The sequence below is a fragment of the Salvelinus alpinus genome, chromosome 30, assembly GCF_045679555.1.
Source record: "Salvelinus alpinus chromosome 30, SLU_Salpinus.1, whole genome shotgun sequence".
Lineage (NCBI taxonomy): Eukaryota > Metazoa > Chordata > Actinopteri > Salmoniformes > Salmonidae > Salvelinus > Salvelinus alpinus.
This window is the reverse complement of record NC_092115.1, coordinates 16,013,761-16,302,118: the sequence shown is the minus strand read 5'-3', so window position 1 is coordinate 16,302,118 and position 288,358 is coordinate 16,013,761. Positions and strand designations below refer to the sequence as shown.

Here is a 288,358-nt window from a genome sequence, read left to right as displayed (position 1 = left end):
ACTTGCAAAAAGGCATTTTACTGTACTTGTGCACGTGACAATAAAAACGTGTGATTTTGTCTGCTTCTTCAATATCTGTGACCCCACTGCTGTATAGGGTATCCAAATACCAGGCACCTGTACTAGTTTATCCTGAAAACCAACTTCATACTAGATACTCCATGTTTACCAAATACCAGAAAACGGTTTGGTCTATGTCACAAGCAACTCACAGGTGACATCTTTTAGACATCTTTCCGACAGCCAGATAAACCATAACTCAACGGTGAGGCTTAGAGCAGCACTCAGATAGCGATATTAATTTAAGGTGGCTTATGTTGGTGTCAGAGCCATAAATTAACAAAGGAAGACAAACCATCTGCCGTATGATTAGCACTGAATGTTCCACAACAATAACGTTCATATTTGCTTTTCAACTTATCAAACTCTGTAGCTACACTACATGACCAAAATCATGGGAAACCTCTCTGGGATATGTGGGACGGTAGCGTCCCACCTGGCCAACATCCAGTGAAAATGCAGAGCGCCAAATTCAAATCAATTACTATAAAAATTTTACTTTCATGAAATCACACATTCAATATACCAAATTAAAGCTACACTTGTTGTGAATCCAGCCAACGTGTCAGATTTCAAAAATGCTTTACGGCGAAAGCAAACAATGCTATTATCTGAGGATAGCACCCCAGCAAACAATCACAGACCATCATATTTCAACCCTCCCGGCACGACACAAAACGCAGAAATAAAGATATTACCTTTGACGAGCTTCTTCTGTTGGCACTCCAATATGTCCCATAAACATCACAAATGGTCCTTTTGTTCAATTAATTCCGTCGATATATATCCAAAATGTCCATTTATTTGGCGCGTTTGATCCAGAAAAACACTGGTTCCAACTTGCACAACGTAACTACAAAATATCTCAAAAGTTACCTGTAAGCTTTGTCCAAACATTTCAAACTACTTTTGTAATACAACTTTAGGTATTTTTTAACGTCAATAATCAATCAAATTGAAGACGGGATGATCTGTGTTCAATACCGGAGGAAAACAATGTGTAGCATGCTTTCTGGTCACGAGCCTCTAACCAACAGTACACTTCACTCAAGCCTCATTCTGAACATGGCTACTTCTTCATTTCTCAAAAGAAAAACCTCAACCAATTTCTAAAGTAGTTGACATTCTGTTGAAGCGATAGGAACTGCAGCAAGATCCCTTAGAAATCTGGATTCCCAATGAAACCCATTGAAAAGAGAGTGACCTCAACAACAAAAAATTCTGAATGGTTTGTCCTCAGGGTTTTGCCTGCCAAATAAGTTCTGTTATAGTCACAGACATAATTCAAACAGTTTTAGAAACTTCAGAGTGTTTTCTATCCAATACTAATAATAATATGCATATATTAGCATCTGGGACTGAGTAGGAGGCAGTTTACTCTGGGCACGCTTTTCATCCAAACGTGAAAATGCTGCCCCCTATCCACAAGAAGTTATTAATATGCTGCTATAAAAGCCTCCCCTCTTCTGGAAAGGCTTTCCACTAGATGTCGGAACATTGTGCGGGGACTTGCTTCCATTCAGCCACAAGAGTATTAGTGAGTTTGTGTGACCTACCACTTCACGGCTGAGCCGTTGTTGCTTCTAGACGTTTCCACTTCACAATAACAGCACTTACAGTTGACCGGGGCAGCTCTAGCAGGGCAGAAATTTGACGAACTGACTTGGTGGAAAGTTGGCATCCTATGACGGTGCCACGTTGAAAGTCACTGAGCTCTTCAGTAAGGCCATTCTACTGCCAATGTTTGTCTATGGAGATTGCATGGCTGTGTGCTCGATTTTATACACCTGTCAGCAACGGGTGTGGCTGAAATAGCCGAATCCACAAATTTGAAACTAGACACACCAGGCCACATAGCAGAGAAATCCTCCACCCCTCTGAAGGACACATAAAAGCAATATCTCAGTCGCTTTCTGATGAGATGACCTACTATCTGGTGAAGAGCAAATAGAGGTAATATATATATATATATATATACACACAGTTTTCCAAGTCTGTCTTGAACGGACCTTGGTGTCTTGGATCTTCGGCACTGAATGCTCGTTCTGCAGTTGTAGTACCGTATATCACATTTTCTGTCAGTATGAATGCGATTAGTATTCTGTCGTTGGGATTGGCTGTGGTGTAATTCTCCCATGATGCCCTAGTAGTCCCTGTTGAGTGAGACTGATGAAGACAATCAAATGAGGCTGACCTTCAGTGATATTTGGCTGACCTTTTGGCTGTCCTTTACCTCTGTGACAAGGGGGACCTCACAATGAAGTTGTTGTATTGGTCCGAATTGGTTGTATATTGCTACCTAGGGACTGCAGATAGACAGCTTGATAGCTAACATTAGCGCTACATGGAGACATGACATGGTCCTTGACATATAATCAAATATGTATGAATACATACATGTACACTGATTGTACAAAACATGAGGAACACCTTCCTAATATTGAGTTGCACCTCCTTTCCCCCTCAGAACAGACTCTATTCATCAGGGAATGGACTCTACAAGGTGTTGAAAGTGTTCCACAGGGATGCTGACCCATGTTGACTCCAATGCTTACCACAGTTGTGTCAAGTTGGCTGGATGTCCTTTGGGTGGTGGACCATTCTTGATACAGTGTGAAAAACCCAGCAGCGGTGCAGTTCTTGACACACTCAAACCGGTGCGCCTGGCACCTACTACCATACCCCGTTCAAAGGTACTTACATGTTTTGTCTTGCCCATTCACCCTCTGAATGGCACACATAAACAATCCATGTCTCAATTGTCTAAAGATTTTTAAATCCTTCTTTAACGTGTCTCCTCCCCTTCATCTACACTGATTGAAGTGTATTTAACAAGTGACATCAATAAGGGATCGTAGCTTTCACCTGGATTCACCTGGTCAGTCTATGTCATGGAAAGAGCAATGTGTTGTACACTCAGTGTATATAATTCATTTAAAAGTCAAATAACTGGATGCAGAAATCACAGATTGCACCTTTAAAGACAGAAAATTAGGGGTGTTGAAAGGACTGGTAAAGATGATGCCTATCTACTGTGGTAAGGAGAAGACTGAGGCAGTAAAGGTGCGGACTGTCTCCGCTCTGCCATTTCACCACGGTAAGTGGAACCTCCGGCTCCAAGGACCATGTTATATTTATGTTGAATGCTGTTGCATGCCCCCTTCCCAGCAGTCACATTTTATTCATTGCACATTTGCTATTACATTTACAACACAATGTCTCACTGACATTTTGTAATGTTAAATATGATCGTGTTCCGTGCTACACATTAATTTAGCCTAGCAATACACCTTCCCAGCACCAATATTTATCATGCAACACATGTTAATTGACAGCACACATTACTATCATACTAAGAACATCTAATAATGTCTCACTAACATGTTATGTTGACATATGATCACATTCGGTGATACACATGTATTTAGCCTAGCAATACATTAATGTAGGATGTTGTTCATTTCAAACCTGCCCAGCACATTCATATCCACCTTAGATGAGACAGATAAATAAACACGAATGACAGTAATATTACCCATTAAACATCATCACTGCTCTGTTATGACAAACATAAAGAGTCCCAAGATCACTAAAAATGACAGATTACACCACGCTACTGACTACATATCACAAAGGTCCCTAATGGATTCACACTGATTACTTCTCTGAAGGATGTTTCAGCCTTACCTTTCATATACTACTCTTCTCTGCAACTGACAGTTATTGTGTCTGGTTAGTAAGAGTTCGTTGGCTCGTTTTTGCTTTGCTTATGTTTTCAAATATCTGTCAAATCCAATCGATCCTGTTTTTGCCTCCCCATAGTCAGTCAGACATCTCGGGAAATTATTCAGAATAATTATAATGATGATAGTAATGCAAAATTATTCTGCACCTGTCAAATAGTTTTATTAGTCGTATATATACGGGATACACATGGTACACAATGTCCAACAAAAATGCTTACATGCAGATTCCTTCTCGACAATACAATAATAAGAAAATAAGAAAAGATAAGAATGCAAACATAAAGTAAATCGCTCAGTAGAATAGAATCAATATTTTAGCATAAGTATAATACAGGAAGGCACAATTTATAGTCCAATATTTACACGTGTTTTGGGGAAGGGAGGATTGGGGAGCAAGTGTTTATTAAATTGTGGAGTATACTGACAGACAATGACAGATAGAAGTGTACAAAGTGAGAGAGAGGGTTTCTCCATGCTCATTGCGCTTCGTGCTGTCTATCTCTTTCTCCATCTCTAGGGCAGGACTTAAACGCTCGGTGGAGAAGTCGTTAATGCCATCTGTTTCCATTAGTCTATAGAACACACAATCGTGCTATAGTCATTTGAAGTGGTTGGCTAGAAATCATTCTGACAGTGTTGATAAAAAAATTTAACAGCCTATTAATTTGCGTTCGCAGTTAGATATAATTACAGAGCTAACATTTCATCATGTTAGGCCTGTCTGCTGACACTCAGTGCACAGACAGAGACGGAAGTGCAGATGAGGTCATTGATATACTTTAAGAATACAATAGTAAAGCTTCTGTGTTTGGCCTTCTGTTGACAGGCAGAGCTTTGGGTTTTGACGACTTCCGAATATGGATGCCGCATTCCTGTCCACCACTTTAGACTCTAAACAATTCTTGAGTCATCACATTTGTCTGTTTTGACCTATGTCAAATGACATTTGACCTACTCCAATGAGAACACATGTTGTTAGAGACACTTTGTTGTTTGATAATTATGTACTTGTACCATAAGAAGGTATCATAGAAAACTGCTCCTGGCTATAATTTGTTCTGGGAAACCGCTGATGAAAAAATGGCTTCAAGGCTATTGTTTGCAGTTAATTGCTACAGCACTTTGAATTGTTTTATTAACTCTAGATCAGTGCTGCTGTGAAAAATACTTTGGGGGGAGAAATGAACTCTTGGCAGATCTCTAGGAATGGAGTCAGATAGTAGAAAGCAACGGTGTCTTGAAGTTTATAATTCTTCATGTGAATGCAGGTGTAATGGAGTGCGTGCTGGTGGCAGGGAAGTCAGGCGCAGGAGAACGAAATGGGTATAAACGGAGTTATTTAATAAATGCATACAAACTCTGAAAACCAACATACAAAATAAAGAAAATGGGTAAAAACCTGTCGCACACCGTTACATACTTGGCACCAATACATACAACAAACAATTCCCGACAAGGACATTAGGGAAAACAGAAGGAAAATATACAACATGCAATTAGGGAATTGAAACCAGGTGAGTGTGAAAACAAGACAAAACAAATGGAACATGAAAAATGGATTGGTGATGGCTAGAAGGCCGGTGACGTCGACCGCCGAACACCGCCCGAACAAGGAGAGGAACCGACTTCGGCAGAAGTTGTGACATCAGGTGTAGAGTGTATGTTTTGATGTGTGTGCTTGGTGTGTATGCGAGGGCCCATCCACTGACTCCTATGTGTCGTTTTGTCATTCAGCGGTTGTCACATCCTCTCACACCCCTGCCTGTTGTGGTCGAGTGGGCTGGACCTCTGGCTGCAGTCGCTGGCCTGGTGTGTGTTTGTGTGAGTGTGTGTGTTCATGCGAGTGGGTACTTCTGTGTGTGTGTGTGTGTGTGTGTGTGTGTGTGTGTGTGTGTGTGTGTGTGTGTGTGTGTGCGTGCGTGCGTGCGTGCGTGCGTGCGTGCGTGTGTGATATTTCCCTACATGCCCATGCCACGTGTACAGTATGTGGGTCCTACAGTTGTTCTCAAAACTATGGTCGTAGACAGTGACAGATCACACATCCACTGTGTAATACCTAGTCACAGCTGAGACTTGCTCAATGTTCAGCTCCTGGGATGTTTTTAATTAATAAGGGCCTGAAGGATCCTTATGAGCCAGACAGTTGTGGACAACCGCAAATCAAGCCCTATATCCCTGCTCTGATGAAGTGCTATTGAAAGCTGTTGTCTAGGGCAACGACTAAGGCGGATACTGAGAGAGAGCGGTATGAGAGAGAGGGAGGGATTTCACAGCTTGGGCATCTTTGATGATAATAATGTAATAGGCCTACATGTTTCCCTTTTTGTATGATGTTTTATTGCAAGTTTACATTTTTGATTATTCATTGTAAAGCTTTAAAAACCAAAGACAGACTGCAACATTTTAGTAGCCTAGGACTGTGGCATGTGTCTGTGCACTTTCCCTCTGCTACGGGACATATGTAAGCAGTGCAACTGATGTTGAATACACCACTGGGAGCACATCAGGCTGTATTATATAAAGTAGATGACTCATCTGTTATACTAGCATGTGAATCCTTTATCAAATAACTTGACAACCAAGATGACATTTTCTGTAGTACAGCAATGGCCTTACAAAAAAAGATGTAAAACCATATTCTTTACGTGTATTATATTTAGAGTTCCCATGTTTACACCACCTTTACACAGAATAACTTTCACCTGACATGTAAATTGCAGTTTCACATGTGGAATCTTCGGTTTTACATGTTAAAAACTTTCACGTGAGAATTGGATATGCAGGTTCACATGTAAGAAAACTCAACATGTGAAAATCTCACTTTTACGAGAATTACAAAATAAACTTAGCAAAAAAAGAAACGTCCTCTCACTGTCAACTACGTTTATTTTCAGCAAACTTAATATGTGTAAACATTTTGTATGAACATAACAAGATTCAACAACTTAAACTGAACAAGTTCCACAGACATGTGACTAACAGAAATGGAATAATGTGTTCCTGAACAAAGGGAGGGTCAAAATCAAAAGTAACATTCAGTATCCGGTGTGGCCACCAGCTGCATTAAGTACTGCAGTGCATCTCCTCCTTATGGACTGCACCAGATTTGACAGTTCTTGCTGTGAGATGTTACCCCACTCTTCCACTAAGGCACCTGCAAGTTCCCGGACATTTCTGGGGGGGAATGCCCTAGCCCTCACCCTCCGATCCAACAGGTCCCAGAAGTGCTCAATGGGATTGAGATCCGGGCTCTTCGCCGGCCATGGCAGAACAGAATTCACGCACAGAACGAGCAGTATGGCTGGTGGCATTGTCATGCTGGAGGGTCATATCAGGATGAGCCTGCAGGAAGGGTACCACATGAGGGAGGAGGATGTCTTCCCTGTAACGCACAGCGTTGGGATTGCCTGCAATGACAACAACTCAGTCCGATGATGCTGTGACACACCGCCCCAGACCATGACGGACCCTCCACCTCGAAATCGATCCCGCTCCAGAGTACAGGCCTCGGTGTAATGCTCATTCCTTCGACGGTGGGTTTGTGCCCATGGGCGACGTTGTTGCCGGTGATGTCTGGTGAGGACCTGCCTTACAACAGGCCTACAAGCCCTCAGTCCAGCCTCTCTCAGCTTATTGCGGACAGTCTGAGCACTGATGGAGGGATTGTGCATTCCTGATGTAACTCGGGCAGTTGTCGTTGCCATCCTGTACCTGTCCCGCAGGTGAGATCTTCGGATGTACCGATCCTGTGCAGGTGTTGTTTACACGTTTACACGCCACTGCGAGGACGATCAGCTGTCCGTCCTGTCTCCCTATAGCGCTGTCTTAGGTGTCTAACAGTATGGACATTGCAATTTAATGCCCTGGCCACATCTGCAGTCCTCATGCCTCATTGCAGCATGCCTAAGGCACGTTCACGGCAGATGAGCAGGGACCCTGGGCATCTATCTTCTGGTGTTTTTCAGAGTCAGTAGAAAGGCCTCTCTAGTGTCCTAAGTTTTCATAACTGTGACCTTAATCGCCTGCCGTCTGTAAGCTGTGTCTTAATGACCGTTCCACAGGTGCACTTCATTAATTGTTCATTAATTGTTTATGGTTCATTGAACAAGCATGGGAAACAGTGTTTAAAGCCTTTACAATGAAGATCTGTGAAGTTATTTGGATTTTTATGAACGATCTTTGAAAGACAGGGTCCTGAAAAAGGAATGTGAAATGTCAGAATAATAGTAGAGAGAGTGATTTATTTCAGCTTTTATTTCTTTCATCACATTCCCAGTGGGTCAGAAGTTTACATACACTCAATTAGTATTTGGTAGCATTGCCTATACATTGTTTAACTTGGGTCAAACTTTTCAGGTAGCCTTCCACAAGCTTCCCACAATAAGTTGGGTGAATTTTGGCCCATTCCTCCTGACAGAGTTGGTGTAACTAAGTCAGGTTTGTAGGCCTCCTTGCTCGCACACACTTTTTCAGTTCTGCCCACAAATTCTCTATAGGATTGAGGTCAGAGCTTTGTGATGGCCACTCCAATACCTTGACTTTGTTGTCCTTAAGCCATTTTGCCACAACTTTGGAAGTATGCTTGGGGTCATTGTCCATTTGGAAGACCCATTTGCGACCAAGCTTTAACTTCCTGACTGATGTCTTGAGATGTTGCTTCAATATACCCACATAATTTTCATTCCTCATGATGCAATCTATTTTGTGAAGTGCACCAGTCCCTCCTGCAGCAAAGCACCCCCACAACATGATGCTGCCACCTCCGTGCTTCACGGTTGGGATGGTGTTCTTCGGCTTGCAAGCATCCCCATTTTTCCTCCAAACATAATGATGGTCATTATGGCCAAACAGTTCTATTTTTGTTTCATCAGACCAGAGGACATTTCTCCAAAAAGTACCAACTGTCCCCGTGTTCAGTTGCAAACCGTAGTCTGGCTTTTTTATGGCGGTTTTGGAGCAGTGGCTTCTTCCTTGCTGAGCGGCCTTTCAGGTTATGTTGATATAGGACTCGTTTTACTGTGGACATAGATACTTTTGTACCTGTTTCTTCCAGCATCTTCACAAGGTCCTTTGCTGTTGTTCTGGGATTGATTGCACTTTTCGCACCAAAGTACGTTCATCTCTAGGAACAGAATGCGTCTCCTTACTGAGCAGTATGACGGCTGCGTTGTCCATTGGTGTTTATACTTGCGTACTATTGTTTGTACAGATGAACGTGGTACCTTCAGGCATTTGGAAATTGATCCCAAGGATGAACCAGACTTGTGGAGGTCTACAATTTTTTTTCTGAGGTCTTGGCTGATTTCTTTTGATTTCCCCATGATGTCAAGCAAAGAGGCACAGAGTGTGAAGGTAGGACTTGAAATTCATCCACAGGCACACCTCAAATTGACTCAAATGACGTCAATTAGCCTGTCAGAAGCTTCTAAAGCCATGACATCATTTTCTGAAATTTTCCAAGCTGTTTAAAGGCACAGTCAACTTACTGTATGTAAACTTCTGACTCACTGGAATTGTGATACAGTGAATTATAAGTGAAATAATCTGTCTGTAAACAATTGTTGGAAAAATTACTTGTGTCATGCACAAAGTAGATGTCCTAACAGACTTGCCAAAACAATATAGTTTTTTAACAAGAAATTTGTGGAGTGGTTGAAAAACTAGTTTCAATGACTCCAACCTAAGTGTATGTATTCTTCCGACTTCAACTGAATATATATTTATATATATACAGTGGGGAGAACAAGTATTTGATACACTGCCGATTTTGCAGGTTTTCCTACTTACAAAGCATGTAGAGGTCTGTAATTTTTATCATAGGTACACTTCAACTATGAGAGACGGAATCTAAAACAAAAATCCATAAAATCACATTGTATGATTTTTAAGTAATTAATTTGCATTTTATTGCATGACATAAGTATTTGATACATCAGAAAAGCAGAACTTAATATTTGGTACAGAAACCTTTGTTTGCAATTACAGAGATCATACGTTTCCTGTAGTTCTTGACTAGGTTTGCACACACTGCAGCAGGGATTTTGGCCCACTCCTCCCTACAGATCTTCTCCAGATCCTTCAGGTTTCGGGGCTGTCGCTGGGCAATACGGAGTTTCAGCTCCCTCCAAAGATTTTCTATTGGGTTCAGGTCTGGAGACTGGCTAGGCCACTCCAGGACCTTGAGATGCTTCTTACGGAGCCACTCCTCAGTTGCCATGGCTGTGTGCTTCGTGTCGTTGTCATGCTGGAAGACCCAGCCACGACCCATCTTCAATGCTCTTACTGAGGGAAGGAGGTTGTTGGCCAAGATCTCGCGATACATGGCCCCATCCATCCTCCCCTCAATACGGTGCAGTCGTCCTGTCCCCTTTGCAGAAAAGCATCCCCAAAGAATGATGTTTCCACCTCCATGCTTCACGGTTGGGATGGTGTTCTTGGGGTTGTACTCATACTTCTTCTTCCTCCAAACACGGCGAGTGGAGTTAGACCAAAAAGCTCTATTTTTGTCTCATCAGACCACATGACCTTCTCCCATTCCTCCTCTGGATCATCCAGATGGTCATTGGCAAACTTCAGACAGGCCTGGACATGCACTGGCTTAAGCAGGGGGACCTTGCGTGCGCTGCAGGATTTTAATCCATGACGGCGTAGTGTGTTACTAATGGTTTTCTTTGAGACTGTGGTCCCAGCTCTCTTCAGGTCATTGACCAGGTCCTGCCGTGTAGTTCTGGGCTGATCCCTCACCTTCCTCATGATCATTGATGCCCCACGAGGTGAAATCTTGCATGGAGCCCCAGACCGAGGGTGATTGACCGTCATCTTGAACTTCTTCCATTTTCTAATAATTGCGCCAACAGTTGTTTCCTTCTCACCAAGCTGCTTGCCTATTGTCCTGTAGCCCATCCCAGCCTTGTGCAGGTCTACAATTTTATCCCTGATGTCCTTACACAGCTCTCTGGTCTTGGCCATTGTGGAGAGGTTGGAATCTGTTTGATTGAGTGTGTGGACAGGTGTCTTTTATACAGGTAACGAGTTCAAACAGGTGCAGTTAATACAGGTAATGAGTGGAGAACAGGAGGGCTTCTTAAAGAAAAACTAACAGGTCTGTGAGAGCCGGAATTCTTACTGGTTGGTAGGTGATCAAATACTTATGTCATGCAATAAAATGCAAATTAATTATTTAAAAATCATACAATGTGATTTTCTGGATTTTTGTTTTAGATTCCGTCTCTCACAGTTGAAGTGTACCTATGATAAAAATTACAGACCTCTACATGCTTTGTAAGTAGGAAAACCTGCAAAATCGGCAGTGTATCAAATACTTGTTCTCCCCACTGTATATTCACGAGGGAAAAACACATGAAAAATTAACATGTGGATCTTCACGTGTCCGAATGTCACGGCCGTTAAATGAAGTGGACCAAGGTGCAGCGTGATGAGCGTACATTTTCTTTTTTATTTGAAATGACGCCGACAAAACAATAAACAATACAAACTTAACCGTGAAGGCTAAGTGCCACAAACAAAGTCAACTTCCCACAAAGACAGGTGGGAAAAAGGGCTACCTAAGTATGGTTCTCAATCAGAGACAACGATAGACAGCTGTCCCTGATTGAGAACCCTACCCGGCCAAAACATAGAAATATAAATAATAGAACATAGAATACCCACCCCAACTCACACCCTGACCAAACCAAAATAGAGACATAAAAAATATCTCTAAGGTCAGGGCGTGACACCGAAAGCCAATTGCACGTGAAAAAAAAATACACAAGGATGTTGTTTGCTGTTTACATGTGAAAATCTCACTTTCACATGTGGAATTGCAAGTGGATGTGAAAATCATTTTTTTAAATCAGGGAAAAATACATGAAAAATATACATGTGAACATTTCACATGAAAATAAATCAATTAGAATGTTGTTTTTTCACATTAAATTTTTCACATGACTTGTTCACACGTTCTGAAAACCATGTTGTTTTTGTTATGTGTTATTTTCACAGTCACGGGTGCCGACACTTGGCATCGACATGTTTGAACTTTCGGTTTCGTAGAAAATTCGGTCAGTGCCCTGGGTCTGGGAGGAGGGCTATGTGTGGGTCTGGGAGGAGGGGTGTGTGTGGGTCTGGGAGGAGGGGTGTGTGTGGGTCTGGGAGGAGGGCTATGTGTGGGTCTGGGAGGAGCTGTGTGTGTGTGTGTGTGTGTGTGTGTGTGTGGCAATGAACAGCCTTTGGCACACAGCACGTTGGCAGTGCTTGCTGGGACCTCTTGGCTTGGCATGCTGTAAGGAGTAACTCTGGCTGATAGTCTGTTTGGCCAGCAGCAACCAGTTACATATAGACTGTCTGATGAAGCTCCAGCCTGTTGGTGCTGCTGCCCACTGCCAGTGAAGTATTACTGGATGAACACAGAGCTGAGACTGAATGAATGGTGAGGAAATTGAGATACATTAGTAGATGCCTCGCCGGGCACTCAAGGTTACCATATGTGAAAATTAGATTTATAGAAGATAAGACGATCAAATGAGTAAAGGATTTTGGGTGTGAGTGATGCATTTGTTTCAGTTTTCTCCTAATTGACGTGCAGGTGACAAAATAGAAACTTAGTCCATAACTCAACAGTAGGTAATTGCATTTAGTGTTCACTAGTGGCCATCTCAGAATCAAATCACATTTATCACACATTTATTTGTCACGTGCCGAATACAACCGGTGTAGACTTTACAGTGAAATGCTTATGTGCCCGTTGCCAACAATGCTGAGTTAAAAAGTATGAAAAATATTTGCTAAATAAAAGGGAGATAGTAACACAATAACAAGGCTGTATAAGAGGCGTACCGGTACTGAGTCAATGTGCATCAAACAGATTTGCATCTGTTTGATGCAAATAAGTCACAGGCGACTATGGATACCCAGGAGGGACATCCTACATTCTACAATCCTGTCAACCCTAGTCACAGCAAATTACACAAGCCTAAACCTACACAAGCGTACACTGTACATTCCGTCTCTGCCTCTGTTGCAACCTAATCGTTGTTGGTTTCGTTCCTCACCACAGCAGAGTTGTTTCCAGGCGATGGGCGTCCCAGAGCGAGGGGCTCCCGGCGTTCAGGAAACCCTGTCTCTGTGACCTCGTGACCACCGCAGATGTGGGAGCTGTCAGTGTGTACCCGCCACGGGGAAACCAAGCGGCTGTGGAGGGCAGCAGGGTCAGTTGGGGCGGAGATGGAGAGATGAGGGAGGTAGAGAAGAGGCAAAAAGAAAAAGGTAGAGCGGAAAGGGGAGGGATAAGAAGTAGAGAAGAGATGGGGGGAGTAGAGAGAGAAAAAAGGAGAAATGGAAGGAAGTAGAGAGGGTAGAGATGAGAGGAGGATGCAGAGACAGGAGGGGAATGTAGAAAGCAGGGGGTGGAGGGGGAGGGATGAGATGAGCAGAGCACCTGGATGCCAACTTTAAGAGCTGAATAATTGATGCCCCCTGAGCAGAGGTCATCCGGAGAGGGAGGAGGACAGGCAAACAGACTCAGGGGAGGCCTGCCAGGCACAGCTATTTATAGCTGCATTAACTCTCCCTTCTCTCCCTCTCTCTCTCTCTTTGTCTATATGTCTGACTCTCCCTCTGTCTCTCTTTTAAGTATCTGTCTTTTTCTCACCCTCATCCTTTTATGGCTTACTCTCACTGTCTATTTTTCCTTTCTCTTAGCTTTGTCTCTCTTCTCTTTCACTCTTTCTTTCCCCATTCACTTGGCCTCTTTTCCTCTCCATACTTTCTGTCTTACTCCTTACATCTCTCTTTCCCTCCCTCCCTGTCCCATCCTCACCTCCCCTACCTCCCCTCTCTTCATGCTATATATCAATGAGCTAGGTACCCAGGGCTCTCTCTCTCTCTTTCCCTCCCTCCCTCCCTGTCCTATCCTCACCTCCCCTATCTTCCCTCTCTTCATGCTATAAATCAATGAGCTAGGTATATACCAAGGGCTCTCTCTCTCTCTTTCTGCATGCTTCAACTCCTGATTCCCTCTGTCATGCCCGCTACCTCAGGCCCAACGATACGGATCATTTTGTTTGGCTTCACTGGGCTAAAACAGATTGTAATGAACAATGAACGCTAAACAAGCATAATTACATCATTTTTTCCCTTACCATTATTCACAGTCTTCACGCCTGAATTGTAAGGTAAGCTTTGTGTCAAAGTATTATACTTCCTAAGTCAACAGTTTGTCACGTTGTATAAATGATTGGAGACAGGCGCAAGAACACGTAATAGGGGGTTTTAATACTCAAAAATACACCCAAAAATACACCCAAAAATACAACATGCCATGAAAAGGCACGGGGACGAAGCCCAAAACAAATACAAAAACACAGGGATGTAACCCAAACAAAAGAGCGAGGTTAAACCTCTAATAAATACACGGGATGAGACCAGTAAAAACAATACACGGGACGAGACCTGTAATAACAAGTGCACAACAATACATGGGACGAGACCCGTAATAACGAGTACACAATACACGCAGCACGAAAGCCAAAACAACAAAACACAGGTACTCACAAGACCAACGGACATGGGAACAATAACCGACCATGACAATGGTGAACAGAGGGCACATACAGTGGAGAGAACAAGTATTTGATACACTGCTGATTTTGCAGGTTTTCCTACTTACAAAGCATGTAGAGGTCTGTAATTTTTAACACAATTTTCAACTGTGAGAGACGGAATCTAAAACAAAAATCCAGAAAATCACATTGTATGATTTTTAAGTAATTAAATTTGACATAAGTATTTGATACATCAGAAAAGCAGAACTTAATATTTGGTACAGAAACCTTTGTTTGCAATTACAGAGATCATACGTTTCCTGTAGTTCTTGACCAGGTTTGCACACACTGCAGCAGGGATTTTGGCCCACTCCTCCATACAGACCTTCTCCAGATCCTTCAGGTTTCGGGGCTGTCGCTGGGCAATACGGACTTTCAGCTCCCTCCAAAGATGTTCTATTGGGTTCAGGTCTGGAGACTGGCTAGGCCACTCCAGGACCTTGAGATGCTTCTTACGGAGCCACTCCTTAGTTGCCCTGGCTGTGTGTTTTGGGTCGTTGTTATGCTGGAAGACCCAGCCACGACCCATCTTCAATGCTCTTACTGGGGGAAGGAGGTTGTTGGCCAAGATCTCGCGATACATGGCCCCATCCATCCTCCCCTCAATACGGTGCAGTCGTCCTGTCCCCTTTGCAGAAAAGCATCCCCAAAGAATGATGTTTCCACCTCCATGCTTCACAGTTGGGATGGTGTTCTTGGGGTTGTACTCATCCTTCTTCTTCCTCCAAACACGGCGAGTGGAGTTTAGACCAAAAAGCTCTATTTTTGTCTCATCAAACCACATGACCTTCTCCCATTCCTCCTCTGGATCATCCAGATGGTCATTGGCAAACTTCAGACGGGCCTGGACATGCACTGGCTTAAGCAGGGGGACCTTGCGTGCGCTGCAGGATTTTAATCCATGACGGCGTAGTGTGTTACTAATGGTTTTCTTTGAGACTGTGGTCCCAGCTCTCTTCAGGTCATTGACCAGGTCCTGCCGTGTAGTTCTGGGCTGATCCCTCACCTTCCTCATGATCATTGATGCCCCACGAGGTGAGATCTTACATGGAGCCCCAGACCGAGGGTGATTGACCGCCATCTTGATCTTTTTCCATTTTCTAATAATTGTGCCAACAGTTGTTGCCTTCTCACCAAGCTGCTTGCCTATTGTCCTGTAGCCCATCCCAGCCTTGTGCAGGTCTACAATTTTATCCCTGATGTCCTTACACAGCTCTCTGGTCTTGGCCATTGTGGAGAGGTTGGAGTCTGTTTGATTGAGTGTGTGGACAGGTGTCTTTTATACAGGTAACGAGTTCAAACAGGTGCAGTTAATACAGGTAATGAGTGGAGAACAGGAGGGCTTCTTAAAGAAAAACTAACAGGTCTGTGAGAGCCGGAATTCTTACTGGTTGGTAGGTGATCAAATACTTATGTCATGCAATAAAATGCTAATTATTTACTTAAAAATCATACAATGTGATTTTCTGGATTTTTTCTGGATTTCTGATTCCGTCTCTCACAGTTGAAGTGTACCTATGATAAAAATTACAGACCTCTACATGCATTGTAAGTAGGAAAACCTGCAAAATCGGCAGTGTATCAAATACTTGTTCTCCCCACTGTATTTACAATTACTAATCAGGTGGAATGGGAACCAGGTGTGCGTAATGAAACAGTTCAGTGACGCCTAGAGGCCGGTTACGTAGACCTCCGGAGCTGGTTCACGGAATGAGCAGCAGTACCGGGGGAATCCGTGACACAGTTGAAGTCATACTTGTCCTACAGTTGCTTCGCCATTGATTGTGATTTCAATTACTGTAACATCCAACCCACCTCCCCAGTTCCTTCTGCGTATTCAAGTCCTACAACTGTACAGGTGCAATCACAATGAGAGAGAGAGAGAGAGAGAGAGAGAGAGAGAGAGAGAGAGAGAGAGAGAGGGGGGGGGGGGGGGGGTTAACGAGCGGTGGAAACTCAGGATACTTGACAACAAGGACTCTGAGTCAGCTAACATAAATCTATATAAGTCTGGAACAGTATTGGTACAGGGCAACCCCAAACAGTTTCAGCTGGACTTTCACCTAATCAAATAATTAGCCCAGCAGGAGAAGCTCTCCCTTGATAAAGATACCCCCACCCCAAGCGGGTCAGACCAGACCTCTTCATCATATAACCCCACAGACGAGCAACCCTCAGCAGACAGTCAACCTCCCAGTACAGAGCACTTCTCCCTCATTGAAATGAAAGATAAATTCACCCAGCTGGAGGTAAGGCAGGTGGAGCTGGAACAGCAGGTGATTACACTCCAGTCAGCACAGACCCAGACAACAGTCCAGCACAACAACCCCTTAACCAGACCAGGAGAGCTGGAGGTGGAGAGAGACATATCTGCACTCTGGACAGTGGTGAGACAACTTCAACAGGAGAAAGAGCAGAAGCAGGAGCAGAACAAAGCACTAGAGGAGAGGATCAGACTGCTGGAGGAGAGGGAGAGGGGGATGGAGGAGAGGATCAGACTGCTGGAGGAGAGGTTGAGGGGGATGGCATGTGACAGAGAACAACCCACTAGGGAGGTGGCCATCCCCACAGAGACGCCAGCAGAACAGCCCACCTCAGCACCGGACAAAAGTCTCGACACCACAGCAGAACAGTCCACACCAGACCCTGACCATAGAGTCAACATCACAGCAGAACAGACAAAAGAAAAACCCCAAGCCCAGCAGCTCTCATCCCCCCTGAGCACCCCCCCTGTCAGCCACCCTGATAGCCCTCCTGACAACCCCCCCACACCCACTGAGAACAAACACAAGACACAGATTGTTCTCCTTATGGACTCAAATGGGAAATATATAGAAGAAAAAAAACTTTTTCCCAAACACAGTGTGTCTAAACTCTGGTGTCCAAACACCCAGTGCGCCCTAGACCTTCTGTCTGAGGACAAACTAGGCTCACCTAGCCACATAATAATACACACAGGCACAAACGACCTGAGAGCAAAGCAGGAAAGGGTGGCCACAGCACTGAAGGGAGTGATTGAAAAAGCTTCTTCTACTTTCCCCAATGCACAAGTGGTTATCTCCACCCTGCTACCACGAAAAGACTTCCACCCTGCTACAATACAGCGGGTAAACGCAAGCATTTCCCGTGACTGTGCCTCAAAACCAAATGTTTTCCTGGCCCACCACTCCACCCTGGACTTGAACAGCCTCTATGACCAGGTCCACCTCTATAAGGCAGCAGTGCCCACCTTTGTCCGGACTCTAAAGGACATCGCTCTCAAACGCAGCCCCAACACTTCACACAGGAGCAACAGATCAATAGACACCCCACCCAGACCAGCGAGACACCCTCCAAGACCTGCAGGACCCCCCCGTGGACCTACACATAGAGGACCCACGCCAAGAGGACTTACATCCAGACCACAGCACCCCCAGACACATCCACACCCACACCCCAACCAATCAACACCCCCCCACATCAACCATGCCCACACCCCATTTAGGCCCCCTCCAATCAGACCTATGCCACTCCTGCCCACCCCATGCACCCCACCCCCGCAAAGAGGGCATCAACATGGAAGTCACACATACGCCCAGGTAGTGAGCGGGCAAACAGGCCCAACCCCCACTCTTACACTCGCCCAAGCCAACGGCATGTACCAGATGCTCAGCAGGCTCTGCTCACACTTACTGGCCTGAGGCCAAACCACACGGCCAACAACATTGGATACTTTATGGAACAAAAAGCCTTCACTATATCATCCTGGAATATCCAAGGCCTGAGGTCATCTGCCTTTGGCCTAAAGAGCAGGAACACGGACTTCACCAAAGAAATCGGTAATGCAGACATTGTCATCCTGCAAGAAACATGGTATAGCGGAGACGGACCCACTGGTTGCCCTCTAGGTTACAGAGAGCTGGTAGTCCCATCCACCAAACTACCAGGTGTGAAACAGGGAAGGGATTTAGGGGGAATGCTAATTTGGTATAGAGCAGACCTAACTCACTCCATTAAATTAATCAAAACAGGAACATTTTACATTTGGCTAGAAATTCAAAAGGAAATTATCTTAACAGAGAAAAATGTCCTCCTGTGTGCTACCTATATCCCCCCACTAGAATCCCCATACTTTAATAAAGACAGCTTCTCCATCCTGGAGGGGGAAATCAATCATTTCCAGGCCCAGGGACATGTATTAGTCTGTGGCGACCTAAATGCCAGAACTGGACAAGAACCTGACACCCTCAGCACACAGGGGGACAAACACCTGCCTGCAGGTGACAGCATTCCCTCCCCCATATGCCCCCCTAGGCACAACTATGACAACATAACCAACAAAAACGGGTCACAACTCCTGCAGCTCTGTCGCACGCTGGGTATGTACATAGTCAATGGTAGGCTTCGAGGGGACTCCTATGGTAGGTTCACCTATAGCTCATCTCTTGGCAGTAGCACTGTAGACTACTTTATCACTGACCTCAACCCAGAGTCTCTCAGAGCGTTCACAGTCAGCCCACTGACACCCCTATCAGACCACAGCAAAATCACAGTCTACTTGAACAGAGCAATACTCAATCATGAGGCATCAAAGCCAAAGGAACTGAGTAACATTAAGAAATGCTATAGATGGAAGGAATGCAGTTTGGAAACCTACCAAAAAACAATTAGGCAACAGCAAATTCAATCCCTTTTAGACAACTTCCTGGGTAAAATGTTCCACTGCAATAGTGAAGGTGTAAACTTGGCAGTAGAAAATCTTAACAGTATATTTGACCTCTCAGCTTCCCTATCAAATCTAAAAATCTCAAATAGAAAACCGAAGAAAATGAACAACAATGACAAATGGTTTGATAAAGAATGCAAAAATCTAAGAAATAAATTGAGGAACCTGTCCAACCAAAAACATAGAGACCCGGAAAACCTGAGTCTACGCCTTCACTATGGTGAATCACTAAAACAATACAGAAATACACTACGGAAAAAGAAGGAACAGCACGTCAGAAATCAGCTCAATGTAATTGAAGACTCCATAGACTCTAACCAATTCTGGGAAAATTGGAAAACACTAAACAAACAACAACACGAAGAATTATCTATCCAAAATGGAGATGTATGGGTAAACCACTTCTCCAATCTTTTTGGCTCTATAACAAAGAATAAAGAACAAAAACATATACATGATCAAATACAAATCCTAGAATCAACTATTAAAGACTACCAGAACCCACTGGATTCTCCAATTACCTTGAATGAGTTACAGGACAAAATAAAAACCCTCCAACCCAAAAAGGCCTGTGGTGTTGATGGTATCCTTAATGAAATGATCAAATATACAGACAACAAATTCCAATTGGCTATACTAAAACTCTTTAACATCGTCCTTAGTTCTGGCATCTTCCCCAATATTTGGAACCAAGGACTGATCACCCCAATCCACAAAAGTGGAGACAAATTTGACCCCAATAACTACCGTGGAATATGCGTCAACAGTAACCTTGGGAAAATCCTCTGCATTATCATTAACAGCAGACTCGTACATTTCCTCAATGAAAACAATGTACTGAGCAAATGTCAAATTGGCTTTTTACCAAATTACCGTACAACAGACCATGTATTCACCCTACACACCCTAATTGACAACCAAACAAACCAGAACAAAGGCAAAGTCTTCTCATGCTTTGTTGATTTCAAAAAAGCCTTCGACTCAATTTGGCATGAGGGTCTGCTATACAAATTGATGAAAAGTGGTGTTGGGGGTAAAACATACGACATTATAAAATCCATGTACACAAACAACAAGTGTGCGGTTAAAATTGGCAAAAAACACACACATTTCTTCACACAGGGTCGTGGGGTGAGACAGGGATGCAGCTTAAGCCCCACCCTCTTCAACATATATATCAACGAATTGGCGCGGGCACTAGAACAGTCTGCAGCACCCGGTCTCACCCTACTAGAATCCGAAGTCAAATGTCTACTGTTTGCTGATGATCTGGTGCTTCTGTCACCAACCAAGGAGGGCCTACAGCAGCACCTAGATCTTCTGCACAGATTCTGTCAGACCTGGGCCCTGACAGTAAATCTCAGTAAGACCAAAATAATGGTGTTCCAAAAAAGGTCCAGTCACCAGGACCACAAATTCCATCTAGACACCGTTGCCCTAGAGCACACAAAAAAACTATACATACCTCGGCCTAAACATCAGCACCACAGGTAACTTCCACAAAGCTGTAAACGATCTGAGAGACAAGGCAAGAAGGGCCTTCTATGCCATCAAAAGGAACATAAATTTCAACATACCAATTAGGATCTGGCTAAAAATACTTGAATCAGTCATAGAGCCCATTGCCCTTTATGGTTGTGAGGTCTGGGGTCCGCTCACCAACCAAGATTTCACAAAATGGGACAAACACCAAATTGAGACTCTGCATGCAGAATTCTGCAAAAATATCCTCCGTGTACAACGTAGAACACCAAATAATGCATGCAGAGCAGAATTAGGCCGATACCCACTAATTATCAAAATCCAGAAAAGAGCCGTTAAATTCTACAACCACCTAAAAGGAAGCGATTCCCAAACCTTCCATAACAAAGCCATCACCTACAGAGAGATGAACTTGGAGAAGAGTCCCCTAAGCAAGCTGGTCCTAGGGCTCTGTTCACAAACACAAACACACCCCACAGAGCCCCAGGACAACAGCACAATTAGACCCAACCAAATCATGAGAAAACAAAAAGATAATTACTTGACACATTGGAAAGAATTAACAAAAAAACAGAGCAAACTAGAATGCTATTTGGCCCTAAACAGAGAGTACACAGTGGCAGAATACCTGACCACTGTGACTGACCCAAACTTAAGGAAAGCTTTGACTATGTACAGACTCAGTGAGCATAGCCTTGCTATTGAGAAAGGCCGCCGTAGGCAGACATGGCTCTCAAGAGAAGACAGGCTATGTGCACACTGCCCACAAAATGAGGTGGAAACTGAGCTGCACTTCCTAACCTCCTGCCCAATGTATGACCATATTAGAGAGACATATTTCCCTCAGATTACACAGATCCACAAAGAATTTGAAAACAAATCCAATTTTGATAAACTCCCATATCTACTGGGAGAAATTCCACAGTGTGCCATCACAGCAGCAAGATTTGTGACCTGTTGCCACAAGAAAAGGGCAACCAGTGAAGAACAAACACCATTGTAAATACAACCCATATTTATGCTTATTTATTTTAACTTGTGTGCTTTATCCATTTGTACATTGTTACAACACTGTATATATATAATATAACATTTGTAATGTCTTTATTGTTTTGAAACTTCTGTATGTGTAATGTTTACTGTTAATTTGTATTGTTTATTTCACTTTTGTATAATATCTACCTCACTTGCTTTGGCAATGTTAACACATGTTTCCCATGCCAATAAAGCCCCTTGAATTGAATTGAATTGAATTGAGAGAGAGAGAGAGAGAGAGAGAGAGAGAGAGAGAGAGAGAGAGAGAGAGAGAGAGAGAGAGAGAGAGAGAGAGAGACAGAGACAGAGACAGAGACAGAGAAACAGAGAGACAGAGAGACAGAGAGACAGAGAGAGAGAGAGAGAGAGAGAGAGAGAGAGAGAGAGAGACAGAGACAGAGACAGAAACAGAGAGACAGAGAGACAGAGAGACAGAGAGAGAGAGAGAGAGAGAGAGAGAGAGACAGAGACAGAGACAGAGACAGAGACAGAGACAGAGACAGAGACAGAGAGACAGAGAGACAGAGAGACAGAGAGACAGAGAGACAGAGAGAGACAGAGACAGAGACTACTCTGTCTGTCTATGTCTGTAAAAGCAGTTTATTAGCTGCAGGGGTCACACGGTTGGCTCTGCTATCTCCCAAATGCAATTAGGAGGTCTGGTATCTTAATGAAAGAGTCCAATGGGATTCTAATGAATTGTCCACCGTGACTGGCAATAAGCACTGCCCTTGGTGGTGAAGCCACAGCCAATACCTCACAACAATATAAATGACCGGAGGGGTTCTGCAGAAATGGTGGTGTAGGTTACTGTTATTGTGAGAAAGGAAAGGATGAGGTGCTGCTGTAGAAATGTTTTTGTTGTATGAGAAATGTCATAAGATCATACATACGTAGCTTGATCCATAGTGTTGTTTTCAGGCAGTGTGTGTGTGTGTGTGTGTGTTGTATATGCTATTACTTTAATAGGCCATTGGATGGTGTGTGTTACAGCTCATTCAGGCTGTTGTGGAGTATATTCAAAACAAATCAAATCCAACTTTATTTGTCATATGCACCGAATACAACAAGTGTAGACCGTGAAATGCTTACTTACAAGCCCTTAATTAACCAACAGTCCAGTTCAAGAAGAGTTTAGAAAATATTTACCAAATAAACTAAAGTAAAAAATAATAACAAGTAACACAATAACGAGGCCATATTCAGGGGGTACCGGTACCAAGTCAGTCTGCGGGGGTACAGGTTAGAGGTCATTTAGGGGTGAAGTGTAGGGGTGAAGTGACTATGCATAGATAATAAACAGCGAGTAGCAGCAGTGTAAAAAACAAATGGGGGGGGTCAATGTAAATAGTCCGGTGGCCATTTGATTAATTGTTCAGCAGTCTTATGGCTTGGGGGTAGAAGCTGTTAAGGAGCCTTTTGGTCGTAGACTTGGTGCTCTGGTACCGCTTGCCATGCGGTAGCAGAGAAAACAGTCTATGACTTGGGTGACTGAAGTCTCTGATAATTTTATGGGCTTTCCTCTGACACCGCCTATTATATAGGTCCTGGATGGCAGGAAGCTTGGCCCCAGTGATGTACTGGGCCGTTCGCACTACCCTCTGTAGCGCCTTAATGTCAGATGCCGAGCAGTTGCCATATCAGGCGGTGATGCAACCGGTCAGGATGCTCTCGATGGTGCAGCTGTAGAACTTTTTGAGGATCTGGGGGCCCATGTCAAATCTTTTCAGTCTCCTGAGGGGGAAAAGGTTTTGTCGTCTTCTCTCTACGACTGTCTTGGTGTGTTTGGACCATGATAGATTGTTGGTGATGTGGACGCCAAGGAACCTGAAGCTCTCGACCCGCTCCTCTAAAGCCCCGTTGATGTTAATGGGGACCTGTTTGGCCCGCCTTTTCCTGTAGTCTACGATCAGCTCCTTTGTCTTGCTCACATTGAGGGAGAGGTTGTTGTCCTGGCACCACACTGCCAGTTCTCTGACCTCCTCCCTATAGGCTGTCTCATTGTTGTCAGGGATCAGGCCTACCACTGTTGTGTCGTCAGCAAACTTAATGATGTTGTTGGAGTCGTGTTTTGCCACGCAGTCCTAACACTTTAATTCAAAATCTAACTTGTCTTAACTCCCATAGCAACTAGCAACTGTAATGTGTAAGTTTGACCTATCCACTAGCAATCCGCTAGTAGTCCATCCTTCATTGGGCCGCTCGTTATCCAGACACACAGTAGAAAAACATATCACAAATCAACAGAAAGCTAAAAAAGAGCTCAGAGAAAACCCTTAACCTCTTCATCTTCCTCTTCCTCATTCTCCCGCCTCTGTGTCAGATCACTGGTTTGTGAGTGTGTGAGTGCTAGCAGCAGGTCATTAGCAACGAGAGTCATAATCCAGTGAGTAATTAAAGAAAGGGGGCGAGGGTTCGTCTGAGAGAGCTAGATCACTAGCTGAGAGGCGAGAGAATCAGCAAATCAACTATAAGCCTCCCGATAGGGCCGCCAAGAGAGACCCGCTTTTTAATCAGACACACACACACACACACACACACACACACACACACACACACACACACACACACACACACACACACACACACACACACACACACACACACACACACACACACACACACACACACACTACACGAACACAAACTCCACCATCATCATGATGAGACAAAACACACACCATGAGAGGGAATTGAACGTGACATTTGATTAAAAGGAGGATAATTAACATGGTGGATTAAGTAATCTGTTTCTAAGTAGGGAAAGGGGATGATTTTGGGGGTCACTATCCTAGATAGATGCCCATAGGCTGTGTTTACACAGGCAGCCCAATTCTGATATTTTTTCACTAATTGGACTTTTGACCAATCACATCAGGACTTTTCACATCAGATATTTTTCATAGCTCATCTGATTGGTCAAAAGACCAATGAATGAACAAATATCAGTATTGGGCTGCCTGTGTAAACACAGCCTTAGAAGGCCAGATAGGATTTACATCGTCTCTCTCACTGTGCCCGTCGATACGTTCCCTGACCCTGGCTCCTTGCCCTTACCCAGAAAAATACATTTGTGCCCAACCAGATGGAGCGGAAAACGGCTGTGCATCAGACCCAAACTACTAAGTGAAAATGTTTTTATTTTATTCCAAGTACTCTGTACATTTGTGTATTTTATATATAGTGTATGATTGTTTTTGTTATTTTCATATTGTCTCCCCCTTTTCTCCCTCTCCATCTAACTAAATATTTGGACAGCGCTGGATGTGCAGAGCCTTGATGTGCTTATCTTTCCCCTCGCACGCCGCCCACAGTGTTTGGATGATTATTTTCTCCCTCTGCGCACCTCGCCGCCTATTGTGGTGGCCGTTTAATTTCGATAAGGCATTGAAATATAGAGGGGAAATTTAAACCGCAAGCCCAGGCAGCAGCACGGACAGGCGGACCGCAGAGGGTAAATTGTTATTTCACCATTACGGATGGAGAGAGAACTGAACGAGTTCAAAAAAAAAGAGAGAGAAAGAGCGAGGGATGAAAAGTGGAGGGAGAGAGAGAGAGAGAGAGAATATGTTTGGCTTATCAGAGCTTGGCAGTGGGGCTTGTGCACACAAGGGATAGCCCTTGCACTTTTTGTTCCTGACGTCCTGCTGGGATTTAGGTGATATCGGCTGTCACGGGGTCAGGGGCGCGAGGCTTTTCCCTTAAGGCCATTTCCCCAAATCCCTGAAAAGAACACTCACAGAAAGATAGAGACCGTTCCAGAATCAGAAACCTGTAAAAAAAAAAAAAAAAAAAAAGAAGCAAAAAGAGCAAAACAAAATGTCTATTTGTGAGTTGGCGTAGCCTATCTGTACTTATTCCCTTCTTGACTACACCTGGTACACCTGGTGTCAGGCCCCTACATCATTTCTGTCACTGAGATATGCTGACAAAGATCATTGTGTTCAGCAGTGTGACTGACTCAAATATGAGGTGATGTTTCAACAAGTTCATGAACAATGTGTATTGCCCAATATTGCATTGCCTCTAAACAAGTTGAGGATATTGGAGGGAGGATTGGAGGGATTTGTGAACCTACTACACCAAGAGGTTTGGAAGTCTTACAAGATCACCAAGTGTTGGTCCAATGGACGTGGTTTACCACCATACCCCATCACCAAGAAAGTGTTCTCCAGTGTTTCTCTTAAAAGACCCTCACACAACTCTTGCTGTGCCACCAATGGTAGGAAACAGTTTGTCAATCCCACTTCTGACACCAGTGTAGTGAATGTGGGAAGCGGTCAGTAGCAAGGCTTGAACCAGAGACCCTGACAAGGCAAGCACACACTCTGTGTCACAACTACACTCTGTGTCATAAGGGAGGTCGTGCTTACATATGACAATTTCAATCTGACTCATTCATCAAGGTAAAACTATTTTTTACAGCAAACGATTGTATAAAATTACTCATGTCCAGCAGACAATTCAACTTCAGTTGAACTTGATTATCACACCACTTGTGCCATTAAAAGCTGAGATAGAAAACCAGCATGAACTCTCATATATCTCCTATTGGAGACCATTAGACTTAAAAACGTTATTTTTCTGGAAGGTGGCCTGGAGAGAGGAATATCGAAAAAACTAAGCAAAATCAAATTGCATTTCCTCCTCCCTGTCTGGCCTGGCACGACATGATGCCACCGAGGCAATTACAACTGCACAACTCTGTTTCAGTCTCTTAGCAGCTCAGCTGTTTTTTGCCACCACCTCTTAAAACATACACAATGTCCTCGACAACAGTCTTTAGAGTGGCGGCATGCTGAGACATTTCCAAGTCTGATCTGTAAATAGGTTGACACACTTTTAATCCTTTCTCTCTACCTTGGTTCCTCTCCACCCCTCTTGTCCTCCTCCTCCTCCTCTTCCATCTCCTCCTCCTCCTCTTGTTCAGGGGAGATCTGTGCATTTAAGATCCACGGGCAGGAGGCCCCGTTCGAGGCGGTGGTCCTGAACAGGACGTCAGGGGAGGGGGTCCTGAGGGCCAAGGACCCGGTGGACTGTGAGACCCAGAAGGAGTACACCTTCATCATCCAGGCCTACGACTGTGGGGCGGAGGCCAGTGGAGCCAGCTGGAAGAAGTCACATAAGTAAGGAAGGGTGTGTCGGGTACGGGGGTTGGTGTGTGTGTGTTGGAGGGAATGTCGGAGGGTGTGTGTGTGCCTGTATCTTTGTGTAATGTGTGTGTGTGCCCATGCCACGTGTACAGTATGTGGGTCCTACAGTTGTTCTCAAAACTATGGTCGTAGACAGTGACAGATCACACATCCACTGTGTAATACCTAGTCACAGCTGAGACTTGCTCAATGTTCAGCTCCTGGGATGTTTTTAATTAATAAGGGCCTGAAGGATCCTTATGAGCCAGACAGTTGTGGACAACCGCAAATCAAGCCCTATATCCCTGCTCTGATGAAGTGCTATTGAAAGCTGTTGTCTAGGGCAACGACTAAGGCGGATACTGAGAGAGAGCGGTATGAGAGAGAGGGAGGGATTTCACAGCTTGGGCATCTTTGATGAATGTTTCTTAACACAGAGAGATGTGTGTGTGTGTGTGTGTGTGTGTGTGTGTGTGTGTGTGTGTGTGTGTGTGTGTGTGTGTGTGTGTGTGTGTGTGTGTGTGTGTGTGTGTGTGTGTGTGTGTGTGTGTGTGTGTGTGTGTGTGTGTGTGTGTGTGTGTGTGTGTGTGTGTGTGTGTGCCTCAGCTAAGCAGCATCACTGCAGGACATTCTAAGTAGGTCTCATTAAGTGAATGTCTTTAATTAGGAAGACATGCTACAGCAACAGACCCACCAAGGTCATTGTCAGGTTGAGTTTGAGAAACTGGACTTATTTAAATAATACTAAGATATTGAAAATATAACTTGTTATGTTCAGCCCTTTACTGTTGTTTAGGGATTGTTTTACATAATGCAAAGAAGAGGCCCTGAACCAACCTAGATGTAGTGAGGATATCTCTCATTCGATCCGGGGCAAAAAATAATTTTTTACAGTACAACTATCAGTGAAAAGCAGGATTTGACTTTGTCTGTACTGTATGCTCTCATGTTTCTCTCTCTCTTGTTCTCTCAGCTGGTAAGGAGATTATGAGCGGATTTCTATTGTATGTTATGGTTTGTTGTTTCTGTTTTTGAGTTTAGTAGGGGTTTGAAGACGTTGAGTATTTTGTAATCATTTTGGAAGAAAGAGTATCAAAGATATCAGTCTTACTCTCTCTCTCTCTCTCCCTCTCTCTCTCTCTCTCTCCCCCTCTCTCTCTCTCTTTCTCTCTCTTTCTCTCCCTCTCTCTTTCTCTCTCTTTCTCTCCCTCTCTCTTTCTCTCTCCCTCTCTCTCTCTCTCTCTCTTTCTCTCCCTCTCTTTCTCTCTCCCTCTCTCTCCCCCTCTCTCTCTCTCTCTCTCTCTCTCTCTCTCTCTCTCTCTCTCTCTCTCTCTCTCTCTCTCTCTCTCTCTCTCTCTCTCTCTCTCTCTCTTTCTCTTTCTCTTTCTCTCCCTCTCTCTTTCTCTCCCTCTCTCTTTCTCTCTCCCTCTCTCTTTCTCTCTCCCTCTCTCTTTCTCTCTTTCTCTCCCTCTCTCTCTTTCTCTTTCTCTTTCTCTTTCTCTCCCTCTCTCTTTCTCTCCCTCTCTCTTTCTCTCCCTCTCTCTTTCTCTCTCCCTCTCTCTTTCTCTCTTTCTCTCCCTCTCCCTCTCTCTCTCTCTCTCTCTCTCTCTCTCTCTCTCTCTCTCTCTCTCTCTCTCTCTCTCTCTCTCTCTCTCTCTCTCTCTCTCTCTCTCTCTCTCTCTCTCTCTCTCTCTCTCTCTCTCTTTCTCTCGCTCTCTCTCTCTCTCTCTCTCTCTCTCTCTCTCTCTCTCTCTCTCTCTCTCTCTCTTTCTCTCGCTCTCTCTCTTTCTCTCGCTCTCTCTCTTTCTCTCGCTCTCTCTCTCTTTCTCTCGCTCTCTCTCTCTTTCTCTCGCTCTCTCTCTCTTTCTCTTTCTCTCGCTCTCTCTTTCTCTCGCTCTCTCTTTCTCTCGCTCTCTCGCTCTCTCTTTCTCTCTCTTTCTCTCGCTCTCTCTTTCTCTCTCTCTCTCCAGGGCAGTGGTTCACATCCAGGTGGATGACGTAAATGAGTTCTCTCCTGTGTTCCGGGAGCCTATGTACCACGCTTCAGCAATGGAAGGGAAGATATATGACAGCATCCTGCAGGTAGAGGCCTGGGACCAGGACTGTTCCCCGCAGTACAGCCAGATCTGCAACTATGACATCGTCACCTCCGACACGCCCTTTGCCATCGACCGCAACGGTCAGTGACCTCTAACCCCCATCCCCTGACCGCACAACCTGCAGGTCAAAAGGCACAAGTATCCTCATCTCCTCCTGAATTTGCATTAGAGGTCCAAAATGTTTGTCTCTCTCCACACACTCTTCATTCAGGAAACAATGTCAACTCTATCAGAGGTCAACTTGGTTACACTTTACTTTCCGTAACAGCGATGACACAAACTGTTCCTCAGGCCATCAAATTGTCTAGGCATCATTTTTATACAGTCACCATCAGAAGTTTGTATCTAGATCGAGTTACAGTCAGTACACATGGCCCATGCGGAAATTGAACCCACAAAGTTGCTGTTGCCAGAATTCTTCTCCAACTTACTGAACTTAGTTCATTCTATTTAAAGTACATCTCTCACACCATTTGTCAGTGTGCTATATTCATGTACTCTTCAAATGCTTCCCCATTCATCCTTTGATCACAGTGTAGTGTTATACAGAGGGATCTGAAACTGGATCCAGCTCTGTGTGATCAGCGGGAAAACAAGGACAAGTGGAGCGGACAGGCCTAAATGACATCAGATACTCCACAGCTTGCCATCTCTGCTAGCCTCTCTCCTCCGCTCTCCTCTCTCCCTTTTTCTTCCTTCCTCCCTCTCTCTTCCTCCCTCTCTCTTTCTCTCTCCATCCCCACCTCCTTTCTTTTCTATCTCTCTGTTTGTTTCCCTCTTTCTCTTTCTTAATGTCTTCCTCCCTGTCTGGTACCTCTGATGTCCACTGGCACGGCTCAGGCACCTCTGTGACCCCCAGGGGACAGCAGGTTGGCACTTTCATGGCTCCCGCGCGCCATGCCAGCTCCACGGCTGCCAGTCGCCTTGCCTCCTATGGCCCTCCCAGGCTCTGCAGTGTGACTGGCACTTGTGGTGATCAAATAGAGCTGAGTGTAGTGATGTTTGGGGGCCGCCAGAGTGTGTTTTGTACCGAGGGGGTTTCTGGCTCCATCATTAACCGTGGATCAGAGGCCTGAGTAAGTTATTAAATAAAACAGGCCTGTCTGCCCACTGTAGCTCAGGGAGAGAAGGAGAGAGATAGAGGGAGAGAGATGGAGTGAGTGAGGAAGGGAGAGACTAACCACTGGAACACATGAACAGAGCACAACTCAGGATATAAAGAAGTACTTTTAATCATGTCTCTCCACCAGTTGGTAAATCTCCCATTACACAGTTTTTATAGAAATGTGTTCAATAACCCTGTTGGAGTAAAAAAGTATATCTAATTTAGTGTTGTTAGACATATAGAGAATAAGGGGAGCTTGAGAATCAGGTCCTGCAGAGCTGTAGTGTGTTTTCACAGAGACTACACATTGGGACAGGAATGGGAGATGAGGCTGGGACCAGAGATCCATCGTATAAATGGGACCTGTTAGCTGACACTGGTGATGTCTCACAGTATACCCTGCCTGGGTCAGATTCTATCGTGGTATTAGATGTATCACAGTTGCATGTATTGCATTCAATCAAAGAAAAAACAATCCCATCTGTCCTCAGTTCCCTAAAGTGTCATTTAGGGTAGAATCCATACAACGCATTGTTGTCAATGGGAGATTTCCACAAAATAATGAGTTGTGCATGGATACAGTCAGGGTTGTGTGCGGCGAAGTAGCAGAGTCAAATGCAGGACACCAGTGTTGAGCGAAACACAAAACGTTTACTCAAAATCTCAGCAAAATTCCACAACGGGAATAATTACAAAACATATAAGAAAATACAACAACCACTAACGTAACAAACAATCACGGACAAAACAGAAATGAAAGCCAGAGGGTTAAATAGGGAACATAATAGGGGAATTGAAACCAGGTGTGTATAATACAGACAAAACAAAACGAAACAGAAAAATGGATCGGTGGTGACTAGAAAGCCGGTGACGTCGACCGCCGAACACCACCCGAACAAGGAGAAGGGCCGACTTCGGCGGAAGTCGTGACAGATACAGTCCATTGAGAGCAGTGTAACCACCACCACAGCCATTGAGACCAGTGTAACCACCACCACAGCCATTGAGACCAGTGTAACCACCACCACAGCCATTGAGACCAGTGTAACCACCACCACAGCCATTGAGACCAGTGTAACCACCACCACAGCCATTGAGACCAGTGTAACCACCACCACAGCCATTGAGACCAGTGTAACCACCACCACAGCCATTGAGACCAGTGTAACCACCACCACAGCCATTGAGACCAGTGTAACCACCACCACAGCCATTGCGGTGGAACTACAGTACAGTACAGTACAGTGTTTCATCTGAATAAAAGCCTCCTTTTGATTCACTGTCAAATCAAATCAAATCAAATTTTATTAGTCACATACACATGGTTAGCAGATGTTAATGCGAGTGTAGCGAAATGCTTGTGCTTCTAGTTCCGACAATGCAGTAATAACCAACAGTAATCTAACCTAACAATTCCACACTACTACCTTACACACACACACAAGTGTAAAGGGATAAAGAATATGTACATAAAGATATATGGATGAGTGGTGGTACAGAACGGCATGGCAGATGCAGTAGATGGTATAGAGTACGGTATATACATATGAGATGAGTACTGTAGGGTATGTAAACATAAAGTGGCATAGTTTAAAGTGGCTAGTGGTACATGTATTGCATAAAGATGGCAAGATGCAGTAGATGATATAGAGTACAGTATATATACATATGAGATGGGTAATGTAGGGTATGTAAACATTGTATTAAGTGGCATTGCTTAAAGTGGCTAGTGGTACATTTTTACATAATTTCCATCAATTCCCATTTTTAAAGTGGCTGGAGTTGAGTCAGTATGTTGGCAGCGGCCGCTAAATGTTAGTGGTGGCTGTTTAACAGTCTGATGGCCTTGAGATAGAAGCTGTTTTTCAGTCTCTCGGTCCCTGCTTTGATGCACCTGTACTGACCTCGCCTTCTGGATGATAGCGGGGTGAACAGGCAGTGGCTTGGGTGGTTGTTGTCCTTGATGATCTTTATGGCCTTCCTGTGACATCGGGTGGTGTAGGTGTCCTGGAGGGCAGGTAGTTTGCCCCTGGTGATGCGTTCTGCAGACCTCACTACCCTCTGGAGAGCCTTACGGTTGTGGGCGGAGCAGTTGCCGTACCAGGCGGTGATACAGCCCGACAGGATGCTCTCGATTGTGCATCTGTAGAAGTTTGTGAGTGCTTTTGGTGACAAGCCGAATTTCTTCAGCCTCCTGAGGTTGAAGAGGCGCTGCTGCGCCTTCTTCACAACGCTGTCTGTGTGGGTGGACCAGTTCAGTTTGTCCGTGATGTGTACACCGAGGAACTTAAAACTTTCCACCTTCTCCACTACTGACCCGTCGATGTGGATAGGGGGGTGCTCCCTCTGCTGTTTCCTGAAGTCCACAATCATCTCCTTTGTTTTGTTGACGTTGAGTATGAGGTTATTTTCCTGACACCACACTCCGAGGGCCCTCACCTCCTCCCTGTAGGCCGTCTCGTCGTTGTTGGTGATCAAGCCTACCACTGTAGTGTCATCCGCAAACTTGATGATTGAGTTGGAGGCGTGCATGGCCACGCAGTCGTGGGTGAACAGGGAGTACAGGAGAGGGCTCAGAACGCACCCTTGTGGGGCCCCAGTGTTGAGGATCAGCGGGGTGGAGATGTTGTTACCTACCCTCACCACCTGGGGGCGGCCCGTCAGGAAGTCCAGGACCCAGTTGCACAGGGCGGGGTCGAGACCCAGGGTCTCGAGCTTGATGACGAGTTTGGAGGGTACTATGGTGTTAAATGCTGAGCTGTAATCGATGAACAGCATTCTCACATGGGTATTCCTCTTGTCCAGATGGGTTAGGGCAGTGTGCAGTGTGGTTGCGATTGCGTCGTCTGTGGACCTATTGGGTCGGTAAGCAAATTGGAGTGGGTCTAGGGTGTCCGGTAGGGTGGAGGTGATATGGTCCTTGACTAGTCTCTCAAAGCACTTCATGATGACGGAAGTGAGTGCTACGGGGCGGTAGTCGTTTAGCTCAGTTACCTTAGCTTTCTTGGGAACAGGAACAATGGTGGCCCTCTTGAAGCATGTGGGAACAGCAGACTGGGATAAGGATTGATTGAATATGTCCGTAAACACACCAGCCAGCTGGTCTGCGCATGCTCTGAGGACGCGGCTGGGAATGCCGTCTGGGCCTGCAGCCTTGCGAGGGTTAACACGTTTAAATGTTTTACTCACCTCGGCTGCAGTGAAGGAGAGCCCGCAGGTTTTGGTAGGGGGCCGTGTCAGTGGCACTGTATTGTCCTCAAAGCGGGCAAAAAAGTTGTTTAGCCTGTCTGGGAGCAAGACATCCTGGTCCTCGACGGGGCGGATTTTCTTTTTGTAATCCGTGATTGACTGTAGACCCTGCCACATACCTCTTGTGTCTGAGCTGTTGAATTTCGACTCGATTTTGTCTCTGTACTGAGACTTGGCCTGTTTGATTGCCTTGCGGAGAGAATAGCTACACTGTTTGTATTCGGTCATGCTTCCGGTCACCTTGCCCTGGTTAAAAGCAGTGGTTCGCGCTTTCAGTTTCACGCGAATGCTGCCGTCAATCCACGGTTTCTGGTTTGGGAATGTTTTTATCGTTGCTGTGGGTACGACATCGTCAATGCACTTCCTAATGAACTCGCTCACCAAATCAGCATATTCGTCAATATTGTTGTTGGACGCGATGCGGAACATATTCCAATCTGCGTGATCGAAGCAGTCTTGAAGCGTGGATTCAGATTGGTCGGACCAGCGTTGAACAGACCTGAGCGCGGGAGCTTGTTGTTTGAGTTTTTGTTTGTAGGCTGGAATCAACAAAATGGAGTCGTGGTCAGCTTTTCCGAAAGGGGGGCGGGGGAGGGCCTTATAAGCGTCGCGGAAATTAGTATAACAATGGTCTAGTGTTTTTCCAGCCCTGGTAGCACAATCGATATGCTGATAGAATTTAGGGAGTTTTGTTTTTAGATTAGCCTTGTTAAAATCCCCAGCTACGATGAATGCAGCCTCAGGGTGTGTGGTTTCCAGTTTACAAAGAGTCAGATAAAGTTCGTTCAGGGCCATCGATGTGTCTGCTTGGGGGGGAATGTATACGGCTGTGATTATGATTGACGAGAATTCCCTTGGTAGATAATGCGGTCGACATTTGATTGTGAGGAGTTCTAGATCAGGTGAACAGAACGACTTGAGTTCTTGTGTGTTGTTATGATGATCACACCACTTCTCGTTAATCATAAGGCATACCCCCCCGCCCCTCTTCTTACCGGAAAGATGTTTGTTTCTGTCGGCGCGATGCATGAAGAAACCAGCTGGCTGCACCGACTCCGTTAGCGTCCCTTGAGTTAGCCAACCGACTCCGTTAGCGTCCCTTGAGTTAGCCTGTATGACATGAATCAACACAATCAGCGCTAACAACATACCACTCAACTAACGCTCCGACCCAGATTCACAGAAGGATGTGAGAGACTGAGATATCCTCCTTTTCCAGGGAACATCATGTTCGTAGTACCCATCTGGGAGTGGCGCTGTCCAGGTTTGAGGGCTCACACTGCTCCTGACCTCTCCTCTCTTCTCCTCTCCTGTCCTCTCCGCTGTCTCCTTTACAGCATCAGGACCACAGAGATACAACTATAAAGAGGCCAAACCATAATTCCTCTCTAGTGCTCTATCTCTATTATCCAGACCCAGGCACACTCTCAGACAACCAAACTGACTCGAGGCTGCTAGCGAGTACACTGAAAATAAACCAAATTTAGGGAAGGTGGGAAAACAAATTCAAACTCAGTTTGGACACACCTATTCATTCCAGGGTTTTTCTTTATTTTTACTATTTTCTACATTGTAGAATAATAGTGAAGACATAAAAACTATGAAATAATAAACATGGATTCATGTAGTAACCAAAAAGTGTTAAACAAATCAAAATATATGTTATATATCAGATTCTTCAAAACAGCCACACTTTGCCTTGATGCACACGCTTTGCACACTCTTGGCATTCTCTCAACCAGTTTCATGAGGTAGTCACCGGGAATGCATTAACAGGTGTGTCTTGTTAAAAGTTCATTTGTGGACATTTCTTTCCTTCTTAATGTGTTTGAGCCAATCAGTTGTGTTGTAACAAGGTAGGGGTGGTATACAGAAGATAGCCCTATTTGGTTAAAGACCATGTTCATATTATGGCAAGAAGAGCTCAAATAAGCAAAGAGAAATGACAGTCCAGCATTACTTTAAGACATTAAGGTCAGTCAATCCAGAAAATGTCAAGAACTTTGAAAGTTTCTTCAAGCGCAGTCGCAAAAACCATCAAGCGCTATGATTGAAAATGGCTCTCATAACAGGAAAGGAAGACCCAGAGTAACCTCTGCTGCAGAGGATAAGTTCATTAGAGTTACCAGCCTCAGAAATTGCAGCCCAAATAAATGCTTCACAGAGTTCAAGTAACAGACACATCTCAACATCAACTGTTCAGAGGAGACTGCATGAATCAGGCCTTCATGGTCTAATTGCTGCAAAGAAACCACTACTAAAGGACACCAATAAGAAGAAGAGACTTGCTTGGGCCAAGAAACATGAGCAATGGACATTAGACTGGTGGAAATGTGTCCTTTGGTCTGATGAGTCCAAATTTGAAATTGTTGGTTCCAACCTCCGTGTCTTTGTGAGACGCAGAGTAGGTGAACAGATGATCTCAGCATGTGTGGTTCCCACCGTGAAGCATGGAGGAGGAGGTGTGATGGTCTGGGGGTGCTTTGCTGGTGACACTGTCAGTGATTTATTTGTAATTCAAGGCACACTTAACCAGCATGGCTACCACAGCATTCTGCAGCAATACGCCATCCCATCGGGACTATCATCCCGACTATCATTTGTTTTTCAACCGGACAATGACCCAACATACCTCCAGGCTGTGTAAGGACTATTTGACCAAGAAAGAGAGTGATGGAGTGCTGCATCAGATGACCTGGCCTCCACAATCACCTGACCTCAACCGACTTGAGATGGTTTGGGATGAGTTGGACCGCAGAGTGAATTAAAAGCAGCCAACAAGTGCTCAGCATATGTGGGAACTCCTTCAAGACTGTTGGAAAAGCATTCCAGGTGAAGCTGGTGAAAAGAATGCCAAGCGTGTGCAAAGCTGTCATCAAGGCAAAGGGTGGCTACTTTGAAGATTCTAAAATCTAAAATATATTTGGATTTTTTTAACACTTTTTTGGTTACTACATGATTCCATATGTGTTATTTCATAGTTTTGATGTCTTCACTATTATTCTACAAAATAGTAAAAATAAAGAAAAACCCTTGAATAAGTAGGTGTGTCCAAACTTTTGACTGGTACCTTATATGGTACATTCTTAGAAAAAAAGCAGCTATCTAGAACCTAACCCTTTGAAGAACCCTTTTAGGTTCCAGGTAGAACCCTTCTGGTTCCAGATAGAACCCGTTTGGGTTCAATGTAGGACCATTTCCACAGAGGGTTCTACATGAAAACAAAAAGTCTTCTCCCTGAACCAAAAGGGTTTTAAGAGTATGACGAGCCTTGCGGATGTAGATGGCAAAGGAACTCAGTAAAATTAATTGTAAAATAGGTTTATTCTTTGACTCCAGAAATACAATATATTTGCAGAAGATATCAGTGACTATGATTTTCTTGAGTGCATCCATGTTTACATTGACATTTTCCTTCTCTAGGCAACATCAGAAACACGGAGCGTCTGAGCTACGACAAGAAGCAGCGCTACAAGGTCATGGTGACCGCCTTCGACTGCGGCCAGAAGAGGGCAGCTGAGAGTGTGGCGGTGCACATCGACGTCAAGCCTGTCTGCAAACCTGGCTGGCAAGGTCAGTCTAATCAAAGAAGTACACACACTGCTTAGATCTAAGTTGCAGATCCCAAAAGATACTACTAACAGGTTGCTAATTATTTGATAAGTAGTGTGGGTTCCCACATGTTAGAGGAACACTGTATTTATATGTTATTTATTTAACTAGGCAAGTCAGTTAAGAACAAATTCTTATTTTACAATGACGGCCTACCCCGGCTAAACCCTCCCTTACCCGGACGACGCTGGGCCAATTGTGCGCCGCCCTATGAGACTCCCGATCACGGCCGATTGTGATACAGCCCGGTATCGAACCAGGGTCTGTAGTGACGCCTCTAGCACTAGGATGGAGTGCTTTAGATCGCTGCACCACTCGGGAGTATCTGGTGAAGAGCAGCAGAAATCGATTGCTTCCACTCAGATTGAAGGACATTTTAGGGGTGTTCTCAAATTTTTTGCAGATGAACATACCAGACAGTCTACACAGCTGGTGAACAAGTCTACACAGCTGGTACACAAAGACCAAGGTCAGGCTCGGATTGGGGCCACATGATTCTTGACCAACAACCCTTCCTTTACTTCTCACAACATGTCTCTTAGATTCTCTGCGGTCGCATTGGACTGTTCTTTCCTCCATCTCCGCCCATATGCCACAGCAGTCTGCTTTCAGGGAAAAAAGGAGCTCTCATCATCCCCGTGGGGGCTTATAGCTACACTATCACACTCCTGGCTCTGGATCTTACAGTCCTCCTCGACTCGACTCTGTTTACCCGACCAATCCAGGTCAATGAGAGAGAAGGAAGGAGAGGGGCTTTTAGCATGGCCGTTTCAGAATAAAGCCTTTTAGTGTCTTGGCAACTTGCCTGGATCTCGTCTCGGACTACTGTAGCATGTGCAGAGTGAAAGCCTTTTAGTGTCTTGGGAACTTGCCTGCATGTCGTCTCGGACTACTGTAGCATGTGCAGAGTGAAAGCCTTTTAGTGTCTTGGGAACTTGCCTGCATCTCGTCTCGGACTACTGTAGCATGTGCAGAGTGAAAGCCTTTTAGTGTCTTGGGAACTTGCCTGGATCTCGTCTCGGACTACTGTAGCATGTGCAGAGTGAAAGTCTTTATAAGCGGACAGGGTCCCCCACTGCTTCCCTGTCAGATGTCAGTAGGCCACGTCAGGAGAAGAAAGGCTGGGGAGACAGAGAGCAGGAACATGCGCAGGATATTTCACCTTAACCCAATTGGAAGAAATCCCTCCTTTCTTAAAAGGGCAAACAATGACAGAATGGCCACACCTCCACTGTTTAGGTTAAAAGCTGAGGGATGGATGCAAGGAATGACCATTGATGATATAAAAATTATAGTTTTAACCATGTTTTAAGGCTATACAGTGTTTGTTTAGAATTACAATGTTTACAAACAGTAGAGTAAAACAAGTGTATATTTTGGTTTTTGATTGACTAAGTTTTAGAGGCATTTATAAGTTATATTCTTGAAGAACCATTGGGTATATACATTGAGTGTACAAAATATTAGGAACACCATCCTTATATTGAGTTGTACCGCTCCTTTTGCCCTCAGAACAGCCTCAATTCCTCGGGGCATGGATTCTACAAGGTGTTGAAAGTGTTCCACAGTGATGCTGGCCCATGTTGACTCCAATGTTTCCCACAGTTGTGTCAAGTTGCCTTGTTTTGTACACTCAGCGTATGTATTTAATGTAAAAGTCCAATAACTGGATGCAGCAATCGCAGATTGCACCTTTACAGACAGTGTGTGATTCCTCCTGCTGGAAATGTGGTTTGAAATGTGTCCAGAGTTGTTCCATTATCTGGGTGGAGGCTCACACAGTAGTGGGGGATGGCTAGATACTAAAGGGCAACTCTCCATGAGACACTGCACTGCAAATGTCATCTTCAAATAAAGCTGTACATTTTTTAAATCTAATAGTCCTCAATGTCATGGCAACGGTACATACTGCAAAGTACAGTACAGTGTCACATTCCCACCGTCTTTGCGTTTGAAAAGAGTCATCAGTCCTCCCCTCGGAGCGATAATAAATATGTTATACTCACACAAAAGCTCTCAAATGTCTAATAATTCCAGCCATAATCCACCATAGGCTAGCTGTTAACCTTACATATATCAAATTAAATAAAATTTTATTTGTCACATGCACTGAATACAACAGGTGTAGACCTTACAGTGAAATGCTTACTTAACCAACAATGCAGTTCAAGAAATAGAGTTAATAAAACATTTACTAAATAAACAATCTAATCAATCACAAGGTAACACAAGAAATGTACATAACAATAACGAGGCTAGATACAGGGGGTACCGGTACAGAGTCAATGTGCGGGGGTACAGGTTAATCGAGGTAATTTGTAAAGTGACTATGCATAGATAATAAACAGCGAGTAGCAGCAGTGTAAAAACAAAAGGGATGGCCATTTGATTAGTTTAGTTGTTCAGCAGTCTTGTGGCTTGTGGGTAGAAGCTGTTAAGGAGCCTTTTGGTCTGGAGTCCTTCCTCTGGCTGGAGTCCTTCCTCTGACATCGCCTAGTATATAGGTATATAGGTATATAGGTATATAGGTCATGGATGTCAGGAAGCTTTGACGAAGTGATGTACTGGGCCGTACAAACTACCCTCTGTAGCGCCTTCCGGTCAGATGCTGGGGGGTAATGCATACCAGGGGGTAATGCAACTGGTCAGGATGCTCTCAATGGTGCAGCTGTAGAACTTTTTGAGGATCTGGGGACCCATGCCAAATCTTTTCAGTCTCCTGAGGGGGAATAGGTGTTGTCGTGCCCACTTAACAACTGTCTTGGTGTGTTTGGTAGTTTGTTGGTGCTGTGGACACCAATGAACTTGAAACTCTCAACCCGTTCCACTTCAGTCCCTGTCCGGCCCTCCTTTTCCTACAGTCCACGATCAGCTCCTTTGTCTTGCTCACGTTGAGGGAGAGGTTGTTGTCCTGGCACCACACTGCCAAGTCTCTGACCTCCTTCCTATAGGCTGTCTCATCGTTGTCGATGATCAGGCCTACCACTGTTGTGTCATCAGCAAACTTAATGAGGGTGTTGGAGTCGTGCTTGGCCATGCAGTCGTGGGTTAACAGGGAGTACAGGAGGGGACTAAGCAGTGTTGAGGATCAGCGTGGCAGATGTGTTGTTGCCTACTCTTACCACCTGGGGGGCGGCCCGTCAGGAAGTCCAGGATCCAGTTGCAGAGGGAGGTTTTTAGTCCCAGGGTCCTTAGCTTAGTGATGAGCTTTGAGGGCACTTTGAGGGTGTTGAACGCTGAGCTGTAGTCAATGAATAACATTCTCACATAGGTGTTCCTTTTATCCAGGTGGGAAAGGGTAGTGTGGAGTGAGATTGAGATTGCGTCATCTGTGGATCTGTTGAGGTGATATGAGAATTGGAGTGGGTCTAGGGTTTCTGGCATGATGGTGTTGATTTGAGCCATGACCAGCCTTTCAAAGCACTTCATGGCTACCGACGTGAGTGCTACTGGGTGGTAATCATTTAGGCAGGTTACCTTCACTTCCTTGGGCACATGGACTATTGTGGTCTGCTTGAAACATATAGGTATTACATACTCGTTCAGGGAGAGGTTGAAAATGTCAGTGAAGACACTTGACAGTTGGTTCACGCATGCTTTGAGTACACGTCCTGGTAATCCTTCAGGCCCCGCGGCTTTGTGAATGTTGACCTGTTTAAAGGTCATGCTCACATTGGCTACAGAGAGCGGGATTTCTTATAAGCGTCCGGATTAGTGTCCCGCTCGTTGAAAGTGGAAGCTCCAGCACGATGCGGATGTTGTCTGTAACCCATGGCTTCTGGTTGTGAAATGTATGTACGGTCCCCGAGGGGACGACGTCGTCGATGCACTTATTGATGAAGCCGGTGACTGAGATGGTATACTCCTCAATGCCATTGGATGAATCCCGGAACATATTCCAGTCTGTGCGAGCAAAACTGTCCTGTAGCTTAGCATCCGCGTCATCTGACCACTTCTGTATTGAGCTAGTCACTGGTACTTCCTGCTTTAGTTGTTACTTGTAAGCAGGAATCAGGAGGATAGAATTATGGTCAGATTTGCCAAATGGAGGGCGAAGGAGAGCTTTGTATGCATCTATGTGTGTGGAGTAGAGGTGATCTAGAGATTTCTTTCCTCTGGTTGCAGATTTAACATGCTGGTAGAAATTAGGTAAAACGGATTTAAGTTTGCCTGCATTAAAGTGCGGCCACTAGGAGCGCCGTTTCTTGGATGAGCATTTTCTTGTTTGCTTATGGCCTTATACTGCTCATTGAGTGCGGTCTTAGTGCTAGCATCGGTTTGTGGTGGTAAATAGATGGCTACGAGTAATATAGATGTAAACTCTATTGGTAGATAGTGAGGTCTCCAGCTTATCATGAGGTATTCTACCTCATGCGAGCAATACCTATATAATCATAAAAATAAGATGAAATGAGGCATTAACATATTATGGCTATATACTTCATAAAGTAATTTATTTGACCTTAATAAAGGCACACATGAAATGAGTATGATTTGTGTAATTAAACAGAGAGCATATTGAAATCATAGTTCTACTTGAAATTGGTGCCTGCAAGATTTCTATGGCCTTCGAGACAATGCTGTTAGTATATTTTCATTACCAGGATAGATAGATATTGTATTGTTCTCACAAGAGGAAATTAATACATGAGTTTAACTCCCAATTAGAATCACAGGTGAAATAGAGAAATTCCTGCACCATTTCTTTTGCCAGCCGTCTACCAACGCACGTTGGCATTTATTGTAATGAATTTTGCCCTGGAGGTAGCTCTGCAGAGTGGTCATTTGCTGGCACAGGGCAAGATTCATGACAATAAACCTGCTCCAACAACATCCTCTCTCTATCTGCCTCTCCCTGGTCATTATTTTCTCTGAGTGTTTGACCTTGAATATATCAAGGAACAGACTCGACAGCTGTCAACTCTCTGCTCCACACACAGTAATAAAATGGCCATTACTGCTTCCTAGACTATAAAGAAGACCGGGTGCGGCGCACAGATACATATGGAGGGTAATCGAAATATAAACCGGGTGACAAAGATGACAGACTAAGCCGTGGGGTGGGGAGGGCTTCCCGCAATGGAGCTGTCATGTTCTTTAAGCATGTACTTCTACTCTCACGTTCTCTGTCTTCCACCATCGCTCTCGTTCTCTCTCTCACACTACATCTACCTTCTCTCTATCTGCCATCTTTCTGCTCATATGCCACCTATCATGGTTGATCTTTACAGCCGCCCATCCCATTCTCTCGCCATTTTCTGGCAATCTGGTATCACTTTGTTCTGGTAGAGAACCATCAACGTCACTCTAGACTTCTTCTGACGATGTTGCCTCAGCACTTCAAATGTATTCTTATTTATTCCACTTCCACACTCCTTTTCTTATTCTACTGTTCGACTTAATTTCAGATTCTATTCCCCCCAATTCTCTTCCTAGTGCGATTCTGCGATTCTTCTGGCCCAATCAGCAGAGGCGATTTGACTCTCATATTGCCTGTGGTGGTGAAAAGGCCTGCTGGGGAGTCCCTGCTGGGGACTCCCTGCCTGGACTACACATCCCTTTGATAAAGACACTCTCTGAAGTAGAATATCTTACCTGGAGTGAGCTGAGCTTGGTCAATAATAATCAATAATATATTTTGAGAGATGCCTGTAATTAAACATGTTGTTTGTGACATAATTGGGCAGTGATTCATGTCAAATGAATCCCTTTGTGGTGATATGTTAGCGTGTTCATTAGCATTGATAGCAAAATTTGTCATTGTAGCATTGTAATGTTAGCTACATGACACTGAGTAGTCTAACACCTGAATTCAATTTAAGCTCAGACAGGACATCCTTTCATTCTTTTTGTCTCAGGTAAGGGTTATTGGTTTGATTTGGAAGGCCATCCCAGCTAGCAATGAGGAATCGGCCCAGAAGCGGCCCTCTTCCGGGGGGGTCAGAACTGATTGAATTGGCCCGGAATCGGGTGTCGGACTCGGCCCGGAATCAAAATGAATGACTGCCCAGAATCGGCCAAAATACATCGGGCCGTTTCCGTCTACCGAAATTCAGCCAACTTTTCCGGGCATCTTACCAGAATCCCCCCAGAGCAGCCCGATGCAAATGTAAATAAATGTATACAAAATTACCTGATTTAGTCATTTATACTATTATACATGCAAATATTACCCACCCACAAAAAAACAGTTTGTCTTGGAGAAAACATCATACACCTGGTGACCGTGTCAGCGTGCATGCGCCTGGCCCACCACAGGAGTCGCTACAGCATGATGGGACAAGGACATCCCGGCCGGCCAAAACCTCCCCTAACTCGGACAATGCTGGGCCAATTGTGCCTCGCCTCATAGGTCTCCCAGACGCGGCCGGCACGTGTCTTGAACCAGCATCTGTAGCAACGCAGTTTGCACTGCGATGCAGTGTCTTAGACCCCTGCGCCACTCGGGAGACTCCATCCACAAAGTTTTTAATGCTTATCATTTGCCTTCCACAAAGTATCTACTAAAATACTACACAGGACTCTTAAAGAATTTCATTTAAATGTTAACTGCATTTTTTGATCACAGAAACAATGAGAAAATATGGAAAAATCAATTATGAAATGTTAATTATATAAAGTAGCCCGTGTAATCATCTGCCAGAGAGTAGCCCCAATCGGCCCGAGCCCCAAGTAATACATTTGGGCCAGATAACTCTCTCCGGAATTGGCCCGAGCTCAATCCCCGCATCCTAGCCATAAGTAATACTGCTGAAGGTGGCCCAGACTCGGGCCACATGACGTCGGCTGAGTCTGACTCTCAGCCGAGTGCCCCGACTTTCAGCTGGAATCGGCCCAGATCCACTGTGCTAGCTGGGATGATAGCAGATCCCTGTCATGCGTGTCGCCAAAACAGCTGTGTGACATGGATTAGCAAGCACGGTTGGTTAGCGTAGCATAGCCTCCTGTATCAGAACCTCACTTCTTCCTAAGTTTGTGTGTGAAGTCACCTTTCAGCTTTAGTGAGGTGTGCTCCATGATGCCTTCAATTCAGAGGAACCCTTTGCCTCTGTAGTATTGTCGCTGTGGTTGAGCTAGCCTAGGACTGACCTTCATGCAAAGTGAATACTAAACCAGAATGGTATATAACAATATATGCCATTCAGCAGACACCTTTAACCAAAGCAACTTACAGTCATGCATTTTACCATTTGGGTGGCCCCGGGAATCAAACCCACAACCCTGGAGGCGTAAACACCATGCTCTACCGACTGAGCCATACAGGAGCAGAAAAGGTGTTAAATAATAGAACAGTAGGAGAGAATGATTTGGCCAGTGGCTGAATGCATTTATCATTTCTAGGTGATTTATTTAATTTTGTTGTTCTGTTTTAGAAGGAATAAAAACATTTATATTTTGAAATGTTTGTGTTTAAAGTAGCAAAATGATGATAAAATAGTTCAGTGTATTGTTGTGCTAACAAGCTAGCCTTGGGATCTGAATTAGCCTTCTAATTATTTGGACAAATTCATTTTCTATTGGAATAATAAACTACAATAATATTCTACTCTCTTTCTCCCAGGCTGGAACAAACAAGTGGACTACGAGCCCGGGACAGGAAGTAAGCAGCTGTTTCCCAAGATGCACCTGGAGACTTGTGACGGCCCATTGTCGGCGGTGAGAGCAATGGTAGAGCTGCAGACCAGTCACATTGGGAAGGGCTGCGACCGAGAGACCTACTCCGAGAAGTCCATGCAGAAACTCTGTGGTAAGCCAATTAATAAGGAAAGAGAGGACAAAAGAAAACAATAAAATGTACCTATAACATTTCAACCTGTGTGCGGTTACATAATGTGTCATTCATAATTACACTTATAACTAGTGAAGTCATACAGACAATTGCGTCCCATTATTTACTCTAATTTCACATTTTCTGCCTTGTTGATTCCCACCAATATCTAACAGTCAAATTATAAACATAGTAGAGGTATTTAATTGTAATTTGTAACACATAGGAAAGTGTATATTAAATCAACCATATGAATCATTTTTATTAATAAGTGAAAATGTTCAATGTGAAATGTCTCAGATTTGTACTATATTTCTTGGATTTATTTTCCTGTTGTGTAAAACTGAAGCGTAGTATGGTTGGTTTGAACAATTCAATATGCAGCAATAACAGTTCATTGGTGGACTCTAGTCTAAGTCTTTAAGTGTTTGTGTAATGATGGCTACACAGGCATACTTAATATCCTCATATACTCATTTGGATTTCCATACTTCTTTAGTATGCAAAGTGATTTCCATACTTCTTTAGTATGCAAAGTGATTTCCATACTTCTTTAGTATGCAAAGTGATTTCCATACTTCTTTAGTATGCAAAGTGATTTCCATACTTCTTTAGTATGCAAAGTGATTTCCATACTTCTTTAGTATGCAAAGTGATTTCCATACTTCTTTAGTATGCAAAGTGATTTCCATACTTCTTTAGTATGCAAAGTGATTTCCATACTTCTTTAGTATGCAAAGTGATTTCCATACTTCTTTAGTATGCAAAGTGATTTCCATACTTCTTTAGTATGCAAAGTTTGCAAGCCAGGAACTTTTCCAAAGCTCAATAATCATTATCTAATATGCAATAAAACACATTGTAAAAAGATGAATTAGTCACACTTTATTTGGATTTCCCATCTGCAGATGTTCTACAGATGTTCATGCTAGCAACAAACTATCTGTTGACAAGAAACTGCTTGCTATGGTTACGGTTAGGGTTAAGGTTAGGGTTAGTGTTAAGGTTAGGGTTAGTGTTAAGGTTAGGGTTAGTGTTAGAGCAAGGGTTAAGGTTAGGATCGTTAGTTGAAATGTTACTGAGTATCTACAAATGGACTATCCAAATAAAGTGTTACCTTTTTTTCCGAGCAACATTGATTTCTGTGAGAGTACAAATATCGGTACACATACTGTAAATAGAGTGCACAGATATTGCTCAAGAGGGCCACCATATTATTTTTAGAGCCACTTAAAGGTGGCTTAAACAAACACTTAAACAAACAACATCCTATGGCCCAATATGAAATGTTTGTTTTAAAAAAAGATGAAAAGAAGAGAGGGGTCATGGATTTGACAACCCCTCTGAAAACTGTACATAGTGAGAGTATGAGACTGAATCTCATCAACTTCTCACGATCACAGTGAAAGTCCTGAGAGAGTTAAGAGGCCTGGGTGTGTATTTATGCTGGCCTATCAATTGATAGACAGAAATGTTGTATAGCTTAAAAGAGCCAGCTTGTTTCTTCTGAAGGGTGGGCAGGGCGGGAATTTGGTGGTGAGAACCAAGGGTCCTAACAAACTGGGTCATTCACCACTCATCAGCTTCAGACAGTCACCCCTTGTGTGACATGGAGAGGTTGATGCTGTGAAATACCTTAACCATAGAAAACTGTTCAGTTCACAACAGTTCCACATCCTATTTCTGTACTGTTGCATTCTAAACTCACTAAACTTCTAAACACCTTGCATGGACATCGTAGGATTAGAGGGTTTTAGATAACTTCCAAGTCAAACGTTAGAAATACTGTGTCAGTAAATGTGTACAGTACATCCACTGTATATCAACCATATACACACTATACATTTGTATATCTGTTCATTCTCTAATAGCTCTATGCTCACTCTACCTACTTGTATGTAAACTTTGTTTAAACTCTGTTGTCTGTATTTTGTCTTTCACTAGCAGCACCATATCACCAAGTAAAGTTCTGAGTATGTGTAAATGTACTTGGTGAATAAAGGTGATTTTGAATCTGATCAGTCTCCTTTTAACCTGGTGCCACTTTTCGTGTGTGAGGATGTCACCGACTGATTATACTCGTTTTCAATTCCTCCTCTAGGTGCGGCGTCCGGCAGCACGGACCTCCTCCCCGCCCCCAGCGTCTCCACCAATTGGACGGCCTCACTGCTGACGGACAGCGGGCGGGACAGTGACCTCATCTTCAACTTCGACGGGCGGCAGGCGGCCAACGTGCCAGAGCGGGTGGTTCCACAGAACCTGACTGACCAGTTCACCATCGCCACGTGGATGAAACACGGGCCCAGCCCCGGTCTGAGAGCTGAGAAGGAGACCCTGCTCTGCAACTCCGACAAGACCGGTGAGAACAGGAAGGAGTTGAGTTGGGAGATTTAGTCCATCCTAGGTCATTGTTCATGAAATCAGGATTTTATGGTGGTGAGGCTTTTTGTTTCCTGTCACGTGATTTTGAGAGAAAGTCAATGTAATTTTTACAGCTACCATTTATGGTTTAGAACCCCAAAAATGAACCAAAGACCTTTAGCTACTATTTAATATGATGATTTCAAAAGGTGCGTTGTAGCACAGTAGCAAATGCCGTCCAACGTCAGGACAGTTGGTGTCCAATGTGGGACACAGGAACATTTTATGCCAAATCTGGAGTAGTGATGGCGTAGTCACATACAGTGCTTTTAGAAAGTATTCACACACTTTTTGGGGGTTGATGGTGGTAGTCACATAGATGCACAGATTGTTTTGTCGTCTGTCGACCACTTCTAGTTACAGAGTTAGATTGAGTGAAGCTGTGAGGGTTTGGCTGGAGACAGGCAGCCTTATTGATGTGAGGGTTTGGCTGTGAGGGTTTGGCTGGAGACAGGCAGCCTTATTGATGTGAGGGTTTGGCTGTGAGGGTTTGGCTGGAGACAGGCAGCCTGACAGGCTCTTATTGATCCCATCGATCACTCCGCTCACACTGAGAGAAAAGGAGGGTCCATCAATACGCACGGCCAAAAGAGCCCTGTGTCAGCCCAGCGGCTCCCAGGAAAAGCACGGGGGGGGGGGGTTATGATGCCACAATGGCACAGGGAGCATGTGACATTTATTGAGCTGCCTCGTGAAGGTGGCAGGATTTATTTCAAAATGGCACATGTCAATAGCATTTACAGGACGTACCGCATTAACAAGCCCCTTTGCCCATAATGACAGACATCCTTTTAGATAGAGCACTGCTTTAGGAGAGCATTTGTAGAATATCATTTATTTTCACTCTTAACTGGAATATAGCTTTTTGGTCAGATAAGGTCCATTATATAATATAGTCGGATAAAGTCCAATATAATTATAGTTTCATACAGTAGAAGTAAAGTATCTATGTTTTTCCGTATCCTTGTGCAGAGATGAACAGGCATCACTACTCCCTGTACGTCCACAACTGCCGTCTGGTGTTCCTACTCAGGAGAGACTTCACCCAGGTGGACAATTTCCGCCCCGCAGAGTTCCACTGGAAACTGGAGCAGGTGAGCTGACCTTTGACCCAGTAGTCAAGTCATGATGATGGGAACCTCCACTGGGCCTATGTTCCAATGTCCATACTAGGACACCACTTAGAATACATGCCTTATATAATGGTCCCGTGTGGCTCAGTTGGTAGAGCATGGCGCGCGCTTGCAACGCCAGGGTTGTGGGTTCATTCCCCACGGGGGGACCAGGATGAATATGTATGAACTTTCCAAATTGTAAGTTGCTCTGGATAAGAGCGTCAGCTAAATAATGTAAATGTAATAATGGTAGGGGCTAGGGGAGTGGGAATTGTGTCTTTGACTTTCTCAAATTGGTAAACAGTCAATATGTTACCCATTGGACAATGCTGCTTTGCTAAATTAACTTGAGGTGGGTAAGGCTTAAAAGTGAGTAGCTACTATTGTGTTGCTTTGGAAGTCTTGTGTTGGTAAATGACTATTCCAGTCATGTCTGTCTCACTGAGTTTTTCCTCAGGTAGACAAACAGCAGTAGAGCAGTAGATTTTATTTGCGAGACATCTTTCGTTGTTTGTAGGTACTGTGTTATAATACCACCTCTCATCTCCTGCAATGGTTAGCTCTGTGTGTGTGGGTCTGCCTGAGGGCCTTGGTTTGTGGCGTTTTTCTCCAGGTGAAGGACTATCATTAATGCTGCAGTAAGAGATCATTGCTGTGGAGAAGTCTTCATCCTGATTGCCTCTACTCCTCTCCCCGCAGCAGGAGATAAGAGGATAGGATATAGCACACACAAGTAATAGCTCACCTAGTCTTTCTTCTGTGTTTATGTTTCAGAAAGTTGATGAACTAAATTACTGAGAAAGCCATTATTTCAGTACAACACAGCATATACAGTGGGGAGAACAAGTATTTGATACACTGCCGATTTTGCAGGTTTTCCTACTTACAAAGCATGTAGAGGTCTGTCATTTTTATCATAGGTACACTTCAACTGTGAGAGACGGAATCTAAAACAAAAATCCAGAAAATCACATTGTATGATTTTTAAGTAATTAATTTGCATTTTATTGCATGACATAAGTATTTGATCACCTACCAACCAGTAAGAATTCCGGCTCTCACAGACCTGTTAGTTTTTCTTTAAGAAGCCCTCCTGTTCTCCACTCATTACCTGTATTAACTGCACCTGTTTGAACTCGTTACCTGTATAAAAGACACCTGTCCACACACTCAATCAAACAGACTCCAACCTCTCCACAATGGCCAAGACCAGAGAGCTGTGTAAGGACATCAGGGATAAAATTGTAGACCTGTACAAGGCTGGGATGGGCTACAGGACAATAGCCAAGCAGCTTGGTGAGAAGGCAACAACTGTTGGCACAATTATTAGAAAATGGAAGAAGTTCAAGATGACGGTCAATCACCCTCGGTCTGGGGCTCCATGCAAGATCTCACCTCGTGGGGCATCAATGATCATGAGGAATGTGAGGGATCAGCCCAGAACTACACGGCAGGACCTGGTCAATGACCTGAAGAGAGCTGGGACCACAGTCTCAAAGAAAACCATTAGTAACACACTACGCCGTCATGGATTAAAATCCTGCAGCGCACGCAAGGTCCCCCTGCTCAAGCCAGCGCATGTCCAGGCCCGTCTGAAGTTTGCCAATGACCATCTGGATGATCCAGAGGAGGAATGGGAGAAGGTCATGTGGTCTGATGAGACAAAAATAGAGCTTTTTGCTCTAAACTCCACTCGCCGTGTTTGGAGGAATAGAAGGATGAGTACAACCCCAAGAACACCATCCCAACCGTGAAGCATGGAGGTGGAAACATCATTCTTTGGGGATGCTTTTCTGCAAAGGGGACAGGACGACTGCACCGTATTGAGGGGAGGATGGATGGGGCCATGTATCGCGAGATCTTGACCAACAACCTCCTTCCCTCAGTAAGAGCATTGAAGATGGGTCGTGGCTGGGTCTTCCAGCATGACAACGACCCGAAACACACAGCCAGGGCAACTAAGGAGTGGCTCCGTAAGAAGCATCTCAAGGTCCTGGAGTGGCCTAGCCAGTCTCCAGACCTGAACCCAATAGAAAATCTTTGGAGGGAGCCGAAAGTCGGTATTGCCCAGCGACAGCCCCGAAACCTGAAGGATCTGGAGAAGGTCTGTATGGAGGAGTGGGCCAAAATCCCTGCTGCAGTGTGTGCAAACCTGGTCAAGAACTACAGGAAACGTATGATCTCTGTAATTGCAAACTAAGGTTTCTGTACCAAATATTCAGTTCTGCTTTTCTGATGTATCAAATACTTATGTCATGCAATAAAATGCAAATTAATTACTTAAAAATCATACAATGTGATTTTCTGGATTTTTGTTTTAGATTCCTTCTCTCACAGTTGAAGTGTACCTATGATAAAAATTACAGACCTCTACATGCTTTGTAAGTAGGAAAACCTGCAAAATTGTCAGTGTATCAAATACTTGTTCTCCCCACTGTATACTGTTTGTGTGAAAAATGCCCAAATGCCAAAGAACTAGCGGGGTCTTTGATATAGAAAACCAGGTGTCATTTTCTTCAAAAGGAATATAAATGACTAAAGACCAAGTATGTGGCCGTGTTGCTAAGAAACTTACGGTAGGATAATTTACTTTAGTCAGTCATGATAAAAATGAGACAGGCAAAATTACTGTAATAGTCGTTTTTGTTCATTTATTCATAATCAAGTAGTGTGCTTTTAAGTCCCTGAAGCACAAAAAGAGCCAATATGGTGGTGCACATTTGCTCTCAGTGTACTCTCACAATATATAGGTTGCGGCCCAATAAGCTATCCTTCCTGTGCACTCGTTCACTACTCCCCACACATGTAGAAGTATGGGATTGGTGTAGACACAGGCTAGAGGGAGTTTCCATATAACAGTCATTTCCTTTCAAATCAATGAAGGGAAGTGAACACACTTTTGGAGAAAAAAATAAAATATTGGGACGCAACCATAACCTTTTACTCCTTTATATAGACCTATATTTAAAATGTGTAACAATGTAAACTGTTTAATTCCATGACTATACAATTACAAAACAATGAAGTGACTAATGTCGCAACGTGAGCATACAGTAGTGTCATTGCGGTGTTACTACACAGCTATAAAACCATCTGTAACAAAGCAACAGTTTACTAGAATATCAGGCTGGTCTAACAAGTGTAGGGAACAGTTTACTAGAATATCAGGCTGGTCTAACAAGTATAGGGAACAGTTTACTAGAATATCAGGCTGGTCTAACAAGTATAGGGAACAGTTTACTAGAATATCAGGCTGGTCTAACAAGTATAGGGAACAGTTTACTAGAATATCAGGCTGGTCTAACAAGTATAGGGAACAGTTTACTAGAATATCAGGCTGGTCTAACAAGTATAGGGAACAGTTTACTAGAATATCAGGCTGGTCTAACAAGTATAGGGAACAGTTTACTAGAATATCAGGCTGGTCTAACAAGTATGGATCCTCGCTGTCTATAATGGCAATTGAGTTGTTTGCTGTAGGTCAAAGGAGGAAAAGTAATTTTTTCTCCATGCCAACGTTATTTTCTCCTAAGAGGCTGCTATGACTAAGAGAAGGGGTTGCAGGAAACAGATTCAGCTGCTTCGGTAAACAAACAAAGTCAATACAAAGCCTCCACAAAACATCGGCCAGGCATGAGACAGGCTGGGGGAGCATAGGGAGGAGGCTACATGCTACATCACTACCCTAACTCATCACCCTAAAGTTAAAAGAGGACATTGGATGCTAACATTAGCTCTTGGTTTTAGATGTTTTGAAAATGGAGCGACCACTTTCGACACTTTCCAGGCTTGTGCGTTTTATCTTAACGATCCAACACTTTTTATTATCTCTGTTCTTTGTCTATCATTTAGGTGTGTGTGTGTGTGTGTGTGTGTGTGTGTGTGTGTGTGTGTGTGTGTGTGTGTGTGTGTGTGTGTGTGTGTGTGTGTGTGTGTGTGTGTGTGTGTGTGTGTGTGTGTGTGTGTGTGTGTGTGTGTGTGTGTGTGTGTGTGTGTGTGTGTGTGTTTCCTTTGATATCTCTGTCTTTCTTGTTGCTGACAGTTAATACAATATGGGGTCCTTGATTCTGTGGTACACATTATAGTGCTGTGTCACCACGGGAACAGAAGTCTACAATTCCCTTTCTTCTCTCCAAAATGGTCGACAGGATGTGGGAATCATTTTGAACATGTTTATTAGGTCCTGTAGTTGAGTGGTTTGGAATGTAATACGGTACAGTTGTAATGCAGTACTGTCATGCAGTCTAATTGTGAGGACAGATGCTGGGAGACGAGAATCAAGTACAGGGAGGGAATATTTAAAAAATAACCCACATGAAGCAAAACAGGGACAGCGGAAACATAACGACATTAATGCTGACACGAGGATGAAACTGAGAAATAGACAAATATAGGGGATGCGTGTAACGATGGTGACAGGTGTGCGTAATGATGGACCGCCTGGCGCCTGAGAGCGCCAGAGAAGGGGATCGGGAGCAGGCGTGACACTAATGGGTACACCATAGGTCAAGTTCACAATTCACACAGAGCCATAACTTTGAATGTGACTGTGATGCAGACTATTGTATGAGAGCGGAGCAGACTACTGAATCAGTTCAGACCATAGTATGAGTAGCAAGGCCATGTCTATGACAGACTGACAGCAGGCCAGTGTTCCACAAAGTGACAGGCTCTACTTACTGGTTGAAGGGTGCAGGCTGCTGCAGTATGTGAGGTGCCACAATGACAGCGTCTGTGTGTGTGCGTGTTTACATGTGGTTACACGTGTGTGCGTACGTGCATATGTATACATGTGTGTTTGTTAGCCAATCAGTCCAGTCAGCTCCCATTAGGTCTAAGGCATTGGGTTTTGAGTGTGTATGACACCCTTGCACTGATTAAGATCACTATTGGTCAATTGAACACAAGGTCCAACCAAAATTTGACTTCCGCTTTTAACCCAACCCCTCCGAAAGACACAATACAGGTTTTTAGAGAGGTGCGGGGGGGGCGCCACACTGGGCGCTCGGAATTGTTAAGTGCCTTCCTCAAGGGCACAACAGCAGGCAATGGCATCTAGGAGTTGATACCAGCAACCCTCTGGTTGCCAGCTCACTTCCTGACAGATTCTTCCCATCGGACCCGGGAATTGAACTGGCAACCCTCTGGGCCACCTGCCGTGTGTGTGTGTGTGCGTGTACGTGTGCGTGTGCGCGTGTGCGCGTGTGTGTGTGTACGTGTGCGTGTGTGCGTGTGTGCGTGTGTGTGTTTTTCCATCGGCAGAATAGCACTCTCTTTCTTCCTCTCTCTGGACGGTAGACATTAAAGGAGGGGAGGGAAAGAAGGTAGGGATGGAAGAGGAGTAGAGCCTCTTTAGGTAGATAATAAGCGGGAGGGAGAGAGAGAGCGAGAGAGAGAGAAAGGTGTCACAGCTGAATCCTGCACTCCATGTTCCATCAGCAAGCTTCCGCTGCAACTCCATTTAGCCCTATTGATTTTGCAATCTTCCTTCCTCCTTTCTCCAAATGAGAGAAAGAGAGAGAGAGAAAGAAAGAAAGAGTGCTATTCTGCCAATGGAACAGAGTGAGAGCGTGCCATCCATTCACTATTCACCTGACAGGCATACACGCACACACGAGCCACACAAACACACTCAGTTACGCACACACACTTTTCTCTTTCTCTCCCCTCCCTTTTCCTCCCTTCCCCCCGTTAATGGACTTAGCGATGGATCACTCCGATCTACGCACCTATTATTCACTCCACACTCCCCGAGCACAAAATGGCTATCAGCAGCCTCTCCTTTAGTCCCTACTGAACATAACCTAACACACTGCCACAAAATCACACTACACACTGCCACAAAATCACACTTGACACTAAACAAAGCCACACTACCACAAAGCCACACTACACACTGCCACAGTCACACTAGACACTGCCACAAAGAAACACTACACAAAGCCACACTACCACAAAGCCACACTACACACTGCCACAAAGTCACACTAGACACTGCCACAAAGTCACACTAGACACTAACACAAAGTCACACTAGACACTACCACAAAGCCACACTACACACTGCCACAAAGTCACACTAGACACTGCCACAAAGTCACACTAGACACTAACACAAAGTCACACTAGACACTACCACAAAGCCACACTACACACTGCCACAAAGTCACACTAGACACTGCCACAAAGTCGCACTACAAACTACAACAAAGTCACACTAGACACTGCCACAAAGAAACACTACACAAAGCCACACTACCACAAAGCCACACTACACACTGCCACAAAGTCACACTAGACACTGCCACAAAGTCACACTAGACACTAACACAAAGTCACACTAGACACTACCACAAAGCCACACTACACACTGCCACAAAGTCACACTAGACACTGCCACAAAGTCACACTACAAACTACCACAAAGCCACGATACACACTGCCACACTACACACTACCACAAAGCCACACTAGACACTACCACACTACCACAAAGCCACACTACCACAAAGCCACACTACACACTGCCACAAAGCCACGCTACACACTACAACAAAGCCACACTACCACAAAGCCACACTAGACACTACCACAAAGCCACACTACACACTGCCACAAAGCCACACTAGACACTGCCACAAAGTCACACTACAAACTACCACAAAGCCACGATACACACTGCCACACTACACACTACCACAAAGCCACACTACACACTGCCACAAAGCCACACTACCACAAAGCCACACTGCCACAAAGTCACACTAGACACTGCCACAAAGCCACACTAAACAAAGCCACACTACACACTGCCACACTACACACTGCCACAAAGCCACACTTCCACAAAGCCACACTACCACAAAGCCACACTAGACACTGACACAAAGTCACACTACACACTGCCACAAAGCCACACTACACACTGCCACAAAACCACACTACACACTGCCACACTACACACTGCCACAAAGCCACACTACACACTGCCACTAAACCACACTACACACTGCCACACTACACACTGCCACAAAGCCACACTACACACTGCCACAAAGCCATACTACCACCAAGCCACACTACACACTGCCACAAAGCCGCACTGCCACAAAGCCACACTACCACAAAGCCATACTACCATCAAGCCACACGACACACTGCCACTACACACTGCCACACAGCTAAAAACAAACCCCTCAAGATTTGTGGACGTTTTTTATCCCAGCCCTATTTATATGCTTATGAGGCCGTATCGACGCTGACCGCCTAATAAGACCAAGAATAAGAGCCTTGATGGGGTGGCATTGATTTAAACCCATACAAACGAGGTATCATGTATTCTCAGCAGATCGACCCATAGACCGAGGGAGGAAATCTATGAAAACTAGAAGCTGTGAGCCAAGTGCACAGATATTAATCTCACAGAATCTTGAGATGGCGCATGAGGTCGATGGCCAAAGATTTGTTTGCGTTTGCGGGGTCAACACATTGATTGGCGTCCCGAAGTTATCGCGTATATATATGACTACACCTGATCATCTTAGGACACATCAGAGAAAGGGGGTCGTGATTGGTCCAGTATCTCCTGATCCAACCAATCACATCGGCCGATGCTGAGCAACTCTCAGCCCCATTATCATCGCATCTGGCTTCGATTGCTGGCCCGGGTGGTACTAGCAGAAAATTACTCTCAGCGCTTGTCAATACAACATCTATTGAGTGCTTATCTGCTTACATCTACTTATGCCATTAGGGCGGCGCACATTTGGTCCAGCATCGTCCGGGTTACGGGAGGGTTTGGCCAGGGTAGGCCGTCATTGTAAAATAAGAATTAGTTCTTAACTGACATGCCTAGTTAAATAAAATATATACAGTGGGGAGAACAAGTATTTGATACACTGCCGATTTTGCAGGTTTTCCTACTTACAAAGCATGTAGAGGTCTGTAATTTTTATCATAGGTACACTTCAACTGTGAGAGACGGAATCTAAAACAAAAATCCAGAAAATCACATTGTATGATTTTTAAATAATTAATTTACATTTTATTGCATGACATAAGTATTTGATCACCTACCAACCAGTAAGAATTCCGGCTCTCACAGACCTGTTAGTTTTTCTTTAAGAAGCCCTCCTGTTCTCCACTCATTACCTGTATTAACTGCACCTGTTTGAACTCGTTACCTGTATAAAAGACACCTGTCCACACACTCAATCAAACAGATTCCAACCTCTCCACAATGGCCAAGACCAGAGAGCTGTGTAAGGACATCAGGGATAAAATTGTAGACCTGCACAAGGCTGGGATGGGCTACAGGACAATAGGCAAGCAGCTTGGTGAGAAGGAAACATCTGTTGGCGCAATTATTAGAAAATGGAAGAAGTTCAAGATGACGGTCAATCACCCTCGGTCTGGGGCTCCATGCAAGATTTCACCTCGTGGGGCATCAATGATCATGAGGAAGGTGAGGGATCAGCCCAGAACTACACGGCAGGACCTGGTCAATGACCTGAAGAGAGCTGGGACCACAGTCTCAAAGAAAACCATTAGTAACACACTACGCCGTCATGGATTAAAATCCTGCAGCGCACGCAAGGTCCCCCTGCTTAAGCCAGTGCATGTCCAGGCCTGTCTGAAGTTTGCCAATGACCATCTGGATGATCCAGAGGAGGAATGGGAGAAGGTAATGTGGTCTGATGAGACAAAAATAGAGCTTTTTGGTCTAACTCCACTCGCCGTGTTTGGAGGAAGAAGAAGTATGAGTACAACCCCAAGAACACCATCCCAACCGTGAAGCATGGAGGTGGAAACATCATTCTTTGGGGATGCTTTTCTGCAAAGGGGACAGGACGACTGCACCGTATTGAGGGGAGGATGGATGGGGCCATGTATCGCGAGATCTTGGCCAACAACCTCCTTCCCTCAGTAAGAGCATTGAAGATGGGTCGTGGCTGGGTCTTCCAGCATGACAACGACACGAAGCACACAGCCAGGGCAACTAAGGAGTGGCTCCGTAAGAAGCATCTGAAGGTCCTGGAGTGGCCTAGCCAGTCTCCAGACCTGAACCCAATAGAAAATCTTTGGAGGGAGCTGAAAGTCCGTATTGCCCAGCGACAGCCCCGAAACCTGAAGGATCTGGAGAAGATCTGTAGGGAGGAGTGGGCCAAAATCCCTGCTGCAGTGTGTGCAAACCTAGTCAAGAACTACAGGAAACGTATGATCTCTGTAATTGCAAACAAAGGTTTCTGTACCAAATATTAAGTTCTGCTTTTCTGATGTATCAAATACTTATGTCATGCAATAAAATGCAAATTAATTACTTAAAAATCATACAATGTGATTTTCTGGATTTTTGTTTTAGATTCCGTCTCTCATAGTTGAAGTGTACCTATGATAAAAATTACAGACCTCTACATGCTTTGTAAGTAGGAAAACCTGCAAAATCGGCAGTGTATCAAATACTTGTTCTCCCCACTGTATATATATTTACCATGCTGGGTGACACCCCTCCTTTCGTACCCCCACCCTGTTAAGAAGCTCCATTGTTTTGGATGAGATTGATTGGGCTCGGTGCTCTGTTTGGTGTAGATAGAGAATGGATGGAAGGGAATCAGTTCCATTCAATGTGTGATTTAGCGCCTATCCGGACTAGGCTGCCTAATTGAATTGATTCATGGTTGCACATAGAGTGATTTGTAAGGCATGGACACTTAGAAGTGTGGCTCTCTGTTGCGCTATTGTCACAATCGTCTGTAGAATAAACAGACCAAGGCGTAGTGTGCTCTGAGTTCCACATCTTTTATTTTGTGAAACTAAAAAAAGAAAAAAAAGAAACCAACAATGACCGTGCAGTACTGAGGTGCCACATGCACTGACTCAAAACAAGATCCCACAAAAAAACAGTGGAGAAATGGCTGCCTGCATATGATCCCCAATCAGAGACAACGATAAACAGCTGCCTCTGATTGGGAACCATACCAGGCCAACATAGACATAAAACAGGTTAAGGAGTCAATCGCAGGAGAGCAGAGATGTCGACGCCGGCCTGTTGTGCTATGACTCACAAGAAAACGATATATTAAAAATATTTTTTTTTTTAAATTTCACCTTTATTTAACCAGGTAGGCCAGTTGAGAACAAGTTCTCATTTACGACTGCGACCTGGCCAAGATAAAGCAAAGCAGTGCCGACAAAAACAACAACACAGAGTTACACATAAACGAAAATACAGTCAATAACACAAAATAAAAGAAAAATAGAAGAATCTATTTACAGTGTGTGTAAATGTAGAAGGGTAGGGAGGTAGGCAATAAATAGGCCCTAGAGGCGAAAATAATTACAATTTAGCATTAATACTGGAGTGATAGATGTGCAGATGATGATGTGCAAGTAGAGATACTGGGGTGCAAAAGAGCAAGAAGGTAAGTAATAATATGGGGATGAGGTAGTCGGGTGTGCTATTTACCGATTGGCTGTGTACAGGTACAGTGATCGGTAAGCTGCTCTGACAGCTGATCCTTAAAGTTAGAGAGGGAGATATAAGACTCCAGCTTCAGAGATTTTTGTAATTCGTTCCAGTCATTGGCAGCAGAGAACTGGATGGAAAGGCAGCCAAAGTATGTGTTGGCTTTGGGGATGACCAGTGCAACATATATGCTGGAGCACGTGCTACAGGTGGGTGTTGCTATGGTGACCAGTGAGCTGAGATAAGGCGGGGCTTTACCAAGCAAAGACTTATAGATGACCTAGAGCCAGTGGGTTTGGCAATGGATATGTAGTGAGGGCCAGCCAACGAGAGCATACAGGTCACAGTGGTGGGTAGTATATGGGGCTTTGGTGATAAAACGGATGGCACTGTGATAGACTACATCCTGTGTGCTGAGTAGAGCGTTGGGGGTTATTTTGTAAATGACATCGCCGAAGTCAAGGATCGGTAGGATAGTCAGTTTTACGAGGGTATGTTTGGCGGCATGTGTGAAGGAGGCTTTGTTGCGAAATAGGAAGTTGATTCTAGACTTAATTTTGGATTGGAGATGCATAATGTGAGTCTGGAAGGAGAGTTTACAGTCTAACCAGACACCTAGGTATTTGTAGTTGTCCAACATATTCTAGGTCAGAACCGTCCAGAGTAGTGATGCTAGTCGGGTGGGAGGGTGCGGGCAGCAATCGGTTGAAGAGCATGCACTTGGGCCTCCCGGGTGGCGCAGTGGTCTTGGGCACTGCATCGCAGTGCTAGCTGCGCCACCAGAGTCTCTGGGTTCGCGCCCAGGCTCTGTCGCAGCCGGCCGCGACCGGGAGGTCCGTGGGGCGACGCACAATTGGCATAGCGTCGTCCGGGTTAGGGAGGGTTTGGCCGGTAGGGATATCCTTGTCTCATCGCGCTCCAGCGACTCCTGTGGCGGGCCGGTCGCAGTGCGCGCTAACCAAGGGGGCCAGGTACACGGTGTTTCCTCCGACACATTGGTGCGGCTGGCTTCCGGGTTGGAGGCGCGCTGTGTTAAAGAAGCAGTGCGGCTTGGTTGGGTTGTGCTTCGGAGGACGCATGGCTTTCGACCTTCGTCTCTCCCGAGCCCGTACGGGAGTTGTAGCGATGAGACAAGATAGTAATTACTAGCGATTGGATACCACGAAAATTGGGGAGAAAATGGGATAAAAAAATTAATTTTAAAAATTAAAAAATTAAAAATTAAAAAGAAGAGCATGCACTTAGTTTAACTAGCATTTAAAAGCAGTTGGAGGCCACGGAAGGAGTGTTGTATGGCGTTGATGCTCGCTTGGAGGTTTGCTAGCACAGTGTCCAAAGAAGGGCCAGATGTATACAGAATGGTGTCGTCTGCGTAGAGGTGGATCAGAGAATCACCAGCAGCAAGAGCGACATCATTGATATATACAGAGAGAAGAGTTGGCCCGAGAGTTGAACCCTGTGGCACCCCCATAGAGACTGCCAGAGGTCCGGACAACAGGCCCTCCGATTTGACACACTGAACTCTATCTGAGAAGTAGTTGGTGAACCAGGCGAGGCAGTCATTTGAAAAACCAAGGCTGTTGAGTCTGCTGATATGAATGCGGTGATTGACAGAGTCGAAAGCCTTGGCCAGGTCGATGAAGACGGCTGCACTGTACTGTCTTTTATCGATGGTGGTTATGATATCGTTTAGGACCTTGAGCATGGCTGAGGTGCACCCATGACCAGCTCTGAAACCAGATTGCATAGTGGAGAAGGTACGGTCGGATTCAAAATGGTTGGTGATCTGATATTAACTTGGCTTTCAAAGATTTTAGAAAGGCAGGGCAGGATGGATATAGGTCTATAACAGTTTGGGTCTAGAGTGTCTCCCCCTTTGAAGAGGGGATGACCGCGGCAGCTTTCCAATCTTTGGGGATCTCAGACGATATGAAAGAGAGGTTGAACAGGCTAGTAATAGGGGTTGCAACAATTTCGCGGATAATTTTAGAAAGAGAGGGTCCAGATTGTCTAACCCGGCTGATTTGTAGGGAATATATGAGTAGCTCCAGTATGTTTCTTTTAACACTCTCTAAATTACCTTTGGCTACGTCTTTTTTGAGACCTACAACAGAGTCTACAGGACCAGCCATATAGTGTGCTTTGTTTAGTTTTCTCAAAGCCATGGAGTAAGGTGTATTTGATGTCACCTTCGCCAAGCTCTGTGACAAGTAAACTCAACAAAATGAGAGAATAAAAAAGAGAAAAACATGAGCCGAATCTCAGCTCTCTGTATTCAGCTGGCAGACTTATTGACACTCTCTCTTTCTCCCTCTCTTCTCTGGGATAAAAGCCCATTCCTGATGTACCTAAAGGGCTGTTTAAAGCTTGAAATAATCATGAATACTAAATTATTCAGACAGACTACAGCTCTATCGCCACATTAACAGAGCAAATTCCACTCATCTGCCAGAGAGAGGGAGGGGAGAGAGAGAGATAAAGGTAGAGCATGTGAGTATGAGAGAGAAAATAAAAGAGAGAGATTTCATTTCAAAGGTTCCAACAAAAATCCTTTCATCAAAGAGCCTGTAAAATCAGACTGTCCTTAATTCAGTAAACAGGACGTGTTTGGAGTGGGGCAATGATTTCTTTGGCTGGATATCCTAACGCTCACCGCCCAACATCAATTAGGATGTGCACGCTATTACTTCTGGTCTCTAGGAAGCCAAAAAGGGTCCCTCTTGGGACAGAAAGGGGCTGGGGCACAGATCTCCAAACCCACAAAAGTAAGTTGAGTGTACACTTTTGCTAGGACTTTTCTCAGAAAATATACTCCTACCTATATATCAAAAGTAATTACATGTCATATTTTCCAGTCAGCTCTTTTATTAACCAAGATGTGCGTCTTTAAATTCCCTCCCCCCTCCTATAGTGTTTCGTGCTGCCATGGTTCCATGGTGTATTGAGACACATCACTCTGTACCTCTGCAGAGGCTAGAACTGAATCACCTTGGTGCCATTGCTCTGCCATGTAATGGACTGGCATTAATAATGCAGGGGTACAACAGTGGGTCGCACCCAGGGAGGGGAGGGGGACGGGAGGGGGATGGGAGGAGGAACACACCTATAGTGCAGTCTCTCTCTCTCACACACACACAGTCTCTTACAAAGTTAGGCCAGGAATATACAGTAACACATACATGTGTGTTAGCTAGTTGGTTAGCTTAACGGTTGTCACATCATTAAGTCAGTCAGTCACATCCGTCAGTCAGTCAGTCAGTCAGTTGATCAGTTGATCAGTTGATCTATTAAACAATGGATTATATACTGAACAAAAACGCAACATGTGGGCCTCCCGAGTGGTGCAGTGGTCTAAGGCACTGCATCGCAGTGCTAGCTGTGCCACTAGAGATTCTGGGTTTGAGCCCAGGCTCTGTCGCAGCCGGCCGCGAACGGGAGGCCCATGGAGCGCCGCACAATTGGCCCAGCGTCGTCCGGGTTAGGGAGGGTTTGGCCTGCAGGCATATCCTAGTCTCATCGCGCACTAGCGACTCCTGTGGCGGGCCGGGCGCAGTGCACGCTGACACGGTCGCCAGGTGTACGGTGTTTCCTTAGTGCGACACATTGGTGCGGCTGGCTTCCGGGTTGGATGGGCATTGTGTCAAGAAGCAGTGCGGCTTGGTTGGGTTGTGTTTCGGAGGACGCATGGCTCTCGACCTTCGCCTCTCCTTAGTCCGTACGGGAGTTGCAGCGATGAGACAAGACTGTAACTACTACCAATTGGATACCACGAAATTGGGGAGAAAAAAGGGGTGAACAAAAAAACATTAAAAAATTAAATAAAAAAACGCAACATGTAAAGTGTTGGTTTCTTGAGCTGAAAAAAAATATTACAGAAATTTTCCATACGCACAAAACCTTATTTCTCTCAAATGTTGTGCAGAAATGTGTTTACAATCCTGTTAGTGAGCATTTCTCCTTTGCCAAGATAATCCCTCCACCTGACAGGTGTGGCATATTAAGAAGCTGATTAGACTACATGATCATTACACAGGTGCACCTTGTGCTGGGGAAAATAAAAGGCCACTCTAAAATATGCAGTTTGTCACACAAAGCCACAGATGTCTCAAGTTTTGAGGGATCAAGGGAAATGCAATTGGCATGCTGACTGCAGGAATGTCCACCAGAGCAGTTGCCAGAGAATTTAATGGTAATTTCTCTACCATAAGCATCGTTTTAGAGAATTTGGCAGTACATCCAATTGGCGTTACAACCACAGACCACGTGTAACCACGCCAGCCCAGGTCCACCACATCCGGCTTCTTTACCTGCGGGATCATCTGAGACACGCCACCCAGACACCTGATGAAACTGAGGAGTATTTCTGTCTGTAATATAGCCCGTTTGTGGGACAAACCCATTCTGATTGGCTGGGTCTGGCTCCCAAATGGGTCGGCCAATGCCCTCCCATGGCTTCGCCCCTGCCCAGTCATGTGAAATCTATAGATTAGGGCCTAATGAATGTATTTAATTTGCCTTATTTCCTTATATGAACTGTAAGTCAGTAAAATCATTGAAATTGTTGCATTTATATTTTTTGTTCAGTAAAGTATAGGACATATAGAATGAACCATGCTCTTGCAGACTTTTTTTTTGTCAAACAGACTCTTCTTCCTGACAGGCTATTGACAAGTAGCTGATACTGGCCTCCAGACTACACTGGCAAACTTTCACTGAGGCTTACCCATAAGCCCCTTTTGGCTCATAACGATCACATAACATGAACGGGGCCATTTGGTATGCATGGACGAGAGTCTAACCTTCTCTCTAGTCTACACAGATCTTGATCCTACTCCTTTAAATGACAGTGTAACATGCTTCCCATGACAGCTCCACCCAACAGACTCAGCTCCCTTATGTTGGTAATTGTAGATAGTCAGTGGACTCAGAGGAGGCTGGAGAGCTGATCCCATCCCTCTCTGGATAATGCTATGTTTTAATGCAATGTTCAGCTGGTGGGTGTGTGAATCTAAAGCAGGCTAGCGTGCTGCAGGGCTAACAGAGAAACACTCCCTGAATCATTAAAATCCTTAAGAGTCAATCTAAATAACATAATAAAATAATTCCCATCAAAATCTGTCAATTTATGCTCCAGATATCTGGGGCTGCGTCTCAATACAACACGTGGGCCTTCCGCATCTGCGATGGAAGGTGGCAGAGCTACAGTGGTGTTTGTCAAACCATAAGGTATCCTGAAAACCGGTCTTCTCACGAAAACATCTGAAGCAGGTAATGTGGATGTGCCAACTTCTGTCTGTAGTGTACAAACTGTTTGGGCTACAAACTAATATGACACTTTGGAAACGAGAGGCTCTCACGAACACGATGGTGTTCTCTGTTTTGCGCTATGACCCCCACAGGTAACCCATACAAATGAATGGAAGTATTGGAGGTAGTTTTGTGCCCAAAAAAAACACATATTTCCAGAGCTTTCTTATACAGTATCTCCTAGATATACAGTGCATTCAGAAAGTATTCAGACCCCTTGACTTTTTCCACATTCTGTTACGTTACAGTCTTGTTCTAAAAATCATTCAATAGTTTCCCCCCTCATCAATCTACACACAATACCCCAAAATGACAAAGCAAAAGCTGATTTTTTGACATTTTTGCAAATAAAAAATTTCTAAATGAAATATCACATTTACATAAGTATTCAGACCTTTTACTCAGTACTTTGTTGAATCACCTTTGGCAGTGATTACAGCCTGAAGTCTTCTTGGGTATGACACTACAAGCTTGACACAACAGCTGTATTTGTGGATTTTCACCCATTCTTCTCTGCAGATCCTCTCAAGCTCTGTCAGGTTGGATGGGGAGCGTCGCTGCACAGCTATTTCCAGGTCTTTCCAAAGATGTTCGGTTGGGTTCTGGCTGGGCCACTCAAGGACATTCAGAGACTTGTACCGAAGCCACTCCTGTGTTGTCTTGGCTGTGTGCTTAGGGTCGTTGTCCTGTTGGAAGGTGAACCTTTGCCCCGGTCTGAGGTCCTGCGCGCGCTAGAGCAGGTTTTCATCAAGGATCTCTCTATACTTTGCTCCGTTCATCTTTCCCTTGATCCTGATTAGTCTCCCAGTTCCTGCCGCTGAAACCCATCCCCACAGCATGATGCTGCCACCACCATGCTTCACTGTAGGGATGGTGCCAAGTTTCCTCCATATGTGACGATTGGCATTCAGGCCAAAGATTCAATCTTGGTTTCATTAGACCAGAGAATCTCGTTTCTCATGGTCTGAGAGTCTTTTAGGTGCCTTTTGGCAAACTCCAGGCAGGCTGTCATGTGCCTTTTACTGAGGAGTGGCTTCCGTCTGGCTGCTCTATCGTAAAGGCCTGATTTGGTCGAGTGTTGCAGAGATGGTTGTCCTTCTGGAAGGTTCTCCCATCTCCACAGAGGAACTCTGGAGCTTGTTCACCTCCCTGACCAAGGCCCTTCTCCCCCGATTGCTCAGTTTGGCCGGGCAGCCAGCTCTAGAAACAATCTTGCTGGTTCCAAACTTCTTCCATTTAGGAAGGATGGAGGCCACTGTGTTCTTGGGGACCTTCAATACTGCAGACATTTTTTGGTATATAGACAGGTGTGTGCCTTTCCAAATCATGTCCAATCAATTGAATTTACCACAGGTGGACTCCAATCACATTGTACAAACATCTCAAGGATGATCAATGGAAACAGGATGCACTTGAGCTCAATTTTGAGTCTCATAGCAAAGGGTCTGAATACTTACGTAAATAATATATTTCAGTTTTTTCAAAAATTTCTAAAAACCTGTTTTCGCTTTGTCATTATGGGGTGCTGTGTGTAGATTGATGATAAAAAAAAAACATTTAATCAATTTCAGAATAAGGCTGTAACGTATCAAAATGTGGAAAAAGTCAAGGGGTCTGAATACCTTCTGTATGTACTGTGTAGTCCTGTTCAAGTGTTTTGAGACCCAGTGCCACCTGATCAAAATGTACACTATCACCTCCAATAACATTCAAATGTACACGATCACCTCCAATAACATTCAAATGTACACTATCACCTCCAATAACATTCAAATGTACACTATCACCTCCAATAACATTCAACTGTACACTATTACCTCCAATAACATTCAACTGTACACTATTACCTCATATACAATAACATTCAAATGTACACTATCACCTCCAATAACATTCAACTGTACACTATCACCTCCAATAACATTCAAATGTACACTATCACCTCCAATAACATTCAAATGTACACTATTACCTCCAATAACATTCAAATGTACACTATCACCTCCAATAACATTCAACTGTACACTATTACCTCCAATAACATTCAAATGTACACTATCACCTCCAATAACATTCAAATGTACACTATCACCTCCAATAACATTCAACTGTACACTATCACCTCCAATAACATTCAAATGTACACTATCACCTCCAATAACATTCAACTGTACACTATTACCTCCAATAACATTCAAATGTACACTATCACCTCCAATAACATTCAAATGTACACTATTACCTCCAATAACATTCAAATGTACACTATCACCTCCAATAACATTCAACTGTACACTATCACCTCCAACAACATTCAAATGTACACTATCACCTCCAATAACATTCAACTGTACACTATTACCTCCAATAACATTCAAATGTACACTATCACCTCCAATAACATTCAACTGTACACTATCACCTCCAATAACATTCAAATGTACACTATTACCTCCAATAACATTCAACTGTACACTATCACCTCCAATAACATTCAAATGTACACTATCACCTCCAATAACATTCAACTGTACACTATCACCTCCAATAACATTCAACTGTACACTATTACCTCCAATAACATTCAAATGTACACTATTACCTCCAATAACATTCAACTGTACACTATCACCTCCAATAACATTCAACTGTACACTATCACCTCCAATAACATTCAAATGTACACTATCACCTCCAATAACATTCAACTGTACACTATCACCTCATATCCAATAACATTCAAATGTACACTATTACCTCCAATAACATTCAAATGTACACTATTACCTCCAATAACATTCAAATGTACACTATCACCTCATATACAATAACATTCAAATGTACACTATCACCTCCAATAACATTAAAATGTACACTATTACCTCATATACAATAACATTCAAATGTACACTATTACCTCATATACAATAACATTCAAATGTACACTATCACCTCCAATAACATTAAAATGTACACTATTACCTCATATACAATAACATTCAAATGTACACTATTACCTCATATACAATAACATTCAAATGTACACTATCACCTCCAATAACATTCAAATGTACACTATTACCTCATATACAATAACATTCAAATGTACACTATCACCTACAATAACATTCAAATGTACACTATTACCTCATATACAATAACATTCAAATGTACACTATCACCTCCAATAACATTCAAATGTACACTATTACCTCCAATAACATTCAAATGTACACTATCACCTCCAATAACATTAAAATGTACACTATTACCTCATATACAATAACATTCAAATGTACACTATTACCTCATATACAATAACATTCAAATGTACACTATCACCACCAATAACATTCAAATGTACACTATCACCTCCAATAACATTCAAATGTACACTATCACCTCATATCCAATAACATTCAAATGTACACTATTACCTCATATACAATAACATTCAAATGTACACTATTACCTCATATACAATAACATTCAAATGTACACTATTACCTCATATACAATAACATTCAAATGTACACTATCACCTCCAATAACATTCAAATATACACTATTACCTCATATACAATAACATTCAAATGTACACTATTACCTCTTATGCAATAACATTCAAATGTACACTATCACCTCCAATAACATTCAAATGTACACTGTTACCTCATATCCAATAACATTCAAATGTACACTATTACCTCATATCCAATAACATTCAAATGTACACTATTACCTCATATACAATAACATTCAAATGTACACTATTACCTCATATACAATAACATTCAAATGTACACTGTTACCTCATATCCAATAACATTCAAATATCCACTATTACCTCATATACAATAACATTCAAATGTACACTATTACCTCATATACAATAACATTCAAATGTACACTATCACCTCCAATAACATTCAAATGTACAATATTACCTCATATACAATAACATTCAAATGTACACTATTATCACATATACAATAACATTCAAAGGTACACTGTTACCTCATATCCAATAACATTCAAATATCCCCTATTACCTCATATACAATAACATTCAAATGTACACTATTACCTCATATACAATAACATTCAAATGTACACTATTACCTCATATACAATAACATTCAACTGTACACTATTACCTCATATACAATAACATTCAAATGTACACTATCACCTCCAATAACATTCAAATGTACACTATCACCTCCAATAACATTCAACTGTACACTATTACCTCCAATAACATTCAACTGTACACTATTACCTCCAATAACATTCAAATGTACACTATTACCTCATATACAATAACATTCAAATGTACACTATCACCTCCAATAACATTCAAATGTACACTATTACCTCCAATAACATTAAAATGTACACTATTACCTCATATCCAATAACATTCAAATATACACTATCACCACCAATAACATTCAAATGTACACTATCACCTCCAATAACATTCAAATGTACACTATCACCTCATATCCAATAACATTCAAATGTACACTATCACCTCATATCCAATAACATTCAAATATACACTATCACCTTCAATAACATTCAAATGTACACTATCACCTCCAATAACATTCAAATATACACTATTACCTCATATACAATAACATTCAAATGTACACTATTACCTCATATGCAATAACATTCAAATGTACACTATCACCTCCAATAACATTCACATGTACACTGTTACCTCATATCCAATAACATTCAAATGTACACTATTACCTCATATCCAATAACATTCAAATGTACACTATTACCTCATATACAATAACATTCAAATGTACACTATTACCTCATATACAATAACATTCAAATGTACACTGTTACCTCATATCCAATAACATTCAAATATCCACTATTACCTCATATACAATAACATTCAAATGTACACTATTACCTCATATACAATAACATTCAAATGTACACTATCACCTCCAATAACATTCAAATGTACAATATTACCTCATATACAATAACATTCAAATGTACACTATTACCTCATATACAATAACATTCAAATGTACACTATTACCTCATATACAATAACATTCAAATGTACACTATTACCTCATATACAATAACATTCAAATGTACACTATTACCTCCAATAACATTCAAATGTACACTATCACCTCCAATAACATTCAAATGTACACTATCACCTCCAATAACATTCAAATGTACACTATCACCTCATATCCAATAACATTCAAATGTACACTATCACCTCCAATAACATTCAAATGTACACTATCACCTCCAATAACATTCAAATGTACACTATCACCTCCAATAACATTCAACTGTACACTATCACCTCCAATAACATTCAAATGTACACTACCACCTCCAATAACATTCAAATGTACACTATCACCTCCAATTACATTCAAATGTACACTATTACCTCCAATAACATTCAACTGTACACTATTACCTCCAATAACATTCAACTGTACACTATTACCTCATATACAATAACATTCAAATGTACACTATTACCTCATATGCAATAACATTAAAATGTACACTATCACCTCATATCCAATAACATTCAAATGTACACTATTACCTCATATGCAATAACATTCAAATGTACACTATCACCTCATATCCAATAACATTCAAATGTACCTAACATCAACTATTTTTCCTTAACTCCATTGTTTTATATGACATTCCCTTCTGTGGGCCACTGCAGAAATGTAATAACCCGGGACCGAAACGTGGACTATTAAACTCTCTATTCATTTGACACGACAGTCTTGTAGTTTACACTACTATTTCCACGCTTAATCATTCGTACCAGAGGAAATGACTTAAGAGAGTGTTACACCATTTTCAGCTCTCCGCGAGGGCCTTATTGTTTATGAGTGGCCCGGAAGAGATCTTGACAGTGGGGGCCCCAGAATTCTATTTGACACCATCGGCCCATTTCCAACAGTCAGCCAATCTCATGCTTCAGTAGGCTGTGATGTGTAGCTGTGTACTGGAGCACATATAACATACACTCCTTATCAGGGAGAAGAGAAAGGAGAGGGAGAGCTGTCACCTCATTCCATCCCCTTCTCCCACCTCTATTGTGTCAGAGTCCAGGGTCGTATTCATCAGAGTCCAACAATGCTTTCACAGGAAGTGGGTGGGTCGTTTAGGACCAGAATCACTTTCTGCTAGTGCGTCATAGAAACGGAATTGGTTGAATGGGTCGAACAGATACGCTTTTCTGTCAGGATTTTTGTTATGGTCCACGCTCTTTAGTGGCGTAGCACAATTTTTTTATTGTTTTCAGAAGAACATTACACTTGTGCCTATATGTGGCTAGTGAGCAAGTCAATGGGACACAACACAGTGCAGACCTACTGTATATGCCTGATGAGAGAAAACAGGAATGTCAGTGTGTAGCCTGCAAGGCATTTCTCTCATCTCTCCAAAAAAACTGAAAGGTATCGAGGAAGACCACGCTTTTCACTCCAACCTGTTCTTGGGTTTTTATTCATGTCTTTTGTTAGATCTGAAGGTCAAGATGCAATCTGCTGACAACAGACAGATTAACGGTGAAACCGAAGTGAATCAAGAGGTGGAGAGAAAACAGATGTCTCTGTTGATATTTACACAGTGCCTAGCTGTGTGTGTGTGTCTGCATCTACGTGTGTGTGTGTGTGTCTGCATCTACGTGTGTGTGTGTCTGCATCTACGTGTGTGTGTGTGTCTGCATCTACGTGTGTGTGTGTGTGTCTGCATCTACGTGTGTGTGTGCATGAGACAGATGCAGAGAGATTGATTGTGTGTATGTGTGTGTCAGAGATTGTTTTTATGTGTTTTTCATTACAGGGCGCATGTACTGTAAGCTGGTGAAAAATTCTGCGTTCACCGTTCTGTAACAGCTACATAATCACTGCTTTAGGGACATTAGTTATGTTGTGAAGGAGGTATGGAGAATGAACACTGTGTACACCTCACTGTCACATAACACCAGCTAAACCAAAGTGGCATCTTATTCTGTTGTAGTTAAAGTCAAGCATGGATGGCAAACATAAAGTGATGAGGTGATTAAATATTCTCTCTTTGTTGTTGTCCTATAGCTTGATAGGATCTTAGCTTTGAGTTCTGTCAGATAAATAATTCTATAGGAAGACAGACTGCAGATTCTTTCAAACAACAATTTTATTATAAGATTTGCAAAAATGAAGCAATCAACCATCACCAAGAATGGTTCAGAGTTGAAAGCTTAACAAACATAGTCGGGTCTCTGCTTTTATAGAAAAAGTACAAGTGCAGGTCTTTCTCATGGCTACCCATGTATTTCCATGGAAATATAACGTTTATTTGGAAAGTAATAAATAGATATTTTTAAAAGCATTCATGATTTTCGTAAATGTAATATACTAATATGAAATGGTATTACATTTGGTGAAGAGCACATTATGACTTGTTTAGGACTCGAAACTCAAAGTTTAGGACTTGAGACTTGACTTGATACGTCACGGTCTTGACTTGAGAGTTGACTCGGACTTGCCTGTCTTGACTTGGGACTTGAGTGCTAAGACTTGAGACTTACTTGTGACTTGTAAAACAATGACTTGGTCCCACCTCTGCAAAGCCCTGACCTCAATCCCATAGAAAATTTGTGGGCAGAACTGAAGAAGCATGTGCGAGCAAGGAGGCCTACAAACCTGCCTCAGTTACACCAGCTCTGTCAGGAGGAATTTACCAAAATTCCCCCAACTTATTGTGGGTAGCTTCCGGAAGGCTACCCGAAACATTTGACCCAAGTTAAACAATTGAAAGGCAATGCTACCAAATACTGATTGAATGCATGTAAACTTCTGACCCACTGGGAATGTGATGAAAGAAATAAAAGCTGAAATAAATCATTCACTCTACTATTATTCTGACATTTCACATTCTTCAAATAAAGTGGTGATCCTAACTGACCTAAGACAGGGATTTTGTACTAGGATTAAATGTCAGGAATTGTGAAAAACTGAGTTTAAATGTATTTGGCTAAGGTGTATGTAAACTTCCGACTTCAAGTGTCATATAATAGGTACATTTGTGGACATAAGTCTAACTTGCATGCGTCCGTGCACACGTAGGGATGTGTATGTTTATGTGTGGGTGACTACAAGTGCCTTTGTATAGGTATATACAATATATATATTCACATCTATGCCTGCGTGGGCCGCGTATCGGTGTTTACCACTGGGTGGGCCGCGTATCGGTGTTTACCACTGCGTGGGCCGCGTATCGGTGTTTACCACTGCGTGGGCCGCGTATCGGTGTTTACCACTGCGTGGGCCGCGTATCGGTGTTTACCACTGCGTGGGCCGCGTATCGGTGTTTACCACTGCGTGGGCCGCGTATCGGTGTTTACCACTGCGTGGGCCGCGTATCGGTGTTTACCACTGCGTGGGCCGCGTATCGGTGTTTACCACTGCGTGGGCCGCGTATCGGTGTTTACCGACAGCGGATTGACCTAATGCGGTCTTACTCACACTGATTAAAGAAAACAACATTTTAAATGATGCCTCATGTTTGTGAGCATGAAAGGCTTCCTGGGTGTGCGAGGCATCAGGGAAGGAGTTAGCCATGCCTGACTGCCTTGTGCGCCGACTAGAGAGGTTGTTCAAGGCTCACTGGTAAATCAGCAGCATGAGATTGCATTACTTGAATGATAAACTCCTCAGAGCACTCTGGAGACATCTACAAACACACTGTTTGACAGTTATCTCCCTCCATATAGTTGATTTAATAGAATGAAGTTTCCCTCAACTTCTGATCTAAAGCCAGTTTGGAATTGAATTGGGAGTTGAAAGCTGATCCTAGCTCTGTGCGTGGGGGATTCTATCCAATCATCTACAGTGCTGCAGTACTACTATTTGACAGCTATCTCCCTCCACAATAGATCTCAACCATGTACGCCGCAATTGCCCCTCAAACATCTAATCCAAGGTCAGTTTCGCAGTGTACCCCCTGATAGTTACAACTTACAGTTGGGGAGTTAAAAGCTGATTCAAGATCAGAGCGTGGGGCCAACTTCTCCCTGGAAGTATCTCAACACTAGACACTTGCCAGGGGGGGAACATAACACTATTATTATAAGAGCTGAGCTGGGTCAATTTCCTTTCGATTGGCTGGTGCTTGACTGACTGCTGGGCTGGATTTGACAGGCTTTGGTTCTTCCCCCAGGGAGGTTTTGGAATAAGTTAGTGTTTTGGGCTTAATGAAAAAGTTGTGTGATGGTCCCCTGACTTAGCGCTCGTAAATCCATGTCCCCTTAATGAGCAACTCCTTACAGTTAAACTTCATTAATTATCCTGAGAACAAATTAACAAGAGAGAAGCGGGATGAATCTGAATGAAGTTTAATGTGTTTTTCATTACTGAGATTGAGAGGGAGACTTCCAAACATGCATTGTTGGTTTTGGGCTTTATGATAACCATAAATAAATTGTTAATTTAAGAAATATCATCCACATGGGTTTGTTTGTTACAGTATTATATCTTATTGAATCCAATGAAGTATGAGTATGTGGGAAGGTGATTATCAATGTGCTTAAATACCAACTAGATCTACACAACTCATTGGTGGGTTTAACTCAATGCTAACATCATGTCCCTATGTCTTACAGATCTGTGATAAGGAGTGGCACTACTACGTGATCAACGTGGTTTTTCCTGCCGTGACGCTCTTTGTGGATGGCGTGACCTACGAACCCTACCTGGTGACGGACGATTGGCCCATCCATCCCTCGTCAATCGACACCCAGCTGACAGTGGGTGCCTGCTGGCAAGGTCATTATAGACTCTTATATACTGTCCTGCGTTCATTCCAACTCCTTGAAACTCTGAGGCTGTCCTAATATGGACACCGTACCAGAATAACTATATTTTGTACTGTAAAATAAAGGGAGGGGAGGGAGTTTCTCTTGGATTCAGACATGCTATCTCAGAGCAAACAAAGAATGCAGCGGTTTTCAATATCCCAGAAACCCCTGCATATTGGGTTTGATTGAAAAGGGCCCTATTCATGTTTCATATCATGTTTCAGCCATTTCCCTGAGCATTACCAGTGAGGTGTCTTCGTGAAGTTTGAAGGAAGTTGCTAACTAGCTTTATCTCGGTTGCTAACTAGCATTAGCGCATGCTAGCTGTTACCATTAGGGGTGACCCCATTTAGTTGACTGGTCGATAGGCTGTTGGTCGACCGAGATTTCTTGAGTCGAGCAGTGGCAAAAATTGTTCAGGGTGTACAAGACACCTGTCTGATTCGTGCCTGTCTGAGTGGACTGATCCATTGTGGAGGCCATGGGGATGGCACAGTCCATCACTCTAAGACATGTGCTACTTTAATTGTACAGTATATGGTTATATTATGGTAAGAACAACGCTTTTTCCCACGTTGGATAGTGATCGTTGTCCGCAGCACTGTTGAATTGGCGCCTTTTCCTAGACCATGTTGCTATGTGCATAATAGTTAACCAGCATATTGGTGTTGAGAACAATGCAGTGGAGGCAGCAGCGGAGTTAGGAAATGAGGAAACAGCCCTTGACTTAATTGTCTAAGAAAAATGAGGAGAGAGGAAACCCCAACTCGATTAGGCCTATAATCAATAGCCTAACTGTTAAATGTGCCTGGCTTTATAAATCATCTATATACTGTATATCTACAGAACTAAGACAGATCCTGCTTCTGTTTGAGTGTTTGTTTAATAGCCTACTGATTCTGTGAGCACCAAGCCTCACGCAACCACAACATGTCGGATAAACAATTTCACAAATTCGTCTGTTTTTAATCTTTGCAATGCTGTAAAAAGGCTTTACAATTTTTTTGTTAGAACAGCTTCTTTGTTATTACTTATCATTTATTTAGTGTTGTTTACACTGTTCCAAATTGTCTGAAAAATAAAATGTATAATAATAATCTCCTTATTGTAATTATTACTATTATTATTATGATCATCATTATAATAATAAGTAATGTCGTTATCATTTGTGGACTTAATATAGCAGCCTTGTATAACCACCATCAAGCTGTAGGCATCCTGTTAAGTCTTAATAACATAACTTACTTAGGCCTATATTTCTACAGACTATAGGAAAAGGCGGGCTGAACAGGCCCCCATTAACATCGACGGGGCTTTAGAGGAGCGGGTCAAGAGTTTCAAGTTCAATCAATCAAATGTATTTATAAAGCCCTTCTTACATCAGCTGATGTCACAAAGTGCTGTACAGAAACTCCCTAGAAAGGCCAGAACCTAGGAAGAAACCTAGAGAGGAAGCAAGGCTATGAGGGGTGGCCAGTCCTCTTCTGGCTGTGCCGGGTGGAGATTATAACAGAACATGGCCAAGATGTTCAAATGTTCATAGATGACCAGCAGGGTCAAATAATAATAATAATCACAGTGGTTGTAGAGGGTGCAACAGGTCAGCACCTCAGGAGTAAATGTCAGTTGGCTTTTCATAGCCGATCATTCAGAGTATTTTTACCGCTCCTGCTGTCTCTAGAGAGTTGAAAACAGCAGGTCTGGTACAGGTACCACGTCCGGTGAACAGGTCAGGGTTCCATAGCCGCAGGCAGAACAGTTGAAACTGGAGCAGCAGCACGGCCAGGTGGACTGGGGACTGCAAGGAGTCATCAGGCCAGGTAGTGCTGAGGCATGGTCCTAGGGCTCAGGTCCTCCGAGAGAGAGAAAGAGAGAATTAGAGAGAGCATACTTACATTCACACAGGGCACCGGATAAGACAGGAGAAATACTCCAGATATAACAGACTGACCCTAGCCCCCCGACACAAACTATTGCAGCATAAATACTGGAGGCTGAGACAGGAGGGGTTGGGAGACACTGTGGCCCCGTCCGACGATACCCCCAGACAGGGCCAAACAGGTAGGATGTAACCCCCACCCACTTTGCCAAGGCACAGCCTCCACACCACTAGAGGGATATCTCCAACCATAAACTTACCATCCTGAGACAAGGCCGAGTATAGCCCACAAAGATCTCCCCCACGACACAACCCAAGGGGGGGAACCAACCCGGACAGGAAGATCATGTCAGTGACTCAACCCAGTCAAGTGACGCACCCCTCCTAGGGATGGCATGGAAGAGCACCAGTAAGCCATTGACTCAGCCCCTGTAATAGGTTTTGAGGCAGAGAATCCCAGTGGAGAGAGGGGAACCGGCCAGGCAGAGACAGCAAGAGCGGTTCGAGGCTCCAGTGCCTTTCCGTTCACCTTCACGCTCCTGGGCCAGACTACACTCAATCATAGGACCTACTGAAGAGACGAGTCTTCAATAAAGACTTAAAGGTTGAGACCGAGTCTGCGTCTCTCACATGGATAGGCAGACCATTCCATAAAAATTGAGCTCTATAGGAGAAAGCCCTGCCTCCAGCTGTTTGCTTAGAAATTCTAGGGACAATAAGGAGGCCTGCGTCTTGTGACCGTAGCGTACGTGTAGGTATGTACGGCAGGACCAAATCGGAAAGATAGGTAGGAGCAAGCCCATGTAATGCTTTGTAGGTTAGCAGTAAAACCTTGAAATCAGCCCTTGCCTTAACAGGAAGCCAGTGTAGAGAGGCTAGCACTGGAGTTATATGATCATTTTTGGGGGTTCTAGTCAAGATTCTAGCAGCAGTGTTTAGCACTAATTGAAGTTTATTTATTGCTTTATCCGGGTAGCCGGAAAGTAGAGCATTGCAGTAGTCTAACCTAGAAGTGACAAAAGCATGTATTAATTTTTATGTATCATTTTTTGACAGGAACGTTTAGATTTTTGCAATGTTACGTAGATGGAAAAAAAGTTGTCCTTGATACAGTCTTGATATGTTCGTCAAAAGAGAGATCAGGGTCGAGAGTAACGCCGAGGTCCTTCACAGTGTTTTTTGAGACAACTGTACAACCATCAAGATTAATTGTCAGATTCAACAGAAGATCTCTTTGTTTCTTGGGACCTAGAACAAGCATCTCTGTTTTGTCGAAGTTTAAAAGTAGAACATTTGCCGCCATCCACTTCCTTATGTCTGAAACACAAGCTTCCAGGGAGGGCAATTTTGGGGCTTCACCATGTTTCATCTAAATGTACAGCTGTGTGTCGTCTGCATAGCAGTGACAGTTAACATTATGTTTCCGAATGACATCACCAAGAGGTAAAATATATAGTGAAAACAATAGTGGTCCTAAAACGGAGCCTTGAGGAACAGCGAAATTTACAGTTGATTTGTCTGAGGACAAACCATCCACAGAGACAAACTGATATCTTTCAGACAGAAAGTTCCTTGGTGTCCACATCACCAACGAACTATCATGGTCCAAACATACCAAGAGTGTCGGGATAAGGGCACGACAAAACCTTTTCCCCCTCACGAGACTGAGAAAATGTGGCATCCCCATATCCTCAAGAGGATACAGCTGCACCATCGAGAGCATCCTGTTCAGTTGCATCACCGCCTGGTATGGCAACTGCTCGGCATCTGACTGTAAGGCGCTACAGAGGGTAGTGCGAATGGCCCAGTATATCACTGGGGCCAAGCTTCCTGCCATCCAGGATCTATATAATAGGCGGTGTCAGAGGAAAGCCCATAAAATTGTCAGAGACTCCAGTCACCCAAGTTATAGACTTTTTTCTCTGCTACCGCACGGAGCGCCAAGTCTAGGACCAAAAGGCTCTTCAACAGCTTCTACCCCCAAGCCATAAGACTGCTGAACAATTAATGAAATCACCACCGTACAATTTACATTGACCCCCCTTCCTTTTTGTACACTGCTGTTACCCGGTGTTTATTATCTATGCATATTCACTTCACCCCCACCTACATGTACAAATTACCTCAACTATCCCCGCACACTGACTCGGTACCGGTGCCCCCTGTATATAACCTGGTTATTCTTATTCTTATTGTGTTACTTTTTCTTATAATTTTTTATTTTAGTCTACTTGGTAAATATTTTCGTAACTCTTCTTGAACTGCACTGTTGGTTAAGAGCTTGTAAGTAAGCATTTCAAGTGTAAAGTCTACACTTGTTGTATTCGGCGCATATGACAAATGAAGTTTGATTTGATTTTAATACCTATATGCTGTAGGCTGCTGTATCAATCATTCATTCATTAATGTCATTACAGAGCATACAAGTCATTCATAATTTGAAATGCAATCAAGCATTTTAGTTTTAAAATAAAATAACAATGCAACCTTTGAATAATTAGCGTAAACAAGAAATAAACCGTTCCGTTTCGGAAATTGCATTCACGAATGAATGTGACTGTTTTTAGTCTTTGCTTTTCAAAAAATAAAAAAATACAAACGTTACAACTAGTATGCTTATAATTTTTTTAATGTTTGCAATGTTTCAAACAGTCAGAATAATTATATTGTAATCTAACAGCACCTGTTTGGCACACATAATATGCCCGCAGAGCTTCTTACCTTCTTTTTCTTGATCTCCAGTATTTTGTCACAACTAGTAAAATGTATTCCCCAAATCGACTACCCCTTTACCTCCTGAGCAACCAGTAAACAAACATTCCCCCGTTTCCCCAAGTTTTTTTTCACGTCCTCTGCATCCATTTTGGTATCACTTGTTCAGAGTTTGTTATAACCAATTTATTGATGTGATTATGATATGCTATAGGTCAGGCTCTATTGGTCACGTGCATGCGATGCGTACATGTGTCACGTAACGAGAGCAACGGTTGAGGGAAAATGTTATGTTTTTCCTAAACAAATGGGAGATTTCGGTAACAGAACTTTCCAGTCAGAAATGGTTGTATTTACGTTGCAGCTTCAGCAACACGGACAGCACGATAAACACTGTTGTGGTTTGCAGCAGGGAGGAGACATCAGGCAACAATTCTCAGCCCGGCCCGGCACAATCAAATCAATTGCGGTCAGACTCCCTCTAGTCATTTGTGTGTCTTAATTATATCATGAAACAATGCGCTTAAAGCATCACATAAGCTCAGTGAATATAGTTGATTTGATTAACACATAGGATGTGTCTATAAATGGAAAAATACACGTTTGGTAAAAAAAACAGACGACTCTCGGTCGACCTAGTTACCATAGACTTCCAGTCATTGCACTAATGCTAGGTAGCATTGGCTCGCGAAACAACCTCTAACATCGAGTCATTCTATTTCAAATCAAGAGGCTCAAGCTTGGAGACATCGAACAGGAAAAACAGGCTGTCAATTCCAGCCGCTTGAAAAGAGGGGGCTAATGATCCCATTTGAACGAAGAAGCACTACTTACCATAGCTTTTATGATTCAAAAGAATAATAATGTAAATGTGTTTGCTGGGTGGAGCAGGTCCGCGAGATGGATACAGCTAAATCACATGAGCCCCACTCGAAGCATCGAGGTCCAACGTCAACGGCATTTCCGTGTCATTTGAATTTATTTTAATCTGGCTCCTGATTGCAATTTTCTCTTTGTTCTCCTGTTTCCTCTCTCTTTCCATGAATCTGTGATTGTGTGAGAAAGCCCTGCAGAAGGGATTAAGACAGTCTGAATGGAAGACAAGTTCTTTGGCTATTACAACCCAGTGAAGCTGCTTTAAGCTTCACTAAGCCGCAACTGATAACTTTGCAGACCATTAGTGAACAGGATTGCCTTTCTAAGTACCCACCACCCTGCACACAATCAACAACGTAATGAAGAGACACACGGACTGAAAGGCCCCAGACATCATTTTAGCTACCCAAATCGAAACGAGATTTGTGACTTGAGACTAGAGCGACAGAGTTTATTTGATTTTTTTACCCATTTTCGTTGGGGAAACGTTTATGGGGATTGCTTTGAACGGTGCCCTTCAGCAGAGTAGACAAGCAATGTATGCCGTGTAATTACAAGTATAGTGCAGAGCAACTTTGGCTGGCCTTAGGCCTACTGTCATGTCCTGCCTCTTCTTAACCATAATCTTGAACCTACTCTCTTTTCCTAATACAGCAAAGTCAAACTGTTGATTTAAACTTAATTGCCATCTTTCTCACTGCAGGTGTAAATACTATACAGCCAGATGTGCAGACATGGCATATGCTAGCAGCACTGAGGCCTACACACTGAACGTGTTCAAATGATCCTCTTTTGGTAGGACGATACTGAAATGAGCCTAAAATATGCTCCCTCAATCTGTCCTTCGGTGCCACAACAGTTAATTGATAACGTCATAATAAAATAAAAAAATCAGAAGCAATAAGTCGAGCGGATGCAGGTGGCGAGACCCGGCTCTGGGGCCGTTAGCACGTTACTATAGCGACTAGCGAACTGCCAGTTCCATCTGCCAGTGGATCAAAGAGGAAACGCACACATACTCGTCTGAATAAGACAACGGCAGCGTTTCACAGGTCTCATGTCCCTGACGCTCTGAGCCCAAATCTACCTCACATTGGACATGTTTTAATTTTGTTGTTTTGACAGTCGCTTTAAAAAAAGAAGTGGGGAGAGCAGATGGGAGCTGGCAAACAAAACTGGCTGGCATTTCCGTAGTCACGCTATCGGCTTTATTTTACAGTACTGTTTGGCTTGGTATTTACCTGATGTTTAGGAAATGTGGTAACAAAGGTCACCCTCTGTTAGCCTTTATTGAAACCTTTATTCATAAAGGGTAGTTTTGTTGAAAGGTTAGTTATGTAGGTTCATCTCTTTTCTTAAAGTCTCATTTCTAACTTAGACCGAGTAAATAAAGCGTAAAGGGCTGTATAATAAAGAATTACCAAAGTATATTCTTATATTATAATAGAGGCAGGCACAATATTGCTTTCACCTGCTCTGTAGTTTCAGATCAGAACAGATGAAGGAGAGGACATGATCTCCTCAGAAGCCGTTTTGAGATGCAGCTTTGAACTGAACAAACCTTGAGCTCCCATCCTTCCTCTTCTCTTCCCTAGGTGGTGAGGTGTCCACCCCACGGTTCACCCAGTTCTTCCGGGGCAGTCTGTCTGGACTGACCATCCGGCCAGGGAGGATCGAGACCCAGAAAGTCATCTCCTGTCTACAGGCCTGTAAGGAAGGACTGGATATCCACTCACTGGAGAGCCTGGGCAAGGACATCAAGGTGACAGTTCTGCAGACACACTGGTGCACACACACACACACACATACAAACACATATAAACAGAAATAAATCTACAAACACACCTTACCCTTATAAGTCATAACATCTGTGTTCTACAAACAGTACTGTTAGGAGATCTGAAAAATCACCATCAATCTGATAAATATGATTATACTCTTAGGTCAAGTATTTATTTTTTTAAGGCGATCCATGTAGAAACGGTACAAATCGAGAGGTTCAAGACCTTCGCAAGACATCACAGTAAATGAACTTCACCTCTAGTATCGATGTGTTGATTCATGTGTTCTTCTGTGTGTGCAGTTCCACTTCAACCCAGCCCAGTCGGTGCTGGTGATGGAGGGAGAGGACCTGGAGAGTGTCAACACAGCCATGGCCAAGGTCTCCTACATCAACTCACGCCAGTTCCCCACAGCAGGCCTCAGACAGCTACACATCACCACCACCGTACAGTGAGTATGGAACCCTATAGATGTGTATGTGTACACACACACACAGTAATCTGTCTCCCACACACAGACACACACTGTAATCTGTCTCCCACACACAGACACACACTGTAATCTGTCTCCCACACACAGACACACACTGTAATCTGTCTCCCACACACAGACACACACTGTAATCTGTCTCCCACACACAGACACACACTGTAATCTGTCTCCCACACACAGACACACACTGTAATCTGTCTCCCACACACAGACACACACAGTAATCTGTCTCCCACACACAGACACACACTGTAATCTGTCTCCCACACACAGACACACACTGTAATCTGTCTCCCACACACAGACACACACTGTAATCTGTCTCCCACACACATGCTCACACTCCTCAACCTCTTTTCCTCGCTCTCTCACACATAGTTTACAAGCGCAAGACACAGGTGCTTGAGCGCACAGACACAAACATGATTCACACAAAGCACACAGAAAGACTTGTATCACTTCACAGAATGTGTATATCAAGCCTTCATTTGTGTATTTCACACAAACAAATACAGCAGAGGTAAAGAAATGTGGTTCTCTGGGGAAAGAGAGGGGGAAGTGTTTTGATGGTGGGAGAGTTAGAGAAAAGATAGAGAATCTACTGAGTGAAAGTGGAGTCCTTCAACTGCATGTCCTCGGGTCAGTGTGTGGTGTGTGTGTGGGTGTGGGGGTGTGTGTACATCCGAGTCTCTGCCTTTGCTCTCTGTGTGTCCCCGGGTTAGTGTGTATCCATGTTTGTGGCGCACTGTCGAGGTTAGTGTGTACATGTGTACCTTCCAGGTTGTGTGTGTATGTGTGTTGTCTGGCGCGGCCTGTGGTCTCTCTGTGTCTGATGTGCTAATCAGGAGGGTTAGAGGGGAGAGGCATGTCCCTCTCTTTACATCTCCCCTCAGTAACCACACCATTCCGCCCCACCACGCCACGGCTGAGAGGGCCGCTGGGATGCCGTTGCGCAGTGGTTGCCATGGAGCTGTGGCGCAGGGGCCAACATCTCGTCAGCTGATGATGAGGATATGAATGAGGGCCATGAAGGCAATCTGCTATGTCAGGGTTTCTCACGCCAGAGAGCACTCAGAGAGGGAAAGTTGATCATTAGACAAATATAGCTCTGTTAAGACTGGCTGGCTGATTGGGTGGCTGACTGGGTGGGTGACTGGCGGGTTCGTTTTCTGTCTCTCTCTGTCTCTCTCTCTTTCTGTCTCCCTCTATTCCCTTATCCCCTCTGTGTCTTTCTCTCCCCCTCCTCTAGTCACCATTTCAAGAAAGTTATTGGATTTCAATGCTTTCAATGCTTCAATGATTTCAATGTTTTGCATGTATCTGTAACAGCTCATGTGTTTACGCCATTACCTGAGAGAGAGAGAGAGAGAGAGAGAGAGAGAGAGAGAGAGAGAGAGAGAGAGAGAGAGAGAGAGAGAGAGAGAGAGAGAGAGAGACAGAGAGAGACAGAGACTTGTGCAGTCTTATAGGAGTTAATTAAATGTATTGGTAAACAAATGCAGGCCCAAAACAAGACAGGAAGTGAGAGTGGATGAGTGGAGAGAAAGAAACAGTGTGATATAAGGAATGAAACAGGCCTAAATAAGAACGGGGATGAGAAAAGGATTGGGAGAAAAGTCAAAAAGGTGTGTGTATGTGTGTGTGTCTGTTTGCGTGTCTACACCTGTTCACAGTTAAACAGTGAGGGAGGGGTCGGCCAAATCAAAATGGACGATTGTGGTGGATAGTGGACTCTTGTCACAAGAGCTGTAATAGGATTATTCTAACTCAGGAGAACTCAGACCGCTGCCTTGTATAGAGAGAGACGGCTCCTCCTACTCAGCAGAAATAATTCTATATGTCCCTGGCTGTGTCCCAAACTGAACCCTATACTCTACATGGTGCACTACTTGTGATCAGGGCTCATAGGGAATATGTAGGCAACAGGGTGTTGTTTGGGAAGCAACCCCTTAGTAGTGTTTCTGGTCAAGTGGCATATATTTAGTGAGGTCCGGATCCCATTGTGACGCAGAGAGGACACAATTTGGCAGAGGGACACTATTTGGCATGACAGGCCCTAGTTTAGTGTGGAGACTGTGCTACACCCCACAAATATTTTACCGATGTTGTTCAGGGTAATTGTTTGTGGAGTTTCAGCCAATTTTGCTTATCAGATAAATCTACACACACGATTGCAGGTGCACGCACGCACGCAGGCACGCAGGCACACACACACACACACACACTTCCTATTCAAAGCCAGTTTGTTAGGTAATTATGGAGATCAACTAATCAGACATACACATACAAATACACACAATTTTTTTTATAATTTATTTATTTAACCTTTATTTAACCAGGTAGGCCAGTTGAGAACAAGTTCTCATTTACAACTGCGCCCTGGGCCAAGATAAAGCAAAGCAGTGAGACAAAAACAACAACACAGAGTTACATGGAATAAACAAACGTACAGTCAATAGAAAGAATAGAAAAATCTGTATGCAGTGTGTGCAAATTAAGTAAGGAGGTAAGGCAATAAATAGGCCAATAGTAGCGATGTAAATACAATTTAGCAATTTACACTGGAGTGATATATGTGCAGATGAGGATGTGCAAGTAGAAATACTGGTGTGCATTGACCCTTCTGCACTGGCTGGTTCTATGCACACTCACCTGACTACACACACACACACACACACACACACACACACACACACACACACACACACACACACACACACACACACACACACACACACACACACACACACACACACACACACACACACACACACACACACACACACACTTCTCATACACTGCTGCTACTCTGTTTATTATCTATCCTGATTGCCTAGTCACTTTTACCCCTACCTACATGTACATATTACTTCAACTCCTCGTACCCCTGCACATTGACTTTGTTCCGGTACTCCTTGTATATAGCCACGTTATTGTTATTTTGTGTTACTATTTCCTTTTTTGCTCATTTTTCTTACTTTTTAAGTCATAAGTAAGCCTTTCACGGTAAAGTCCACACCTGTTATATTCAGCGCATTTGACAAATACATTTGATTTGATTTTGATTTGACACACACAACACACACTCTTCCCATTCAAATACATGTAAATACACAGACACACACATACAGTCATCCCATTCAAAGCCAGTCTGTTATTTAGTTAAGGAGAACAATGCATCTAAGTACATGCTTTATTTAGGCCTAGACTTAGTGCAAGTAATTACCATGGGAAAGCAGTCCAATCAGTACTTTTAGCTAGTGAAGCCAGAAGCACTGTTATCATATAAACAAATAGACTGTTTTTAATTAGCGTGGGAAAGTAAATATATGAATAAATAAGTGAGTGAAGAGCACTTTTCACCAACCCTTGAAAAGCGTAATTTCTCGAGGCTTTAGGCGCCAGTGTTTGTATTAATCCTGAGAGACTTCACTCTGCCCCCCTCAAACTGTAATGAAGTTAGACAACAGCCAGCTTGTTTCCCCCAGACTGCCTGGGTGGCAGGGCAGCTCCTCGCTCTGGGGAGGATATCCTTACAATCTAGATCCCAGATCTAGGTTCAGTTTACCCTCCCCAAGTCCTAATCTAGTATGGATAAATGCAAAACTGATCTTAAATCAGTGACTAGGGGCAGCTTCGTCTGAGTAGTACTTAAACAGTAGTAACTGTGAAAGGTGTCAGAGAGAATGTCACATCCAGAAACAACTCCTAGCCCCTAAGCCCGTACCCCTAGACACAAGTGTGTAGGAGGTAGGTACAGTGAATGTAGAAATATAACATTAAAATGTTTCTTTGTTTGGGGTGTTCATGTCAACCGTTGGCTAAGAAAGTGTTAAATTGTGTTGATGAGAAAATGTGATAATTAGTATACATATGTGAATGTGTTTGTGTGTGTGTTATTGGAAATGGGCAGTTTCGAGCCATCTGTCTCAAAAGCACATCACTCACTCATAAATATTCTGAAATGCGGGAGTGTTCGTTGCCAACAGAGACCACTTGCAAAAACAATTTGACAAATATTAGAAGTCCACTTTCACAGTTGCCTCTATCACAATCTGTCTTTACAGTAACTGTCTCTGATCTCTGAAATTAAAAGTGCCAAGTCATTCATTATCAGAAAGAGCATTTAGGCTGTGTCCTCTTGGGTGAAAGCACTCATTAATGGTGCCACACAATGCAATTTATTTCGATTCCAGTATGAAATGGCAATTATGTTCCCCTAATCTCTCTTACCCTCTTGTTCCTTATCTGTAGGCCAATTATCTACTGCCCTGAACAATCATGACCTGAGAAAAATAAGGTGCACTTTTTGCATCATCTGTCAATACACTAATGTCTATCTCCATTTTCTACTGTTTTCTCTTCTCCTCCTGGGAGCTCAGGTGTTTCGGGGAGGACATATGCATCTCCATCCCAGACATAAAGGCTTTAGTAATGGTGCTGCCACCCAGCGAGCCACGGATCACCATCGCTGGTTCAGATCAACTCGTCAGGCCTGCCGCCGACCTGCGTGGAGCCATGGGCGTGGCACCCTTCAAGGAGCTGCGCATCACCAGCACTGTAACCAAGGGTGACGGTCTGCCGTTCAGCGCAGGTGGATGAGGGGGCGGTTACCGTGGATACATGTTGATCAGCATGATGTGATCCCAACTAGTCAAGTTGTAAAAGTGTGTGTCTGTGCTTCCATGTCTGTGTTTGATTTTGTGTGCGTTTGTGTATATGTGTATAGTCTACAGGCCTGGTGTTCTGGAGGCGATGCATAACCTGGATTACTGTGATGTCCTGGTGATCGGAGAGGAGCTCAACCCGGAGCAAGAGAGTCTGGAGATTCACCACAGCTCTCTAATGGGGAAACACCTGGACGCCACAAACTCCACTTCAGGAATATCCATATATGGTATGTACAGTTGAAGTCGGAAGTTTACATTTAAATAGATTTAAACTCAGTTTTTCACAATTCCTAACATTTAATCCTAGTAAAGATTCCCTGTCTTAGGTCAGTTAGGATCACCACTTTATTTTAAGAATGTGAAATGTCAGAATAATAGTAGAGAGAATGATTTATTTCAGCTTTTATTTCTGTCATCACATTCCCAGTGGGTCAGAAGTTTACATATACTCATTTAGTATTTGGTAGCATTGCCTTTAATCTGTTTAACTTGGGTGAAACGTTTCGGGTAGCCTTCCACAAGCTTCCCACAATAAGTTGGGTGAATTTTGGCCCATTCCTCCTCACAGAGCTGGTGTAACGGAGTCAGGTTTGTAGGCCTCCTTGATCGCACACGCTTTTTCAGTTCTGCCCACAAATTTTCTATGGGATTGAGGTCAAGATATTTATATTATTGTCTTGAGAAAAACACTGGGCCCAGTGCTGAGCCCTGGGGGACACCATCTATATTTGGTTGGGAGCACCAGGGACACCAGTAATAATGCCTTTTCTCCTGTCTTTTTCCCTAGGTGTGGACTCCATGACCCACTATGAGGAGGCACTCAGGCAGGTGCGCTACAGGAACTGGCGCCCGGCGACCCTGACTAACAGGAGGTTCAGGCTCACCTGCTCTGAGCTCAATGGACGCTACACCAGTAATGAGTTTAATTTGGAGGTCAGGGATGAAACGGTTTTCTTTTCTACTTCACCCCCACTCACACATTCTATTCTCTCATATTTCCACCACTGCCGCTCTTCTGTCTTCATACCTATTTTAACACCTCTCTCTCCTTTTCGCACACTCCTGAACACTCTTTCTCGACACATTTCTGCACCGTCACTTATCACCCAGCCCCATTTACCCTTTATCCCTGTCTGTCTTTGTCTGCATCAGTGCCATCTCCATACTGACTGATATGTTCTTTGTCCCGCCCTCAGGTCAGCCTCGTTCACAACGCAGCACCCGTAGAGCATGTCAATCACATGGCTGTCCAATCCCAGTACATGCGGTCGGTGCATCATCCACTGATGGTGCACTCTGTCAATTCCCACATCTCAGGTAAGGCACCCAGCAGCACGCACACACACACACACACACACACACACACACACACACACACACACACACACACACACACACACACACACACACACACACACACACACACACACACACACACACACACACACACACGCACAGTGAAGACCTGAGGGTGTGTTTTGTTGAACTGGAGAGGGACCCAGATTAGGCTAAGCCTTCAGATCATACAGACACATGCTGTCTCTGTCTCCCTCTCTCAGTGTCACACACACACACATACACAGGACTGAGTGATCCTCCCAAGGGTAGGGAGGACAGAGCACACGGCAGAGGGAACTGGGGATCTCTGCCCTATTGTGTACAGAGAGAACCGAGTGTAGAGACACAACTCAATGGAAAGAATGTGGCAGCAGATTTCTACGGTTTTACCACAAGAACAGAAAGCCAGTCCCTCCATACTTTTTTTATATTACATTAATAATACTAATATACACTACTTTCAATGTAATGAAACAGTGAAGTGATTTTGTAATTTCAGATGAACTTAACTTTTAAACACATTTCTCCCCTCACAGGCACCCCTCCAGCTGCCACAGTCGTGGTAGTGATCTGTATCGCCGCCCTGGTGTGTATAGTGGTGCTAGGCATCTACAGGCTCCACAGTACCCACCAGGACAGCTCCAAGAGTGAGGAGGATGGAGCCAAGGACCCAGAGATGGACTGGGACGACTCCACCCTCACCATCACAGTCAACCCTATGGAGGTGAGAGGACATTACACAAAGGAATTCCCAGAGAAGGCATTGTCAACTAAAATCAACTCCAAAGCACTTGTGAAGATCTGAATTGATGAGACCTATTGAATTGACTGAATATGTGTAGGGGTTGAATGATTAGGCCTACTCTAGGTCTAGTGGAATGGCTAGGGGTTGATTTGTGACTGGGTTTTATTACATGTATTTCATAACATTTATTACGTCGAAACTGTTTTGGTATTATATTTAGGGATTGGGTTTTGTAGCAGGGACATTATTTTTGTCCTTTAATAAGTTATATTATCAATGAGCACCTGCAGGGAGGATTTCTGATCTATAGCTTTTAAGTGTTCAGGTAGGCCTCCGCACAACAACAAACATATAAATAGGATGGGTGCTCGACAACAATGACAGAAATCCAACAAAGGCTTGCCAAGAAAAAACTGCCAAAAATACTAATTCAAGGTGTTGGTGATTGGTGAGAAGTAGGCATTGGTCTGAAGCCCGAAAAAGAAAGTAAATTCAAGTGAGCACCACAATGCCTATCCCATGCTCTACCAAGGTTTTCCAGCACACAGCTTTGACCTACTACAGTAGCTATGTCGGTCTATTGTACTTCAAACAATGTGTATGCAAGTTGCTTAGGATTCAAACCTTCTTAAACAGTAACTTTCTAGCTAGCTAACAAAGCTCTGTCAAATTGGTTGTTGATCATTGCTAGACAGCCATTTTCAAGTTTTGCCATAGATCTTCAAGTAGATTAAAACTGTAACTCGGCCACTCAGGAACATTCACTGTCTTCTTGGTAAACAACTCCAGTGTAGATTTTGCCTTATGTTTTAGGTTATTGTTCTGCTGAAAGGTGAATTCATCTCCCAGTGTCTGGTGGAAAGCAGAGAGAACCAGGTTTTCCTCTAGGATTTTGCCTGTGCTTATCTCCATTCCATTTCTTTTTTAATCCTGATAAATGACCCAGTCCTTAACGATTATAAGCATACCCATAACATGATACAGCCACCACTATGCTTGAAAATATGGAGAGTGGTATTCAGTAATGTGTTGTATTGAATTTGCCCCAAACATAACACTTTGTATTCAGGACAGAAAGTAAATTGCTTTGCCACATGTTTTGCAGTATTACTTTAGTGCCTTGTTGCAAAGAGGATGCATGTTTTTGAATATGTTTATTCTGTACAGGCTTCCTTCCACTCTCACTTTCTCCTATCACAGACATTGAATTCTGTAAATGTTTTAAAGTCACCATTTACCAATAGGTGCAAGGCATTAAAAAAACTCCCTGGTCTTTGTGGTTGAATCTGTGTTTGAAACTCACTGCTCGAGTGAGGGACCTTACAGATAATTCATTGTATTTGGGGTACAGAGATTAGGTAGTCATTCAAAAAATCCATGCAATTTATTAAGCACATTTCTACTCCTGAACTTATTTAGGCTCGCCACAACAAAGGGCTTGAATAGTTATTGACTGAAGACATTTCAGCTTTTCATTTTTAATTCATTGGTAAAAAAATGTCAGTGGTAAAAATTCCACAATCTAAATGTAATCCATTTAAAATTCCTTCTGTAACACAAATATTTGGGTGCCTGTGAAAGCGGCGGTATAGAGACCCTAAAAAAATGTAGGGTAATAGAAATGAGGAGAGTGAAAAATCATTGTTTAGCCCCTTAGGATCCATGGTGTCTAAGATTGTTCCTATTATTATTTTTTTGTACTATTATTTTCCATTCACCTTGAATCATGTTATTTACATTGCTGTGTCTCAGTAAACCACTAGGCTATAAATAGGAGCTAAGTGCAATGCAGGTAACACTGAGGAAGATGTCAACTTGACATCATGTCATTCACCTGAACAATGGATTAAAGTGAGCTAAAATAAATAAATCTCTACCATTTTTGTTGAGCGCTCCAACTCTCTGCCTTGAATGTGTCATTTTGGAAGTTTTTACTGGCCTTATGTTACAGTATCTTTAAAGTGTCTTCTGCATATTGGAAGAGTAATTCTGTGTTCCACTGTGTCCTTTCCCGTAGAACGTCGGAGAGCCTCAGACGGTGGAGGAGGAGGTAAATGAGGAAGAGGAAGGTGAACAGGCAGGCGACATCACGAGTGCAGAGTCTGACGACAGTGATGAAACAGAGGAAGAGGAGGACGACGAGAGGGAAGTGAAGGAGAGCAAGCCGAAGAGCAAGCTGGAATGGGATAGCTCTTCGATAACATATTAATCTTTCACGCATGCGCACATGCACATACACACACACCCCAACATATACAGAATTTGCTGAAAGTCGGTCAATCAGTTGTGAAAATAGCTACCCATCAAATTTGCCACTGTCCAATGTTTTATGAAATGTCGCTCTCTTCTGGTCAAAATAAGGCATTACACACAAAAGGTTTCATTGTTTTCTGACTACCCAGTAGAGCTTATTTTCTCATATTTTGGTGTAACTAATTGTTCCTATTTAAAACCACCATTGACAACACAATAGGTAGGGCCAATTGAAAATGCAGTTGCACAAGCATATTTCCACCTTATATCCAATGGCTCGTTCATCTGTGTTTCATTATTTCTGGGTTTGGACACGAAACATTGGACAGCACATTTTCGTCTTATCTTCCTCAATTGCTGTTGAGTTACTAATACAAAAAGATCGTTGAAGGCATTCATTGTAAATTGTATGTACCTTCTTTTGCATTAATACAAAATTATGCATTTCTTTGGATTTTAAGATTGTATTTTATTCATTTGAAATCTTGGAAATATGTATTTTTCATTAGCATATTTAATTTAAGGTATTTTAAGAGCCAATGTATTTACAAAACTAATTTTGAACATTTTAATAGTCTCCTTTTTCTTTCTGTCTGCCTGGTTCGTGTTCTTGGACATATGAAAAAAAGAGAAGTTCCTGTATGTTTTTATAAATCCCTCGTGAATATAGCAGGTAGTGTAGCTGAACTATCATTCACCTTGGGCTTCGTTCAATCCGTGGCGTTGAAGACCTGCGCTTCAACACGCAACAGATGTAAGGGCAATGTTCGCAGAGATTGCATTCACGGTAAACGCTGCATAGGATGGCTCAATTACCTTTACCAATCGCACTATAGCGCAAATCTTCAGCGCTACGGATTGAATCGAGCCCCTTGTCTCCCACCTACCTCTCTTCAAACTGTATGTTTAAACTTGCTTGCATCAGAGGCAGGGCATTTTGAGTAGTCGAGTTTCTCCTAACCACAGATCTAGGATCAGCTTACCCTCCTTCAACTAACTTTAACCATTAGAAAGGAAAATGCAAAACTGATCTTAGATCAGCACTCATGGTCATGCCTCTATCTGTATTTGCCATTGACTTGTGTCCATCTACTTCATAGGCTGAGATGAGGGCCTGAGAATAGACACTTAACGGGATAGTTAACCCCATAATAAAGTTTGTCCGTTGTTTTTATACATCAAAAGTGGTATAAAATCCATAAGTTGTGTAAATGTTTCATGCCATCTGTTGTTTAAAACAAGGAATATGCGTCTGACAGCTCATTTTGGGGTGAACTATCCCTTTAGTCACCACCAGAGGGCAACATCATACAAAATCCCTATTCTCGGTTTGACAGGTTGGCATTTTTAGCCTGGGCACAGAGACAATTTATCACATTCTCTTTGGCTGTCTTTACACAGGCAGCCCATTTTTGGGGACCCGACCCAAATTCACATATAAATATGAGTTATGGAGCTGTCACTCATTGAAAGCAAGTCTAAGAAGCGGTAGTTCAGTTCTATGTGCACTTTTTCTATGCTTCCCGTTCTTAAGTTTTGTTTTTGTACACCAGCTTCAAACAGCTGAAAATACGATATGTTTGGTTATGGAAAAATATATTTCAAAGCGATTTAGATGGTAAAATTATTCTCTACACAATGACTGCTTGTTTTGTCAATTTCACAAACTGAAATTAGGCAAATTTTAGAAACCAGGAAATGGAGCAATTTCTGCACATGGCACCTTTCAAACTTGTGGAAAGCCTGTGTTAAATCATTGTTCATATATTAATTGGTATTTTGACCAATCAGATCAGCTCTGAAAAATATCTGATATGAAAAGATCTGATTGGTCAAATGACCAATTAGTGGAAACCCCCAAAATGGGCTGCCTGTGTAAACACAGCCTTTGGGTGCATCTCAAAGGGCTGAATTGTCTTCACCTTGTCTCCTTTCCTTCACCTGTCCATCGAAAACACCAGTAAGGTGAAAGCAAACTGGTGGGTGCCATTGCCTACCCAAATTTTGCTTTCACCAGCTCACTTCATGTCCATACAGATTAAGGAAAGGAGACAAAGAGAGGAATCCACTTCTGACAATTGAGATACCCTCTCATGTTGTTGTTGTTCTATGATAAACCACCTCTGTCAGGAGTGCCACTGTAAGAGACCAGAAACTATTGATCCTCACGCTCATTCTCTGGTGGCCTATAACAGGGCTGCTGTAGCTGAATCTAGCCAACTCCTTTCTGACCCCTTGATTTTCCCAGAATGCCACTCTAAACTCTGCATCCGTTACATGTTTATGTCTGTAGCAGTGGTTAGAACTCTTCCCCGTCGGCCTTAATGCCTGTGGTTGTGATGTCATCATCGTGAGACGCGCCTTTCCCATTGTCTTGTTTCACCCCATCTTTACACCAAGTGTGTCATAGAGGAGTAAAAATAAACTTTTGCATATAAACTGTGTCAAAACAGTTAAAGACAGTTATTTTATATATATGTTTCATTTATTTTTGTTTTTGTAAAGTTTTTTTTTCTTTCTCTTTGATGGTCACGGCAGCACTTTCTGTACATTGACCAATAAAGACTTGTTTTAGAATCGACAGTATATCTGTCTTCTCTCTATATGTGAGGACAAGAATGTGTGATGTCCTGACTGGCTGCCTCATAACCTAGTATGCCTAGAATTGTATAAGGAATTTTATAGGCTACATTTTACAGTGGGACTGTGCTCCAATTTGACTGGGGATAGCTTTATTTGTGACCTACAGGTACAAATTATAATTGTGCAATAGCAGAGCATAAGAGAGTTACAAACATAGATTGTTTTGTGTTTGCAATTAGACATTGTTCTTAGGGGGGGCTAGTTATCCCTTAGTACCCTAATGTTGGTGCTAGCAAGCAAGCTAGGTTGAGCTAGGTATCAACAGCCAATTCAATAGAGTTTGGAAAATAGTGCGCTTCAATAAAAATGCGATCTCGCGGAGTATTTGCATAAAGTTCAGTTCTCTCCAAAGTTGGTACCGCTCTGTTCACGTCCCTCGCCCATGATCACGTCGCCCACCGGTCCCCCGCTCCTTCATTAAAAAATAATGAATGGGCTTCCGTTGTTTCACCCGTTGCACCACTCGCTGTGCCCGGTCTAAGGCACTGCATCTCAGTGCAAGAGGCGTCACTACAGTCCCTGGTTCGAATCCAGACTGTATCACATCCGGCCGTGATTGGGAGTCCCATAGGGCGGTGTACAATTGGCACAGCGTCGTCCGGGTTTGGCTGGGGTAGGCTGTCATTGTAAATAAGAATTTGTTCTTAACTGACTTGCCTAGTTAAATAAAGGTTACATTTTAAATTAAAAATACAAAAAATTCTACTGTATGTGGATCTTGTTTGAAGCTGTAGGCTTTTTCATGAAAAACAGCCTACATAAATAGATGGGCTGCATTTCAGTTTCAGCTCAGATCGCCCACATCTTGTGCATCAACAACTTGCACGAAGAAAATGTTTGCCCATGCTATAGTCTCTCACCTACACTGCCCATCATGTGCCAAAGGCCTCCAAAGAGCATTCCCTCTCCTCTGTGGCCACTTCATATGCGAACCGGGCATGAGCGCCATTGAGAGGGATGGCTACTGTGAGGACGCGCAGTCACACGGCCAATGCCCTGAGTGCCACAAACTGTTTCCCAACCTACCCTCTTCAGAGTGGGACTTCCCGAGCAACCCACTGGTAGGACATGTCCTCTAGCACCTGACAGAGCAGAACGATATGGCCGTGAGACAGAGTCCACCCACTGGTAGGACACGTCCTCCAGTACCTGACAGAGCAGAACGATATGGCCGTGAGACAGAGTCAACCCACTGGTAGGACACGTCCTCCAGCACCTGACAGAGCAGAACGATATGGCCGTGAGACAGAGTCCACCCACTGGTAGGACACGTCCTCCAGTACCTGACAGAGCAGAACGATATGGCCGTGAGACAGAGTCAACCCACTGGTAGGACACGTCCTCCAGCACCTGACAGAGCAGAACGATATGGCCGTGAGACAGTCAACCCACTGGTAGGACACGTCCTCCAGTACCTGACAGAGCAGAACGATATGGCCGTGAGACAGTCAACCCACTGGTAGGACACGTCCTCCAGTACCTGACAGAGCAGAACGATATGGCCGTGAGACAGAGTCAACCCGGGGGGAGGAGGACCCTGGTAGCTTGTGCCACATGGGCAGGCGAGCAGTGAAATTCTGCCAGACCTGCGAGCTCAATTACTGCTAGAAATTCCTGAAGAACCTTCACACCCGGGCCCATACCGTTCTCATGTTTTATTGGCGCCCATTATGGAGTGCTGTACACAGTGCCCGCGTCATTTGGAGCGCTCCATGACGCACTACTGTTTCAGTGATGGAACAGGAGATTGCGAGGAGTGTATTCATTTTAAAAATATACATTTTTTCACAGCTCCGCACCGATAGCCTTGGCGACGACACCGCAGAGGTTTAAAACAAGGTGACTGGACTGAGAATGACATAATCTCACCTGCTCCAATGGTCTCTTTTCTATGCATGTCTTCCAATGAATTTTTCATGGAAAGATTTTTCATTTTCATATACAGTATGGCACAATAAAAAGACATGCATTTCAAAAATGACAGAGAAATACAGGTGAGCACAGTAGTGCATCATCATTCCTGTCCATATCATTATAGTCATAACAGTTGAGAAAGCATTCGGTCTATACTAGCAAGCACAATGAGGCAGACTGAAGTTTGATAACAATAAACACAGCCAGAAAAGGAATGATGAGATCTCAGCCTCATAGATGATGCTTTGTAGGCTACATCTCGAAAAATAATTACATTACAGCTTCTCGGTTGTTTACATTGTGGCGGGAGCCTCAGCCTAATCGCATCATTACTGATAATGTTAATTAGAAACTCCAAAACCTTGGCCAGACAGCAAATGTTAACAGTCAATTACTGTATCCCCTTGATGGTCGTTGAGGTTAATTGCATTTGTATTAGTGGGCTGTTAAAACCCAATGATGAGGCACAACCGGTGTTATTGTGAAGCATGCTGCCTGCATGGCCAATGGCTTTGTCCTTGTCTTCCATTTCTAACTAATAACTCATCTCTCAGCCTCACCAATGTAAACGACCATAGACGAGAGATAAATCTAAAGTCATTGTAGTTACAGAGATGAAGTCGACCCAAGAGCAGATATGTTCCCATAACTCACTGCACGGGTAGTATTAAGTGAACAATCTTGACCACATCAGTTGAGGGCCTACCAAGACCACAGTTATAGCCAAGTTATCCCTCACAAATGCAAGTGACGCTACAACATCCAAATAAAATACAGTGCATTATGGAAAGTATTGAGACCTCATGACTTTTTCCACATTTTGTAACGTTACAGCCTTATTCTAAAATTGTTTAAATTGTTTTTTCTCTCATCAATCTACACACAATACCCCATAATGACAAAGCAAAAACAGACATTAATACATTTCTGCAAATGTATTAAAAATAAAAACATAAATATCTAATTTACATAATTATTCAGACCCTTTACTCAGTACTTTGTTGAAGCAGCTTTGGTAGTGATTACAGCCTCAAGTCTTCTTGGGTATGACGCTACAAGCTTGGCACACCTGTATTTGGGGAGTTTCTCCCATTCTTCTCTGTAGATCCTCTCAAGCTTTTTCAGGTTGGATGGGGAGTGTCGCTGCACAGCTATTTTCAGGTCTCTCCAGAGATGTTTGATCGGTTCATGTCTGGGCTCTGGTTGGGCCACTCAAGGCTACTCAGAGACTTGTGCCGATGCCACTCCTGCATTGTCTTGGCTGTGTGCTTAGGGTTGTTGTCCTGTTGGAAGGTGAAGCTTTCCCCCAGTCTGAGGTCATGAGCGCTCTGGAGCAGGCTTTCATCAAGGATCTCTCTGTACTTTGCTCCGTTCATCTTTCCCTTGATCCTGACTAGTCTCCCAGTCCCTGCCACTGAAAAACATCCTCATAGCATGATGCTGCCACCACCATGCTTCACCGTAGGGATGGTGCCAGATCTCCTCCAGACGTGATGCTTGGCATTCAGGCTAAAGAGTTCAATCTTGGTTTCATGAGAACAGAGAATCTTGTTTCTCATGGTCTGAGAGTCCTTTAGGTGCCTTTTGGCAAACACCAAGCGGACTGTCATGTGCCATTTACTGAGGAGTGGCTTCTGCCACTCTACCATAAAGGCCTGATTGGTGGAGTGCTGCAGAGATGGTTGTCCTTCTGGAAGGCTCTCCCATCTCCACAGAGGAACTCTGGAGCTCTGTTAGAGTGAGAATCAGGTTCTTGGTCACCAGTTTGGCTAGTCGGCCAGATCTAAGAAGATTCTTGGTGGTTCCAAACTTCTTCCATTTAAGAATGATGGAGGCCACTGTGTTCTTGGGGACCTTCAGTGCTTCAAGAAATGTTTTGGTACCTTCCCCAGATTTCGAAGCTCTACAATTCCTTCGACCTCATGGCTTGGTTTTTGCTTTGACATGCACTGTCAACTGTGGGACCTTATATAGACAGGTGTGTGCCTTTCCAAATCATGTCCAATCAATTGAATTTACCACAGGTGGACTCCAATCAAGTTGTAGAAACATCTCAAGGATTATCAATGAAAACAGGATGCAGCTGAGCTCAATTTCGATTCTCATAACAAAGGGTCTGAATACTTACGCAAATAAGGTATTTCTGTTTTTTATTTTTAACAAATCAATTTTAGAATAAGGCTGTAATGTAACAAAATGTGGAAAAAGTTAAGGGGTCTGAATAGTTATATATGCACTATATATCCCTCTTCAGTTCGATTTGTTCCTACCTTTTCCCCCCCCTTTTTTATTTTTACAGCTTTCTTCTCAGTAGCTCCAATAGACTTCTCACTAGATCCAATAGACTTCTCACTAGATCCAATAGACTTCTCACTAGATCCAATAGATGTCAGGTTTTGGCCAGGACTGTTCTGTTTTTTTGTCACTAGATGTCCCCATTGCACCTTTTTTGTACCTTTTGTTTTTCCCTTGCTCTAATTATTGTTTGCACCTGTATGTCGTTCCCTTGTTAGTATTTAATCCCTGTGTGTTCCTCAGTTCCTTGCTCAGTGTTTGTATGTTAGCACCCAGCCCCAGCCCAAGCCTTGTTGTGAACATATATTTTTCTCTTGTTGGATTTTCCAGAGGTTCTCTGGTTTTGTTCTTTTGTATTTTGGATTAGTCTTTTGAGGTTTGTTTTTCCCTTGCTGTTTTTACCACTTTGTGGATTTTCTTTGTATTTTGGAAGATTTCTATTTTTTTATTAAACCACCATCTCTAGTACTGCTGTGTCTGCCTCATCTTCTGGGTTCTGCCGATTTAGTGACTGTTTCTCGCACCGGGTCCTGACAATAGACTTCTCAGTAGCTCCAATAGACTTCTCAGTAGCTCCAATAGACTTCTCAGTAGATCCAATAGACTTCTCAGTAGCTCCAATAGACTTCTCAGTAGCTCCAATAGACTTCTCAGTAGCTCCAATAGACTTCTCAGTAGCTCCAATAGACTTCTCAGTAGCTCCAATAGACTTCTCAGTAGCTCCAATAGACTTCTCAGTAGCTCCAATAGACTTCTCAGTAGATCCAATAGACTTCTCAGTAGCTCCAATAGACTTCTCAGTAGCTCCAATAGACTTCTCACTAGATCCAATAGACTTCTCACTAGATCCAATAGACTTCTCACTAGATCCAATAGACTTCTCACTAGATCCAATAGACTTCTCACTTGGAAAGTAACACTGGAAAGAACAATTGACTGTTTATAAAAAAGTTCAGTCCAAAGCATTGCCCCAAAGCGATTATATTTCAGTATTCCAAGGTCGGCATGCGTAGAATACAAAGATGTACTTACCGAAGAAGGCCAGAAGAGGGAGAGCACTACCTATCTTGGGCTGGGAGAGGATCCAAGTGCAGATATATTTAAACTGTTATAAAAGGCATCCAGTACTGCCTCTCTCCTCAAGTTTAATGTCACTGCCCGTACAGTATGTATCACAGGACCAGTCACAACTTCTAATAGAAATCTATATACAGTTCCCTGATTCCTTGTATCTGTATCTCTATGTCTCTCGGCCGGTTGATCCATCAATCCATCCATTTGTGTGCGTGTCCTTTCTGTCCTTTCCTGTGCAGGTCCTGTCCCAGCTCTAATCCGTCACATCCGTTCATCCTCTGGGACGGAGCTGCCGTTTATGGGTCACAATTTATTAAGCTATTAACTTTTATGACCATTCCTTCACCATCACAGACATGCCTTGAGCCCACGGATAGACCCTGGATGGGTACTGGATGGACATACACACACAGGCACACACAGACACACACACACACACACACACACACACATATATATGCACAAACACACAAGCACACACACAGGCACACCAAAACACACATATATGCACAAACACACAAGCACACACACAGGCACACACACAAACACGCACAGGTAAACATACACAGGCACACATATACATAAACACACCTGCGCACACAAACACACATTAGCACACACATATATGCACAGACACACACACACACACACTCACTTACAGATACTGCACACACACAGTCCCTCGCCTCATCTGAGGTCATAAAAACAGGGATCTATTACTGAGCTTGAGTGGCCGTGCATGTCATCTACCAGAACCATACGGGACATAACACACACAAATCACACACCTACTATTCACCACTAAGGGCACTGAGCTGTGTTTGTTTGGTGTGTGTGTGTAAATGTTTTTCAGTGGAAATAAATGTCATGTTGATGATTACACAATTCCATAGGCGAAGGTTGGTGTCTTTTAAGAGTGTTACCGTAAAAATACACAGATTAAATGGACTGAAATGTTATGTAATTGTGTGTGTCTGTAAGTGTAGTGCATGTGTATATAACTATGTGTACTTGGTGTGTACATGGTGTCTGTGTTTTTACGAGTGTGCATGCGTGTGTTCACTGAAGCAGGGCAGGTTAGATCTCATTAAATGCTCTTCCTGGCAACAAGGGGGATAACCTTATTTGAGATTCTCCAGTGCTGTAAGAGAGAACACATACGCCAAATGTACAGTACATAGTTCCAAACTAAGGTGACTTGTGTTCTGGAGTGTTGGCACGAGAATGCTTTGTTGGTGTGTGAAATCAAACCAGCCAAAACGTGTCACTGGCACTAGAACACCAATGAAATTGGTATTGAAGTTTTGGAACACAGCTCCATATTAAAATAAATGACAACAGTAGTTGCAAAACAATTCCCTTGTCTGTCTGACTGACTTGTCTGTCTGACTGGTCTGTCTGGTCTGTCTGACTGGTCTGTCTGGTCTGTCTGGTCTGTCGGTCTGGTCTGTCTGTCTGGTCTGTCGGTCTGGTCTGTCTGTCGGTGTCTGACTTGTCTGTCGGTGTCTGACTTGTCTGTCGGTGTCTGTCTGGTCTGTCGGTCTGGTCTGTCTGTCGTGTCTGACTTGTCTGTCGGTGTCTGACTTGTCTGTCGGTGTCTGACTTGTCTGTCGGTGTCTGACTTGTCTGTCGGTGTCTGACTTGTCTGTCGGTGTCTGACTTGTCTGTCTGTGTCTGACCTGTCTGTCTGTCTGTCTGTCTGTCTGTCTGTCTGTCTGTCTGTCTGTCTGTCTGTCTGTCTGTCTGTCTGTCTGTCTGTCTGTCTGTCTGTGTCTGTCTGTCTGTCGGTGTCTGTCTGTCTGTCTGTCGGTGTCTGTCTGTCTGTCTGTCTGTCGGTGTCTGTCTGTCTGTCTGTCGGTGTCTGTCTGTCTGTCTGTCGGTGTCTGTCTGTCTGTCTGTCGGTGTCTGTCTGACTTGTCTGTCTGTCTGTCTGTCTGACCTGTCTGTCTGTCTGTCTGTCGGTGTCTGTCTGTCTGTCTGTCTGTCTGTCTGTCTGTCTGTCTGTCGGTGTCTGTCTGTCTGTCTGTCTGTCTGTCTGTCTGTCTGTCTGTCTGTCTGTCTGTCGGTGTCTGTCTGACTTGTCTGTCGGTGTCTGACTTGTCTGTCGGTGTCTGACTTGTCTGTCGGTGTCTGACTTGTCTGTCGGTGTCTGACTTGTCTGTCGGTGTCTGACTTGTCTGTGTCTCTGTCTGTGTGTCTGTCGGTGTGTGTGTGTGTGTGTGTCGTGTGTGTGTGTGTGTGTGTGTCGTGTGTGTGTGTGTGTGTGTGTCGGTGTCTGTCTGACTTGTGTGTGTGTGTGTGTGTGTGACCTGTGTGTGTGTGTGTGTGTGTGTGTGTGTGTCGTGTGTGTGTCGTGTGTGTGTGTGTGTGTGTGTGTGTGTGTGTGTCTGTCGGTGTCTGTCGGTGTCTGTCGGTGTCTGACTTGTCTGTCGGTGTCTGTCGGTGTCTGACTTGTCTGTCGGTGTCTGTCGGTGTCTGACTTGTCTGTCTGTCTGTGTGTGTGTGTGTGTGTGTGTGTGTGTGTGTGTGTGTGTGTGTGTCTGTCGGTGTGTGTGTGTGTGTCTGTCGTGTGTCTGTCTGTCTGTCTGTCGGTGTCTGTCTGTCTGTCTGTCGGTGTCTGTCTGTCTGTCTGTCGGTGTCTGTCTGTCTGTCTGTCGGTGTCTGTCTGACTTGTCTGTCTGTCTGTCTGTCTGTCTGTCTGTCTGTCTGTCTGTCTGACCTGTCTGTCTGTCTGTCGGTGTCTGTCTGTCTGTCTGTCTGTCGGTGTCTGACTTGTCTGTCGGTGTCTGACTTGTCTGTCGGTGTCTGACTTGTCTGTCGGTGTCTGACTTGTCTGTCGGTGTCTGTCGGTGTCTGTCGGTGTCTGTCGGTGTCTGTCTGTCTGTCTGTCTGTCTGTCTGTCTGTCTGTCTGTCATATAATATTTGGCTGTACTGAAATACCAGTTGAAAAACAGGGAACGTTTGGGTCAAGCCACACCCACCAAATGGGAACAAACGTACCTCAAAGTCGACAAGAACGTTTTGGGGGGAAACGTGTGGTTCAGTACAAGCAGTTCCACAATGTAGCAAACGTTCAAGCGAATTGAACGCACCTCAGAAAAAAGTTACTTTCGTCCGTCCGTCTGTCTGTCATGTTCATGTGTGTTCGGACCCTTTGCTCGGTATTTTTTTTTTAAAAGATCCAAAAGATCCAAAAAGATCCAAGGTGAAAATGCAGTTTAAGGTACTAAGAGCCTAGTAAGGCTTGCCACCTTGGCAAGACAGCACAAATAGATCTGGAACCAGACTAACTAACAGCTACAACAACCCACCCTGTAAAACAACATACATACAAATCCGACATCTCCAATGAAGGTATGAATCCCTGCTACTTTTTTTCATCTCCAATGAATCCCTGCTAGTTCCTTGGGGTTTCAGCCATACAACAGACGAGACAAACGGACATCTGTACTGTCCCAGCCAAGGCCGGACGGACGGACGGACGGACGGACGGATGGACGGACGGACGGACCTTGTCACAAGAGACAGACTGACACATATTTTCTGTTTTGACTGAGTTAGAGTGCAGTCCGTCCGTCCGTCTGTCCGTCCGTCCGTCCGTCTGTGTGTCTGTCTGTGTGTCTGTCTGTGTGTCTGTCTGTGTGTCTGTCCATAGCACAAACACACATCCACACACACAGGCACAATCTATCTATCTACAGTATATATCTATCTATCTATAGCACAAACACATACACACCTCTCAAGTTATAAAAACTATTAGTCATAATAGCAACGCTGTCATCGACACGTGGGAGCCCCTCGTTTCCTTGTCATCCTATTTATTGCCCTTCTCTTACGTTCAACATCGTTTCCTTGGCAACCTGGGTTCTCTCCAGTTTGGGGGAGCTGTGTTTATTCAATATGTCTGGTGAGTAATTGTAGGACTTGAGACATTATTGGGTATAGTGACATCACCGACTCTGACAATACTTCCATATTGAGCAATTTCCCAAATAGCAGGTAATTATGTGTCAGTTAAAATGGAAAGAGGGCTAATCAGAAGTAGATATTGTTTAAAAGAGAGGGAGGGGTGAATGGGGTTGTTGACTAAAATACATGAACTGGATCGGCAAACAAGGCAAGAGCAAGTGGAGCCCAGAATTTTTGGGGGACACCATAGAAATAGGTTGACAGTCTCCAGCTCTCTTACCAGTCCTCTTTCCCTGCAGTTCATATCTGTGTTTCTACTCCTCATTAATTGGCCCCTTGGGGATAAATAAAGTGTATTGAATTGAACATGTCTCTCGTTTCACTTAAACATATTTGTCACAATTGACCCCTGCTGTAAACACCTCCGGGAGGACTTGTAGCTTGTCTTTCCAACGTCAGTGTGACCAGGGGAGTGGCCAGAGGTCCCCTTGTGTCCTGTCAGAATGTGTGGTCCAGATGTTACACAAAGAGTCATTTTAATGAGAACAGCTCAGCCACTGTCAACTGGAATTGAATAGTGTCCAATAACCTTTGGCATTTTACTACAGTTTATGAGCCCAAGATCCCAAGGTCCCAAGATTTTCCTGTCCATATCACAACCAGGGAAAACCCAGGGCCTTAACCATGACTGAGGCTGGAATAACCATCCTTCTATTTATATTCCCCAGGGGCGCAACTTTGGTTTTAAAAGTGGGGGGACATAACTTGGAGGGGGGTCTGGGTGTCCTCCCATTTTGGGGGCATCTAAAGCTAATTTCCTGCATTTCTACACAATCTAATATGATCCATGACCCTTCTAGCCGTCTCTATGTAGAACAACATAAAGGAAGCAAAAATTCCCAGTTATCAAGCTAGGTAAGAGATCATTATTAAATATGTTTAAGTGATTGATAAGGCTGAACTAGATCAATGATAATTCAATAATCAATAGTGTTGCACCTTTAACCAATAGCCTAACAAATTAACAACTCTTACAAAGAAAGTACAAAGACCTTTGATTGTCTTTATTAAGATCCTCTTTATCAAATTTCAGCCAGACTGCCCAGACAGCCCGAGCCGCCTGCACGCCCAACCCCAACAAGTCTAGTTAATAACTCAACTCTCTCCCCAACACAACTTCTTTCCCATCTTTCTTTATGTCTCAAGGAAAGATTTGGAAAACAAAAGTTTTATAAAACACACTAACACATTAACACAGAAACAGTACACCCTCAATATAATTCATATCTATGGAGAATAAGATCACCTCCTCCCAGCTGCCCACTGCACTGAGGCTAGGAAACACTGTCACCACCGATAAATCTACGATAATCGCGAATTTCAATAAGCATTTTTCTACGACTGGCCATGCTTTCCACCTGGCTACCGCTACCCTGGTCAACAGCTCTGCATCCCCAACAGCAACTTTCTCAAGCCTCCCCCATTTCTCCTTCACCCAAATCCAGATAGCTGATGTTCTGAAAGAGCTGCAAAATCTGGACCCCTACAAATCAGCTGGGCTAGACAATCTGGACCCTCTCGTTCTAAAATTACCCGCTGCAATTCTTGCAACCCCTATTACTAACCTGTTCAACCTCTCTTTCGTATCGTCTGAGATCCCTAAAGATTGGACCGCTGCCGCGGTCATCCCCCTCTTCCAATTGGGTGACACTCTAGACCCAAACTGTTACAGGCCTATAACTATCCTACCCTGCCTTTCTAAAGTCTTCGAAAGCCAAGTTAATAAACAGATCACCGACCATTTTGAATCCCACCGTACCTTCTCCGCTATGCAATCTTGTTTCCGAGTTGGTCATGGGTGCACCTCAGCCACGCTCAAGGTCCCAAACGATATCATAACCACCATCGATAAAAGACATTACTGTGCAGCTGTATTCATCGACCTGGCCAAGGCTTTCGACTCTGTCAATCACCACATTCTTATCGGCAGACTCAACAGCCTTGGTTTCTCAAATGACTGCCTCGCCTGGTTCACCAACTACTTCTCAGATAGAGTTCAGTGTGTCAAATGGGAGGGCCTGTTGTCCGGACCTCTGGCAGTCTCTATGGGGGTGCCACTGGATTCAATTCTCGGGCCGACTCTTTTCTCTGTATACATCAATGATGTTGCTCTTGATGCTGGTGATTCTCTGATCCACCTCTACGCAGACAACACCATTCTGTATACATCTGGCCCATCTTTGGACACTGTGTTAACAAACCTCAGACGAGCTTCAATGCCATACAACACTCCTTCCGTGGCCTCCAACTGCTCTTAAATGCAAGAAAAACTAAATACATGCTCTTCAACCAATCACTGCCCTCACCCTCCCGCATCACTACTCATGACGGTTCTGACTTACAATATACATTTACATTTTACATTTAAGTCATTTAGCAGACGCTCTTATCCAGAGCGACTTACAAATTGGAAAGTTCATACATATTCATCCTGGTCCCCCCGTGGGAATTGAACCCACAACCCTGGCGTAGCAAGCGCCATGCTCTACCAACTGAGCCACACGGGACTATGTGGACAACTACAAATACTTAGGTGTCTGGTTAGACTGTAAACTCTCCTTCCAGACTCACATTAAGCATCTCCAATCCAAGATGAAATCTAGAATCGGCTTTCTATTTCGCAACAAAGCATCCTTCACTCATGCTGCCAAACATACCCTCGTAAAACTGACTATCCTACGACTTTGGTGATGTAATTTACAAAATAGCCTCAATCTACTCAGCAAATTGGATGTAGTCTATCACAGAGCCATCCGTTTTGTCACCAAAGCCCCATATACTACCCACCACTGTGACCTGTATGCTCTCGTTGGCTGGCCCTCGCTTCATATTCGTCGCCAAACCCACTGGCTCCAGGTCATCTATAAGTCTTTGCTAGGTAAAGCTCCGCCTTATCTCAGCTCACTGGTCACCAGCACTCACCCGTAGCATGCGCTCCAGCAGGTATATTTCACTGGTCACCCCCAAAGCCAACTCCTCTTTTGCTCCTTTGCACCCCAGTATCTCTACTTGCACATTCATCTTCTGCACATCTATCACTCCAGTGTTTAATTGCTAAATTGTAAATATGTTGCCACTATGGTCTATTTATTGCCTTACCTCGCTAATCTTACTACATTTGCACACACTGTATATAGATTTTTCTATTGTGTTATTGACTCTACGTTTGTTTATCCCATGTGTAACTCTGTGTTGTTGTTTGTGTCGCACTGCTTTGCTCTATCTTGGCCAGGTTGCAGTTATAAGTGAGAACTTGTTCTCAACTGGCCTGTCTGGTTAAATAAAGGTGAAATATGAAATAAATAATTAATATCATAGTTCAAATAGTACTGTAGAGCTCTTTTTACTTGCACACAATATAGCAGGGTCACCCCAACCTCTCTGTGGCGTCCGCATGGTCCTAAAGCACACCGGAGCCACGTTTTGTATCACACTGCAGTTATAAAACTGGGGGGGGGGGGGGGGGGTCAAGTCCCCCTGTCCCAGTGAAAGTTGCACCCCTGCAATTCCCATCATCCCCAAGGAAAGTCACAATCTCCAGAAGAGATACACATCTTGACCCTTTTCACACCTCGTCTGCCAAGGTCCCTCAACAGCAGCTAAATGCCGCTTTATCACCATTTTACCACTTAAGAGAAAATGGATGCTGGATGATGTCCACAAAGCATATGGGAGGAGAGATGAAGTTTCTGTTTCCAAGGTTATTCTCCCGTTTTATTCTGTTGGTAACAATTTGGCTTTATAGGCTTTACAGTTAAAAGCATCCACTAGCAATGTACGTACCCGAGAGCCTTGCAGAATAGCGAGCAACCATTGAATTAGTTCTAGGCCGACTACCAGTGTTTATTCATATCTATGAGAGTTAAAGCAATAGTCCATAAACATAATTGTGAATAGCCCTATTTCGATCCTTCCTATTAAAGGTCCCGCACAATCATCCTATTTCCCAAGTAAAAATAGCTTTCGATGGCCAAAACATCACCCATAATATTTGTACACTATAAAAATGCTCAGAATTTAAGAAATGATACCTTTTCCTCATCTCTAGCTATTAGGAAGTCTGAAAGAACAGGCTGAGTGGGCGGGGAGCCTATATTCATGAGCTCCCCTTGACTGACAGCTCTTAAAAAACCCTTGTGATCATTGCCAGATAACAAGGTAAACAATGTGACACACTACAGGTAAAAGAGGACCGAGCACGCCCCCATTATCATCGACGTGGCTGCAGTGAAGCAGGTTGAGAGCTTTAAGTTCCTTGGTGTCCACATCACCAACAAACTAACATGGTCCAAGCACAACATGACAGTCGTGAAGTGGGAACGACAAAACCTATTCCCCCTCAGGAGACTGAAAAGATTTGGCATGGGTCCTCAGATCCTCAAAAGGTTCTACAGCTGCACCATCGAAAGCAGCCTTACTGGTTGCATCACTGCCTGGTATGGCAACTACTCGGCCTCTGACCGCAAGGCACAACAGAGGGTAGTGCGAACGGCCCAGTACATCACTGGAGCCAAGCTTCCTGCCATCCAGGACCTCTATACCAGTTGGTGTCAGAGGAAGGCCCTAAAAATTGTCAAAGACTCCAGCCACCCTAGTCATAGACTGTTCTCCCTGCTACCGCACGGCAAGCGGTACCGGAGCGCAAAGTCGAGGTCCAAGAGGCTTCAAAACAGCTTCTCCCCCCAAGCCATAAGACTCCTGAACACCTAATCAAATGGCTACCCAGACTATTTGCATTGCCCCCCCCCCCTTTTACACCACTGCTACTCTCTGTTGTTATCATCTATGCATAGTCACTTTAATAACTCTACCTACATGTACATATTACCTCAACTAACCGGTGCCCCTGCACATTGACTCTGTACCGGTACACCCCCGTATATAGTCTCGCTATTCTTATTTTACTGCTGCTCTTTAATTACTTGTTACTTTTATTTCTTATTCTTAACAATTGGCCACGTCATTCCAAGCCTAAATATACCGAACAAAAATATAAACACAACATGTAAAATGTTGGTTCCATGTTAAATGCACTGAAATAAAAAGATCCCAGAAATGTTCCTTACACACAAAAGGCTTATTTCTCTCATATTTTGTGCACAAATTTGTTTACATCCCTGTTAGTGAGCATTTCTCCTTTGCCAAGATAATCCCTCCACCTGACGGTGTGTCATATCAAGAAGCTGATTCAGCAGGATCATTACACAGGTGCACCTTGTGTCGGGACAATAAAAAGCCACTCTAAAATGTGCAGTTTTGTCACTCAACACAATGCCACAGATGTCTCAAGTTTTGAGGGAGTGTGCAATTGGCATGCTGACTGCAGGAATGTCCAGCAGAGCTGTTGCCATAGAATTTCACGTTCATTTCTCTACCAATGACGTTTTACAGAATTTGGCAGTACATCCAATCGGCCTCACAACTGCAGATCACGTGTAACCACGCCAGCCCAGGACCTCCACATCAGGTCTTTTCACCTGCGGACAGCTGATTAAACTTTGGGTTTGCATAACCAAAGAATTTCTGCACAAACTGTCAGAAACTGTCTCAGGGAAGCTCATCTGCATGCTCGTTGTCCTCACCAGGGTCTTGACCTGACTGTAGTTCCGCGTCGTAACAAGCTGGAGAAGTTCTCTCTTCACGGATGAATCCCGGTTTCAACTGTACCGGGCAGATGGCGTTGTGTGGGTGAGTGGTTTGCTGATGTCAACGTTGTGAACAAAGTGCCCCGTGGTGGTGGTGGTGGGGTTATGGTATGGGCTGGCATAAGCTACGGACAATGAACACAATTGGATTTTATTGATGGCAATTTGAATGCACAGAGATACCTTGACGAGATCCTGGGGCCCATTGTCGTGCCATTCATCTGCCGCCATCACCTCATGTTTCAGCATGATAATAATGCACGGCCCCATGTCGCAAGGATCTGTACACAATTCCTGGAAGCCGATACAGCCTGATCAACTCTATGCGAAGGAGATGTGTCGTGTTGCATAAGGCAAATGGTTGTCACACCAGACACTGACTGGTTTTCTGATCCCGACCCTTACTTTTTTTTTTGACATAAGGGAATATACATGAAAACAGCATACAATAAGCATACTAGACACTTTATTGGTGCCTCTGCACGAGCATCACCAATGACAATATGTTCAGCATTGTATTGATCAGACATGCATTTGACCATTTACATGAGGCCAGCATAAACAAATAATGATCAACATGAACACTCATGAGAAATAAAGGTGGGAAAAAAATTGACAGGATTTTTTTTGATTGGAGCCAAAAACCAAATATAGGCACCTGGCCACCCTACAGTGTACAGGACCCCATTGATTCGTACAATTTGTAACACCCATCTCCCGTCCGAAGTCTTAAAAAAAAAAAAAAAATCAAAGTAACAAAGTATAATGTCATATCACGTAAGAGTGAATTAGGTAAAGCAGCCAACTACAGAGATTGATGGGGAGGGGAGCAGGAGAGGAGGGAGACCCAGGTACCCCGCATCAATCAAGCAGGCTTCAGTCACCCACTCACTTGGCTTCAGTCACTCACTTGACTTCAGTCTTCCCCAAGATTAAAGCGGGAGACAAATCCAGCTGTGGCCTCCTCCTTGTCAGGCCTCTCACATTGGGCAGACAGGGGTCCTGTGATGGACAGCACGCACAGCTTCCCCACATACGGTGCTGGATCAAGGGTGACCTCGCTGGGGAGGAGATCCAGGAGCCTTTCTACGTAGCCTGTAATGTTTTTGAAAAGGGAAATGTTTGTTAAATGTGGAGTGAATTTTATTTTATTTTATTTACTGTTCTGAGTTATGATGCTATCAATTTATTGATGTAGTGATCTACTCATTCTACAATGTGTTTTCTGGTATTTTTGAAGTACTCAATTTCAAATATGCAATATTTGGTTGTGCACATTTTGGTTAAACTTTTCAATGTTTGTATTTAGAATATGTGTGCCTGAAATGCTGAATTGATTTGAAATGAATAACAATAATACTAAATTACATTTCTATACTTCTTTTCATAGAATCTCAAAGCTCTTCAAGAGCAAAAAACAAACAAGCAATATATCATGACAGTGGCGTGGTTGCCTGGGAATCTGACAGGTACACTAATATGACTTACAGTATGCTGGGTCTGTCTTCTCAGCATATCCCGTCTTCTTTGCCTTGGGAAAACTGATTTTGTATCACAGCATTCCTGCTGGTGTGTTTGCCTGGGAAGCTGTTCAGACAGAGTCGATGTTGAATTTCCTAAAATGTCTATCATTACAGCTTGATGATAGTGGAAAGACACAAGGAGATAGAAAGTGTGATAATAATACCCCGCTCTCCAATCATCATGATTAGCCCCAATGACACAAGCTACAGTGCATTCAGAAAGTATTCAGACCCCTTGACGACTTCCACATTTTGTTACGTTACAGTCTTATTCTAAAATTGATTAAATAAAACATTTTCCTCTTCAAAATCCCTATAACAACAAAGCAAAAACTGGATTTTAGAAATTTGAGCACATTTATAAAAAAACTGAAGAGGGATATATAGTGCATATATAACTATTCAGACCCCTTAACTTTTTCCACATTTTGTTACATTACAGCCTTATTCTAAAATTGATTTGTTAAAAATAAAAAACAGAAATACCTTATTTGCGTAAGTATTCAGACCCTTTGCTATGAGACTCGAAATTGAGCTCAGGTGCATCCTTTTTCCATTGATCATCCTTGGGATGTTTCTACAACTTGATTGGAGTCCACCTGTGGCAAATTCAATTGATTGGACATGATTTGAAGAGACACCCACTTGTCTATTTAAGGTCCCACAGTTGACAGTGCATGTCAGAGCAAAAACCAAGCCATGAGGTCTAAGGAATTGTCCATAGAGCGCCAAGACAGTATTTTGTCGAAGCACAGATCTGGGGAAGGGTACCAAAAAATGTCTGCAGCATTGAAGGTCTCCAAGAACACAGTGGCCTCCATGGAAGCAGTTTGGAACTACCAAGACTCTTCCTAGAGCTAGCCACCCGGCCAAACTGAGCAATCAGAGGAGCAGGGCCTTGGTCAGGGAGGTGACCAAGAACCCAATGGTCACTCTGACAGGGCTCCAGAGTACCTCTGTGGAGATGGGAGAACATTCCACAAGCTGAACCATCTCTGCAGCACTCCACCAATCAGGCCTTTATGGTAGAGTGGCCAGACGTAAGCCACTCCTCACGTAAAAAGTCACATAACAGCCCGCTTGGAGTTTGCCAATAGGCACCTAAAGAACTCTCAGACCATGAAACAAGATTCTCGGATCAGATGAAACCAACACGGAACTCTTTGGCCTGAATGCCAAGCGTCACATCTGGAGGAAACCTGACACCATCCCTACGGTGAAGCATGGACCTCAGACTGGGGCGAAGGTTCCCCTCTCAACAGAACAACGACCCAAAGCACACAGCCAAGACCACGCAGGAGTGGCTTCAGGACAAGTCTCTTTATGTCCTTGAGTGACCCAGCCAGAGTCCGGACTTGAACCCGATCGAAACATCTCTGGAGAGACCTGAAAATAGCTGTGCAGCAACGCTCCCCATCCAACCTGACAGAGCTTGAGAGGATTTGCAGAGAAGGATGGGAGAAACTCCCCAAATACAGATGTGCCAAGCTTGTAGTGTCATACCCAAGAAGACTTAAGGCTGCAAAAGGTGCTTCAAAGTACTGAGTAAAGGGTCTGAATACTTATATAAATGTGATATCATTTATTTTATTTATTTGCAAAAAAAATGATGGGGTGTGTAGATTGATGAGGGGAAAAAACTATTCAATTCATTTTAGAATAAGAATGTAACGGGGTCTGAATACTTTCTGAAATCACAACAGATGAAAAGGGGTTAGTTACCAGTATCGTTCTGCTTGAGCTATCTTACGTTTTTTAAACAAAGCCGTATGATGCGCACGTGATGATGGTTTTTAAGGCGTTGTACCATTGGTGTATAAAATGTCAGAAAATACGTGACGTTTCTTAATGCAGGAAGTAAGGCCTGACTCCTAAATCCAAGTATTTGACATGGGGGGAGGGGACCAGTAACATTGTGATCAACTTTGTCAATGTACCAACTACCGTGATTTTTCATACTTGGATCAACCTACTTTGAACTGGTTTCATCCAAATTGATGTTCAGGATGTTTAACAAGAAGTTCCTATAAGTTCCTGTAAGTTCCTATACCCACTTGTGAATTCTGTGGATCCACAGGACCAGGATTAAAGAACACTGTTTTAAAGAGAAGAGTAAATGAGAGTTTGGAGAGTGATCTATATATATATATATATACAGTGGGGAGAACAAGTATTTGATACACTGCCGATTTTGCAGGTTTTCCTACTTACAAAGCATGTAGAGGTCTGTAATTTTTATCATAGGTACACTTCAACTGTGAGAGACAGAATCTAAAACAAAAATCCAGAAAATCACATTGTATGATTTTTAAGTAATTCCTTTGCATTTTATTGCATGACATAAGTATTTGATACATCAGAAAAGCAGAACTTAATATTTGGTACAGAAACCTTTGTTTGCAATTACAGAGATCATACATTTCCTGTAGTTCTTGACCAGGTTTGCACACACTGCAGCAGGGATTTTGGCCCACTCCTCCATACAGACCTTCTCCAGATCCTTCAGGTTTCGGGGCTGTCGCTGGGCAATACGGAATTTCAGCTCCCTCCAAAGATGTTCTATTGGGTTCAGGTCTGGAGACTGGCTAGACCACTCCAGGACCTTGAGATGCTTCTTACGGAGCCACTCCTTAGTTGCCCTGGCTGTGTGTTTCGGGTCGTTGTCATGCTGGAAGACCCAGCCACGACCCATCTTCAATGCTCTTACTGAGGGAAGGAGGTTGTTGGCCAAGATCTCGCGATACATGGCCCCATCCATCCTCCCCTCAATACGGTGCAGTCGTCCTGTCCCCTTTGCAGAAAAGCAGCCCCAAAGAATGATGTTTCCACCTCCATACTTCACGGTTGGGATGGGTTCTTGGGGTTGTACTCATCCTTCTTCTTCCTCCAAACACAGCGAGTGGAGTTTAGACCAAAAAGTTATATTTTTGTCTCATCAGACCACATGACCTTCTCCCATTCCTCCTCTGGATCATCCAGATGGTCATTGGCAAACTTCAGACGGGCCTGGACATGCGCTGGCTTGAGCAGGGGGACCTTGCGTGCGCTGCATGATTTTAATCCATGACGGCGTAGTGTGTTACTAATGGTTTTCTTTGAGACTGTGGTCCCAGCTCTCTTCAGGTCATTGACCAGGTCCTGCCGTGTAGTTCTGGGCTGATCCCTCACCTTCCTCATGATCATTGATGCCCCACGAGGTGATATCTTGCATGGAGCCCCAGTCCGAGGGTGATTGACCGTCATCTTGAACTTCTTCCATTTTCTAATAATTGCGCCAACAGTTGTTGCCTTCTCACCAAGCTGCTTGCCTATTGTCCTGTAGCTCATCACAGCCTTGTGCAGGTCTACAATTTTATCCCTGATGTCCTTACACAGCTCTCTGGTCTTGGCCATTGTGGAGAGGTTGGAGTCTGTTTGATTGAGCGTGTGGACAGGTGTCTTTTATACAGGTAACGAGTTCAAACAGGTGCAGTTAATACAGGTAATGAGTGGAGAACAGGAGGGCTTCTTAAAGAAAAACTAACAGGTCTGTGAGAGCCGGAATTCTTACTGGTTGGTAGGTGATCAAATACTTATGTCATGCAATAAAATGCAAATTAATTACTTAAAAATCATACAATGTGATTTTCTGGATTTTTGTTTTAGATTCCGTCTGTCACAGTTGAAGTTTACCTATGATAAAAATTACAGACCTCTACATGCTTTGTAAGTAGGAAAACCTGCAAAATCGGCAGTGTATCAAATACTTGTTCTCCCCACTGTATATATCCTCCACGTGTCCTTGCACTCAAACAGAATGATGCCAACAGACCTTTGATCAAACCCCATGTAGTCTTGTTTTACAATTACATTTGAGCTGCTTCCAAAACACGAGTTGGGGAGAGAGAAAAAACCCGAGCCCATTTCAAGGCCGGCACGGAAGAGTAGTATCACGCTGTCTGGCATTGATTTCCAATACAGCAATCCCTTACATACCGAGATAGGGAGACTGGAGACTTGGGCGGATGTGAAACTCTGATATCACATTGTACAACAGAGATGTAAGCCCCAGTCTGGCAGATGTCTGCTCCATTATCCCGACTGCCACATTTGGGATGTGCACTTAGTGTTCCCTTTGAAGATCTATCATTTTCACTTACGCAAGTCCATGTATCAGCTTAGCACGGGTCCATGTATCCATGCTAAGCAAAAGGCTGAACCGGCTATATTTATAGCTAGCTGTCTGATCAACGCATAAAAATTCACTTTTGTTCAAATGTAAAATAAAACTGCAGGCTTTGAGATTCAATGGCTGAGCTTAGTGGAGTGGAAGCCAATTTGCTGGCCTCGGCCATTCTCAAGAGGGTAAATCCTCTTCAAACTTGTTCCAAGGAAGTGTCCACTTAAATTCAGCACTGATCATCCACTTAATATCTCTAATAATTTCGAGGGATCTTAGAGAAATGGAGAAATGTCCTCTGGTCTGATGAAACAAAAATAGAACTGTTTGGCCATAATGGCCATCGTTATGTTTGGAGGAAAAAGGGGGAGGCTTGCAAGCCGAAGAACACCATCCCATCCATGAAGCATGGGGGTGGCAGCATCATGTTGTGGGGGTGCTTTGCTGTAGGAGAGACTGGTGCACTTCACAAAATAGATGGCATCATGAGGCAGGAAAATTATGTGGATATATTGAAGCAACATCTCAAGACATCAGTCAGGAAGTTAAAGCTTGGTCGCAAATGGGTCTTCCAAATGGACAATGACCCCAAGCATACTTCCAAAGATGTGGAAAATCGCTTAAGGACAACAAAGTCAAGGTATTGGAGTGGCCATCACAAAGCCCTGACCTCAATCCCATAGAAAATCTGTGAGCAGAACTGAAAAAGTGTGTGTGAGCAAGGAGGCCTACAAACCTGACTCAGTTACACCAGCTCTGTGAGGAGGAATGGGCCAAAATTCACCCAACTTATTGTGGGAAGCTTGTGGAAGGCTACCCGAAACGTTTCACCCAAGTTAAACAATTGAAAGGCAATGCTACCAAATACTAATTGAGTGCATGTAAACTTCTGACCCACTGGGAATGTGATGAAAGAAATAAAAGCTGAAATAAATCACTCTACAATTATTCTGACATTTCACATTATTAAAATAAAGTGGTGATCCTAACTGACCTAAGACAGGGAATTGTTACTAGGATTAAATGTCAGGAATTGTGAAAAACTGAGTTTAAATGTATTTGGCTAAGGTGTATGCAAACTTCTGACTTCAACTGTAGGTAGATAAAGAGAAAGGTAGGTAGAGAAAGAGAGATCTGGGTGCAGATATAAACAGGGGTAAGGAGTTAAGTCAGCTGAGGTCGAGGGTCGATGAGGTTACACAAACTGTCACAGCTGGATTTGAGGATGCCCTGGTTCCTCTGAGCGTGACTGACAGTGTAAACATACAGAGAAAAAAACACAGCAAACAATCTGCCTCCCTGGAAAGGCAAGCACGCACACACACACACACACCTTCCCCAGCCTCCCTAAACAAACACACAGCTGGCAGCCCAACCTTGTGCCACAGAGATCACCGTCCCAGAAAACGTTTTTCATTCACTTTGCTTTTATTCACATTTCAGATCTGCTAATGACATCACTGTCCATACATTCCACTGTGTGCCCCAGTATGACCCTGGTGTCTCATCCCAGCAGGCAGATATAGATTAAAACCATCAGCGATCATATCATAATAACAAAAGCAGCATTCTGTTAAGAAAAGCCTTAGGGAGACAGAGCTGATCATCATCTCCCATATTGGTGTAGTATATTTACCTGAACGTAACCATCATGATCAATTTAAAAAAGGAACTACCTCATGATAAATAAATAACATCATCCTATCATCATCGTCATCAAAATTATAATCCACACTCACTATAAAATATAGGGTACAAACTTAGAAATAACAAAAGTGAAAAAAAATGATTGCTAGGTGTGTGTGTGGTCATCCATAACCATCCTTGAACCCACCCCCCTCCCCAAATGGCTGCTGTGCCATTGTTCATGTAGTAGTGTACTACAGTTTCCCCTTGCATTACTTGATGTAGATCCAGAAAAACTAGGTTTTCATAGATCTAGTAAGACTAGAACTGGCATAGTCCTTTAATGGGTCCTTTAATACAGCGGGGAAGATATTGTATGGTACCAGTGGGCTCCAGGCCCGTTGAACTCAAAATGGACTCAAACACATTTGAGCCCAGTAGAAATGTCCTGTGTCTGTCTGCTGATTGGACTGACATGGTAGGAGACCTTGAGTATAGTGTATCCAGTAGCAATGATCTGAGTTCAAAAGACTCCCGGGATAGTTTGTGTGCTTTCTAGGCGCAGTTCTCACTCCAACCAGCAGGTAGCCTCCTAAAACCACCACTTATTGCCATACTTAAAAGTGACTGTGGACCATACCATTCTGTCAAATAGGGTCTTCATTGGAAGAGAGCTACAGCCATCAATCATTAAAAAAGTCCAAAATGGGTCAAAACCCGGATACTCGAGTATCCATCATCCTCCGGTCAAAAATCTGAACTCAAGTTTCCATCCATTAATCGCAGAGCTACAGCCCACAGTGTAAACATTCCGCTTCCGTTGTCCGCCGGCGTTCATTCAACCCCCCTCTCGTTCTCTCCATCCATTACACTTAGTTCATCATGGTTTCTGTCCGGATGGTCCCAGTTGGTGGTGTGCGGTACTGGTCTGGTCATTGGTACGGGTCTGGTCAGGCGGTACGGGTCTGGTCATTGGTACTGGAGGTAATTTTTGAGAGACTGTGGTAAGGGCAGGGTCTCTATCTCCTGGAGGCGCTCTCGGCCCAACGCGACCCGGGCGGCCCGACGACACAGGTCCACCAGGGGGAGGGGCTCCGCTGTAACCAGGAAGAGAAGAGGAAAGGTTACTTGGTGGTTTTTACAAGGTAAAAAGTTAGCAAAATACAGAATTAACTTTTCAATGTGTTTGACAAGGGAAGAGGATCTCTGACAGTGAGTGTGTGGTTGGTTATGTGTTCCCTTGCACATGTGGATCAGAACAGTGCATGCATGCGAATGCATCTGTGTTAATGTTTGAATATGCACAAAAGAGAGTGTGCTAGCGTTGTTGTAACTCCCCTCCTCTCCCACCCACTCCCCAGCTGATGCTCCCCTCTAAATATTTCATATCACCTTTAGTGCCTGCTCCGTTTCACAGCCTGGTAGAGTGACACTATCGTCTCCCATCTGCCTATACCCGTTTCCCATAAAGACATGACCAACATCTACAGTAGAAACAAGTCTCTCCGACCACGTTCAAATCAAATCAAATTGTATTTGTCACATGCGTCGAATACAACAGGTGTAGACCTTACAGTGAAATGCTTACTTACAAGCCCTTAACCAACAATGCAGTTTTTTTTTTAAATACCACAAAAAATACATATTAATAACAAATAATTAAAGAGCAGCAGTAAATAACAATAGCGGGGCTATATACAGGGGTACCGGTACAGAGTCAATGTTAGGGGGCACCGGTTAGTCGAGGTAACTGAGATAAAAATGTACATGTAGGTAGAGTTATTAAAGTGACTATGCATAGATAATAACAGAGAGTAGCAGCAGCGTGAGAGGGGGAAGGGTGCAATAGTCTGGGTAGGCATTTGATTAGCTGTTGAGGAGTCTTATGGCTTGGGGGTAGAAGCTGTTTAGAAGCCTCTTGGACCTAGACTTGGCGCTCTGTTACCGCTTGCCGTGCGGTAGCAGAGAGAACAGTCTATGACTAGGGTGGCTGGAGTCTTTAACCATTTTTAGGACCTTCCTCTGACACCGCCTGGTATAGAGGTTCTGGATGTCAGGAAGCTTGGCCCCAGTGACGTACTGGCACTACCCTCTGTAGTGCCTTGCGCTCAGAGGACGAGCAGTTGCCATACCAGGCAGTGATGCAACCCGTCAGGATGCCCTCGATGGTGCAGCTGTAAAACCTTTTGAGGATCTGAGGACCCATGCCAAAACTTTTCAGTCTCCCGAGGGGGAATAGGTTTTGTTGTTGTGCCCTCTTCACGACTGCTTGGACCATGGTAGTTTGTTGGTGATGTAGACACCAAGGAACTTGATGCTCTCAACCTGCTCCCCTGCAGCCCCGTCGATGAAAATGGGAGCATGTACTCAGTACTCATTTTCCTGTAGTCCACAATCATCTCCTTTGTCTTGATCACGTTCAGGGAGAGATTGTTGTCCTTATACCACACAGTCAGGTCTCTGACCTCCTCCCTATAGGCTGTCTCATCGTTGTCGGTGATCAGGCCTACCACTGTTGTGTCATCAGCAAACTTAATGATGGTGTTGGAGTCGTGCCTGGCAATGCAGTCATTAGTGAACAGGGAGTACAGGAGGGGACTGAGCACACACCCCTGAGGGGCCCCCGTGTTGAAGATTAGCATGGAGGATGTGTTGTTACCTACCCTTACCACCTGGGGGCGGCCCATCAGGAAGTCCAGGATCCAGTTGCAGAGGGAGGTGTTTAGTCCCAGGGTCCTTAGCTTAGTGATGAGCTTTGAGGGCACTGCTGTGTTGAACACTGAGCTGTAGTCAATTAACAGCATTCTCACATGTGTTCCTTTTGTTCAGGTGGGAGAGGGCAGTGTGGTCTGCAATATAGATTGCATCATCTGTGGATCTGTTGATGCGGTATGCAAATTGGAGTGGGTTAATGGTTTCTGGGATAATGGTGTTGATGTGAGTCATGACCAGCCTATCAAAGCATTTCATGGCTACAGACGTGAGTGCTATGGGTCGGTAGTCATTTAGGGAGGTTACCTTAGTGTTCTTGGGCACAGGAACTATGGTGGTCTGCTTGAAACATGTTGGTATCACAGAAAATGTCAGTGAAGACACTTGCTAGTTGGTCAGCGCATGCTCGGAGTACACATCCTGGTAATCAGTCTGGCCCTGCGGCCTTGTGAATGTTGACCTGTTTAAAGGTCTTACTCACATCGGTTACGTAGAGTGTCACACAGTCGTCCGGAACAGCTGATGCTCTCATGCATGTTTCAGGTGTTACTTGCCTCGAAGCGAGCATATGAAGAATTTAGTTATTTAGCTCGTCTCGTAGGCTCATGTCACTGGGCAGCTCTCGGCTGTGCTTCCCTTTGTAGTCTGTAATAGTTTGCAAGCCCTGCCACATCCAACGAGCTTCAGAGCCGGTGTAGTACGATTCGATCTTGGTCCTGTATTGACACTTTACCTGTTTGATGGTTCGTCTGAGGGCATAGGATTTCTTATAAGCTTCTGGGTTAGAGTCCCGCTCCTTGAAAGCGGCAGCTCTACCCTTTAGCTCAGTGCGGATGTTGCCTGTAATCCATGGCATCTGGTTGGGGTATGTACGTATAGTCACTGTGGGGACGACGTCCTCGATGCACTTATTGATAAAGCCAGTGACTAATGTGGTGTACTCCTCAATGCCATATGAAGAATCCCAGGAACATATTCCAGGCTGTGCTAGCAAAACAGTCCTGTAGTTTAGCATCTGCTTCATTTGACCACTTTTATAGACCGAGTCACTGGTGCTTCTTGCTTACATTTTTGCTTGTAAGCAGGAATCAGGAGGATAGAATTATGGTCAGATCTGCCAAATGGAGGGCGAGGGAGAGCTTTGTACGCGTCTCTGTGTATGGAGTAAAGGTGGTCTAGAATTTTTTCCCCTCTGGTTGCACATTTAACATGCTGATCGAAATTAGGTAAAACTGATTTAAGTTTCCCTGCATTAAAGTTGCCAGTCACTAGGAGCGCCGCCTCTGGGTGAGTGGTTTCCTGTTTGCTTATGACGGTATACAGCTCATTGAGTGCGGTCTTAGTGCCAGCATCGGTGTGTGGTGGTATGTAGACAGCTACAAAAAATACACATGAAAACTCTCTAGGTAGATAGTGTGGTCTACAGCTTATCATGTGATACTCTACCTCAGGTGAGCAAAACCTCAAGACTTCCTTAGATATCGAGCAACAGCTGTTGTTTACATATATGCATAGGCCCCCGCCCCGTGTCTTACCAGAGGTTGCCGTTCTATCCTGCCGATAGAGTGTATAAACCACCAGCTGTATATTCTTAATGTCGTCGTTCAGCAACGACTCGGTGAAACATTAGATATTACAGTTTTTAATGTCCTGTTGGTAGGATATACATGCTTTCAGTTTGTCCCATTTATTTTCCAGCTATTGAACGTTAGCTAGCAAGACGGAAGGCAAAGGCAGATTAGCCACTCGTCGCCTGATCCGCCATCTTAGAACTTTACTGGTGTCCTTTCACTCTTGACTATCATTATAGGAGAAAAGTTGGGTGGCATCACAATACTCTTCAATGTCTTTACCAGTCTCCTTTCATTTTGGAGTCTGGACTACTAGTATGGGAAAAGAATGGATGTTATCATACTGGTAGGGTGAAGGAGGAGACAAGGGCAGGTAGCTATTACCTAATGAAAATGTATATTTGTTGACATCTTATTAGTAGAGTGGAGCCACCTTTGGAGAAACTAATTGCAAATGCCAATCTAAAAAGGACAGAGTTAATTTTCGCAGTTCTGTTTGGCTCGTCTCCTGCAGGTCTTGTTGAAAGGTAGTGTTGCTAGTGAATTATGAGACCCTTTCATATAGGGCTGCCAACTTGGACTGAAATCAAAATCAGGGAGATTGAGGGAGTCGATTAACATTGATCACATTACATGTATTCATATTAGTCATGCGTTAGAAAAATATCCCAGAATAGCTTTACAGTTTGTACTCATCCTGCTCTAGTTTAGGCAAATTATTTGGGACTCTATGCCAAACCAGAAGGGCTGGTAACGGCAACACTGCTTTTGCTGGGTATTGTATTGGGACAGCAACCTTGTAATCTAACTAACAGAAATGACATGTTTTATTTCACCCTTGCCATGAGCTTGTTAGCTCATACTGCTCTCTGATTGGCCCATTAGCTCATATTCAAAACCTTTGATTGGCTTAATTGCATCATACGGCTGGGTGGATGGATGGGAGGGGGGGGGGGGGCATGTCCCTGCCCGCAAAACTCTGTGACCCTCGCCATCACTGCCAGCGAAGGTTCGCCCAGGGATAGAGGATGCTCAGGCCGGGGCGCAAAGACAAGGAGCACTCATCCATATATATAGAGAGAGAGAGAGCTCATGAGAGAGAGAGAGAGAAAGAGAGAGAGAGCTCATGAGCGAGAGAGCTCATGAGAGAGAGAGAGAGAGAGAGAGAGAGAGAGAGAGAGAGAGCTCATGAGCGAGCGAGAGAGAGCTCATGAGCGAGCGAGAGAGAGAGAGAGAGAGAGAGCTCATGAGCGAGAGAGAGAGAAAGAGAGAGAGAGCTCATGAGCGAGAGAGCTCATGAGCGAGAGAGAGAGAGAGAGAGAGAGAGAGAGAGAGAGAGAGAGAGAGAGAGAGAGAGAGAGAGAGAGAGAGAGAGCTCATGAGCGAGAGAGAGAGAGAGAGAGCTCATGAGGAGTCTATTGCAGTGATGCCCGCTGTAAGTAAGATGACATCCCACTGTTGCTGTTGCCTGAGGGACGCATCGGCGCTTTATTATAAGTCGTGCTACACTTTGACGGAGTCGTGCTACAGTACAGCTTTGACAAAGAAACCAGAGACTGATATGTTGGCCACTGTACTATAGGGAAACATAGGGAAACAAATAGGGAAACAATGAGTACAATTCAGATGGATAACAGATAACTGATAATACTTACTGGGTCAAGGGTCGGCAACAGACTAAATTCATCAGTAACAGCTAAAACGAGTTTAATTTAGGAAATCTGTTCACAAATATTCCCACAAATATTTGTATATATATTTTTATAGCTATTTTCAAATATAATCTATTTTGGGGTTTGGTTGTGGTCAATTTGCAGTATACTAATTATTATAATTATGTTCAGCCCCCCCAACAAAAATCATCCCGCAACTGAATCTAGTTGCCTACCCCTGTACTAGGTAAATGCAACAAATTTCATGTCTGTCTCAGAGTTTGCCGAAATGACTAATTCCCAAATTGACTCAAGTCAAGGGAAATGTCAGTTATAATATTGACGTAACCTTTCCTAACATTAGACCTGGATAGCTATGGCGTCATTGGAGGAGACTGACAATACACAGAGCGCCCATCACGACAACACACAGTGCTCCTATCACTACAAACCACAGTGCTCCTATCACAACAAACCACAATGCTCCTATCACAACATTACACAGAGCGCCCATCACAACATCACACAGAGCGCCCATCACAACAAACCACAGTGCTCTTATCACAACAAACCACAGTGCTCTTATCACAACAAACCACAGTGCTCTTATCACAACAAACCACAGTGCTCTTATCACAACAAACCACAGTGCTCTTATCACAACAAACCACAGTGCTCCTATCACAACAACCCACCGTGCTCTTATCACAACAACCCACCGCGCTCTTATCACAACAAACCACAGTGCTCCTATCACAACAAACCACAGTGCTCCTATCACAACAAACCACAGTGCTCTTATCACAACAAACCAGTGATCATATCACAACAGCCCACAGTGCTCTTATCACAACAAACCACAGTGATCATATCACAACAACCCACAGTGCTCCTATCACAACAACCCACAGTGCTCCTATCACAACAACCCACAGTGCTCCTATCACAACAAACCACAGTGCTCCTATCACAACAACCCACAGTGCTCCTATCACAATATGCAGTTGTTGAGAAATCCTCTCTCTATTTCACAGCTATTAGGAGTAGTCCACTTGCAGGTAACTGCCACATTAAAATAAACACCAACATAGCGTCTTATGGGCTACCAAGAGCCATCAGAACAACTTCAATGCACCAAGGCATTGATTCAACAAGTTTGATTCAACAGGTGTCTGGAACTCTATTGGAGGCATGCGACGCAGTCTTCCACAAGCAATTCCATTATATGGTGTTTTGTTGATGGTGGTGGAAAATGCTGTCTCAGGTGCCGCTCCAGATTCTCCCATAAGTGTTCAATTGGTTATAAATCTGGTGACTGAAACACACAAACACACCCTTTAACCCCTATGCTCCTTTGAGAACCCTGTTTCAAAGTCACTGAGATCTCTCTTCTTCTAGCCATGGTAGCCAAAATAATGGGCAACTGGGCATTTACATACAGTTGAAGTCGGAAGTTTACATACACCTTAGCCAAATACATTTAAACTCAGTTTTTCGCAATTCCTGACATTTAATCCTAGTAAAAATTCCCTGTTTTAGGTTAGTTAGGATCACCACTTTATTTTAAGTATGTGAAATCCCAGAATAATAGTAGAGAGAATTATTTATTTCAGCTTTTATTTATTTCATCACATTCCCAGTGGGTCAGAAGTTTACATACACTCCATTAGTATTTGGTAGCATTGCCTTTAAATTGTTTAACTTGGGTCAAACGTTTCGGGTAGTCTTCCACAAGCTTCCCACAATAAGTTGGGTGAATTTTGGCCCATTCCTCCTCACAGAGCTGGTGTAACTGAGTCAGGTTTGTAGGCCTCCTTGCTCGCACACGCTTCTTCAGTTCTGCCCACACATTTTCTATGGGATTGAAGTCAGGGCTTCGTGATGGCCACTCCAATACCTTGACTGTGATGTCCTTAAGCCATTTTGCCACAACTTTGGAAGTATGCTTTAACTTCCTGACTGATGTCTTGAGATGTTGCTTCAATATATCCACATAATTTTCCTGCCTCATGATGCCATCTATTTTGTGAAGTGCACCAGTCCCTCCTGCAGCAAAGCACCCCCACAACATGATGCTGCCACCCCCGTGATTCATGGTTGGGATGGTGTTCTTCGGCTTGCAAGCATCCCCCTTTTTCCTCCAAACATAACGATGATCATTTTGGACAAACAGTTCTATTTTTGTTTCATCAGACCAGAGGACATTTCTTCAAAACGTATGATCTTTGTCACCATGTGCAGTTGCAAACCGTAGTCTGGCTTTTTTATGGCGGTTTTGGAGCAGTGGCTTCTTCCTTGCTGAGCGGCCTTTCAGGTTAGGTCGATATAGGACTCGTTTTACTGTGGATATAGATACTTTGTACCTGTTTCCTCCAGAATCTTCACAAGGTCCTTTGCTGTTGTTCTGGGTTTGATTTGCACTTTTCGCACCAAAGTACATTCATATCTAGGAGACAGAACGCGTCTTCTTCCTGAGCGGTATGACGGCTGCATGGTCCCATGGTGTTTATACTTGCGTACTATTGTTTGTACAGATGAGCGTGGTACGTTCAGGCATTTGGAAATTGCTCCCAAGGATGAACCAGACTTGTGGAGGTCTACAATTTATTTTCTGAGGTCTTGGCTGATTTCTTTTGATTTTCCCATGATGTCAAGCAAAGAGGCACTGAGTTTGAAGGTAGGCCTTGAAATACATCCACAGGTACACTTCCAATTGACTCAAATGATGTAAATTAGCCTATTAGAAGCTTCTAAAGCTATGACATAATTTTCTGGAATTTTCCAAGCAATAGTCAACTTAGTGTATGTCAACTTCTGACCCACTGGAATTGTGATACAGTGAATTATAAGTGAAATATTCTGTCTGGAAACAATTGCTGGAAAAATGACTTGTGTCCTGCACACAGTAGATATCCTAACCGACTTGCCAAAACTATAGTTTGCCAACAAGAAATTTGTGGAGCGGTTGAAAAATTAGTTTTAATGACTCCAACCTAAGTGTATGTAAACTTCCGACTTCAACTGTACATGACCCTAAGCATGATGATGTTAACTGCTTAACTCAGGAACCACACCTGTGTGGAAGCACCTGCTTTCAACACACCTTGTATCCCTGATTTACTCAAGTGTTTCCTTGATTTTGTCAGTTAACTGGATCAAATAATAGAAAGCAAATGCATGACATTATAGAGGGCGAGACTAGATGGGTTCAACCAACATGAATATTCCAGTGATTAGAGGATACACGATATCAATTACAATGGGTAAGTAAAGCACCACATTACACACGGTCGCACGCACACCAAGGTTATTATAGTACACCAAAACTGAAACTAAATTAAAAACAAAAATTGGTGAAAAACTATTTAGTAAGATAAAATTAAGAAAAACTTTGGAAAAACAAAAATTAGGGAATGGGGTTACCTAGTGAATTGTACAACTGAATGCATTCAACTGAAATGTGTCTTCCACATTTAACCCAACCCCTCTGAATCAGAGAGGTGCAGGGGGCTGTGTTAATCGACATCGGCGCCCGGAGAACAGTGGGTTAACTGCTCAGGGTCAGAAAGACTGATTTTTTATCTTGTCAGCTTGGGGATTTGATCCAGTGGCCCAACGCTCCTACCCGCCAGGCTACCTACCGCTATACTAAAACTGCTATCTTTTACAGCAAAACTAACAACAACAAAATAAAAACCATCATAAATGTTGTTAAGTTTAACTTTTTTTCCCATTCTAAACTTTGGGCAAAAATCTAATGGGGTTTTCAAGCTTTTTTTTCTAATAGGGTTTTCAAGCATTTTTTTCTAATGGGGTTTTCGAGCTTCTGAATCTGGAGGGTAAATGCTGCCAGTAGATGGCGATGTTTCATATAGGCCTAGCTTGTGCATCACTATAACTAGCTATCAGTTGCCAAAAGGGAAGAAATCCGAGGGCGAGCGTGGAGCATGATCGTGAACCAAAGGCGTGAACAATGGCGACATCAAACCCAACATCAGCAGTGGTTGGTCGCAAATGGCAAAGCACCATATGGGATTATTTTAAGTACATTTCTGAAAAGGACAAAAGCAATTGTCAGAAGATGGCAGTGTGTGTGGAACAGAGATAAATAACAAAAACCCAACCAACCTCAAAGTTCATCTAACAGCACTTACAAAGAATTTCAGGATGAAGCTGACTGCTAGCCTCCCGTTGATAAGGCCACTTTCTGTCCCAAACACCAAATACTAAAACTGAAACTAAATTATAGAAAAACTAAATAGAAATGTAATATGTCAAGTAATAAAAACTATAATAACCTTGGTGCACACGCACACCACAGGGAGTGTGAACATGAGAACCAGCTCTGTACACTGTGTCAGGTTACTACTGGACATAACCAGAATCGCAAAGCCTATAAAAAAAACAAGGCCTTCATTATCTTGGCTAAATTTAGACAACAGAATAAAGACGGGTGCTAAAATGGCTTTGCCGCTGCCCCCAGGTAATGAGTGTTGTGTGTGTGTGTGTACACATTTTACTATACTTGTGAGTACCTCACAACAATAGTTAACAAACTAAAATTCAGAGAAGTGAGGAAATGTTGCCATTCTTCTCTATTTTAGGTTTAGGGGTTAGGTTTAGGGTCAGAATTAGGTTTAGGGTCAGAATTAGGGTTAGGTTTAGGATTAGGTTTAGGAGTTAAGGTTAGGTTGTTGGTCCCCAAAAAGTCATCAAGTATAGTAAGACATAGCTGTGTGTGTGTGTGTGTGTGTGTGTGTGTGTGTGTGTGTGTGTGTGTGTGTGTGTGTCTCTTTGAGAGAATTAAAGTGCACGCAGAAAGTTGAATGTGCTTGTGAAAGCACACCAGCAGCTAGCAGCCTTACTCAGCTAAGACAAAAAGATTGACAAAGAAACGTTTGACTCGACACATTGAATGGCTTTTTTAAGGAACTTTTAGAACACTTTCTAAAACCTGCCTACTAAGTCTATACAGTATACCAGTAGTCAAAAACACTGGCCATGAAAAGATAGTGTGTGCAGGCTTTTGCTCAAGAACAGCACTTACACTCCAGATTCAGCTGAAAAAGGTCTTGATGATTAGAATCAGGCGTTTGAATGGTGTATTGGAACAAAGCTTCTCCATGTTGTCCTCAGGGTAACACTGTAGAGTGCAATCAGTTTTCAAATGGTACAGTAGACCTACCATTTGTCAAGACCCTAGCCAATGGAGGCTACTCTGTCGTGCTAGCTCTGAGGGTATAAAGACTGGGTATTCTCCTACCTCTTCCAAACCTTAAAAGCATTTCAAACGCACTGCAACAGTGTGGGCAAGACTATGCCTTTACACTTGTTAACAATGAATTTCTATTTTCATTAGAGGATCTGAATAGTTCTCCATGTCCTTGGTTTGGCGCTTTGCTCTTATTGTCTTTCAGCTGTAATCTCTTTTGAAAATGGACAGAAATTGGACCAGTGTGAAAATCAGGATCTATTCATCCTAAGGTGTTCCATATGGTTCCTTGCAAAAGTACTCAGACCCCTTAGATTTCTTCACATTTTATTGTGTTACAAAGTGGGATAGAAATGGATATGGATGTGACTTTTTTGTCAACAATCTACACAAAATATTCTCATGTCAAAGTAAACTCAAATATATTGATAAATAAAAAACTCATAACTAAAATATAGTCGTAGCATAAGTATTCTGCCTCTTTTGTTTAGGCAAGCCTAAATTAGTTCAGGAGTAAATTTGGCTTGACATATCACATAAGTTCCATGGACTCACTCTGTGTAAATAATAGGGCATGACGTGATTGTTTAATGACTCTGTCCTCCATACATACAACATCTGTAAGGTCCCTCAGTCAAGTATTGGTTTTCTCTCAGCTTTACATCGATGCCAAAGGTGTTTCTTACATGTATTGACTCAGATAGCTGAATACTTATGCAACAACTATATTTTAGTTATATATACTACCTTAAGCGCCTATTGACGGTAGTAAGGCCTATCTTCTAGCTGGGAGTCTTGCTCTAAACGTTAACACACCAAAAAAATATATAATTTTTCTTCCACTGACATAGGAGTATTGTGTGTAGATCACAAACAAATGACATCAATAATAATCCCACTTTGTAACACAATAACAGTTGGATAAATTCAAGGGGTCTGAATACCATTGCAAGGCACTGTATATCCTTATGCTTGTCACATACACAAGGCTTGGTGTCAGGGGTGGTCGGTGCCTCCCTTCCTCCTCTGAGGAGCCTCCATTGCTTGGTGTATGGTTTAAGCCCTGGTCTTACCTGAAGCGAGGAGGCTTAGCGAAGGACAGATTAACATGCTACAATGTCACTGTACCCTAGAGCTTCGTTGACAGTCTGCTTCTGCTTAAACCAATTTGTCGTTGTCTTGTTAAGGCAGCAGTGCACAACTCTTCGATGGGCCACAGTCCTGCTGGTTTAATTTCTCCCTGGAACGTATATGATTAAAGACTGTTATTGTTTGGCTAGAGCGTTTACCGACTTGGTCACTCAGGTATAACAGAAAAGGAGGAAAACTAGCAGACACTACGGCCCTTGAGGACCGTCCAGAGCCGTGGACCACTATTCCACAGTCAACAATAGAGCATTGAGAGCGAGAGCAAAGTCTTCCAAACTTCCAAATACTCCTGGCAGACTGTTCAGAGAGAGTGCAGACCTTTAGACAGTAGACTTCACTCCATCTGTTTGAGGGATGCACTCGTTCCTGCGTCTGACAGACTTAATCTATGACATCCACTGTCTGGCCCATTAGCTGGGGGAAAAAAATATAATTTGTTCTTCTGCAGAGAAAAATTACTATTTGACGGAGGGGGAAGTATTGGATTGTTCGGCTTCATCATTGTAATTATTGCTTGAGCAATTTCTGGAGCCTGATTGACAAACCGAGGGACTGAACATATCAAAGTGGTCCCTTTCGGAGTGAATCCAATTAATTTGAGCTCTTTAGTGCTCTGTAACCTGGGGACTTTTCTAAAGCAGCGCCCGTCTCGGGAGCTTAGGGGAGACGGAGTCACCAGCAGAACTAAGAACTCTCCTTGGTGGAGCACTGAATGGGTTTAGAACTCTCCTTGCTCTCCTTGGTGTAGCACTGGATAGTTCTAGAACTCTCCTTGGTGTAGCACTGGATAGTTCTAGAACTCTCCTTGGTGTAGCACTGGATAGTTCTAGAACTCTCCTTGGTGGAGCACTGGATGGTTCTAGAACGCTCCTTGGTGGAGCACTGGATGGTTCTAGAACTCTCCTTGGTGGAGCACTGGATGGTTCTAGAACGCTCCTTGGTGGAGCACTGGATGGTTCTAGAACTCTCCTTGGTGTAGCACTGGATGGTTCTAGAACTCTCCTTGGTGTAGCACTGGATAGTTCTAGAACTCTCCTTGGTGGAGCACTGGATGGTTCTAGAACGCTCCTTGGTGGAGCACTGGATGGTTCTAGAACGCTCCTTGGTGGAGCACTGGATGGTTCTAGAACGCTCCTTGGTGGAGATGGTTCTAGAACGCTCCTTGGTGGAGCACTGGATGGTTCTAGAACGCTCCTTGGTGGAGCACTGGATGGTTCTAGAACGCTCCTTGGTGTAGCATTGGATGGTTCTAGAACTCTCCTTGGTGTAGCATTGGATGGTTCTAGAACTCTCCTTGGTGTAGCACTGGATGGTTCTAGAACTCTCCTTGGCGTAGCACTGGATGGTTCTAGAACTCTCCTTGGTGTAGCACTGGATGGTTCTAAAACTCTCCTTGGTGTAGCACTGAATGGTTCTAGAACTCTCCTTGGTGTAGCACTGAATGGTTCTAGAACTCTCCTTGGTGTAGCACTGGATGGTTCTAGAACTCTCCTTGGTGGAGCACTGGATGGTTCTAGAACTCTCCTTGGTGGAGCACTGGATGGTTCTAGAACTCTCCTTGGTGGAGCACTGGATGGTTCTAGAACTCTCCTTGGTGGAGCACTGGATGGTTCTAGAACTCTCCTTGGTGTAGCACTGGATGGTTCTAAAACTCTCCTTGGTGGAGCACTGGATGGTTCTAGAACGCTCCTTGGTGGAGCACTGGATGGTTCTAGAACTCTCCTTGGTGGAGCACTGGATGGTTCTAGAACGCTCCTTGGTGGAGCACTGGATGGTTCTAGAACTCTCCTTGGTGTAGCACTGGATAGTTCTAGAACTCTCCTTGGTGGAGCACTGGATGGTTCTAGAACTCTCCTTGGTGTAGCACTGGATGGTTCTAGAACTCTCCTTGGTGGAGCACTGGATGGTTCTAGAACTCTCCTTGGTGTAGCACTGGATGGTTCTAGAACTCTCCTTGGTGGAGCACTGGATGGTTCTAGAACTCTCCTTGGTGGAGCACTGGATGGTTCTAGAACTCTCCTTGGTGTAGCACTGGATGGTTCTAAAACTCTCCTTGGTGGAGCACTGGATGGTTCTAGAACGCTCCTTGGTGGAGCACTGGATGGTTCTAGAACTCTCCTTGGTGGAGCACTGGATGGTTCTAGAACGCTCCTTGGTGGAGCACTGGATGGTTCTAGAACTCTCCTTGGTGTAGCACTGGATAGTTCTAGAACTCTCCTTGGTGGAGCACTGGATGGTTCTAGAACGCTCCTTGGTGGAGCACTGGATGGTTCTAGAACGCTCCTTGGTGGAGCACTGGATGGTTCTAGAACGCTCCTTGGTGTAGCATTGGATGGTTTTAGAAGTCTCCTTGGTGTAGCACTGGATGGTTCTAGAACTCTCCTTGGTGTAGCACTGGATGGTTCTAGAACTCTCCTTGGTGTAGCACTGGATGGTTCTAGAACTCTCCTTGGTGGAGCACTGGATGGTTCTAGAACTCTCCTTGGTGGAGCACTGGATGGTTCTAGAACTCTCCTTGGTGGAGCACTGGATGGTTCTAGAACTCTCCTTGGTGTAGCACTGGATGGTTCTAAAACTCTCCTTGGTGTAGCACTGGATGGTTCTAGAACTCTCCTTGGTGTAGCACTGGATGGTTCTAGAACTCTCCTTGGTGTAGCACTGGATGGTTCTAGAACTCTCCTTGGTGTAGCACTGGATGGTTCTAGAACTCTCCTTGGTGGAGCACTGGATGGTTATAGAACGCTCTTTGGTGGAGCACTGGATGGTTCTAGAATGCTCCTTGGTGGAGCACTGGATGGTTCTAGAACTCTCCTTGCTCTCCTTAGTATAGCACTGGATGGTTCTAGAACGCTCCTTGGTGGAGCACTGGATGGTTCTAGAACGCTCCTTGGTGGAGCACTGGATGGTTCTAGAATACTCCTTGGTGGTGCACTGGATGGTTCTAGAACGCTCGTTGGTGGAGCACTGGATGGTTCTAGAATGCTCCTTGGTGGAGCGCTGGATGGTTCTAGAATGCTCCTTGGTGTAGCACTGGATGTTATAGAACAGCTATGAGAGAATAATGAGAGCCAGCTTCCCCTAAACAGCCCGGTAGAAGGTTCAAGAAAAACACTTGTAATAAGGCAGATGCTCTAAACTAAGAATTTCAGATCAAATCAATCAAAGTGTTTCTTAAAACTCCCTGAGTTTTGTAATCTGAGTGATTAAGTCCTGAGTGATTATTAGTGTAGCTAGTCTTTGTTTAATGAAAGGATGGATCATAGAATTCATCAAAAGGAGAAACTCATCAGACAACTTAAAATCAAATTAAGGGGTGGGAGAACTGCACAAGTGCTGGGTGATTCAAAGTTGTAGAAATGAGCTCCAGATTGACTGCCCTTCCTCACAAGACCCATGAAAACACATTGCTATTACACTGCCATCACTTGGTTCCACAGATGACAAATTATAAGAAAATCTCCCCTCATTACACATCACCCTATAGTCATTAACTATTAATTTGGCCAGGTATGATGACGATGGCATCAATTAGCATGACAATTACAGTACATAAGTACTCAAGATACCCTTAGTGGGTGACTCACGAAGGCATTATTTTGTAACATCGCAGCAGCATCTATTCATCTATTAATGTGAGCTGGCAAACTGATGAGGCGAGTCAGGTTTAGCAGCTAGCTCATTTATCAGACCACGCCTACCGTAGCTTGTTTATTAGGCCACACCTACTGTAGTGGGAGGGGAGCCACATCTAATGGGAGCGCTATACGACATGACACCCCTTAATGACAGCTATTGGACAGTGGTTCATGGTGAATTTATTGTCTGTCCCTTTAGAGGCCCCTTTAAGTGCTGATGCAGCCAGGGCTCTAAATTAACATTCTCCATTGGTACAGTAGCACTGATGCTCCCACCTTAAAAAAGTTATTGAGCGCCACATGAAATTTAGGAGCATTATATGAATTCTAGCTACTTTCGAATCACATGTTGTGCCCTAGAAACAAATATTTTTATTTATTTAACCTTACAATGACGGCCTATGAAAAGTGGGTTAACTGCCTTGTTCAGGGGCAGAACGACAGATTTTTACCTTGTCAGCTCGGGGTTTCGGTTACTGGCCCAACGCTCTAACCACTAGGCTACCTGCCGCCTAAATACAGTTGAAGTCGGAAGTTTACAAACACTTAGGTTGGAGTCAGTATAACTTCTTATGGCTGCAGAGGCAGTATTGAGTAGCTTGGATGAAAGGTGCACAGAGGTGCCCAGAGTAAACGGCCTGCTCCTCGGTCATAGTTGCTAATGTATGCATATTATTATTAGTATTGGATAGAAAACACTCTGAAGTTTCTGAAACTGTTTGAATTATGTCTGTGAGTATAACAGAACTCATATGGCAGGCAAAAACCTGAGAAGTTCCACTTCCTGTTTGGATTTGTTCTGAGGCTGCTAGATTTTCAACCAAGCTCCCAATGAAATTACAGCGAGATATGGATGAGTTTTCACTTCCTACGGCTTCCACTAGATGTCAACAGTCAATAGAACTTTGTCTGATCACTCTAATGTGAAGGTGGACCGAAGGAGACAGGAATGAGTAATCACTGCCATGAGGTGACCACGCGTTGAACACGCGCGTTCATGTGAGAGGCAGCTCCGTTCCATCGCTCAACTGAAGTCAATGTAATTCTCCGGTTGGAAATTTATTCAAGATGTATGTTAACAACATTCTAAAGATTGATTCAATACATCGTTTGACATGTTTCTACTGACTGTTACGGAACTTTTGGACATTTCGTCACGTTATAGTGGACGCGCTTTGTGACTTTGGAATTGTTTACCAAACGCGCTAACCAAAGTAGCTAATTGGACATAAATAATGTACATTATCGAACAAATCAAGCATTTATTGTGGACCTGGGATTCCTAGGACTGCATTCTGATGAAGTTCATCAAAGGTAAGGAAACATTTATCATGTATTTTCTGGTTTCTGTTGACTCCAACATGGCGGCTAATTTGGCTATTGTTCTGAGCGCCGTCTCAGATTATTGCATGTTTGCTTGTTCCGTAAGTTTTTAAAAAAATTTAATCTGACACAGCGGTTGCATTAAGGAGAGGTATATCTATAATTCCATGTGTATAACTTGTATTATCATCTACATTTATGATGAGTATTTCTGTTGAAACGATGTGGCTATGCAAAATCACTTGATGTTTTTGGAACTAGTGAATGTAACGCGCCAATGTAAACTCAGATTTTTTTATATAAGTACGAACTTTATCAAACAAAACATGCATGTATTGTGTAACATGAAGTCCTATGAGTGTCATCTGATGAAGATCATCAAAGGTTAGTGATTAATTTTATCTCTATTTCTGCTTTTTGTGACTGCTATCTTTCGCTGGAAAAATGGCTGTGCTTATTGTGGTTTGGTGGTGACCTAACATAATCGTTTATAGTGCTTTCGCTGAAAAGCATATTTGAAATCGGACACTGATGGGATTAACAACAAGATTACCTTTAAAATGATATAAGACACATGTATGTTTGAGGAATTGTAATTATGAGATTTCTGTTGTTTGAATTTGGCGCCCTGCACTTTCACTAGCTGTTGTCATATCGATCCCGTTAGCGGGATTGCAGCCATAAGAAGATAACTAGTTTTTCAACCACTCCACTCATTTCTTGTTGACAAACTTGACACAAGTAATTTTTCAGACAGATTATTTCATTTATAAGGAGGCCTACTGTATCACAATTCCAGTGGGTCAGAAGTTGACATACACTAAGTTGACTGTGCCTTTAAACAGCTTGGAAAAATCCAGAAAATGATGTCATGGCTTTAGAAGCTTCTGATAGGCTAATTGACATCATTTGAGTCAATTGGTGGTGTACCTGTGGATGTATTTCAAGGCCCACCTTCAGATTCAGTGCCTCTTTGCTTGACATCATGGGAAAATCTAAATAAATCAGCCAAAAATTGTAGATCTCCACAAGTCTGGTTCATCCTTGGGAGCAATTTCCAAACGCCTGAAGGTACCACGTTCATCTGTACAAACAATAATAAGCAAGTATAAACACCATGGGACCACGCAGCCGTCAGACCACTCAGGAAGGCGACGCGTTCTGTCTCCTAGAGATGAATGTAGTTTGGTGCGAAAAGTGCAAATCAATCCCAGAACAACAGCAAAGGACCTCGTGAAGATGCTGGAGGAAACAGGTACAAAGTATCTATATCCACAGTAAAACGAGTCCTATTTCGACATAACCTGAAAGGCCGCTCAGCAAGGAAGAACCCATTGCTCTAAAACAGCCAGACTATGGTTTACAACTGCACATGGAGACAAAGATCGTGCTTTTTGGAGAAATGTCCTCTGGTCTGATGAAACAAAAATAGAAATGTTTGGACATAATGACCATCGTTATGTTTGGAGGAAAAAGGGGGATGCTTGCAAGCCGAAGAACACCATCCCAACTGTGAAGTACGGGGGTGGCAGCATCATGTTGTGGGGGTGCTTTGCTGTAGGAGAGACTGGTGCACTTCACAAAATAGATGGCATCATGAGGCAGGAAAATTATGTGGGTATATAGAAGCAACATCTCAAGACATCAGTCAGGAAGTTAAAGCTTGGTCGCAATGGGTTTTCCAAATGAACAATGACCCCAAGCATACTTCCAAAGTTGTGGAAAATGGCTTACGGACAACAAAGTCAAGGTATTGGAGTGGCCATCACAAACCCCTGACCTCAATCCTATAGAACATTTGTGGGCAGAACTGAAAAAGTTTGAAGAAACCTAGAAACCTGACTCAGTTACACCAGCTCTGTGAGGAGGAATGGGCCAAAATTCACCCAACTTATTGTGGGTAGCTTGTGGAAGGCTACTCGAAACTTTTCACCCAAGTTAAACAATTGAAAGGCAATGCTACCAAATACTAATTGAGTGCATGTAAACTTCTGACCCACTGGGAATGTGATGAATGAAATAAAAGCTGAAATAAATCACTCTCTACTATTATTCTGACATTTCACATTCTTAAAATAAAGTGGTGATTCTAACTGACCTAAGACAGAGAATTTTTACTAGGATTAAATGTCAGGAATTGTGAAAAACTGAGTTTAAATGTGTTTGGCTAAGGTATATGTAAACTTCCGACTTCAACTGTATGTAACACTGTAAATACGTGAGTTTATTATAAAAGCTAAAACGTTAATACCTGTCATTGAAATTACAGTCATTTGTGGAATATTAGGTTTCTACATTATGTACACCGACGTGCAAGAGCTCTGTTATTCATTCATTCCTATGATCATTGTGCAACACCCGGCCTCACCCCACTAGAACAGACGTGCAAGAGCTCTGTTATTCATTCATTCCTATGATCATTGTGCAACACCCGGCCTCACCCCACTAGAACAGACGTGCAAGAGCTCTGTTATTCATTCATTCCTATGATCATTGTGCAACACCCGGCCTCACCCCACTAGAACAGACGTGCAAGAGCTCTGTTATTCATTCATTCCTATGATCATTGTGCAACACCCGGCCTCACCCCACTAGAACAGACGTGCAAGAGCTCTGTTATTCATTCATTCCTATGATCATTGTGCAACACCCGGCCTCACCCCACTAGAACAGACGTGCAAGAGCTCTGTTATTCATTCATTCCTATGATCATTGTGCAACACCCGGCCTCACCCCACTAGAACAGACGTGCAAGAACTCTGTTATTCATTCATTCCTATGATCATTGTGCAACACCCGGCCTCACCCCACTAGAACAGACGTGCAAGAGCTCTGTTATTCATTCATTCCTATGATCATTGATCTCCTGAAGAAGGTATCCCTTTTTCTTTCTTTCTGTGCCCCCAAATGTTTGGATATACACTGAGTGTACAAAACATTAGGAACACCTTCCTAATATTGAGCTGTACCCTACACACACACACAATTTGTCGGGGCACGGACACTTCAAAGTGTCCTTAGCGTTCCACAGGGATGCTGGCCCATGTTGACTCCAATGCTTCCCACAGTTGTGTCAAGTTGGCTGGACGTCCTTTGGGTGGTGGACCATTCTTGATATACACAGAAAACTGTTGAGCGTGAAAAACCCAGCAGCGTTGCAGCTCTTGACACTCTCAAACCGGTGCGCCTGGCACCTACTACCATACCGCGTTCAAAGGCACTTAAATCTTTTTTCTAGCCCATTGACCCTCCGAATGGCACACAAACAATCCATCTCAATTGTCTCAAGATTTAAAAATCCTTCTTTAAATCTGTCTCCTCCCCTTAATCTACACTGATTAAAGTGGATTTAAGAAGTGACATCAATAAGGGATCATAGCTTTCACCTGGTCAGTCTATGTCATGGAAAGATCAGGTGTTCCTAATATTTTGTACACTCAGTGTACTGGTAAAGGTACCAGGTTGTTAGCTGGTAGTACTGAGCGATTAACCAACATTTGTTATTTTACATTTTTTTCGGGGCCCAATGCGCAGTTTCTCTAGAGATAAATCAGGACAAGTCTGAACTGTACAATGTAGTAGGGGGGTTGTAGTTTCCAACAGGCCAATATTCTACATACAATACATGACCAAAAGTATGTGGACACCTACTTTTCAAACATCTCATTCCAAAATCATGGGCATTAATATGGAGTTGGTCCCCCCTTTGCTGCTATAACAGCCTCCACTCTTCTGAGAAGGCTTTCCACTAGATGTTGGAACGTTGCTGCAGGGACTTGCTTCCATTCAGCTACAAGAACATTTGTGAGGGCGGGAACTTATGTTGGGCGATTAGGCCTGGCTCGCATCCCAATGGTGTTTGATGGGGTTGAGGTCAGGGCTCTATGCAGGCCAGTCAAGTTCTTCCTCACAGATTTTGACAAGCCATTTCTGTATGGACATCGCTTTGTGCACGTGGGCATTGTATTGCTGAAACAGGAAAGGGCTTTCCCCAAACTGTTGCCACAAAGTTGGAAGCACAGAATCGTCTAGAATGTCATTGTATGCTGTAGCGTTAAGATTTCCCTACACTGGAACTAAGGGGCCTAGTCCGAACCATTAAAAACAACCCCAGACCAGTATTCCTCCTCCACCAAACTTTACAGTTGGCACTATGCATTCGGGCAGGTAGCATTCTCCTGGCATTTGCCAAACCCAGATTAGTCCGTCGGACTGCCAGATGGTGAAACGTGATTCATTCCTCCAGAGAACGCGTTTTCACTGCTCCAGATTCCAATAACAGCGAGCTTTACACCACTCCAGCCGACGCTTGGCATTGCTCATGGTGATCTTAGGCTGCTCGGCCATGTAAACCCATTTCATGAAGCTCCCAACGAACAGTTCTTGTGCGGAGGTTGCTTCCAGAGGCAGTTTGGAACTCGGTAGTGAGTGTTGCAACTGAGGACAAATGATTTTTACAAGCTCAACACTTGGGGGTCCCGTTCTGTGAGATTGTGTGGCCTACCACTTTGCGGTTGAGCCGTTGTTGCTCCTAGACACTTCCACTTCACCATAACAGCACAGAAACAGAAATTTGACGAATTGACTTATTGGAAAGGTGGCATCCTATGATGGTGCCACGTTAAAAGACACTGAGCTCTTCAATAAGGCCATTCTACTGCCAATATTTGTCTATGGAGATTGCATGGCTGTGTGCTCAAGTTAACACACCTGTCAGCAGCGGGTGTGGCTGAAATAGCCACATCCACAAATTTGAAGGGGGGTCCATATACTTTTGTATATATAGAGTTGTTTAGCGCAGAAAATGTGGTAATTAACTACAATGACCATAATTAATTGTGCGCCTACTGTCCAGCCTGGAAACGGAGAGAATAAAGTGGGATAGAGAAGGATGGAGAGGGATAGAGAGGGATAGAGAGGAATGAAGGAGGGATGGAACTACTAAAATAGTAATTTTGTCAGACAGTATAGGCAGCAGCTCTATAGAGATGGGAGGTTTTCCACTGTGTGTATCGGGTGTTAAGTGAGTGTATCGAGTGTGTGTGCGTTGAACAAACTGGCACAAAGATAGATAGCAGCAGTCTGGTAGCAGCAGTTGTGATGTGTGTGTAGCATGAATGTGTGTGTGTGAGAGAGAGAGTGCATGTGTGTTAAGATGTGGAGAGTGCAGTTGGTCAGTCCAGTTTAAGTGTTCAGCAGTCTGATAGCTTGTAGATAGGCTCAGAGACAGTAACGGAGTGAACAGCTCGTGGCTGGTGTGTGTGGGGGTCCTTGACGATGCTGCAGGACTTCCTCAGGCACCGTTTCAAGTAGATCTCCTGGATGGGTGGGAACATGATCCCAGTGACGTAGTGGGCCGTCTTCACCACCCGCTGGAGGGCCTTGCGGTCATGGACGGAGCAATTGCGTACCAGGCTGTGATGCAACCGGTGAGGATGCTCTCGATGGTGCAACGGTAGTATTTGGAGAGGACCCAGGATGGCATGCCAAAAAGGAGAGGTGCTGTTAACAAGAGTGAACTCCCTTTTCTTCGTCTCTTCCTCCTTCCCAAGGTCATAGAATCGCCTCACAGTCTGCTAATACTGCACCCATGGCAATCACGGTGGCTTTCCTACATACACAGTAGAGTACTGTGAAGAGACACACACACACGTTCTCCCCCGAGGCTACCATTAGCGATTAGCGTGGAAAAGCACCCAAGCGTCACGTTATACCAAAGCATCCAACAGCATCCACTTCCATGCCTTTTGCATTCAATGCACATACAGTAAACACATCTATCATGACCTACAGAGTCCTGCAGCTACAGAATGACAATACCAAATTGGCCGCATCGGGGTGTTCAATGATTACTTTTTGACATTGCAATTAATGGGGCACCAGGTAGCCTAGCGGTTAGAGCGTTAGGCCAGTAACTGAAGGGTCGCTGGTTTGAATACCCGAGCTGACAAGGTGAAAAATCTGACGATATGCCCTTGAGCAAGGCACTTAACCGCAATTTGTCCCAGGGGCACCGTACTACTACGGCTGGCCCTGTAAAACAACACATTTCCTATACAGTGTATGTGACAATATAAAAATGATAATGGAGTTGATCGTCCTCCTCTGGGTCTAATTTAGCTGGGTCACCTTGGAGGCAGTTTGTTATGGATTTAATGTCTCAGGAATGATTTATGAGAAGACATGTCTACAAACACACACAGATAGACATATAGACACCTGCTGATAAACACACACAAGTGCAAATAGAACTGTAAACGGGCACACACACTGCCACAAGACCAAATTATTTGCTGAGTTAATATTTGACCAGCTTCCCAGTTCTGCCATTGGGATATTTACAGAGGCAAGCTGAGGCTTTGAGGCGCTCTTCAAGGACAAATGAGAACTGATCCCCAGTATGGACAGAAGTCTCTCCTCTCATCCCCAGTATGGACAGAAAGGATCTCCTCTCATCCCCAGTATAGACAGAAAGGATCTCCTCTCATCCCCAATATAGACATAAAGGATCTCCTCTCATCCCCAGTATAGACATAAAGGATCTCCTCTCATCCCCAGTATGGACAGAACGTCTCTCCTCTCATCCCCAGTATAGACAGAAAGTCTCTCCTCTCATCCCCAATATAGACAGAAAGGATCTCCTCTCATCCCCAATATAGACAAAAAGGATCTCCTCTCATCCCCAGTATGGACAGAACGTCTCTCCTCTCATCCCCAGTATAGACATAAAGGATCTCCTCTCATCCCCAATATAGACAGAAAGGATCTCCTCTCATCCCCAATATAGACAGAAAGGATCTCCTCTCATCCCCAATATAGACAAAAAGGATCTCCTCTCATCCCCAGTATGGACAGAACGTCTCTCCTCTCATCCCCAGTATAGACAGAAAGGATCTCCTCTCATCCCCAGTATAGACAGAACGTCTCTCCTCTCATCCCCAGTATAGACAGAAAGGATCTCCTCTCATCCCCAGTATAGACAGAAAGGATCTCCTCTCATCCCCAGTATAGACAGAAAGGATCTCCTCTCATCCCCAGTATAGACAGAAAGTCTCTCCTCTCATCCCCAGTATGGACAGAACGTCTCTCCTCTCATCCCCAGTATGGACAGAAAGGATCTCCTCTCATCCCCAGTATGGACAGAAAGGATCTCCTCTCATCCCCAGTATGGACAGAAAGTCTCTCCTCTCATCCCCAGTATGGACAGAACGTCTCTCCTCTCATCCCCAGTATGGACAGAACGTCTCTCCACTCATCCCCAGTATAGACAGAAAGTCTCTCCTCTCATCCCCAGTATAGACAGAACGTCTCTCCTCTCATCCCCAGTATGGACAGAAAGCCTCTCCTCTCATCCCCAATACGGACAGAAAGGATCTCCTCTCATCCCCAGGATAGACAAAAAGGATCTCCTCTCATCCCCAATACGGACAGAAAGGATCTCCTCTCATCCCCAGGATAGACAAAAAGGATCTCCTCTCATCCCCAGTATGGACAGAAAGCCTCTCCTCTCATCCCCAGGATAGACAAAAAGGATCTCCTCTCATCCCCAATACGGACAGAAAGGATCTCCTCTCATCCCCAATACAGACAGAAAGTCTCTCCTCTCATTCCCAGTATAGACAGAAAGTCTCTCCTCTCATCCCCAGTATAGACAAAAAGCCTCTCCTCTCATCCCCAGTATAGACAGAAAGCCTCTCCTCTCATCCCCAATACGGACAGAAAGTCTCTCCTCTCATCCCCAGTATAGACAGAAAGCCTCTCCTCTCATCCCCAGTATAGACAGAAAGCCTCTCCTCTCATCCCCAGTATAGACAGAAAGCCTCTCCTCTCATCCCCAGTACGGACAGAAAGCCTCTCCTCTCATCCCCAGTATGGACAGAAAGGATCTCCTCTCATCCACAGGATAGACAAAAAGGATCTCCTCTCATCCCCAGTACGGACAGAAAGGATCTCCTCTCATCCACAGGATAGACAGAACGGATCTCCTCTCATCCACAGGATAGACAGAAAGGATCTCCTCTCATCCCCAATATAGACAGAAAGGATCTCCTCTCATCCACAGGATAGACAAAAAGGATCTCCTCTCATCCCCAGTACGGACAGAAAGGATCTCCTCTCATCCACAGGATAGACAGAAAGGATCTCCTCTCATCCCCAGTACGGACAGAAAGGATCTCCTCTCATCCCCAATACGGACAGAAAGCCTCTCCTCTCATCCCCAGTATAGACAGAAAGGATCTCCTCTCATCCCCAGGACAGACAGAACGGATCTCCTCTCATCCCCAGTATAGACAGAAAGGATCTCCTCTCATCCCCAGTATAGACAGAAAGGATCTCCTCTCATCCCCAGTATGGACAGAAAGCCTCTCCTCTCATCCACAGGATAGACAAAAAGGATCTCCTCTCATCCCCAGTATAGACAGAACGTCTCTCCTCTCATCCCCAGTATGGACAGAAAGGATCTCCTCTCATCCCCAGTATAGACAGAAAGGATCTCCTCTCATCCACAGGATAGACAAAAAGGATCTCCTCTCATCCCCAGTATAGACAGAACGTCTCTCCTCTCATCCCCAGTATGGACAGAAAGGATCTCCTCTCATCCCCAGTATAGACAGAAAGGATCTCCTCTCATCCCCAGTATAGACAGAAAGGATCTCCTCTCATCCCCAGTATGGATAGAAAGGATCTCCTCTCATCCCCAGTATAGACAGAAAGGATCTCCTCTTATCCCCAATATAGACAGAAAGTCTCTCCTCTCATCCCCAGTATGGACAGAAAGTCTCTCCTCTCATCCCCAGTATAGACAGAAAGGATCTCCTCTCATCCCCAGTATGGACAGAAAGCCTCTCCTCTCATCCCCAGTATAGACAGAAAGGATCTCCTCTCATCCCCAGTATAGACAGAAAGGATCTCCTCTCATCCCCAGTATAGACAGAAAGGATCTCCTCTCATCCCCAGTATGGATAGAAAGGATCTCCTCTCATCCCCAGTATAGACAGAAAGGATCTCCTCTCATCCCCAGTATAGACAGAAAGTCTCTCCTCTCATCCCCAGTATGGACAGAAAGTCTCTCCTCTCATCCCCAGTATAGACAGAAAGGATCTCCTCTCATCCCCAGTATGGATAGAAAGGATCTCCTCTCATCCCCAGTATGGATAGAAATGCTCTATTCTGATCCCTGTACATCACAGTGTTAGATACTAGTTACAGTGTAGGTGAGAGAGGAATGGCTGGGGCTGATTACAGATTCATCAGGACTCATGTGGTTTAACAGGACCAAGGCACTTTCCATTGGCCAGGAATACAGTAGCAATCACATGCTCATTTGCTGGCTAACATTTCCTGCAGACCCGAGGGAAATTCACATACAGTAGCGTTATGCAAACAATTACAGAATTTTCTGGGAAAACTTGCATAGACATACAAGCATAGTTAAAGAGTGCTGGAGTCCTTCCGCAGCATGGTAAACAGCTTTGTCACACCGACAGAGTGCTGGAGTCCTTCCGCAGCATGGTAAACAGCTTTGTCACACCGACAGAGAGCTGGAGTCCTTCCGCAGCATGGTAAACAGCTTTGTCACACCTACAGAGTGCTGGAGTCCTTCCGCAGCATGGTAAACAGCTTTGTCACACCGACAGAGAGCTGGAGTCCTTCCGCAGCATGGTTAACAGCTTTGTCACACCGACAGAGTGCTGGAGTCCTTCCGCAGCATGGTAAACAGCTTTGTCACACCGACAGAGAGCTGGAGTCCTTCCGCAGCATGGTAAACAGCTTTGTCACACCGACAGAGAGCTGGAGTCCTTCCGCAGCATGGTAAACAGCTTTGTCACACCGACAGAGTGCTGGAGTCCTTCCGCAGCATGGTAAACAGCTTTGTCACACCGACAGAGAGCTGGAGTCCTTCCGCAGCATGGTAAACAGCTTTGTCACACCGACAGAGAGCTGGAGTCCTTCCGCAGCATGGTAAACAGCTTTGTCACACCGACAGAGTGCTGGAGTCCTTCCGCAGCATGGTAAACAGCTTTGTCACACCGACAGAGAGCTGGAGTCCTTCCGCAGCATGGTAAACAGCTTTGTCACACCGACAGAGTGCTGGAGTCCTTCCGCAGCATGGTAAACAGCTTTGTCATACCGACAGAGAGCTGGAGTCCTTCCGCAGCATGGTAAACAGCTTTGTCACACCGACAGAGAGCTGGAGTCCTTCCGCAGCATGGTAAACAGCTTTGTCACACCGACAGAGAGCTGGAGTCCTTCCGCAGCATGGTAAACAGCTTTGTCACACCGACAGAGAGCTGGAGTCCTTCCGCAGCATGGTAAACAGCTTTGTCACACCGACAGAGTGCTGGAGTCCTTCCGCAGCATGGTAAACAGCTTTGTCACACCGACAGAGTGCTGGAGTCCTTCCGCAGCATGGTAAACAGCTTTGTCACACCGACAGAGTGCTGGAGTCCTTCCGCAGCATGGTAAACAGCTTTGTCACACCGACAGAGAGCTGGAGTCCTTCCGCAGCATGGTAAACAGCTTTGTCACACCGACAGAGAGCTGGAGTCCTTCCGCAGCATGGTAAACAGCTTTGTCACACCGACAGAGAGCTGGAGTCCTTCCGCAGCATGGTAAACAGCTTTGTCACACCGACAGAGTGCTGGAGTCCTTCCGCAGCATGGTAAACAGCTTTGTCACACCGACAGAGTGCTGGAGTCCTTCCGCAGCATGGTAAACAGCTTTGTCACACCGACAGAGTGCTGGAGTCCTTCCGCAGCATGGTAAACAGCTTTGTCACACCGACAGAGAGCTGGAGTCCTTCCGCAGCATGGTAAACAGCTTTGTCACACCGACAGAGTGCTGGAGTCCTTCCGCAGCATGGTAAACAGCTTTGTCACACCGACAGAGAGCTGGAGTCCTTCCGCAGCATGGTAAACAGCTTGGTCACACCGACAGAGAGCTGGAGTCCTTCCGCAGCATGGTAAACAGCTTTGTCACACCGACAGAGAGCTGGAGTCCTTCCGCAGCATGGTAAACAGCTTTGTCACACCGACAGAGAGCTGGAGAGAGGCTGGCACGCTTGGGGACGCTGTGTCACAGTGGCCTCACTGGAAATGGATGTGTCTCGTGTGGAAGTATCCATCAACCGGGGCCCGCTGTGTGTGTGTGTGTGTGTGTGTACAGTATCCATGTGTGGTGGTTTTTGTCGAGCCTGATAGTCCTTTTTCGTCGACACAGTGCAATATAATGCCAATGGAGGTCTCTCCCTCTCCAACGGGAGTCATACAAACACAGACACAACCAGTAAATAGTAAGGCATTCAATAAGGTTAAGGAAGGTATAAACAAAGGTTAAACAAAGGTTATGGAATTGAAGCAATCAAGGCTAGCCCAGCTAACTGGAAGCATGGGACAAGGTCTTGGCATCACCATTTATGAGTAAGATTGGGCTGAAAGATTTCCACATTCAGTCAGAACTACTCACTTGATTTTGCTAATGTAAATTCATAGGCATGGCAAGGCTGGGGGCTACTCCAAGATTACATAAAGCATTTGGAATCCATGTTTGTAATTCCTTTGTGATACTATCAGAGGTTGGCAATATAAAACAGCTTTTATAGCCTACTGTTCCCCAATAATAACAAACAATAACAAATTAGGGAGAAACTGTCATAAACACAAAGAGGATACAGATGCGCTCTCTCACACACACACACACACACACACACACACACACACACACACACACACAACATTCATAAATATCCTCAATAAAACAAAACACAGGCGGTGGAACACACACTGCAATAAAGACATGTCGGCGACATCTCAGAACACATTGCTTCCTCCTCTGCCAACAACACGAGACTGGGGATCCAATATCATCCACAACACCAGCTTCCTGCTCTTCCTGCCAGCCGTGTCAAGAAACATCCAGTGCCCAGCACCCCTCAGAGACAGAGCAGGAACGGTGAGAGGGGTAATATAAACTTTGTCACATTATTTTTAAAGCCCTCGATGGCCACAGGTTTTCCCCCTCCCTCCCTATTACAGCAAATCTGTTAACAGTTACAGTTTCCTGTAGGAGTGATGTTGTTGGTTCTGTAAAGGTAGCCTGTCCCTGGGATGCCCTTCACCAAGCAGGACTGAAGTAGCCTGGTCCCAGACAAAGTTGTTCATGTTTTATGAGTCATATGTACGGGATACTCATGGTACCATCCAACAAAATGCTTACTAGATCCGTTTGTGCTAGTGTCTTGCCCTTGGCGTTACATTGACCATAAGAGTTGGCAAGGCAGCGCAGAGACTGGGATAGGGCTGAAGTCGGCATATATCTTATTCCATCCGATTATTCAGCTTGTATTTTATTTCAGGACTTCATTCTAGTTATTTATTCTATATTGAACGCTTTAGGCCGCTAACGATGTCTGACAGGTGCTATGAAGAAGGGGGGAGGGGTGGGTAACAGTGGTATTGTTCTCATCATTAGGCTTATGGGGGGTGAGTAACAGTAGTTTGATAGGGAATTAAAGCACTTCACAAAAACAGAGGGAAGTCAGACACCCTGTGGAGAATAAAATAAAAAAATTAAAAATCAACCAAATTTAAGACACAGCATGCACAGGATTGATGTTTGAGAGAGTGAGAGAGTGAGTGAGGGAGAGAGAGACAGCACAAGAGCGAGAGAAAAATGTACGTGGGAAAGATGGAGAGGGGAGAATGGGGTAGCCAGATGTGAGAACTAACCGGATCAGAGTCTGGGTCACCTTCATATTCAGGAGATTATGACAGCTTCCATCCATCTTCCTCTTTCCCACTCTCTTGCTCATAAATGAAGCGTGTGTGCAAACAGAGTCTGTGCGGTACTGTGTGCGTGTGTGTCCCCGATCCACCCCCTACCAACTTGAGTCCTCATTACCAGAGAACACACTGACTGTGCAGTTTCTGACCTAACAGGGTAGAGCGAGGGCAGGTCAGAGCAGAGTGAGACAGAAAGGGGGTAAAGAGAGACCGAGAGGGTAGAGCGAGACCGAGAAGTTACAGAGAGACAGAAGGTAGAGAAACAGAGAGAATGCAGGTGAGAGAAGAGAAAGAGAGAGATTAGATGAAAGAGGATACAAGGGGGTGAGTGGTGAGATAAAGTTAGGTGAAGAGAGGTGGGACAAAACAGAGAGAGAGAGATACAACAGAAAAAGAGAGGGTTTAAAACTCTAAAACAGCTATGACTTGTGTAAAACATGCTGAGAGGGAAAGCTTGTAGTGTAAACACAGACTAGAAGTGTACACACACTTTACTTGTCAGCTGAAGACAAATGTATTTATAGTCTAAATTCGGAGAGGGTCTTACACACCTCTCTTGTAACCATGGCTGTAAAACGTAATTGGGGTGGGGGGCAAGTGTACGCACACACACAAACACACTTCTGCTGTAATGAAGGCTGTAAAATGTTTGACACGGGTGTGTGTGTGGAGTGTAAACAGAGTGGAACACGAGGCTGGAGTGTAGAGCCAGCTCACCTGCACGAAGGCGAGGAGCAGGGTTGGGCAATATCAACCTTTGTCCTATTGTGATTCTGTATTCATAAAACAATAGTGATATGATGCTATCGCCCCCTATTGGCCAACCCCCCCCAATAAAATCCAAAAAGTATCATCTGCTAAAACCACCGCTGGGCTATAGCGTGGAATCGCATGCTACAACTGGACCAATCTTGACAAAAGATAATGTTGTTGAAAGCCTGGGTAGAGGCTAAGTCAAGGTTTCCCAAACTCGGTCCTGCCCCCACCCGGTGTACATTCGTTTTTGCCCAAGCACTTCACAGCTGATTCCAATAATCAAAGCTTAATGATGAGTTGATTATTTGAATCAGCTGTGTAGTGCTAGGGCAATAACCAAAACAGGCTAGGACAATAACCAAAACGGGCTAGGGCAATAACCAAAACGGGCTAGGGCAATAACCAAAACGGGCTAGGGCAATAACCAAAACAGGTCCCCAGGACCGAGTTTAGGAAACACAGGCAAATCTTTTCTAATATTCCCTTATGGTGTAGATTCAGAATGTTTGTTTTTTGACATTTATTTAACTAGGCAAGTCAGTCAAGAACAAATTCTTATTTTCAATGACGGCCTATCGGGGAACAGTGGGTTAACTGCCTTGTTCAGGGGCAGAACGACAGATTTTTACCTTGTCAGCTCAGGAATTTGATCCAGGAACCTTTCGGTTACTGGCCCAACGCTCTAACCAATAGGCTGCCTGCCGACCCAAGCATGGAACAGGCTGTAAGTTGTAGAAACATCTTAAGGATGATCAATATAAACAGGATGCACGGGAGGTCAATTTTGAGTCTCAAAGCAAATGGTCTGAATAATTATGCAAAAAAGGTATTTGTTTTTTATTTTGAATACATTTGGGGGGGAAAATAATAATGTTTTCCATTTGTCATTATGTGTGTAGATTGATGAGGGAAAAATGTATTTTAATCAATTTTAGAATAAGGCTGTCACGTAACAAAATGGGGGAAAAGTCAAGGGTTCTGAATACTTTCCGAATGCACTGTAAGTATATACATGTACAGTGGGCCCCAAAATTACTGACACCCCTGACTGGCAATGCACAAACAATGCTTAAAAAAATGTACAATATAATTAGAGATAAACTCAAAATACCAACATGTGAGAAATACTGGACTTTATTAATGTTTCAGTGGAACCAACCAAAATCATACAATTATTTAATACAAAATAAATTGAACCAAAATCAAGGTTTCATAATTATTGGCACTCCTCATTTAGTACTTAGTATAAATCCACCTCTGGCAAGGATAACAGCATGGAGTCTTTTCCTGTAATGTTTGACAAGGTTAAGGAACACATTTGGAGGGATTTTGGACCATTCCTCTATGCAGATCCTTTTCAAGATCCTTCACATTCTTGGGTTTGCGGGTTCAACTGCCCTCTTCCACTCAGCCCACAGGTTTTCGATTGGATTGAGGTCCGGCGACTGAGATGGCCGTGGCAGAACATTGATTTTGTTGTCACAGAACCATTTCTGTGTGGATCTTAAGGTATGTTTCGGGTCATTGTTTTGTTGGAAAGTCAACCTACGGCCAAGTCCCAGCCTTCTGGCAGAGGCAACCAGATTGTCAGCCAAAATTGCCTGATACTTGGTGGAATTCATTATGCCATCAAATCTTAACCAGTGCCCCTGGACCTCTGGAATTAAAACAGACCCAAAACGTCACTGACCACCCTCAATATTTCACCGTGGGTATGAGGTGCCTCTCCTTGTATGCATCTCTGTTTCGACGCCAAACATGCCGATGCTGTATCTGACCAAAACTTTCAATTTTGGTCTCATCTGACCAGAGCACCTTCTTCCAGTCATAATTTAAATGACGTTTGACAAACTCCAAGCGTTTGCGTCTGTGTCTTGTGGTCAAGAAAGGGCTTTCTTCTGGCAACCCTTCCAAAAAGCCTGTGGTTGTGGAGGTGGCGTCTGATGGTGCTTCTTGAAACCTGGTGACCCCAAGGCCTGCAATTCTTTCACAGTGATTCTTGGGGATTTTGTTGCTTCTCTCACCATCCTTCTCCCTATCCTGGGGGGCAAAATGCATTTGCGTCCTCTACCCATGAGGTTTTAAACTGTTCCATATCTTTTGCATTTTTTAATAATTGCCCTGACAGTGCTCAGTGGTATATTCAATAATTTGTGGATCTTCTTGTAGCCATTACCAGATTTATGAAGGTCTGGTAATGGCCTTCAAAAGAACTGCCAGTTCTTTTGTTTTCTTCATCGTGTTGGATGACAGTGGGATATTGCATGTGTGTTACCTCATTTGTATACCCTAGTGAAACAGTGATATAATGGCTCAATATAGTTCATTAAGACTTAAACAAACTTAAATAAGTGGAATTAAATTTGTGGTTTAATTTTGGTAGATGTTAATTACAATAATCTTTAATCTTTAATCTTTACATTATTTTGGTTGGTTCCATTGAAACATTAATAAAGTATTGTATTTCTCACATGCTGGTATTTTGAGTTTCTCTATAATTATATTGTTTATATTTGTTTAAGCATTATTTGCACATTGCCAGTCAGGGGTGCCAGTAATTTTGGAGCCCACTGTATATATATGTAGATAGGGCAGATATAAGTAGGTAGGGTAGATATAAGTAGATATACACTACCGTTCAAAGTTTGGGGTCACATAGAAATGTCCTTGTTTTGAAAGAAAAGCACATTTTTTCACCATTTGAATAATATCAAATTGATCAGAAATACAGTGTAGACATTGTAATGTTGTAAATTACTATTGTAGCTGGAAACAGCCGATTTTTTTAATGGAATATCTACATAGGTGTACAGAGGCCCATTATCAGCAACCATCACTCCTGTTTTCCAATGGCACATTGTGTTAGCTAATCCAAGTTTAAAATTTTAAAAGGCTAATTGATCATTAGAAAAGCCTTTTGCAATTATGTTAGCACAGTTGAAAACTGTTGTACTGATTAAAGAAGCAATAAAACTGGCCTTCTTTAGACTAGTTGCGTATCTGGAGCATCAGCATTTGTGGGTTCGACTACAGGCTCAAAATGGCCAGAAACAAAGAACTTTCTTCTGATTCGTCAGTCTATTCTTGTTCTGAGAAATGAAGGCTATTCCATGTGAGAAATTGCCAAGAAACTGAAGATCTCTGTGAAAGATAGGCTGGGCCAGGAGGAGTGGGAGACAGACTCAGAGCAATAGGGAGAGAAAAGAGAGGCCAGTGGTTGGAATGGTGACACCTTATGGCCTGGGAAAGGACAGAGACGGGCCTTAGGCATCATCAGACGCCACCTAGACTAGCTTAATTAGCCTGCTCCACACAGACTCTACAGCAGCAGTTAGCCATGACCGTAGAATAAGGACTGTTGAACGCGTTCCAAGTATCAGGAAGGCTATGTGGAAAATGAATAATATACACCAATCACAGACTTTTGAGTTTGTCGTCTGTTTTGCCATGTACAGTAGTAGCAGCAGCGTATGTAAATTGTCCGGGGGTCGATTTTATTAATTGTTCAGCAGTCTTATGGCTTGGGGGTAGAAGCTGTTGAGGAGCCTTTTGGTCCTAGACTTGGCACTGTGGTACTGCTTGCCGTGCGGTAGAAGGGAAGACCGTCTATAACTTGGGTGACTGGAGTCTCTGACAATTTTATGGGCTTTCCTCTGGCACTGCCTATTATGAAGGCCCTGGACGGCAGGAAGCTTGGCCCCAGTGATGTACTGTAGCGCCTTACGGTCAGATGCCGAGCAGTTGCCATACCAGGCGGTGATGCAACCGGTCAGGATGCTCTCAATGGTGCAGCTGTAGAACCTTTTGAGGATCTTGGGACCCATGCCAAATCTTTTCATTCTCCTGAGGGGGAAAAGGTTTTGTTGTGCCCTCTTCACGACGGTTTTGGTATGTTTGGACCATGATAGTTCATTCGTAATGTGGACACCAAGGAACTTTAAACTCTCGACCCGTTCCACTACAGCGCCGTCCATCTTAAATGGGGACCTGTTTGGCCCGCCTTTTTCTGTAGTCCACGATCAGCTCCTTTGTCTTGCTCACATTGAGGGAGAGGTTGTTGTCCTGGCACCACACTGCCAGTTCTCTGACCTCCTCCCTATAGGTCGTCTCATTGTGTCGTCAGCAAACTTAATGATGGTGTTGGAGTCGTGTTTGGCCACGCAGTCGTGGGTGAACAGGGAATACAGGAGGGAACTAAGCACACACCCCTGAGAGGCCCCAGTGTTAAGGATCAGTGTTAGCAGACGTGTTGTTGCCAACTCTTACCACCTGGGGCTGCGTGTCAGGAAGACCAGGATCCAGTTGCAGAGGGAGGTGTTTAGTCTCAGGGTCCTTAGCTTATTGATGAGCTTTGAGGGCAATAGCGGACTGGCCACCGGGAGCACCGGGAGAATTCCCGGGTGGGCTGGTCAACCTCTGGGCCAGTTGTTATACATTCATGATGCATAACAATTTTGTCTTTCTTTTTTCCATTTTAAATCCCTTGTGTTCCTAAAAGGCATTGTTTCATCTCGAGCCCATTGTTAGTGCCTCTTTTAGCACCTGGTCTTTGTTTCTACGGCTGTGGGATTGGAAACCATGCTGAATTTGCTACAAGAGAGCTTCCAGGTTCACAACTTGTTAAAACGGACGCTTTAGGTGCATCACTTCAACACAAGTTATAGTATAGTACATGAAGCATAAGTCACTTTAAGTCAATAAGCCCACAAACTGGAGACCTAAAAAGAGCTTTGGGGTTTCACACAGGCGGTAACATTTGGTGTTAGAAAAAGGATCCAGAATAAGCTTTCGCTAATTGCTACACTACTGGGAACCAAACAAACTTAAAATGTGGAGAACCCTGAGGTACAAATACAGTAACCTAAGTTTCGCACACAGAAATGGCCTTGAGACTAAGTTAGATGCACTTTCTATGCTTAGCGGACTGATTTCAATGCTGTGGGGAACTGGAGCTTTTAGCTAGCCAAGTGCAATGTCATAGAAGGTCAGCTTGGGGGCAAGACATGAAGTAACAAGAGAGCAATAAATGTTGACAGAAATAATTAATTTATACAGAAATAAGTATTAATAGTTTGATTTAATCTCTGGGTTATTGAATCTCACAGGGTGGTTACGTCTGCTCTGGGCAAAGTACGGTAACAGCCTTCTGTTTCAATCCAGATATGATTACATTTTTATCATCCACCTTACCCAACCCTATGACATTTGTCTTACATAATTTTTTGTGGCTTGTACAGTATGTTATGCAATATTCATTGACACAATTAAATCCAAGAAATCATATATGGAGCAATATCAGACACCACTTGGGTCCAGTTACTTGTCTACAACAGTTAAAAACCCACCTTAAAGAAACACATCATGAATCTGTCAAGAGACAGATCTTAAATGTAGTCTCTAGTAAGCATTAAGTCTCCTCTGTTGACTGCTTTTTTACTTTTTACTAAGCGTAACTGTCTTACACTCTCCTTTAACGTTTTCCTCTCAGAGGTTTATGTACTTTAAATTAACAGCTGTATCATGTTTAATGGATCTCAACTTGCATTGTATCTTGATCTAAAAGAGGTGCATTTGACTCCCAAGGGGAAACGTTTCATTTAGAAGATGAAAAGAGAGAGCGTGAGAGAGGAGGACGCTCAAAGTGGGGGAGGGAAAGAAAAATGGTATGTAGATGGGAAGAGAGAGAGAACAGGTAAAGACAAAATGAGAGGAGAAGGAGAGAGGATGGAGGAAACGACAGAGCACTCCCGTGAGAGGAAACGTATGAAATACGAGTGAGAGAGAGAGAGATAAATATATATATATATAGATATATATATATATACCTACATACATACATACATACTGTCACGTTCCTGACCGGTTTTCTGTTATTTTGTATGTGTTAGTCGGTCAGGGCGTGAGTTTGGGTGGGCAGTCTATGTTATGTGTTTCTATGTTGGCTTATGGGTGACCTGATATGGTTCTCAATTAGAGGCAGGTGGTTTTCATTTCCTCTGATTCAGAGCCATATTAAGGTAGGTGTTTTCACATTGTTTGTTGGGGGTGGTTGTCTCCTGTGTCTGTGTTTGTCGCGCCACACGGGACTGTTTCGGTTTGTTTGTCCGTTCGTTCTTTTGTGTAGTCATTTTTCCTATTCGTGAGTTCTTCGTTGTATGTAAGTTCGCATGTCCAGGTCTGTCTACTCCGTTTTGTTATTTTGTTAGTTATTCAAGTGAAGTTCGTTTTCGTTCCTTGTTTAATAAATATCATGTCATATCACAATGCTGCGTTTTGGTCGAAAAGGAGGAAATCCGTTACAGAACCACCCACCAAACCCGGACCAAGCAGCGGGACTACGAGCAGCGACCAAGTAATCAGGACTCGTGGACTTGGGAGGAAGTATTGGAGGGAAAAGGACACTGGGCTCACATTGGGGAATATCGCCGCGCTCGTGAGGAGATGGATGCAGCGAGAGCCCAAGAGCTGTGGTATGAGGAGGCAGCAAGGAGACGTGGCTGGAAGCCCGCGAAGAAACCCCAAAAATTTATTGGGGGGGGGGGGGGGGCTAAGAGGTAGTGGGCCAAGGGCAGGTAGGAGACCTGCGCCCACTTCTCAGGCTAACCGTGGAGAGCGGGAGTACGGGCAGACACCGTGTTACGCAGTAGAGCGCACGGTGTCTCCTGTACGTGTTCATAGCCCGGTGCGGGTTATTCCACCTCCCCGCACTGGTAGGGCTAGATTGGGCATTGAGCCAGGTGTCATGAAGCCGGCTCAACGCGTCTGGTCTCCAGTGCGTCTCCTCGGGCCGGCATACATGGCACCAGCCTTACGCATGGTGTCCCCGGTTCGCCTACATAGCCCGGTGCGGGTTATTCCACCTCCCCGCACTGGTCGGGCGACGGGGAGCATTCAACCAGGTAAGGTTGGGCAGGCTCAATGCTCAAGGGAGCCAGTACGCCTGCACGGTCCGGTATTTCCGGCGCCACCTTCCCGCCCCAGCCCAGTACCACCAGTGCCTACACCACGCACCAGGCTTCCAGTGCGTTTCCAGAGCCCTGTTCCTCCTCCACGCACTCTCCCTATGGTGCGTGTCTCCAGCCCAGTGCCTCCAGTTCCGGCACCACGCACTAAGCCACCTGTGCGTCTCCAGAGCCCTGTACACACTGTTCCTTCTCCCCGTACTCGTCCTGATGTGCGTGCCCTCAGCCCGGTGCCACCAGTGCCGGTACCACGCACCAGGTCCATAGTGCGTTTTGAGAGTCCAGTGTGCCCTGTCCCTGTTCCCCGCACTAGCCTGAAGGTGCGTGTCCTTAGCCCGGTGCCTCCAGTTCCGGCACCACGCACCAGGCCTACAGTGCGCCTCATCCGGCCAGAGCCATCCGTCTGCCCAGTGCCATCTGAGCCATCCGTCTGCCCAGTGCCATCTGAGCCATCCGTCTGCCCAGTGCCATCTGAGCCATCCGTCTCCCCAGCGCCATCTGAGCCATCCGTCTCCCCAGCGCCATCTGAGCCATCCGTCTCCCCAGCGCCATCTGAGCCATCCGTCTGTCAGGATCTGCCAGAGCCGCCAACCAGACAGGATCTGCCAGAGCCGCCAACCAGACAGGATCTGCCAGAGCCGCCAACCAGACAGGATCTGCCAGAGCCGCCAACCAGACAGGATCTGCCAGAGCCGCCAACCAGACAGGATCTGCCAGAGCCGCCAACCAGACAGGATCTGCCAGAGCCGCCAACCAGACAGGATCTGCCAGAGCCGCCAACCAGACAGGATCTGCCAGAGCCGCCAACCAGACAGGATCTGCCAGAGCCGCCAGCCAGCCATGAGCGTCCAGAGCCGTCAGCCAGCCATGAGCGTCCAGAGCCGTCAGCCAGCCATGAGCATCCAGAGCCGTCAGCCAGCCATGAGCGTCCAGAGCCGTCAGCCAGCCATGAGCGTCCAGAGCCGTCAGCCAGCCATGAGCGTCCAGACCCGTCAGCCAGCCATGAGCGTCCAGAGCCGTCAGCTAGCCATGAGCGTCCAGAGCCGTCAGCTAGCCATGAGCGTCCAGAGCCGTCAGCCAGCCATGAGCTGCCCCTCAGCCCAGAGCTGCCATTTATCCAGAACTGCCCCTCAGTCCAGAGCTGTCTCTCTGTCCGGAGCTGCCCTTCAGTCCGAAGTTGCCCCTCTATCCTGAGCTACCTCTCTATCCTGACCTACCTCTCTGTCCTGAGCTATCTCTCTGTCCTGAGCTACCTTATCCCGGTGCTGCCCCTTGTCCCGGTGCTGCCCCTTATCTTAAGGTTACCATTTAAATTAAGTGGGTGTAATATGAGGGTGGTCATTCGAAGGGGGAGACGTAAGCTGGGTTGACTATGGTGGGGTGGGGACCTCGCCCAGAGCCTAAGCCACCACCGTGGTCAGACGCCCACCCAGACCCTCCCCTAGACTTTTGGTGGTGCGTTCGGAGAACGTTATGTCACGTTCCTGACCGGTTTTCTGTTATTTTGTATGTGTTAGTCGGTCAGGGCGTGAGTTTGGGTGGGCAGTCTATGTTATGTGTTTCTATGTTGGCTTATGGGTGACCTGATATGGTTCTCAATTAGAGGCAGGTGGTTTTCATTTCCTCTGATTGAGAGCCATATTAAGGTAGGTGTTTTCACATTGTTTGTTGGGGGTGGTTGTCTCCTGTGTCTATGTTTGTCGCGCCACACGGGACTGTTTCGGTTTGTTTGTCCGTTCGTTCTTTTGTGTAGTCATTTTTCCTGTTTGTGAGTTCTTCGTTGTATGTAAGTTCGCATGTCCAGGTCTGTCTACTCCGTTTTGTTATTTTGTTAGTTATTCAAGTGAAGTTCGTTTTCGTTCCTTGTTTAATAAATATCATGTCATATCACAATGCTGCGTTTTGGTCGAATCCCTGCTCCTCCTCTTCGGATGAAGAGGAGGAGGAAATCCGTTACACATACATACATACATACATACATACATACATACATACATACATACATACATACATACATACAGTTGAAGTTTACATAATCATGAGATACCTTTTAAATCCAAGATGGCGTAGCAGTCAGACGTCTTTGTCTTGTCCCATGTATATATCTTTTTCTTCGCATTCTTTTTAATATTTTTCCTAAACCTCAACTTCAAAATACTCTCCTGCAACCCGCCTCACCCAATGTGGTGTGAATGTTTTTTTTCTAAAGTATTTCTATTTACCTCTAAACTGGAATCCCTCAACTGAAGCTAGCTAACTAACTAGCTACCAGCTATCAGTCAGCTAACCACTGCTAATGGTCATCAGCTAATATTTAGCTCGGAAAGCTCTCGCCAGTTCGTACAACGCGTTTCAAACCACAACATACCGGACCTATTTTTCTCTCCATATCCCTGGATTCCTACCGCAAACTCTAAACCTTTTCATCTGGATCATCGCAGCTAGCTAACCGCAACCAGGGTAGACTACGTTTCCGTCCCAGAGCAAGCACCAACTAGCCTGGAGCTAGCCCATGCTAGATCCATCTCCCGGCTAGGGCTCCTGGGCTACTCCTGAAGCCCACTCCTCGACTACAATACCCGGACCCCTTCTACTGCCGGTACGAGGCACGGAACCCCGCCGATCCTTCACGACTGGAATACCGACATAATCTGCCTGAGGATCCCAACAGGCCCCTCAGGCGCGACGTCCCCTGAAGGCCCATTCTGCTAACCGCGGCCTGCTAGCTATCTAGAGCATATTGGACTGTTAGCTGATTCATTGGCCAGTTTCTTGGACCACTATACCCATTTTGCCAATTGGACTTGGACCCCTCTGCTACTTGGAACCCTACTAATTCCACGACTGGTCTATCGACGTCACCACACGAGGAGGCAAAAACAGACTGACCCCCATCGCGAAGTCCCTCTAAGGCCCTTATGCTAGCTTGCTAGCCCCGACCTGCTAACTGTCTGAATCGCCGTGTCCCCAGCCAGCTCAACCACTCACTGGACCCATACGATCACTTGGCTACGCATGCCTCTCCCTAATATCAATATGCCTTGTCCATTACTGTCCTGGTTAGTGATTACTGTCTTATTTCACTGTAGAGCCTCTAGCCCAGCTCAATATGCCTTAACCAACCATGTTGTTCCACCTCCCACATATGCGATGACATCACCTGGTTTAAAAGTCTCTAGAGACTATATCTCTCTCATCATTACTCAATGCCTAGGTTTACCTCCAATGTACTCTCTTCCTACCATACCTTTGTCTGTACATTATGCCTTGAATCTATGCTATCGTACCCAGAAACCTGCTCCCTTTACTCTCTGTTTCGGACGATTTTGGAAAATGTGTTGTCGTGCCCTCTTCACGACTGTCTTGGTGGGTTTGGACCACACAGTTGTGGGTGAAGAGGGAGTACAGGCGGGGACTAAGCATGTACCCCTGGCTACTGACTGGTAAGCTATGGGCGGTAGTCTTTTAGGCAGGTTACTTTCGCTTCCTTGGGCACAGGGACTATGGTGGTCTGCTTGAAACATGTTGGTATTACAGACTCGGTCAGGGAGAGGTTGAACATTTCAGTGAAGATACTTGCCAGTTGGTCAGTGCATGCTCTGAGTACACGTCCTGGTAATCCATCTGGCCCAGCGGCCTTGTGAATGCTGACCTGTTCAAAGGTCTTGCCCACATCGCCTACTGAGAGCGTGATCACACAGTCATCCGGAGCAAGCATAAAAGGCATTTAACATTTAACTGGTAGGCTTGCGTCACTGGGCACCTTGTGGCTGGGTTTCCCTTTGTAGTCCGCAATAGTTTGCGAGCCCTGGCACATCCAACGAGCGTCAGAGCCGGTGTAGTTGGATTCAATCTTAGTCCTGTATTAACATTTTGCCTGTTTGATGGTTCGTCTGAGGGCATAGCGGGATTTCTTATACGCGTCTGGATTAGTGTCCCGCTCCTTGAAAGCGGCAGCTCTAGCCTTTAGCTCGGTGCGGATGTTGCCTGTAATCCATGGCTTCTGGTTGGGATATGTACGTATGGTCACTGTGGGGATGACGTCGTCCAGCACCATTTCAACATCATCAAATCACCTATGCTTAGTCTAATACAGTGACAACTAAAATATACCAAAAATAATTTTGTCCATCAATGTAAGCTATATTTGACGTGGCCGTCCATGGTACTGATTTATGTGTGAGTGCAAGTAGAATGTATGTGTGTGCAAGTAGAAAAAACACCCTACTTGTAGAGAAACGCCAATACCATGCCCTTTTTCATGTTGCCTAAACGGTCTGACTCTGTCATGCATGCTTTTAGTTTTTGTTGTCCTAGGCTACCAGGCTAAAATGCTTGCTCGCTAGCCTAACTTCCTTTAATGGGAAACGATGCGCCAAGCCAGCTAATTAACATTAGCCTAACATTACTACATCTAGCTACATGTTGAACTTCCATCCTCTCAGTGCCAGGGACACAATGTATTAATTTATGGTTGGATCACAATCACCGTTATAATCATTGGTCAGTAAGGAGAATTAAGAAAGTCCAAATCCCTTTCTCCATCCATGGCTATATTAGGCTAGCCAGCTACCGGAGGACAACGACACAACAGGATGCAACAATTAACTAATAAAGGCCCAGGATGCAGCAAACAAGTTTTGTCAATGACGTTTGGCTTCTAATGTGATTTGATTGGACTGAAGCTAAATCCAAACTGGCTTCCCTTGACACTTTTTTTTGTACGCCAGGACCATTCTCAGTTGAGCTCACTCAGTTTAGCTCAACATTGATTGGCTATTATTTTATAATTTTGTATGGAAGACCAAACGCTCGCTGGCTTCACTTGCATTCAATGCTACGGGCAGCAACAATGTCATACTCTTTTGGACCAGACAGCATAGATGGGCTACACATACAGAGAGAGACAGAGGGGAGCTGTTTCATTCACTTGGATGCTTTCTCCGGTGAGATACATTCAGCCTCTTGTGAATTGAAGGAAATGTGTGAAACACAGTGAGACGAAATATTAATTTATTTAGTATGTTTTTTTTCTTGCCTGGCTTACCTTGTCATACATGAATACACACCGCTGACGATGCTAGCTCATGTAGCAGAGAGGACAGAGAAGGCCATGGCGCCGCATAATGCAATCTCCTCAAGTCTCCTTGGGGCGGCAGGTAGCCTAGTGGTTAGAGTGTTGGACTTGTAACCGAAAGGTTGCAAGATTGAATCCCCAAGTTGACAAGGTAAAACAAATATGTCATTCTGCCCCTGAACAAGGCAGTTAACCCACTGTTCCTAGGCCGTCACTGAAAATAAGAATCTGTTCTGAACTGACTTGCCTAGTTAATTAAAGGTTAAATACAAAAATTAATTAATAAGTGGCTATAAACAGCTTTTGGTCACCTTTGTTTGGGTTAGAGCATATAGGACATGAGTTCTTACACTGTCTGCCAGAGCATGTTGTTTCAGAACAGTGTGGATCTGGTCAAACACTTCCTGCCCGAGTCTATTCATTGAAGAGCTAAGTCAGAGTAGGGTTGGTGTTGAGTCTGACTGGGTAATATGAGGCAAATTTGTTCAAGAAGCATACTGGCCCATCTTCTTTACCGCCAACATGGGTTTGGCTTGGTACATCACACAACAGTGTTCTTCAATCTTGATCCTGGAGACCCACAGGGTGTGCATGTTTTTGTTCAATGCGAAAACATCTGATTAAACCAATCAAGTGCTTGATGAGCAGTGAGATTAGTTGAATCACACCCTGCACACCCTCCAGGATCAAGATGAAAGAACACTATAGCCTACTGATGGAATGGGGAGAATGTATATATTTAACAACAGAAATATAGAGTGAAAAAACTGCATCAAGCCATATCCTCTGCTGGAGTGGTGCATGTGTGCAGATGGATAGAGAAGAGGTAAAGTAGTAGAGCAACTGTGACATCAGCCCAAGGAGAAGTCTACAGAGAAACTGCAACCATGGTTACCGTTTACTTTCACACCAAAATACTTGAGTGAGACTACTAAGAGAATTTATAAACTATGGTTTCCTCTACATTTTTCTTAGAAACGAAGGTCCCTAAAGCAACATTCAAAGCTGTAACTAACTACCAAAACATTCAATTCAAACTCCATGGACTGATTCGTTCAGTTTGTGAGTGACGGCTGTCTGTTTCCATGGAAAATCTACTAGCCTACTAGGTGAGCAAATATGGCAAAACGGATTGGGGGAAATGGAACACTCGGGAAGAAAGAAATGGAGGGAAAATCATGTATGAAATCACGTAGGTGTTCCATCACATTCTGTCTCCCCCACTGTCTTTCAACACGTTAAAAGCTCTTTTTAATTCTCTATAAACTCTACATTTATCAGAGTTCAAGCAGGGAAGAAGTGTTCTTGGGCACACAATATAATGACTACTGTTAAAGGCACCAGTGCAATCAAAAACATGAATAGGCTGTATTTTATTTTTATTTCCACACTATGAGGTTGGAATAGTACTGTGAAATGGTGAAAATTATGATAATGCCCTTTTACTTTAAGAGCTGTTTGAAAAGACCGCCTGGCGGTAAATGAGTTGATAGACCAATAAGAAAGAGCGTTTCAAACCTCTGCCAATAACAGCTAGTTTTCAGTTTTAATCTCCCTACCCAGACCACTCCCAGACAGTCCAAGCTTGAGAAAATGCTCTTAGCTATGCTCTTTGACCATTTTAATTTAAAACAATCACAGTAAGGTAGTTAACTGTTACCCAGAAAGAATTTGATATGGAGATAAAAACGGCTGCATTGGGCCTTTAAGCACATCTCCCATTGTCTGCCTCAGGCACTGAGAGCAGTCTGGAGCTAAACATAGTAAAACGAGTGACCTCTTTCCTGTACACAAAGCAGCTAGATGTGTTCCCACAAAGCAGTGTGGTCTGGAGACTCTCTGTATAGTTGACAGGTTTTTGTGACACAACACCCCACAGGCAGAGTGAGAGTGAAACTGTACTGGTAGGTGGGATCTACTCTTTCTGAACTAAGGCAAGCTGGTGGCACAGTGAGCACTGAATCTCCCAGTGAGGATGCCTTTATTGTCATGTATAGTCACGGTCAAGTGTGGCTTATCTGTCGTATAACAGAAGAGGAGAAGTGTTTTAATTGAGCCTCCTGGCTTTCCGTAGCCAGTCTCTCACCTGAGCCCCGCGTTGCTTCCAAAGGGATGGGGGCTGCCTCCATCATTATAACTAAACAGCTGTGGAGCCAGATGATGCTTACATTACATACACACACCTGCTACCTAGCTCATTGTCGGACCTCAGGAAGACTAGCTGTCGCCATTGGCATTGGCCAATTGGGGATCCAAATAAAATAGAAAAACATATTTCTACAATGAAGCAAATAAACAGTGAATGTATAATTGAATATCACAACATATGCAGTGTGTGTGTGTGTGTGTGTGTGTGTGTGTGTGTGTGTGTGTGTGTGTGTGTGTGTAGGTCCACATGTCCCATCATCGTCTCTCTCCCTCCCTGTCTCTCTTTTTTCCTCCTTATGAATGCACCAATTAGCTTTGCTTGGATTCCCTGTCGTTGCTTCAACGCTGACTACTTAATTAACTCTGTCTGAGGATGGGCGGCAGAGAGCAAGAGAGAAATGAGGAAGGATTAGATGAGTGTGTGGGTTGAGGTGAGAATGTAGCCGAGTGAAGGGAAAGAGAGAGGCGGAGGAGAGATACAGAAAGAGCGAGAGAGACGGAAAGGAGGAGACGCAGACCAAGACACCTCAACTTCTTCCTTAAGTATTCCATATTCACTAGTCGTAGTCAGTCTCTAAAGTTTCCTTACGTATCTTCAGATCTAAAGTACTAAACATTCATGTGCCTGTCTTTTGCATATCCTATCTATGATGCCACAACTCTACCTTATACTTCCCTTCCAGCATTAGTTAATTCAGGTAAACCTACTTACAGTAACTATGCTAGGTGGCATTTGTAGCCTCTAATATGCAACTCCGCAGTGCTACAATGCGTTGTAGCTAAATTTAATATTACCTACGCTAATGCAATGTTGGAAGCGCCATAGAAACCATTTGGTCTCTCCACATGTTGGCCCTCTCTTCTGGCAGTTGACGCCATTGGCTTTGCTTTCCTTCCTATTTACTCTTTTTTTTTCCTGAGCTAGAAGTGGAATCTCTATACAATAAGGATCCATTTATGCCCAGTTGAGGTTTAGACGATTTATAGATCACTGAACATAACAGGCAGTGTGTCTCTGTGCCCCAGACTGGCCCAAGCTGTGACCCGCCAGTCAGGCCGTAGGCGAGTTAGCATTGAGGGATGAGTAAACACCAACAGTGTGCTACTAAACAGTATGTAGGTCAATGGGTTAGCGCTTAGCGCTGGGCTATGCTGGTATTAGCCTCAGGCGCTAGCTCTCCCTGTAGCCTAGAGCAGGGTTCCCCAACTGGTGGCCCGTGGGCCGAATTTTGTCAAAGGGTGATTTTACATAAGACTGTAAAAACACCAGCAAATCAGCTCCAAGTTACTGAAATTTTGGAATTCCATTCCAAAGTATTTCCACGCATAATATAAATATATTTGATCGTATAAAAATGTAGCAAGGGTTGAAATTATTATGTTTTAGTCAAATATGATATATTTTTGGGCTTCTTGCGGTCAATTTGCAGTAATTATTTTACAGCCCAAACCATCCGCTCAAGAAAAAAATCAGCCCGCGGACAAATCTAGTTGATGATCTCTGGTTTAGAGTATCTCTGGGCTACTAGCCTAGCCACCATTAGCGGTAGCAGCTTCTCTCCAGAGCCCTGGCACATGCGATAGGGGCTGCATGGAGGCAAAGAGCTAAAACACGCAACAGACTGTCACAGGGTCTTACTACCCAGCTTTAATACACACAATAAAGTGTTATGTAACACAGTTGTAATAAATGAGACTCTAATACACATAGCCCATACTTCAGGACCATGAGTGTTTCCTGATTACATGAGAAAACCAGGCAAAACTCCTGGCCCTATTGTTATCAAATCAAACTTTGTCACATGCGCCGAATACAACAAGTGTAGACTTTACTGTGAAATGTCTTTACTGTGACATAATAAGGATAACAATAATGAGACTATATACAGGGGGCACCGGTACTGAGTCAGTGTGTGGGGGTACAGGTTAGTTAAGGTAATTTGTACATGTAGGTGGGGGTGAAGTGACTATGCATAGATAATAAACAGTGAGTAGCAGCAGTGTACAAAAGGGAGGGTCCTAGACTTGGCGCTCCGGAACTGCTTGCCGTGCGGTAGCAGAGAAAACAGTCTATGACTTGGGCGACTGGAGTCTCTGACAGTTTTATGGGCTTTCCTCTGACACCGCCTATTATATAGGCCCTGGATGGCAGGAAGCTTGGCCCCAGTGATGTACTGGGCCATTCGCACTACCCTCTGTAGCGCCTTACGGTCAGATGCCGAGCAGTTGCCATACCAGGCGGTGATGCAACCGGTCAGGATGCTCTCAATGGTGCAGCTGTAGAACTTTTTGAGGATCTGGGGACCCATGCCAAATCTTTTCAGTCTCCTGAGGGGGAAAAGGTTTTGTCGTGCCCTCTTCACGACTGTCTTGGTATGTTTAGACCATGATAGTTCGTTGGTGTGGACACCAAGGAACTTGAAACTCTCGACCCACTCCACTACAGCCCCGTCGATGGTAATGGGGGCCTGTTCGGTCCGCCTTTTCCTGTAGTCCACGATCAGCTCCTTTGTCTTGCTCACATTGAGGGAGAGGTTGTTGTCCTGGCACCACACTGTTAGTTCTCTGACCTCCTCCCTATAGGCCGTCTCATCGTTGTCGGTGATCAGGCCTACCACTGTTGCGTCGTCAGCAAACTTAATGTGTTGGAGTCGTGTTTGCCACACAGTCGTGGGTGAACAGGGAATACAGGAGGGGACTAAGTACACACCCGAGGGGCCCTAGTGTTAAGGAGCAGCGTGGCAGACGTGTTGTTGCCTACTTTTACCACCTGGGGCGGCCCGTCAGGAGGTCCAGGATCCAGTTGCAGAGGGGGGGTGTTTAGTCCCAGAGTGCTTAGCTTAGTGATGAGCTTCATGGGCACTATGGTGTTGAACGCTGAGGTTTCATATCATATAGAAGGGGGTGTTTTACACTGATTCTCCTCTCCGTCCACGTCTCTTGTGTGATAATTTAAATGGTGTTGGCATATTGGCACAACCTTAAATATTTAGAGTGAGAAATGAATTTCTCTCATATTTATTTTGAGAGAGATAGAGATCCCTTATGTTTGTGTGTGTTTGGCCACAAACTATCCCATAGACTGGGGAAGGCTGCCACATCTATGCCCTCTGTCCCTCTCCAAAAAGGACTGCCAACTCCAATCTTCCACTCGGATTCACACATTCCTCTCTACCACCTGTCTTCTCCTTCTCTCCCCATCTTTTCTCCCTCCGTCCCCATCTTTTCTCCCTCCGTCTCTTTCCCACCTGCCTGCCTCGCTCTCCAAATATCTCTCTCCCTCATTATCCCTCTTGCATTTCTTTCCCTCCCTGACGCTCCCTCTCTCCATGTATGTCCTTCTCCTATCAGTAGATCAGAGAAGCTGGCTGTAACTCCAACGTGCTAATCAATCAATGAATCAAATGTATTTCTAAAGCCCTTTTTACATCAGCAGATGTCACAAAGTGCTTATACAGAAACCCTTCCTATAACCCCAAACTGCAAGCAATGCAGATGTAGAAGCACAGTGGCTAGGAAAAACTCCCTAGAAAGACAGGAACTTAGGAAGAAACCTAGAGAGGAACAAGGCTGTGAGGGGTACAATGGCCATTAAGGCCAGATTGTTCAAAGGTTCATAGATGACCAGCAGGGTCAAATAATATTCACAGTGGTTGTAATGGGTGCAACAGGTCAGCACTTCAGGAGTAAATGTCAGTTGACTTTTCATAGCGGAGCATTCAGAGGTCAAGACAGCAGGTGTGGTAGAGAGAGTGAGAGAGCTGGTCAAACAGCAGGTCCAGGATAAGTTAGCACGTCTGGTGAATAGGTCTGGGTTCCATAGCCACAGGCAGCAGAAACTGCATCAGCAGCACGGCCAGGTGGACTGGGGACGGGGACAGCCAGGAGTCATCAGGCCAGGTAGTCCTGAAGAATGATCCTAAGGCTCAGGTCCTCCGGGAGGGGGGAGAGAGAGAGAGATCCTTCTAAGCTCCAGGGTAATAAGTGGCTCGGGGCGAGCTGTGAGCGTGGTGGCTAGCATGGGCCTCTCCCCTCTCCAGCATTTTAAATTGCTGCTGATCCTGCATTTGTCAAATCACACAAGGGGCTTTATTTTTGTCTGGCGTTAAGGCGGCGCTAGTGTCAAACGCATGTTAGTTTGTCAGTGTAGAAACTGCCGCATTGGCATTTTCCAGCCCTAACGCCAGGTTTGGGAATTTACCTGTCTTATATCAGCATGCTTGCGCTCAGATGGGAGGGGTGGAGATATTTTAGGTGTGGTTTTAATGGTAACACAGTTGGTTAGGGCATTATTTTGACAGCAGAAACGCAGCCTATCCAGCTGTGACGCACACTGCCCATATGGGCATGGAACAAGAGTAGCCTAAAGTGAATTTGTTGCCTGTATACTTCGTATTTAGAAACATAAACTAATGTTTTTTCCCATTTCATTTTATTTGGTTAAAAACCAAGCGTAGAAGTCGTGACTGTAGTAGTCAAGACTGTTGATAAAGGGTTTGGCTCCTGAGACCGATTGGAAATAAATCTTAATCACCAAAGCTTTATTCAAATATAAAGTTAGTAAAACAGTGAACTGACATTCCCTTTTTATCTATGCATTTTTTAGCCATGCAGGGCCCATTTTGGATGCCTCCATGATGTAGGCTACTTTCCATGCCCATCATGAAATGAGAACTTCTCGCTTTGATCTCATAACAATCCAAGATGGCAGCCAATCAGTCTGTCCCTTGAGATCAGAGTTTTAAGACACACTTTTGATGTGAAGGTGGATGCTGTATATAACAACTATTATTTTTAGATCTCAGTCTCTATTTTACGAAATTTGCTTGTACAAAGATTTCTGATTGATTTCTGATTGAGAAGCCTTACACCTTTTTGGAGTTAGAGTGCGCAGAGTCAGGAGCGTCTGTCTGCGCGCAAGGCCTGCTACGCGAGCGCAGGTGAGCACTGATGGCTAGGAGTGGAGAAGCGATTGCCAGATTGGAAAACCTGATGCGCCGTGGGAAAATCTATGTCGTTCTACATAACGTGTACTGGTCGTTGCACACCTGTGCTGAAAGACCTCCTAAAACCGGCATTATGTATCTGTTAGTGTGCCTGCTCTTTACTCAATGCTATCCTGGATTAAATAGGCTGAATGATCAACGGGTGAGTGAATTATCCTCTCCTTATGCCCTACAATTTGCAAACACTCCGACGAGACCATCATGTCAATACCACCAGGAACTTGGTCTCTCTCTGCAGCTACATTTGTTCCACTCTCAAACGCATGTGGGCCTACACTTGATGGCATCCTTCCATAATCTCAAACTCTTGAATAACTTTTTTTCTGTGTAGAAAGACTCCGTTTGTTTTATTGACAATGGTGCTGGCTCCGCCAAGTCCTCACGCATTGGACAACTGAGATGTATTGTTGTGCTTTTATTGTTGATCTCTGGTAATATGGGACCAACCCCTGGTCCGGTAGACACCATGCAATCTATACCGACTCCCTAGGAGCAGGTTTCAGCATGTTAATGTCAGAAGTTTCCAAAAATAGACATGATTAGAATATGGGCCAAAATGACAAATGCAGATATAACGGTTTTATCAGAAACTTGGCTAAAGAACTCTGTGTTAAATTACTTGATTTCTATTGATGGGTACACGGTTTTTAGAATGGATCGGATGAGTAGAGGGGTTGAAATGTATGTGAAATCCAAGTTTAACACATCTGAAATTCTCTCAATTACCAAAGCCAAACACTTGAATTGCTTGCGGTTAAAGTGAACGTATATAAGGACTCCCACGTCACTGTAGTTGGCTGCTTCAGACCGCCCTCGGCTTCGGGAGATGCACTTAACTCTCTTTCTGATGTCCTGCACAAGCTAAATGACTCTAAATTCATTATTTTAGGAGATTTGAACTGGGACATGCTTACATCTGTATCGGACTCTTTTAAAGAACTGTGTGACTCTCTGAATCTCGTGCAATTTATTATTTTACCTACAAGACCGAATCCCAGAGCACCTAACAAATCAACGCTTATTGGACATTATTCTAACGAATACCTCTCACAAATACACATCGACTGGGATATTCTGTAATGATGTCAGTGATCACTGTGCAGTCGCATGTGTTAGAAATACAAACATGACCAAAGCCAAACCCCGTTATATTTTTAAAAGACATTTTAGACAGTTTTATGAGCAAGCCTTCTTACCATAAAATTGACAGAGTAAGTCTGATTGCCAATGTTGACACTGCCTTGGACTATTTTTATATTAAATTTGTGTCCATTTGTGATAAGCATGCCCCTGTGAAGAAATGTAGAATCAGTGGAAGGGACAATCCCTGGTTTTCAGATAACTTGGCAGAATTAATTAGAAAGAGAAATGGCTCTTGGGCTCAAGCTAGACATACAAATGCTCCTGATGACTGGGCCTCCTTCAGAGCGCTAAGAACCAAATGCACAAGATTGATCAGGAAGTCCAAATCAGATTTCTATCTAAATGCAGTCACAGAGAACCTAAACAACCCTAGCAAGTTCTGGAAGCTAATCCAATCAGTGTCAGGTTCTAATGTATCCTCTGGCCTTCCTGACCATTTAATGATGGATTCTAATGAAGTGAAAGATAAAGTGTTTGATAATGGTGGGACCCAGGCCTCTAATGTAAGCTCTGTTAAAGTAAACTATGATATAGGCCCTCGTGAACCATTTTAACTTTGAGCCTGTTTCTTATGCTGAGGTCTATAAAGCACTAAAGGCAATAGACACTAAAAAGTTTGCAGGTCCAGACATCCTGGATCCCTACCCCTTAAAATGTAGCAGCTGGTATTATTACTGAACCTGTGGCTCACAGTCTCTTGACCAATTCCATACCCAGCATTTGGAAATCAGCTTATTTCCTCCCGCTACTAAAGGGTGGAGAACCCTCAGATGCTAATAACTATCGTCCTATCTCTAAACTCAGTCATTCAAAGTCAAAGTCTATGAATCCCTAGCGAACTCACAGTTAAAAAAACATCTTAATTGAAAAGAACATACTGAGCAGGGATCAGTCTGGCTTTAGATCGGGGCACAGCACCACAACTGCAGCTATGGCAGTGGCAAATTACATCATAAATGCACTTAATAAAAAGCAACATTGTGCTGCTCTGTTTGTTGATTTATCAAAGGCATTTGATTCAATTGACCATGATTTGTTTCTAGCTAGACTCAAACATTGTTTTCAGTGAAGCGGCAGTAAATTGGTTTGGAACTATCTTTCTGACAGAACACAATGTGTATAAACTGACAATCACACATCTAGCTTTGTTGAGATTGATAGAGGTGTGCCCCAGGGTTCCATTTTAGCTCCTGTGTTGTTCTCAATTTTTATTAACCAGCAAAGTAGCATCTATATGCAGATGATAAGAGTCATATATTCATGTGCTCCTCTGGTTCAGGCTGTTGGCCTCCCTTTATGGTCTTAAACTGGTCTTGAATGTACAAAAAACAAAATTCATGACCTTTACCAGAGCTCGCAAAGAACATCCAGCCAACTTGACAAAAACCGTGGGACGCTTTGGAGTCAACATGGGCTAGCATCCCTGTGGAACGCTTTCGACACCTGGTAGAGTCCATGCCCCGACGAATTGAGACTATTCTGAGGGCAAAAGTGTGTGCAAACTCAATATTAAGAATGTGTATGTTTGCATGAAGGTGTATGTTTGCATGAAGTAGACTACCAGGAGTTTAACCATACTGTATATTGCTACCTTATCCCTGTTGTTCACCATAGCCCCCCTATATGGGTGAGTGATGAGGAAGTACAGCACAGTATCAGCTTATTACCAACTCGCATGCTGTGAGATAACGACCACATAGAGACAAACACCATTGTAAATACAACCCATATTTATGCTTATTTATATTCCCTTTTGTAATTTAACCATTTGTACATCATTACAACACAGTATATATACATAATGACATTTGTAATGTCTTTATTATTTTGGAACTTCTGTGAGTGGAATGTTTACTGTTAATTTTTATTGTTTATTTCACTTTTGTATATTATATACCTCACTTGCTTTGGCAATGTTAACATATGCATCCCATGCCAATAAAGCCCCTTGAATTGAATGAGAGAGAGGGAGGGAGAGAAAGAGAGAGAGAGGGAGGGAGAGAAAGAGAGAGAGAGGGAGGGAGAGAAAGAGAGAGGGAGAGAAAGAGAGAGAGAGAGACTAACTTATGATGTTTGGGTACTTCATTTAAAATGCATGGATGTTAATGGGATATTTACACTAAAACTCCAGTAAGGATTGATCCCTTAGTAAATAAGGTCATAACTCAGGTTGCATACCAGCCATGCATCCGGAGTACCGGGAGTTCTACTTCTATGTGAAACCGTGTGAATTACAGTAGCGTACTGTGATTAACTACTCTGGCGCAATGGGGCCATAGCAGAAAAGATGAGAAAAGCCAAACAGCTTTTTAGAAGATACAATGGTGATCAATCTCTTATTATTTTATGTTCTATATTGTCCAACAATAACTCATAAATAACCCAATAAACTCCATTCCATTCAATGACGCGAAAAGAACTATTAACGTAAAGTCATTACTGTACTGCCAAGCACCCCACCCACACACACACACACACACACACACAGAGAGACAGAGAGAGTGTCAGTGTGTGTGAGCGGTGGAGACACCATCAGTAGCAATGGCTGAAACACGAGACGTATGTGGCAGGGTCTACAGTCAATCACGGATTACAAAAAGAAAACCAGCCCCGTCGCGGACATCGACATCTTGCTCCCAGACAAATTAAACAACTTATTTGCTCGCTTTGAGGACAATACAGTACCACTGACACGGCCCGCTACCAAAGCCTGTGGGGTCTCCTCCGTGGCCAAAGTGAGTAAAACATTTAAACGTGTTAACCCTCGGAAGGCTGCCAGCCCAGACGGAATCCAAAGCCGCGTCCTCAGAGTATGCGCAGACTAGCTGGCTGGTGTGTTTACGGACATATATATTCAATCAATCCCTATCCCAGTCTGCTGTTCCCACATGCTTCAAGAGGAAGCATGTGGTCCACAGATGATGCAATCGCCATCACACTGCCCTATCCCATCTGGACAAGAGGAATACCTATGTAAGAATGCTGTTCATTGACTACAGCTCAGCATTCAACACCATAGTACCCTCCAAACTCGACATGACGCTGGGTCTTGACCCCGCCCTGTGCAACTGGGTCCTGGACTTTGACGGCCGCCCCCAGGTGGTGAGGGTAGGAAACAACATCTCCACCCCGCTGGTGGAAAGTTATTCGGCGCACACATCACAGACAAACTGAAATGGTCCACCCACACAGACAGCGTGGTGAAGGCGGCGCAATAGCGCCTCTTCAACCTCAGGAGGCTATAGAAATGTGGCTTGTCACCTAAAACACTCACAAACTGTTACAGATGCACAACCGAGAGCATCCTGTCAGGCTGTATCACCGCCTGGTACGGCAACTGCTCCGCCCACAACCGCAAGGCTCTCCAGAGGGTATTGCGGTCTGCACAACGCATCACCATCACTGGGGGCAAACTACCTGCCCTCCAGGACACCTAGAGCACCCGATGTCACAGAAAGGCCAAAAAGATCATAAAAGACAACAACCACCCGAGCCACTGCCTGTTCACCCCACTATCATCCAGAAGGCGAGGTCAGTACAGGTGCATCAAAGCTGGGACCAAGAGACTGAAAAACAGCTTCTATCTCAAGGCCATCAGACTGTTAATCAGCCATCACTAGCATTGAGTGGCTGCTGCCAACATAGACAAATCTCTGGCCACTCTAATACATTTAATAAATGTATTTAATAAATGTATCACTAGTCACTTTAAATAACGCCACTTTAATAATGTCTACATATCCTACATTACTCATCTCATATGTATATTGTGCTGCCATCCTGTTAGAAGGTAACAGATGATTTTATTACAGTGGTTAAGATGGATTTTCATCGTGTTCCATGATGTTTATCGCCCCCTATCGGAGCTTTCTGGTCCTTAGAAAGACTGTAGGGAAACAGGAAGTAGAGTAGTTGTTCTGCACGCAGAGAAGCAGCTAAAAACAACGCTACGGTGCAGGGCTTTCAGTGCAGTTATTTCTTGTCACGCTTCAGCCTCGGAAAATATTTGTTTGTAAATTCGATTCAAGCATATTGCTTGTGATGATAATTTTGTTATTGATAGAATTGCTATCTTATCAATGTTAGTTGGTTGCATTTACTCACACATATTGCCTTGCCTTTCATGTATGCCAGCAGCTGTATTACTTTGCTCGTGCGTCATGTAAATGGAATTGTAAAACATGCAATACTGTAGTTTTGTTACAGTATTAGCCAATTACCATATGAGTAACAGTTAGCCAATTACCATATGAGTAACAATTAGCTATATGGTTTGGCATCATGCCAGATACATGGTACCTTTGCACGTGCTTTGTATTTATGCAACTTCAACTTCAAATGTATAATGTACAGCGGCAGTATGTCGATGTGAATTGAAAACTAAAGTATATTATTTTCTGTATTTTGCAGCTTCACAACATAAATGTTTTCAATATATTCATTCAAGAAAAGTCACGCCTTGGGAGTTTAATTGAAGAATTAGTTGTTAGCTATCTGTCTAGTTTTGCATGGGAATGCAATTCCAGGGCAGAATATATATACTGTATTCAATACCATCTACTGGATCTTGCCTATGCCGCACGGCTGTCGCTCATCCATAAATTTATATGTACATATTCTTATTCATCCCTTTACATTTGTGTGTATAAGGTAGTCGTTGTGAATTTGTTAGATGACTTGTTAGATGTTACTGCACTGTTGTAACTAGAAGCACAAGCATTTTGCTACACTCGCATTAACATCTGCTAACCATGTGTACAGTTGAAGTCGGAAGTTTACATACACCTTAGCCAAATACATTTAAACTCAGTTTTTCACAATTCCTGACATTTAATTAGAGTAAAAATTCCCTGTCTTAGGTCAGCCACTTTATCTTAAGAATGTGAAATGTCAATAATAGTAGATTGATTTATTTCAGCTTTTATTTCTTTCATCACATTCCCAGTGGGTCAGAAGTTTACACACACTCAATTAGTATTTGTTAGCATTGCCTTTAAATTGTTTAACTTGGGTCAAACGTTTCGGGTAGCTTTCCACAAGCTTCCCACAATAAGTTGGGTGAATTTTGGCCCATTCCTCCTCACAGAGCTGGTGTAAGTGAGTCAGGTTTGTAGGCCTTCTTGCTTGCACACACTTTTTCAGTTCTGCCCTCACATTTTCTATAGGATTGAGGTCAGGGCTTCGTGGTGGCCACGTCAATACCTTGACTTTGTTGTCCTTAAGCCATTTTGCCACAACTTTGGAAGTATGTGTAGCAGTGTGATGTGGGATTAGCTACCCCTTATTTTTCCTAATCCTTCGCGGGATAGCTTTTCAGCTGATCGACCATTTGTGGGTCTAGAATTAAGGGACTACACTGGGTTACTCTGTCGCCCTGTGGGTGTGAATTTTTTTTCTTTCTTTGCTTTGTTACCTTTGAGGTAATGTGTTTTGTTTTGGGCCTATAATCTAGTGTAAAACAGTGGGGGTGAATGTAGCAGTGTGATGTTGTTCCCCTAGATTACGCACCAAATTGCACACAAGGACCAATTCAAATAGGCCAGGTCAAGAGGGGATGTTAATAATTTGATAATAATAATAATAATTCAGTGTATTTTTTTATTTAATTACAGCTGCATAGCTAATGTTTTTATTTGGTGTACAAACACTTTTTCATACCAATTTTGTACATACAAGTGATTGTAAAAGTTTTGTATATTTTGGTTTGGCCCATCGCGGGTTATCTGTATTCCCATACCACTTTATCGTTCTCTTTTGCCTGACCCTCGGCTAGCAAGGTATGTTGTCCTTGGCTCCGAAACTGTTTAATATAAAACCGTCATAAGGTTATACAATGTACTGTTTTGCAACCATACGTTTGTTATAGTGTGGACAGTGTAGGAATTTATGTTAACAAGTCTCACAGAGCTCACTGACTGGGGTATCTGTTGTAACTTCTGAGTACTTGTGACAGTGGTTGAGTGAGTGTCCATGTGCTCGCGCAGGTGCCGGAGAGCTGTGACTGCACCAAGGGTAACGTTTGTGTTGTCTCTTCGTGTGCAGGTATGTCTTTTATTTTGTCAGAATTATGTTCTGTATAGTTTTACTTGTATATGCTGTTGTGCAGCGAGTGTGTGCACGCAGCACCTGTTAATTCCTTTTGGCGCTCTTTTGCCTGACCCTCGGCTAGCAAGGTGCCGGAGAGCTGTGACTGCACCAAGGGTAACGTTTGTGTTGTCTCTTCGTGTGCAGGGCAAATAAAAAGATTTCAACGAGCAGACCATCAGTTGTGGCAGCGTCCTAATTAAAAATACACAACGCAGAATGAACCACGCTACATATGCTTGGGGTCATTGTCCATTTGGAAGACCCATTTGCGACCATGCTTTAACTTCCTGACTGATGTCTTGAGATGTTGCTTCAATATATCCACATAATTATACTTCCTCATGATACCCCCTATTTTGTGAAGTGCATCAGTCCATCCTGCAGCAAAGCACCCCCACAACATGGTGTTACCACCCCTGTGCTTCACGGTTGGGATGGTGTTCTTCAGCTTGCAAGCATCCCCCTTTTTCCTCCAAACATATCGATGGTCATTATGGCCAAACAGTTCTATTTTTGTTTCATCAGACCAGAGGACATTTCTCCAAAAGCACGATCTTTGTCCCCATGTGTAGTTGCAAACCGTAGTCTGTCTTTTTTATGGCGGTTTTGGAGCAGTGGCTTCCTTGCTGGGCAGCCTTTCAGGTTATGTCGATATAGGACTCGTTTTACTGTGGATACAGAAACTTTTGTACCCGTTTCCTCCAGCATCTTCACAAGGACCTTTGCTGTTGTTCTGGGATTGATTTGCACTTTTCACACCAAAGTACGTTAAACTCTAGGAGACAGAACGCGTCTCCTTCCTGAGCGGTATGATGACTACGTGGTCCCATGGTGTTTATACTTGCGTACTATTGTTTGTACAGATGAACATGGAACTTTCAGGCATTTGGAAATTGCTCCCAAGGATGAACCAGACTTGTGGAGGTCTACAAAAAAAAAATCTGAGGTCTTGGCAGATTTGTTTTGATTTTGTGATATAGTGAATTATAAGTGAAATAGTCTATCTGTAAACAATTGTTGGAAAAATGTGTTGTGTCATGCACAAAGTAGATGTCCTAACCGACTTGCCAAAACTATAGTTTGTTAACAAGAAATTTGTAGAGTGGTTGAAAAACGAGTTTTAATGACTCCAACCTAAGTGTATGTAAACTTCCGACTTCAACTGTATGTGACCAATAAAATTTGATTGGATTTGTGCGCAGGCATTTTTGTCTCAGGCTGTGTGTGTGTGTGTGTGTGTGTGTGTGTGTGTGTGTGTGTGTGTGTGTGTGTGTGTGTGTGTGTGTGTGTGTGTGTGTGTGTGTGTGTGTGTGTGTATGCGTCTACCAGCTTCCTGACACACGTTCCTGGGCACCAGAGAGGAGACCCCATCAGTAGCAAAGCACCTAACAGATTCAGCCCAAAGATCATACACACACACACACACACACATGGCTCCCTGTTTGACAGACGCTCTCCCTTCTCACAGAAATCACCTTTACCTCATATACACACACACAAGACATATGTCAGTCACATCTCGCTGGTCATGACACTGGGGCTCTGTGAGCATCCCTGGACGGGACAAAGGCACATGATAAAATTACACACATTGAGTACATACATAGTGCCTGCCTGTGTCTCAGCCAAAGCCTACTGTGTGTAACATTCAATACAGACACTGACCAGCAGAGTCCCTCTATCCCTCCACCCATTCCATCCTCCATCCTCCCTCCTTTACCCTCCTCTGCCTGCTCTGAAAGCTCAACACAATCAGTACTTTCAGACCTTTCACTCACACCAATTCAACACACTCTGTCCACACACACTCTGTCTACAGATTCCCATGGGGACAAGAAAACATACTGTGTACCAAGACACACACACGAACAAGCACAAAATCACACAAAGGACATGCACCCACAGAGACAAATTAACACACACACACACACACACGTCATCCCAGCGGCAGACAGACATCCATGATGACTTCATGACATTGAGTCATGCGTGCTAAACAGCAGCTGCAGCTAGCTTTATTCAAACCTCATCTCAATTCCAACATTTTAATCATCAGTTGTTGGCAGTGCTCAAAATGTGCATCTATTTTTTGAATGAAGTTAAATCTGATTTGAATTTCTATTCCTGAAAAGAAAAAAAACTGTAGTACGACAAACACACAACACACACCTCTGGAGGGCAACTGGATTTCCCATCTCCACATTTACTAATTTATCTCCCCAAAAATAGCATCACACGGGATCTACCTTCCGCATTGTTTAGCAGTAAATTGAAAGCATTCTTATCACACGCTGCGCATCTGCACACAAAACCTGCATAAACATATCAGGCTGCAGTTCCATGCAGACACACATATTCACACACACCATGTCTCATCCTTAAAGTGAACCTATATACATCTTCTCTTTAGCGGAGGCTTTCAACCTCCGACTGTACACCATCAAAACAATTCTTTAGAACGACTACCTTTCAAGGACAAGAGCTTTCAACATTCATTCCACTTTTTCCAGACTAAAGCTTGGAAGCACACAACTGCCGTAACCATTTCCAAGCATAGAAAATACTTTTCAACTGGTGCTTTGAACAGGCTTAGAGATTCTCAGACCTAGGCCATTGCTGTTCCTATCCGTGAAATCCTACCGGTGTGTCTGAGGGTTTTCCACAGCAGGACCGGTAAATGTGAACGGTTAAGTTAAACCACTTTGGATTATAAATGGGCTGCTTTAAACAGGGCCTAACCTAGGAAAAGACCAACATAAGCCAATGTCCACTGTGGCACAAAAAGGGACAAGGAACCAAAGATGCACAACACCAGATTTGTAACATGGGGTCTCATGTAATGTGCTCAGGTGGTGTGAAAACAATAGGTTTCACTACCTAAAAACCTGAGAACTTCAAAGAAAGGTCAGTGTGTTAGCAGCAGAGATGTGAAGTGACTCGTCTAGCATGAAAAGACGCAACAAACCTCAGACACACCGGCAGGATTGTCAAAGGCACACCTGCTGGCAGTACTTAGCACCTATGAACAGCGTCAGCAGTAAATCTATTTTGTGTTCACACAGCAAAGACCTTGGAAGTCTTCAGCCACTTAGCCTTGTTAAAATACTCCAAACCAGAAGGTGGCAGTAGCGTTGTTTGGCAATGATTATCCATGCGTATTGCTTATGGTCTAGATTCCAAGTTATCTGTACTAATCTTGCTATTTTGTAGAAAGATGACTTAGAAACTATTTAATTCACTCTCCATAATCCCATACTGCCAGTGCCAGCCCATAGCCAAATGATTAGCTAGCTAATGTTAGCATATTCGCTAGCTAGCACAATATAGCTAGCTAATGTGGCTAGCTAGCTAATGTAGCTAGCTAGCTAAGGACACTGCACTAACTTGGCAGCTAACACAGGCAGCTGTTTCATGGAAACTAGCAAATCCATAGACTAAGGAGAAGAAGGCGGAGTCAACCATGTCCGGAAGTGACTTCACCATTCATTTTTCGGATTCATGTTCACTCAAACATTGTTTTAAGCTTTGTTTTACTATTGATAGTTACAGCTGATTTCGGGATTGTATATAAATCCGGTCTCCTTTAATATTTGTCATCTGATGTATTCGTTTCAGTCTCTGAATAGTTTATCATACTTTTCGCCATCAGCTCCTGATATCAGGGCATATAATCTACAATTCGTGTCCTGAATTAGCCTAATGTGCATGTGCATCCAGCTATATCCTGTCCGAGTTTGTTTCCCTGATTAACAAGAAATGTGTGGTTGAAAAACGAGTTTTAACGACTCCAACCTAAGTGTATGTAAACTTCCGACTGTAAGATGGTAATACAATGGTAATACAATAGTAATACAATAATACCTGGGGGTACAGTAATGGTAGAAAAATTGCTAAATATGCTTCCTCTACACCTCTTCATACCACTGATCTGAGAAGCATGGTGGGAGGTATTTTAAACCAAAGTGATCATGAAGGGGAACAGATGAGGAAAGCAAAGCCCTTTGAAGGCAACATAGAACTTTACCTTGCGTCATTATTGGATGCTTTCCTGGAAAAGATACAATGACTGTTCAGAATACGAGAGGGCAGATCCTGAAGCAAAGCAGAAGCTACAGTATCTGATTCGGTCGTTATAGGCCGATGTAGAGATAGTGTAGACACTGAAGTCATTTAGCTTGGCAATGAACAGGGTTCTTTGTTTCCTGCACTGTCAACATTTTATTTAGATGATTTGCTAACAACACATAGTCATATCACTTTGAGATATTACATAAGATAGTGTAGAAGCATTATATCCATTCCAAATGATCAAGGATATATAAAAATAACACTTCATAAGACTTCTATGATGGTCTTATATCGACCAGATATTAACCTGGTTAAGCTAGGTGGCTTGACCAATGGTCCCTTTACATAATGAGCAATGCTGTCGATGTTGAAGTGCTGAGTCCTTGAGAACACCAACATACTCCGAGGCCCAGCAGCTCCGTGTTGTTTCTGGTTACATAAGACAACACGTCACACATTTTTTTTTACTTGAGGAATACTGCACCAAACTATTTAGTTAGATGTATAACTGCACAATGAAACCATTCTTGGCAAAAACATCAACATTTATTACAGATATCTTTAGATTAATTCTGGGGGTTTTGAGGAAGTGAAAAAAGGTTTCCGTGTCTTCAGTGTCTCATGGGGGAAAACATCATTAACCAAAAGCAGAATCGGTCAGGAAACACACCTCCAAGACTGAAATCAAATTTTTCCAATTGGCGTGTTCATTCACTCTAACCATTCTCCCTCCATATAATATAGTTCTCATCCCATAGTGCGTGTGTGTGGCGAGAATCGCCGGGTGTTCCTCTGGTCTCAGGCTAAACACTGTTTCTTTGAAGAACATGTTTAAACTCCCTCTCCCCACACACCTGCAACGACTGTTTTTATTACAATTTTGATCTGACTCTTGGGTCTGCAAAGTTTAGGGTTCAAAACTGAACTTGGATCCACGTTAAGTAGCAACGATACTTAAATATGAACTTCACCGAACAAAACATACATGTATTGTGTAACATGAAGTCCTATGAGTGTCATCTGATGAAGATCATCAAAGGTTAGTGATTAATTTTATCTCTATTTCTGCTTTTTGTTACTCCTCTCTTTGGCTTGAAAAATTACTGTCTTTTTCTGTGACTTGGCTCTAACCTAACATAATCGTTTAGTGTGTTTTCGTAGTAAAACCTTTTTGAATTTACAACAAGTGTATCTTTAAAATGGTGTAAAAAACATGTATGTTTGAGGAATTTAAATTATGGGATTACTGTTGTTTTGAATTTGGCGCCCTGCACTTTCACTGGCTGTTGAAGAGGTGGGACGCTAACGTCTCACGTACCCTAGAGAGGTTAACAAGCTATAGTTTTGGCAAGTCGGTTAGGACATCTACTTTGTGCATGACACGTCATTTTTCCAACAATTCTTTACAGACAGATTATTTCACTTATAATTCACTATCACAATTCCAGTGGGTCAGAAGTTTACATAATCTAAGTTGACTGTGCCTTTAAACAGCTTGGAAGATTCCAGACAATTCCATCATGGCTCTAGAAGCTTCTGATGGGCTAATTGACATCATTTGAGTCAATTGGAGGTTTACCTGTGGATGTATTTCAAGGCCTACCTTCAAACTCAGTGCCTCTTTGCTTGACATCATGGGAAAATCAAAAGAAGTCAGCCAAGAACTCAGAAAAAAAATTGTAGACCTCCACAAGTCTGGTTCATCCTTGGGAGCAATTTCCAAATGCCTGAAAGTACCACGTTCATCTGTACAAACAATAGTATGCAAGTATAAACGCCATGGGACCACGCAGCCGTCATACCGCTCAGGAAGGAGACGCGTTCTGTCTCCTAGAGTTGAACGTACTTTGGTGCGAAAAGTGCAAATCAATCCCAGAACAACAGCAAAGGCCCTTGTGAAGATGCTGGAGGAAACAGGTACAAAGTATCTGTATCCACAGTAAAACGAGTCCTATATCAACATAACCTGAATGGCTGCTCAGCAAGGAAGCCACTGCTCCAAAACCGCCATAAAAAAGACAGACTACGGTTTGCAACTGCACATGGGGACAAAGATCGTGCTTTTGGAGAAATGTCCTCTGGTCTGATGAAACAAAAATATAACTGTTTGGCCATAATGACCATCATTATGTTTAGAGGAAAAAGGGGGAGGCTTGCAAGCTGAAGAACACCATCCCAACCGTGAAGCACGGGGGTGGTAACATCATGTTGTGGGGGTGCTTTGCTGCAGGAGGGACTGGTGCACTTCACAAAATAGATGGCATCATGAGGCAGGAAAATTATGTGGATATATTGAAGCAACATCTCAAGACATCAGTCAGGAAGTTAAAGCTTGGTCGCAAATGGGTCTTCCAAATGGACAATGACCCCAAGCATACTTCCAAAGTTGTGGCAAAATGGCTTAAAGACAACAAAGTCAAGGTATTGGAGTGGACATCACGAAGCCCTGACCTCAATCCTATAGAAAATGTGAGGGCAGAACTGAAAGAGCATGTGCGAGCAAGGTGGCCTACAAACCTGACTCAGTTACACCAGCTCTGTGAGGAGGAATGGGCCAAAATTCACCCAACTTATTGTGGGAAGCTTGTGGAAGGCTACCCGAAACGTTACACCCAAGTTAAACAATTTAAAGGCAATGCTACCAAATACTAATTGAGTGTATGTAAACTTCTAACCCACTGGGAATGTGATGAAAGAAATAAAAGCTGAAATAAATAATTCTCTCTACTATTATTCTGAGATTTCACATTCTTAAAATAAAGTGGTGATCCTAATTGACCTAAAACAGGGAATTTTTACTAGGTTTAAATGTCAGGAATTGTGAAAAACTGAGTTTAAATCTATTTGGCTAAGGTGTATGTAAACGTCCGACTTCAACTGTATATAATGACGCAAAATACAAGGCAAGTCTAGACCTCTACTTATTAATTCCTGTGAGAGACAGTAGAACAAGAGATTAAAGAGGAGAGGACACTTACGATCCAGTCCGTTGACGTATCTCATGCTGATCTCGCAGTGGCCCCACACGGCGCTGACGATGGGGTACAGCTTCTTCCCCTTCAGGCCTCTGAACGCCACTCCCAGGTACTGTCCGTCCACCGTGAAACTCAACGTGCCCTCGTCCATATCCAACACCACTAGAAGAGCGTCCGGCAACACGAAAGCCTCCTCTGGCTCTAAGAAACACGGATATGAAGGTAGGGAAGCCTGGGCCCGGTTCTTACTGTCATGGTACAGTCGGTTCCTGCCCAAGTCCCACCCCCAGGACTCTGAGTCACTGCCCACTAGCGCCATGTAGCCGACCGAGTGTAAGGGGGCGTCAGCGGTGGCAACTCCCACCACGGCATGTGTTCCTCGCTGTCTCACTGGCCAGTGGATCCGCCAGACGTGAAGTCCCCGCGTGTAGCCCACTTGGCCGCGGATGCAGTCGGTGCTCTGGGCTACGGGGTGGCGGTGGAAGGTCAGTTTGTCCTCCTCCTTGATGAAGACGTTGAGCGAGCGATCCTCTGGGTTCCAGGCGTGGCGGAGCTGTAGGTCTGGAGGCGCGGCGGGCATGTCTAGAAGTAGGTCCAACCGGGGTGGCTTGTGGAAGTCGGGGCCCCGCAGCTCGGGGTGGAGGAGCCGGCGGTGGGCCGAGGGACGGAACGAGGGTGAGCCGCCCTCGCCGCGACTGTCCACTGACTTGATGCCGCCAGAGATTTTCTGGCCCATGGTGGCGGTGAGAAAGGGGGAGTGGAAAGGGGGAGGAAGCTGTTAGTTTGGGTCGGTTTGGTCCTCCGTCGCCCCGGCGTTACCTCATCAAAGCGGATTTTCAGTGCAGTAACCAGTGGAACCACAGGGAGTGGTGATGATGCACTCCTGTTGCAGGCTCACGCCACAAATCCGCCTTCAAAAGGGGCCAACGAAGACACGCCTGCGAGGAGAGCGCAGAGAGAGGAGAATGTGAGTACATGTAAGGTTACAGATTGTTATGACTGCTCTGTTCTGGCAGGAATCACTGCCTCCCTGAAAAACACAGTCAAACAAAGTACTAGAGAGAGAGACAGACAGACAGACAGGGAGGGAGAGAGACAGACAGAGACAAAGTGTGAACGACAGGGAAAAAGATGGAGAGAAGTGGAAAGGCAGTGAGAGAGGGAGCGAGAGAGAGATAACAGAGTAGATCAGAGGGCAGTATGAAGGCTACTCCACAGCTCTTCATGCAAAACACAAACATGTGGGGGTGTTAACAGGAACAAATAAACTAAAAGGACGGGTGTACTGCAAACAAACACTTCCTGACTAACCTACCCCCTTTCCAGACTAACACACCCACACACACTGATCGAAGGCAGGCCTACTCTTTCAACATCTGCATTAAAGAGTACAGATGCCCACACACATACTGTTAACCCTCTACATTCGTACCCACATACAGGTTGAAAATGGCAGATTTGGACACTGATTTGGTTTTTCTTTCTTTCTCCTTGCATTTTTCATTTATATTGTGTGTATTTTCTGTAATTTCTGTAATTCAGGGTTCATCTGTAAAATAGACCTTGATCTCAGCATGACTCCCTGATAAATTAAAGGTTAAATAAATAAAAAATAAGTGCCTAAATCGGAACGCAGTGGCTGTACATGAACATTCTCTAAATGATGTCAGCGCTCAGGCTCCGCGCTTCACAGCGCTGTATGAGTTGACTGACAGACGTTCTGAACTTCAGCACAAGACAAGAAGTTACCCCCGTCACTCCCGCTAATTAGGCAACTTTTGAAAAAAATGTATTTTCTGAGGGAAATGCAGTAAATTAAGAGGAATAATCTATTTTGAAAGATGAGACATTGAAGATGATAATAAATACTGCTTTGATGTCATACGAGCAAGCCAAACATCCAAATGTGCACTTCACATTTCCATATCATAAAACTCATGTAATATAAAGTGTCAACGTTTATGATCAATGTTTTTTCTATTGTGAGAAAATTCATAGAGGAACAGGCACCTGAATGCACGCATGACTCTTTTCTATGCGCACCAAAATTCCAATCTGTTTCTCTGAATTGCCCTGTGAAAGCCTAACTCTGTAAGATCATAACTTAGCTATTCATGTTGGCAATAGAACAAGATTTCAAATGATGCCCACCTGACCCAGATTACGATTTATAATGGCCCGTTTTTGGATTGCATAAACAACTAATTGTGTGATGCGGAGGTGCAGGGCTGCGCTCCAAGCAAAACAACTACAAGTGTGCTTGCTCTAGTTTCTCAACGGCACAACTAGGAGTTCAAAAATGACTCTTCTTTGAGTCATAAAAGTGCATTGAATATGCTTTTCATTATTATTCTGTAAGAAATATATTTTGTGATGGGGGGGGGTCGTATCGCTTTGACAATATCACAATATTATTTTTGTGCTAGTTGGCTGTACCTGCACAAAAACTAAAAAAATGTTTCCCCCATGACTGATCAAAACGTATTTTCTCATGGCTCTCTTGTCCCTCTGCAGCAGACATATATATGATTGAGTATTTATGTTTGGAACATCAAATCGCCATACATAGAGAATTGCAGTATATATATCGGCACCGAAGTATCATGGTAATATCGTGAGGTCCCTGGCAATTCCCAGCCCTTATCCATATTGGCCAATTCCCAGCCCTTATCCATATTGATCAATTCCCAGCCCTTATCCATATTGATCAATTCCCAGCCCTTATCCATATTGATCAATTCCCAGCCCTTATCCATATTGATCAATTCCCAGCCCTTATCCATATTGATCAATTCCCAGCCCTTATCCATATTTGCCCATTCCCAGGAGTGTAAAGGGTTAAAGCATCCTGAGTGGTGTTCCTCTACAGCCAAGACTACAACTCAGAGGCGGCTAGCGTTCATTTAGATAATGCATTTTTAATGAGCGCCTTTTAGAAAAAGAGCAGAGTTGGCAAAAACAGGAAGGGGAAAAAATGTCATAATTTATTGCCCCAATCCCTTGAGCTACCCGGGCCTAAAAAAACTCTTCAAACAAAGTCCCTGTTTGCCACAGCCAAAACATCATTAATCACAAGTGATGTGAAAAAGAACACTGAACTAGGAGATCATATAAGATTGGCTGATAATAAGTAAAAAATACTAGGGCTCTACATAACGCTAGCAGGCAGTTCCTGTTCCGACAAACACACACACAAACAGGTCCCACTTGGCTGCATGGATGCACACAAACAGACACACACACACAGACAGACAGTTCCTGCTCAGCTGAAGTGATGTATACGTAACTTCCTGAACACAGGGAAAGGTACACTCATACCTCAGACTGGGAAGTGGCACTGACGCACCTCTTGGGGGTAAAGACACACAAAAGTATACACAGCTGACAGTTACAGTATATACTGAACGGTACTGTACTGTACACACAGATGTCAGACTGTGAAAGAGAGGTCTACTGTTGCTATGTAAGCTAAGGTAAGCACAGACACAAACACAGTAAAACAGTCAACACTCCGACACAGGGAGGGAAGACACAGCCTGAAAGAGAGAGGTCTGTCTATGTAAGTTAACAGGAAGGAGGGTGACCAGACAGCCCTGGCTCACCCCTCTCCCTCCCTCCATCTCTCTCTCTCTCTCTCCCTCCGTCTTCCTCCCATCAAATGAGAAGAGGAATGACGTCATGAGAGCTGGCAGAGAGTGTGTGTGGCACCAGAGTTCAGTTTGTGCCTGTGTGAGTGTGTGTGTGCGCGCGCACACGTCCACTTATCCCCTCTCCCCCCAGATGGCTCCTCTACTCAGCTGGCCCAGAACCAGTTTGGGATGGCATGTGGCTGGCAACCTACGCGTTACACTCGTTGTCAAGGGGTTGCTTCACCACTGACCTGCGTCGCCACGGTCATCATTACCACGGTTACCCCTCTGAAGGGACCTGGACCCAGCGTTTGGCGTGAAGAGCTACAACATGACCATCTGCTGTTTACACATGCCCTCTCTTCCCCTATTTGTCTCATGTCTCTGGCACACTTCATGGTTCCCCCCAGACTTCTGCCGACTCATTTAGGAGAGTGCTTTTCTCTGTCATCATCCCTTTGTTTAGCTGGGTTAGACAGGTGTGGCAGTTAGGGGAGCAGACAGCAGAGGTGTCAGGCACACACACTCACACGCATGGCAATTGAGAATATGTTTTGTTGTTACACTGACATGAGCATGGCTCTCCCTCAAAGGAGGTTAGGATGGGAAACATCTAAAAATGGGGTTTCTCTTGAGGAGAGAGAGAGAGAGAGACCGACCAAAGGCACAGACCAAAAGTGACCAAGATAGAACCAGATAAAGAGATGTTTGATGGCAGACTAGTTGGGTAGGTTGTAACTCAGTTTGCCACCTTCCCTCCAACATCCCTAAAACTTTGTTACATCATGTGTGTATGAAATAATCTCCCAGTGCCCTCTGCCTCAATGCCAGGCTTTCATGCATATCTATACCTACATTTTAAATGGATTTGTCACTGGCCTACACACAATACCCCATAATGTCAAAATTGAGTTGTTTTAGAATTTTTACAAATTAATTTAAAAAATGAAGAAAGTCAATAAAGTATTCAACATTTGTTATGGCAAGCCTAATAAGTTCAGAAGTAAAGATGTGCTTAACGAGTCATATAATAAGATGCATGGACTCACTCTGTGTGCAATAATAGTGCTTAACATGATTTTTGAATGAACACATCTCTGAACCACACACATACAGATCATTGTAAGGTCCCTCAGTCGAGCAGTGAATTTCAAACAGATTCAACCACAAAGACTTGGGAGGTTTTCCAATGCCTCACAAAGGGCACCTATTGGTAAATAAAAACATTAGTACAAAAAAACAGACATTGAACATCCCTATGATCATGGTGAAGTTACTAAATACACTTTGGAGGGTGTATCAATACACCCAGTCACTACAAAGATACAGATGTCCTTCCTAACTCAGTTGCCTAGGGGAAGGAAATCGCTTAGGGATTTCACCATGAGGACAATGGTGACTGTGATGGGGGGGGGGAAATGGGGAAAAAACTGAGAATGGATCAACAACATTGTAGTTACTCCACAATACTAACCTAATTGACAGAGTGAAAAGGAGGAAGCCAGTACAGAATAAAAATACTCCAAAACATACATCCTGTTCACAAAAAGGCACTAAAGTAATACTGTAAAAAATGTGGCAAAGCAATTCACTTTTTTGTCCTGAATACAAAGTGATACATGTATGTTTGGGGCAAATCCAATACATTACTGAGTACCACTCTCTATATTTTCAAGCATAGTGGTGGCTGTATCATGTTGTAGGTATGCTTGTAATCGTTAAGGAGTGGGGAGTTTTTCAGGATGAAAAATAAACAGAATGGAGCTAAGCACAAAATCCTAGAGGAAAACCTGATTCAGTCTGCTTTCCACCAGAGACTGGGAGATTAATTCACATTTCAACAGGACAATAACCTAAAACACAAGGCCAAATCTACACTGGAATTGCTTTCCAAGAAGACAGTGAATGTTCCAGAGTGGCTGAGTTACAGTTTTCACTGAAATCTTCTTGAGAATCTATAGTAAGACCTGAAAATGGTTGTCTCGCAATGATCAACAACTAATTTGACAGAGCTTTTGACAAGAATAATGGGTAAACGTTGCACAATCCAGGTGTGGAAAGCTCTTAGAGATTTACCCAAAAAGACTCACAGCTGTAATCGCTGACAAAGGTGCTTCTACAAAGTATTGACTCAGAGGTGTGAATACTTATGTAAATTAGATATTTCTGTATTTCCTTTTTAATACATTAGCAAAAATGTCTGAAAACATGTTTTCACTTTGTCATCATAGGTATTGTAGTAGATGGATAAAAACAAAACAAACAAATCGCAACCATTTTGAATTCAGGCTGTAACACAACAAAATCTGAAATAAGTCAAAGGGTATGAATGCACTGTACACACACACAGTCTCACACACACACAGTTCATCAGGCTGACATTCTTCTCACAGTCATTACCTAGGAACAGCCACACACACACAGTCCTAGGCAAAACTCCTCACTCCCCATAATAATGTCTGGGACATGAACAAATGATCAAACAAAGTCTGTCAGCTTTACAGGAGGAAGAACCTAGACCAGTCTGTTAATGGGAATCCAAAGCAATGCATTTACACAGACAAACACACGCTTGTAGCAACCCTGGTTCCAATTAGAGGTGTGTGTGTGTGTGTTGCTAGGGGTGAACTGCAGTGAAGACTATACAAACTATTCCAAACAACCTTTAGTGTCTACATAGTTGAGATTCATTCCTTGTGAGGATATGCCAGGGGTAGGTAGATTGTATGCAGTATGTCATTATTTAGTGTTATTATGTCAAAATATAGACTGAATTCCACAGAATGATTGGTCTTTATGAGAGAAGAAGTTATACTCAGTCTGAAAGCGGCCCGTTACTCCCATTAGACCATATAAAGAGAAAAAGAAATGTGGGAAATCTCCCTCCCTCTTCCATTTATTTTCATCCATCATTCCCTCTCTCCTGTTAGGCTAAAGAAACTCTTCCTTACTCTATCCCTCCTCCCACCTCTTTCCCCTCCATCCCTCTCTCTGTAGCAGCAGTAGACCATCAGCGAAAGGTAAAAACAGAACTAACACCCTGTAAATTGGTACAAATTACATCACGTTGCCAACAAAATGGGCCAGTCGATTTGCAGTGCTGCAATCAATGAAAGCCTGACAGGCAGAGACATCTGCTTTACACACACACACACACACACAAACTGTGATAGGCCTGCGTGTTTTGGAAGGTTAGCCTTTAAATGGCGATTTTAATGGTCAGGAGCACTTGGTTAAAAATCGCACCAATGTATCAGTTTGAATTCAGTTTAGATAGTTTTAAATGGCCTGATATATTGCAGCCACAAACACACAGCAGGCATACATAAACATGGACATCAAAACCATACACACAGATAGGCACGTAGTCATTGACACACACAATAGATTTTTCTTGCAATTCTTACATATAAATTTAATTGGGAGAAAGGATGTTTGACAGTTCTATTTTTTTATTTTTACGATGAATGTCTTTTTAGAAGCCAGCAGCACCAATGTGTCGGCGGAAGCACCGTTTAACTGACGACCGAAGTCAGCCTGCACAAGGAGTCGCTAGAGCGCAATGAGCCAAGTAAAGCCCACCCCGGCCAAACCCTCCCCTAACCTGGACAACGCTGGGCCAATTGTGCACCACTCTATGGGACTCCCGGTCACGGCCGGTTGTGACACTGCCTGGGATCAAACCCGGGTTTGTAGTGACACCTCAAGGACTGCGACGCAGTGCCTTAGACCGCTGTTCCACTCGGGAGAGCATCTTATAATCATAACTAATTTAAATATGTAACGCCTCAAAACCGCCATCACGTGCGCATTATGCGGCTTTGTTTACAAACTGTAAGATAGCTCAAGCTAACTAAACCCTTTTCATCTGTGTTGTGACTTTTAGCTAGCTAGCTACTGTACTTACCAGCATGGCAGAAAAAGCACACTTTGTTGTGACTGGATGCCATAAAGTTTATTTAAAGTTACACTATTTTCCGAAGAATTAACATTTGACAGCAGTGGCTGCTTTTCATTTCAGGCTGCACTGAAAATTACGATCATGTAAGTGCAGTGCACATTTAGAGCGAAGTTGCTTTATCAACTGGTGAGGACATTCGATAGGTCTTGCCAGGAAGCTAAACCTGAAGACGGATGCTGTGCCATCATTGACAGTGGATCTTGCAAGGGCTGACCATAACATAAGTATCAGAGTTTGATGAGTCTGACTCGGTGGCTGTGGCTGGAACTGTGGCTGTTTTGACTTGTGAACGATATATTTTCAGTAACACACCTGATAAGTCACTACGACGCCAGAATTGGCAGTGCAGCATTTAGGGTGATACGGCCTCTGCAGAAGTCAGGACATTCATACTTCTTGAGCTTCACAGAGCAGCACAGAGCTGTTGTGAAGAAAGTTGTCAAGGAAGTGAGTGTGTGTTTATACCGGACCTCCCACCCCCACCTACCATCAACCAATCACGTCAATGCGAAGCTATACGGAGCCTCCGCATGGTTACAACATTTGGGTGGCGCACAGCGATGCGGTACAGACCTCAATTTGGCCTCCGCATGCCTCTGGAGGATCCGCAATTGCATCTCACAATCCATATGGAGCCTCCGACCACATTTTCGGATCAAGCAAAAATTGGCTTTCAGCCCCCTACGTTGAGTCTGAGTACTGCCAGCACACAGCCAACACGCAGGAATGTTGACCGTAAAAGGAGTTTGTTGGGTATTATTATCACACTTTCCATCTCCTTTTGTCTTTCCACTATCATCAAGCTGTAATGATAGACATTTTAGAAAATTCAACAGCTTCCAAGGCAAACACACCAGCAGGAATGCTGTGATACAAAATCAGTTTTCCCAAGGCAAAGAAGACGGGATATGCTGTGAAGCCTGTGACAACAGACCCAACATACTGTAAGTCATATTGGTTGACCTGTCATATATTGCTTGTCTGTTTTTTGCTCTTGGAGCGCATTGAGAATCTATGAGAAGCGCTATATAAATGTGATAAATTATTATTTTTATAGTTATTCATTTCAAATCAATTACGCATTTCAGGCACATCAAATTTAAAAATACAAACATTGAAAAGTTTCACAAATAAGTGCACAACCAAATATTGCATATTTGAAATTGAGCACTTCAAAAATACCAGAAAACACATCGTAGAATGAGTAGATCACTACATCAATAAATTGATAGCATCATAACTCAGAACAGTAAATAAAAGGAAATTAAATTCACTCCCCATTTAACAAACATTTCCCTTTTCAAAAACATCACAAGCTATGTAGAAAGGCTCCTGGATCTCCTCCCCAGCGAGGTCACCCTTGATCCAGCACCGTATGTGGGGAATCTGTGCGTGCTGCCCATCACAGGACCCCTGTCTGCCCAGTGTGAGAGGCCTGACAAGGAGGAGGCCACAGCTGGATTTGTCTCCCGCTTTAATCTTGGGGAAGACTGAAGCCAAGTGAGTGACTGAAGCCAAGTGAGTGACTGAAGCCAAGTGAGTGGGTGACTGAAGCCTGCTTGATTGATGCGGGGTACCTGGGTCCCCTTCCTCTGCAGCTCCCCTCCCCATCAATCTCTGTAGTTGGCTGCAATACCTAAAGTCTGAGTAATTCACTTTTACTTTATATCAAATTTTGTTACTTTGTATTGTTATTTTCAAGCATTCTGATGGGAGACGAGTGGCTCAAAATTGCTTTTTTTAATCATATGTCTCGTCATGAGTGTTCATGTTGATAAATATTTGTCTATGCTGGCCTAATGTAAATGATCAAAAAAATGTCTGATAAATACATCATTCTGAACATATTGTCATTGATGATGCTAATGCAGAGGCACCAATACATTTTCTAGTACACTTTTGTTATGCTGTTTTCATGTATATTCCCTTATGTCTAAGCTGACTCAGAGTTCATTCATTATGGTGAAGTGTATCAGTGAACTGTATTCTGTAATTAGTTACAAAACAATAGAAATGTAATTGTGTATTGCTGCTGTTTGTCTCATATCCAACAGTCTTTGATCCGCTCTGTTGACCATGAGAGCATTTTGCAGAGAAAAAGGGTTGAGGTATACTATTTAGGCTCGGAATGACATGTAGCCCATTGTTTACCTGGTTATCAATTGATGTGGCTCATTGTTTACCTTGTTACCTGGCAACGACCACAAGGGTGTTTCAAAGAGCTGTCAGTCAAGGTGAGCTCATGAATATAGGCTCCCTGCCCATTCAGCCTGTATTGTCAGGCTTCCTGATAGTTAGAGATGATAGAAAAGGTACAAGTTATTCAATTTTGAGAATTTTAATAGCATAAAAATATGATGGCTTATTTCTTTAGTCATTCAAAGGCTATTTTTACTTGGGCAATGACTGTGCAAAACCTCTAATACTTAATACATTAATGTGAAAACCTTCCCAATATTGAGTTTTGCCCTCAGAACAGACTATATTCGTTGGGGCATGGACTCTACAAGGTGTCAAAAGCGTTCCACAGGGATGCTGGTGGCCCATGTTGACTCCAATGCTACCCAGAGCTGTGTCAAGTTGGCTGGATGTCCTTTGGGTGGTGGACCATTCTTGATACACACGGGAAACCGTTGAAAAACCCAGCAGGGTTGCAGTTCTTGACACAAACCGATGCGCCTGGCATCCTTCAAAGGGCACTTACGTTTTTTGTCTTGTCCATTCACCCTCTGAATGGCACACATACACAATCCATGTCTCAATTGTCTCAAGGCAAAACAATTATTCTTTAACCAGTCTTCTCCCCTTCCTATTTTTTACTTAACCAACAAGGAAGTTTTAAGAAAAATACATGTTAAGGGCTTGTAAGTAAGCATTTCACTGTAAGGTCTACACCTGCTGTATTTGGTGTGTGACAAATAACATTTGATTTAATCTACACTGATTGAAGTGGATTTAACAAGTGACATCAATAAAAAAATCATAGCTTTCACCTGGATTCACCTGGTCATTCTATGTCAATGTTTTGTACACTCAGTGTATATTTCAGAATCTAGACGTACTCCATGTTTGAGCATTCTATAAAGGCGGCCGCATGCTTTCCAGACTAAACAGTTTGGAAGAGTTTGTGCATACAGAACATTCAGAAAGTATACAGAGCCCTTCACTTTTTCCACATTTTCCACAACGTTACAGCCTTATTCTAAAATTGATTCAATCGTTTTCCCCCCTCATCAATCTACACACAATACCCCATAACGACATAGCAAAAACAGGTTTTTAGACATTTTTGTAAATGTATTTACATAAGGATTGAGAGCCTTTACGCAGTACTTTGTTGAAGCTCCTTTGCAGCGATTACAGCCTCACGTCTTCTTGGGTATGATGCTACAAGCTTGGCACACCTGTATTTGGGGAGTTTCTCCCATTCTTCTCTGCAGATCCTCTCAAGCTCTGTCAGGTTGGATGGGGAGCGTCGCTGCACAGCTATTTTCAGGTCTCTCCAGAGATGTTTGACGGGGTTTGGCCTGGCCACTAAAGGACATTCAGAGACTTGTCCCAAAGCATAGGGTCGTTGTCCTGTTGGAAGGTAAACCTTCTTCCCCAGTCTGAGGTCCTGAGCACTCAGTTTTCATCAAGGCTCTCTCAGCATCCTAAATGAGATGCTCAAATTCACTAGTGCAAAATGTCAATTGGCTATATTAAAACTGTTTAATTTGATCCTGAGTGTAGGTTATTTCCCTGACATCTGGAATCAAGGACTCATAACCCCAATCTTTAAGAACAGAGACAAATATGACCCAAACAATTACAGAAGCATTCGTGTAAACAGTAACCTGGGGAAGGTTTTCTGTAGTATTATAAATGTAAGAGTTCTAAACTTCCTTAATAAGCACAAAGCCTAATTGGATTTATACTAAAACATTGCACGACTGATCATATTTACACCCTGATAGATAAACATGTCCACCAAAACTTTACCAAAATATATGTTTTCTTTATCGACTCCCAAAAAGCATTTGATTCTATTTGGCATATAGGACTGTTCTACAAAGTCATTGAAAGTGGTGTAGGGGGTAAAACATATGACATAATTAAATCAATGGCAATATGTGCAGCATTACAATTGTCAAGAAAATAACAGAATTCTTCAACCAGGGGCGGGGCCTTCGCCAGGGTTGCAATCTGAGCCAACCTGATGCTCTGTATTTCTGCTCCGTTTGTCTTTCCCTCCGGACTAGTCTCCCAGTCCCTGCAGCTAAAAAACATTCCCACAGCATGATGCTGCCACCACTGTGCTTCACCGTAGGGATGGTATTCACCAGGTGTGGAGCGGTGCCTGGTTTCCTCCAGAGGTGACGCTTGGCATTCTGGCCAATAGTTCAATCTTGGTTTCATCAGACCAGAGAATTTTATTTATCACGGTCAGAGTCCTTTAGATGCCTTTTGGCAAACTCCAAGCGACCATCATGTGCCTTTTACTGAGGAGTGGCTTCATTCTGGCCACTCTACCATAAAGGCCTGATTGGTGGAGTGCTGCAGAGATGGTTGTCCTTCTGGAAGGTTCTACCATCTCCACAGAGGAATTCTGGAGCTCTGTCAGAGTGACCATCGGGTTCTCAGTCACCTCCCTGACCAAGGCCCTTCTCCCCCAGTTTGGCCAGGATTGTTGGTGGTTGCAAACTTCTTCCGTTTAAGAATGCTGGAGGCCACTGTGTTCTTGGGGACCTTCAATGCTGCAGAAATGTTTTGGTACGCTTCCCCAGATCTGTGCCGTGACACAATTCTGTCTCAGAGCTCTACGGACAATTCCTTTGACCTCATGGCTTGGTTTTTGCTCTAACATATATACACAGTTGACAGTGTATATAGACAGGTGTGTGCCTTTCCAAATCCTGTCCAATCAATTTAATTTACCACAGGTGAACTCCAATCAAGTTGTAGAAACATCAAGGATGATCAATGGAAACAGGATGCACCTGAGCTCAATTTAGAGCTTCATAGCAAAGGTATGTAAGTAAGGTACATATTTTTTGGGGGGCAAACATTTATAAAAACCTGTTTTCCCTTTGTGATTATGGGGTATTGTGTGCAGATTGATGAGGATATTATTATTTATTTTTTTAAACAATTTTAGAATAAGGCTGTAAAGCAACAAAATGTGGAAAAGGTGAAGGGGTCTGAATACTTTCCGAATGCACTATACAGGTCTAAAAAGGGCATAAAATGGCCCATTTCATCATGATTTTCTCAATTGTTTGTGATACAAATGTAAGAGCATGTCAAACATCCTTCCTCCCAACAAAGTTAGTATGTGAGATACCCTGAATATTTATGGCATGGAATCGCCAATTTCTGATACTCACTATAATGCTTTAAAGGTCTATAGCACTAAGGGGAATGTTATTAACGTTACAGTGATGAAATATCTCCTCGCCGACACCCACACAAAGTACATTCATTTATTTTTCACAAACACACCCGTGGCCACATCCATAAACCTCTCAAGGAGCACGAAAGATTTAGATGGCAGATTCACAGCCCGGGCTGCAGCCAGTAATGACATTTAATATATGGTAGCTTAACATGACACGCCACTGCACACCTTACATTTTTCACCCGTTCCTGTTCAAGCAAGCATAGACTGAATGTCTTCTGTGTTCTGAAAGGAGGATGAAATAGTTTGAATGCTAAATAAATGTAAAAAATATATATATGACACATTCATACATGAATAAACTCATAAAAGGGTACAACACACATGCCTATGTTAGGGACGTCACATTGCTTGCTTTGCCCATACCACTTCCTACCAATTCGGCCAATACCTGGCTGGAACTGGGGACCTCTGCTTTGCTAACACATGTGACTGCCCTCCTTGACAACGTTCCAACCATTTGAGCCACCTGAAAAGGTACCAGTTGGATGGCTCTCCATCTGTGACATTTCAAGCTAGCTGTGGAGTGATCTTACAGTACGTTCTTAACTCTGTTACACACATACACAGGCCTACCAAACCAAAACGCAGATGGGACACTTGACTCCATAAAAAGCTCTCTTCTCCCAAGCATAATGTTAGCCAGCGGTCAGGGACTTCTCAGATAAAAAACACAGATAAACAATAGAGACTAACACTGCATGTGCCAGAGAATCCCCCCCACAACCTCTCTACTGCTCTCTAATCACCTTCTCACCCTGAAAGAGAAGGGGAGAGAGTGAGAGACACAGAGGAGGAGAGAGGGAGGGATAACAAGCCAAGCGAGAGGTCAGCAGCTGACAAAAGAAAAGGGATGAAGTCAGACTGAAGCCGTGCTGTCTAACCCATGGGGGAACGACTGCGCATGTCTCCATGAGACGCCATCTTAACGGACTTCATTTGGCTTCACTGCGCTATTGGGTTGTCATATAGGAATTAATGGGGTCACGTGATTGATGGCTTTGTCCATTCATATATACAGTCATTGGTCTAACCATCCCAGCAGCACAGCTCAGAGTTCACCCCCTGCCCCTCCAATCTAAACATGGTAGAACAGCAGCAAAATGGGGGGGCGGAGAAATTAGTCCCAAAAAAATCTGTTTTAAAAATAGATATCAGGATTCAGGATTAGCTATACTTAATGTAAGTAATGGGGGGAAATCCCAGGATGCTAATGGGAGAATTCCCGACACACATTGAGCGGAAGAGAGTCGTATCCTGTCCAGCTGGGGCCTCTGGGCCATTAAAGACAGGAAAAGACAGGAGAGAGATGAGAGGAAACACAGTGTCTGGGAGAAGCTGGCCAGTCGTGAGAGATCTGCATGGAGGATGCCAAAACACACACACGGTCACACACAGCAACACACACTAACACAGAGGTTTTAATTATAGAGTATATAGATAGAGTGTAACAAACAGTAAACAGTGTCACGCGGTATCATCCTCTATCAGGGATACATACATACATAACGTCACTTTCACACAACCCAGCAACTTCCTCTTCACCGTGCTCTCCCTCTTACACACGCGCACTGCACTCACACAAGCCACTTACAGAGGTAACAGTAGCGTAGCTCCCCTCTGTGCAACTCCACTCTGTCTCTTGTGCCTGTTCCTCCTCAAAGCCGAAATAAAACAAACCAAAAGAGAAGAGCGGTGACAAAAGCTCTTCCGCTCTCCTTTGTGGAAAGAACTGAAGGAGAAAAAGAAGAGGAGAACAGAAGCAGGTCGAGTCCTGCTGAGGGAAGCCTCTCCCCAGAGAGGTAAACCCCTCTCTTGCCTCCCTGGCAGAAGCTAAGCCATTCGTTATCGCTACTGCACCTGCCCTCGGCGACTCTTCCTCGCTGCTGTGGCGTCCTTCGCTACGGTGTCCGTCACTATCGAGCACTCCTGTTCTTCGGAGTAAGTTTCAGTTCAGCACACACACAGAGCGAGAGACAGAGAGAGAAACGAGGAGGATAAGAGGGAGGGCTGGCTGCCTCATGCTGAAAGCAGATCCCCTCTGATCTCATCAAGCAGGGTTACCGACGGCAACCAGACAGACGGGCAGCTGAGGGGACACGCCCATTTCATTTCCCCCACCCCCATCTGAGCCCAACCCCTTCTGCCAAACAGATACACATGGCACACACATACTAAATATATGTACAAACTGATAGAATACCACACATCTACAAGCATATAGCCTAAATTAATACATAGTGCACAATATTTTTTTTTAAACATAGTAATATGGCATATACAATCAATACAAACACACATTTGACACACATAGAATCTAAACACACATTTGCACATACAATGTAACACCAACATACATTGCATACACACATACAGCTGTCTACAGTATAGACACGTATAGCTTTCATTATTTTAGTTTTACAGCTTTTTCCTGTCATATCAGACAGGTCCAATGAGGTGGTGGTGATGGTACACAATTGCCCCCTTTCATTCTAGCCGTCCCACCTCGGCCTACTACCATGTAGCTAGGTAATTGGGAAGTGCGTAGCACTGTAGAAACACACCCTCGCCACAATCAACTGAGCCAGACCTAATTCTAACCCAATTTATCTTTCCCCCACATATATACCATGGCTGGGAATAGCCAGGGACCTCACGATACCATATTATCACAATACTTAGGTGCCGATACGCAGTGGCAGATTTAGGCATAGGCGACATGCGCAGCCACCCGGGGCGGCATCAGGTTGACCTCAGGTCTCCCCACTGGAAGCCTGAGGTCGGGGGAGCGGGGGAATCTATCAAATAGCGCACCTCTAACTTTGTACAGTACTAATGCAATTAGTTGTGCAATTCAGTTTGTGTGTTTCTTGTTTGAAGTGCAATAGTGTAATAATCAGGTTCTCTTCTGTATAAGTGTGTTATTCTTATTGTGTATTTGTGTGATATAGGATTTGTGCAATTTATTTTCATTTGTGTGTTTTTGTTAGCAATAGGGTAATAGTGTAATAATTCGATTCTCTTTTTAATTTGTATTTATATACTACAATTTGTTTATATTTGTCTTTGTTACTTCTTTTTGATATTTATGAGTGGGGGGTGGGCGAAGGGGGGTTCTCCCAGGGAGCCATACAAGCTAGAACCACCACTGGATACGATACTCATGATTCTATATGTATGGTGATTCGATTGCTATTTTACTGCGATTTGATGTTCCAAACATGTCGCTCACTTTATGTCTGCTGCAGAGACAAGAGAGGGGATGAGAAAATTTGTTTTGATCATTCACGCAAATAAAAGTTCTGAAACCATGTTGGCTCATTACTAAAAAAAGGAGAACAAGCTATAGGATGAAAAATACCACCTTATCATAATATACATAACCAATGCTTTTATGTGTGTTTCAGGATTCTGTTTTCATCTCCTTCCTCCTGAGCCCTGGCATTAATTGCCTCCTTGTTTTCCGCTCCAGAGCTTTTTAACACTTGGGAAGCCACATGAGGTCCAGGGACTTGGGGTGTGTGTGTGTGTGTGTGTGTGTGTGGTTATCTGCAGGACAAAGGGCCCCTCCCTCTCTCCCCATAGAGAGAATAGGGGCCAAGGGCCCCCCATCTGAGCAGCTTCTGACAATGGAGGGGCCAGAGGGCAAAAGTGTGTGTGTTTGTATGTGTGAACCACCTCCTGCCAACAAACGAGTCGTAGACAAAGCCTCCCAACTGTCCACACAAGGCCCAAGGGAGTGAGAAAGTGAGGGGAAGGGGGATGGATGATTGAGACAAAGAACTAAAACCTTGGTACTTGAGCCCTAAGGGTAAGGGTAGAGGATGATGGAGAGAAGGCGGGGGAAGAGGGGGCGGTGGAGAAAAGAGCTATGCTCATTTGGCAGTCATCAAAGTGACCGTGGACGGATGGCAAACAAACAAATAAAGGAAAGGATCAGTTTGCAGAAGGGGATGGTGAAAGGGATGGGGAGGAGAGGGGGAGAGAGGGGGAGGAGTAGCAGATATCCACTGCTTTTGTGCTGAACAGTCAGACCTCATTCCAGACGTGTGGACATAAATAATAGCCAGAATTGACATGGGGGGTTGGGGGGGGGGGGACAACAACTTTGGACATGAAACAGTCCAACTCCGCCTCTTTCTCAATTTTCAAACAGAAATAGGGTGCGTCTTTGGTGGTTCATCGATGCGTCATTCGAATTAGCTAGTTTGTTAGGTAAGCGAGCCAGCCACTTGCTAAGCGGGCCACTTGCTAAGCGGGCCACTTGCTAAGCGGGCCACTTGCTAAGCGGGCCACTTGCTAAGCGGGCCACTTGCTAAGCGGGCCACTTGCTAAGCGGGCCACTTGCTAAGCGGGCCACTTGCTAACTGGGCCACTTGCTAACTGGGCCACTTGCTAACTGGGCCACTTGCTAACTCCTCCAGTATGTGTTCATGCCATTTCAATGGATTTGTTTTTGGATGGAAAATGTAGAGATTGTTAAGAAATTACGCATCTGTAGCCAAATATCTTATCCATCCATTTGTTTTTAAGAATTAAATTACGATGTATTGATCAGTTACAGTGTTTAAAAAGGCTTTATTTCCTACCTCTATTCTCTCTGCAAACTTTTCTTTTCACATTTAGCAGCTGGCATTCTCTCGAAAGTGAGTCAATTATTTTTCACTGAGATTAAATCCTTTTAAACATTGCTGGGCAAAGAGAGGACAGCAGGTGACGACTTTTTCTCTGACTATCTTAAACTGACAGATTTATATTGTAATATTTTTATTATGCTAATTAGATTTCAGCGGGTGTGTGGACATTGACTCTAGGGGGTTAAAGTCGTTATTTTAAATACGATTTAACCGGAAGTGCACACAAGACGCTATTTACCTAAATTTAAAAAAAATTATATTCTTATTTTACTTACTCAAAAAACAAAAAAACTAATGTGGTATATTGGTTAATAAAAAGAAAAGTGTGATCTGAGTCTTTTAACCACAATATTACTGATGAGACCAACATTGTCACCTTCCCCTTTAAGGGCATTAGATTACTGTAGTAGCATGACTAGTCATGTTTGTGCATGTGAGATTGAGTCTGACTAGACGTCTTCTCTTCCCTAGCAGTAGAAACTCAAAACATAGAAAAACAACCTAGCTTGTGAACAAAACAATGTAAATAGCCAAGAAACACAAGGACAAAGTCTCACTTCAGTAGACCTTCGTTTCAAGTACAGTACCAGTCAAAACTTTGGACACACTTACTCATTCAAGGGTTTTACCTTAATTTTTACTATTTTCTACATTGTAGAATAATAGTGAAGACATCAAAACTATGAAATTACATATTTGTCCGTGTCTCTTGACAGCTTTGCACACTCTTGGCATTCTCTCAACCAGCTTCATGAGACAGTCACCAGGAATGCTTAATTTGTGGAATTTCTTTCCTTAATGCATTTGAGCCAATCAATTGTGTTGAGACAAGGTAGGGTTGGTATACAGAAGATAGCCCTATTTGATAAAAGACCAAGTCCATATTATGGCAAGAACAGCTCAAATAAGCAAATAGAAACGACAGTCCATCATTACTTTAAGACATGAAGGTCAGTCAATGCCGAAAATTTCAAGAACTTTGAAAGTTTCTTCAAGTGCAGTCGCAAAAACCATCAAGCGCTGTGATGAAACTGGCTCTCATGAGGACCGCCACAGGGAAGGAAGACCCAGAGTAACCTCTGCTGCAGAGGATAAGTTCATTAGAGTTAACTGCACCTCAGATTGCAGCCCAAATAAATGCTTCAGAGTTCAAGTAACAGATACAGCTCACCATCAACTGTTCAGAGGAGACTGTGTAAATCAGGCCTTCATGGTCGAATTACTGCAAAGAAACCACTACTAAAAGGACACCAATAAAGAGAGACTTGCTTGGGCCAAGAAACACGAGCAACGGACATTAGACTGGTGGAAATTTGTCCTTTGGTCTGATGAATCCAAATTTTAGATTTTTGGTTCCAACCGCTGTGTCCTTGTGAGAAGCAGAGTAGGTGAACGGATGATCTCCGCATGTGTGGTTCCCACCATGAAGCATGGAGGAGGTGGCGTTACCGTGTGGGGGTGCTTTGCTCATGACACCATCTGATTTATTTAGAATTCATGGCACACTTAATCAGCATGGCTACCAAAGCATGTTGCAGGGATATGCCATCCCATCTGGTTTGCGCTTAGTGGGACTATCATTTGTTCTTCAACACGACAATGATCCAACACACCGCCAGGCTGGATATGGGCTTTTTGACCAAAAAGGAGAGTGATGGAGTGCTGCATCAGATGACCTAGCCACCCCAATCTCCCGACCTCAACCCAATTGAAATGGATTGGGATGAGATGACTGCAGAGTGAAAGAAAAGCAGCCAACAAGTACTCAGCATATGTGGGAACTCTTTCAAAACTGTTGGAAAATCCTTCCAGGTGAAGCTCGTTGAGAGAATGCCAAGAGTGTGCAATATTGTCATCAAGGCAAAGGGTGGCTACTTAGAAGAATTTCAAATATATTTAGATTTGATCAACACTTTTTAGGTTACTACATGATTCCATATGTGTTATTTCATAGTTTATGTCGTCACTATTATTCTACAATGTAGAAAATAGTCACAAAAAAAAAAAACTTGAATGAGTAGGTATGTTCTAACTTTTCACTGGTACTGTATTATATTAGTGCCTTTGGAAAGTATTCAGACCCCTTGACTTTTTTCACATTTTGTTCCATTCTTATTCTAAAATTGATAAAAGCGCGCGCCCCCCCCCTCATTCTACACACAATACCCCATAATGACAAAGCAAATACAGGTTTTTAGAACATTTGGGGAGTATTTGTATTTGGGGAGTTTCTCCCATTCTTCTCTGCAGATCCTCTCAAGCTCTGTCAGGTTAGATAGTGAGAGTTGCTGTACAGATATTTTCAGGTCTCTCCAGGGATGTTCGATCGGGTTCAAGTCCAGGCTCTGGTTAGGCCACTCAAGGACATTCTGAGACTTGTCCCAAAGCCACTCCTGCATTGTCTTGGCTGTGTGCTTAGGGTTGTTGTCCTGTTGGAAGGTGAACCTTCACCCCAGTCTGAGGTCCTGATCGCTCTGGAGCTGGCTTTCATCAACGATCTCTCTGTACTTGGCTCCGTTCATCTTTCCCTCGATCCTGACTAGTCTCCCAGTCTCTGCCGCTGAAAAACATGCTGCCACCACCATGCTTCACCGTAGGGATGGTGCCAGGTTTCATCCAGATGTGATGCTTGGCATTCAGGCCAAAGAGTTCAATCTTGGTTTCATCAGACCAGAGAATCTTGTTTCTCATGGTCTGAGAGTCTTTAGGTGCCTTTCGGCAAACTCCAACCGGGCTGTCATGTGCCTTTTACTGAAGAGTGGCTTCCGTCTGGCCACTAACATAAAAGGCCTGATTGGTGGAGTGCTGCAAAGATGGTTGTCCTTCTGGAAAGTTCTCCCATTTCCACAAAGGAACTCCGGAGCTCTGTCAGAGTGACCATCGGTTTCTTGGTCATGACCAAGTGCAGCTGAGCTCAATTTCAAGTATCATAGCAAAGGGTCTGAATACTTAAGTAAATAAGGTATTTATTTACTTATAAGGTTTTTTATGTTTAATACATTTGGTAAAATTTCTAAAAACCTGTTTTCACTGTCATTATGGGGTATTGTGTGTAGATTGATGAGGAATATTTTTTTTAATCCATTTTTGAATAAGTCTGTAACGTAACATTTGGAAAAAGTCAAGGGGCCTGAATACTTTCCGAAGGCACTGTGTATATATAGTGCATTTGGAAATTATTTAGACCCCTTGACTTTTGAGATTTTGTTACGTAGATTATTCCAAAATTGATTAAAAAGTTTTCCCCCTTCATCAATCTACACACACACACAAACACCCCATAATGACGAAGCAGAAACAGTTTAGAAATATGTTTTAACAAACACTGGTTCCGAGAAGGCAGCACACATACAGACAATACCAAGCCACTACTACAGCGGCCACTGCTAACAGACTACATAGACAAGCCCAATAGGGAGTGACAATATTATTGGGTACCAAAGGGGCGGCAGGTAGCATAGTGGTTAGAGCGCTAGGCCAGTAACCGAAAGGTTGCTGGATCGAATCCCTGAGTTGACAAGGTAAAAATCTGTCGTTCTGCCCACTGGATGTCGATTATGGCAGCCTCCCGAACCTCTCTGATTCAGAGTTGTTGGGTTAAATGCCGAAGACACATTCCAGTTGAATGCATTCAGTTGTATCCCCCTTTCCCTAATATGTTGAGTCATCAAAGTAATCCTATCTATTCTACAGTATACGTATCTATCTGTAAAGTGAGTGTCTATGAGAGTGACTGTATCTGTGTGGATGTTTGCTGCCAGGGGAGAACAGGGCAGGTAACTCAAGTCCAAAGCCAGGGATGGTGGCGAGTGAATGAGAGAGAGAGAGATGAAGGAAGTGAGAGAGGAAGAATGGCAGGGAACAGCATTGCTGCCTAGCCTCTCTGAAATATTCAGGGCCGAGTCACTGGACAGGGGCACGGTGCTATCAGGTTTCACCCTACATTCACCAGGTTTAGGAGGCTTACAGTGAGCAGGCACTGTGGCACTGTGTGTGTGTTATCCACTCAAGTGTGTATATGCCCACTAAGCACTGTCCCAGGTACATTATTTACCTGGCTTATCAGGGTCAATGCAAATAATCAAATGGGCAGCTGACAACACCATGCTAGTGGAGAGCTTGTGTCATACATGCTGCTATTGACCCAGTTTCACTGTGTCTGCATTTCTATATAAGCCAACCTATTGAAAGAGAAGACTTAGCAGTAACCCAAACCCTTAGGGATCTATGAAATAATCTAAAGGGCTTTTTACACTACTGATCAGGACCGAGGCGAGCCATAGTGTACTGAGCTGGCCTGGTTATGTATCCATCCATCCACATGCTTATTGACCTTAACATGATGCTTATTGTGGGCAATGTAAAAATATACTATCTGAACCAGCCAGCTTGGATTGACACAATCGGCAGGTAACCTAGTGGTTAGAGCGTTGGGCCAGTAACCGAAAGGTTGCTTGATCGAATCCCCAAGCTGACAAGGTAAAAATCCTTGAACAAGGCAGTTAACCCACTGTGCCCCGGTAGGTCATCATTGTAAATAAGAATTTGTTCTTAACTGACCTGCCTAGTTAAATAAATGTTAAATAAAAATTTAAAAAAATAAAAGTGTGAAAAGATTATTGAGGACTGGATGCCTACCCCTGAATCAGGTCATTGGAGTACAGTCTGCTATACACTCAGAATAATCCCCAATTAGTTACAGTCGCCCAAACCATGGGACAGAAACATTCACATACTAACAATACACTTCCGAATCAATTGGTCAGGCAAGAATCAAACAAGATAGAGGAATGTGTTACCTGTTGGTTCTTAGGAAAGCCACATCTACAGTCTGTAGGTGAGACTCAGGTTTCAAAGTTGAAAGATCAGTCCAATGTGTGGTGTGATTCTGCAACAGAAACAAGAGATATTGAGTTATCAAGGAAACTACACAGAAAATAACACAGGAAATATTTAAGCAATAAGGCACGAGGGGGTGTGGTATACACTACCGGTCAAAAGTTTAAGAACACCTACTCATTCAAGGGTTTTTCTTTCATCAAGGCAAAGGGTGGCTATATGAAGAACCTCAAATATAAAATATTTTGATTTGTTTAATCTTGACACTACAGGGGGTGCTGTTTCAACTTGGACATTTATCGTTCCCAAATTAAACTGCCTCGTACTCAATTCTTGCTCGTACAATATGCATATTATTATTACTATTGGATAGAAAACAATCTCTAGTTTCTAAAACCGTTTGAATTATGTCTGTGGGTGAACCAGAACTCTTTCTGCAGCGAAATCCATGACAGGAACTGCGAAGGTCTGAAAACGAGGCTCTGTTCTCAGATCAGTTTAAAGCTCTGTATGTATCCTATGGGTCGACATGAACTGCACCCGCCTTCCCCTGGATGTCAGTAACCAATGAGAAGTGGAATGGAGTGTCTACGTAGTTCTCAGAGCTTATAAAAGGCCAAGGAACGAAGTGAGCTCTCTTTTCGTCGTTCGTCATTGCGCAAAGCAAGACCTCAAGATGGCATTTTGAAACGCTCAGTTATCGGCCTTAGCTATATCCGTCTGTAATTTAATTCGATATAGGTGTTAGAAACATCATAACGAAGTTATTTTAAACCGAGTTATATCAGTTTATGCGAGTATATTGCTATTTTCGGAATCTCCTTAGTATTGCGTTTTGAACATTTGGGCATGTCTGCGCCACATAGCTATTGTTAGCTGCTAGTTCCAAAGTTGAAGACGACGTTTTACAACCAAGCAACGATTCTTTTGGACAAAGGACACCTTGCCCAAGATTCTGATGGAAGCTCGTCCAAAAGTAAGAGCTATTTATGATGTTATTCCGTATTTATGTGGAAAAATGTAAACGCATTTGTCCGCCATTATTGCGGCACTAGTCTGGCTGTAACGCACACTGTATGTCTAGTAACGTTAATTTAAAAAATCTAACTCAGCGGTTGCATTAATAACTAATGCATCTTTCATTTGCTGTCCAACCTGTATTTTTTAGTCAATCTAATCGATAAATAATCGTAAACTTAGGTGCCTTTCCAAGATGGCGCCGGCCAGAATGCATGACCTGTTGCCACTGATCACATTGTATAACCACGATTTGTGCTGCTAAATATGCACATTTTCGAACAAAACCTATATGCATTGTGTAATATGATGTTACAGGACTGTCATCTGACGAAGTATATCAAGGTTAGTCAAAAATTATATATCTTTTGCTGTATTGTTACGATCGCTAACCTGTGCTGCTGGTAAATTGCTTGTGTTTCTGGCTATTGTGCTAAGCTAATATAATGCTATATTGTGTTTTCGCTGTAAAACACTTAAAAAATCTGACATATTGGCTGGATTCACAAGATGTTGGGCTTTCATTTGCTGTACGCTGTGTATTTTTCAGAAATGTTTTAAGATGAGTAATTAGGTATTTGACGTTGGTCTCTGTAATTATTCTGGCAGCTTCGGCACTATTTCAGATTGCAGCTGCAATGTAGAACTGTGATTTATACCTGAAATATGCACATTTTTCTAAAAAAACATATGCTATACAATAAATATGTTATCAGACTGTCATCTTATGAAGTTGTTTCTTGGTTAGTGGCTATTTATATCTTTATTTGCTCGAATTAGTGATGGCTACTGATGGAGTAAAAAACTGGTGGAGTAAAAAAAGTGTCTTTTGCTAACGTGGTTAGCTAATAGATTTACATATTGTGTCTTCCCTGTAAAACATTTTAAAAATCAGAAATGATGGCTGGATTCACAAGATGTGTATCTTTCATCTGGTGTCTTGGACTTGTGATTTAATGATATTTAGATGCTAGTATTTACTTGTGACGCTATGCTAGGCTATGCTAGTCAGCTTTTTTACTGTGGGGGGTGCTCCCGGATCCGGGTTTGGGAGGAATTAGAGGTTAACACTTTTTTGGTTACTACATGATTCCATATGTGTAATTTCATAGTTGATGTCTTCACTATTATTCTACAATGTAGAAAATAATGAAAATGAAGAAAAACCCTTGAATGAGTAGGTGTTCTAAAACTTTTGACTGGTAGTGTATAGCCAATATACCACGGCTAAGGGCTGTTATTATGCACAACGCAACGCGGAGTACCTGGATACAGCCCATAGCCGTGGAACATTGGCCATATACCACAAACCCCCGAGGTGCCTTATTGCTATTATAAACTGGTTACCAACATAATTAGAGCAGTAAAAATACATGTTTTGCCATTCCCATGGTATACCTTGATATACCACGGTTGTCAGCCAATCAGCATTCAGGACTCGAACCACCCAGTTTATAATGTAAGTTAAGTGTGTGAAGAAAACAAGGCCAACGTGAACTTCAGAAGGTATTGCTCTTGGTGGAGGTTTCCCTTAGGCACATATCTAGGATCAGCTTACCTGAATCCTAATCTTAACCTTTAAGGCAAACTCACAGCTGACCTAGGTACAGTGTCTAGGGGAAACTTTATCTAAAAGGGCAAGGCTTACTCAAGTCATTTTGTTCACCTGACCTAGAATTCCTTACAATCAAATGCTGACCGCATTATGTACCAAGAGAATTCTCTTCGATTATAATCACAGCCGTGTATATCCCCCCCTGAGCAGACACCTCGGCGGCCCTGAAAGAACTTCATTGGACTCTATGTAAACTGGAAACCACATATCCTGAGGTTGCATTTATTGTAGCTGGGGACTTTAACAAAACTAAATTTGAAAACAAGGCTCCCTAAATTTTATCAGAATATCGAATGCGTCACCCGGGCTGGCAGCATTCTGGATCATTGCTACTCTACCTTCCGCCAACGCATACAAAGCCCTCCCTCGCCCTCCTTTCGGCAAATCTGACCACGACTCCATTTTGTTGCTCCCAGCCTATAGACAGAAACTAAAACAGGAAACGCCCGTGCTCAGGTCTGTTCAACGCTGGTCTGACCAATCTGATTCCACGCTTCAAGATTGCGTCGATCATGTTGTACCTACAGTGACTATTAAAACCTTCCCCAACCAGAAACCGTGGATTGATGGCAGCATTCGCGAAAAACTGAAAGCGCGAACCACTGCTCTTAAATCATGGCAAGGCAACCGGAAACATGACTGAATACAAACAGTGTAGCAATTCCCTCCGCAAGGCAATCAAACAAGCTAAGCGTCAGTATAGATACAAAGTAAAGTCGCAATTCAACGGCTCAGACACGAGACGTATGTGGCAGGGTCTACAGTCAATCACGGATTACAAAAAGATAACCAGCCCGTCGTGGACACCGACGTCTTGCTTTGAGAACAATACAGTGCCACTTACACGATCCACTACCAAAACCTGCGGGCTCTCCTTCACCGCAACCAACGCGAGTAAAACATTTAAACGTGTTAACCCTCGCAAGGCTGCCGGCCCAGACGGCATCCCTAGCCGCGTCCTCAGAGCATGAGCAGACCAGCTGGCTGGTGTGTTTACGGACATATTCAATCAATCCCTATCCCAGTCTGCTGTTCCCACATGCTTCAAGAGGGCCACCATTGTTTCTGTTCCCAAGAAAGCTAAGGTAACAGAGCTAAACGACTATTGCCCCATAGCACTCACTTCCGTCATCATGAAGTGCTTTGAGAGACTAGTCAAGGATCATATCTCCTCCACCCTACCTGACACCCTAGACCCACTCCAATTTGTTTACCGCCTCAATAGGTCCACAGACGACGCAATCGCCATCACACTGCCCTATCCCATCTGGACAGGAGGAATACCTATGTAAGAATGCTGTTCATCGATTACAGCTCAGCATTTAACACCATAATACCCTCCAAACTCGTCATTAAGCCCTGGGTCTCGACCCCGCCCTGTGCAACTGGGTCCTGAACTTTGATGGGCCGCCCCCAGGTGGTGAGGGTAGGAAACAACACCTTTTCCACGCTGATCCTCAACACTGGGGCCCCACAAGGGTGCGTTCTCAGCCCTCTCCTGTACTCCCTGTTCACCCATAACTGCGTGGCCATGCACGCCGCCAACTCAATCATCAAGTCTGCAGACATCACTACAGTGGTCGGCTTGATTACTAACAACGATGAGGAGATGGCCTACAGAGAGGAGGTGAGGGCCCTCGGAGTGTGGTGAAAATAACCTCACACTCAACATCAACAAAACAAAGGAGATGATTGTGGACTTCAGGAAACCCCCTATCCACATCGACGGGACAGTAGTGGAGAAGGTGGAAAGTTGCTCGGCGTACACACGGACAAACTGAAATGGTCCACCCACACAGACAGGGTGGTGAAGAAGGTGCAACAGAGCCTCTTCAACCTCAGGAGGCTGAAGAAATTTGGCTTGTCACCTAAAACCCTCACAAACTTTTACATATGCACAAATCGGGAGCATCCTGTCGGGCTGTATCACCGCCTGGTACGCAACTGCTCCGCCCAGAACTGTAAGGCTCGCCAAAGGGTAGTGAGGTCTGCGCAATGCATCACCAGGGGCAAACTACCTGCCCTCCAGGACACCTACACCACCCGATGTCACAGGAAGGTCAAAAAGATCATCAAGGACAACAACCACCGAGCCACTGCCTGTTCACCCCGCTATCAACAAGAAGGCGAAGTCAGTACAGGTGCATCAAAGCTGGGACCAAGAGACTTAAATAGTCAAATAAATAGTTAAATAGTCATCACTAACATTGAGTGGCTGCTGCCAACATACTGACTCAAATCTCTAGCCACTTTAATAATAAAAAATTGGATGTAATAAATGTATCAGTAGTTACTTTAAACGATGCCACTTTATATAATGTTTACATACCCTACATTACTCATCTAATATGTATATACTGTACTCTATACCATCTACTGCATCTTGCCTATGCCGCACGGCCATCGCTCATCCATATATTTATATGTACATATTCTTATTCATTCCTTTACACTTGTGTGTATAAGGTAGTTGTAGTGAAATTGTTAGATTACTTGTTAGATATTACTGCACGGTCAGAACTGGAAGCACAAGCATTTCGCTACACTCGCATTAATATCCGCTAACCATGTGTATGTGACAAATAACATTTGATTTGATGTCCAAGACAGAATCAGGTCCCATTCAATAGGAGCAATTTTTCAGATTATGTATCCATTGATTCGACTGTTTTGTGCCCAACATATTGGGAGAAAGGTGTGGTTTTGGGTTATGGTTTGGGATGTGGAACACATAAAACAATGTCATCCAGATATGAATGTGGGCGCCAATCCCAGTGCCTGACAGATGGTTCAGTCCCAGTGGCTGACAGAGGTCATTGGCTGAAGTGCATGTGAATGGGGCACAGAGCAAGTGAACAGTGAAGAATCACGAGGAGAGAAATTCATGGGCACTAAAATATTAATGACTTTATCTTGCTCAAAATTTGTGAGGCAGTGGCATGTCTACATTAGGGAGAATAAACACTGGCCTGAGACAGGACGCTGTTCAATTAGATTCTCAATAGATAACTTCACAGGTAGAAGACGTGTGTGTATGTGTGTGTGATGTTTGGCAAATATGGAACGGTAGGTTAATCTCATTCGCATACATAAACACACACAGATGTTTTTTTCACATAAACACAGATCTGTCTGTCAAGGAGGCTTTTGAGATGGGGGCTCTTTGCACATTACACAAACTGCCACACACACACACACACATACACACATACACACGAGAGAGAAAACGCGGACAAAACTCAGCGCTTTGCTGCGCAGGCCAGGTCTAGGTAAAGCCCTGGAGGACAGACAGGAGCTTTGTACCAGCAGGGCTGCTCTCTACCACAGGCTGGCTGGCTTACTTATGGTTTTTCCATTTCCTCATGACTGAGTTGGGCTGGGGAGCTAAATAAACCACTTTAACCTGGGAATGGGGGAAAGGAGTTCTCTCACAAACACAGATCGATAACTTGCTAGAAACCGCTAACTTCCTAGAAACAAAACATTCATATGATGACTATCTCTGAAACTCACTTAGCTAATACTTTTGATGTTACAAAGGTAGCAATACATGGTTACACCATCTACAGATGAGATAGGAATGTCAATGGCGGTGGTGTTGCTGTTTATATTCAGTCATATTCCTGTGAAGCTTAGAGAGGATCTCATGTCAAATGCTGTTGAAGTGATATGGCTACAGGATCACCTACCTCACCTAAAGCCCATTCATGTGGGAAGTTTCTATAGGACCACCAAGTTCTAACAGGTCGGTATCTGGATAACGACTGTGAAATGCTAGATAATGTATGTGATATCAACAGAGAGGTATATTTTCTGGGCAAATGAAATATTGACTGGCTTTCATCAAGCAGTCCACTCAAGAAAAAGCTTCAAAGTGTAACCAGTGCCTGCAACATGGTTCAGGTTATCAGTGAAACAAATCAGGGTATTAACAAACACAGGCATGAAATCCACTTTTTTTTTTCACCTTTATTTAACTAGGTAGGCAAGTTGAGAACAAGTTCTCATTTACAACTGCGACCTGGCCAAGATAAAGCAAAGCAGTTCGACACAAAACAACACAGAGTTACACATGGAGTAAAACAAACATACAGTCAATAATACAGTAGAAAAATAAGTCTATATACAATGTGAGCAAATGAGGTGAGATACGGGAGGTAAAGGCAATAAATAGGCCATGGTGGCGAAGTAAATACAATTTAGCAATTAAAACACTGGAATGGTAGATTTGACAGTAGATGAGTGTGCAAAGTAAAAATACTGGGGTGCAAATTAGCAAAATAAATAAATAAATACAGTAGGTTAATTGGGCTATTTACAGATGGGCTATGTACAGGTGCAGTGATCTGTGAGCTGCTCTGACAGCTGGTACTTAACCTCTTTGGGATATGGGGGCGCTGTTATCACTTTGTAAAAAATCGTTCCCAAATTAAACTGCCTCGTACTCCATTCTTGCTCGTACAATATGCATATTAGTATTACTATTGGATAGAAAACACTCTCAAGTTTCTAAAACCGTTTGAATTATATCTGTAAGTAAAACAGAACTCATTTTGCAGCAAACTTCCTGTCTGGAAGTGAAAAATCTGAAATCGAGGCTCTGTTCCAGGGCCTTCCTATTCATTTGCTTCAAATCTATGGCTATACATGCACTTCATACGCCTTCCACTAGATGTCAATAGGCAGTGAGAGGTGAAATGGGGTGTATAGCTTGATCTGAGGTCAAAAGAGAGCTCTTGGAATGACATGACCCCAATTTCCTTTTTTCAGGAAGGCGCGGGAAGGAACTCTGGATTGCCTTCTGAAAAGCTTTCGTTATAGATGGCTAATATCTCCGGCTTTGATTTTATTTGATAAATGTGATAATATCATCGTAAAGTATGTTTTTTCAATATAGTTTTATCAGATTATTGAAAGTTTATCGGGAGTTTTGGCGTGTTCCGTTCTCTGCGTTTGGTGATGATGGACAGCTTCGCGCCACTTGGCTAGCTTTGGTTGCTAATTCGACAGGAAAAAAGGACATTCTAAAACCAAACAACGATTGTTCTGGACAAAGGACCCCTTGTACAAGATTCTGATGGAAGCTCAGCAAAAGTAGGAACCATTTATGATGTTATTTCGTATTTCTGTCGAAAATGTTTAGTATTATTTTCCGCCCTGATTTTGGGCGCTGTCTCGCTATAACGTAAGCTGTATGTCGTACTAAAGTTATTTTTAGAATTCTAACACGGCGATTGCATTAAGAACTAGTGTATCTTTCATTTGCTGTACAACATGTCTTTTTTAGTAAAGTTTATGAGTTATTTGGTCAGAATAGGTGAGTGTCAGAAATATATCCGGAGATTCTGGGAAAAAGTTGCTACGTTTTCACAATGTATAACCACGGATTTCGGCTCTAAATATGCGCATTTTCGAACAAAACATAAGTGTATTGTATAACCTGATGTTATAGGACTGTCATCTGATGAAGCTTGTCAAGGTTAGTGAAAAATTATATATCTTTTGCTGTTTTTCTGCGATCGCTAACTTTTGCTGCTGATAAATGGGTTGTGTTTTTGGCTATTGTGGTAAGCTAATATAATGCTATATTGTGTTTTCGCTGTAAAACACTTAAAATCTGAAATATTGGCTGGATTCACAAGATATTTATCTTTCATTTGCTGTACACCATGTATTTTTCATAAATGTTTTATGATGAGTATTTAGGTATTTCACGTTGGTCTCTGTAATTGTTCTAGCTGCTTCGGTGCCATTTGTGATTGTAGCTGCAATGTAAAACTATGATTTATACCTGAAATATGCAAATGTTTTGAAAAAAACAGATTTATTGTATAATATGTTATAAGACTGTCATCTGATGAAGTTGTTTCTTGGTTAGTGACTAATTCTATCTCTATTTGGTCGGTTTTGTGCAAGCTACCTGTGCTGTGAAAGAAATGTCTGTCCTTTTTTTATTTGGTGGTGAGCTAACATAAATATACGTGGTGTTTTCGCTGTAAAACATTTTTTTAAATCGGACATGTTGGCTGGATTCACAAGATCTTTATCTTTAATTTGCTGTATTGGACTTGTTAATGTGTGAAAGTTAAATATTTCAAAAAAAGATTTTTTGAATTTCGCCTTTTCAGTGGAATGTGGGGGGGGGGGGGGGGGTTCCGCTAGCGGAACCCCGGGGCTGTAAAGGTTAAAGCTAATGAGGGAGATAAGTGTTTCCAGTTTGAGATGTTTGTAGTTCGTTCCAGTCATTGGCAGCAGAGAACTGGAAGGAGAGGCGGCCAAAGGAGGAATTGGCTTTGGGGGTGACAAGTGAGATATACCTGCTGGAACGCGTGCTACGAGTGGGTGCAACTATGGTGACCAGCGAGCAGAGATAAGGCTGGACTTTACCTAGCAGGGTCTTGTAAATGACCTGGAGCCAGTGGGTTTGGCGACAAGTATGTTGAACATAATAAACGGCTCTCTATCCACCGGATGTGTACCAAACTCACTAAAAGTGGCAGTAATAAAGCCTCTCTTGAAAAAGCAAAACCTTGACTCAGAAAATATAAAAAACTATCAGCCTATATCGAATCTTCCATTCCTCTCAATTTTAGAAAAAGCTGTTGCGCAGCAACTCACTGCCTTCCTGAAGACAAACAATGTATACGAAATGCTTCAGTCTGGTTTTAGACCCCATCATAGCACTGAGACTGCACTTGTGAAGGTGGTAAATGACCTTTTAATGGCGTCAGACCGAGGCTCTGCATCTGTCCTCGTGCTCCTAGACCTTAGTGCTGCTTTTGATACCATCGATCACCACATTCTTTTGGAGAGATTGGAAACCCAAATTGGTCTACACGGACAAGTTCTGCCTGGTTTAGATCTTATCTGTCGGAAAGATATCAGTTTGTCTCTGTGAATGGTTTGTCCTCTGACAAATCAACAGTAAATTTCGGTGATCCTCAAGGTTCCGTTTTAGGACCACTATTGTTTTCACTATATATTCTACCTCTTGGGGATGTCATTCGAAAACATAATGTTAACTTTCACTGCTATGCGGATGACACACAGCTGTACATTTCAATGAAACATGGTGAAGCCCCAAAATTGCCCTCGCTAGAAGCCTGTGTTTCAGACATAAGGAAGTGGATGGCTGTAAACTTTCTACTTTTAAACTCGGACAAAACAGAGATGCTTGTTCTAGGTCCCAAGAAACAAAGAGATCTTCTGTTGAATCTGACAATTAATCTTGATGGTTGTACAGTCATCTCAAGTAAAACTGAAGGACCTCGGCGTTACTCTGGACCCTGATCTCTCTTTTGACGAACATATCAAGACTGGTTCAAGGACAGCTTTTTTCCATCTACGTAACATTGCAAAAATCAGAAACCTTCTGTCCAAAAATGATGCAGAAAAATTTATCCATGCTTTTGTTACTTCTAGGTTAGACTACTGCAATGCTCTACTTTCCGGCTACCCGGATAAAGCACTAAATAAAATTCAGTTAGGATTCTAGCAGCCGTATTTAGCACTGACTAGAACCCAAAAATTTGATCATATTACTCCAGTGCTAGCCTCCCTACACTGGCTTCCTGTTAAGGCAAGGGCTGATTTCAAGGTTTTACTGCTAACCTACAAAGCTTTACATGGGCTTGCTCCTACCTATCTTTCCGATTTGGTCCTGCCGTACATACCTACACGTACGCTACGGTCACAAGACGCAGGCCTCCAAATTGTCCCTAGAATTTCTAAGCAAACAGCTGGAGGCAGGGCTTTCTCCTATAGAGCTCAATTTTTATGGAATAGTCTACCTACCCATGTGAGAGACGCAGACTCAGTCTCAACCTTTAAGTCTTTACTGAAGACTCATCTCTTCAGTAGGTCATATGATTGAGTGTAGTCTGGCCCAGGAGTGTGAAGGTGAACGGATAGGCTCTGGAGCAACGAACCGCTCTTGCTGTCTCTGCCTGGCCGGTTCCCCTTTCTCCACTGGGATTCTCTGCCTCTAACCTTATTACAGGGACTGAGTCACTGGCTTACTGGTGCTCTTCCATGCCGTCCCTAGGAGGGGTGCGTCACTTGAGTGGGTTGAGTCACTGACGTGATCTTCCTGTCTGGGTTGTCTCAGGATGGTAAGTTGGTGGTTGAAGATATCCCTCTAGTGGTGTGGGGGCTGTGCTTTGGCAAAGTGGGTGGGGTTATATCCTGCCTGTTTGGCCCTGTCTGGGGGTATCTTCGGATGGGGCCACAGTGTCTCCTGACCCCTCCTGTCTCAGCCTCCAGTATTTATGCTGCAGTAGTTTGTGTGTCGGGGGGCTAGGGTCAGTCTGTTATATCTGGAGTACTTCTCCTGTCTTATCCGGTGTCCTGTGTGAATGTAAGTATGCTCTCTCTAATTCTCTCTCTCGGAGGACCTGAGCCCTAGGACCATGCCTCAGGACTACCTGGCATGATGACTCCTTGCTGTCCACAGTCCACCTGGCCGTGCTTCTGCTCCAGTTTCAACTGTTCTGCCTGCGGCTATGGAACCCTGACCTGTCCACCGGACGTGCTACCTGTCCCAGACCTGCTGTTTTCAACTCTCTAGAGACCGCAGGAGCGGAAGAGATACTCTTAATGATCGGCTATGAAAAGCCAACTGACATTTACTCCTGAGGTGCTGACTTGCTGCACCCTCGACAACTACTGTGATTATTATTATTATTTGACCATGCTGGTCATTTATGAACATTTGAACATCTTGGCCATGTTCTGTTATAATCTCCACCCGGCACAGCCAGAAGAGGACTTGCCACCCCTCATAGCCTGGTTCCTCTCTAGGTTTCTTCCTAGGTTTTGGCGTTTCTAGGGAGTTCTTCCTAGCCACCGTGCTTCTACACCTGCATTGCTTGCTGTTTGGGGTTTTAGGCTGGGTTTCTGTACAGCACTTTGAGATATCAGCTGATGTAAGAAGGGCTATATAAATAAATTTGAGTATGAAGCTAGGGCCAGCCAATGACAGCGTACAGGTCACAGTGGTGGGTAGTATATGGGGCTTTGGTGACAAAACGGATGGCACTGTGATAGACTGCATCCAATTTATTGAGTAGGGTGTTGGAGGCTATTTTGTAAATGACACAGCCAAAGTCGAGGATCGGTAAGATGGTCAGTTTTACGAGGGTATGTTTGGCAGCATGAGTGAAGGATGCTTTGTTGCGAAATAGGAAGCCAATTCTAGATTTAACATAGAGTTTACAGTCTAACCAGACACCTAGGTATTTGTAGTTGTCCACATATTCTAAGTCAGAACCGTCCAGAGTAGTGATGCTGGACGGGCGGGCAGGTGCAGGCAGCGATCGGTTGAAGAGCATGCATTTAAGAGCAGTTGGAGGGCACGGAAGGAGAGTTGTATGGCATTGAAGCTCGTCTGGAGGGTTGTTAACACAGTGTCCAAAGAAGGGCCAGAAGTATACAGAATGGTGTCATCTGCGTAGAGGTGGATCAGAGACTCACCAGCAGCAAGAGCGGCATCATTGATATATACAGAGAAGAGAGTCGGCCCAAGAATTGAACCCTGTGGCACCCCCATAGAGACTGCCAGGGGCCCGGACAACAGGCCCTCAGATTTAACACACTGAACTCTGTCGGAGAAGTAGTTGGTGAACCAGGCGAGGCAATCATTTGAGAAACCAAGGCTGTTTAGTCTGCCGATGAGGATGTGGTGATTGACAGAGTCGAAAGCCTTGGCCAGGTGAATGAATACGGCTGCACAGTATTGTTTCTTATCGATGGCGGTTAAGATATCATTTAGGACCTTGAGCGTAGCTGAGGTGTACCCATGACCAGCTCTGAAACCAGATTGCATAGCGGAGAAGGTACGGTGGGATTCAAAATGGTCGATCTGTTTGTTAACTTGGCATTCGAAGACCTTAGAAAGGCAGGGTAGGACAGATATAGGTCTGTAGCAGTTTGTGTCAAGAGTGTCCCCCCCTTTGAAAAGGGGGATGACTGCAGCTGCTTTCCAATCTTTGGGAATCTCAGAAGACACGAAAGAGAGGTTGAACAGGCTAGTAATAGGGGTTGCAACAATTTCGGGAGATAATTTTAGAAAGGGTCCAGATTGTCTAGCCCGGCTGATTTGTGGGGGTCGAGATTTTGCAGCTCTTTCAGGACATCAGCTGACTGGATTTGGCAGAAGGAGAAATGGAGAAGGCTTGGGCGAGTTGCTGTGGGGGGTGCAGTGGTGTTGACCGGGGCAGGGGTGGCCAGGTGGAAAGCATGGCCAGCCGTAGAAAAATGCTTATTGAAATTCTCAATTATAGTGGATTTATCGGTGGTGACAGAGTTTCCTATCCTCAGTGCAGAGGGCAGCTGGGAGGAGGTGCTCTTGTTCTCCATGGACTTTACAATGTCCCAGAACTTTTTTGAGCTTGTGTTGTAGGAAGCAAATTTCTGCTTGAAAAAGCTAGCATTGGCTTTTCTAACTGCCTGTGTATATTGGTTTCTAACTTCCCTGAAAAGTTGCATTTCACGGGGGCTGTTCAATGCTAATGCAGAACGCCACAGGATGTTTTTGTGTTGGTTAAGGGCAGTCAGGTCTGGAGAGAACCAAGGGCTATATCTGTTCCTGGTTCTAAATTTCTTGAATGGGGCATGCTTATTTAAGATGGTGAGGAAGACATTTAAAAAAAATAACCAGGCATCCTTTACTGGTCAATATATTCAATATATTCATCACATCTTTACTAATGCTGCAAAAATCTGTTCTAAAGCAGTATCCACATCCATCAGACTTAGTGATCATAATATAGTAGCCATATCTAGGAAAACCAACGTTCCAAAGACTGGGCCTAATATAGTGTATAAGAGGTCATACAAGAGGTGTTGTCGTGATTCCTATGTAGAAAAATATTTGCTGGTATGTAATGAGGAGCAACCAAAGGCTGTACTTGAAGCAATTTCATAAATGCGTATTCCAGTTTCTAATAAGCACGCACTCATTAAGACAATACCTGTACAAACTATTAAATCCCTGTGAATTGATGTAGAATTGAAAAATTGTATGGTTGAGAGGGATGAGGCAAAAGGAATGGCAAATAAGTCTGGCTGCACAGCCGATTGGTCGACATATATTGTCTATTAACAAAGACAAGTCACCTGGGTGAAAAATTACTGAGAATGATAGCGGACTATTGCCACCCCTAATTTCCATCTCTTCAATATAAGCCTACAAGAAAGTGTGTGCTCGCAGGCCTGGAGGTAAGCAAAATTCATTCCACTACCCAAGTATAGCAAAGCACCCTTCACTGACTCAAACTGACGACTTATCAGACCATTAGCAACCCTTGGTAAACTTTTGTTTGACCAGATACAATACTATTTCACAGTAAACAAATTTAGAACAGACTTTCAGCACGCTTATTGGGAAGGACATTCAACAGGTTACACAAATGAGTGAAATTGATAAGGAGATTGGTTTGTTAGACCTCAGTGCAGCTTTTGACACTATCGATCACAATCAGCTGCTGGGAAAAAAGCTTTACATCCCCTGCTATATCGAGGATCGAGAGTTACCTGGGGCGGCAGGTAGCCTAGTGGTTAGAGCGTTGGGCCAGTAACTGAAAGGTTGCTAGATCGAATCCCCGAGCTGACAAGATAAAAAATCTGTCATTATGCCCCTGAACAAGGCAGTTGACCCACTGTTCCTAGGCAGTAATTGTAAATAAGAATTTGTTCTTAACTGACTTTCCTAGTTAAATAAAGGTTAAATAAAAAATTTAAAAATACCTGTCTAATAGAATACAGAGGGTGTTCTTTAATGGAAGCCTATTCAACAAAATCGAGGTAGAGTCAGGCATTCCCCAGGGGAGCTGTCTAGCTCTCTTACTTTAAAAAAACTTGACTAATGACCTGCCACTGAGTAAAGACAGTGTGTCTATGTATGCTATTGACTCAAGACTATACACATCAGCTACCACTATCCACGAACTACCACAGCAGGTGAAATCACTGCAACACAAAGCTGCAGTCAGTTTTAGAATGGGTGGCAAGAAATAAGCAAAATGTTTAAAAAAGAATAAAAGCATTATATTTGGTACAAATCATTCACTAAACCCCTAACCTCAACTAAATCTTGAAATTAATAATGTGAAAATTGAGCAAGTTGAGGAGACTAAACCTCATGCTAGCAGATACCCATACACTTCCAGTCATTGTGCTAATGCTAGTTAGAGGTAGTTTCGTGAGCCAATACTAACTTCCATCATACTGGACACAGATAGAAAAATGGTATCCACAAGTTCATCTGACTCTGGGGAAGTAGAAAAATGGCCTCATTGCCAAAAATGTAAATGTACATGGAGAGCTAACATCAATAACAGGAGATTGACTGCATCACTACTTGTATTTGTGCGAGGTGTTGAAAGCACCGAGTTGTCTGTTCAAACGACTAGCACACAGCTCAGACACCTATGCCCCACAAGACATGCCACCAGAGGTCTCTTCACAGTGCCAAAGTCCAGAACCCGACTATGGGAAACAATACTACATAGGAAACATGACTAAATGGAACACCATTCCACATCAAGTAACTTATGCAAGCAGTAAAATCTGATTGAAAAAAAGCAGTTAAAACTACACCTTATGGAACAGCACCAACTGTGAGGAGACACAAACACAGACACATGCTAACGCGCACTCTACACACATACAGTACCAGTTAAAAGTTTGGACATACCTACTCATTCAAGGGTTTTAATTTTTACTATTTTCTACATTGTAGAATGATAGTGAAGTTATCAAAACTATAAAATAACACATATGGAATCACGTAGTAACCAAAAAAAGTGTTATACAAATCAAAATATATTTTATATTCTTCAAAGTAGCCACCATTTGCCTTGACAGCTTTTCACACTCTTGGCATTCTCTCAAATCCAAACTTTTGACTGGTACTGACATTGTAATATTATTATATTGCTGTATTTTGGATTGTGTGTAGTACATAATGTGTTGTGCAATGTTTTGTATGTAATCACCTTAAATCTTGTTTGCACCCCAGGAAGAGTAGCTGCTGCTTTGGGGATCCGTAACAAATAAACATGCGTACAGAAACACGACCGCACAATCTCTACAAAACAGATGTTATCAAAGATCTCAGATGACTATTGTCTATAATGTCTAAGTAGCCATTAGAAATCCAATCAATAACCGTAATAGATCACTATTTTTGTGACATTGCATACAAGGCTCCTCATTCCAATTAGTGGCATACATGAATCCATACATCCATCTTAAAGCTACAGTATGAAACTCTGCTGAATATCCTGACGGGAGAAACAAAGGCTTATAATTTTTGTTATCCATCCCAACTAACGACCCCCTAACCCTACATGAGGAGGATGCTCTTCTAACGTTTCTATGACAACCATGGAGGAAGGGATGGCACACGCGCGTACTGTCGGGGATTGATGCGCGCTGAAGACGACTTCTCTCATGAAGGCAGGAAAGAGCGAGGGGGAGGGATGAGGGGATGAAGAGAGGGAAAGCAGAGGAAGGGTGGGGAAGTAGGCCAAATATAGGAACAGTATAATGAGCTGGGTTCTTATCATCTCTCCATCACATCCATGTCCTCCTCCACACTATCTTCTCTCCCACCTTTCACTTAATCCACATGCCCAACCAATTGACGGCAGCAACCATCATCCCACTCACTGCTACATTTCCCAGAGGCCCCCTGGAGCAGAAAGAGGTATAGGCACGTTGTCATTTTTTAAATGTTTACATTTTAGTCATTTAACAGACGGTCTTATCCAGAGTCTTACACTTAGTGTAACACAACCACATATCACAGTCGTAGTCAGCGTCACATATCACAGTCGTAGTCAGCGTCACATATCACAGTCGTAGTCAGCGTCACATATCACAGTCGTAGTCAGCGTCACATATCACAGTCGTAGTCAGCGTCACATATCACAGTCGTAGTCAGCGTCACATATCAGTCGTAGTCAGCGTCACATATCACAGTCGTAGTCAGTGCATTTCTCCTCAAAAAGAAGTTCAGCAGAGCCAGTTCTAGAGGCTGCGAGGAAGGGGAAAGAGGACGAAAATGCACTTGTACATTACATTTTATAGATAAAATAAGTAGCATATTTTAACGTGTTCATATTTTTCTTCTCCGACAACACAACAGCTGATTTAAAAGGGAGTGTGGCAGATTTTAAAAACTCTTCTGTGAAGGACTGACTATACTCAATGAAAGGTGAAGGACTGACTATACTCAATGAAAGGTGAAGGACTGACTATACTCAATGAAAGGTGGCTATCGAGGACTGAAAGGGGATACCTAGTCAGTTGAAGGCCACTCTTCCGTTCCCCTACTAATGAATTGACACTCTCCTTGACCACTTATCGGTTTCTGGGTCACGGAGGAGAGTGGACAGACTTTTGCACAAATTAGAAAAGGCCCATGACAGTGTAGGTAGGCTCAGTTCAAAAAGGCTACTTGGAAAATGCATCCTTAGTACCTCCTTTAACTTCTGAGAATATCACTATCTACTGGATCCTTCTTTCATCTATCCAATAGTGTGAGGTCAGTGATTACCTCAAGGAAGGAAGCATTTTAAAAAGTACCATAACAGGGCAATAGGATTTTCCTATGCTTAAATGAAAAAAGCTGTGAATGTTTTGGGGGTCACCTTATCACAGTGTTTATCATGGACACGATTGAAGCGGAGCTGAGGCAAAAGTGACTGGGTCACAACCGCAGAGCTGATGGCTTCAGAGAGCAAGTTGATGAGCCTTCCTCCTTTTAAGAAACCACCAAATTTATTAGAGACTTAGAATGTTCTACCTGCATGACATCAGATATTTCAAGGCAATTAAACCAACATTTTATTCCGAATGTAAACTACAGTAGAATGTTTGCCATGGGAGATGTTAGGAGCCAAGATGGAGGATTGAGTTACTCTTCTGTATATACGGCACTGCACCACCAGGCTTCCAGTGTTGTTTCTTCAAACTCTCCGGCTCCCTGGGGATTAAGTGGCTTTGTTAATCCCAGAGGGATTAGGGAGATTTGGGGATCTGGGGCAGTGGCCCAATCTGAACAGCCTCACAGCTCACTGAGACTCAGAGATTTGACTGAATGAAATGGGAGCAGTTAGTAGATATAGATATAGAGGTGAGAGGCTAAGAGGTTAGAAAGTTTGTCTTTTTTAATATTTTATAAACAATACAAAACATACAAACATCATTACGTCACACCTGCCCAGACCCACTATGTGATATTTAATATATATTTTTTAAATTTAAACATTTTTTACAAACCTGTTTTTGCTTTGTAATTATGGGCTATTGTGTGTAGATTGATGAGGGGGAAAAACGATTTAATAAACTGTACAGGAAGGCTGTAACGTAACAAAATATTTGGGAAAAGTCAAGGGATCTGAATACTTTCCGAATGCACTGTATCTCTTCCAACACTCTATAAATGTTGCTGACTGTCCATCTATTTCTACTCTCTCTTCCCATACAGTGCATTTGCAAAGTATTCAGACCCCTTCACTTATTCCACATTTTGTAACGCTACAATTAATTAAATTGTAGTTCTCATCAATCTACACACAATACCCCATAATGACGTAGCAAAAAACTAGTTGAGACATTTTTGCAAATGTATAAAAAAAATAAACTGAAATATCACATTTACATGAGTATTCAGAGCCTTTACTCAGTACTTTGTTGAAGCACCTTTGGCAGTGATTACAGCCTCAAGTCTTCTTGGGTATGACGCTACAAGCTTGGCACACCTGTATTTGGGGAGTTTCTCCCATTTTTCTCAGCAGATCCTCTCAAGCTCTGTCAGGTTGGATGGAGAGCATCGCTTTACAACTATTTTCAGGTCTCTCCAGAGATGTTCAATCGGGTTCAAGTCCGGGCCACTCAAGGACATTGAGACTTTTTCCGAAGCCACTCCTGCATTGTTATGGCTGTGTGCTTAGGGTTGTTGTCCTGTTGGAAGGTGAACCTTCGCCCCAGTCTGAGATCCTGATCACTCTGCAGCAGGTTTTTATCAAGGACCTCTCAGTACTTTGCGCCGTCCATCTTTCCCTCGATCCTGACTAGTCTCGCAGTCCCTGCCGCAGAAAAACATCCCCACAGCATGATGCTGCCACCACCATTCTTCACCGTAGGGATGGTGCCAGTCTTGGGTTCATCAGACCAGAGAATCTTGTTTATTATGGTCTGGGAGTCCTTTAAGTGCCATTTAGCAAACTCCAAGCGGGCTGTTATGTGATTTTTACTGAGGAGTGGCTACCGTCTGGCCACTCTAACATAAAGGCCTAATTGGTGGAGTGCTGCAGAGATTGTTTACCTTCTGGAAGGTTCTCCCATCTCCAGAGGAACTCTGGAGCTCTGTCAGAGTGACGTCCCTGACCTAGGCCCTTCTCCCCAAATTGCTCAGTTTGGCTGGGCGGCCAACTCTAGGAAGAGTCTTGGTGGTTCCAAACTTCTTCCATTTAAGAAAGATGGAGGCCACTGGGTTCTTGGGGAACTTCAATGCTGCAGAGTCTCATAGTAAAGGGTCTGAATACTTTAGTAAATAAGGTTTCTGTTATGTATTTTTAATAAATTTAAAAACATTTCTAAAAACCTGTTTTCGCTTTGTCATTATGGGGTATTGTGTGTAGATTGATGAGGCAAAAAAAGTATTTTATCAATTTTAGAATAAGGCGGTAACCTAACAAAACGTAGAAAAGGGGAAGGGGTCTGAATACTTTCCGAATGCACTGTACACCTTATTCAATGCTCTCTCCCGCTCTCTGCTGCCCCTCCTTCCATCCCCATCTCCCCAGGCCAGCAGCAGTGTCCTCTGCTCTCCTGTAGGTAAAGGTGACCCTGCAAGGGTGAAATCCATTGACAATTTCCAAAATGGAATTAACGTGAGTCAAACAAGGTGCCATTGTAAGGCGAGATTCTACACTCACATGGTCTAAAAACAAGAGTTTGCAGGATGTGTATGCTTTAGAGTATATAGTCACATAAAAAAATAAAAAAAAGCCATAGAAATGTATTTGAGCAGCACCAGGTGTACAGAATTTGCTTTTAAATTTGTACATTGTCACTATTTTGGAAAACACTGTTTTAAGCAGTGGAGGCTGCTGAGGGAAAGATGGCTCATAATAATGGCTGGAACGGCGTAAACGGAATGGCATCAAACACATGGAAGCCATTCCACCTATTTCACTCCAGTCATTACCATGAGCCCATTCTCCCCAATTAAGGTGCCAACAACCTCCTGTGGTTTTACGTGACCCAGGGGCCTATAGAAAAGCTATCCAGATGGGTTGTCTAGTGTGGAACTGACTGTGTGCGAGTGAGGGTTTTTGACTTGCTAAATTTCCTTTCACGGAAATTAGGTAATCTAACACAACAATCAGCTTTCCGCACCCCAAAAACACATCCAACCTGACACACATTGTAACCTGCCAGGTGGGAAGCTAATAACATTGTTTCACCATTCACCCTTCATTAATTGTTCCAAGTACCAGCAGATGGATTGTCACGTCTGGCACTTAGCTGCCAGGGACTTTAATAGATTGATAGATTTTTTATTCTTTCTCTCCCTCTCACTTTCCTCTGTATCACACTATAGGGTCTGACCTAGATCCCTTTCCCAAAGGAAATGAATGAATAAATCACGAGTGCGGGATGTGCTCCATATTCTCTGAACCTGGTGCCCTCGCACAGCGCCTTGCTACTACACTTTCTGGGTGGATGGATACAACCTCTGAAGCTGGTGTCCTGGCACAGTGCCTTGCTACTACACTGCCTGGGTGGATGGATACAACCTACCTCAACATACCTGGGTGGCTCAATAGCAGGGCAGGGGTCAATTCCATTTCAATTCAGGAAGTATAATAACATTTCAATTCCATTTCGGAATTGAAATGTGAAAATGCCATATTTAATTCCATTTCAAACATTCCATTCCCAGCTGGGGGGGGGGGGGGGGGGCGCAAGCTTAAACCAGCTCAATGTATTAAAAAGCAAGGACACATCTGGATTACACCCCTCTCTTTCTCTCAATATTGGTGACCATTAATTGCATATTAAAGTTATATAAAATAAAAGCATACTACACATAAGCATTTATGGTTTAGGTAAATGTTCCATCAATTGTAGGCTCTGCCGGTGAAGCAGTTGACATTTGCCCACGTGATGTAGCTAGCTAACTGGCTAGAAATAATGTTTGCAAGCTAACAAGAAACAGGTTCACTTTCTGGATTGACTGGAATTGACCACAACCCTAATCTACAGTACCATCTCCAGCTGATGGAGACTACGGAAGGCAGTGGTGGTTTATCACACACACATAGAAACATATGGACACACACACTACAATTGTACATGTGCATACCCACCCACACACTCTCCAGCAGAGCTAATCTCCAATCAGCAGTGGGTTCTCACTCTCACACCCGCAGCTACTTGCCTGAGCCTCCCCAGCTTCTCCTTCACCCAAATCACTGTATTCTTATCGGCAGACTCAATGACTGCCTCGCCTGGTTCACCAACTACTTCGCAGACAGAGTTCAGTGTGTCAAATCAGAGGGCCTGTTGTCCAGACCTCTGGCAGTCTCTATGGGGGTGCCACAGGGTTAAACTCTCGGGCCAACTCTTTTCTCTATATATATATCAACGATGTCGCTCTTGCTGCGGGTGATTCACTGATCCACCTCCACGCAGGCGACACCATTCTGTATACATCTGGCCCTTTGGACACTGTGTTAACTAACCTCCAAATGAGCTTCAATGCCATACAACACTCCTTCCGTGGCCTCCAACTGCTCTTAAACGCTAGTATAACCAAATGCATGCTTTTCAACCGTTCGCTGCCCGCACCCGCCCGCCCGACTAGCATCACTACTCTGGACGGTTCTGACCTAGAATACGTGGACAACTAAATACCTAGGTGTCTGGCTAGATTGTAAACTCTCCTTCCAGACTCATATCAAACATCTCCAATCCAAAATCGGCTTTCTACTTCACAACAAAGCATCCTTCACTCACGCCGCCGAACTTACCCTAGTAAAACTGACTATCATACCGATCCTCGACAATGTCATCTACAAAATAGCTTCCAATACTCTACTCAGCAAATTGGATGTAGTCTATCACAGTGCCACCCGTTTTGTTACCAACAGCGCCTTATAGCACCCACCACTGCGACCTGTATGCTCTAGTCGGCTGGCCCTCGCGACATATTCGTCGCCAGACCCACTGGCTCCAGGTCATCTATAAAAGTCTATGTTAGGTAAAGCTCCGCCTTATCTCAGCTCACTGGTCACGATAACAACACCCACCCGTAGCACGCGCTCCAGCAGGTATATCTCACTGGTCATCCCCAAAACCAACACCTCCTTTGGCCGCCTTTCCTTTCAGTTCTCTGCTGGCAGTGACTGGAACGAATTGCAAAAAAATAAATATAAACGTTTTAAATTTCGCTGAAGCTGGATGGAGACTTATATTTCCCTCACTAACTTTAAACATCAGCTATCTTAGCAGCTAACCGATCGCTGCAGCTGCACATAGTCCATCTGTAAATAGCCTACCCAATCTACCTACCTCATCCCCATATTGTTTTTATTTACTTTGCTGCTCTTTTGCACACCAGTATCACTACTTACACAACATCATCTGCTCATCTATCACTCCAGTGTTAATCTGCTAAATTGTAATTACTTTGCTACTATGGCCTATGTATTGCCTTACCTCCTCATGCCATTTCACACACTGTATATAGACTTTCTTTTTGTGTTATTGACTGTACACTTGTTTATTCCATGTGTAACTCTGTGATGTTGTTTCTGTCGCACTGCTTTGCTTTATCTTGGCCAGGTCGCAGTTGTAAATGAGAACTTGTTCTCAACTGGCCTACCTGGTTAAATAAAGGTGAAATTAAAATTTTAAATAAAAAACTAAATGTCTTGGTAAATTGCAATATTTAACTAAGTTTAGAAAAAAAAATTAAGGAAAGAGTGGTCTAAACACAGGCAGGGCAGGATTAACAGTTCTGGTCACCTAGTGATGAAGTTAGTCCAGCTTCAGAAGCGGCATGACTTTACAGACGAGTAAAATGCTATTCATGTCTCCAGAGAAGGTTTGGTGAAGGCAAAAAAAAAAAAAATCTACGTAGTGTAGCCTACCCTAACAGAAAAATAAACACGCCAAAGCGCTTTCAATGTACCACATACCATTATATGTGAAAAGGGTAATCAATACAGGCTTTACCAGTGGCCTACTGTAAGTTCATTAAGAGACAAAAACACCACCACAAGAGGAGCCTACCCCGTGCTCGCATGCATGGCCTGAAGATACCTCTGCATCCCAGCGACATCAGTCCCATGAATAGCATTACATCAAATTGTATTAGTCACACGCTCCGAACACAGTGCATTGCTTACTTACGAGCCCCTAATCAACAATGCAGTTTTTTTTTAAATACAGAAAATAATAATTAATAAAATTAACAAGTCATTACTGAGCAGCAATAAAATAACAACAGCGAGACTATATACAGGGGGGTACCGGTACAGTGAGTTAATGTGCCAGGGCACCGGTTAGTTGAGGTAATATGTACATGTAGGTAGAGTTATTAAAGTGACTACGTATAGATGAAAACAGAGAGTGGAAGCTGTTTAGAAGCCTCGACTTGGTGTTCTGGTACCGCTTGCCGTGTGGTAGCAGGGAGAACAGTCTGACTAGGGTGGCTGGAGTCTTTGACAATTTTTAGGGCCTTCCTCTGACACCGCCTGGTATAGAGGTCCTGGATGGCAGGAAGCTTGGCCCCAGTGATGTATTGGGCCGTTTGCACTACCCTCTGTAGTGCCTTGTGGTCGGAGGCCAAGCAGTTGCCATACCAGGCAGTGATGCAACCAGTCAGGATGCTTTCGATGGTGCAGCTGTAGAACCTTTTGAGAATCTGAGGACCCATGACAAATCTTTTCAGTCTCCTGAGGGAATAGGTTTTGTTGTGCCCTCTTCATGACTGTTTTGACATGCTTGGACCATGGTAGTTTGTTAGTGATGTGGACACCAAGGAACTTGAAGGTCTAAACCTGCTCCACTGCAGCCCCGTCGATGAGAAAGGGGGCGTGCTCGTTCTTCTTTTTCCTGTAGTCCACAATCATCTCCTTTGTCTTGATCACGTTGAGGGAGAGGTTGTTGTCCTGGCACCACACAGCCAGGTCTCTGACCTCCTACCTATAGGCTGGCTCGTTGATGTCGGTGATCAGGCCTACCACAGTTGAGTCTTCGACAAACTTAATGATGGTGGTGGAGTTTTGCCTGGCCGTGCAGTAATGAGTGAACAGGGAGTACAGAAGGGGACTGAGCACGCACCCGAGGGGCCCCCGTGTTGAGGATCAGCGTGGCGGATGTGTTGTTACCTACCCTTACCACCTGGGGGCAGCCCGTCAGGAAGTGCAGGATCCAGTTGCAGAGGGAGGTTTTAAGTCCCAGAGTCCTTAGCTTAGTGATGAGCTTCGTGGGAACTATGGTGTTGAACGCTGAGCTGTAGTCAATGAATAGCATTCTCATGTAGGTGTTCCTTTTGTCCAGGTGGGAAAGGGCAGTGTGTACAATAGAGACTGCATCATCTGTGGATCTGTTGGGGCGGTATGCAAATTGGAGTGGGTCTAGGATTTCTGGGATAATGGTGTTGATGTGAGCCATGACCAGCCTTTCAAAGTACTTCATGGCTACAGACGTGAGTGCTACGGGTCGGTAGTCATTTAGGCAGGTTACCTAGTGTTGTTGGGCACAGGCACTATGGTGGTCTGCTTAAAACATGTTGGCATTACAGACTCGGACAGGGAGAGGTTGAAAATGTCAATGAAGACACTTGCTAGTTGGTCAGTACATGCTCGCAGTACACATCCTGGTAATCCGTCTGGCCCTGCGGCCTTGTGAATGTTGACCTGTCTAAAGGTCTTATTCACATCGGCAGTGGAGAGCGTAATCACACAGTCTTCCAGAACAGCTGGTGCTCTCATGCATGATTCAGTGTTACTTGCCTCGAAGCGAGCATAGTGTCACTGGGAAGATCTCGGCTGTGCTTCCCTTTGTAGTCTGTAATGGTTTGCAAGCCCTGCCACATCCGATGAGCGTCAGAGCCGGTGTAGTACTATTCAATCTTAGTCCTGTATTGACGCTTTGCCTGTTTGATGGTTCGTCGGAAGGCATAGCGGGATTTCTTATAAGCTTCCGGGTTAGAGTCCCGCTTCTTGAAAGCGGCAGCTCTAGGCTAAAGCTCAGTGTGGATGTTGCATGTAATCTATGGCATGTACGTACGGTCACTGTGGGTACAACATCATTGATGCACTTATTGATGAAGCCAATGAGTGATGTGGTGTACTCCTCAACGTGATCGGAGGAATCCCGGAACATATTCCAGTCTGTGCTAGCAAAACAGTCCTATAGCTTAGCATCTGCGTCATCCGACCACTTTTTTTATTGATCAGTCACTGGTGCTTCCTGCTTTAATTTTTGCTTGTAAGCAGGAATCAGGAGGATAGAATTATGGGCAGATTTGCCAAATGGAGGGCGAGTGAGAGCTTTGTATGTGTCTCTGAGTGTGGAGTAAAGGTGGTCCAGAGTTTTTTTCCCCTCTGGTTGCACATTTAACATCCTGATAGAAATTTGGAGAAAACGGATTTCAGTTTCCCTGCATTAAAGTGCCCAGCTACTAGGAGTGCCGCCTCTGGGTGTGCATTTTCCTGTTTGCTTATGGCAGAATACAGCTACGAAAAATACCGATTTTTCCCGTTGGTAGTTTAATCTTCCGCGTAGGTCATTGATTTTATTCTCCAAAGACTGCACGTTTGCTAGCAGAATGGAAGGAAGTGGGGGTTTATTAGCAGCGCGCCTTCTGGTCCCTTTTTCTCAGCCTCCTCTTCATGCAAATCACCGGGATCTGGGCCTATTCCAGAGAAAGCAGTATATCATTCATTGGGCTCCCGAGTGGCGTAGCGGTCTTTGGCACTGCATCTCAGTACTAGAGATGACACTACAGACACTCTAGTTCAAATCAAGGCTGTATCACAACCGGCCGTGATTGGGAGTCCCATAGGGCGCGCCCAGCGCCGTCCGGGTTTGGCCGGTGTAGGCTGTCATTGTAAATAAGAAATTGCTCTTAACTGAGTTGCCTAGTTAAATAAAGGTCACACACACAAAAATGTATTTTGTTGGCATTTACATATGTCTCCATTACCAGTAAAACATAATCAAAACCTATTTTCTTTCCCACTTACTTGTTGTGTTGTTTCGTTGCTTATTTGTTTCATTCAAAACCAGGTTTTATATGGAACGCCGTTTGGATCTTTGCTTGTCAAAAAATATATAGGTCAAATAACACAGTTTGACGTGCCAAATAAGCTTGTTGACCAATCAGGACCTGAATCATTTAACGCGTTAATTAACAAAAACATAGCAAAACAACATCTGTTTCAGTAGCTATAGTTAGCTAGCTAACTATATAGCTAGGTGTCATCTAAAATAACCATAATTTATAAAAGACAGTTCTTATTTGTTTAATGGTGGTCGGACCCATCTATGTGAAGCTAGCCACAATAAGGATTAGCCACAAGTGGAATTTGCGGTTAGCCTTCAAAATAAAAGTATGGCATAATTCTACTATTTTTATTCATTTGCATCACTGTCAATTACATACTTATATTTTAAAGGGAACCCGCAAATTCCATTATTGTGCCTAATTCTTATTGTGGCTAGCTTCACAACACATAACCCGGTCTGGTCCAGGATCACTAGCCAGATTAAATAAAATTTTATTTGTCACATACACATGGTTAGCAGATGTTAATGCGAGTGTAGCGAAATGCTTGTGCTTCTAGTTCTGACCATGCAGTAATATCTAACAAGTAATCTAACCTAACAATTTCACAACAACTACCTTATACACGCAAGTGTAAAAGGAATGAATAAGAATATGTACATAAAAATATATGAATGAAGCTAGCTGGCTGCTTATAACGTTAACCCTGTTGCCCACCAAAGGCTAGCCATTTATTTTCTTTAACTGAAGTTCAATTTCAATAGGCGTACAACAAGTGGCAACCTAGCTAAGACTTACAAGGATTCCTAAATCATTAATAAGAATAATGAAAATTACTGCAGTTTCTACTGGTTATTGTTTTCATGGCTGGTTGTATTGGTGCTAGCTAGGTACCAAGCTATAGCTAGTTACCCCAGAAGTCGCAGTCGAACAAATTATGCTTTATTACCAACGCGGTATTGTAAACACATCGTTCGTGGCCGGTGTTTGCTGATATCTTTGTACAGCGCTAGTGTATCTTTTTTGACATGCAAAAGACCCAAACGGTGTTCCATAGTATGTATGTCATGAAGCTAATAGCAACGACGCTATTACTGTGTAACTCCGGTAGAGCAACATCTGAAAAATAGTGCACTTGGTAATGTGTACCGGTGCTCGACCAGTCGGCGAAAGCCAACATCACCCACGACAGAGAACAGTTGATTGTCAAGGGCAATGAATTCCATTATCTTGGCTTTAATGGATTTCGTCTTTGAGTTATCTTGCTGAAATGTTGTTACTCTTTCAAATGACTGCTCGATCCACACAGCAGACATTGTGGGCTAGGTTAGGAATGCTGTGTTGCACGTGTAGCGCAAAATTTTACGTGGCGTCATTACGTCATGTACCTACGTTATATAGGTATGCACATTAGCTTTGACATTGGTTTTGCATATCGGCGTTAAACTAGACATGGTGGCATTTTTAGCTAATTTTGTCCGATTCCGATATGTTAACTGATATATCGTGCATCCCTAATTGCAATGATTGAATAACATGTGTGTGTACATTTATTTTGCAATGCAAGGGAGAGAAGGGAGGGGACAGGCAGAACCATGCGCATATGTCTTGGTAATCTGCATGTCATAATGTCTTAATTGTCTTGCATGCCTCGCAAATTCCAACAAGTAGTCTAAAGTTTGCCTCATGCTCTAGTTTTATGAAAACCTTCCCCAGGCCTTCATAGCCTATCATCTAGTTAAGAAAATAATGGTTTTGTGATAACGGCACTGTGATTTTAATTATGTGGGGCGGACAAAGTTTTTCGGTTAGGGATTTTTCTTAACAATAAGGATCCCAACTTTGTTTAAACATTTTAACGTTTAAAAATTCATACCCCTAGCTCAAACCACACAGTTACACATGCCCACAGTTACACGCCACACAAGTCTTCCTCGTAAAGAGAATATTCAGTGCTAATTGGGATTACATAATACCTTGGAGTCCTCAGTCTTTTTTAACACGGTGCGAATACGCCCTACAGTGAGAGGAGAATGTGCGTTTATGTTGATCTCTTGAACATTATAGGCCCATTTCATCGAAAATTAAGATTATAGCCAAGATCGTCATCGTATCGAAATCAGGTCATTCTGTAAGATCAAGTCCATGGAGTGAGATGCCTTCAATGACAACGTCAGGGCGGAAATAGCGGTTAATTCTTTATCATTCACTTACAGACACAAGTCTACTGAATTTACTGCATTCTTACTGTGAACATTGCTTCTGCATCTCTTCCCTTCCCTCTCTGAAAAATCTTAAGACAGGGCTGCTGGTCCTAGACTAATCAAAAGCACTCTCCCATGACGGCTTCCACCCCGACATACACTTTAACAGGACGTCACAACACATCTGGTCTGCATGGGTGTTACGCAAGGTGTGTGTGTGTGTATACATACGTGCGTGGTAGACTAATGTAGGCTAACATATGGGAATATTATTAATGGGTTATTATCATCATCATCCCAACTATGAGACGTCTATATGCTGGTCCCCGTCTCATTCACTCTCCAGACAAACACCCTCCTCTGTCATCTCCTCATTGTCTAACAGTAGGGAGCAGATAGAACCAGCTGCTGCCCTAAACCAGGTGCATCATCCATTGTCTACTACTGACTGGTGGCAAGGTGTGTGTGTGTGTGTGTGTGTGTGTGCGCGCACGTCCACCCTCAATAAAAATTGCAGTCCAGCCACGAGTCTCCACCGTCATCTCTTCAGATCTAAATATTCATGACTATAAACACTTTCATGATACAGCCAGGGTTAAAGAGATGGACATTAGGATGAATACGGTACTGCTGGATCATGTGTCCTGTTAATCTCAAATCACACAGTGCTAAGAGATAACGTTAGCACGGTCATATGGTTTTACTGTCAAAGGCACCTGTATTTGGGGAGTTTCTCCAAATCTTCTCTGCAGATCCTTCAAGCTCTGTCAGGTTGGATGGGGAGCGTTGCTGCACAGCCATTTTCAGGTCTCTCCAGAGATGTTCGATCGGGTTCAAATCCGGGCTCTGGCTGGGCCACTCGAGGACATTCCGAGACTTGTCCCAAAGCCACTCGGCATTGTCTTGGCTGTGTGCTTAGGGTCGTTGACCTGTTGGAAGGTGAACCTTCGCTCCAGTCTGAGGTCCTGAGCGCTCTGGAGCAGGTTTTCATCAAGGATCTCTCTGTACTTTGCTCCTTTCATCTTTCCCCTCAATCCTGACTAGTCTCCCAGTCCCTGCCGCTGAAAAACATCGCCACAGCATGGTGCTGCTACTTCCATGCTTCACCGTAAGAATGGTGCCAGATTTCCTCCAGAAGTGACAATTGGCATTCAGGCCAAAATGTTCAATCTTGGTTTCACCAGACTAGAGAATCTTGTTTCTCATGGTCTGAGTCTTTAGGTGCCTTTTGCCAAACTCCAAGCGGGCTGTCACTACTGATGTCTGGCCACTCTACCATAAAGGCCTGATTGGAAGTTTCCTCCATCTCCACAGAGGAACTCTAAAGCTCTGTCAGAGTGATCATCAGGTTCTTGGTCTCCTCCCTGACCATGGCCCTTCTCCCCAATTGCTCAGTTTGGCCGGGTGGCCAGCTCTAGGAAGAGGCTTGGTGGTTCCGAACATCTTCCATTTAAGAATTATGGAGGTCACTGGGTTCTTGGACATATTTGGTACTCTTCCTCAGATCTGTTGCTCGACACAATCGTGTCTTGGAGCTCTATGGACAATTCCTTCGACCTCATGGCTTTGTTTTTGCTCTGACATGAACTGTCAACTGTGGGACATCATATAGACAGGTGTGTGCCGTTCCAAATCATGGCCCTCTACTCTTTTCTATTTTTACCAATGACCTGCCACTGGCATTAAACAAAGCATGCGTGTCCATGTATGCTGATGATTCAACCATATACGCATCAGCAACCACAGCTAATGAAGTCACTGAAACCCTTAACAAAGAGTTTCAGTCTGTTTTGAAATGGGTGGCCAGTGATAAACTGGTCCTGAACATCTCTAAAACTAAGAGAGTTGTATTTGGTACAAATCATTCCTTAAGTGCTAGACCTCAGCTGAATCTGGTAATGAATGGTGTGGCTGTTGAACAAGTTGAGGAGACTAAATTACTTGGTGTTACCTTAGATTGTAAACTGTCATGGTCAAAACATATAGATTTAATGGTTGCAAAGATGGGGAGGTCTAGCCGTAATAAAGAGATGACACCTGCCGCCCACGGAAACCCATTTCATGAAGCCTCCGACAAACAGTTATTGTGCTGACGTTGCTTCCAAGAGCAGTTTGGAACTTGGTAGTGAGTGTTGCAACTGAGTACAGCTGTGTACGCACTACGCGCTTCAGCACTCGGCATTCCGTTCTGTAAGCTTGTGTGGCCTACCACTTTGCGGTTGAGCCGTTGTTGCTCCTAGACGTTTCCACTTCACAATAACAGCACTTACAGTTGACAGGGGCAGCTCTAGCAGGGCAGAATGTTTACAAACTGACTTGTTGGAAAGGTGGCATCCTATGACGGTGCCACACTGAAAGTCACTGAGCTTTTCAGTATGGGCCATTCTACTGCCAATGTTTGTCTACGGAGATTGTATGGCTGTGTGCTCGATTTTATACACCTGTCAGCAACGGGTTTGGCCGAAATAGCCGAATCCACTCATTTGAAGGGGTGTCCACATACATCTGGTCATGTAGTATAGTCTTGCAGGCAGCCATGACTCTTTGTCATAGGTACAACATTTCATGCCAGGTGATTTTGTGCACTCAATCATTGTTCAACACTTAGTAAAGAGAGCGAAAGACAGAGAAACAGACAGAGACAGACGGAAAGAGAGAAAAAGAGCAAGAGAGTTGGTTTGAACACCTACAACGGCTGTGTGTTTGTGCGCCACTGAATATGAAAGCAACACCAGATAAGCATGAGTCTTCGAGGAGCAAAAATAAATAAAATACACCTGTTGACATCTTGACATACACTGTACATTCTGCCCTCCTGCTGTGCTAACATACAGCCCTGGTGGAAAAGCTATGCAAGTGTGTAAACTAAAACAACAAACTAGCTAGAACTGGTACCATCTTGCCAAGTCTCACATGAAAAGACAGTCTTCATCTCATGACTTCAGGGACCAAATCGGAAATACTGTAAGTCATTGTTCTGTCCCTGTCATGAAAATATATGTACTGTGTGTATATGCATTTTTATTTACTAACTAACTAATCAATTAAATTAATAAAATCTGGCAGGACCTTTATGCTAAATTTAAGCAGACACCTGAAAGATAAAATGATATAACAATGAAATTGTATAAATGATATAACATAGATATGCCCATGTTTATTGGGCTTCAGTCTTGTAATAGGAGGGATAGTAGGTGGTCCATTGGGCTATTAACTAAACCCCATCTGTTAACTGAACATCTCTCCTTAATACATTCTCATAACTTTAGCTGTGAGAGACAGAGAAAATAAGAGAGAGCACGAAAGAGGGAAGAAAATGCAAAAGAGAGATGACAAGACAAATGAATTAAGTAAAAAAGAGAATATATGCCACAGGGAAGTGAGTTGGATAGCATGAGAATGAGATGGAGGGGGAAATATCGTTGTGCACCGATATGGTGGCAAAGACAGAAGAGGGTGGATGGGAGGAAAGAACAAGAAAGAAAGTTGTGGTATGATAGATTGGCTGAGAGGAAGGACAGTGATGAAAACAAAGAGGGCGCTGCGGGGGTTGGGGCAGGGAGGGCGCTGCGGGGGATGGGGCAGGGAGGACGCTGCAGGGGTTGAAGACAGTAAATGAGGCAGACAGAATGAAAGAAGAAGAGAAAGAGAGAGAAAGACAGGAGAAAAAAAGTCAATCTCGGTCTGAGACATGCTCATTTGTTTAAAAACACCACAGAGAAAGTCAGACAGAGAGAATAAGAGATGGAAGAGAGAATGAGAGATGAAGGCACAGAAGAGAGAGAGAGAGCGCTGGTAAACAGACAGACTGTCCTGAGGTGCCTCTGGTCTCCCGTAGTGACTGGCTGGGCAGATCCAGCACACAGATAAATGACTCCATATCCCTCTTCATCCTCTTCTCTCCCTCTATCCATCCGTCATTCTTGCCGCTCCTCTCCAACACTCTTGACAAGGCATCAATCATCACCAACTATTATTTTTTTGTATCCTTATTTTACCAGGTAAGTTGACTGAGAACACATTCTCATTTACAGCAATGACCTGGGGAATAGTTACAGTGGAGAGGAGGAGGATGAATGAGCCAATTGGAAGCTGGGGATGATTAGGTGGCCATGATGGTATGAGGGCCCACTCAGGGCTTCAGACTAACATTTCCCACTGGTGGCGCTAAGTTTTTCAGTTTGTGGCACCAGCCCATGATTTGGTCACACCCAAAAAATATATATATAATCTGCTGTCACGCAATAGAAAATATGAGTATCATTCTCAGTGCTTTATTAAAAAGTATAATATACTGAGATGGTATTGAATAAATTTTTTTTTTTCATCATCTTATGTTGTGATTCAAAGTATTTTAATGTGCAACCTAATCCAGTGAATGTAATGCATTGTGGGTAGACAATTATGCTATTGTTGTTATATTTTACTGTTATAATAAGGCTACAGAATTATATATTTTTGGTTAAATAGAGATGAATTTGACTACATCTTTATGTGATCTAATATCATAGGCTAATTTATTTGGGGCTAATTCATCACCTGAGTTGGCCTAAGTGGAAACTCAAAACCCTAGATCACGAACTCCAAAAGATAATAGCCACTGCTAGTAGCCATGTACTAATAACCCTCTACAGACTAAGCCCTGACATTTGATACTACAGTGAAAATGGTTCACTTTTTTAAAGCAAGGTCCCTGAACTCTCGTGTATTTTCTGCACTATGCAATGATATGGTCAGTGACCATGTAAGACTTTTACAACATACAGAAGTGCGCTGGTTATCAAGGGCCAAAGTACTGACATATTTTGGGGAATTTAGAGACGAGCTTAAAAGTTATTGACTGGCCATAATTTCCACTTGTCTGACCGCTTGACTGATGACGAGTTTCTCACACGACTGGCCTAACTGGGTGATGTTTTTTCCTCGCCTGAATGATCTGAATCTAGGATTACAGCGACTCTCCGCAACTATATTCAATGTGCGGAATAAAATTGAAGCTATGCATAAGAGGTTGGAGCTCTTCTCTGTCTGCATTAACAAGGACAACACACAGGTCTTTCCAACATTGTATGATTTGTGTGCAAATTAACTCAAGCTTACGGACAATGTCAAATGTGATATAGCGAAGCACCTGAGTGAGTTGGGTGCACAATTATGCAGGTACTTTCCCAAACCGGATGACCCAAACAACTGGATTCGTTATCCCTTTCATGCCCTGTCTCCAGTCCACTTACAGATATCTGAACAAGAGTACCTCATCAAACTTGCAACAAGCGGTTCTGTGAAAATTTTATTTAAATCAGAAGCCACTGCCAGATTTCTGGATTGGGCTGCACTCAGAGTATCCTGCCTTGGCATATTGCACTGTTAAGACATTGATGCCCTTTGCAACCACGTACCTATGCGAGAGTAGATTCTTGGCTCTCACTAGCATGAAAACTAAATACAGGAACAGACTGCATGGGAAATGATTTAAGACTGAGACTCACTCCAATACAACATTGCAGAGTTATGTGCATCCTTTCAAGCACACCCTTCTCATTAGCCTGTGATGAGTTATTCACAATTTGATGAACAAATAAGGTTTTATATGTAAGATGGTTAAATAAAGAGCAAAATTATTGATTATTATTTGTGCCCTGGTCCTATAAGAGCTCTTTGTCACTTCCCACGAGCCGGGTTGTGACAAACTCACTAATTCTTATGTTTAATAAATGTATCGTATAGTGTGTGTGTGGCAGGCTTACAATGATGGCAAAAAACAACATTTGAGAGTGCGCTGACCCTGGTGCTAGAGGGGGTACGCAGCTGGAGGTTGAATGTTTGAAGGGGTACGGGACTATAAAAAGTTTGGGAACCACTGTACTAAGCTACAATGGCAAGAAAAAGTATGTGAACCCTTTGGAAATACCTGGATTTCTACATAAATTGGTCATAAAATTTGATAATCTAGTTCACAACAATAGACAAACACAGTCTGCTTAAACTAATAACACACAAACAAGTATACGTTTTCATGTCTTTATTGAACACAGTGTAAACATTCCCAGTGCAGGGTGGAAAAAGTATGTGAACCCTTGGATTTAATAACTGGTTGACCATGCAATAAGCTCAACCAAACATTTTCTGTAGTTGCGGATCAGACCTGCACAACGGTCAGGAGGAATTTGACCATTCCTCTTTACAAAACTTTCAGATGAGCAATATTCTTGGGATGTCTGGTGTGAACTGCTCTCTCAAGGTTATGCCACAGCATCTCAATCAGGTTGAGGTCAGGACTCTGACTGGGCCACTCCAGAAGGCATATTTTCTTATGTTGAAGCCATTCTGTTGTTGATTTACTTCTGTGTTTCGGGTCGTTGTCTGGTTGCGTCACCCAACTTCTGTTGAGCTTCAAATTGGCGGACTGATAGCCTAACATTCTCCTACAAAATGTTTTGATAAACTTGGGAATTCATTTCTCCGTCGATGATAGCAAGCTGTCCAGGCCCTGAGGCAGCCCCAAACCATGATGCTCCCTCCACCATATTTTACAGTTGGGATGAGGTTTTGATGTTGGTGTGCTGCACCTTTTTTCCTCCACACATAGTGTTGTGTGTTCCTTCCAAACAACTCAACTGTAGTTTCATCTGTCCACAGAATATTTTGCCAGTAGCGCTGTGGAACATCCAGGTGCACTTTAGCAAACTTCAGACGTGCAGCAATGTTTTTTTGACAGCAGTGGCTTCTTCCGTGGTGTCCTCCCATGAACACCATTCTTGTTTAGTGTTTTACGTATCATAGACTCGTCAACAGAGATGTTAGCATGTTTCAGAGATGTCTGTAAGTCTTTAGCTGACACTCTAGGATTCTTCTTAACCTCACTTAGCATTCTGTGCTATGCTCTTGCAGTCATCTTTGCAGGACGGCCACTCCTAGGGAGAGTAGCAACAGTGCTGAACTTTCTCCATTTATAGACAATTTGTCTTACTGTGTGTGGAGTGATGAACATCAAGGCTTATAGAGATACTTTTGTAACCCTTTCCAGCAAGTCAACAATTCTTAATCTTAGGTCTTCTGAGATCCCTTTATTCAAGGCATGGTTCACATCAGGCAATGCTTCTTGTGATTAATCTCGTCTCATTGATTGGACTCCAGGTTTGCTGACTACAATTAGCTTTTGGAGAAGTCATTAGCCTAGGGGTTCACATACTATTTCCAACTTACACTGTGAATATTTAAACGATGTATTCAATATAGACAAGAAAAATAAACTAATAACAAACAAATTATTGTAAGCACACCAATTCTCTATTGTTGTGAAGATGATGAAGATGAAGATCAGATCAAATTTGATGACCAATTTATGCAGAAATCCAGGTAATTCCAAAGGGCTCACATACTTTTTCTTGCCACTGTATATGGAATTGTTTTAAGAAGGTCATACCAAGGATCATTTAGAAATTTTTATTTTGAATTGTAAAGCCCCCCACCCCCCCCAAAATAAGTTGTCAGAGCGGCTGTACAAACTTCAGACAAGTCCCAATACGCTTGTTAGGGGTCATAGAGCAAAACTGAGTGTGACATCTTTCCATAGAGGGGTCATAATAGTTTGTAGGCAAAACCATTTGGACGCTGCAGACAATTTTGTGAGAAGACCGATTTTCTGGATGTCGCATGGTCTGACAAACACCGCTTTAGCTCTGTCACCTTTCACCGCAGATGCGGAAGTGCAACATCGGTGGATGGAGGGGATTAAGAGAACAACAAAAAAACATCTCTACCTTAAATATACAGATTTGTATGGGGATTGTATTATGCTAATTAGGGGGAGCGTGGGAGTGGACATCGACTCCAGGGTTTTTTAATCAAACAGTACATTTTATGTAAATTTCAATTGCAGTCTACCGTCAAATGAGGCTATGGACTCGCAATGACCAATGTCCATTTTGCAAAGCCATATCAAATATCTTGTTTATAAAGCACAGTGCTTTCGGAAAGTGTTCAGACCCCTTGACTTTCTCCACATTTTGTTACGTTACAGCCTTATAAAATCGATTAAATATTTTTTTTTACTCAAATCGACACCCCATAATGACAAAGTGAAAACAGGTTTTTAGAAATGTTTGCAAATGTATTAAAAATTAAAAAAACAGAAATACCTTATTTACATAAGTATTCAGACGCTTTATGATGAGACTCGAAATTGAGCTCAGGTGCATCCTGTTTCCACTGATCATCCTTGAGATGTTTCTACAACTTGATTGGAGTCCATCTGTGGTAAACTCAATTGATTGGATATGATTTGGAAAGGCACACACCTGTCTATATAATGTCCCACAGTTGACAGTGCATGTCAGAGCAAAAACCAAGCCATGAGGTCGAAGGAATTGTCCATAGAGCTCCAAGACAGGATTGTGTCGAGGCACAGATCTGGGGAAGAGTACAAAAAAATGTCTGCAAGTATTGAAGGTCCCCAAGAACACAGTGGCCTCCACCATTCTTAGATGGAAGAAGTTTGAGACTCTTCCTAGAGCTGGAAGCCCAGCCAAACTGAGCAATCGAGGGAGAAGGGCCTTGATCAGGGAGGTGACCAAAAACCCTATGGAAACTGACAGAGATCTAGAGTTCCTTTGTGGAGATGGGAGAAACTTCCAGAAGGACAACCATCTCTGCAGCACTCCACCAATCAGGTCGTTATGTTAGAGTGGCCAGACGGTAGCCACATGAGAGCCCGCTTGGAGTTTGCCAAAAGGCACCTAAGGATTCTCAGACCAAGAGAAACAAGATTCTCTGGTCTGATGAAACCAAGATTGAATCTTTGGCCTGAATGCCAAGTGTCACCTCTGGAGGAAATCTGGCACTATCCTTAAGGTGAAGCATGGTGGCAGCATCATGCTGTGAGGATGTTTTTCAGCGGCAGGAACTGGGAGACTAGTCAGGATCGAGGGAAAGATGAATGGAGCAAAGTACAGAGAGATCCTTGATGAAAACCTGCTTCAGAATGCACAGGACCTCAGGCTGTGGCGCCGGTTCAGCTTCCAACAGGACAACGACCCTAAGCACACAGCCATGACAACACAGGAGTGGCTTCGAGACAAGTGTCCGAATGTCCTCGATTGGCCCAGCCAGAGCCCGGACTTGAACCCGATCGCACATTTCTGGAGAGACCTGAAAATAGCTGTGCAGCGACGCTCCCCATCCAACCTGACAAAGCTTGAGAGGATCTGCAGAGAATAATGGGAGAAACTCTCCAAATTCAGGTGTGCCAAGCTTGTAGAGTTATACCCAAGAAGACTCGAGGCTGTAATCGCTGCCAAAGATTTCAAGAAAGTACTGAGTAAAAGGTCTGAATACTTATGTAAATGTAATATTTCAGTTTATTTCAAACAAATTGGCAAAAATGTCTAAATCTGTTTTTGCTGTCATTATGGGGTATTGTATGTAGATTGAGGGGAAGAATTTTAAAAAAAATCAATTTTAGAATAAGGCTGTAACATAAAATGTGGAAAAAGTCAAGGGGTCTGAACACTTTCCAAATGCACTGTAGTTGCTATTGAGCTGAGAATTGAGAATTAAAGCTGACCCTCCTCTACCCAAGCATGACAAGAGGCTAACCAGAGTGTTTTCCCCACAATTGGATTTTAAAATGTTATACAATCAGAACTCATTGTTATATAATCAGAAAGGGGAGAGTGGCTCACTCAACACAGCAGCAGGCCCCAGCAAAACAGGTAACATTATCCTACAGGGGAAGGCAGGCAGACCCTTTCATTACATTAATCATGAGGATAATATACTTTACCGTTTGACCAAATCGTGGCTTTAGCCTCCTATAAAAATAGAGGATGTTCAGTGCACCGAGGCGACCAATACATTTTAAAACTTGCACAGCCAAGTCAAAGGGTTGCAAAATGCTGGCCGCCCACCATACACACACACTTAGTCAAATTAAAGTAGTGTACATGTTGCACCTGGTCCCCTCCCTGTGGACCCCCCCAGTACCCAGCTGTTCCGTGCCTAAACCCTCCCTGGCCAATGACTGCCTGGCAGCCAGCTGTGCCAGCCTCTGAACCCAAACCGGGGCAGAGGACTTTGACAATTACCAATTCCACGTAACAGAGTGATGCTGAGAGTCTTGATTGTTTTACTTGTCAAACAAAAACCAGTCATTGCAAAGTTAAACAAACCATATCTTTATGCACAAGGACTACTTGTAACAATGTCCACTGAAATACAGTGAAGATGCAAAGTTTGGTCACAGAATTACGTTTTTTGCTGTTTATGCAGTCAATCTGTTAAAATGTCGGAATTTATCGCTGAAGCCTAGACGCTCGCGCTTCCTATGTTGAAGCTATGTAAACATTGGAACGACACTCACCGCCGAGAAGTCAACTTCAAATCGACAATTATGTAGAATGTCAACGCCACAGGAAACTCGCAAAGTTGTTAAGCATTCAAAAAAAAAACGGTTGATATGAATACAATTTTAACAAACGTAGCAACTCACCGTCTTCGTTTCTTTGTTACTTCAGTCGATGCATTGTGAATATCCATTCACTTCGTCTAGAACGCTTCAATGAGGTAGGTTATCGACCACAACACACAAGTCAAGAGTGACGCCATTGGCTAGGATATTTGTAAGTCCTAGTGTCTGCCCTTTTCACGCTTCAATGGGCGTTTCTAAACCGGTAGTTTTGGTTCCTGGATGCTGATTCATTGGCTGAAACAGCATTTTAGCCATGTGTATCAAGCAATTTACCACGGGTATAACGCAAAAATACTTGTTTACTGTTGTATTTATGTTTAACTAGTTTATAATGGTAATAAGGCACCTCGAGGTTTGTGGTATATAGCCAATATAGGCTACCACGGCTAACGCCTTGATCACACCGACAGCTTTTTGCATTTTGGTACACCATAAGTACATTAATTTCCAATGGAAAGCTGCATTTGCCCTACAGTGTTGCGTTGCACTGCTTTCTGTTCTGTGTGGAACATACCTAGGACAGTTTGAAAGAAATGGTAGCAGAAGGTGAATGTTGAACTTTGTTGTACACATATCCAGATGATGCTGCATACCATTTTGCTCAAATACACTATCGGTGTGATCAAGGCGTAATGGCTTTATCTATGCACCCAAAGCAGAGAACGACTCAATCACACCGACAGCATCATTGCATTTTGGTACACCAGAAGTAAATTCATTTCCAATGCAACGCTGCATTTGCCTTGCAGCATTACGTAGCAGAGTCAGTGGCAGTGCATTCTGTGTGGTGCATACGTTGTATTTACGTTGTATTTATTGAATGTATGCATGAAATTGTATGTGTAGACAGCTTGACAGAAATAGTTGCAGAAGGTGACTCCTCGATCACACCTACAGCATCATTGGAAAAATGGTATGCAGCATCATCTGGATATGTGTGCAACAAAAATTAAACATTGACCTTCTGCTACCATTTCTGTCAAGCCGTCTACACATACAATTGAATGCATACATTTGATAAATCCAACATATGCATGACACAGAATGCACTGCAACTAACCGTGCAAGGCAAACGCAGCGTTCCATTGGAAGTGAATGTACTTCTGGTGTACCAAAATGCATTGACGCTGTCGGGGTCATCGAGGCGTGAATGTTGAACTTTTGTTGGACACATATCCGTACCATTTTGTGCAAAAACACTGTAGGTGTGATTGAGGTGTTAAAGAACAGCCCTTAGCCATGGTATATTTAATGCTGCATTCATAACCAAGTGAGAGGTGGTAATTAAAGGTTGTGAAGATGTAAATAGGTCTTTGGTGCATTCATGTTTTGAACTGGGAAATACCATCAAACATGGATGTCAAACATGAAGGTCATTTAAGGCTTGTGATTGTAAACTCAGCAAAAAAAGAAATGTCCCTTTTTCAAGAACCTGTCTTTCAAAGATAATTCATAAAAATCCAAATAACTTCACAGATCTTAATTGTAAAGGGTTTAAACACTGTTTCCCATGCTTGTTCAATGAACCATAAAAAATTAATGAACATGCACCTGTGGAACGGCCGTTAAGACACTAACAGCTTACAGACGGTAGGCAATTAAGGTCACAGTTATGAAAGCTTAGGACACTAAAGAGGTCTTTCTACTGACTCTGAAAAACACCAAAAGAAAGATGCCCAGGGTCCCTGCTCATCTGCGTGAACGTGCCTTAGGCATACTGCAAGGAGGCATGAGGACTGCAGATGTGGCCAGGGCAATAAATTGCAATGTCCATACTGTGAGACGCCGAAGACAGCGCTACTGGGAGACAGGACGGACTGCTGATCGTCCTCGCAGTGGCAGACCACGTGTAACAACACCTGCACAGGATCGGTACATCCGAACATCACACCTGCGGGAAATGTACAGGATGGCAACAACAACTGCCCGAGTTACATCAGGAATGCACAAACCCTCCATCAGTGCTCAGACTGTCCGTAATAGGCTGAGAGAGGCTGGACTGAGGGCTTGTAGGCCTGTTGTAAGGCAGGTCCTCACCAGACATCACCGGCAACAACGTCGCCTATGGGCACAAACCCACCGTCGCTGGACCAGACAGGACTGGCAAAAAGTGCTCTTCACTGACGAGTTGCGGTTTTGTCTCACCAGGGGAGATGGTTGGATTCGCGTTTATTGTCGAAGGAATGAGCGTTACACCGAGGCCTGTACTCTGGAGCGGGATCGATTTGGAGGTGGAGGGTCCATCATGGTCTGGGGCGGTGTGTCACAGCATCATCGGACCGAGCTTGTTGTCATTGCAGGCAATCTCAACGCTGTGCGTTACAGGGAAGACATCATCCTCCCTCATGTGGTACCCTTCCTGCAGGCTCATCCTGACATGACCCTCCAGCATGACAATGCCACCAGCCATACTGCTCGGTCTGTGCGTGATTTCCTGCAAGACAGTAATGTCAGTGTTCTGCCATGGCCAGCGAAGAGCCCGGATCTCAATCCCATTGAGTACGTCTGGGACCTGTTGGATCGGAGGGTGAGGGCTAGGGCCATTCCCCCAAGAAATGTCCGGGAACTTGCAGGTGCCTTGGTGGAAGAGTGGGGTAACATCTCACAGCAAGAACTGGCAAATCTGGTGCAGTCCATGAGGAGGAGATGCACTGCAGTACTTAATGCAGCTGGTGGCCACACCAGATACTGACTGTCACTTTTGATTTTGACCCCCCCCTTTGTCTTTGTTCAGGGACACATTTTTCCATTTCTGTTAGTCACATGTCTGTGGAACTTGTTCAGTTTATGTCTCAGTTGTTGAATCTTGTAATGTTCATACAAATATTTACACATGTTAAGTTTGCTGAAAAAAACTCAAAAGAAAGATGAACAGAATAAATGTTTTATAAACAATTTGTATTTAGTTATTACAATAAACAATCATTTCTGAAGATGCCGCCTTGCCATCTTTTTTGTTGACAATGACATCAGAGTTGCAAGTGGGGAACTGAGCACAGGGATGAGAGACGAGTTTCCCAGTTGGAAGGCCGTTCAACTGGATTTTTCCCAGTCGTATGCGGTAAATTCCAGCTTTCCACTTGGTTATAAATATGAACACAGCTTAAGGCCCGAGGGGGTGTGGGATATTAAAGCAATAAGGCCCGAGGGGGTGTGGTATATGGCCAATATACCACGGCTAAGGGCTGTTCTTAGCACGATGCAATGCGGAGTGCCTGGATACAGCCCTTAGCCATGGTATATTGGCCATATGTCACAAACCTCTGAGGTGCTTTATTGCTATTATAAACAGGTTACCAATGTAATTACAACAGTAAAAATAAATGTTTTGTCATACCCGTTGTATATGGTCTGATATACCACGGCTGTCAACCAATCAGTATTCAGGGCTCGAACCACCCAGTTTATAATTAAGCAATAAGGCACGAGGGGGTGTGGTATATGGCCAATATACCATGGCTAAGGGCTGTTCTTTTGAACGACGCAACTCGGAGTGCCTGGATACAGCCCTTAGCCATGGTATATTGGCCATATACCACAAACCCCCCGATGTGCCTTATTGCTATTATAAACTGGTTACCAATGTAATTAGAGCAGTAAAAATACATGTTTTGTCATACCCGTGGTATACGGTCTGATAACCACGGCTGTCAGCCAATCAGCATTCAGGGCTCGAACCACCCAGTTTATAATAGACAATATACCATGTGTATGACAAAACATTTATTTTTTTGCTCTAAATACATTGGTAACCAGTTTATAATAGCAATAAGTCACCCTGGGGGTTTGTGGTATATGGCCAATATACCACGGCAAAGGGCTGTATCCAAGCATACACCACACCCACTCAGGCCTGATTAATTATACAATCCGACTGTAGATTTTTTTTGTTGTATAGAAAATAGGTAGGCTACTCAATGTTTGATGGGATTTTATGCAATAGAATTTCCACATACCATCAACTCTAATGACAAAGGCTATGGAATCGCTTTCTATTAACCTACCTCGTGAGGTAAGATTGGTGAAAGCGTCCATGTTAGAGCCTCTGTAACTGTCATGTTTATTATAATGCTACCTACGTATACATTTAACCCACGACGTTGCAAGGTAATTACTGACTGTTATTACTCCGATTTATTGTTGGCTACATGGTCTACTACCCAAGTTACTTATGGTCACAATTGTGAGTGCTTAAATATTCTGGCAAAGACCAAAAACAGGAAATCGATGCCTTTATATTGTTTTGAGGAGCAGGGCGACTAAGATCGTAGCTCGACTAATCAATAGAATTTCAGGACCTCTTATGTTGTTTGGATGACACTTCCCATCGGTCAGGTTGGAAACTTACCTCCTTGCATCTAGTTATGGCGACAGAGCGCCACTGGAGTTTATGGTTTAGTGGGATGTATGCAGTACTGTCGCGTTGGCTTTGCCTTTGCTGACACCTTGTGGTAAAATGTCCAACAGTGTAAAACAGGCTCAGCATAAAATGGCCTACACAACAGCGGTCAAGAAAGTCCATAGTAAAATTGCCTGAACAAACATGGCCTTTGCTTTGCTTCTAGGCCATTTATTTATATATATATTTTAAAAATTAACAAGCAAGCAATTTGAGTTACAATTGGGTTTTTATTGACTTTTGTACAAAAATGAGGGATGATGATACATAGGCAGCAAAGAAAAGACCACGTTAACCAACAACAAAAAACAGGGGGTGAAATCAAATGGCATTTCAGATACTGGCTGATGGAAGAGTCAAAACAAAACATTTGAAATAAATGATTCACTAGTAATCCATTTTTCTATTTACACATTTTGAAAGATTTGACCTCAAGTTACCGTATTTCTCCTTTAAATATTGAGTCAAGTGTCTGAAAAAAATATGTTTCAGGCAAAAACATGGATACGACAAATCGCTTGGAACCGTCATCCAACTCAGAAACTTGGGCCTCTTCCCAGAGCTCCGACTTTCCTACCTGAAGATTACCGATTACATCATGATTACATTTTTCCCCGAGATCCCAGTTGTCTTTGTATACACCATCACCCAAGACTGTGGGGAAAGACCGCAGATCTGCTGGCCTGTAATAGTGTGTTCTGTTTCCAATACAACAGAGTATTGAATTGAAAGCAGAACAGGACAGTCATTTATATGCAAGTCTATGCTCTACAACCAAATACATCACAGTTGATTGTTCATGGAACAGTTGTTGGTTGGTTTGTTTGTGAAAATGATATTCCTTTGTACACTAGTTATTCAAGTCAGTATGACTATCAGGGCACTGACAGTAACGATAACAGCTACGCTGTAGTCTGTGGGAAAAGGACTCCAGTATGTTCATTCACATTGCGGTTTTACAGTATTTCAGTGGAAAGGAAATTACTTGAAATTGGCATGAGAAAATGAGCAACTATTGTAGATAAAGACACTGTGGTTCAAAGCTTCCATGTACAGAAGGATATTTACATCCATCTAAATGATACGCATCATAATCTCATGTAGCCTCTGCACTGCCGAAAAGTATTTAAAATCAGGAATCCAGAATCAGTTTTAAACTACTTCAGGGCAACTTGAATGACAAAACAATATTGTCATATTGACACTACAATAATATAAATATTCAGTAAGATTGAGCTCCATCTGTCTTATTTTTTTATTTATTGAAATGCCAGATTGAGAATTTGGAACAAAGGCACTTAACCCTCATTGCTCCTGTAAAATCGCTCTGGATAAGAGTGTCTACTAAATTACTATGTTAAGAGCTGATAGGATGTAGTAGCCGTCTACACACTTAGATAGAGGTTACTATGGATAGCAAACAGGATAAAAAATATATATATTTTAAAGTAATTTACACCAAATCCAATTATTTTATGAATGCCATAAAATTAAAGACCATCTTTCAGCATCAAGCCTTATATGATGTAAAATTAAATACAATATTATAATATACAACTTTAACAAAATAAAAATAACACACCATGTTGCAACAGGTTCAAACATCTTAACAGTAGTACACAAACAGTTAAACAAATCATTTGCAACTGAACTGCAGTATAATAATACTTGGATCTAAGCAAAATATACACAATAGTTGATATGCATATACATGTACTATATAAACACACAAATAAATCCTTTGCAAGATTAAGTACTCAACTGTACAATATCTGCAAATGGGAACTGTTGAGCAAAATACAGTTTTTGCATATACAGTAACACTATTCTTATAATACAAGATTAAAATGTCCCACACACACAAGAATGTTAAGCACAAGTCCCAAAAGGTCATAAATGTTGAGTTGGAAGCCACTGGTAAGGCAGGGCTCGGGCGTAGGAGCTGGGATGGACCACTAATGTACAGTAGCTCGGCCTTGCTCCTAACCTTAGTGATCTACACTGAACAAAAATATAACATGTAAAGTGTTGGTCCCATGTTTCATTAGCTGAAATAAAAGATTCCAGAAATTTCCCATACAGAAAAAGCTTATTTCTCTAAAATGTTGTGCACAAATTTGTTTACATCCCTGTTAATGAGCATTTCTCCTTTGCCAAGAGAATCTATCCACCTGACAGGTGTGGCATATCAAGAAGCTGATTAAACTGCATGATCATTACACAGGTGCACCTTTTGCTGGGGACAATAAAAGGCCACTGTAAAATGTGCCGTTTTGTCAAACACAATGCCACAGATGTCGCAGATTTTGAGGGCGTGTGCAATTGGCATGTTGACTGCAGGAATGTCCACATGTTGTCAGATAATTGAATGTTATTTTCTCTACCATAAGCCACCTCCGTCATTTTAGAGAATTTAGCAGCATGTCCAACCAGCCACACAACTGCAGACTACGTGTATGGCGTCGTGTGGGCAAGCGGTTTGCTGATGTCAACGAACACAATTGCATTTGATCAATGGACATTTGAATGCACAGAAATACTGTGACAAGATCCTGAGGCCCATTGCGAGGACCACTTCTTTTAATAAGGTGTCTGTGACCAACAGATGCATATCTGTATTTCCCGTCATGTGAAATCCATAGATTAGGGCCTAATTCATTTATTTCAATTGACTGATTTGCTTATATGAACTGTAACTCAGTAAAATCTTTGAAATTGTCTCATGTTGCATTTATATTTTTGTTCAGTATACATGATTCACTTTTAGTGGAGGGAACTCTACCAGATATCAGGGATGTTCGCTCTCACCTCACACGCACACACACACACACAAAAATACACAAACGGAGTCAAATGCACATCGACACACACACATACACTTTCTCTCGCACACACTTATGGTCACAGTCCGAGTCTTGCGAACACACAGGTTGGGAGTAGTGTTGAAATAACATTGACACAACCTGGCTTCAACACTTAACTTATCAAGTAGCGGCATCACACCGGTAGATAGATCTCTAACCTGCTAAATGGTGGTACCCTTCTAGGGCAGTGAAGTCTAGTTCATTCATGAGACAACTAGGTCCTTCACAATGACTAGTATCAGAGAAACAATACCATTATACAAAAACACTGAAATGATAGTCAGCTTTCAATACAAATAAACCACTGGTTAAGTGTGAGGCATGTGTTGTGATCGGCGATCACTAGTCTTGTGCAGCAGTGCACCATATGCATTGCTTCAGACTATAACGGGAAACTCTGACCTTCAGGGGAATGCTTGAAGCCAAACGCATTGTAGTGCATGTATGGTTTGCTTGCTATTCTCTTTTGATATACAGGTAACTGCCAAAATAAAGAAAACACTTGCGTAAATGAGGGACACAAAGTAAATTGAAAGCAGGTGCATCCACACAGGTGTGGATCTAGAGTTAATTAAGCAATTAACATCCCATCATGCTTAGGGTCATGTATAAAAATGTCCAGTTTTTTCTCAGGGACTTTAAAAGGAGGGGTTTCATAGGAAAATAGAGGGGTTAGTCACCAGATCTCAACCTGATTGAAGACTTATTGGAGATTCTGGAGCGACGCCCAACACCATTTTCCACCACTATCAACAAAACACCAAATGATGGAATTTCTCATGAAAGAATGGTGTGGCATCCCTCCAATAGAGTTCCAGACACTTGTTGAACCTATGCCAAAGCGCATTGAAGCTGTTTGGTTGCTTGTAGTGGCCCAACGCTATGTTGGCGTTTACTTTGTTACATGGTTCTAACGGCCCAGTGCAGTCAAAAACATGATTTTACTGTGTTTTATACACATTTACACACTATGGAGGTTGGAATTATATTGTGAAGTTGTAAAAATTATGATAATGCCCTTTTAGTGTAAGAGCTGTTTGAAGAGACCTGAAATTTCAGCCCGTTTTGGTGGGATGGAGCTTTGAAATCAGTTAATAGACCAATAAGAAAGAGTTCCAAACCTCTCTTCCAATAGCAGCTAGTTTTCCCCTCCCTACTCAAACAGTCCTAGTAAAATTCTTGCTTGAGAAATTGATCTGGGAAAAAAATCTGTTGAAAATAAAGACACCCACCCACCAAACTTGGGTTCAAGTTACTGAAACAGAGCATGCAAAGCTTGTTTCAAATATTAGCTTACATGCTAAATCCTAGTGGAAAAGTTTAATCAAATGCATCTACTGGAGAATTTTATGTAATGTTCAGTGTTGTTATGACACCAGTTTTTGATCGATTGTTTTCAAGCATTCCCTTTCAGACTGTCATTTCCGATACAGGCTAAAGCAGATTGGTTTCATTCTACAAAGACACGGCGACAAACTTAAAACTCTTTAAAGGCCACAACATGATATCCGTCTTTCCTTCAGAGACATCTCCTGTTTGACATGCTCTATAAAAGACTGACCCAACTGTTTCTCTCTGTCCCTCTTTCCTCCTCCCACCCCATCCTTTCTCTGTCCCCAGACCATAGAGCCCCCTTGAGGGTCAGCCTGTAGGCTTAGGGGGTGGGGTTGTTGGTTTGGGAGTAGGGGGGGGCTCCTGTTCTTTCTTCTTGGTTCTGGTCCATATCAGTGTTCCTTTGGTCTCCATCTTAAATATGCCCAACCAAGTCAGTCACTTCCTACTTTCTCTCCAGACAGGGAGGGGCTAGCGTTGTAGCAGGTAGACCACCATCTCGTAGGTGGACATCATGATGGCGGTGTTGGGGATCTGGCGGACCAGATGGGTGGTGAGACCACGGTACAGGGCGCGGTAGCCCTCCTCCTTAGGTACTGTCAGTAATGTCTGGAAGAAGGAGCGGTACTTGCTGCCCTCCTCTCGTAGCCGGGTGCGGATCACCTCTACAAAGGGAAGAGAGAAGAGGAGAGAAAAGGGGGAGGACAGGAGAGAGGGGGGAGAGGAGAGAAAAGGGGGGGGGGGAAGAGAATAGACTGATTGACTTATTAACCCTGATTCAGTTTAAAAATATTTATTATTGGCGATACCAATATCATATCAACCAATAACCATAAGGGTGATACATCGTGCATACCATGGGGGTAGGCGATAGACGTGGCACAGGTCTTGGAGGTGGCGGCGGCCAGCATCATGCCCACAAAGTCTGAGGCATCCCTCACCGACTCGTCCTCGTCCTGATCCATGCTGGCCTGGGCCCTGGACTCCACCAGCTTGCGCTTGATGCTCTCATAGATGACAAAATGGATGACTGTCTCGGAGATGCCGGCATACGAGGCAGACATACCCCGATAGAAGCCTCGCCAGCCCTCCGTCTGGTAGACCCGCCGCACACACTCAAACGCATTCATGCGCCTCTCGCCACGGTTCCTGTGGTAAATACACATGGGGGGGGGGGGGGGGGGGGGGTCAATATAGCTAACGGGATACATTTGGCAAGTAAGTAACATGTTAAGGGATTCGCAACATCCAATAACGTAATATGCTCTACTAGTACTCAGATTAAAACCTTTTCCCTTAGCACAATGAATCAAAACAATATTTTACCTCTACTTAACCAGGCAAGTCAGTTAACTTGTTATGGCTGCAGGGGGCGTATTGAAAAACTGGAAAATATGTGCAAATTTTCAAACGGCCTTTTAATCAATTTTTGCTCTTACAATATGCATATTATTATTACTATTGGATAGAAAACAGTCTCTAGTTTCTAAAACCGTTTTCATTATTTCTCTAAGTGGAACAGAACTATTTTTACAGCCCATTTCCTATCCGGAAGTGAGATTTCCAAAATCGCTCTTCAAGACCTTGTCTATAAAAGGGCATGTCACTTAGGACTGTAGAAACACGTCATACGCCTTCCTCTGGGTGTCATGCGGAAGTGAGAGCAGAAATGACTTGATTATCTCGTCCTGGGATTGAACACAACCTCTTGGAGTGAGGTGTGCGCACTTTATTTTTTTTTCTGGGCGCGAAGTTGGACCTGGACTCGGCTCCTGGAAAACACTCGTTAAAGGTGAATATGATCTCTGGCTTCGATTTTATTTGATACATGTCACAATATCATCCTAAAGTATGTTATTTCAATATAGTTTAATTATATTATTGAAATGTATTCTGGACTTTAGACGTGATGCGACGCAATAATTTTTTCAAGATGGAGAGGTTAGCGTCGCACTGCCAGTGTGCTTGCTAATTCAAGAGGGAAATTGTTCGTTCTGGATCGAAATAAAGACGTTTCTGAACAAAGGACCCCTTGGAGAACATTCTGATGGAAGATCAACAAAGATAAGGACCCAATTTGGGATGCTTTTTCATATATCTGTCGAACTGTGCTATGCTACCGTTTGCCTTGAGTCAATGCTGTTGTGATGTTAGCTATTGTAGTAAGCTAATATGACGATATATTGTATTTTCGCTGTAAAACACTTCAAAAATCGGAAATATTGGCTCTATTCACAAGATCTTTCTCTTTCATTAGCTATCCACCATATATTTTTCTGAAATGTTTTATGATGTGTAATTAGTAGTTGACGTTGGTGTCTGTATTTTCTCTGGCTACTCCCGTGCGATTTCTGACTGTAGCTATGATGGTAGCAGTAATGTAAAACTGATTTATAGCTAAAATATGCACATTTTTTGAACAAAACATAGATTTATTGTGTAACATGTTATAGGACTGTCATCTGAGGTAGTTTTTTCTAGGTTATTTAGGTTGGTTCTAGGTTAGTTAGGTTGGCTTGTGCATGCTACTTGCATCCTACTTGTGCTGTGAAAAATGTCTGTCCTCTTTTTTATTTGGTGGTGAGCTAACATAAATATATGTGGTGTTTTCTCTGTAAAACATTTTTTAAAAATCGGACATGTTGGCTGGATTGACAAGATATTTATCTTTCAAATGCTGTATTGGACTTGTTAATGTGTGAAAGTTAAATATTTAAAAAAAAAAATGATTTTGAATTTCGCGCCCTGCACTTGAGCTGGATGTTGTCATAGGTGTAACAGGTTAAGAACAAATTCTTATTTACAATGATGGCCTACCGGGGAACAGTGCCTTGTTCAGGGGCAGAACGACAGATTTTTACTTTGTCAGCTCGGGGATTTGATCGTGCAACCTTTCAGTTACTAGTCCAATGCTCTAACCACTAGGCTACAATAAGCATGACAATGCATAACATACAGTATTTAGAGAACCAACAAAATATGAAACAGCTGTGGATTAACATAAAAGCTTAGGGAATTTAAAATTGGCTGCATTCTGACTTTGGGGAATCAATGACTTTTACAGCATGTGGCCTAGATACAGCCTCCCTCCTCAGTACTTACCTGGCATCCAGCTGCAACCGGGTCTTGATCAACCAGATGGGATTGGTCACCGTGATAGCAGTGAACCCTGGGAAGAAGAGTTCAGAGGTTCAGACAGGGGGAGTGACTGTGTGTGAAGGACTCAGCCTATCCAAGGACAGAGATATATACAATGGGGGGTGTATTTCACAAAGCACCACCAATGAGTGAGCCAGCCATCTAACAACTGTGTATTTCCTGGATGATAAAGGAAGATCAACTTGAATATAAAGAAGGATATTACAGATTCAATACTTGCAGTAGTAACCCAACGACATTCAACTTCAGCTGGCTTTATGAACTAGAAAAGTAAGAGTTAGAACTGAGTGCTGGCCAATCTATCGATCCTGCGTTTTGTGAAATACAACCCCGGTGCACTCTAAACATTTCCTTCTCAACTGGCAGCAGTGTGTGTAAGCTTTGTTGACATCTTTAAGCTGTGTTTATTGGCCTTTTATGAGCGGTTTATTTACGTATTGGCAATCTCGTAAAATATTTCCTTTTATCGCTGGTGCTCCGGTACCAGAGATTATAAAACATTTAAACTTGATTACCTTTGTTAAGGGCAGACTGTCCCTCACAGGAATGGTATTATATGGACTGATTAGATTCCTCAAGGTTATTACAGTACAGGCAAAAACTCAGCTTAAAGATACAGTCCACATTCTTCATATTTACAAGTTGCAACAAATATAACCAAGATATATCCTATAATTACTAATAAATACTATTCCTTAGTGTTAATTAACAAGGTGGTCCTGAATCTCATGTACACAGAAGGCACTACAGAATGATATAGCATAGTGCTATGCTATTGTTCAGCCACCTCAATGAACATCATTATTATACTTCACTCTGATTAAGTGTGCCTGATTAAATTCTACCCTATAAATTAGTCAATGAATTGAGTAAATGTAATTTGAACAATAGTAGCTAGCTCCCAGATGAGGTGAGCTCAGCCCTACAGTAGGCCTACATCTTAAGAGAAAGTCATTGTATGAACGAAGTCATGGTGTGAGCCTCAGCTGAAGGCCTCATTGGCTGCCATGAGGAAACTAAATGGAGTCTGGCCTTCTTGAATTATTCAAGAGGACCAAAGCGGAAAAATCGCAAAGTGGACAAGTAGGCGGATGTTATTTCCCAGGGAAACTAGGTGTATATTTATAAATACCAAAACATTTACTATTTTAATAAGTTGCTTATACTAAATTTGGGTTTGAATTATTATTTTTTTTTAACAGAGACCAATGAGTACCCTGACAATGCATCAAGTCATTATGTTAGTTCACAAAGGAGTGTTATGTCATATACATTACAAGGTATATGACAAATGTGTAAGGTGCAGGTCATTCTAGTGTGATCATAATGTGTGCATTTTTAAAAGACAGACAGTAAATCCTGCACATCACTTGTGCTCAAGATACTAAACCTCCAAACAGGAACATAATTTAAAACATGACCATTTGAAAATCAACATACATTTACATCACTACATAGCATCTTCTCTAAACAAGAAACCAGGGGACGTCTACAGTACAGTACGCACGACTAGAGCTTCTACTGTATCAAGGGACACAGTCCTAAGGAAACTGCATGAAGAGGATGACAAGTCTGTTGAAGAAGAAGAAGAAGGAGATAGCGTCTATGGCGTGTACTCACAGAGTAGGGGCAAAGCTACTCCGCCTCACAGCTGCAGCTAGAAGCCTGCAGATATGGGGGGGCTGAGGTGGCGGGGGCTCTCCCCCCTCACGCAGGGGTGAAAGCTACAGTAAAGCCCTAAAATGACCACAGTCACACACAGGCAGCAGTCAACCAACCAACCCACCCACAAACTCCTTTTATTTACATAGATGAAGAGGAAACCTACCGATCCTACCCAATCCCTGTATTTTTTAACAGGTAAAATAGGATGACAAGTATCACCCCCATCTCCCCCAATCTGATATAAACAGTTAAGATCCCCCTAAGCCTCCCCAAATCCCCCTTTTTATATATAAACATAAGATAATCCTCCCCACTCCCACATTCTTACCCACCCTTTTTTAAACCAACTAAGGTGGGAGAGGAGAAAAGGGGGGGGTCACACCCCATCTCTTCCTCCCCACTCTAACCCTCAAACTCTTGACCTTACCCGACCCACACCTGTTTTAAAATGCAAGAGGCCGTCTCGTGTCGTTTCTCTCCCCTACGTTTTGTCAGGTACTGTATGTCGTTCTTGGTAAGGGAAGAAACATGCAAATCTGTCGTAAATGGAACATCACCCCACTGGTATAATCATTATGTGCAGGACAAAATAAATAAACATGTGTGGTACACAATAATAAAATATATTTCAACAATGCTACAGGTGCGAATCATTGTCAACCAATGGCATCATTACCACAGTCACTTTTATTGATTCTAAACAGTAACGATGGGGTCAAATAAAATGGGGGACAAAGTCAACAATGAAATAGTCACAATAAAAAAAGGTCAAATAATGCCAGAGTTGAAATGCTAACCTTGTCAAGAAGACTTAAAAAGTCTATAAAAATGACGAGCTTTGTTAAGTGTGCCTGATTAAATTCTACCCTATAAATTAGTCAATGAATTGAGTAAATGTAATTTGAACAATAGTAGCTAGCTCCCAGATGAGGTGAGCTCAGCCCTACAGTAGGCCTACATCTTAAGAGAAAGTCATTGCATGAACGGTGTGAGCCTCAGCTGAAGGCCTCATTGGCTACCATGAGGAAACTAAATGGAGTCTGGCCTTCTTGAATTATTCAAGAGGACCAAAGCGGAATAAGAAACAAAATATCGCTGAGTGGAGGATTTGTTTATCTCTGATAAACAGTGTTGTGATACGCCATTTCAACAAGACCACCCATCGGTTTCTGATCGTCTGAACAACTTTCTAAAAGTTTTAAACATTAATTCCATTTTTATGTTAGACAAAGGACTGTGTGGAGGCCAGATGTCTCAAATACATAGAACTTTTCCCACAAATTAAACATATTACTGGAGTGTCAGCCATTTCATGCTTGACCCGTTTCATATCTAAACTAATTCAATGGCGTGACCTAGTTCCAGTGTTATTACAGCACAGCACTACAGTCATCTGCTATAATGCAGTGTGCTTTAGGCTGAATGGGGCCCTCTATTAAAATATATGATAGATGTGATATCTGTGCACAAAGAGGGTCACATATTATGCTTGAGGGTGTCAGAGTCCACAACCAAGTTCAAGGCTCTTGACATACTACGGGGGACCTGATCCAGTGTAAATTAACCACATGAACTAGCAAGTCTATACAGGAGGTCTATGGACAGAAATAGACACTAGGCCCTGAGCAAACTGTGGTTGTGTTGAACTCAAGCGAAGGCATGAGTATGTGTGGCAACTCCTACTCATGTGTTACATTTACTAGGAAGAATGGTTTAGATGAGCAGCTGAAGAACAGTTCTTAGCTCCACTCCTCAACTCCTATAGAGAGGGTTCGGGGAGTTGAATGACTGTGCAAAATGGGCATGATTATAGGCCAGTAGTGAGTATGATTATGAATCAACACCAAGTATACCAAACACTAGGAACACCTTCCTAATATTGAGTTGCACTCCCCCCTTTTGCCCTCAGAACAGCCTCAATTCGTCAGGGCATGGACTCTATTAGATGTCGAAAGCGTTCCACAGTTGTTCCAAGTTCGCTGGATATCCTTTGGTGATGGACCATTCTTGATACGCACGGGAAACTGTTGAGCGTGAAAAACCCAGCAGTGTTGCAGCCTGGCACCTACTACCATACCCCGTTCAAAGGCACTTCAATCTTTTGTCTTGCCCATTCACCCTCTGAATGGCACACATACACAATCAATGTCTTTATTGTCTGAAGGCTTAAAAATCCTTCTTTAACCTGTCTCCTCCCTTCATCTACACTGATTGAAGTGGATTTAACAAGTGACATCAATAAAGGATCCTAGGCTTCACCTGGTCAGTCGGTCATTGAAAGAGCAGGTGTTCTTAATGTTTTGTATACTCGGTGTATGGTGTCTAAATTAAAATGGTCTATTCATTCTACATCTGTAATTGAAAAAGTCAGTAAGCATGTTTCTATCATTTGTAATTGGAGAACTGGCACTATATCACATTTAAAAAATTGCTGACTAAAAAGCATCTTTGGGTAATTATTCTATATCTGCATGTGTAACTGAGGGAAAGGATTCAGGTGTGTCAAATAATTTTGGGAGTGCCATAATCCGATAGGAATTTTCTAGTGTCTGGAACTAGGTTGTCACCTATAGCCTATATCCTGTATATAGACATGCATACGTATGTTACATGAGTGATATCTACAGCACAGTGGAAAGTATAGCTTATGTTGGCCTCTTTCGCCAGACGTACATACCTAAACTTAAATAACCTGCATCTGCGGTGTCAGCGGTTCAAGAGTAAATGACGATGAACCAAATAAGGACCCTCAAACCTAATAGTGACAAGGTTAGCATTTCACTTCATATGCCGACTAAGAAACATCTAAAGTGCGTGTTGTTCATGTACCTTCAGTGGGGGTGGGTGGGGGGTAAACAGGCTGCTAAAAAAGGGGGAAGGGGTACAGTGTATCAAGACTGTGCAATCATGTAGAAGTTATAGGAGATGAAAGAGCTGCAAACCAGCTAGTGACCTATAACCAGCATCATCATTATTAGCATCAATAGCATCATCATCATGGTCATACCAGTGAAAGGAAATGGAGTGCTACCTGAGGCGTCCGGCCGGTGTGTCGCCGCGAGGCGGGGGGGGGGGGCCTCCCGCAGTGAGGGCCCTGACATGTTAGCGCCCTGGGGCCTTTACTACTGTACACACACAGCATAGACAGCGCTTGAAGGGCCAAACTCACTGTTTAGCAACAAACTGGTAAGTTAACACAATTTAGGGTCCTTCGAGAGAGTCGAAGAGCCTCAAGAGAAAAAACTGGGGAAAGTGGGGGTGGGATGGAAAGCACAACCCAAACTTTGAGGATGTTATTTATTTTATTGCTGGAACAGACAGCTAGCTAGTGGTAAGTCTTGTAGTTGTATGTAGTAAAGTGTTGGGCCTCTGCCAAGTTGGCTGTATATAATTGTAGGACAGAGGCAGTAATGTGGATCAGTGGGTCTATTTGCCATGTGAAATCTCAAGAGCAGTTCACTATATGAGTGGAAGTAGTAGAAAATGCAACTGACAGTGTTAACTCTGTGCTTTGTCTTTTTCACACTTTATGTATTTTCATACTAAGTGCTTTGACTGAGAGAACAGATAATTTTTTTTGCATACAACTTAACTACAATATTGAAGGGTAGAATAACCTCTTCACTTTCACTATAGATATAAAGTGGGGTTTATACTAGAGACTGATCCTGAAAGTCTTCAATTGTGCTTTCGGGCAAACCATCTGTGGTTGATATTCAAAACACTGGAAAACGTCCACAAGGTAACCCATATAGTGGCAATGTCTAACACCTAGCTGGATAGAGGCTAGAGCAATGTTAATAAAATATTGAATTATCTTCAAATTAACAGAAAACCCCATCCACCCCATAACGCAAGATACAAATGTACAAAACAAACATTTAATCAAATAAAAAAAATACGGCCAGTTACTTTAAAAAAACAAAAACTAAATATCTTTAAATAAATACTTAACATATCCCCTTTTCTATGTAATCAGTCAAAATAAAATAAGTAGCTGGAAATGAATTGTCTAAACAAGTCAACGTTGAATGTAGCAACAAGCAGGCTATAGACAGCAGAGGAGGAGTTTGTGGAACAACTGTTACCTGCTAGGCCTGCAGACACCATATGGACCTGCGTCGAGTCGGGCTCAAACACGCCGTTCAGCTTCTCTTTGGCAGTGGAGTAGGATGCAAAGTAGATGGCTCTGTTGATACAGGAGGGAATGGATGTGAGCTAATACAGCGAATCAATCAATTGATAACGATATCGTAACTCTGAGCCGTTACCGTTAAAACTATATTTTTTGGGGGTCATGGTCGATACCAATATGGCAACAAACAAAAAAATATTTCATTTTTGTGAGATTGGAGCAAAATTGCACAGTATAAAGGACAGGCAAATGCCCTCTGTCCAAATTGACCCACTTCAATTTGCTTACCGCCCCAATAGATCCACAGACGATGCAATCGCCATTGCACTGCACACTGCCCAATCCCATCTGGACAAGATGAATACCTATGTAAGAATGCTGTTCATTGACTATAGCTCAGCCTTCAAAATTGTACCCTCCAAGCTCATCATTAAGCTCAGTGCCCTGGGTCTGAACTCCGCCCTGTGCAACTGGGTCCTGGACTTCCTGATGGGCCGCCCCCAGGTGGTGAAGGTAGGAAACAACACCTCCACTTCACTGATCCTCAACACAGGGGCCCATCAGGAAGTGCTCAGCCCCCTCCTGTACTCGCTGTTCACCCATGAATGCGTGGCCACACACGACTCCAACTCAAATCATCAAGTTTGCAGACGACACAACAGTAGTAGGCTTGATTACCAACAATGACGAGACAGCCTACAGAGAGGTGAGGGCCCTGGGAGAGTGGTGCCAGGAAAATAACCTCTCACTCAACGTCTACAAAACAAAGAAGCTGATCGTGGACTTCAGGAAACAGCAGAGGGAGCACACCCCTCTCCACATTGACAGGACCGCAGTGGAGAAGGTGGAAAGCTTCCACATCACTGACAATCTGAATTGGTCCACCCACACAGAGTGTGGTGAAAAGGGTGCAACAGCTCCTCTTCAACCTCAGGAGGCTGAAGATATTTGGCTTGGCCCCTAAAACTGTTACAGATGCACAATTGAGAGCATCCTGTCGGGCTGTATCACCGCCTGGTATGGCAACTGCACCACCCGCAACCGCAGGGCTCTCAACAAAGAGCCCGGATCTCAATCCCATTGAGCATGTCTGGGACCTGTTGGATCGGAGGGTGAGGGCTAGGGCCATTCCCCCCAGAAATGGCCGGGAACTTGCAGGTGCCTTGGTGGAAGAGTGGGGTAACATCTCACAGCAAAAACAGGAAAATGGTGCATCCATGAGGAGGAGATGCACTGCAGTACTTAATGCAGCTGATGGCCACACCAGATACTGACTTACTTTTGATTTTGACCCTCCCCTTTGTTCAGGGACACGTTATTCATTTTCTGTTAGTCACATGTCTGTGGAACTTGTTCAGTTTATGTCTCAGTTGTTGAATCTTGTTATGTTCATACAAATATTTACACATGTTAAGTTTGCTGAAAATAAACGCAGTTGACAGTGAGAGGACATTTCTTTTTTTGCGCTGAGTTTATTACTGCACTGTCGGAACTAGAAGCACAAGCATTTCGCTACACTCGCATTAACATCTGCTAACTATGTGTATGTGACAAATAACATTTGATTTGATTTTAGTCAATATTACTCCGACATTGCTCGATCTAATACTTATCTTTTTTTATTCCATTCTTTTACAATTGTGTATATTGTTGTGAATTGTTAGATACTACTGCACTGTTGGAGCTAGGAACACAACCATTTTGCTACACCCGCAATAACATCTGGTGAAAATGTTTATGTGACCAATCAAATTTGATATGGCCCGGAACTCCTGTTGCACTCATTTGGGTAGTTAGTGTGTTACCAACCTACATAAACATCTACAGCACCTATAGAAAGTCCACACACCCTTGGATTTCTTCACATTTTGTGTTATAAAGTAGGACAAAAATGGATTGAATTGTTATTTGTCAACGATCTACACAAAAATTATAACTTTTTTAAATATTAATGAAAAATAAACCACCATTATACATTGATTACATAAGTATTCACCCCCGTCTCAATACATATTAAAAACACCTTTGGCAGCGTTTAAAGCTGAGTCTTTTTGGGTAGGTCTCATAACAGCTTTGCACACCTGGATTGTGCAATATTTGCCCATTATTATTTTCAAAATTCATAGCCTTCATTTCTCAGAACAAGAATAGACTGACGAGTATCAGAAGAAAGTACTTTGTTTCTGGCCATTTTGAGCCTGTAATCTAACCCACAAATGCTAATGCTCCAGATCCTCAACTAGTCTAAATAAGGTCAGTTTTATTGCTTCTTTAAATCAGAACAACAGTTTTCAGCTGTGCTAACATAATTGCAAAAGGCTTTTCTAATGATCAATTAGCCTTTTAAAATGATAAACTTGGATTAGCTAACACAACGTGCCATTGGAACACAGGAGTGATGGTTGCTGAAAATGGGCCTCTGTACGCCTATGTAGATATTCCATAGAAAATCTACCGTTTCCAGCTACAATAGTCATTTACAACATTAACAATGTCTACACTGTATTTCTGATCAATTTGATGTTATTTTAAAAATATTTCAAAAACAAGGACATTTCCAAGTGACCCCAAACTTTTGAATGGTAGTGTATGTATGAGGGACAGAGAAAAGGTTAGTCATTCAAAAATCATGTCAACCCCTACTTTTTCACACAGAGTGAGTCAATATAACTTATGATTTGTTAAGCCAAATTTTACTAATTTAGGTTTGCCTAAACAAAGGAGGTGAATACTTACGCAACGACTATTTTAGTGATTACTTTTATTCATTTGTAAAAATCTGTAGAATTTTCTTTTACCTTTGACATTATGAAGTATTTTGTGTAGATCAATGACAAGAAATTACAATTAAATACTTTTCAGTCCTACTTTATAAAACAACAATATTTGAAAAAAGCCCAAGGGGGTGTAGACTTTCTATATGCTTATAAAAATAAAAATGGCCCATTAGGCATGTCCCTGCATACTGCGTGTGTCTGTCACTGCACGCGCATGCTTGTGTGCAATTCATTCCCAACCAGGCACCCAAATCACATGCCCTGCTTTAGCTGGAGATTAATCTCCCATGCAACTCCTACGCTTCCTCTACTTAACTCAAATCCCAGAGGATTAACGCAAGTAAACATTTCCGCTGTGGGGATTAAAACCCAACGACCCACCAGCGCTTGGCTCACGCACCCTGTCCTTAGTGTGCAAGTGTATGTTTGTGAGAGAGTGAGGTTGTGTACACTGTGCATGTGAGAGACTGGGTGCATATTCACGCGCGTGTGTGTGTGTTAAGTGATGGCCGATCTTAGTGGTGGTGACGCGGACTCATCTAAAGCTTGTGATGTGGAGTGTGCTGTAGATGAACAACTGACTGCCCAGCCAACCGTGCTCTAATGCCAGACAATATGCTCTCCTGGGCAGCAGGCTGCAAAGGCCAAGGGGGAGACCAGTCAGCCAGTACCTTTCCACAGCCATGGCACACAGCAGCAGTGTTACAGTCACTTCACTGTCTGATTGGATACGGTTCCTTGCTGTGTTAATGTAGGTAAAGCCTGGTGAGCGTCTAGTCGCTGGCAGGGGTTATTGAGGAAATGGCATTGGTGTTTTTGCTCTGTTCCAGTGCAACATTGAGGAGAGTATTGAGGAACAGAACTCTGTAGGAGTAATGAAGGATGATTAATTATTCTCTCTCTTTCCACTGCAGTAATTTTTATGACAGTGTGCGCTCAGGTCAGTCTTTCTCCTTACCCTCTCTCCCTCCCTGCCGTTCTCTCTGTCTATATCGTTCTCCCCATCTACCTCGCTCCTTCCCGGTCTCTCCGACCCATCTCCCCCCAGAACCCTCTTTCTCCCGAACCCTCCCCGCTCTCCCGGTCCTCGCTCTCCGTCCTCCCACCTCCCTTCTCGCTTTTCTCCCACCTCGCTCTCCCCACTTTTCTCCCAACTCTCCATCCTTACCACTCCTTGCTTTCCTCCCACCTCTTCCCGTCCTCCTCCCCATCCCTACCTCCCCGTCCTCCTTGCTTTCCTCCCACCTCTCCATCCCTACCTCTCCCCGTCCTCCTTGCTTTCCTCCCACCCCTACCTCTCCCCGTCCTCCTCCCCATCCCTACCTCTCCCCGTCCTCCTCCCCATCCCTACCTCTCCCCGTCCTCCTTGCTTTCCTCCCACCTCTCCCTCCTCCCTCTCCCCGCCCTCCTCGTTTTCCTCCCTCTCCCCGCCCTCTCCCCGACCCACCTCGCTCGCCCCGACCCACCCACCCACCGTCCTCCCCGCTTTCCTCCCACCCGCTTTCCTCCCACCGTCCTCCCCGCTTTCCTCCCACCGTCCTCCTTCCCTACCTCTCCACCTCCTTTTTTGCGTTCCATTCCAGTGTTCCAACCACCAAAATACATTTATGAACCAGGTTCTAACACCAACAAAGTATTGGTTGAGATCGTTCGTTTCAGTTCATATTTAAAAATAATATTAACATTTAGCGCAACATTAAATTACTTCACCAATTAGTGCGGATGGAGTAGCTTGCTGTGGAGCGGGTATGCGATTTAAAATCGGTATAGGTAAGTCGTTAAGAGCAAAAATTGTATTTTGCCATAACAGTATGGTTTAATCATAATGAAAGACAAACACGCACACACACAGCTGCCAGTTACAGTGTAGGCCAAGAGATGCAACTGAGGGTGAGGAGAGCGCGATAGAGGATGGAAGAAGCTTGCCTTGAAGCACTGGGCATCGTTGTAACGACGTGCATGATCAGAATCAGGCCCACAGAATTATACCTACAGAGGAGCAGCTTCTATGGAGGAGCTTTGAATAAATTTGGGCTTCCGAGTTGGTTTAAATGTTGGACCAAAGCAAACATTAGCTAGCTAGTCAACAAGCCTGTGTGTGCGGAGCAGCACAATAATTAAAAACGTCTTACCTTTTTGTAGTTAATAAGTCTTATGTGAAACGTGATAACTATAGTATCCTTAACTAGCATTGAAAAAGTAGATCCATTATTTTTGTAATTAAAAACATCTCTCCCTAATTTCTGAATTACACTTATAACATTGTCAGTAGGCTACAGCAACCTATGCTTCAGAAGGGAGCGGCAGGTAACCCACACACACTTCGAGCTGGCAGGCAGACGTTGGTTATAGTTAATTGGTTGTAGTTATACACGTACTGCGTTTCAAGTTTTCTAGTTCCGACTAGCACGTGAACGCAGCATAAGTTTGAGTGACAGAGGGCTTGGCATAGGCGCTTTGTTGCAATTTCTGTGGGAATGTAAAATAAAGTTATTAACCGGTTCACATGCTTCTAAAATAACGGTTCTGTTCCAGGAAGAGTATAGATCACTTTATTTTTCGGTTAGGGTTCTGTTTTTCAAACAATTTCATTTTTTTCCAGTTTTTGGTTCTGTTCCTTGAACCGGTTCCAACCCTAAGTTAAAAGTAAATTACTGCGAGATCATCAGCCTATGCCATATGGTCACATTGATACACTGTGATCCATTGGCAGCTAAAGAAATGAGCTTATGGAACTCATAGCCTATAGGCCAATGCAGCAGTAGGCCTATAACTTCCATTGCTCTTTCAGTAGGCCTATAACTTCCATTGTGATTATCAAGGGGGAGATTGTTGTAAAGATTTTTCAAATAGCTTAGTGTGAGGAACAATAATTTTTATATATTATCATTTGCAATAAATAGAAAAATTAGAAAAATATGTAAATAAAAACACTTTCCTACATTTCCGGGCAGCATATTAGTGGATTTGGATATTTCAGCCAATCCGTTGCTGACAGGTGTATAAAATGGAGCACACAGCCATGCAATCTCCATAGACAAACATTGGTAGTAGAATGGCCTTACTTACAGTGCCACGTTAAGCTCAGTGACTTAACGTGGCACCATCATAGAATGGCACCTTTCCAACAAGTCAGTTCGTCCAATTTCTGCTCTGCTAGATTTTCCCCGGTAAACTGTAAGTTCTGTTATTGTGAAGTAGAAGGTGATAGTCTAGGTGATTCTGTGCTTCCAACTTTGTAGCAACAATTTGGGGAAGGCCCTTTCCTGTTTCAGCATGACAATGCCCCCATGCACAAAGCGAGGTCCATACAGAAATGGTTTATCGAGATCGGTGTGGAAGAACTTGACTGACCTGCACAGAGCCCTGACCTCAACGAACACCTTTGGGATGAATTGGAACGCCAACTGCGAGCCAGGCCTAATCGCCCAACATCAGTGCCCAACCTCACTAATGCTCTTGTAGCTGAATGGAAGCAAGTCCCTGCAGCAATGTTCCAGCATTTAGTGGAAAGCCTTCTCAGAAGAGTGGAAACTGTTATAGCAACAAAGTAGGGGGGGACCAACTCCATGTTAATGTCCAGGATTTTGGAATGAGATGTTCGACAAGCAGATGCCCACATACTTTTGTATGTAAGGGGAAATTGATAAAACCAAAAAGGGCAAACAATTCACACAATGAATGCAAAATAAATTAGAGGGAGACTGCTGAACCATTCTGGAGAGACTTGCCTATATCGTCACCACACACACACCACTCTCCTTCCTCGTCTCAACATTGTAAATTATACCCAAGACACATTATAGTCACATATTTTTTAGATGGTTTTCACTGAAAGCAATAATCAACTAGGCCTATTGCCTCGCGCACTGCCCAAATTGGCAGCTTCTCAAATAAGCATAGGCCTACGAGCTTGTAACAATCCACAACAACAACAAAAATAAGAAACGAATGATCCTCGAGTCCTCTGTGGCGAAGTCATGCTTTCTGGTGAAGTATTTTGAATTGTTCCATTTCTGTATAGACAGGATTAATTATATAATTTTGGCAAATGCATTTCCATTTACTTCCCTATTGGACCCACCACTATGCCATCTCTCTCCTGTTCTATTGGTTTTCATATCAACTTTATTTCATTGTCCAGAAGCCAAAGGCACAACCCTAGTCATTAACAACCCATCCTAGTTGTTGGATCTTTAGATTCCCCCTCTTTCTAAGTTTTTACTTGGAACCTCTGCAGGTGCACTGTTTGAATCGTGTTTTTCCAAGTGCGCTGTTTAGAATGGCATTTTTGGCAAATGTTTGAAAATTAAGTTTTATTGTCTGCTTCATTACATTAGTTGCATGTTCTGTTCAGATACATTACCACAGTGTAAATGTGATATCTGTCATTCTGAACACCGTGTGTTGATGCCCTAATGGGTTATGCACCCAACGCAGACGGGTCTGGTACAATCCTCAAATGGCTGGTAAATTTAAATCTTTCCGGGCACGTTGTTCGGCTTCACATTTTCCTCACGGAAAACCCGTCACAGAAGACTACACACACACAAAGGCACAGCCATAGACACAAATACACAGCCGGAAACAGGGAAGACCGTCAAGGGCATTTAACGCCCCACAGAGGGCCAGACTGGCAGAATGAGAGAGATGATCTACATACAGAGAAGGAAAGAGAAATTCAGATACTCAAAGAAAATAAACATTGACAAAGAGCATTTTTTGCATTTTAGCTAACCTTAACCCTTTTCCTAACCTTAACCTAATTCTCTTAACCTGCTACGCAAAGTCAAATCTGTCGTTAATTTGACAAAAGCTGTATCCCTTCTAGCCATGACCCAGTGGACAGCCGCTACTCTGCCCACAGTGAACGTGATTAACAGACTGGACCAGGAGGCTGCTGTTGCGTAATAGGGCTAACACTCAGAACAGTCATTTCAGTCTAGGTTCTACCACTAGGGAGTGTGAATAATGCCCCTGTGGAGATGGAAGATAAGGACAGGGAGGGAGTGGAATTTTACTGGAAATTAAACTGCAGAAATTCATTTTGGGGAGGTTACCTGGAAGAAGATTATGTCAAATTATGGTAATTGTGTCGTCCTCCGATGTGGTTACAAAAAGGAATTGCTATCACCAAGGTCAAATAATGGAAAACCAAATACAAAATAAATCTAGGTATCCTAGCCACAAACTCCATAAAGTAGCCTACACAGAAGGACAAGAAAATGCTAGCAGAACAGGACGAATTATTGCACAGGAAGTGAGGTCATACCTGGAAGGAGCCACACCCACCAGGTTGGGCCCAAGGCCTCTGAACAGCGAGCGCGGTCCCTCCTTCTCCAGTATCAACCTGTAGAGGGAGAGAGGGAGAGGTGTATGAATAGCTAGCATAGTGCAAAGTGTTGATTATTGATATACTGAAACATAAGAAAAGATGGCTATCAAGATAGTGGGCTAGTGCCAATGTGGATAATCAGTCTGCCATGACCATAGCACATCGGCCGGTGGCCTAAAATTGTCAATTGGCGACGAATACAGTAATAAACAGATGTATTTATGGTACATTTCCTGATACTGTGTGTTTTTGCAAGATGGATGAAAGGAACCAAAAGTGTCAAAACAGATCAATATAGCTAGCTGATGATGCATTTCAGCATTTGTGTATGTGACGAGTCATGTGACAGTTTTTTTTTTTTTTTTTACACAGTGTGTTGTTCTAATCCTGAATGCTGTTTGGTTAAAACCGCTTTTCCAGCCGGTGTCTATTCACATACAACGATCTGGCTCAGTCAGCTAGGGTTAGGTGGCCTCCTGACCAGTTAGCCCCAGGTAAGACAGCAGGCCTTGAATGGAGACAAGACGTTATTAGGGCGGCTGGTAGCCTAGCGATTAAGAGCATTGGGCCAGAAACGGAACAGTCCCTGGTTCAAATCCCTGAGTAGACTAGGTGAAAATCTGTCATTGTGTCTTTGAGCAAGGCACTTAACCTTTATTGCTGCTGTAAGTCACTCTGGATAAGAGCATCTGCTAAATGACTAAAATGTAAATGTGAACTTATAAAAAGGTCAGCAATGCAATGAGCTGCTCTACATAACATGGTAATGGCTGATGATGGGGTTCATGCTGTTTAGTGTCACCCAAGGTTATTCCACCATTAACCTAATTCATGGAGATATTCAAAGCAGTGACTGAGAGCTAAGCTTCAATTCAAGGATTAAGGCCTCTAGATTGAACTGCGTATTCAGTCTACTACACAGTCAGGACTGCTCATACAGAGCTACTCTGTTCTAAATGTGATTTGGCCTGCACTGCATTCGGTGGTGACCCACTTCTGCAAGTTGTTTTCTTCTCCCTGTGCTGCTTAGTGGTGGTGTTGGGTTTCAGTTAGTGCTTCCAGGGCAGAAGCATGGTGGTTGACATAGCGAAAAGGGGGGAAAAGCAGGCCCAAGAACACTGCAGCAGAGCGGTGATCCAACAGAACGAAGCCTTCAGCCAAAACCTGACTACAGCCATCTTAATAAAAAATCTAATGTTTTAAAAAAGGAGCTTCAGTAATATTTCACGAGAAGGGAAATCTTAGTATCTAATCAATGAACTGGCTGTTATGGTGATGAGGCATTCGATGATACAGTTGAAGTCGGAAGTTTACGTACTTAGGTTGGAGTCATTAAAACTCGTTTTTCAAATGACTCCACAAATTTCCTGTTAACAAACTATAGTTTTGGCAAGTCTGTTAGGACATCTACTTTGTGCATGACACAAGTCATTTTTCCAACAATTGTTGACAGATTATTTCACTGTATCACAATTCCAGTGGGTCAGAACTTTACATACACTAAGTTGACTGTGCCTTTAAACAGCTTGGAAAATTCCAGAAAATTATGGCATGGCTTTAGAAGCTTCTGATAAATGATGTCAATTAGCCTGAGTCAATTGGAGGTGTACCTGTGGATGTATTTCAAGGCCTACCTTCAAACTCAGTGCCTCTTTGCTTGACATCATGGGAAAATCAAAAGAAATCAGCCAAGACCTCAGAAAACAAATTGTAGACCTCCACAAGTCTGGTTAATCCTTGGCAGAAATGTCCAAATGCCTGAAGGTACCACGTTCATCTGTACAAACAACAGTACACAAGTATAAACACCATGGGACCACGCAGCCATCATATCGCTCAGGAAGGAGACGCGTTCTGTCTCCTAGAGATGAACGTACTGTGGTGCAAAAAGTGCAAATTGATCACAGAACAGAAGCAAAGGACCTTGTGAAAATGCTGGAGGAAACAGGTACAAAAGTATCTATATCCACAGTAAAATGAGTCCTATATCAACATAACCTGACAGGCCACTCAGCAAGGAAGAAGCCACTGCTTCAAAACCGCCATAAAAAAGCCAGACTACGGTTTGCAACTGCACATGGGGACAAAGATCATACTTCTTGGAGAAATGTTCTCTGGTCTGATGAAACAAAAATAGAACTGTTTGGCCATAATGACCATCATTATGTTTGGAGGAAAAAGGGGGAGGCTTGCAGGCCGAAGAACACCATCTCAACCGTGAAGCACAGGGGTGACAGCATCATATTGTGGGGGTGCTTTGCTGCAGGAGGGACTGGTGCACTTCACAAAATAGATGGCATCATGAGGCAAGAAAATTATGTGGATATAATGAAGAAGCAACATCAAGACATCAGTCAGGAAGTTAAAGCTTGGTTGCAAATGGGTCTTCCAAATGGACAATGACCCCAAGCATACTTCCAAAGTTGTGGCAAAATGGTTTAAGGACAACAAAGTCAAGGTATTGGAGTGGCCATCACAAAGCCCTGACCTCAATCCTATACAAAATGTGTGGGCAGAACTGAAAAAGCGTGTGTGTGCAAGGAGGCCTACAAACCTGACTCAGTTACACCAGCTCTGTGAGGAGGAATGGGCCAAAATTCACCCAACTTATTGTGGGAAGTTTGTGGAAGGCTACCCGAAACATTTGACCCAAGTTAAACAAATTAAAATGAAATGCTACCAAATACGAATTGAGTGTATGTAAACTTCTGACCCACTGGGAATATGATGAAATAAATTAAAGCTGAAATAAATCTCTACTATTATTCTGACCTTTCACATTCTTAAAATAAAGTGGTGATCCTAATTGACCAAAGACAGGGAATTTTTACTAGGATTAAAATGTCAGGAATTGTGAAAAACTGAGTTTAAATGTATGTAAACTTCCGACTTCAACTGTACATAGCTACTTGAATTCAAGGTTAATATATTAACTGAAAAGGGGGCATTTGAGACACCTAATTATGTCTAAAAAGAGTATGTTTGGTTGGATGGTCAAGATTTGTTGAACAGACCTTGTGAAGAAAGTTATATGCCCATACAACTACAAGGTCTATGGCCCAATGTATTTGGTATTACCCCTCAAACTGTATGTAGGGCTGTGAGTCAAGGAATTTTGGATGACGGTTATTTGACAGCCAAATGACCACGGTCATTGTTAGCCAAATGACCACGGTCATTGTTATAGAAAATCGGTCAAATAGCCCAAAAATATGCATATTTTCTCCTCTCCTTCGCTCCAGACTATGTGCTGCAGGAGGGGGGAGGTGTTCTGTGTTTACTGTTTAGCTAAACTGACAGCTAGTAGAGGGGATGGCTTGAAGATATTTTTCTGTCAGATTGGGCCCTGTTCTTGGTAAGCCATTGGGTGCATGTATTTCATGATACAGTGCATTCAGAAAGTATTCCGCCCTTCACTTTTTCCACATTTTGTTACTTTGCAGCCTTATTATAAAAAAAATATTTAAAAAATGTATCCACAATACCCCATAATGACAGTTGATGAAACTTCATTTGGTGGTCATCTGTCGAACTATTTTTCTAACAAAACAGTACGCAACAGCTTTACCCTCGCCGTGTGTGCACGCACGCACACACATACACACACACAAACGTTTGCCACAACGCCTTGCTAAAACAAGAAGCAACAATTTCATCACGTTGTAAAGAGTCCATGTTACCGCGGAAACGGAGTCAACCGCATGTCTTGCCGTCTTCAGTCAGCTGTTCATTCCACAACACAAAATTCTAAAACTGGATCGTCATGTCTCCTCTCGCCTTATAAAAAAAAAAAAAAAAAAAAAAACATCAGCTATTAGATGTGAACCAGGCTTACTTTTACTTTACTGCTTTTGGGTAGTTTGTCGACTTGAAAATATATATTGTTTTGTATTAAAACAGGTATTTTAAATGTCATGACGGTCTTTGTCCATAATTGTTGGTTACACGATTACCGTGCCAGCCCTAGCTTTATGCTCCCTTCACTACGCCAGTTATGAAACTGGTTGTGCCTCCTGGCCCCGTGGTGTGGAAAATGTTGAAGGTGAGGGCATCTAAACAGCTGTTGGTATATGAGGGACATTCATTCACTGTGCCACTGTCCACATTACAATAACAGCTGCAAAGAACAACGTGTCTATTTCCTTGTCCTCTATGTATTTCAGCCTCTATTCTAGTCCGATCAGCAGAGAGCTTTTACAGAGCAATACGGAAGGAGAAGATTAAGGGGTTAATGTTTTCCCTTAGCAATATGTAGGAGAGGAAGGAGAGTTGGAATAGTCACAGTGCAGTGGTATAGACCAAATGTTTTTTTGTTTTTTTAACTAAGGCAAAAGGGAAAGTTTCCCTCTACTATACTTACGTGGGCAGTTCCACAGCAAACCAAAACAGAACCACAGTAAGCCCTGTTCTCATTCTATTTTTACAAGTGAGTGATGCAGATTTAAGTATGCTATACAACAACTTGTACTTATCCAATATGATAAGGGATATTTCTGCCTTATCAGCAATGATGAATGCTAGGCTACATCCCCAATCTGAGATTATAGAACCCCGCTATGTGGTTCAATATGTGTGGGAAACCCATATTGATGCAATCAAAATGCTGAAATGCAAAGCAAGATTCCCAGACCTTCGTCTATTATGACAGTCTTGCTTTAGCTATGACAAACTTTCGTTGCCTTTTTTTGGGGGGGGGGGGGGAGTAAACTTTAACATTAGAGGACAATAAAAAAAACGACCGCTTCATGACCATTAAAAAGGAAAAGTCAAAAGACGTTTGTCTGACAACACTCATCTACAGTAACTCATCTTTGAGTCATTGGGCGTTAAGTAATAGTGTCAAAAGGGCATGTAAGATACTGTAGGTGGTCTTGAGTGAAACGTGGCGAGAAACTTCTAGTCTTCCTGAAACGGTGACCCAACAAACCCTGTCCAAACAATGGAATGTGTCGGCTTTTCTCTGTGACCCCTGTGTGTTAGTGAACTTACTTGAGGCAGTGGAGGGGTCCCGGGGGGGCCATGCGAGCCACACTGGCCCCGTTGACAGTGCTGAGCTGCACCTCAGAGATGTAGAAGGTGACATGAGAGGACTGTAGTCTGGTCTTTACCACTTCCAGTGGACAAGTCAGAATAGCACCCACTGTTCCCCCACACCTAGATGGGGTGAGAGAACGAAATAGGATGGGAGGAAGACAAGCAGGTCAGAATAGCCAAAGAGTACACAAGGGTGTTTATTTTTTTTACAAAAACAAGAAACCCCATAATTGCTCTCGGATCACTAAGATTAGGATCTGTATTTATCCATTTCATAATTGTTTATTGACCAGATATTATGCTTTTTACCACAATTTCCAACACAAAAATTCTCATTACCGCAAGTTTTCAAAGTCCCAAAAATACTCAAAATCTATGTAATATTTTTTTTTTACATTGCTCACCTGATGAAATGGCCTGAGTAAAACACTGAAAGCAAATATATTTTAAGTTAAATTATATTTTGTCATTTCACTCTTTACCACAACACTGAATCTTGTTTTTTTTGTCTTAATTACTTGTGTGTAATATAAAAATTATATATATATAAATAACTAACTGGGTGATAATGGTACAATTGGAAATCAACAATGTTTGACAGTCATCGTTATGTGACAGACGATAGTTTAGCCTATTTGAACTTGACTGGCACCGCCGGAGTCGGGCAGCGCACAGCTGGGCGACATGCCAAATTACCTACCTATTCCCATAGCCTATTTCAATAAACATGTCGTAGGTAGGTAGCCTGTTATTAACATAATGCAAGAGTACAATTAATCTAACAGGCCAGTAACCGAGTTCTCAGAAAGTCTTATGTTGTTTGTAAATAGCCTAAATAAAAACATAGTATGGTAATGGGAGAACATTTTTGCAAGAGAATAATCAAATTGGAGGTTTCTGCCGTCCACCTGACCAAAGCTTTAGGAAAAAAGTGTGCCGCTGGAAAATCCCTCCTTGCAAACCAAACAGCCAATAATATTGACCTATACTAGGCTACGGTCAATTAACTTTGCAGTAAACGTTACCTGTGTAAATTAAACTTATCACCTAACATTTATTTTATTGTCGAAGTGTTTATTCATATCCTTGAATTGCACGCTTGGCATTAGCCTACATAATCTCCCACAGCAGTGCTTTTGATAAACGGGACCAAAAAAATAAATGTGTCAGAGTTGTCAAACAAATTTAATTTTGAATAGCCATTATGAACAGTGCATTATTTCAAAGCAAACAATCACATAAAACAAATAATTTTTTATATAAAACGAACAGGCTTATCAAACTTGCGCTTTGTTGACTATCGAATAGGCATGCAAAATTATAAATCTATAACAAGTATAATCCACATTTGAATAGGCTAACAAATACCAAATAGATCAAATAAGTATGAAATTAAACAAATAAATTACAATGCAAAAAAGTAGGGGAGAGCCGGCACGAAAGTAAAACTGGGCAAATGTAACACCCCGATTTTCTCAGATATCACAGAAGCTAGCATGCTAGTAGATAGACTTCCAACCATTGGGCTATGGGTAACGCTAGATAACATTGGCTTGCGAAACTACCTCTAAATTCCTTCATACTGGACACAGAAATACAAATAGTATCCACGAGTTCATCTGACTCTGGGGAAGTAGATACAGTGCATTCGGAAAGTATTCAGGCCTTCACTTTTTCTATATTTTGTTACGTTACAAACAAGAAAACTTGAGCGTGCATAACTATTCACCGCCCCAAAGTCAATACTTTGTAGAGCCACCTTTTGCAGCAATTACAGCTGCAAGTCTCTTGGTGTATGTCTCTATAAGCTTGGCACATCTAGCCACTGGGATTTTTGCCCATTCTTCAGGGCAAAACTGCTCCAGCTCCTTCAAGTTGGATGGGTTCCGCTGATGTACAGCAATCTAAGTCATACCACAGATTCTCAATTGGACTGAGGTCTGGGCTTTGACTAGGCCATTCCAAAACATTTCAATTAGAGGTCGACCGATTAATCAGCATGGTCGATTTCAATTTTTCATAACAAATCGGTAATCGGCATTTTTGGACGCCGATTACATTGCATTCCATGAGGAAACTGCGTGGCAGGCTGACCGCTTGTTACACAAGTGCAGCAAGGAGCCAAGGTAGATGCTAGCTAGCATTAAACTTATAAAAAACAATCAATCTTCACAATCACTAGTTAACTACACATGGTTGATGATATTACTAGGTTAACTAGCTTGTCCTGCGTTGTATATAATCAATGCGGTGCCTGTTAATTTATCATTGAATCACAGCCTACCTCGCCAAACGGGATGATTTAACAAAAGCGCATTCGTGAAAAAAAGCACAATCGTTGCACGAATGTACCTAACCATAAACATCAAAATCAGTACACAGAAGTATATTTTTTTAAACCTGCATATTCAGTTTAATTTATTTTATGTTAGCAGGCAACATTGAAGAAAAAGAAACACACACCTATTTAGGCGAGGTGCTGGCTAGCGGAGTAGAAAACTTGAAAATAAAGGAGAGCCGCACACTCTAGGAGCTCAGATGCAAAAATGTATATATAAAACCCTGATGAAGGTTTATACCCTGATGAAGACAGCTTGGCTGTCGAGACGTTGGATATTACATTTTTGCATCTGAGCTCCTAGAGTGTGCGGCTCTCCTTTATTTTCAAGCAGGCAATATTAACTAGGGAAATTGTGTCACTTCTCTTGCGTCCATTGCACGCAGAGTCATGTGCAGCAGTTTGGGCCGCCTGGCTCGTTACGAACTAATTTGCCAGAATTTTACATAATTATGACATAACAATGAAGGTTGTGCAATGTAACAGAAATATTTAGACTTTATAACCACACATCATGTGACACCTCATGTGACACTTCATGTGACACTTCATGTGACACTTTGATTGCACACAGGTGGACTTTATTTAACTAATTGTGACTTCTGAAGGTAATTCGTTGCTCCAGATCTTATTTAGGGGCTTCATAGCAAAGCGGTTGAATACATACATCACTTTCCCATTTTCTATTATTTTTTTATATATATATATATATATTTTTTTTAAAGTAATTTCTTTCACTTCACCAATTTGGACTATTTGTGCATGTCCATTACATGAAATCCAAATAAAAATCAATTTAAATTACAGGTTGTAATGTAACAAAATAGGAAAAACGCCAAGAGGGATGATGTATATACACTTTCTGAAGCTTTTTGATACTAAACTGGCCATAACATCTTAAGTTTTAATGGTGGATCATTCACAGTTGACTTCATTGGGGAAAGGTCCAACAATGCTGTTGAGAAGTAGGGAAAGACCCACCCACATCTAGACCTGATATTTCTGGAAACAACAAGGTTGATTTTCATTGAGCTCCCTGCTAGCAGCAGCTGGATCTGGGCCAGATTAAGAACACGGACTATGCAACTTTAGGTGAACATAAAACGTGCAACTGTAAATACAGAGACTAACAGTGGTAACCTGGGGAGACTTTGAACTGGATTTACTCGTCTGTGACAATGTGTAAACTGAGGTGGTGGCCCTTCTGCCTGTAATGAACGCCTTGACATGGTTTGTCTGTTGGTGTAGGCTGGCGTCTGTGGTTGCCAGGCTACAGGCTTTCCCACCTCCGCTTTCAAACAATATTTGTCAATGAACCTCAAACACGGGCTGTGTAGAAAGCATACTCTTTGGGCGCATTCACAATGCTCCTTAGCCCGGGCCTAAGCGAGTGTTCATACTTGCACATTCTAATGTGAGCTAGCAGCAACCTTAGCCCAGGGATAGCTGGCCCTGCAGCAGAGTTAGTACTGCCTTTTCGGCACTATCCCCAGAAACATTGTGCCAAAATATCCAGTGTGAAACAGGGTCAAAAACAACGCATATCATTTTTTTTGGTCAACATTTTAAAAACGTGTATTTTTCCATATATAGAAACACAATAAAATCAACTAAATGAGCTTGTCTGTTGCTTTAAGCACTGCGATTAAAAATGAAGACAAATTACTAAAGAGGGCGCCAGAGATCAGTATAGCCTAACATGCTGACCACACCGCTCACGTCGCAAAATACATCTGATGAAGATCATCAAAGGTTAGTGATTAATTTTATCTCTATTATTGCTTTTTGTGACTCCTCTCTTTGGCTGGAAAAATGGCTGTGTTTTTTTGTGACTAGATGCTGACCTAACATAATCAGATGGTGTGCTTTAGTCATAAAGCCTTTTTGAAATCGGACACTGTGGTGGGATTAACAACAAGTTTATCTTTAAAATGGTGTAAAATACATGTATGTTTGAGGAATTTTAATTATGAGATTTCTGTTTGAATTTGGCGCCCTGCACTTTCACTGGCTGTTGTCAAGTCGATCCCGTTAACGGGATCTCAGCCGTAAGAAGTTAATCAAAAAATAACTGTCTTATAAATTAGGGTTATTTTAGATGACACCTAGCTATATAGTTAGCTAGCTAACTATAGCTACTGAAACAGATGTCGTGTTATTTGACATGTCAAGTAGTATTATTTGACGTGTATCTTTTTTGACACACAAAGACCGAAACGGCGTTCCATAGAAATCCTGGTTGAGAATGAAACGACTGAACAAATAAACAACGAAACAGCACAGCAAGTAAGTGAAAGAAATTGGTTTTGATTATGTTTTACTGGTAATGGGGACATATGTAAATACCAACAAAATAACGTTTTGGTCAGTGTATGTGTGTAACCTTTATTATCTACAATGACGGCCCGGACGACTCTGGGCCATTGTGCGCCGCACTATGGGACTCCCAATCAAGGCCGGATGTGATACAGCCTGGATTCGAACCAGGGACTGTAGTGACGCCTCTTGCACTGAGATGCAGTGCCTTAGACCGCTGCGTCCATGTGTGTGTGTTAACTATTTAACTGTACTAGAATGCTTAAAAGGTCCCTAAAATTGTAAATATATCGGTATTGTTTTTTTGGCAAGGAAAATATCAGTATCAGGCAAAAATGTCACATCAGTGCATCACTAGAATAATCTTTTGGCGGCTTCTGCTGTGCACGAGTGACATAGTGATGTCCCATTATCTAGGGTTATTTCTCTCCCTAACACTAGTAGCTCCATTTGAGAGTCACTCCCCCACCAAGGGGCACCCGAAAATGAGGGGGAGGGCTAAGGGGGGTATTGGGATTGAGTCCATTTACCGCTGCTGCCTTTCAAAAGACCGAACCAAATACAGGCAAGAGCGACCTTCGGCCCAGATTCAGGGGGCTGTTCCAGGTTGCTGCTGCTGCCTGCGCCCACGTGCGTGTGTACAACCAACAGACAGTGAGAGGAAACAAGACACACAGGCCTTGAGACCTGTTGTGAGGAACATCAAGGGGATTTAGCCATTATTTGCTTCTCGCTGAAGTAACTGTCACGATTTGTGCCCCTAACATTGCGTTTTCAGAACTCAATTAATAAAAAATAAAACATCTGGTTTGACAAGATGGGCCTACTTGTTGACATTTTTTAAGTTTGCCCAGAGGCTGATGGAAAACAAGACAAAGGGGAAAATAAAGAAAATGAAGAAAATATGCTGGCACTGCAATGGAATCAATCTAGGCGTTCTCTGACTTTAAAAAAAAAGATTTTTTTTTAGACAGGCATACAAAACAGGCTATCTAGTGTTAGGCTATCCTAAGACTTGAGCCAAAACGGTACTAGAATTCGATTTCCATGACAAGGAAATATTCTTGTCCAATTGTGAGAATGGGTCCAATAACCAACATGTTGCTTTTCAATGACACTAAGCTTATTGATTAAATATTCAATCTCAATTTACTTGGAGCAGTCAGACATTGATTCAACACAAAAAAAACAAGTCAATTCAGCAATCTAGGCTACAGACAGGTGCCCTTCAACCCTTCCAATGTCCTCATTGTCAACAAGATGTATTGAATGCGAAAGTCAACAACGTAGCAAAGGTAGAACATGACTTCAGTATCACATTGACGATACCAATGATGTACAGTACAGGAACGGAAACAGACACTCAGGTAGTGTGGTCAAAGCCGCAACAGACTTTCTTTTTGTGTTTTTCCTACAATGAGAATGAAAAATAAGCAAGCTACTGTACATTGACACTTGAAGTTATCACCGGGAGACCTGTGTAAACACTCAATATTTCCACTGACATGCAGATCAAGCCTATCCTGTGAGTGTCAAATACATGCCTGAGGACTACCTGGCATGATGACTCCTTGCTGTCCCCAGTCCACCCTAGTCTGTCTACCTGCTGCTGCTCCAGTTTCAACTGTTCTGCCTGCAGCTATGGAACCCTGACCAGTTCACCGAACATGCTACCTTGTCCAGGACCTGCTGTTTTAGACTCTAACGCACCTGCTGTCTCTAACTCTGAATGATCGGCTATGAAAAGCCAACATTTACTCCTCAGGTGGTGACCTGTTGTACCCGCTACAACCACTGTGACCCTGCTGGTCATCTATGAACATCTTGGTACTGTTATAAGCTTCACCCGGCACAGTCAGAAGAGGACTGGCCACCCCTCAGAGCCTGGTTCCTCTAGGTTTTTTCCTAGGTTCCTGCCTTTCTATGGAGTTTTTCCTAGCCACCGTGCATCTACATTACTTACTGTTTGAGGTTTTAGGCTGGGTTTCTGTATAGCACTTTGTGACATCGGCTGATGTAAGAAGGGCTTTATAAATACAATTGATTGATTGTTGTAGCTAGCTATATTGAATCCAAACCTGTTTTGACCTGACCTTCTTATCCAGTCTATTGAAAACCCTTGGAAGGCAAATAAGGTAGATATTGCTGTAAGTTAGTGGTTGATACAGGGAATAGTGGTTGATACAGAGGATGCATTGCATAGGCCAAGACATGTTATCCATCTTTCAATGGTGTGTTTTATAAGGCCTGTCGGAGTATGCCAAAGCACAAAAAAATATGTGTCAAGAAATGTAATCATGATATTCGACGATATAGCTACTCGGTCAACGGCTGCTCGAGGACAACAAAGGCTCGTGCGTCACTGTCGTGGACTTCATTCACGAGTATACTCATCTGTCGTAAGGCGAACCACGAACCCTGTGGAGTGTGATGTGTACTAATGTCAACCTGTTTTCGATCGAATTTAATAATGCGATGTGTGATAAACTAGTGGCTAGCACCTGGCTACCTAGCTAAACCGTGGTTGCCTATTTTGATGCTGCAAGACAGAGCTAATTTGCTAACTAGCTGCTGAGGATGGCACGGGTAGTGACAGCTGCTAATGTTACATGCACGCGCGTCTGGAAAAATGTCTTGTTTTCTCCATGCAAGCTTATTTTGACTCTATAAAAGACAGTCAGGTCATGTTAACTAGCTAACATTATTCCTAACAAATAACTCACCCTCCGGCAAACAAATGAATCAAGGTATCCCTTTGACTCATTCTTTAGCATTCTCCGAACCAACACACTCTTCGGACTGCGTCAATGAGGAAGACCGGGTTGTATGACGATATGCGCACTTCGTAATATCAGCGACTTCGGTTATAAAAATCAGTAAAACTGATTTGATTGCCGTTGCCCAACGTTAGCTAGTCATCTAACGTCACACAAACCCTTCTGTTTCGCACAATCCCCTCTTTGAACGGACAGATTTGATTTAAATTCCTATGACGTTAAACTACAAAACATGAAGAATTCTAAATTAACATTGTCTGTGTATTCTCAGTTCTATCCATCGGTATTTGCTACAGTCACCCTAGCTCGCATCTCTTATCTGTTCTTCGCTGCAATGAGGGAGGATAGGTCACAGTATGTACTGTAGAATAGGCTGCAAAACAGAGCCGGCTATTGGCCAGTTTGCGTAAGTACGTCACTTTGTCTCCACCCGATCACGCATCTTTCACATGATCACGCCGCGATCAATCAGCTACAGGGCAATAAACAGGGCGCAGTATAGGCCTTACAGGAATAAATAACTGATTAACTTTTTTTTTTAACAGTATTGTTATGAGGATATGGCTGGTGGTCATATCTGACTATTCAAAATGCTTTGCTGATGAACCTACTGTATGGACATGTCATGCACATTGCATGAATGCATAAGGACCCTACGAAATTGACTTTGATTGACCTCATATTTGATAAATACTTGGGAAAATCTATTGAATGATACTGAAAATGCTGGTCAGGAGTTTTCTTTTTGGGAAATTCACTGATAAAGAAGTCCTGGATGCTTTGCTAACATTAGACAGAAAATAAAAATACACAGGGCTTGGTCATTTGGAGCCTGGTCTGTTTAAGTGTGCAGCTCCCCTTATTTCTGGCTCAGTAGCCCACATTTTTTATTTAACATTGTTATCAGGAAGAATTCCAAAAGCATGGACATCTGCATATGTGCTACCACTCCATAAGGGTGGGGATACAATTGATCTTGACAATTATTGCCCCATTTCAAGACTACCTTGTTTAGTTAAGATTCTTGAATCCTTGGTAAATGTACAACTTAGTTCCTTTTTATCTGATAATTGATTCTTAATATAAACCAATCAGGGTTTAGGCCTGGGCATAGTGCTACCACAACAATCACGCTAGTTGCTAATGATATTGTCAATGCCTTGGATGCTAAAAAGAGCTGTGCTGCCTTGTTTATTGACCTGTCAACAGCTTTCGACACTGTTGGTCATTCTGTTTTGCTGAAGAAGTTATCAAGAATAGGCCTGGGATATACAGCCTGTTCATGGTTTCAGAATTACCTTGGCGACATAACTCAGGCCTTCTTGACAGATGGGGTTAAATCTGAATTTCTTAAGATTCAAAAAGGTGTTCCTCAGGGTTTGATTTTGAGTCCATTATTATTCCCCTTGTATATTGATGACATAGGAAACACTGTTAATACTTGTAACATTAATCTCTATGCAGATGACACAGTTTTGTATTCCTGTGCCACCTCAGTGCAGCAGGCCATTTGTGAATTTCAGCATGACTTTGATTCAATTCAGAAATCACTTTCAGATCTTAAATTAGTGTTAAATACAAGTACAACTAAGCTCATGCTGTTCTCTAGGTCATGAAATGTTGACCCCGAGAACCTGCATATTTACACTATAAATGGAGGCCAAATTTGCTTCTTTCTCAATATACAGTGGCAAGAAAAAGTATGTGAGCCCTTTGGAATTACCTGGATTTCTGCATAAATTGGTCATCAAATTTGATCTGATCTTCATCTAAGTCACAACAATAGACAAACAGTGTGCTTAAACTAATAACACACAAATTGTATTTTTCTTATCTGTATTGAATACATCATTTAAATATTCACAGTGTAGGTTGGGAAAAGTATGTGCTAGCTAACCTGGAGTCCAATCAATGAGACGAGATTGGAGATGTTGGTTAGACCTACCTTGCCCTATAAAAACCGCTCACAAAATTTGAGTTTGCTATTCACATGAAGCATTGCCTGATGTGAACCATGCCTCAAACAAAAGAGATCTCAGAAGACCTAAGATTAAGAATAGTTGACTTGCATAAAGCTGGAAAGGGTTACAAAAGTATCTCTAAAAGCCTTGATATTCATCAGTCCACGGTAAGACAAATTGTCTATAAATGGATCAAGTTCAGCACTGTTGCTACTCTCCCTAGGAGTGGCCGTCCTACAAAGATGACTGCAAGAGCACAGCACAGAATGCTCAATGAGGTACATTTTCATCAGTTAAGAACAACTTCTTATTTACAATGACAGCCTAGGAAAAGTGGGTTAACTGCCTTGTTCAGGGGCAGAATGACAGATTTTTACCTTGTCAGCTCGGGGATTCGATCTAGTAACCTTTCAGTTACTGGCCCAATGCTCTAACCACTAGGCTACCTGCCGCCCCGAAAGAAGAATCCTAGAGTGTCAGCTAAAGACTTACAGAAATCTCTGGAACATGTTAACATCTCTTACGAGTCTACGATACGTAAAACACTAAACAATAATGGCGTTCATGGGAGGACACCACGGAAGAAGCCACTGCTGTCCAAGTTTATCAAGACATTTTGCAGGAGAATGTTAGGCTGTCCGCCAATTGAACCTCAACAGAAGTCGGGTGACGCAAGCAGGACAACGACCCAAAACACATTAGTAAATCAACAACAGAATGGCTTCAACATAAGAAAATATGCCTTCTGGAGTGGCCCAGTCAGAGTCCTGACCTCAACCCGATTTGAAATACTGTGGCATGACCTCGAGAGCAGTTCACACCAGACATCCCAAGAATATTGCTGAACTGAAACAGTTTTGTAAAGAGGAATGGTCCAAAATTCCTCCTGATCGTTGTTCAGGTCTGATCCGCAACCACAGAAAACATTTGGTTGAGGTTATTGCTGCCAAAGGAGGTTCAACTAGTTATTAAATCCAAGGGTTCACATACTTTTCCCACCCTGCACTGTGAATGTTTACACGATGTGTTCAATGAAGACATGATAACGTATAATTGTTTGTGTGTTATTAGTTAAGCAGACTGTGATTGTCTATTGTTGTGACCTAGATGAAGATCAGATCAAATTTTATTACCAATTTATACAGAAATCCAGGTATTTCCAAAGGGTTCACATACTTTTTCTTGCCACTAAGTACCTGGGTGTCTGGATTGATGACAAGTTGTCCTTTGTGACACATATAGAAAATCTGACTAAGATCCAGGAGTTAAAAAAAATTATAATTATAGCTAAATAAATCATGCCTCCGTATTGAAAATAGGAGATTGTTCAAACAACGCTTCTCCCTGTATTGGATTTTTGTGATATTGTTTACATACAGTGGGGAGAACAAGTATTTGATACACTGCCGATTTTGCAGGTTTTCCTACTTACAAAGCATGTAGAGGTCTGTCATTTTTATCATAGGTACACTTCAACTGTGAGAGACGGAATCTAAAACAAAAATCCAGAAAATCACATTGTATGATTTTTAAGTAATTAATTTGCATTTTATTGCATGACATAAGTATTTGATCACCTACCAACCAGTAAGAATTCCGGCTCTCACAGACCTGTTAGTTTTTCTTTAAGAAGCCCTCCTGTTCTCCACTCATTACCTGTATTAACTGCACCTGTTTGAACTCGTTACCTGTATAAAAGACACCTGTCCACACACTCAATCAAACAGACTCCAACCTCTCCACAATGGCCAAGACCAGAGAGCTGTGTAAGGACATCAGGGATAAATTGTAGACCTGTACAAGGCTGGGATGGGCTACAGGACAATAGCCAAGCAGCTTGGTGAGAAGGCAACAACTGTTGGCACAATTATTAGAAAATGGAAGAAGTTCAAGATGACGGTCAATCACCCTCGGTCTGGGGCTCCATGCAAGATCTCACCTCGTGGGGCATCAATGATCATGAGGAATGTGAGGGATCAGCCCAGAACTACACGGCAGGACCTGGTCAATGACCTGAAGAGAGCTGGGACCACAGTCTCAAAGAAAACCATTAGTAACACACTACGCCGTCATGGATTAAAATCCTGCAGCGCACGCAAGGTCCCCCTGCTCAAGCCAGCGCATGTCCAGGCCCGTCTGAAGTTTGCCAATGACCATCTGGATGATCCAGAGGAGGAATGGGAGAAGGTCATGTGGTCTGATGAGACAAAAATAGAGCTTTTTGCTCTAAACTCCACTCGCCGTGTTTGGAGGAATAGAAGGATGAGTACAACCCCAAGAACACCATCCCAACCGTGAAGCATGGAGGTGGAAACATCATTTTTTGGGGATGCTTTTCTGCAAAGGGGACAGGACGACTGCACCGTATTGAAGGGAGGATGGATGGGGCCATGTATCGCGAGATCTTGACCAACAACCTCCTTCCCTCAGTAAGAGCATTGAAGATGGGTCGTGGCTGGGTCTTCCAGCATGACAACGACCCGAAACACACAGCCAGGGCAACTAAGGAGTGGCTCCGTAAGAAGCATCTCAAGGTCCTGGAGTGGCCTAGCCAGTCTCCAGACCTGAACCCAATAGAAAATCTTTGGAGGGAGCCGAAAGTCCGTATTGCCCAGCGACAGCCCCGAAACCTGAAGGATCTGGAGAAGGTCTGTATGGAGGAGTGGGCCAAAATCCCTGCTGCAGTGTGTGCAAACCTGGTCAAGAACTACAGGAAATGTATGATCTCTGTAATTGCAAACTAAGGTTTCTGTACCAAATATTCAGTTCTGCTTTTCTGATGTATCAAATACTTATGTCATGCAATAAAATGCAAATTAATTAATTAAAAATCATACAATGTGATTTTCTGGATTTTTGTTTTAGATTCCTTCTCTCACAGTTGAAGTGTACCTATGATAAAAATTACAGACCTCTACATGCTTTGTAAGTAGGAAAACCTGCAAAATTGTCAGTGTATCAAATACTTGTTCTCCCCACTGTACATGCGGCAACCTCTGTTTTGAAACCCTTGGATGCAGTCTACCATTCCGCAATACGTTTTATCACAGGGGACAATTTTAGGACTCATTGTAGTCTGTTTAAAAATGTGGAATGGACCTCTGTCGGTAAGAAGCCTATTTTATTTACTTACAAAACAATCTTACAGAAACTCCCTCCATATGTTACTTAATTAAGTTAAGAATCATAAATTACCAAACCCGTTGTCAGGAATGGATAACACTAGAGATCCCTTAAGTCTCCACAGATTTGGGAAAATCTGCGTTTTTGTTTTTTTGCCCCTAATTTGGAGTTCACTGCAGTTAGATATGCTGGTGTCTCTCAAGTGGTTTAACTTATTGATTGAGGACTTCTATGTAGTTGGATGTGATTGCTTTTATTAAATGTTTAATGTGTAATGAATTATTGTTTAATTATTCAGTTATTGTAATGTATACAGGTCTCTCTTGTAAAATATTTTTAATCTCAATGTGACTCCGTTTAAATAAAAATAAATGTGTCATTCTTAGTCATATTCTCATAGGCTGCGTTTATACAGGCAGCGCAATTCATTATTTAGCCCAAATGATTAGCAAAAGATCAGAATTAGACTGCCTGTGTAAATGGAGCCCTAGTGGCCTATTGCACATTTATAACAAATACACAAATCTTTAGGTTTACCTACACTGCATTTAACATTTGTATGCAAATTGTGTGCTTCATGGGATGCCATAAAAAAAAAATACTGTTATAAATATATGGTGGGAAAACATTTATGCCTGGAAGAGGTAATAAAAAGGAGAATTGGGGCATGGGAGCCAAAGCTATAGCCCTATAAAGCATTTTTCCTGCTATAGCCCTATAAAGCATGCTTGCTGCAGACTGGCAATGATGTGAAACCCTGTGTGTAGAGAAATGTATTTAGAGAGTTGGGCCAATGTGGTTTCTGCATTATGATGCATTTATATGACACTAACATTCTATGGCAGCCATGTTTGCTCCCCATTTAATATTACATTGGGAATATTTAAACAATGCTATGTAACTGAATGTCTAAATTTAGAACAATATTCTAAATTCTCAAAGTTGGCCTTACTCTATATGTCTCTGCCTGTGAGAGCAACCCGATCAGCTGAGAGAGGTTGTAACAGGAAGCTAAACCCCTCCTGACCGCTGAACCCCAAGACGAGTGCTGAGCGAATGCTCGCTTCACACATGTGGGAAAAAGCTGCCTGACTGACTTCTGTCTCTTACCATCATCTTGGTGACAGTTTGAGGTAAACTGTTTTCTGTGTTTGAGGGCTTGATTTCAATTTACAGTTAAATTAGAAATAAGTCCAATCAAAATGTGAAATTTACTTGACTCCAATTGACTTGACTCTGGACAATTGTCACATCCCACCTGCAATGCTACACCAAAATGCAGTGGAGGCTGCTGAGGGGAGAACGGCTCATAATAAATGGAGAGAATGGAGCAAATGGAATGGCATCAAACACCTGGAAACCATGTATTTGATGTATTTGATACCATTCCACTGATTACGTTCCAGTCATTACCACGAGCCCATTTGCCCCAATTAAGGTTGTAACATCAATTATGGGAAAATCTGGTAGGCTGAACTCATATGGAATTAATGGATCTCGTGGTTTCTTAATTGGAGGCACAATTTTACAAGTTGAAGTCACATGCATGGAGGCTAACGTTATTTATGAATATCCTAGCAGAGCTGAAAATAGGAGATTGTTCAAACAACGCTTAACTGCTTTACAATTAAACAAATGCCCACCTGGACTAATTACATTGACCCCCCACCCCCAAATTTGTTTTTACACTGCTGCTACTCGCTGTTTTATTATCTATGCATTGTCACTTTACCCATACCTACATGTACAAATTACCTCGACTAACCTGTACCCCCGCACATTGACTCGGTACCAGTACCCCCTGTATATAGCCTCGTTATTGTTACTTTTTATTATTTTTTACTTTAGTTTAGTTGGTAAATATTTTCTGCATAGTTGGTTAAGGGCTTGTAAACATTTCACCTGTTGTATTCGGCGCATGTGATTTGAACTGATTACTTTAGTTTATTTGACATTTTAGGATCCTAGAAATATAAAAACACACTATACAAATTACAGCAGCGTTTCCCAAACTCAGTCAGTACCGGTACCCCCTGTATATATACCTAGACAGTTGTACACCTGAATGCCTTCAACTGAAATGTGTCTTCCGCATTTAACCCAACCCCTCTGAATCAGAGAGGTGCGGGGGGCTGCCTTAATCAACATCCAAGTCTTTGGCGCCCCTTGAACAGTGGGTTAACTGCCTTGCTCAGGGGCCTCATTATTGTTACTTTATATAATTTTTTACTTAAGTTTATTTGGTGAATATTTTGTTAACTCTTTCTTGAACTGCATTGTTGTATTCGGCGCATTTGACAAATAAAGTTTGATTTGATTTGTACTGATTGGAAAATATCAATTAACTGGATTTGCATGTGATAATAAATGGACATTTTAGGATTCTATAAATATAAACAAACAATACAGTAATATGCAGCCTACTCAATCACTTCTTATAGCTACCATTTACAGGCCTCCTGTGCCATATACAGCATTCCTCACTGAGTTCCCTGAATTCCTATCGAACCTTGTAGTCATAGCAGATAATATTCTAATTTTTGGTGACTTTAATATTCACATGGAAAAGTCCACAGACCCACTCCAAGGCTTTCGGAGCCATCATCGACTCAGTGGGTTTTGTCCAACATGTCTCCGGACCTACTCACTGCCACAGTCATACTCTGGACCTAGTTTTGTCCCATGGAATAAATGTTGTGGATCTTAATGTTTTTCCTCATAATCCTGGACTATCGGACCACCATTTTATTACGTTTACAATCGCAACAAATAATCTGCTCAGACCCCAACCAAGGAGCATCAAAAGTCGTGCTATAAATTCTCAGACAACCTAAAGATTCCTTGATGCCCTTCCAGACTCCCTCTGCCTACCCAAGGACGTAAGAGGACAAAAATCAGTTAACCACCTAACTGAGGAACTCAATTTAATCTTGAGTTTAGCGCAATACCCTAGATGCAGTTGCACCCCTAAAAACATAAAATATTTGTCATAAGAAACTAGCTCCCTGGTATACAGAAAATACCCGAGCTCTGAAGCAAGCTTCCAGAAAATTGGAACGGAAATGGCGCTACACCAAACTGGAAGTCTTCCGACTAGCTTGGAAAGACAGTACCGTGCAGTATCGAAGAGCCCTCACTGCTGCTCGATCATCCTATTTTTCCAACTTAATTGAGGAAAATAAGAACAATCCGAAATGTATTTTTGATACTGTCGCAAAGCTAACTAAAAAGCAGCATTCCCCTGAAGCTTTCACTTCAGCAGTAATAAAATCATGAACTTCTTTGAGGAAAAGATCATGATCAATTGAAAGCAAATTACGGACTCCTCTTTAAATCTGTGTATTCCTCCAAAGCTCAGTTGTCCTGAGTCTGCACAACTCTGCCAGGACCTAGGATCAAGGGAGACACTCAAGTGTTTTACTACTATATCTCTTGACACAATGATGAAATAATCATGGCCTCTAAACCGTCAAGCTGCATACTGGACCCTATTCCAACTAAACTACTGAAAGAGCTGCTTCCTGTGCATGGCCCTCCTATGTTGAACATAATAAACGGCTCTCTATCCCCCGGATGTGTACCAAACTCACTAAAAGTGGCAGCAATAAAGCCACTCTTGAAAAAGCCAAACCTTGACTCAGAAAATATTTTTAAAAACTAAAAATCGGCCTATATCGAATCTCCCATTCCTCTCAAAAATGTTGGAAAAAGCTGTTGCGCAGGAACTCACTGCCTTCCTGAAGACAAACAATGTATACGAAATGCTTCAGTTTGGTTTTAGACCCGATCATAGCACTGAGACTGCACTTGTGAAGGTGGTAAATGACCTTTTAATGGCGTCAGACCGAGGCTCTGCATCTGTCCTCGTGCTCCTAGACCTTAGTGCTGCTTTTGATACCATCGATCACCACATTCTTTTGGAGAGATTGGAAACCCAAATTGGTTTACACGGACAAGTTCTGGCCTGGTTTAGATCTTATCTGTCTGGAAAGATATCAGTTTGTCTCTGAATGGTTTGTCCTCTGACAAATCAACTGTAAATTTCGTTGTTCCTCAAGGTTTCGTTTTAGGACCACTATTGTTTTCACTATATATTTTACCTCTTTTTATTTATTTAACCGTTATTTTACCAGGTAAGTTGACTGAGAACACGTTCTCATTTGCAGCAACGACCTGGGGAATAGTTACAGGGGAGAGGAGGGGGATGAATGAGCCAATTGTACACTGGGGATTATTAGGTGACCATGATGGTTGAGGGCCAGATTGGGAATTTAGCCAGGACACCGGGGTTAACACCCCTACTCTTACGATAAGTGCCATGGGATCTTTAATGACCTCAGAGAGTCAGGACACCCGTTTAACGTCCCATCCGAAAGACGGCACCCTACA

At 43.3% G+C, this 288,358-nt stretch overlaps 3 protein-coding genes and 1 long non-coding RNA gene across 7 annotated transcripts in view; 2 read left to right on the top strand and 2 right to left on the bottom strand.

Moving 5' to 3' along the window:
- The window catches only part of LOC139560558 (calsyntenin-2-like), a 258,095-nt gene extending 164,991 nt beyond the window's left edge, over window positions 1–93,104 (top strand). The window contains exons 3-17 of the mRNA XM_071377438.1: window positions 26,563–26,758; window positions 28,735–28,943; window positions 36,641–36,790; window positions 44,391–44,576; window positions 46,699–46,956; window positions 47,991–48,112; window positions 73,582–73,744; window positions 80,839–81,005; window positions 81,327–81,475; window positions 85,900–86,111; window positions 86,247–86,414; window positions 86,975–87,120; window positions 87,384–87,504; window positions 88,062–88,249; window positions 90,288–93,104. Coding sequence (XP_071233539.1) covers window positions 26,563–26,758; window positions 28,735–28,943; window positions 36,641–36,790; window positions 44,391–44,576; window positions 46,699–46,956; window positions 47,991–48,112; window positions 73,582–73,744; window positions 80,839–81,005; window positions 81,327–81,475; window positions 85,900–86,111; window positions 86,247–86,414; window positions 86,975–87,120; window positions 87,384–87,504; window positions 88,062–88,249; window positions 90,288–90,479 — 2,627 coding nt within the window. The 3' untranslated portion in view covers window positions 90,480–93,104. The remainder of the gene's footprint in view (window positions 1–26,562; window positions 26,759–28,734; window positions 28,944–36,640; window positions 36,791–44,390; window positions 44,577–46,698; window positions 46,957–47,990; window positions 48,113–73,581; window positions 73,745–80,838; window positions 81,006–81,326; window positions 81,476–85,899; window positions 86,112–86,246; window positions 86,415–86,974; window positions 87,121–87,383; window positions 87,505–88,061; window positions 88,250–90,287) is intronic.
- A 22,054-nt stretch (window positions 93,105–115,158) lies between these two features.
- On the bottom strand, window positions 115,159–240,970 carry LOC139560557 (SPRY domain-containing SOCS box protein 4-like). 4 transcript variants are annotated; one of them, XM_071377434.1, is made up of 4 exons: window positions 240,776–240,925; window positions 202,097–202,185; window positions 179,637–180,571; window positions 115,159–116,472 (listed from the first exon to the last, which is right to left on the bottom strand). In XM_071377434.1, the coding sequence occupies exons 3-4, from the start codon at window positions 180,367–180,369 to the stop codon at window positions 116,345–116,347; spliced, it is 861 nt and encodes a 286-aa protein (XP_071233535.1). In that variant the 5' UTR covers window positions 180,370–180,571; window positions 202,097–202,185; window positions 240,776–240,925; the 3' UTR covers window positions 115,159–116,344. The 4 variants fall into 4 exon arrangements, with proteins under 4 accessions (XP_071233535.1, XP_071233536.1, XP_071233537.1 ...); XM_071377437.1 differs by lacking the exon at window positions 115,159–116,472 and adding an exon at window positions 176,757–177,087 and having other exon boundaries at window positions 240,776–240,970; XM_071377435.1 differs by lacking the exons at window positions 202,097–202,185; window positions 240,776–240,925 and adding an exon at window positions 194,255–194,717.
- LOC139560172 (uncharacterized) lies at window positions 171,464–172,763 on the top strand. Its single transcript, XR_011671876.1, has 2 exons — window positions 171,464–172,545; window positions 172,673–172,763. It is a non-coding gene; the product is annotated as an uncharacterized lncRNA (long non-coding RNA).
- A 4,393-nt stretch (window positions 240,971–245,363) lies between the features above and the next one.
- LOC139560054 (solute carrier family 25 member 36-A-like) lies at window positions 245,364–279,237 on the bottom strand. The gene is made up of 7 exons (XM_071376547.1): window positions 278,832–279,237; window positions 271,410–271,574; window positions 266,358–266,435; window positions 258,262–258,362; window positions 252,452–252,518; window positions 250,206–250,498; window positions 245,364–250,014 (listed from the first exon to the last, which is right to left on the bottom strand). Exons 1-7 carry the CDS (start codon window positions 278,870–278,872, stop codon window positions 249,821–249,823), a joined length of 939 nt encoding a protein of 312 aa, XP_071232648.1. The 5' UTR covers window positions 278,873–279,237; the 3' UTR covers window positions 245,364–249,820.
- Between the last annotated feature and the right edge of the window lie 9,121 nt (window positions 279,238–288,358).

What these genes read in the sequence shown, in the direction of transcription:
- LOC139560557 (XM_071377434.1), bottom strand. Translation starts at nt 180,369, where the DNA reads ATGGGCCAGAAAATCTCTGGCGGCATCAAGTCAGTGGACAGTCGCGGC. An exon ending in ATACGTCAACGGACTGGATC is followed by an intron (nt 116,473 to 179,636) that starts GTAAGTGTCCTC and finishes TCCTGGTTACAG; the next exon opens with CGGAGCCCCTCCCCCTGGTG.
- LOC139560054 (XM_071376547.1), bottom strand. Translation starts at nt 278,872, where the DNA reads ATGAGTCAAAGGGATACCTTGATTCATTTGTTTGCCGGAGG. An exon ending in GGACCCCTCCACTGCCTCAA is followed by an intron (nt 266,436 to 271,409) that starts GTAAGTTCACTA and finishes CTCCCTCTACAG; the next exon opens with GTTGATACTGGAGAAGGAGG. An exon ending in GTGGGTGTGGCTCCTTCCAG is followed by an intron (nt 258,363 to 266,357) that starts GTATGACCTCAC and finishes CTGTATCAACAG; the next exon opens with AGCCATCTACTTTGCATCCT.